Raw genomic sequence first — 269338 nt, forward strand, 5'->3', positions numbered from 1 at the left:
CCTCCTCGCCATATATTCAACCGAACGTCTTTTCTTTGGTCGTGTCCGTGCCTCGGCCATTTCCCAAAATATATCGTTGAGTCATTAGACCTAGTTCACTGCGCCGTCCAGCTATCTACTCTCTGATACTCACGCTACTCTATCAACTCTGCCCCCCCCCCATATGTGCACGCGCACTTATCCCCACCCCCTCCCCCAACCATCTTGTCGGTGATTGGCTGGAACGTGGTTTGTTACGTTTTGGGGCACAGCCTGTGTTTGTTTGCAGTTTGTGACGCCTGTGTTTGTTTCCTGCTGTAACGTATTTTAGAGCACATACACAGTGAACACACCTGTCACCTGTCCAGCACAGCGCTGTTAAACCAGACACACCACGGCGAAAGCCTTCCTCTGAGAGTGAGCTGCAGCCCCGAAATAAGTTATAAAAACACACATAGAACCCGGGGATGAGACGTGACAAATCTGTTTTTGCCAGTTTTGCACAGCGGCTAGCAGCTCACTCTCTCTCCACTGCATCTGTGTGTGTGTGTGTGTGTGTGTGTGTGTGTGTTCTGTAAGTACATGTGATGACATTGCTCCTTTTAGTTGTGAGTGTCCTCAGTCTGAACAGAAAGACAAACTCGACTGGCAGTGGAGCCAGCTTTTATTATTACTAATGCTTTTTTTTTTAAAAACCTGCTTTTACCTGCTAATTTTGGCAGAAAAGGGATAGAAATAGATCTTCAGTTGTAGTGCTTGTCTTTTAAACACTAGTTTTGGGGAGGCTGCATAGTTCAACAACTTTGGCTATTGTTTGTGAGTAATGTCAGTTGTCCGAAGCATGCATGTGTTTGGTTGATTGGTTTGTGTTTTGTTCCTGTTTAACATAATTCTTCAATGAGTGGCCTGCGCAGAAAATATTTCATATTTATTTGAGGCAGGCTTTTATTTATAATGTGAGTATAATTGGTCGCATTTTAGTGAAAAGCCTAATTTTAAACTGCTCTTATTTGCCCAGTAAAGTTACTGCATTACGCTGGGGGTTTTAGGGGTCGGCCTTTATTTGTTGCTGTTCACCACGCCCCTGGCTGTTAATGGAGCCCTATCGTTTATTATTGACTCCCACGCCTTTATTTGATTAAATACAGTATATTATTTTATTTTCAATTCATTTGTACAGACTGTTAGGGGGTAGAGCTCTGGTGCGGGGCTGGAGACAGTTTTTGAGATTCAGGGCCATGGTGACAGCAAAGATTGCTGTCCACATGTTAGAATTTTGCCCATGTTGGATGTAGGAATGTTTTCCCCTTTGGGATTTGTTTGTGAAGTCTTTGTAGTGTTACAGTGAAAACAGTTGGGGCAGTTGTCTCAGGCCACATCCACAGACTCAAGGGGGTTGCGAGCTCTGCAGTTGCCTTTTGGGCAGTAATGCATAATTACTTGCTTTATTCTTCATACAGTAGCTGTATGAAGACTATGGATGAGCTACCTTTGAAGCTTTTTGAGCATAATGGAGTAGACGTTGCAGAAGAAGGATGAAATTAAACAGATGTTAACGGTTGCATCAGTGGAAAGCTTAGTTTTTCCTTTTAGGAAAAACTAAGCTTTTATTTCAGAGTTCAAGTGGTAGTGATGGTGGATCTGTAGTTTCCTCTACCTTTGAGCAGCTGCTGTGGTTGCAGATGGAGATAAAATGAGCACAGAAAAGGAAAAGGTCAGGTAGTGTTTGTAGGGAGATAAATTAGAGTTAAAGCATTACTGGTTAGACCGAGTCAAAGTAGCTAAGCTGTCAGGTATTGCCAGTGCTGAGTGTTCAGATGAGTCTGCAGCACATGTTTGACAATGTTTGATGTGGTTGGTAACTTGCACTTAGCAACAAAGTTTGAGAGACACTTTTTTTTCTTTCTTTTTGAACATGTCACCAGTTGGAGAAGTTGGCCTGAGACTGACTGTGTTATGATGTTGCCGGCTGTACTAACAGGCACGAGAAGCTTTTCCAGCTCCGAGTGCAGCTGACAGCCAGGAATATTCTAAAGACGCAGTGCTGAACTATTACGAGTTAGTACCAGAGGCCTGTCGACAATATTTTAGCTCCCGGAGGAAATCTGACAAACAATCACATGTTGAGTTTGCAAGGGAGTTAAAGAAACATTTCAGCAGGTGGTGGTCTGCTTTAGATGTCACGACTTTTACAGATCGGTGTGATCTGATGGTGCTAGAGCAATTTAAAAACTCTTTTCCACCTCAGATTGCCACTAAGCGTGAAGTGAAAACTGCCAGTGAAGTTGTTAATTTGGCAGATGAATGTGTGTCGGTAGAGAAAGTTGAAGATTATCGATCACTGATTTTAAGATGATGCTGCTGCTGCAAAAAGCTGTGAGTCTTCCAGGTCAATTTTTCTTTGTCTGAGTCTGTAAAGATGAATCATTGTCCTTGTTCTGTTGCTTCAAGTCAAGTGTGTAATTATTGCCGTGGTAGGGGGACGTCGGAGAGCAGAGTGTTTGTACTGAAAAGAAAGGTAAACCGCACAGGTTTAGAAGGGAAGGCACTTTAATTAAAACAGACTGTGGTCAAAATAAAATGTAAAGACAGGGTTTCCTTCCCTGTTTGAAAATATACAGCTGCAAAACATGTAAATGAAAAAATCATGTAAAATAAACAACCTACTGAATATTAAGTAAAAAAATAAACCTATCTGTGAGAGAGCTCACAATACCAGACTGATTACAATAGAGGACAATTACAGATTTTCCTCACCTGCTTAACAAAACACACAGCTGTGCAAAAAACAATACAAAAATTTTAAATCCAAAACAGCTCCAAATAACTGAACCATTGTTTTTTCTTTTTACACATTAGTCCGGCCCGGCGCTGCGTCCGTCTCCCTGTTGCAGGAGAACTTGAGCGAGTAGAGTCGGGTTTGCACAGAGAGTAAGACAGAGGACAGATGTACACACCGGCATGGAACGTAACATCAAACTGTATGGACGTCAACAATATCGTCTCATCCTATGTCTCTTTTGGAAATATATCAATGTACCTTAAAAAGTCAATATCCCGCCCAGAGCGGAGCTTACATTAAGAACATCTAATCATCAACTGTGTTGGGCCTTTGCACAAAGTCGAAATCAGGGTCTAAGTATCTGTCGACTGTGATTTGCCAGGTCACACATTATCCTCTATCCTAAGTCTATAGTTCGGGCCTTGAGTGAGTTTCTCCCTATTTGGAATACGAAAATCATTCAGAGCTATTCACATTGGGGCACATCCCAATTCCCGTATTTGATCATTCCTCACTTCCAGCTATACCCAGAAATCATTCTGCTCCTCCATCTTTAAAGCCGCTCCAAAGCTCTTATTTCTGGTCCGAGGAGGGAGGAGGGATCTCTGAGGAGTCATGAGGGCAGATTCAAGAGGGCATCCTTCATAGAAGTCTGTCCTGGACTGACACACGCCTCCTTTGGAAATCAGCTGGTGATTCGAATCATTTACACCAAAGCGGACAGACAATAAAAACAATATAAGCAAAAAACTTCTTTCTTTATGTGTTAGGCCTGTTTACCCTTTTAATCGCTACGATGAACACTGTTTTAGTCAGAGAGAGTCTGATGTCACCATTTCCTTTCAGTCACACATGAGGCTGAAAAATATGAGGGAATATATAGAAATGTATTTCTACATCTTGTGGGCTACTAAATCATTTCTACAAAACACTCAAACATTCTGATCATGACCTGGATTACTGAATAATGAAGTATCGATAAATGCAGTGCAAATAGTTGTGAAATTGTTGCTGCCAGCAGAAATATGGTTTATGTGGATTCAGTGTCTGAGCGGCGAAGTGTATTTACACACTGTGCTTTGACTGATCCGACACAGTATAAATACAGAATGCAGGAATTTAATAAATGTGCAGATGTTTGTCAAACAGTTTAAAGATATTCAAACATACAGATAGACAGAAGACAAAAAAAAAAAAACATTGCTGTGCTGATTGTGGCTAAGTGTGCGCCCCTTATTATTATTTGAACTGTATGTATGTGGGCAAATACAAACTCCAAAGCAACAAAAGTGACCGCAGAGCTCTTAAAATCTGCTGTTCCAGCCGTCATCAAAAATCCATGGACTCACACAGACACTGTGCACATGGCTGACCTGCTCACAGACATTTCATATGTTTAATTAAAACATTTTGCATTATTTAAGATCTATGCGTGGTCTCCCTCCTTCATCACACACTTTTCAGGCAGATCGCGACATTAGACAGCCGGAGTGAAATGACATATTTTCCATGTTAGGGACTGAGGCGCCTAAGCTGAGGGATTTGCATGGTCTACCCCTCGTTGAAAATCCATAAGCATAGCATGTGTCACATCGGCATGCATGCGAGAGTCACCTCATCTGTTACAGAATCTCCTGGGGGCTACCTACAGTAATCTTCCAATAGACAAAGCCTTCAGGCAGTCCGGCTATCAAACACTCTCACTGCCAGTTTGTTTATGGATTTTCAGCATGTTCCCTTGAAGAAATTAAGGTTTATCCCCACAGGATGTTCCACATTACGAGCCACTCAATACTCTTTGACACCATAGTGACGAGGACAGTGACTCCTACGCTGGGAGTTTTCAGGGTAGCTTGCTCACCGAAAGCAAAATATAAAAATAAAGATGTCCAATAAATTTGAAAATGCATCAAAGATGTGCTCTGTGAACTCCCCGCAGGAGAAAATGTGTTTGATAAAAACCCAGCCTCATGTCGAGCATGATAAATGGCATCCCTCCATACCCCCTCTGCCGGCGAGCAGTAATAAGAATAGAGTAAGTAGTGTCATTCATCCTGTGCTTGGAAGAGCACACTTCAAGCGCTGGAGATGCCAAGTGAAGCATTATTCTGCAAATAGAGTGCACCTTCCAGAAATAATTGAAAGGTCCTTGCATACAAGGTAATAGAATTGTCTTCTTTTTAGATGTTGGCGCATCGGACAAACACAGGATCAAAAGACCAGCGGCGTTCCATTCTGTGGTTTCTTCATGCGTTTTTCTTCTTTTATATACTGTGTAGGGAAAAAAATTTACATTAAGATTAAGGTAGCCCTGATATGTGAAGAATTCCAACAAAGGCGTCATGTTAATCCAAGTGTAATGTAAACATGAAAATAGACCGGTTGTTGTGTAAGCAGATGGAGGGAGCTGATTTACATTTGGCATCATAATAGTTGCTATGACACAGAGGAAATTCAGCTGAAAACATGGTGTGTTTGAGGAATAAATAATAGATAATTCACTGGAATAAACAGGAGGAGAGTTTAGATGTCAATTCTTACTCATGTGCTGCTGCTGCTGCACCAAAAACTCAAATGAAACAACAAAATAATGCTTTTTTTTAATGGCTAAATTTACAAAAAATAATCTCGTTGACAAAAAACAAACCACAAAAAAGACATTTTTCATTAGTACTTTAAGACCCTTGCTGCAATTTGACTTAAAACTCTCTCTTTGTCTCTTTGAGTCATCACTCAAATCTGAACACAGACATGATAAACACATTTAGATTCAGTGAGACTCACACATTTCTGAGGATCTCCGATGTCCTTTGCGAACAAATGTCCATAAATCCACCTATAAATGACAGAAAATATACGCTCCTTATGACTGCAGAACTTGCCTGAGAATCGTCTTGTTTATAAGTTCTCCTCTGTATCAAAGTAATCCAGTGATAGTTGTCTGTACATCCGTGGATAGATTTCAAACTGCTAATGGCTAGTTCGGCTTAAGTCTGATGTACCAGTTTGCCAAAATGGCGGGCTAAAGTTGCAGCCCAAAGCTAACTTAGAGTAGTCTCAGTTTTATTTGAGGCGGAGCCCACAGTGTCACACTTTGAAAACCCTTAGGTCAGGATACTGTAGTTCAAACGCCAATCTCCTTCATGACAATCGTACAGAATAAATTGAATTACAATGGCGTTAAACACAGACTGATTTTAAAAGTCTTCGGTGTGGTATATAATACAATGCAGCCATAAAGTAACTGAAAACTAGAATTACCACCTCGCAGTTGTCTGCCTCCGCCACTCAGACTAGTTTCACGCTACATCCCTGTTTATCCAGAGTCAAATAAAATATCAACCATTTGTGTGAAATTTTGTCATAACTGCTGTGTGAAGTCTTGAGTAATGGCTAAAAAGTGTTTTGTAAGGTCACACTGACCTCTGACCTTTCATCACCAAAATCTAGTCAGTTTGTCCTTGAGTTCCAGTGGATATTTGTGCCAAATGTGAACAGATCTCCTTGAAAAGTTCTCGAGATATCACATTCACAAGGCCAAAACCATGTTTTGTTAGGTCACCGTGACATTCACCTTTGACCTTTGACCACCAAAAATCTTATCACTTCATCGTTGAGTCCTAATGAATGTTTGTGCCAAATTTGAAGAAGTTCCATCAAGGTATTATTGAGATATCATGTCCACGAGATTGGAACGGACAGACAGACAGACATCGTGAAAACAATATGCCTCAGGTTCTGGCTGTCACCGGCACGAAGGCATAAAAACAAATGCAGATTTGAGTGAAGTGTTAAATATAGTACTTAAAGGAAATTTCAAGCTTGTGGTAATTGTGTAAGTGAATGGAAACCAGTGGTACATAAACAAAATGCATCCAAATTTCTAAAACACAAAAGCAGGCTTTTCAAAATGGTGAAATGTGTTAGAAAGCACCAGTGATTTGTAGTAAATGGGCTAAAATCACCTGTAAGGTCCTTTAGGTAATGCCTGTTATGAAACCACAGCAGGTGCATTTTAATGTATTTTTAGACAGCTGCGTCTTAGAATTAAAATGTTGGAGAATTTAATTTTTCTTTCTTTGAAACTGTCTCTGCTTCCTCTGTGTTGCAGCTCACTTACTTCCTACCCACATGGTTTTTTGGTAAAGCTGCTCTCCTCAGACCTTTGGGGCTTGTTGATGTGCTGGCCACTGGCCCAGACACAATAAATAGTCTTGGTGGTTCAATGATGTGGTTTTGTTCATTCAATTTGCAATTTCAGTGGCTTGGTTCATTAGTAACGTCTTCATTGATGGTCTTAAATACAAACAGTGCTCTATTTAAAGGGATTTTCAGTGTTTGGACCACAGTGAAACAATCCTCTCACACAGGGCCTAATGGTTTCTAAAAGTAGCTGATGAAAAGAAGTTAATAGCATTTGAGATGCGCACATGCGGAGGGATTTACAGGACGAAATCCAAACGATTTCATCTGAAAAAAAGATGGTCACAGAACCAATATTTCTGGAAACTGTTAACCAAAGGAAAGGTTGCTGTTTCAGACACATCTCAAGACCTGATGACGCACTGAAACACATTGTGCTTGAAGGTGAAGTAGGAGGAAGCCGCCCCCTGAGGCAGACAGATGACAACCTGAACTGACAACATCAAGAGGTGGACCAGCCTCACTGTCAGAGACGCAAGAGGTCTGACTGCCAACAGATCGCAGCGGAAGAAAGTGGCCGCCCAGGCCTTGGCAGAGTATGATGATGGCGGTGATGATGTGATTAAATTGACTTGGACAAGTTATATTTCACTTTTTTCTGAAACTGTGGACTGAAGAACCTTTTTTTTTTTTTTTCTCTCCAAACTCAGAGTAGTTGTGTGTGTATCAGGAAGACCTCGAAATGGAATTAAAGGTTGTGATTCCTATTTGCAGATATTCCTTGAATTGCAACTTAGTTCCATTGTCTATAAATTAACTTCCACATTTTTACCCTTGTAGTGCTGTGGAGCAATCAGTGTAATGACATGCACTTAAGTGAGCATTTTGCACTCAGCTTTTTTTTCCCCAGTAAACTGATTTCTTAAATGTCATGTGAACTAGAAACTTCTCACAATCAGAGTAGGGGGTTAGAAAACATTTTATATACAGGTAACCCAGTTTCTAATTGGCTTTTCATAACTATGCGTGTGCATGACAAAAAGCCTGCAGGCAGGGAACGCGGCTGGACGGAGGGGGAAATGATTTAAAATAATTCCGCCTGACTGGAACTGAATCTAACACAAAGTAGCCTCTAGAAGTCTGAAGAAGTCGGTCTCCATGCCGAACATTTGACTGTGGGTTAAATTCAGACACATTGGCGCCATGCGGGAAAGCTCTGCTCTGTCTGCCCGTCCTCTCACTGTGTCAGGCTGCTCTGACACACGGCCAAAAAAATACAAAAAAAAGTCAGGACCTTGGGGCCGAGACAACATATTCTATCACTTCTACAGTTAAAGTAAGAAAAGCATGCTAAGACCCTGGTTATTTACACATTTATTTATTTAAAACCTTAAAACATTTCATTTCTTTAGAATATATCAGTGCAGAGATCTTATGAGTTTGTCAAACATTTTAACTCATTCGTTACTGTCTGGTTAGATGCCAGACTGCATTTAATTAAACTCAGCCTTCTCTGTACAATGACAATAAAATTGAATCTAATATATAGGAAACTGTCCAGTAAAAAACGATCCCATGGGTCGTCATTGCAGTAGGTAATTATGACCCATGGTTATGTTTTGTTGCTAGGCAACATCTAGTGGTCACTGTAATTATGACAGTAGCAAAGGGAAAAGTGCGTTGACGTGGTATAAAGAGAGACAAAGTCCACATCAGGAGGAAGTTGTGGTGGATGGATGGTTCAACAAAACACAGGAATATGACACCGTAAATCAGTGTTCGATCCCCACGTGAAACTAGCTGTTTATATTGCAACCATGTAACGTTGAGGAAGTACTTCTTTTACCCTAAATCACGATCTTTTCCTAGACCTAACTACGCCATGGCCGTTTATATAGTAACAATTGCAACCGAGGTCCGGTACGCCTGCTGCTGTACGGGCGCTATTTCAGCAGATACTCCAGTCTATCAGAGGGTTGAGAAAACGACCTGTGTGGTTGTTCAGGTTGGAGGACTGGTTGGTCTATAGATGTGCCTGAAGATGATACACAGTATGATGCACATGTTAACAGACGACAGTCACCCTTTTATTTTCTGTATGTAGTGCTCAGTCTGACAGAGTTTAATGGAGGCAGGGGGATCAGCTTCAGATTAGGGGAGGCAGGCCGGGGACGCAGGAGGATTAGATGATGAAACTCAAAAAAACTGTTCTTGATTTTCTTTAAGACAAAGCTAAAGCTTTTGTTATGTGTCGAAACCCCTGAAGGAAATCAGAATCAATCCGTCCCTGCCACTCTGTGATGAATTCGAATGAATGATATTTTTAGATCTGACCTTTCTGTATCATGTCATGTACCGGTATATGACCATTAAATTGGGAAATGTTTTGTACAAAGGGAAACAACTGATATGTACTTTTTGAAGGTAACTTTTTCCTCTCGATCGATACAGGAAGGGGAGCTGGAAGCCGACAGCAGAGAGGCAGCAGCAATACCAACCACAGTCGGCACACTGCACTATCTGTGCCTTTATTATAGGCTTTCTGTGTCTAGTTTGTTTATGCAGCTGTTGGTGTTAAGTGTTATTGAAATATTGCAGCAAATTATAATAATTAAACCAGTGATGTAGACTAATGTTGGACAGTTCAATATAGAGAAGGAGTCATACATTCACAGCCACAGAGCAGCTGAGCCGCTCTACATGCCGAGCTGCTGTCTGCAGCTCCACTGCTGTATTAAGTAAAATGTGCATGAGCGGCAGATAGGAGAAATTTCTTGGCTTAAAAATTCCTTATCATTTTTCTCAATATATATTTAGAAAACAGTCATTTAGATATACTGTGTACTTCTCAACAGCTCATACTGCACATTTTGTTATAAAAATCAGTTTAAATACAGCACAGAGGAATCAAAAAGAAATATTGCGATGCAGAGAGCATTTTTGTGAAAAGTCAAAAAAAGTCAAAAAGTCAAACTTATCTGCAGACTAAACAACATATTCCTCATTTATTTGATTAAGAGTAGCAACATTTTGGTCGAGAATGGAGCCTTCATTAAAATTTTTGAATGTAAATTCCATGAAAATTTCATTTCATATAGCCTTTATAATAACCTGTGCCACCAGCATTTAATATCATTACCTCACATACACCAGTCCCCAGTATTGGAGGACAGCTTTTGAGTAAAAATACAAATACCACAGAAGAATAAAATATTGGCAGCGTCATCCTCAAAAGGCTCTGCACATGCACACAGGTGTAACTCACTCTTGAATATGCTGGGGATGAAATGATGCCAGGTTCACGGCCTATTGGAGTCAGTGTAATAAAAGACCATTCACACCAACAACGAACTTGGATTCCGCATGTCAGTGAAAAGATATACTGTATGTCAAGGTAGTTAACCCTGCATTTTTTTTATATATTGCTACATTGTCAATGAAGTCTTTTTAAACCCACATGAGAGCAACTCTCCATTCATTCATTCATACATCCAGCGGTACGAATGTTGAATCATTCCCATTAATACCGTCCATCCCATGTGACATGATGCAGCAGGAGGTCACCAAACACCACAGTATATAAAATAATAATAATAAATAAAACAATGATAAACGTTAGTAAGCTGTTCCACTCGTGTCAACTGCACACAGTTCTGTGAGGAGATCTAATATGTATGTGTAAAGTTAACCTCAGATCTTTTTTCCTCTGTGAGTAAAGGGTTAAAATGCAGACTTAGCTTTAGATTTGTGTGATTTTCCCCCAGCACCTACCTTGGATATAAATAAGCAATATCAGCTGAATGAATCATGTGTCTTGCTTTAGTGTTGGCACAGCAACACCAGTCCAAGTGCAATAAGATGTGAACCTCACAGTGTTGTTGTGAGCGACACTACGTGTGAGCATGATGATAACCTGCTCCGGTGTTTTGCAAACATCAGGGAGTCACATGAGTTCGATCAGACTGCTAGGAGATTAGCTGGGGAATTTTAGCCGCTGAAGGTCGGATATTTGAGCCTCTTCCTGGATTTGCTCCATAATATGGTGCCGCATGTCCTCGCTCTCCACAGGCTGCTCCAGCAACACAGCACTGACTCTATATACACCCAGGGAATCAGCTTGCACTTTACCAACAGTGTATCAATTATCAGGCAAATTAAATTTAGCCATATTGTTTGTGTTTCATATTGCAGATTACGTGAATGTTTTTTTTTTTGTTTGTTTGTTTTTTTTTAATAATGCCAGCAGCAGTTCACCAGGTGGGAATCCTGATATTGGTTGTATAATTATATTTTATTGTAGTCTAATATTTTTTTTATTGTTTTGTAGTTCAGGGATCCCCAGCCTCTGCAGGCGTCACTGTAGCGTGGTCTACGGACAGGGGATTCAGATAAACATTCAATATTAGTATGAAAAAAAAAGTTGTAAATATATTATTAACATTTTGTTCTGCCTGGGTTGTGTAATTTTATTTTTATTATTGTAACTTATTTTACTTCTGATAGTCTGCACAGAAGCAAAAGGTCTTTGGAGCCAGAAATAATCCCATCCACTGCTTTAAATCACCATGGGCCAGCATCTTATTTTCAGTGTTTTTTAAGTGACATTCAACCTGGTGAAACAGACGAGCGTCAGCCACCACAGCTACGTGTGAAAGCTGGTCAATATTTATTCTATTGTGTGTCTTGATGGAACGTTTTAGAATCACTGTCCCATTCAGGAGGTATTCAGACTCCAAGGCGTAACCTACATATTTAGACCAGTACAGTAAGTTCCCTTTGTTTATCATTGATTTTTCTTTTTTTGTTATGATCAGAGCTGGGTGGATTGTTTCCAGCGGACACACCAGTGCTCACCAGGTAGAGCGTGTACCATAAAGGCATGGTTCATCACTTTTTAGTGTCCCCTGGAAACACTTTCACTGTGTTGTGAGTATTTGCAGCGCATGACTTGTCATATTGATGTAGATGTTTTCTGAATTTGTTTTGAGTTTTATATATTTGCATGTGTTTTCTCGATGGAGTGCGTTGAGCCCTCAGGGCCACCGTAAATATGTGCTGTGTCTCAAATCGGATACTTCGGTCATTACACTAACATGTACTACATTGTGTACATACTATACTCACTGATGTAGTGTGTGACTTACAGCGGGACAGTGTTGTCCCAAATCAAAGACTGCTGTTGCGCACTCCCAGAAATAACGATCGCAACATGTGACCACGAATGTCTCCCAGCCTGCCGGCTTCTTTGATCACTAAACTTAAATCCAACGTTTCACTTTCCTCTGTGCGCTCGCTGTGTCAGGCATCCTGAAAAATGTAGCCGCCACCGGGGGCCAATGACACGTCTTCCCTCCTTGGTTACTGTTTCCGGAACCTTGAAAATACGTTGGCGGCCCCTCCCTCCTTCCACCATGCAGCTAAGATGGCGACCGTTGAGGGTGAGAAGTGTCCATCGTTTTACACTCCATCCGGATACTGATAGTGCTATGCCTGTTGCCATACTTGTCTATGTGAATGCACTCATGCACTCAAATTAGCTATTGTGAGTATGGGAGTATGCAAATTGAGACACAGCATTGGACTTTAACTTTTCCTCTGGAAAACTAGTTTTAGTTTTTGAAATTGCGGTAAACTGATCATTTGTTGGAAATTGTTTTCAGCTAGTGATTTTTTTTTTTTTACACTGGTGGCAGCAGGAGGGCAATGTATGTGGAATGCACTCAAATTATAGTCTGTGTGTTCATGGCATTGAAGGAACATGTCTCCCAGTGTGACAATACGGTTCATTGATATGTTTTTAACAGTTTCTGGACAACAATGGAGCTCAATGGCGCAGAGGAATAGGCTATATCAGGCTTCAGGGTACACACACAATATTTCATTGTAGGATCAATTCGGTGCTGCTTTCGGTCTTTTCATTGGTCTCTGTGTATATAGAATACAGAATAGAATATCACCAGCTGTATTCTTTAAGTTAACCGATGAGATATCGTTGCCTTTAGGGAAGCTCTGCCTCACCTACCCTGTCTACCCTCGCTCACACTGCAAAAATGCAGTTTGGAGGAAATGTAATTGCTGCCATTCTTGATGTTCTTACACCACAGGACAGTCAGACAGATTCGGCTGCACAGAGAACTCGACTTTGACATTAAAGACATGGTTGATGTGTCACGTCCCACATTACAGTCAAGTTACTAAAACACTTGATCAAGGTTTGGGAAGCAAACGTAATGCAAGTACTCTGATTGAAAACAACCATAAAATCTTTGATCACTTTAGTTTCCAGGAACCATATTGTGAACATACATATGTGCAAAATGCCAATAAAGATTTTGTGATTTTTTTTTTATTGCAAATTAGTCTATATTCCCATTTGTATGGGACACGTTGGCCCTTCAGCACTGTACCTACACTGGAACTAAAACTAATCTGCACAATAATCCCACTGCTGCTCTCCAGTCAAGTATCGTTGAGCTTTAGTTGTGTACCGTTCTTTCAGCCCTCCTCGTCCATGAAAACAAAGGCCTGCCCACTTTGTTTTATCTGCATGGCTGGAGGTACTTACACTGATTGCTCTCCCAATCATTTTAAATAAAATGCTACAAGAGGTGAATCATTTCAAGTTTTGTCCTTAAGTGCACCTTTCACATCCATTGTAGACCTGTCACAAGTGCCCAGTTCCAGAGCATGAAAGTGGTCAGCTAAGGCCGAGATGGTTATTTGATGTTCTCGGTTTGTGCTTGTAAATGTCTGTTACCCAGAACAGATAACAGAGCAGAACTTTCTGATAGAGCCTGTCAGTATGCTAGCAGTGAGTTGTATTTCCAAAGAGACAATCTGTCTTTTCTAAAGAGCTCCGGGAGGCTTACCTCTTCATTCGTAAGGTACAAAACAGCAAAAATGCTGCGTTCACTGCATCCATGGTGTTGAAAGGTGCACTCCGAAGGTGTGCTAAACACTGAAATAATTGTCCTCCATGCTAATGAAAATGCCTTAGCACATACGTGGGTGCATGAATGTGCGGTACACTTAACAGTCCAGGTTTTGGGGGTTTGAAAATATCTTGGAAATAAACATAATCCATTTTTCACTGTTTGGCTTGAGTTGTTTGGTTTGTAAAGGCTCAAAAGACACTCAAATTTAGAGTGTCATGCATAGCTTTGGCAAACCATGAATTGCTTGAACAGTAAGTACCCAATGATGAAAAACAGCAATGCTACATTTCCATTGATGTCAATAAGAAGTTCAAGAACTTCAGCACTGTAGTAGCATCTTTTGATTGAGAACAAAAACATTAAGGGCGCCCCTGATGATGGCAGATACATTCAGCCCAAAGAAGAATCCAAGGCTACATGTAGGCCTTCAGCCTCAATGACTTCCGTCTAAATCTATGATTCATTTCTTTTCTTTCTTTCGGCTGACTGTTCATTCAAGGATGTCACTAGTATGAAGGTAAAATTGCATTCATGCTCATTCATAAAGGCGTTTTCATAGTGTGGCAATAAAGTAATTTGTAGGCACTTCAGCAAAAGGAACTTTGAAGATTCATTCTTTAAAGAACCCGTGTGTAGGATATAGGACTGCCATTTGTTTCTACAGTAGCCTGGAACAGAAAAAGCAAACACTGTTTATAGAGAAGGCCTTTTCTGTTTTTACCTTACCTGATGGCCACCATAGCTTCTCCTACACCAGTGGTCGGCAACTGGCGGCTCACGGGCCCTGACAGTCCCATTTTTAGTCGAGCTATAATGTCCAAACACAGAATCTACCCTCTCCTGAAGAATGCTTATTACACTTTAATCCATGTTGGGTTAGGCTGTGGGCTGCACTGTAGTCAGTGCACAGCGACTGCAGCTAAAATAGATCTCCGTCATGGCAGCAACAGTTGCCAACAGAATCACCTCTTTAGCGATTTTTCATATGAAATAAAAGTATGAGAAAGTTTTTTTTGCAGCATTGCTATATTTCTATTATATATATTATATTATATATATTCTATTCTATTCTATTGTGAGCTTTTAATTTTGAAGTTCAGACAGGAAGTGCCAAAGGTTCTGTTGCTTGGTTGGCGGACCCCTGAAATAGTGGACATATGATGTGTGATACGAACACCAGTTCAGTAAGTCAGACAAACGAATGATATGTGACTGTGGGCCACAGCGCCACATGTGAACAGTAACAAAAAAGATTCCATGTTGCATTTATATCAACGAATTTCTTAAATGGGTCATTCTGGTCAACTGTCTAATGTATTAGAAAAGAATTGGCTTGCCGACCCCTGAACTACACGCTTGGAAGTGGAGGGGTGAGACGGGGGTTTTTCAGTTGGTTGCAATCTGCAACCTCATCACTAGATGAACTGTAACTAAATCCTACACACTGGTCCTTTAAGATTATTAAACAGTAAAGGTTTGGCTTTCTGCCAAACTACCAATCAATGACCTGCGCAGGTAAGCATGACAGCTGTCACTGATGAATAAATCAAGAAATGCTTATTGTCATAGAAACAATTTGAGCATTCAGAAACAGCGGAGGTCACTCGCCTCAGCATCTAATTTTCTTCACATCTATAAATTGAAATTGAAAGCCATCCCATACAGCTTTCTGCTGGTCACTGATACAGAGCATCACATCTCTGTCAGATGAGAGTGCAAACATAATTGAATGCAGAATATGTGCCACAGAGAATCAGGTCAAGAACTTCCTGACGCAACACCCTGAGCTTCGCTTGATGGAAGGGAAGCTCGCCAGTGATATTCCACACATCAGCAGCAGAGTTGCTGACATGTTCTGACAGATTAGCAAAGATTATGAGGAAGAAATAAAGTGGTGGCTTTTTTGAAAGTGTTGATTTGCAGATTTGCAGTTATTCTTAGAAAAATACCCAAACTCGGATAAAAGGTTTATACATGAAAAACATGTTTCTATGAATAATCTATGAACCTGTATAGTTTGTTTTTTCATCATGGATAATGTACCGGTAAAAGCCGAATGACAGGTCTTCAGCCTTTTATATATATATATATATATATATATATATATGTGTGAAATAAGGACATTATGGTTGATACACACTAAGCTATGCATCTTAGCACATGTATTTTACCTGCAACTTTGCCACACATGAGAAATGTGCCATAATGTGTTACCTCTCTCTCTCTGTATTGTAATAATTCACACACTTTACAGATGGCAGATAAACAATGAGCAGTGCAAGTCATGAAAAGAAGAATAAGATGGTTGTGGTCACGTCCACAGACCTACACTGCACACTGCAAATAGCAAGTTGCTGTAGTGGCTACACATGGCGTCCTTCAGCAGCACGACCTTCACTGCAGTCGTTTGTCCTCCACCTGAAGTGTCCATTAGTATGACACTGAATCCTCAGCTCCGACAAAGAAGAGCTCAAAGGAGGAGAGGGAAAGGAAGATTACAGAAACATGTTTACATATTTAATGAATGGTATATCATTACAATAATGGAAATAATGTCAGATATACGGTGTGGTAAGTTGTATATGTTAACAGAGGGTTCATGCTTGGCTGCCCAGGAGTTTGGGGGCGTTCTGACGATAGGACATTTCAGCAGGGCAAGTCCAGCTCCTGTTGGAAATATTTACTGGCAAGAGATTTGCAACATTAAATGATAACAGCAACCAAAAATACAACTGGTTAGGAAATACATTCACATTTTTACACACACACACGCACACACACACACACACACACACACACACACACACACACACACACACACAAAAAGAAAAGTTCATTTGTTGAAGCTGGTGAACATTTGCACATTTTGTTCAGTTTTATTATTATTTTCTAATGTCTTTTCACTACTGTGACTGACAGTAACTAACATACTTGGCACGCACACACACACACACACACACACACACACACACCAATTGTGTTAGTAATTTAAGTGTTTAATAAAAATGTCATGTCATGTCATGATGTCACATTTCAGCCCAGTGTATGTTACAACTAATCCAGACTATGGGGTGAAATGTGACATTTCCATTTTTTCGTTTGTGTTGCAGAGATAACACCTACACCATTTAAATGCACATGTAACTAGTTATTACATTTTAAACGCGCCGGCTTGTAAAGAGCTCCAAGATACAGACAGACATGTCAAAAACGTTACAACCATCCCTGGTCTCCCCGACTGTAGTTTGCATTTGTGAAGTTTCCCCTGTCTCATGCTCCTTTGTTGCCAGAATTTGGATTTTTTGTTTTTGTGCTCATGTTTTCTTCCTGCTTTTCTCCCGATCAGTCTCCATAGTCTTTCAGTTTTGTTACAGAATTTTGCTTTTATTTTGAGTTCTGTTACTTTTCTTTATTAAAAGAGCTTTTTTCCACCAACCTCCTTCTTGTGTTGGCTGCATTTGAGTTCAGTTTTTCCCTAAAACCTGACAACAGTTGTACAATCTAATGCAATCCAATACAACTGCTCGGTCATAACTACTAATACTTTTAACGATGCCTGTAGTTGACTGTTCACTGTCATAGAGGTGTTCAAGTATATGAATTTAGCTTTGGGGGTCATAGGTAACGATGACTGGACTGCATCAAATACAGAGATGCTTAGAGATAATATTCTGCTCCCTTCATTTATATGTAAATAAGGACGAAATATTCAAAACACCTCTCGATATAATGTACAACATCACCTTTTACTATGACCTTAGAAAAATAAACCTATCATTGAATTTATTAATTTCCAACAATGTCAACAAAAACTAAACAATTCATTGGCAGAGCTGCTGTATTGAATTCCAATAGATGGTTTACCTAATAACGTGGTCACTAAAAAAGATTAGATTAGATTGACTGAACGGCCATCCAGCCAATCAAATCACTTCCATTTGACCAACCCACCAGCCCAGGGAAGAGTAAACAGCTCGGTTTTCATCCCGTGTCTCATAGATGAAATAAAAGATAATTAAAGTCTGTGTGTTTCTTGACAGACACTGAGAAGTCTAAAGTCACCGGTTAATACTAGTGTGTGTGTGGATACTTGTTAATATCGTATCCTGCAGTGAAGGCGTGCTGCGTGGCCTGGTGTACATTTTGAACTCAACATTATTTGGATACGGGGATGAAGGATATGTAGAAATGCATAAGACTGATTTTGATTTGGCATGTTGTGGAGACTGGATTGGGGGCTGAAGGCAGGGGGGTTGTGGTGCTCATGTCCCACCCTTAGAACTTTTAAAATCGCTGCTCCACCCCTGTATGTAGACTATACTCTCAGGCCTTACAATCCTCACACATTCTCTCATTTACCTTTCCTTATTCACATGGTCACGTTTTTACAGATTTCTGTGGCAGAGAGAAAATTCTGATTCCATTCTATGCCCCAAATAAAGATTTTGTCATTTTTTATTATCACAGAAGAAGATTTCCCAAGAAACATTAGAAGTGTAGCACCTGGCACAGAGGGTCAGTCTCCTCTCTGCTCTGTGTGACAGAGGAGGAAACATCTTGGACATCAGTCACTGCTACACTGTCCCTTGAAATGTATCACCAGGTTTAAAAATGAGAATAAAAAAATATTTGAAAGCCAAACAGTATTAACTACCATCATACCGCGTGTAGACTTCTGGCTGCTGCCTTACAACAAGAAGAAATATTGAGTGATTAGGCCTACATGCAGCCTACCCCTCGGTCTCCTCCTCTCCGCCTTCCTCTCTCTGCCATTGGTTAGCACGAGGCAGGCTCCGGGATGGTGATGCCTGGGAAAGGGGGTAAACTCGGAGCGCACGTCTCCCCCGCTGCGCACACACTCACAGCAAAAGTGAAGTGAAGATGCTTCTTCTCTTCCAACCAACAGTCCAACCCGAGAGCCCGCCACTACTACTCATTCTTCTTCTTCTTCTTCTTCTCCTCCTCTTACCAAAGCGCAAAACTGTCCCCGTCCCTGGCTTTCCGGAGGAACTTGTGCTGCCGGGGCTCGTCCAGCTCGGAGGAGGCGAGAGGAGGCAGCGGAGCTCCGAAGCACCGTCAGCACTATAGCGTATCCGTGGAAAGCTACGCGTCGGTATGGGTGCGCTGACAAAAGGACGTTACCTCTCCATGACGGGCCTCCTGATTCTTGTTTATTGTACAGCATCCGTGATCTCCAAAGGTAAGAGCTGTCCGTATGCATGCATCTCTACTTCGGGTGTCATTGGTTTTTAAACGCTTTTACCCGGCTTGTTAAAAAAAGAAGAAGAAGAAGAAGAAGAAGCGGTCTTCTTGTGCCATCCTCGTGGTTACGCACCGCTTGGTGACATTTACATCATGTTTTGTTTTCCTAATATTTTTTTTTTTTAAATGTTTGCAAATATATATCTATGCACATTCGATTTTCGACCGGGGTCTTTTCATTCATCCTAAGACTTATTGTCACTGTTCGAGCTTTCTCTCTCTCTCTCCCAATGCGCAAGCAGAGCCGCTGATATTGATTCATCAAGCCACAGCTTATACCGCCAAGTTCTCACACTGTTTATCTTTTTCATATCCCCCCTTTAAAAAAAAATCGATCTTAATTGTCCCCTTTTCACTCAGTTCTCTCAGTCTTTAATGAATCCATCATCATGCCCGCGCTGCATCCAAGGAGGAGGCTTGAACACATGCAGGCACGCCTGTGCAACAGGCATGTCACCGCGTTTTTTTCCCTGGGACTTTCAGGACTGATTCTGTGGACGTTTGTCTTCATTTTAAAGCGTTACACTCCCTGATACCATGAACTGGAAACAGTGGCAGGGGGGAATAAGGGGTTGCGGCTTGACCATGGTTAATGTTGAATTCAAGCACAAATATAAGAAAAAACATTCAGCCACTGACGCACCTAAAACGATTTTTTTTTTTTTGATAGGGCAGGAGGGCTGGATTGCAGCGGGGTGACTCGCTCTTTTGAGGAATTTTTTCGTCATTTGTTTAATGCCACCTACCAACGTGGTTTATTAAAAGATTTTTTACACATATTTTGTTGGTTGAATTTTGCAACTGGGTGGAGGAAGCGGTGCAGGTGGGGAGCCAGAGGAGTGGGCACATGCCTCATTTTGATGTTGTAGTTGCGTCTTTTCAACAGAAAGAAAACATCAAGTAAAAATAACCAGAAATGTAGCCGAGGTTTCTGTGAGTTGAAACTGCTGCACTGAAAGTCAACTGTTTGACTCTAATGTTACAACCCCAAGCACACAACATCTTTGCCTCCAGTCGTCTGATTGTGTCTGTGATGATCTTGTGACTTGAAAGAAAAATTCTTCATCACTTTCCAACAAGTCCTCAGTATGTGAGCGGCCGCAGCACAGGGCAGATTTCTCTGATTCCTCTTAATGTAGGTGATAGGTGAATGTGTGCAGTAATGGTATTAGAATGTGTATTCTCCCCCCCCCCCCCCCTTCCTCTTTGGAGCCACACAATCTAAACTCACTGTATGGTGGCCCGTGGAGCTGAACTGAGTGCGGTAATAGATTGAGGTCACAGCATCATGAGCCGACCACAGTCACTGGACATGTGTGTGCAAAGTCCCCCTGTTAGACTGAGCACAATAACACTGCAGCTCTTTCAGCTTATTATTTTACCTGCTGGTTTCTGTTGGATGGTGTCTGTGTTATGTTTCTTCATGTACTGTGAGGAAATACTAAGCTAAACACCAGAGTTTTGAGGTTTTTGAGAGTTTAACATGGAGACCGCGTCAGTGAAGTTTTGTTTTGAGTTCATTTTCACGACAGGGAAAATGGAGCCATGTCATGTCGTACAAATATGAACATTTTCAGAACAGCTTGCTCGTTCAAAATCGATACAGAAGTCATCCCCAGTATAATAATCAAAAATAACTAAATGCATAATTACAACATGCTCAAAATGAAGCTTTGTCTTCTTGCAACCTCCGTCATCACAGGTTGCACATGCCTGTGAGAAGTTAAAGGGGCACTCCAATAATTTAGTATTGTGCGTCCATAACGTTGAGGCCTGACAAGGTCAAAATCTCGGCATCACAGGGCTGAGATATCCTGACTTTTAGTCCCTAGTATGAATTAAGATCCAGAAACACTGGATCCTACAATTCCCACAATGCAACTTTCATTAGACCCTCCTCACCTGATAAAATGCTACATCTTAGAAAACACCACACCTGTAGTTTGTAATGCAGACTTCCTCTCTCTGAACTCTTAAGCCTGATGACATCATGCGGGTTATGTGTTGGCTAAATTATCCAGACTTTTTCAAGTAGATCAAAAATGAAGAAAAGTCTTATTATGCCTTGTCCTCTTTCCTGAATCATCTTGCGACCCCTCACATTTGTCTTGTGACCCCTTGGGGGATCACAAGGGTGGAAACCAGCGATTTAGACTGTAGATAAAAAGGCTGATCAAACAAGCGGCAGTGCAAATATGCTTTAGTTAACAGATTTCTATGTTAAATCTGTTCAGAAGAATAAATGATACGCTTTGGCAGAGTTTGAAACTGAGGGGCCTCAATGCCCAGAGGCCCTGGAAGGTGACATCAGTAAACCACCCCTTTCTTTTGTTTCCCAAACCAGTTGGTCTATGATGCTCCATATCAAAGGAGTCATAATCAACCATTTTTATGTCAGCAAAAGATCTAAAAACTGTGGATCTGACATTGTCTGGGTGGAGTGGATGTTCACTGGCTGCTGGTTAGAATTTAGGTTTCATTTAAAGTTTGCATTTTATCAAAATGGCACCTTCATAATCCTTGTTTCTATCTGACCATCAATCCAACGTCCAAAGATATTCAGTTTGTTATCAGACATCAGAAATCAGAGAATATGTTGTATTTCTGCTTAAAAATCGATTGAAATGATCAATTGACAATCAAAACAGTTACTGATTAATTTTCTCTGATTAGTTTTCTGCCAAACGACTAATCACTTAATCCTTTTACCGCTTAATGCAGATACATAAAAATGTCACTTAATACACGAATCCGGCGTCCGCAGGAATCAGTGAGATTTTCTGCTGTTGCCAGCTTTTCATACGCGGCTCGGACGCCCTTCCGTGTTGCCATTACTTTGCACGTCACATCAGTCTCAGAGGCCATAAATGTAACGACAGGTGTCGCATGGACATTTCCCCACAAGGCTGACTCCATGAACCAAACAGCAGCAGAATTCAGCGGTCAGGCCGCAGCGGGACCTGACAGCGCCAGCTTGCACTCAGCAAGGTTTAAGCTCTTAAGGATCAATGGTGGGGTTCGCAGGCCCTGTTGGCTGAGAGTCAGGCGAGGGGGGGGGGGTCACGCAGGAGGGCTCCTCCAGTGCAACACGGCTCGGTGTAAGCATGGTGTGGCCCAAGGGGAAACTTTTAAAAGGCCTTTTCAGCTGTGTCGCACAGCACTGGACATGAAACACATGATGCAGCTTCCTGAGCAGCAGTGTTAGACGTAACTTCCCTTATGGATCAGGTTTGCTATCACCATGTATTTATCTCCTAATGACATTTAAAGATATCCTGCTTAAAGATGCAAAAAGGCCATCTGAGTACACTGACTGTGTGTAATATCCCGTATAAACTGGCTTCTGATAACGCTCTTGTTGATTTCATTTGACATGCAGGCGTGTTTATTTGGGACTTGATGATTAATTTATGTGATGTGTGATTTAGCAAGAGAGAGGCTGTGTGTAGAGCAAGAAAAATAATGGGGAAGGGGATTATCTGATGTTTGACTGAGGATTGTTGAAGTCACCTAGTTCATTTACCAGTAATTCAATTTACATATTCCTAATGCTATGTATCCTTAGAAGGACGTGTTATGAGATTAGAGTATGGAGCTTGTTTGTCTTGCTGGGTAGAGTCAAGAGTGCACACACGCCCGGACCCCCGGTGGTCACCTCATTTGATAAACATTAGCAGCAAACGGCATCTTCAAGCCTCACAGATGCACAATTATGTCAAGTCTGAAAGAAACCGTCGCCACATGGCGTCTGATGCTGTGTCTCTCCATTTTCTGACGGTGAAAGCTCATTTGACACGTGCACTCATCAGTTCTTCGCTGGGTTTAGTTCACCCATGACCTTACGCTGTAGATTGTACCTCTTTGTTCTTGTTCAGGTTGGGCAGAAGTAAAAAAAAAAAAAAAAAAAAAAATCACCTGAGTACAAAGGATGCACCCTAACTGCAGCTACTTGTTTTCCAGAAAAAAAATAAAAATCTCAAGGTTTTTTTCTCTTTCTCTCTGTGTACAGGGCTTTCATGAAAACAGACAAAGGTCAAATCTGTTATTTTCCCTCAGAGAAAGTAAAGGGGCTCTTATATTTTCCCTGCCGATCCCAGAATGAATCATCATAGTCAGGCTGCCGTGGGTGACAACGTGCGCAGTTCAGTGCCCAGATTTACATTTAAATGAAACCAAATGGCTGTACATTCAGAAATGATATACAGTAATGATGATGGTAATAAAAGCAAGTCCCCTTTCATATTGGACCAGCTCCTGCTTGGGATTGCTGTCATTTGCGGGACTCTGCAGGTACAGTCGGTGAGTTATGTCTTTGCTATGTCAAGACTATTACCTTCACATTTCAGCGAGTGGATTCATCAACGTTCTGCCTAAGAGGCTTAATGTAGTCAGCAATCAGCCCTGCAGCTCATTGGGTTCTCCTCGTCCGCTATATGGCTGAGTGGTACTTCAAGGTATTCAACTTTTCCCAACTACCGTATGTCATCTGTTCCTGCAGGTTTACGCTGCAAAGGCCCCTGCGGTGTCATGTGGCTTGATTCCAAATGTTTGTAGGTGGGATCATCTTCCTGTATCTGAAAAATAGCCACAGAAATGAGAGGAAGCATGGATGACACTGACACAGCTGAGTCAGAAATAACATTTCTCATATAGTACTGGCATATCTCTGTGGTCAGTGTGACAAAATTATGTTAAAGCTACACCAATCAAAATCTTTATATCACTAATGGATGACGTTACTACATGTAGTATGAAAGGTTTTACTCATAGTGACGAACCCACAGGAAGTTATCAGCTAACGTTGCAGTCCCCCCTCAGCTCATTTGGATTTCTTTTAGTTCATTGTTTTGGTTTTACACCTGCAACTTAACAGTTTTTGTGTTCACTCTCACCGCTCTTAACAGCATATTCTCCAGCAGTAACGATAAACCCACTGTACACTACCGGCCTAGCACCAAACAGCAGACAGGCACAGTTAGCAACAAGCTAGTGAAAATAATGAAACCATTAGCAGCTAAAGAGCCAGATGTTTGTGTTGATGGAAACCAAAACAGAGCAAAATGAGAGTGAACATCGGTGTCCGAGAACAAATGCAAACATATACCATGTATGAACTGTGTAAATAGTAAACTGTTTGCTAGCATGTTAGCCATTCCATTTCTATAAGGAAAAAGTCTCTCATTCTCTCTGTTTAGCGGATGCAGTTTGCTCAAACTCTGACAACTGTTGCATGAGTGAAGATATTTGTCATCAAAGACTTTTAATGCTCCCATATTTTAAACTTTTCCTGGCGAGTGACTGCTTTCTTGTGACATCACAAAGTTACATAAGTCCTGACGGCTCGTTTTTAAGGCTCAGTTTCTGAATACAGGCTGTGTGCATTTCTCTGTGGACTGAGCGCTTTGATACTTTCACACTATTAATATAGAACCTAGACCTGCTTTATGATCACAAAATACAAATCCCACTTTATACAATTTGGGACCTTTAAGACTTAAGATTCAGCTCTGGGATACTGTGATCTGTAATTTCCCCATTTTCCAGATGAATCGAGTATGAAAATAGCTCTTAGTTACGACTCAACAAAAGTCCATATGGAAAAAGAGATATATAAATTCTAAATTTCAACACGGACACTGCATTTGTAATGAAACTGTAGTGATTACAAACAGTGATCTATGTTCCTTTTCCCTCCATTGTTCTCAACTTGGCCATTTCTTGAGAGTCAACGCTCTGTTCTGTTTGTTAATCAGAATGAGCGAACAAGTCCTAATCTGTCCTGGATGAACGTTGTATCTTACATCCTGGGTAATCTGAGGGGACGGCATCAGGACAGGGTGAGAAGGCCCCGCTCATTCACAGCGCTAAATCATGTAAGAAAGCTGCAGATACATTTCATCCATCTCAGTCAGGACATTCAATCAGTTGTGTTCTTGGAGCCACATGTCTTTCATTCCACAGCCCTGTCTCCTCTGCAGCTGAATAGCTTTCTTTTTAAATATTGCAGTCTTTGTATGAGCCCTGAGAGATTAATGTGGACCCAGCTTTCTCCTCATTTTTTGGAGAGTTTCTTTCTTTTTCTTTTTTTTTTTTTGTTTTTCAGTACTTGTGAAGGAATTCCCTAAGGGTGAAAACTCATGGGATTTAAATGTGGTAGGCAGAGGATTCACTGTACTGTGCAATGATAAAGAAGACTTACAACAGGCTAAACTGCATTTATACCGAGAGCCAGAGACACGGTACATTGTCTCTGTGATAAGGTTTATAGATAATATTTAACTGTATTTTATATTTATTCTTTTTTGACATGTAGCTGGTGTTTTTACACAAATTTAGAGCAGCAATGACACAGTATTAATTCACTTTGCATTGTGTGTTCAAGTGTACGTATAGCCAGAAAAATGAAGTGCAAGGGTCAAAACAACAGCCAGACTGCATAAGTAAAATATATTGTATTGTTAATATTCATACATCATAAATAATAGATTAGAACTGTATATAGAAACAATAGCTAAGTAGAGAAAGTAGTTTTTCTCTCTTTAAATGGGTGATCACTTGTTTTGTACAACCACCTTAACAAACACGCATAACAGTAATAAACTGATGTACAAAACTGTGCTTAAATATTAACAGCTATTAAGTGAATGATTTCTTAATTTCTGTAATCTCTGAAGATGTTCAGATGTGCTCTAAATAAACATATTTATTGCTGCAACCTGTAATTAATCACACTTGTACTGTGGAGCAATTACTGTCAAGGATCAGAACAAGTAAAACATGGTCTTTATGAAAAAAGCAGCACTAATGTGTGTTTTTTCATGTTAATTTGGCCTTTGCTGCGGAGCTGGCATTACGTCGGTGTGGTAATATTTAGAGGTGTCAGGTTTCACAGGCTCCATGAACTTCTTCATATCTTTGTTTACAGATGGTGTGCACCAGATGAGCTTTTTACAAGGCTGTTTTATGATAGCATCCTATTTAGCAAACCTCCAAGCAGCCATAAGGCCTACTGGGGGATGTGTGTATGTGACTGCGACTGTGCCCGCACGTGCACACAAGCACACGCACATACGCACACATGCACACATGCACTTAGTAATTAGGAAACCCAAACACAGTCCTGTGTAAATTTTATTTATACTACTTTGCCGGCCATATTTGATAGCATCTGGGTGTGAGCTTCTACAGAGCCAGAGTCAAGTGAAAGGCGAGGCCTCATCTCTTATCAAGTCAGTGAGAATTCAATATTGTTATCGGAAAACATGTCCTGCTGATGTATGGGTCATGGCTGAAATCTATGTCAGCCGATCTCAAGTAAATTGTCTTTTGAATGACTAGTGTTTCTAAGTGAATCTCTCACAGTCTGTCCATTGGAACCAAGGTAAAGGAGTGCCATTATTTCGTGTATCACGTGGTGTTGACCATCTTTTGTTTTTATTTGCTATGCTAGTGGCATGCTAGTGGAATGGATGGTAATGTCAGTCAGTTCACTGCTTTGGTCCAGACTGAAATATTTCACTAACTAGTGGATGGATTGCCATGAAATTTTGTACAGAAATTTATGATCTTGATGGTATGAATCCTTCAGACTTTGATCCTCTATATATATGTAATATATTATTACATATTTATAAATAATTTAGGTACAGGCATTCATGTTCCCTTTAAGATGAATTGGTTTGGTGATACCCCGTTTAGCTTTACAATTAAGTCAAAATTTCAGACCTGCAAAGCTAACTTTAATGAGCAATTTTAATTCATACCAGTTAGCAAATGTTAGCACGCTAACACACAAGATGATGAACATAGTAGACATTACTATGTTGCTTAGCATCAGCATGTCATTGTCAGTATTGTGTCATGCTGATTTTAGCACCGCTGTGTACTATCATCACAGAGCTGCTAGCATGGCTGTGGACTCTCTTGTTGTACAGTATGTTTATTTCTGCTTTGCCTTTTCAGCTTTTCTTCACTTAGCAACACTTGATGTAAGCATCTGCAGGTCTGTGGTCATTGGATTGTTATATTACAGCCAGCACATGGAGTGTAGTGAATCAGAGAGCATCAAGACAAAGAGTGAAGGACAAGATTTTATTTAAGTACGAAAGCAGGACGGTAACTCAGTAACATGAGCTGGATCCAATGAAAGAGCAGAAGTTGGGGAAAACTCCCTCCGATACATAGATCACAGGTATTTTTCTTGGACACTTGATGTATGGCCTTTGATATGCCAACCCTGATGGTTCTCTGTTGTTTGCAGTACCCACTTTCATGGCCTTGGGTCACCTGTTCAAACATGTCCTCTGTTGATCCATGGTGCAGCAGCAGGCCTACCGGGACAGAACAGCGCTGGAGGACAAGCTGTGATGAATGGACTGCCGAGCGCCAGTCTCAGTTCGCTGTGTCCTGTCCTGCTTGGAGGACCTCTCGGTCTCGCTGGTGGGCACATGTTAGTCATTGGACCACACTGTTTGTGACCAGTGGTTGACACGCACAGGTGCAGCAAAAAATGGCCCGTAAAAGGGTTTGATAGTGGGGTTTTATCTTTATAGATGTTTGCGTTGGGTGTGTGGTGATTTGTGAATGATAACAAAGGTGTGTGGAAAAAAAAAGTTATCATATTTATTTCCCTCTTAAATTTACTTCCTTTAAAGTCCCTGTATGTAGAGGATTAACTTAAATCTCTAAATCATTTTGATGGCATTCCAGAAAATGAGGCCACCACAGTGATTGTATGTGTCTACAATATGTGTAGGACACACAGGAGAAACTGCAGTCATACTGTAGTGCTTGTAAATAAACTGTTCTTGTTAAGAACAGTAGGTATATATATATCTGTTGTCACGCTCAGGTCGGTAAATTATGATTAGCATGGTTAAATACCATGGCCAGGGAAAATAAATGCTTCTGATTGGCTGTTAGGCATCTGATCAAATTATATGAGGACAACTCAACAAACACACTTAGATACGGACAACTCTTTTTTTCTTTTCATTAATATTAGATTCAGTTTTGTCAATTTACTTAATTTGAATTGTATAACTGTGCATGGGGAATAACTATACAGTGAATCTATGTATGCACAAACACACACAATGGTATGTATTAGGCAGAGAGTAGAGTATATGTGTAAAGAGAGAATGTATATACAGGTGTGTAATTAAAAGAAGATGATTTAAAAAAAAAAATTGACAAAAAGGAAGGTAAATGATCAATTAGTTAATTATAAACTGAGAGTTGAACTGAGATTTCAAGTGTGTAACAAATCATGTATTTATAATTGTAAAATTGAAAAAAGAAAATTAATACAGATTCACCCATTTACCAAGCACTAGACACTATGTAGAACTACTTTGAACTGCTGCTGCTACGATCCAGAATTACTTGAACATGAACGATAATAATATATAGTACAGACAATATGCATTGATCTTTTTAGCCACTCTAGTCACTTTCAAAAAGATAGAGAAGAGAGAAAAAAAATAACTGAGTAAACAACTCAGACCTTAAAAATGTGTCATCTTCATAATATGAAAACAGTCTGGCAGTGTCATAATTTCATAAATACTGAAAACTCTATGTCCAAATTCATTGCAGGGGTCTTTCTATTTAGAAATAGTACATTAGTTGCACTTTAGGCAGACCACTACCAGAAAGGGATTGGTTGTTATAGGGTTACAGATTAAATCGACTGCATTTATGCAGCCCTTTTCTAGTCTTATCAAAGCGCTTTACAATGGAAGCCACTTTCACCCATTCACACACATTCATACGGCGCTTTTTCTCTACACATATAGTGCTTTTCTACCATACAGTCAAGCAATTCCAGGGGTCAGTATCTTGCCCAAGGCAAGATCTGAAATGCGGAATGGAGGAGCTGGGAGTGGAAAACCCCTTCCACCTCCTGAGCCACCGGATTACTACATATAATATTTATAAGATTAAAAAAAACTTTATTAACCCTCATGGTACAGAGTTATATAATAAAACATGTCATACAGGCCTCCTAAGTAACATTGTTCCAGCACGTACCTGTTCAACAGAAGACAGGGCAGTGCAGGGGACGCACACACCGTTTACCAGCAGGTTGATGCTCAGGGATGAACAATCAGAAATAAGCATTACAAGGTCTCTCTATTAACACAGATTACCAATAAGTAACTAGTGACTAGGGACATTTTAGGAAAGTTCAGTATGTGCAGTAAGTGAGAACATTTTCTGTCGCTCTTAAAACTTTACAAATGTTTTAGTCTGTGTTTCACTTGACATTCTCAGCTCCTCGTGACAACAGAATTATTTAAGAGTTATTTTTAGAAACTTTTTTCTCACAAGTGGAGAGAGTGGGAAAAAAAGTTCAAATTAGCTGCTTCTTACATCACAGTTTGTTAAAATATTTGCCTGCTGTCATTCAGAGATTCAGATGCAGCTAAAAGACACACAGCACTACACCAGTAGGACAACAGTGAGCATGAAGTCTCAGCATCCAGCAGCTTTGGAAACTCCAATCTGATCTGCAAATAATGTCTTGACTAACTCAGTCTAATTGTAGCTAAAATATTGTGAACAAACAGTATTTGTCACACGTGGATTAGCCCACACACAGTAGAGCCTCAGAGTGCGCGCCACACTTTTGCAGATGGGCCCTGAGTTTGAATCTGGCTCCGGATCAACATCCTGTGCAGTGGAAGTGATAAGTCACTTTCCTCCTTAGAGAAGTTTGATTTTTCACTTGGAGTTTTTCCGTTCAGACTCTCTCAGTTTGCATTTAGACAGTTATACATCATTTCCTCTGTGTGCATGTCTTGTGATGGGGGCAGAGACAGAGACCAAACAAGTGAGCTAAAGGCAGCAGCGCTCACTGGCCAATAAAAGCACCAGCTGCAGACCAACAAATATCATATTAACCTGATATTTCCATACTTCCTTTATGCATTTTCGTTTTGTTTTTTTGTTTTTTTTACAGTTCCTATGGCGATGTAGTGCATGGGACTGTTGTTAAAAACTGTTTTGATGGTGCACATGCACAAAGAAAGTTAGTTTGTTAGATTTCCTGAACGACAACTTTGTCAACATAAAAGACTAAAACTCAGATTTTTGAAACGGAACCAGAGCGATTGAAACGACTCATCTTCACGGTGTTGAAGATGAGTCACGATTGTTGTCATGAATACCACTCTGGAGGACTTGAGGGCTCACCGAAGTCATCACATTTCAAATTACACATGAGGGACGCCGTGATTACTCCAAACATTTTTGGTAAATTAATTTTTGATTTAAAGGAAGTGATGTTTTCCAGATAATTGCTCGAGCTTAATCACATATTAGATTGGATGAAATTTCCGCTCAGGTTGATGAGACAGCAGAGATGATGTGATGCGCATCACGACTTAACACACTGATAGTGTGTTGATCATGTTTTTCATCCTGGAGTAGTACTTCACTCTTTTGTACTATTCACCGCTGCAGAACTCTAACCACAGCTGCCATCATTTTAAAGTATTTTCAAAGCAATACAGCACATCATTGACACAAGTACTCTGAGACATACTGCATATGTATAACATGAACACATGAGGTCATTGCTTACACTGTTACTGCTACTGTTTGGTGTTGGTGAATCTATAAAGTATCTGTATTGCTTCTTACAGGGAAATTGTGTAGGCAGGCTATACATGAACACACATAGCACCAACACTTATGGACAGCAACAGACAGTATGGCATGATGGCCAGAGTAAGAGTTCATTCATCAAGGTCAAAGTGCAAAAGTCAAGTTAACAGTCTGTGCGATCTCTAGACAACAGTAAGATACTATCTCATGGCAGGAACCCTGAACCGACGACCTGAGGGTTACAGTTCAAACTCTCAGCCCCCCCCCCCCCAGAGGGGAAGTTGCCTTTCAGACCACCCGCCTGTTATACAGATCTGTAAGCAGGGCTGGACTCTGAAATCTTACTGGCCACTTTGTTGAGGCTACTGAGCCTGACTTTACAACTGATTCAATATGTACCTAATGAGAGCTTTCACTTCCTGTTATACATTTACATTGAAGTTATTTGTTATTAGTGTATATCAGTGCGAACAGACTTCTGATAAGAATGGGAAATCCATAATGATAACTAGAAGTAGCCAGTTCACTGAGGAGTCATGGTTTGTTAAATTAGTTATTAAATTATGGAGTTCAGCCACGACATTAAACCCAGTCACCTGTTGTAATGTGTTGTTAATTGACAAGTTCTCTGTGACTAATGGATAGTTGAACAATATACAGTGTACAGCTGTATCTCTGTGTTTCCTGTCCAGCTCACCTGTTGCTTCTGCCCTGGCTGGATCTCCCACTGCAGCACATTGGCTGCTGTCCTCCTCTTCCTCATCCTCTTCCTCCTCCTCCTACATCTCTCTCTTCATTAGCTGCTATCCCTTCCTGACCCTCTCTTGCTGCTTCAGCTGCCACAGCAGCACTGGTTGGAGCCTGGAAATATTCAAAACTAATTAACTGGATAGTTAATCACACTGGTTGGTGTGGTTTCTCAAGTTTCTAGGTGCTCTGTTTGGCTGATACCTCTTTGCGCCGCCTCAGGATGAAATATTTTTCAGTACCCGTCTCGATTGAGATGAAATCAAACAGTTAAAGATTTAACTATGTAGCAGAGGAGCAAGAGTTCCACAAGAACCCTTAGTGCAAATGTGATCATATGATAACGGTATTATCTAAACATCAAGTATCCTGCTCTGATGGACCCTGAGAACTAGAATTGTCTTTCTTGAACTTGATTCCATATATTAATAGGTTTATGTTTTTTTTTCATTCTCTTTCTTTTCATTTTTCTAATTGTTTATTTATTTATTTTTCATATTGTAAAATATATTTTACTTGTTCACTTGCTGTATTTATATTTTATTTAATTTACTCATCTACTAACTTTGTATGTCGTGGGGGGGGGTTGTTTGTGCTTTTGTATGCTCATCATTTAAAACAGGCAATTAACAGATTCTGAAAAAGATTTAAGAATTATTAACATTAACATTAACATTTTCCACTCGGTATTCACTAGCAGCTATGCTAACTGTCTCCTCTGAGGGGAAAAGCCACCAACAATCAGTCCTCCCACGCATGATAGGAGTGTGCACAGAGAAGAGTGGTCTGTTCACAGACAGTCTGTTGTCAATGTGTTTGTAAGAGGGAGAGAGGGAGAGAGAGAGGGAGAGAGAGAGAGAGGGATTGGCTGAGTGAATTAATGATCTATGATGAAATAAGATTTTACCCATTTGCAATATATAAAAAAAAATAGAATATCAGTACGTGGTGGTCAGTGTTGATATTGTGGTGGGCCACCACAAATAAATCATTGTATGTGAAACACTGTCAAGAAGAGATAAAATGCTATATATCCTTAATACGCAGAACACATATGAATACATTAATATTCCGTGGGCCTGCTGGGAGGCTTTGGTGGGCCGGATGTGGCCCGCAGGCCACCAGTTGAGGATTACTGCCCTAAGCGTTAATAAGGTGGTGGATATTTTGCACACAACCTGGTGAGGAAGAAACGCTTGTTTTAAGGTAAGACGATTCACGTTTTAACTCTGTGTTTATGAATAGTTATGAGTAGCTGTTTTATCAGGGTCTGTGATCAGTGCTGTAGTGCAGTGATCAGAGTCTCAGTGTGTGACAGCTGATACATGTGCTAGATGCATGGCTGTGGATGCAAAATGCATCATGTTATCATGTGTATAATTTTTGAGTCATTTGCCATACTGTATATTTTGAATGCAAACACATGTCAACAACATAAAGGTCATATACAGCTACTAAAGTTAAATATATATGTATGCAGATGAGATGAAACATGTTTCCTACTAAATCCAAAATGTGTTTATTTTGAAGTTTTATTTGATATTTTAGAAATATGCAATTCTTAGAACCGGTGCATCAAAAGGTAGACACTATAAAACCATAGGTAAATTGCTGATTATATGGACTGATGACCCTGGTAATGTCTCGTAGATTGTGATTCTATGAGAATTTAAATGCATGAGAAATTATAATAAAAGGTTGCTAATGACACACAGAGAGATACAGAATTTATTTATCTTTGCTTTTGTTCCTCTTAATTCAATCACGGTTGTTCTTCAAGTCTCATGAACAAAATATCTTTGGATTTCTTTGGTTTAATAAAGCAGAAAAAGTCCAAAACTGTGAACATAGAAGAATCTGAAGCTTCAAAAAACATACTTAATTAGTAAAGACTGGTATTACTCAATATTGATTCTTTGTTTACAACTCCAGCCGTTTTAATACAGATCTTGGCAATAACATGTTTAGAAATCTTTCTTTATCTTTAGAAGACACAAAATGAAGCTGGCTGTTCTCAGTTTAATCCTCCAGGAAGTAGAGATGGAGTTCAACAGGAAGTTATTTGGCTAAATTCAAACATATATTTAATCCTGGTGTTTGGTTTATAAATTAATTAGTGAATGGATATGGGCAACTCATGAGCTATATCAGTTGATTGAAACATCAATATATATATTTTTTTTTGCCTTTACTCAACCAACTGATCTCTGCTTTAAAAAACAGACTGGATATGAAAAATGAATAGTGGTGTGATGAAGCTGTTAGTAGGTCAGCCTACTCTAAGGAACACAAAAGACATTTGTTTTATTTATCATATTTCCTTAAGAGACTCACCACATAATATCTATAAAAAATAGGACGTGCAACGAGGTATTTAGGTTTATATATAAAACAACAGTGGATTCACTGATGAGATATTTTTTTATTAGAAATTATTTTTATTTTTATTTTTTTTGCTACAAGGAAAAAGCTGGAGCTTTGGGGCCGTACTGAGTCAGATGAATGTCGTTTTTGTTTTGTGGAAACTGACTCAAACGTTTGCTTGTTCTGGTTCTGTCATGTTGTGTCTGCCTTACGGAGGAAGGTTCAAAAGATGTGTTCAAAAAAAAACGAACTGAGCCTCCAGACAAAGTTTTTATCACTTGTACCGGATGATGTTACACAGACAACTAGTTACGTTATAAATTGTATTATTCTAAAGGGAAAAGGAAGGGAAAGGATAACTGTACTTTATGGAGGGTATAGATGATTATAATAATAGTTATTATCTGTAGATAATACATTAAGAAATAGATAATGATAATTCAAGTTATCTTCAGCCCTGGGAGAAGTTCATTGTACCTGAAATTTGATAAAAAGATAGCATTTTTCATTAATATATTTGTCATTATGTTCTATTCTAATATTCCACATAACTTTTGTATATGAGAATGAGGATTTCATATTTATTTTCATTTTTGGTGCTTGGTGGTAAATTTTGTGCATGTCTTTTTTTTCTTTTTAGTTTATTTATTTATTTAATAGGGATAATGTAAATGAACAAACAGAGCATGAAACTGAAGTTTTAGTCAGAGAGTTCAAGATGTATTTTATTTATGAATGTTATCTCTTTATTTATGTTTTATGGTTGTATTATGTTGTTTGTATTTGTTCTTATTAAAATGTATATTTATAAATTACTAATATCGAGAATGAGAGATTTTCTGCTTTAGCTGGTGGCAGCCAACAGAAGTCTATCAATATTTGCAATGTACTAAAACTATCAGGACTTTTGCCAAAGTTGTATGTGCAAAGGCAGCAATTTCTTGTTAAAGACGGGACTTTTGCTGCATGTAGTGACTGCAACCTGATTTTGTTATTCAGGACTGAGCTAGCCTAGATATGTCCTCCTGCTACCCGTAGCCTGATACATGCATTACTTGAAACTGATGGTATTACGTTCCAACACGCTGCTTTTGTTCTAAGTACTGAAACCCTTCATATCAATAGCTGCTGTCATAGTTACAAAGGTCTACAAAGGCAGCAACTTCACAGTACAGAAAGTTGGGGAGAGAGAGAGAGGGGGTGACATAAAGCAAAGGGCTGCGGACTCTACCAGGTGAGCCACGAGGCGCCCCTTTAAGTTTTGAGATGCTTTAGGAAACATGTAAATATATTTACACAAGTAAATTCACACAAAAAATTTGGTGTAAAAAAAAAAAAAAAAAAAAGAAACAATAATAAACAATAAACAGCATATAAGAGATGTAAGAGTGGCACCGAAGTGAGATAGAGGCCAGTCCTCCCACCAACGTCTCATTGTTTTATGGTCACTGCACAAAAGCATAACAGTAAATTAGACAGCTATATATTGATGCTTAAAAATGCTACACATGCATTTTTAATATTTCAGAAAGCTCCCAGCTTTGCTTTCCTCCTCAAAGGCACCTTTGTGACTGCCTCCCCTGTTTTATGGACTATCTGTTTTTGACAGTTTGTCCGCTCACAAGCCACATGAGCCGCATTCCTCATGTAACATTACTCACCGCGAGTATCAGCCTGGATTGATGAATGATCAGAAGTAGCCTCTCGACAGTCGTGGCCACTGTGAAATGGAGGGTAATATGAAAATACATTTAAAGCCTGTCAGCGTGGGGCAGAGACATCAGGCATTAGTTTACAGCGCGCCCTGAACGGTTTCGACATATTTCAAGATAGACCTCTAGACAGGAACACTGGGTAGCTGTGTTCTGATGATAGCAGACAGCTGCTGCTATCTCTGCTCCGCAATCTCTGCTGCTAACCGCTTACTGTTCACTACTGTTTTCATTCATTGGGGACTAATGCATTATAGTCTTTGATTTATACCATATTAAGCCTCTTTCAGTGTACGGGCTTTGATGGGGGCTACGTCAATGCTTCCCTATTGACTTAACAGTTCCTGACAGCTTGGCTTGTGACCTGGTAAAGCATTTAGAATATGAATATTGCATTGTACTCCGCTCTGCTTTGTCTTGGCGGGTAGTGGCTGTGCAACTTTTCAGTTCCTCGTGTGCCTAAGGCATCCTCCTACTGCCTTCTTTTCATGCTTGAAATTTTCTCTTTTGAAACTCATTTCGGCTTTTGATACAATCTCAGAGTTCTTCGGGGTCAGCGCCGCTGTGGATTACTCAACCCTCCCATGTAAACCAACATGTATTCATCTCAACCTTGTGGGCCAGGCTGCATCTTTGCTGATTTGCTGTGGCTTGTGCCCACACAGCAGCCCGGGAAAGTGATTCTTTGGTTGCCGTTGTGTTTTCTCTTTTTGAGCTGCATTACCGTTCGTTTGAATTACAGCGGTTATGAAACAATGTGGCGTGAACTGTGTCACTGGCCTGAAGCTGCTGCTTGTTTAGGAACATCTTATGTCAGCCGCTGGTGTCTGTATGATTCAGCGTGCCTCTTCCTACAGTTTATGACATGAAATGCCATCCAGATGAGTGCTGTCTGAAGATGTTCCTTTGCTAAACTGGGTGATCGGCAGTGACCAGTTCGCGGTCATGATGGCAGGCGATGCTTTCATGTCTTTCTGCAATAGTGCTTTAAAGTGTTTTATAAAGAGATTCCAGGACTTGCTGGTAGATAATGGAGCATAACTTTTTATGTTTTTTATACACCAAAATGGGGCTACAGCTCACAGCTACAACTCACTGTCTTCAGTGCAACATTATATCTCCTGTTTACATCCCTCACAGCATTATAGAAACCCTGCTTAGAAAACAGAAGGAAATGTACATCGTAAAAGAAAAAGAAAATCACAATAGGACTGGCAGAATTGATTTACTTTGCAATATATTTGCTTGACATTACTAAAGCGCAGATTGTCATAAACATCCTTGGGAACTCTACTCTTTCTACACAGTATTTGCACATTGTTTAACATGTGGACATACGTGAGAAGAACATTGTATGGTATAACATGATAAAGTGTACAGTATTATAATGATGTGGTAAGCCTGTAGTAATAAGCCTATTGATAATAATAAGAGTTTAATGGAGTTTCATGGTTGGTAGTTTGCACTCCATTAATGACTTTTATAATGAATAAAAAAAGATAAACGTGCAGTGGCTCTGAGAGCTCAACACACTGCAACTTAACTCATACAACTAGACAAAACACAAACAAGTTCAGAAGACATCATCAATTTGAAAACGCATGTGCTAAAAACACTCACAACACCACCAAATGCACAAACACACTGCGGATGCTCACAGGATGATGGAGGTGTTTCCAAGGGACTCAAAAAAGTGATGAACCCGGCTGGGATGCACTTACATTAATGTATTATAACACATAATGTGTTATAATACATCCATGTGCACTTGTTCAAAGTTCACCGCTTTTAACTTCAAAAGTCACAAGGCATTGAACAACAAGTGCGTTCCAGCCAGGTTCATCTCCTTTTAGTGTCCCCTGGAAACACTTCTGTTGTGTTGTGATTATTTCCATCGTGTTTGTGTATTTGGTGTTTGCATGTGTTAAGTGTCAAGTTGCAGTGCGTAGAGCTCTCAGGGCCATCGTATAAGAGTGTTTGTGTGCTTGTGTTTTTGTGTGTGTGTGTGTGTGTGTGTGTGTGTGTGTATACACACATATACAAAGCATTGTTTAAAACTGTCTCTAGAGCTCTGTGGTAAATATCCAATGACTGACCTAAGAGTAATCGCATGCCTGCCAAGTTTCCCGAAGCCTTTGAGAATTTAATGTCATGTTCTGAGCTGTGGGGTACACACTGAGATAAGAGTCATCACTTTTCATCAACCCCTCTTTGCTCAGAGCATGTGAAATTCATATTTCCCCTGCAAGCCAAAGATCTCCTGCAAAGTAACAGAAATCACCTCCCAACACTAAAAAGCTTTTAACGTCACCCGCTAGCAGGTCAAGGAGACACCCTGCCATTAGTGTGAGTGAGGAGATGGAGCCAGCGTTTGGGAAGAGGAACATCAACATGATTAATAGGCAATGGCACCTTTTAATTAACTGCATCAATGATGTTTTCCAGCAATATGAATTTTGGATATGAATTAATGCAAAACTATTGATTGGAGCTCAAAGATCCATAAAACAAATAGAGACATTTAGCTTGAACAAACACAGTCAGATATGTATTCAGTCTGAATTTGTACACCAGGCTGCTATTCAGTGGTTTAAGAAAACAGAGTAGGTGGTGGAGAAATATCAGGAAATAAAACCCCACTCACAAATGTCACTACTGATTTTCTTTATACAAGTCCCGGTATCTGAGTGAGGTAGCGTAACTCGATAGATGTTTGCTGTATATGCAGACTGGGTGGAATAAATGGAAGTAGTCCATCACAACGTTAAGTCCTTGAGTAATGAGTAGCCTTCAGGGCTGTATGGAAAGCAGAATGGTAATTGCAGACAAAAAGGTTTGGAAAACCATTTCTAGACATTTTGTTGCACTTCAGTGTCATCCGGAATATTCCACATTTAGTTCTGCCTCTATCTGCCACAGGGGAGGACAGGAATAGAGAAACACATGTCTCTCATTCAAGAGGAGTGAAAAGGCACAAGTAAAAAATAATAAGACAAATATCCAGACAAGAATTAAGAGGCATAATGGATTACATAAAATATAAAGTATTAAAACCTTAAATCCATGTCATTTCTTCTAATCCCCATGAGCTGTCTCTGCCTAAGAAACATCAAGTGCTACAGAATACACTGCTGCTCTGACTGTAAAAGCAGCATTGATTGGAAGAACCTCTTTTATTGCTCTGCTAGTGATGATAAAGACGGGAGTTTTGCTCTTTTTAAAAACTAGTACTGTAAGAAGTGCATATAGCTGCTCTTCAGGAAGCTTTGGATCTCAAAGGATAGATCAGAAATTGTTGTTCACTCAATCCATTAATGCTAGCTGTACAAAAAACCTCCATAAACTGTCTTGAGCATGACCGCTCATGCTCGGATGTGATTCTTGTATGCTGCCATCTGGTCTAAAATAGCGCTGTATCCACAATGGTTCCTCTGCTTGCAGACTCTGACAATTGACCAACTGGTGGAAAACTAATTACTTTAGTCGTCTTTAGTACGCTGCACTAACCTTGGGTAATTTAACAAAGAGTGCACAGCAAAGGAGGTCCGGCTATCTCGCTTATCCTCCACTGCATCTGTCCCCCTAGCAGCCCTACTATTGATAGTTCTATGTCGTTTGCTCTGCGCTCACTTGGAAGAACAGCGTAATTGAATCTCCATTTGCGAAGCAACACAATCAATGGGGAACAGGGTTGCTCAAGAGTTAACGTTTAATGGTATGGACAACCACACATTGCATTAAGGGAAAGAACATTTTTTCAATCTTACAGTTGCGTCTTTCAAGACACTGTCGGATGCATCATCCAGTAGCTGTTACAAATTGTTACATCATCATTTTTTTATGATATGATGCAGGATTGTGTTAAGTAGAATGTAACCTAGTGAGTCAGTGAAATGAAACAATTACTGTAGTAATCAACAGGACACAAAGTCATTGGTTTTACAAGCTACTTAAACATCTACTTCACTGGATTATGTTTATCTGTAAAATAAATTGCAGCTGCAGTGCAGAGGCATTTAAGGGGGCAGTAGTCCATTTCATCTCTAGTATGGGTCAAACTCTAAAAATGATGGATCCTACACTGCATTGCAGCTTAGTGGCATCTTTTATTAGACCTCCTTCCCTGTTGGAGGTGAATGCCCACGTCTTTCAGTCGTGGGCATTCACCCAGTTTGTAATGCAGGTTTTATGTTTAAAAAAAGCCCAATCTGAGATCATAATTTTTTCAGACTTCAGAACATAGACTGTTAAGGAGGAAATATCCTCTGTGACGTCACCCAAAGGTTTCTGAAAAGTGCTTTTGAAGTTCAGATTGAGCTGCCCCACCGTCACCATCTTGGCAGTGACTGACTCCGCCCCTAACTCCCAGCTAATCGAAAAATGGGCAAAGAGGTGGGGCGTGTGTGGAGCCTAGACTTTGGTACATGTCGGTTTGTTGCAACCATACGTTCACCCACCTGCCACTCAAAGTGGCTACACCCACAATTATGCTGAGATTTTTAAATTTAAAAAAGTGAGTTATATTGAAATCCACACCCGTACAGTCGTCATGAAGGACGAAATTAGCTAATGAGCTACAGAGACCAAAAAATGTTTTTTGTACCAGACTGTAAACATGTTTATTTCTGCTGTAAAGTTGGACATTTTAACATGGGAGTCTATGGGGACTGACTCACTTTTGGAGACGGACTCTAGTGGTCATTAGAGGAACTGCAGTTTTCTGCACTTCGGTGTTGGCGTCATTTTTCAGCCACTTGCTCCAGAGACACAGGAGACATCATACAACAGTTTTCACAGGCTGACTTTTTCTCCCTGTGATGACTGAACTACACTTGTGTTGCTTTAATTGACTATCGAAGTTGGTGCAGGTCTGTACCTGAATTACTGTTTGCAGTTTAAGATTTTCAGTCATATATCATGAGTCTGATGAAAGTTCCCGTCCACTCAGTCAGTCAGTAAGATTTCAAATGATTCTCTAATTTGATAAATGGCACATCCATCTGTTGTTTGGCTTTGAGCGGCTCTGGTATTAAACTCTGATAAATGTTATTTGTTGGGATTGTCTCTGGTCAAAGGCTGCTTCTAAAGGCCAAGTTTGTCATAATCAGTTCTTTGCTTCTAAATGTAGTGAACCATGCTTACAGGAGAAGACAAGGGCTTAAATGTCAGCGGCACACTGGGTAGGAATCCTCTGCAGTCTGGCAAGGACATCTTGTGTTGCTCTCTTTGGCAGACGGCAACTCGAAGTAGTAATTGCTTTTTAGCATCACCGGGGTTTGAAGCCAGAGTGAATGTAAATACGATCAAATGATATTCTGATGGTGGCTTGAGAGGCGGAGGGGGTGAAAAGTAATAAGAAGAAATGATATCACTGGGGAGAACAAAGTGCAGTGATTACATTTATTTCCACTGGCCTATTACTGGAGCACTGGGGGAAAACGAGCGCTGAGCTTTCTGTTTTTGCAGCAGGCCACAGGCCGTTAAAAGCCCACAGGCCTTTTTTATTCATGACATGTCAGGAAAACAGCTCGCTTTACTGTTGTCCTTTGAGAGTTCTTTGATGATTTAGACTGAATTCATTCATGGCAAAAAGCATTTTTATGCTTATAAATTTCAATTTTGGTTTTAAATATCTAAATGTATGCCTGTAGAGGATGGATGTTTAAACTATTACTGCAAATTACCCTTTTTTCCTGTTATCAGGTCTGCCAGCAGGATGGATACTTGTCATCTATTAGCTCTCGCTATTCACTTCCTGAAATAGACTGTGCTAAATGGATGTGCATATATGAAAACTTGGAAGCCTCAGTCTAACTTTTCTATCATCTCTGAACTTTTAGGGTCGGGTTAGGGCAACCAGTCCTCCAACCTGAACCACAATAGCAGTCGTTTTTCTCGACCCTCTGATACGACCTATAGGATTGTCTCCTAAAATAGGGCCCCCTACGATGGCAGGCATACCGGACCTTGGTTGTCATGGTTACAAAATAAACACGCAGACTGTATCGAAAGTTGTGTACTTACCTCCGTTGCCATGGTTACTATAATAACAGTCATGGCTTGGTTAGGTTTAGGAAAAGCTCATGACTCATTACCTGTGTAATCGTTACAATAACAACAACGTCGTTAACTTTTTCGAACGGTCATGGATAATAGAAGGAACATACACTGCTACTTTCACATGGGAATTGAACACCGGTCTCTTGTGTCATATTCCTGTTTTGTTGACTCATCCATCCACCACAATCTCCTCCTGACGTGGACTTTGTCTCACCACACTTTTCCCTTTGCTCCTGTCATAATTACTACGACCAGTAGATGTCGCCTAACAAAAAAACGATACTATGGTTCATAATAACCTGCTGCACAGACAACCTCAATGGGTATGGTTTTTTGCAGGAGGAGAGTCTCGGTTAGGGTTTGGGTAAGTTTAAATCATATTAAGAACAGTTCATGGTAATCTTACTGAAATTAAATTCCAGACTTTGGGCACAAACAATGATTAATCTAATGTTTTTACATTATAATGGGCAGTGTAATCAAAGTGTCTCTTGAATTTATCATCAGATCATTTCCAGGTGTTCACAGTGTCACCCTTATTAGCCACTGTCGCCTTGCTCATGCACATCATGTGTCTGGGTGGCAGTGGCAGTTTGCAGTGTCCTGCCTGGGAGACATGATGGATACCCCTCCATTATCAGGGCGTGCTTCTCTGCCCCTCGTCCTGTGGGACTCAGCCAGTACGACATTTATTAATCGACTGCAGATAATTCCTAATAAAACAGCAGAAGTGCCACGGCTGCACCGCTGAGATCTGGAATGGCATACATTGCGTAAGACATGATGCATTACCATGCCAATGCTTTCCCCTGACAAGAAACTATTATTAACGTAAGGACTGCAAGCCTGGTGGTTTCTGCCTCTGAAGTTGCACATCTCAGCTGGAAGATTGGACAGCTGCATTGTACATCAGTGTGACATGACTTTTCAGTCACTTATCTCACAGCTGCTGCGGTCGCTCAGCTACTTGTCTACACTAGTTTAGCCTTTTTTGAGATTTTGTGCCCCTTAAGCAAATAGTTATCAAAGGCATGACATTGTTTAGTGTGCAGCACAGTAATCATCGTAATTTGTACGGCTTCTCCTTGTGCTCTTGATACCATTTCTTCTACAAATTGCTTTCATTATCAATTAATCTGATGGTTAATTCCTGGATTAATCATTTATTATTTATGTCATAAAATATTATAAAATATTAGAAAGTAATGAAAATATCAAAATACTAAACTAGCTTAATCTGTCTTAGTTACAGTCCAAAACCCAAAGATGTTGACTGTACTGTAACTGAAAACAAGAAAAGCAGCAAATCTTCATATTAAGGACCCGAACAGCAGGTTTGGCACTTTTGGATAAAAGATCGAGTAATTCATTATCAAAAATGCCATTTTTGTGGACAGTCTTTCATTTCAACTTGTAGTCACCTTTGTCATTGTAAATCTATCATCATATGGTTTTTGCTGACAAAGGGAACAAGAGCTGAGCTATGCTTTGTCCGTTTTGCATTGCAGGAACCTTTTCAGGAAACCTCTCTAAGAGCACAGGAAGCTTTTATGATCTCATTTGCATTTTCACCATAAGGGATGGATCTAAATTTTTTTGCTTGGCAATAGAACCTGGCCCCCCTGCTCTGGAGGCAGAACAATCTAAAGTCCTGGAAACAGTTGGGAGTTGGGTGCTGTAAGTAGCGGCGGCTACTTTGGAGACACCACAGTAAACATGACTGTGTCTCTATAATGTTTTTACATGTGTAAAATAGCAGAACATTCTCTTCGTTCTGATGCAAACAAGAGTGCATAAAGAGTTTGATCTGATTCAGATCATTGGTTTAGTTCCTGGGGCCTCTCAGCTCTTGGACTATTTGGTCCAAAAGGAGCATTAGTGATATTTCAGAGCTAGACAGCACGCTGAGGTTCTGAGGCAACTCTCCTGTCTGTTCTGCAGGGAACACAGGCCATTGTCCATTGTGGTTTAAACCTACTGTCCCCAACCATTCCTAAGAGTCTTAAAAGTGACCTGCTGTTTAGGGTACAGTGACACCTTTGGGGGACTAACAAATGTCATTTTTTACAAGCCTAGACTGTATCTTTACCTTAACCTTACCCTTAACCTTAATCTTTACCTCAACTTTAACCTTAACCTTAACCTTAACCCAGCTCTCAGTGTAGCAGGGATCATTCGTTACTCTGCCTGGGTGTAGCTCTACCCCATGTGCTGCAGGCCACAGCGAGGGGCACTTTGTCAGCTCTGGCTCACGAACAGTTGGGGGTTGCTTTTTGCTCATATTCCCAGGAAGTCACACGAAGTCCTATACTGAACACCTTTCCCATCATCCACGATGTCATAATGTTCCGGGACCTGCTGCCCAGCGCCCAGTGCCCTTTATGCCATTGTAAAAAAAAAGTCTGGTGCTGGAACACCCTGCCAGCACATAAAGACTGTGTAAAGGCAAGCAGAATAATGCACTGCACCACTTAGAAATCAGCTGCTTACAACTGAGTGATTCTATATGCACATACAGTATTACACTTTGCACTTCCCTTAGAGTCATCATTGTTTGCCACTGCTTTTTTTTTTCTTTGTGTTGAGCTAAAGTGCATGACGCACAGCCATGGGAGGGGGGGGTTGTTTTATTGTTTTGCCAACGGAATTCCATTTTACAGCTCCACGCTGTGAAATGGTAGACGCAAGGCAGTACACGAGATGGGCCAGCAGCCAAGACAGGAAAGAGCTTTTCATTAGTCTAATATTCCTCCTGTGCATTGGCCATTTTATTATGCTCCCGTTTCTCTTACCAGGGAGACAGATAGAGGCAGTGATCGGGAGGTGTAGCAGAACCTCTTGACCCGAGATTTAAATGATTTGAAATATTCCCCTGCTGCTATGATAAATGACATAAACGTATTACTGTTCTCTATATATATCGCTGCCATTTGTTGTCCACAAGCCGAGGAGAATTTGATTTGATGAAATGTTGTGGAAAAGCAATTTTAAGCTATTTTAATATGATTTGTTAAAGATGAAGGGAGCAGTGCAGTTGCTGTCCAGTTGACTGTAATCCCCCTGGTTGTGCACAAGTCACTTCAGTGTAATGCCTGTCATCACTCGGGCAAAAGGGTGGGATCTGAATGATGAGAGCAATGTTTTTCTAATGGTATTTGTGGTGTGTAAAGTGGGCTGTGGTTGCTCACAGCTCCCGCTGCTCTCTGCAGACTGCACTCTGACAGTGAATAAATATTAGGCTGAAATTTTTCCAGCTGTACAAATTTAGTTTGCCATTATTGTCATATACTGCATGCCATTTAGTGCTTTCACCCCATTCACCATAGAATTTCAGTGCATTCATTCCCAATGGGAGCAAAGCCCCTTGGTTTGCATTTATTAGTGTTAGTGACATCCTTTGATCTTTTAGGAACTAACTCTGATTGGTTTTCCCAGACTGTGAGGCAGAGCTGTTTGGATGTGTTAATAATTATAATGGTTGAGTTAAGCCTCAGTGGGCATCATAGGGAATTAAGAAACTGTAGTTTTTGTGGCTAAGTATGGCAAAGCCCAATGGAAAACAAGAGATTAGAAAACACAACTATGATTAAGTTTAGAACTGCTGTTGCTATGGAGGAAAAATCTGGTCTGGCCATTACAATTACATTGAGGCTATATATATATGTATATATGTATATATACACACTGTTACCCATAAAGTTGGAATAATTTTGTTTTCAGACACAGTCCTGTTTATTCCAACTTTATGAGCAACAGTATATATATATATATATATATATATATATATATATATATATGTATATATATATGTGTGTGTGTGTGTGTGTGTGTGTGTGTGTGTGTGTGTGTGTCTTAGACATATTTGTATTTACTGCATATTAGGGGGATATGACCTTAACATTAGATCAAGCATTCATATCACAGTATTACAAAATCTAAAAGGATACTCCACTCAAAACACGACACTACCTCTTTTCACTCAATTGGCAATGTAAGAGAACATATTTTATTAAAAACTGTTTCTTGGCTCAAAATTGGAATGATAATGAGGTGTAGGCCGGCTTACATGTGTTGTGGGAGGAGAAGCCTACCTCATAATTGAGGTTACTTAGTAAATGTGATGTGGAACATTCTCAGACTTAGCAGTAACATCCGTGCTTCTTCCGAGCTGAGTGAACTGCAGCGCTGAGCAACCTGAAAAAATGCTGTTTTTCATGTCAACTGTTGTTTTATTATTTCAAAGTTGTTTCACCTCTGAAATTAAGTTGCCACATCGTTAGTGATCTGACACAAACATGGCAGCCAGACTAGGAATTATGCTACACTTAAAAGAATTTACATCCTTGAAGAAACTGAAAGCTGACAGAACCTTTTGCATCTTAAGCCACATGAAGAAAGTCACTCAAAGTGACTCCACAGCGCAACACAACATAATGAGGCTAATAGATAGACAGGCCAAAACACAATTTGAGAAATGTAGAATTCAAACAGAGCTGAAAAATACCTCTGATTTTCCTACAATCCCAGTTGTATAATAAACCGTATGTTGCAGTTCAAACATCATCAGTTTATCAGTTACAAATAAAATAAAGTATAAAGGCATTACTTTTAAAATAACAAACTCCTGAACTGAATAGTTTTTACAGCTTACTTGAATAAATAGTAAATAAAACTATGATGTTAGTGGCCATATGTAAAAACATTTTTGCTGCACTTCCTTACTTGATCTTCTTGCACTGATTGAAGAGACTTAGTACCTAATACTTACAGAAGGCTAAAAAATGAGCTGCCAGTAGAAGGAGATCAAATAAATTGAACCCCCTTTGGGAGAGATAACCATAGGAGATAACAGCTCTGAAGTTCTTAATAAAAATGTACCACACATCATGTGTGTCAGCGAAGCCTGAAGCCAATTTTCGGACAAAGTTGGGTTGTCACAGAGTTGGTTCCCAGTTGGTGCAGCCGGAGGAGAGGACTGCAGCGGCTGACTCAGAAAACTGCAGCCACTGCGCTCCTGCAAGGTTTTAAAGTCGTGACATGGTGACGTTGTGCAGCGCCAGCATGCAACACATTAAACGTCCCATATTTTACATTTTTGCAATGTTTTATTTGAAGTGTTGCTCCATAAGAAGATAAAGATGTGTTGTTAAGAACCAAAAACTCATCTCAGTGTAGTTTTAGATCTCCTCTCTCAGGCTTCTCTCTGGAGCTCTAGTAACAGTAGGTCTATGAGCAAATCAAAAGATTGGCCTGCCTGGCCTCTGATTGTCTGAATGAGTGATCGAATAAAAGTATAGCTCTGTTGTGACATCACAAAGTTACAGAAGTCCTGACGGCTGGTTTTAAGGCTCAGTGTCTGAACACAGGCTGCGTGCATTTCTCTGTGGACTGAGGCTTTGATACTTTCACAGTATTAATATAGAACCTAGACCTGCTTTATAATCAAACAACACATGGACATCTACCTCTGGGTGTGACATAGTCCATCACGTGTTGTTGGAAGCAAGTCTCATTTGTGTGTGTGCTAAACCCACAAACTGGTGTGTGTGTGCGTGTGTGTGTGTGAGTGCGTGTGTGTTAATCACAGTAATGACGTTTTTGCAAAATCCTTGTCATGACACCAATAACTGTGACAAAAGCAGTCAACCACCCTGCCCCTACTGTGTAGATTTTGCTCATAGAATGAACTCTGCAAGCTTGCAAACTTGCTGCTCCCATTGAGGTTTCACTAAAAGAAAATATTATTATTACTAATTCTGCCTCCAGAGCAGCTCTGCCTCTGAGAAATATTTGGATCCCTTAAAAACTCCAATCTGATATTTAGTGCTATGTGAACAATAAATGTAGCGCTGTGTGATTCTAGCATTAATTAAGATGATTATGACCAAGTGTGTGCAGGCATAGAAAATAATCTCCCTTTTTTTTCCGCTGTGGAAATTGATAAACATATACAGTAATTAACGGGGGGATGTTATACTGTGGGCAGACAACTTATTATGATATAGCAGTTCTGGGATATTTTAGTTTTTAAGGAGTTTAATTGTCAAGATAAACTCTACATGAGCAAATACCCCTCTATGTTGCATTACTTAGGTAATGGATTGTACTCTGCGTATTGGCTTATGCATTTTGTGTAAATGGTTCCTTAGCTTTTATCACTAATCCAGGAACAGTTACTCCTAATTAACACTATCAGCTGCCTTTCTGTGGTACACTGTTCCTGGCTCTGCATCTGAAGAGTCAGGGAAAATCAATTATGGGGATAGGGATCTGTGTACCTAAAAAGCACGAAGGCTACGGTCCAATCCCTAAGGCTGGGGTTGGCAGTGATAATGTTACATCTTTGTGTACAGTTGGGTTAAATTCCCCCTAGCCTGCAGGTCTGGAAGTAAAAATTATTTCCTCAATGATGATGTCTAAATAGATGTTCTTGGATCTGAGGACAGTTCTGCAAAAAAAAAAAAGAAGAAAAGAAAGAAAAGTGGCCAAGTCAAGCAATTAGGCTGCAAAGTGCCAAGTGAAGTGACATTAAAGCAGGAGAATTTGCAGAGCCAGTTTTCCCCTCTGTTGCAATCGGATGTGAATAAATTCTTCGACTTCTACAATTCCCCCCTACGTTACCACTGAGTGCTGCAGAGACGCTGGGAGGGAGGGTGGGGGTCTGAATTCCAATCCGTGCGGTGCTACCTTCTATGTCTGAGTGCAACTCCATCCCTCTTTAGAAATTGACAGGAAGAGACAGGTACAAATTATGCCCACTTAACCATATTATAGTGTTAGGCGGCAGTGATGAAAAAAGGGGCTGTTTGGTTCCCTCAGTCATCATTTTTAATGGATGAAAGCACACTCCATGTCTGGATTTAGAAGTGGGGGAGAGGTGTGTTTGGTTGGCTGGGTGTTCTCTCAGCTCCGGTAGGTGTAGTAGTGATGACCAGTATGGCAGACAAACGGCAGCTCAGACCGTCCCACGCTGTATCTGCTCTGGCTTCACCTTTTCTTTTTTGTTTCTTCCAGCTCCCTTAATAGACTGTAATGTATTACCGTTTCTCTGCTGCTGTAGTGCTGTAGTGTCGGTGTAAATCATTTCACTCCCAATAAAACTGGGAATTTTGTTTTCATTGGCTGTGTGAAATAATTTGGTATTATAATGCAGTTGACCTTCTCTTTTATTGCCGCACAAATCTGTCCATTGAATTCCCTTGTACTTCTTTATATCCCTTTGAGTCCTTCGAATATGAAAACACATTTGCAAAATCAGTGTTATTGGCTGTGTGAGTGTGTGTGTGTGTGTGTGTGTGTGTGTGTGTGTGTGTGTGTGTGTGTGTGTGGGTGTCTGACCTGAAGTTTGTACCGTTCTCTCGGCTCTAAAAAGTCTTTCTTACTTACGTACAGCAGTGTGTCTCTTAGCATGACTAACATTAGGAATGCAGTTTTTTGTGGGTTTTTTTTGCAGCAAAGATACGGAAGCACATGCTGTAAATCAAGCTCTAGAATTTAGAAAAAAATGTATTTCCAATAATTATATCGCCCTTTAATTCTTCCTTTGTAAGGCGATGTCATTTAACGCAGCTTAAAAACAAGACCTTGGGAAATGAATTAATGTGAACATAACCTTGAGACAGTCAAGCTCCACACCCCTTTAATTTTACTTTTAGACCAACCTTGTGATGAATTCCTACTCTACAATTCAACCTTTGCACGAAAGCTCCTGCTGCACTGCAGAATCCATCACTCCCCTCCGTAACGCCTATCATTTCAATGTGTCACATACAGGAGGAAGGGCGATACATAACCGTTACCTGCCATGTCAGGACACTGTTCATCACTCAGTGTGAGTAGTGAGGGCTGTTCATTCTTCTCTGCATCTCCGAAAAAAAACAAAAAGAAAAAGCGGCCCCCGTGGCTTGACATTCCTCCCATATCCCCGAGGCTGGGGGGGGGGGGATTAACGCTAATGAAATGGCAGGAAGGGAGACACTGGCTTTGTGGTAAATGTGCAGGTGAATGAACAAGCCTGTAGGGGACGATACGTTTTGTCTGAGAGCGCTCATTGGTTTTTTCTTCAAACGAGCTGCGAGCCAAATTCACCCTCAAGTGCGCACGGTGCTGTATATGAAATCAAGCGTTTCACATGCAACATGGCCCCCGTTGACTTTGCAGGTACATGGCTGTTTGCCGCTGACATTGTGCTGAGAAGAGTTCTCTTCATTATTTCCCTGTGTACAGAGAAAATCTGCCAGATAAGAATAGCACCCTTGGTATTAAAGTAATTATCATCCATTTAGGTATTGTTTGCTACATCTCAGCAGAGAATTCAATGAATGAAGTGTAATTAAGGTGTTGGTGTCTGACTCTATAACAGATATCAGATTATATATATATATAGACATATATATAATCTGATATCATATAGAGAGAGAGTTATAATAGTCATTGACCTTCTCCTTTCTTAATCAATTGATTTGCAGCACAAAGAACCCACTGTGCAATATACAGGAAGACATGCAGCAATATGCAGTCGACTTTATGTGATAAGTTAAAGAAGATTATGTTATTTGGTGGCTTGGTGAGAGCTTCTTGGCTGTGGGATTGTACCAATTTCACTTGAAAGAGGGAGGATTAAGGAAACTTCTAGCTAAAAGGAAGGAAATGTAATGTTTCGAAAATTTGTAACACTGATTATTTCTAAGCATTTTCCAGTATAAGCATTTTAACTGAGAGACAGATTAAAGTATAGAGTTGATAAAGCAGAAGAAATTAACCCTTTGGGCCTAATTAACATTTTCTAGCTTAGCATAATATTCTCCACTGGGATGTCACTTCCTCTTTGGCTCTTTTTTTAAATGAAACATCAAAGCTGAATTGGCTCGGAGATATCCCAAGTCTCCTAATTTAGCAAGAAGGATGCGGACCCTGCGGACCACCACCAGAGAAAATCAGCGAGGGGATAATGAGGAAGAGGGGGTGTCAAAGGCTCCAGAAGGTCCTGCATTGTGAGATTATTACTCTAATGGCACTACTTCAACAGCCTGAGCTGCCCACTGAAGATTCATCGTTCAGTCATTTTTGGGGCCAAAGAGAGTTTATGTTAGAGACACTTCCTTAAGGAATCTGTGGGATTCTCAGATTACAGTGAACTCTGGTGTCACTGCTTCATCAAATTACAATACCAGTGGTTGGATTCACACTGACACTGAGCAAGAAAATATGAAGTAAATGTTGCTCTGCTTACTGCAGCCAGACTGATGTACTGTACTTGCTGATATTTCCGGCTGACACTAGCTGGTCATCCAGCTCTATAAGATGAATATGACGGGGTTGGATTGATTCATCAATACTCTTGTTGTTGCCTGTGTGAAGGCCTTTTCCCATATTGATTAAATTACATGCATGCTTGCATGAATATGGACATGGACTGATTAACCTGGTGGTTGGGGCCTATTGACCCCACATTCTCCTCCTGTGCACTGTACTGTTCTTATGCGGCACAATTACATTGTACCCAGATTTACTGTGTGGAAGCTTGATTAGAAACCAATGTATTTAGGATCATGTAAGCACAACAGCAGGTGAAGTAATGCAGGTCTTAACACTTGATATTGTAGTAAATATTATCGTATTCTTAAACAAAATAATAAGTTATCACATCGCTATGAACAAAATGGCACACAGTGAACCTGGAGCTTTTTGGGGCCTTAGGGATGTGAAGCCCTGGGGCAGTTGCCTGCTTTGCCTAACTGAACATGGTTATTTATTATTATTATTAATGGCAATGACCTCCCTATTCAATTCTATTTCTATTCCCCCAACTTAAAAAAAACAAAAAAAACAATTGCTAACTCATAGTACAGCATACATTATGTATGATGAGTTTGAAAGTTCAGTTTTGACCTAAGCCTAAAGTAATAGTATGACATTTCCGGAAATATATTTATCTACTTCTTTTTCATGATTTAGATGAGTTAAATATGGAGTCAGGACACATTTGGCTTAGTTAGCATTAAGTCTGAAAGCAGAGCAAAGCAACTACCCTGCTAACACCTCTAAAGAGTGAAATACTACTGATTAAAACAACAATATTCTTTACTGACACATATTGCAACTAACCCTTCTGAGCATTTACGCACCTACATGGCAGCTAACATCTGAATTCTTCCTCATGCTGCACTGGTTGTGAAGGTTACGGTAGTATATCTGAATGGTGTCTCGTACAACGATTTCTGAGATTTGCAGTGTTACTGCAGCCTTTCAGCACCAAACTGTACGGCTCACAGACAACTTCAGCTTCTGTCAAGTTCTTCTTTGTCCTTGTAGTCCTTAAATCCAAAATGTACTAAAACATCTGCATTGTTTCAGGACTTGTATACAAAATGTTCTTGGTGAAAGCAGTCAAGGATAGTACTCTCTGTCCTTGATAAATCCTCAACAAATTTTGAGCTGCACAATGAGGTTCTAAATGAATATATTTTGGTGTGGAAGCAGACAGATTGAAAGGTACTGAACACAGTACAGACAGAAAAAAAAAACACTGCTTCATACGAAATAGCATTGTGTTTAAAACATGGCAATTCAACCCCAGTGAGTACCTGCACATCATTTGTGAAAAGTGAGTCCCTGCTACTTCTGCCACCAGTGTGACTGGCGGACAGGTTTGACAGCACAGTGAAAGCCAGAATCCAGGCGCTCCTTTTGGGGATGTGAACAGGAAGTCTAATGTGGCCACAAATTGCTTTCAGCTACAACTTGAGACACGTTTTTTTTTTTTTTTTTACTTGTTTGCTTGTTTATGTTTGGTAAACTGGCACCAGTAAAGGTAAATTACCTGTAGCGGTTCCTGTCTGCAGTGTACCCATGGATGTGCACACAATGACTGGATTACTTTGATACTGAAGAAAATGTAAAAACCTGATGATTCTCAGGAGTGTTTTTATTTTCTATGATGTCAAAGCAAATTTAAAGGATGTTTATTTGGAATGGCCATCAGGTATAATAACGTACTTGGAGCGTGTAAATCTAACAATATGTGTATCATGTCTGTGTGTTCAGATCTGACTGATGTAAGACTCTTACAAAGACTGACTTCTGCCACAGATTTAGGCTAAGGGTTTTGAGCAGAGTGGAATTATACAATGACAATCAGGGGGATCAACTAGTTCTCCGGGTTGAAAGTGAACCCAGTGCAGTGCAGGCACACGTGTATCTCAACATTGTAATACATGATACATAATGTATTATAATATTTCAATATCACGACTACAACAACTAATCCTCCATTGTATCACTGCTCAAGACTGAGCACCAGTGTTTGCTAACATTAGATCATATATGACATTTTATATTGGTGATGAAATGTCAAGTTAACACTGGAAATGAAGGGGCGCACTTATCAGCTTGCTAACATTAGTTACCTAAATTGTAATTTAAGGCTTAAGTTATAAACGAGCTAAAATTAGCGTTAATCTGTAGATACTCCACACAATCTAGTTCAGAGTCTCTGAAGGTAAGAAAGTAAAGTGTATTAAATAGATAGCTAGGTGGACAGTTAGCTGATAGTTAGTGTCTCAATTTGCTTGTGTGATGCACAGGAGCAGAGAGTTGAAGACGCAGCCATTGACAGAGTGAGGTAGGCAGATGAGACGTTAGAAATGTTACAGCCCACTTCAGGAGTGCCAAAAGATTCTCCCCCACTCCCACCCACAATCCCCCGTAATTCGAAACCTGGTTCTAAGGGTATTAAAGGATCTTAACTGCCTCCATAACGCTGCGTCTCACAGTCAACGCTGTCGATGCAACTGATGACCCCCGTTGATGAGCAGACCAAATTTCCGAGAACTTAACTCACCGTACCATCATGCACCTGTCACTTTCACCTTACGCGGTATCTTTGCCTCGCATCTCCCTCTCTTTTCCCCAGTTTTCAGCTTTTCAAAAATTCTCCTCCCCAAATCACTCGAGCCTGTCTGTGTTGATTCTGATAATAACCAACTGGAGTGTGTGTTGTTTTCATCTGTCCTATTTAGCCATTCATCCATAGATGTGTTGACATGAAACACAACCTTTGACGCTGACTTGAGCTCAGTCATATGGGACCATGCAGTCACATGTTCTAATTTAGTTGAATTCCCTGATGTAAGTCCAGGCAGCCTGCCAAAAAGGTTAGTTAGAGAAAAAAAAACGCCTTTTATTTTTTATAGAAAATAATCCTATCACACCACTATCAGCAGTTCAAGGCTCTGGTCTCAAACGTGTCCGCTGATTAAACCAAGACGGCAGTAGCATCTAGATGGAGGTTTATTTGCTGGAAGTGTGTAGAAAACGCAGACTTGCTGCAGTAGCCATGTCATTTAATGTAATATGACTTGGATTCATCCTGCAGCAGGTAGTTGACTCAAGCAGTTTTTCAAATAAAGTCACGGGCATTAGATGAAAAATTTGTTATCCTCTCAATCCGTCTCAGCAGGTGCACCTGATTGCTCTGTGTCCATACAGAGCCGAGGCAAAGCAGATGAGTGGATCTAATTGTGGCTCTGCTCCGCTGTATGTCAGAAAGCCAGCCTCTACCACTGACTCCTGGCAATATTCATATCCCAGCACCTCCACTTATTTATTTAGCCCATCTCTTATTATACTCCTCAGGCCAAGACCTTATTGCTCACCTTCCCCACCCCCCACCCCCCCACCAGCCAAATGTGACTGGTGGCTGGCAGCCATGCTACAAAATGGCTTTGACACTTTGATGCCGGGGCTGTTGATAAGGCAGGTCTCATCTGGATGCTGAGGACACAGACATCTGCGGATTTTCGGGGGGATGCTATCCATCTCAAGGTGAGAGATGAACCCCTCTGCTGCCAAGTCAAGGTCAATGTGATTGGTTTACAGAGGAGGAGGTGGAGGAGGTGGTGGTGGTGAGCTGTTATGGAAGGAGGTGATGCTACTGCCAGTGAGCCTTCCAGTCCAGCTGGACTGAGCAGAGCTTTCTGCTGGGTCTCTGTGTGCAGTAATCAGCTGCACTGGGAATCCAAAGTGCCATCTCCTCCAGGTACATGATTGATGCATGATGATGTACATGATTGATGTAATTAGTCACAGGGGGAAAATATCTAGTGTAATTACCACTGCAGTGTGGAACTGTGCTGCGGATCAGTTGCTTGAATTTAGATCTTTTTGTGGCCTTAAAAGTGTAACTGATATTGTAATTTCCAGAGCTTCAAAATGAAAGAATTAGGTGTACGCACACACACACACACGATCATGTTTTGTGTTGACCCGTTGTAAGGAAAAATAGATTGCTAAGACTTATTTTCTTGCCTTGTGGTACATGAAACAAAATCTGCCGTTTGAATTTTTTTAGGGAAGAAGAAAAAATAACTCGGTGTGCCAGAGCCAAGCACATGATGGATGTGTCACTTGGCTCATTTGATGAGTTAATTGAAAGCTGTGCTCTGTCCTCGGCTAGATTAAGTGCTGCAAATGACGGGTTACTGTCAATGAACAGGACAAATGCACCAGCCGTTCACTTAACTGGAAAATCAGTCATCAGAGTTGCAAAGGAAATTGTTCCATCTCGAGAACACCATCCACATAATTCTGTCATGTGCTCCATTTGCTTAATTTGATTCACATGTAACTAATTCATTATAATGCAAAACAGTCTGCAGTTATCCGCTGTTGTCTCAGTGTCCATTCTGTATCAAATTGGGAGTAAATTATTAAATGTGGCCATTTTCTGTGGACAGCCTAGTGAACATTGAGTATCTGCTCCAAATATTGAGCAAATGCAGACAACTGACGCAAAGGCATCCGTGCAAGGTAGATATAAATTACAAAGAGATGTCAAGGTGTAGTATTTTTCTTCCTGCAGGAGTTGCTGATGTTTCTTTCTCTTGTTTCCTTGAGTGCTTCTGAAGTCAATTTAGTATATGTTCCCCCAAGAGCAGGTATAAGGAGCCTCCGGCAAATGTATGGAGCGCTCCATGGAGAGCCGGTGCAACTGACAGACTTTCGATAGGCAGCCGGCATAGAAACCCATTACAGCCATCAGTCTGGCGCTGGCGAAATCCATTATATGATCACCAAAATCAATCCATAAGGTAGCTTTTTTTTGATGTCTGCATTTGAAGCAGCCCTGGGTGATGGATGATTTTAGCCTCCGGTTTTCAGGAACCTGTTTGAAATTCTTGCCTTTCTCTCAGATTGGCCAGTCAATATGAGCTCAGGAGCCGCAGCTCCACATCAGTGGGTGTAGCTATAGTACTATGAAGGAAAGGCATGGGAACTGTAGAGGCAGGTTTTCCTGAGGTTCAGGAGGCAAACTCATTACGGTCCACCACTGCGTTCCCTCAACAGACAACACACACCCCGTCATTAAACAACTCCATTACACATAGCTATCTAAACATGAATATATTTTCTTTGGTGAAACGTATTGACATGACATGATAGATTGCCAATGAAAAGCTGCCATCCATCAAGCTTGTACGAGCCTGCGGAGCTGTGGGGAACAAGTACACTGACAATATTTCTCATGGTTTAAATGAGCATGCTCATTGGGGACGGCACGGGTCATTAGTTTTCCCAAATATCCAACACACTTTCACAAGTCCTCAGTCTATTTTTGGCTTAATACATTTTACTGCAGGACAAGGTAATTCACATACGTCTCTGGTAATGTAATTGAGCAGTGATGTACGGCATGTTGACTCCTCTGATTTAATGAGCTGTCACACTTCATAAAGACACGCAGAGAATCCTGCTCGCTTCTCGATGTAAAAGCTTCAAATCAGACATGGCCATTAGTTCAATCTCTGACATTATCTCATGACTTCACATTGTTCAACAACCTAGGAAGAAACCCTTTCAAAAAATCATTGTCTGGAGCAACTGCGGGGAATTGCTCACTTGAGATCACTAAGAATTCAGCGAGTGTCGCCTGAGTGTTCTAATGGCTTCTCGCAAGAATTGCTGCGCGCCATAATCATTAACATTGAAATATCCCCAATCACTGAGTGTGGAAAGTCTATCAGCCACCGGAGTCGACCCCATTCCCCCTGTGATGCGCGTTGCCGTGCAGCAAACAACTGGTGTGGCTCTCGTCAACTCTGTCTAATGACCCTCCACCGCGGAGGGCTAATGGGGGATCCCACACGATACCTCTGTCCTACCTCCTGGCTTCATCGTCCATGGCTAATTGTCACATGCCTAATGACCACCTAAATGAGCAGAATACAATCTGGACATGTGTATACGCTCAGACGGAGTGGAGTAGCGGGAACGGTTATGAAGTTTCATACAAAAAGACGTGGACCATACACAAAACGGATGTCGTGCGATGCTGCCGATTGGTCTGCGCTGTTTAGCGCCCCTTTGACAACAGTGTGAATCCCAGTTTGATTGTGTCAACCTCAGTGCCACGACAAGGCCGGTGTTGATGTCCTACTCCTCAGCAGACAGCAGCTTTCCACGCAACGTTTCCAGCAGGACCCGGGGCCTCTGTGTTGCGTGCTGAACCAGAACCTGTTGCTATATTCAGTTTGCAGGGCTGGTCAGCCACAATCTCTAAAGCAATAGCAGTTATTTGTATTTGTTTGTGGTCCCTGTCCCATTTTCTGGCACACTGAACCAGAACTTAACCAATATGGTCCATTGCCAGGTGCCACCCAGTGTTTTCTTTTTGCTCGAGCATAATTCGATACGGTGCTTTTCATCAGAGTTGGGTTTTTTTTTTTCTCAGAACGTTGAGGTCTATCAGAGATTTTTCTTCTTCACCTTATTTCATACTTTGGAGCGCCAAAGGGTGGCAAATGATGATAATGTGCAATACTGCAAGAGGAATTCGTTACACCCGGCTTATCTAGACCACCACAGACAGAGCGAGACACTGTGATGGAAATAATAATCACACTTGAATAGCATTGTCTGTTCTCCAGTCAAACTGTTTTCCCTGAGGTACACAAGATTGTTACTTAGCTGGATGTTAACATTTTGTACATTTCCAAATTACGCACTCCCAACCCCCCATGCAGCCAGAGCCTTGTTGTTACAGTCAGTACCGTGTGATAATCATACTAAAGAAACATTTCAGTTGAACCTTCTTTTAGCCATAATTACAATCATTAAACACTTTTGATACAATGCATGCACCGAGAGAAACATGAAATGAGAGGTGCAGGCAAACAAAATCACTCCTCTTTCTGCACTTTGGTGTGCCAATTAGCATATGATAATTAGTTATGGACAATTGGCCTCCTGGATGGTTTCATTAAAAAGTATCACACTGGGACCTCATTAGCGCGCTAATATAAGGGGAACTGTTAGACCTGTTTTACTCTGGTGGATGGATCTCGTTTAAACTGGAGCAGTGTGATCAAGGCCTGGGATGTTTGAAGTCTCCTATAAGGAGAGTCAAGTGGTGCATTTGATTTCTTCATGTCTTAAAAATCTCTTTTATGAATACCTGAGTCTTTTCAGGATGTTCATCGTGTGCTCGGTGTCCCTCGGCGTGAGATTATTCACCGTGAATTGATTGATTGCTGCCACCTTGATAAGCAGAGCCGGGAGAAGACATCAACAACGAAAAAATGGTGCTAATTTGAAAGAAGTCAAACATAATGCCTCCAATTCCCCCCGCTGCTTTTAGCAACTGTCATTGACGGGAAAGGTTACTGTCGCTCGCTGCCAGCTGAGGGGGAGGGGGAAGAGAAGTCTCCCTGGATCTTATCAGAGCAGCCCATCCAGTACGGCGTTCCACTTCCCTGCCCTCCTCTCCCCAGGTCTCCACTGAGCCTCTGACAGCTCCAGGTTGTTTCACAATAAACCAGAGGAAGGCTGTGTAGGAGCCATACTGCAAGGATAAAGAGCAAGGGCCACACTATCTGCTTTTCATGAACTCATCTATTCTAGCCCTGGGAGGATAGGTAAGCCATTGTGGGGAGACCCCATTCTGTTCTGGGATCTGCTGGTGCTGATCACTCACCAGATTCAAGTCTTCCCTCCTTTCTGTCACTACTGCCAAACCAGCGCTTCATGTAGATGAACTCAGCTAATCTTTACCAACCCCCCCCCCCCTCCCAACTCCCTCTCCAGTCTGAGCTGGGAGAGTTACAAATAAATTCAGATAGTGGGATGGAGACAGCGTTGGCAGGACTTCCTAACAAGATTTGTTTCATAACAGGAAAGGGAGTTGAGCTGCGAGATGAATTATTGATATGAACTCAACAGTGACCCGCCACAGATCAGGGCGCAAAAGTTCAGTGCTGCAAATCCCTGACACTACTCATTATAAAACCGAGCCAGCTGCAGCAATATGTCCCTCAGTACCTTTGTTGCCGTCCTCAAGGAATAGCTCTTCAAATGTATTGGGTGCCAGATGGTTAAACCACAGTGTGACAACAGGTGTCAAAAGCTAAAGCTGCTCGAAAAACAGTGAACTCCGTGGTGCAAATTGCTTTTCAATATCTGAACCTCAATGTAAAATCGCACTTGAGGAGGTGATTTCCTCAGAGATTTAAGCTACGTGAAGAAGCCACACAGTGTTGTGAAAAATCCTCAAGTGTCTGTCTCGGAGAAGTACAAAGGAGTAGAAAGAGTCTTGTTTTTTTCATATTCTTTTGCTTCAGTCTAACTCATAGAGGCAGTCTGCTAACAGCAGTTTGGATCCTGGTTGAGGCGTATTTATGAATTTTCTTCCCACTCCCTCTAAGCCTTTGCAGTGATGCCATCAACTATGGCCGCTGTGGTGAGTGCTGAGTATGTTTAGCTGGGAACATAGCTCCTCTAAGTAATAATCCCAATTCTTGGTGATGAAACAGCAACAGCTGCTTGGAGAGGATCATTACTCAAACCAATACAGTGGATGCATACTCACTAATAATAACCTGAAGCCCCGCCGACATCTGACTGAGCGGAGCAGCGCGAGACAGTGGCATCTATCATATAAATTTCAGGTAATTGTCTATATTTATGAAGTCACCAAGAGTGTCCAATTGTCTGACCTCCATTTACCATTGGATATGCTCGGTGCAGCCAGGCCGGACGTAACAAAGCGCAGGGAATGCGGAGGAGAGTATTTGGGGGCTCGAGCTGAAAGGGACAATGACAGGATTTGCAACACAACTATTCATAACGGGAAGTGCTGCACATGGAGTAAAAATGGTTTCCAGAGTTGCGCATAATGAAAGTCATGAATAAAATCCATACGTTCACTGTGTGGGATGTAATGCCAAAGATACAAAGATACAAAAGACTGTACACACACACACACACACACACATATATATGTACATAGTAGGTGTTTTACAAAGGCCTAAGGGAGCCGATATTCATTTGCCAGCTAACAGCTAGTTCGATACTTATACCCATTATAACCATTGACATTTGGTATTGAGAAGCAAAACTCTTTGTTTTCTTTATGTTGAAAACATAGGAGACCACATTAGTTGCTTCCTTTGCCTCAATACGTCTCAATTGATTTCCTGATCCAGCTCTCAGCAGGTGTAAGTGAAAAAAGCATATTGTCTAAAATGTCTCTTTCATTGCTGAAATCCTCCATGTTACACAAACTTTACAGAAAGCGAAACTTCACTCTTCTTCGAAATGCTTTCACAAAACAATCTTAGCTGCTAGCTTTTGTTTGCTTCGAAAAAAAAAAAAAACAGAAAGCACAAAAGAGTGAAGATAATTCCATCAAGTTCTTTTGAAGCAGTAACAAAGGCAAGTGTTAAAATTACTACTCAAACTGTTGGTGGCAAACGCCCATGACCCACATTCCTAGTTCCACTTTGGCCTACATTACTTGCCATAGTTATCCTGTGTAGTGGGGAACTAATACAGACATTTCACAGACATTTCACTTCCAAATAAGGTGCTTTATTTAATCTGTCTAAAAACTGCTGTCTTATTTGTAACCTGTCTGTCTGACTGCTGCAGTGTTGTAGTGATGATGTGCTCCCAGATCTGACCAAAAGTACAAAAACAAGACACATGTTTGAATATATATGAATTACCCTATACATCACTTATTATTATGTGCTACCAATTTAAGCATTTTAATATCTGAATGTCCTTTTTTTGGATGCTCCTAAAATATTTTATCCCATTATCGTCCTAAAAAAAAGTGTCTTTTAGAAAAGGGATTTTGATTTGCTGCCCCACTGAAACACACCCAATTTACTTGGCAGTCAAACACGCACCCCTATTAACCTGCCTTCCTGTGGCTCCCAGTGGAGGGGGGGGGGCGATCGCTGGTCAGACCAAGCAATGTGAAGGAAGCATCAAGGTAATTAAAGTTTCATTCCCAGCCAACATGCAACCTGCTCATGGACAGACTTTGAAAGCTCTTCTGAGGAAAGAGCTGCACTGTGATCGTCCAAATGGGCTTTTGTTGTTCGCTAAAAATCCTCCTGCTCTAAGGTGCTTTGGCTTTAGAGAGATTTGTGCAAACTCTCCGGGACGTAGACCCCTCACATCTTTGCACTTCTCTTCACGACTTTATTTGCTTCCAGGCACTTCAGCATTTGGATCCTTTGGGCGTTTTTTCTTGCCAGTCGATCCCTAAAACTCCCAGGATTTATTGAGAGAGTCCCAAGGTTTGATTCGTGTGTGCATTAAAGAAAAAAAAAATAAATACAATTTTGACTACTTTAAAAGCATCATTAATCTATGGAGGTCCTCTTAAAGAAGTTTTCTGCAGCACACATACAGTACATTTCTTCAACTGTATCATGTAGATTAAATCACCAACCAATCTGACACTCTGCAGCCACCGAACTGGACCGGTACACAAAATCCCAGATGAGAGTCTCAAATTATCATACAGATTGAAGTGATTTCCAGTGTGTGATTCCTCTGATTTCCAGCACTTAGGCCGGAGGCAGGAGGTCTGGCTACCTTGAATAGCGGCTGATCAGCGAAAGGATGCAGAACTGCTGGAGGAGAAACCCTGCAGGCTCCTGGACTTCAGCCTGAATGGGTTTTTTTTTTTTTTTTTTTTTTTAGTGGCCAGGGTGATGCGGGCAGTGGCAGTTATGCAAGGATCACCTGTGGTCACTGACCAGATGTTGGGACGTTAGTGGCAATGAATAACCAATGAGGCCGGGAATCACCTCATCCTTAATGTTACAAGTGGAGAAAATGAGTTTTTGTGATGATGATATTGGAGTTCCAAGCCTGAGAAGATTTTAAAGATATAAGAAATATTTCTGGCCGGTTGCCTTTTGGGCTGTGGATATTGACAGTTCAGCCTGTTATGATTAGTAGAGAAATCTGTTCTCTAGCAAGATAAGAAGTTTTACCTTCTCCAACACACGGTGCCTCGGAGAACTAATATGACAGCACATTATAAGGCATGTTGGGCGTATCGTAGCTCTTGCATATAGACTGTTGCGTGCATACATGCATGAAGATGTAGATGTATTAGTATTTTGTATGTTGTATGCCTTGCTTTGTTATCCATATGAATTACATATTGGACAATTGTGCACATCATGGCTTTACATCCTATGCCAGCAATGAGTGCCCCTGCTGGAAGTAGTGTGCCCTTTATGTAGCGAGATGGGATGTAAGGATGTGAAGGTCCTGCTGGTGAATGGGTATGTGGTTTGGCGGACTTCCAATCGCAAGACTAGAGATTGTGTTTTTGCCTCTTTATTAACTGCAAACACAATGTTTTAGTTGCCTTCTTTTTTTCTTTTTTTTTTTTTTGTTGCCACAATCATGAGCTTTCCCTTACTTTAACCATAACATAGTTGTCATGCATATGAGTTAGAATTCCTGTCACTATTGGACTTGACCTAGGGTTTTGCAGAATTGCCTAATATTGACATTGCCGTGGTGATAGCAGACCCAGGCTATCCACCTGGCTGGCCTGGATTCAAACTGCAAAATGAAATGGGTAAATCACAGAGGGAAGAACAGGGGGGCAGCTACAGTCACTTGGAACTGTAGACCGTCACCAGTATGATCTCTGCCTGTCTTCACACATGATCGGTTGCATGCATGTATGTATGCATCAACAAAGTGTTCAGTCAGTGTGCGAGGTGCATGTGGCCCTAGCAGTGTGTGTGTGTGTTGCAATGCTGCAAAGTTAGACGTTCACGAGCGAGAGACTTGATTTGTGTTTGGCAATAATATTAAAATAGAGTTGTATACTTTTTTTTTTTTTTTTTTTACAAATCCAGGTTCTCAGAGCTTTATGTCCTTCATGCAAGTCCAGTCAAGGCCCTGAGGGAATTCCAGCTGCAATACAAACACTCAAAGTGCACACAAAGTGCACAGAGATGATATGTATGAATATTTATTCCTGTAGCCTGAATTATTGAATTTCAACCGTGTAACTCTTGAAACTGAGGATGCTTGGCTTTTTATTTCGGATGTTTTTCTGAAGTACTTTTTGTGTAGTAATAAAGCTAAAAAGATAAAGTAGATAAGAAAACAGTTACAATGTACCTGGACTGTTGCGGAAGAGTTGAGACTGACCACGGCTGATGTTAGATTGGCTTTGCATGTTATTTTAACTTCCGTTCTGTCTTATCCCAACCCCTGAGACCAAACTCCTCCTATCTAGGACTATCATTTTGTAAAGCATCTTTTAAACTGTATTTTCATTGTGTCTGATGTGCTTTCACCTCGCTCATATTTCCCTCATGTCTATTTTTATATTGGTTGTTTTGCAGCCTCTGTTTTTTTTTGTCATATTTTGAGGCGTATTCCTGATAATTGGTGAGAACTGCTCCTATTGTCTCTCAATAACTGACCTGTTTTTGTGCATCTGTATTAGAACACGGACTGTGAGCTTGTGTTGCACATTCATTCCAGTTTTATTGTTGTTGATCCCAGGCCTTTGGTTTGTAATCAGAAAGTAGCACAACAGCAGCGGGTGGAAAAAGTAACTGTAGCAAAAGGAAAGCATACATATATTATACATTGCCGTGGCTGCTACAGATGTACAGTATCTGCAGATATTTGTGGCACTGTGGGATTCGGTGGCTTCGGCTCTCAAGCTGCCGCTTTTACACAGCTCCTCGCAGGACGTGGTGAGTGCATCTACATTTTTAGTGAAGGGTTCCCAAAGGAAGCCGAACCTTTAACCTCAGAAATGTTAGCGCTACACGCTAGCCCATTCCGCTACAGGGATGTCCTTTGTGCGAACATGTTCCATTTAATTGAATCTGATACCGAGGTCTATCATCATGTACAGTAAAGTCACTTTAGCTAACCTTGACATGAAAACCGTTGCTTGGGATTTCTCCCAGAGGAATTAACGCGCTGCTGGCCGTCCTTTTGTCCCTGCAGCCATAATATAATGAAGAATGAGACAGTGACAGTATTTTGACATTCATCTGTGTGGCTGTAATCAGCGCTGAATCAATATCTCATCTGTTATCATTTCATTCAATGCCCTCCCCACAGAGGGTCGGCCTCCGCTGCGGCATCAGTCTTATCACAGCGCTGTGCTCCATAGATCTCTATCCACTGAATCCTGAGCCCACAGAGATGCCCTTGGTGACATATAAAGGCAAAGCCACGGCTGTGAATCATTTACGTATGAACTGGAAAAATCGAGGGAGCCGAACCAGCCAGGTTAAATTCTAAATTCTATCATTCTTTCCTTTTCTGTCTTTTTCTTCTTTACACTGACGGCCGTCCAGCTCTGCGGTAGCTCGGCTCCCCGAGAGGCCAAGTCGAAGGCAGCAATTAAACGGCCATGCTTGGTTTATTTATTTTATGCAGAGATTACAGCAGGCGTCCTTCAGATTTTTTTTTTTTTTCCTTCCTCCGTGCCAACCCCCCTGATAGTAATTTAGATGATGCGTATAAAATATCCCCCACAACCCCTTTCCCTGAGAATCCTTAAAACAGGACCGGTCATGCGGGGGGCAACATGTCGACTTATTTTGCATGTCCCATACATGCAGTAGAGGGGTATTTTCCAAAAAACGCAGGGGAAACTGGACCTGATTCACATCACTTGTTGCCAAGATGCCAATAACAGAAGCCCTGACTTCATTCAGAGCACTTCAGAGATTAACTACTCTCCATTTTGGTGCCATCTTCATTCCCGCTCGTCGTTTATTGTCGAACGAAGGGAGGACTCTAGTGCCCTCAGTGTCGTATAGCTGTTGGCTGGCTTTGTGGTTTTCTAGGCTGTTCCACTGTGGAATTATTTACTCAGTTAATTCCTACTTCTGTGGAGATGTTTCCATGCCAGAGCTTTTTTTTTTTCCCTGTGTATGCTTCCTGAAAATTCTCAGGGTATGAGCGATGAAACAAATATGCCTGATACAAAGGCATTTTCTATCTTCTCTTATTCCCATCCCTATAAGAGCACAGTACAGTAATGGAGACTTTATAATAAATATAAATGCTATAAAGGATTGGTGGAGGTGGAAGACGCTTCCCTCAGCCAATTCGTGGAGCTCCTCTTGGCTAGATTCTCTTTCTTTAAATTATGTCTTGACTCTTTTACATGTGCACATAATTAGTCTTTCATTCTCAGTGCTGGGACCTCTTGCCAGAGGAACCTTCATGTTCTTTTTAATCCTCACGAACCCAGGCATTTCGCTCTTGACACCCATGGCAGCCTTTTCTTTCAAACATGAAACAGACAACTGTCTCCTCTGCACCATTTTAGGGTCTATTGGTAATGCTGCCCCCCCCCCTCCCCCCTCTTAGATGGAATATAAGAGTGTTTGTCATTTCTCTGAGCTAGACAGCTGATCTGGGATCAGTGTGGCCTTTTCAAGTTATGAATGAAATACTCAAGGGACTTACTGAGTCAGCACTTTTAACTTCGAGACACTTAATGCTCAATTAAGTGGGGAGCCTCAGTAGTGATGACCACCGCCTCATTTATCAGTTTAACATATGCATTAGACAGCCAGAGATCTCATTCATGAGCCTCACAATTATCAGCCTAACACATAACCTGCTGAGCCTGTCTCCCCCTGATTTGAATTTGAATGTGCTTTGCAAGGTGTTTACTTAGCGAGCCGCTTTAAATGGCCCATTGCCTTGCTTTTATGTTAATGGTGGGGGTGATCATAATAATAGCTTCAATATTTGAAATTGCAGTTGCCATTGGGACCACCACAAGTGGCTAGCTAATTTGACAAGCTCCTTCTTAGCACCTCATTTTGTACCTTTGACAAAGTCAGATAGGAGCATGTCAAGTGGAAATGAAATGGAGAATTGCTCATTAAAAGTGAACCCAGCCAAAGGGAACGTTACTACAACATAACTAATTCACTTGAGGACTAAATGAAGGACTTAATCACGCAGCCTCACCAACATGCATGTCCATGAGGGTGCTTTTTTTTTTTTTTTAAATCAGCCCCTTCTGCAGCTATGAGGCTAAGACAGGTGAATAAAACACTTCGGGTGCGTTTGGCAGAAAGAGGTTTCAGCAAACAACGCTTCCATTAAGACTTCTTTTAAACCTATCTGTGTAGATTTAAGGCGCGGTGGAGAGGAGAGAAAGGAACATGAAGGGGAACAGATCACATTTAATTACTCTGAGCATCCATGTGGTGTAATAGCCGCCTGCTGTTCAAACAACTAGCACAGCCTCCCTCAGCCTCCCCACAATGAAAGCTGCTGATGCTGCAGCTTTACTCCCGTCTTATAGTCTCTGCCCTCAATCTCTCTTGATCAGGAACTTCAGAGAAAACTTGCAAAGTTATGCTTTTTTTTTTCAGAGCCTACAGGAGCAGAGGATAGCCCGGGATTTGCCAAGTAAATCTGACACTAAATGACCAGGAACAAAAAAGGAAAAAAGCCAGGAAGCAGAGAGGTGCTTGGACTCAGGCTGCTCTCGGGTAGTAGCCTGACTTTACGTGCTTTCTTATATATAGCTCCACATTTATGTAGTGATGTAGAGATCTTCCTTTCAAGCTAACAGATACCTAATGGTTAGTCAAGCCGTATCCGTTCTCCTCGACAGAACGGATAACTGCAAAGCTGCATTTAAGATGTTTGACCTTGAGAAGATTTCGGTTCATTCGCCGTGGCGGAGAACATTCAAAGTCAATTGAGTTTCCACCAAAGAGTTAGGTGTGTCTTGCTCCCAGCTCAATCTTCAAGACTATTTTTATCCATCCGACAGACAGATCAAGTGGCACTGATCAGCACACCTGCTTCTCTGTGCTGAGGGGGAGAGGGAGCAAAAAATGGAGCTCATACATCAATGTGTCACCAGCCAGGACCGTCCAGCGCGCCCCTGGGAGCGAACTCCCTCCGCTAGGTCGTGACCCACGACCCTCCCCGAAAACCCACATCCAGACTGGCCTGGCCTCAATCCCACATAGAAAAATGAACTTTGAAGGTGGCAAAACAGGACACTCCTGATATGGTTCTCTTTTTATTCAATAGGCAGAACCTGAAGAGGAAATTAAAGAAAAAACAAGACGCAGATTAAGTTTTGATATATTAAAGCTCCTTAAAAGTATTTCCACAGCATCGCCCTACAAAGCTGTTCCGAACATTTTCCATCAACCCTCTTCTCGAGTTCCCAGGTGATTTCCAGCCCCCACTCTCTATCCTTCAGTTTGCTTGTACTGGAGAGTACTCGAGAGTTGTCTGACATGCAGTATTTACAGTGTATGTGTCTTCCTTGAAGGAGCAAGAGCAGCAGCCTGTCAAAAGTGTGCTGAACATTTCAAGCAAGCCGTGACGGCCATTGAAACAAAAGGCTTTTAGGCAGTTGGTTGTTGGCCTCAGTGGCCATTCCTGAAGAGTGATATGACAGTGTTAGCGCGCAGGTCTGACAGATGCAAGACTTCTGACTCCATCCCCTGCCGAGCAGGTGAAGCCTTCTAATTGGGGGCTGCAGCAGAGATGCAGCGTTCGCAGACCCTCCAGAGGCCTTGTCACAGCGCGGCCGAGTGCTGATGATACAAATGTTACGGACTGGGCAAGACGGAGCAACAAGGGGGCTTTCAAAGAGCCGTATGTTATATTACACTGCGAGAATACCGCCACTTAGTCCTGGTTGCAGCGTTTTAGGCTCAGAACCTCATGAGATCATGTGACACATTTTTAAACTGGGTGTAATTTGTCAGACTTGAGGCTATTGATGCATTGCTAATGTTACTAATATGTTTTTTCTCTTCTCTTTCTGCTTTGTGCTGTGCGCTGTCGTCATGCGCCGATCAGGTGAGTAAACCTTCCTACATATGGCTGTTAATGTCTCACCGCAGCTGAAGTTTACAGGTTGTTGAGCAAAAAAACTTTTCCAAGACTTTTAACGAATTAATAATTTAGTCGTGTGGCATTAATTTGAGATTCCACGCACCAAAATGATCTGAATGAAAATGTTGGAATTACCCTTTGAAGGGAAAGCAAATTTGCCTCATCATTATTCCGACACAACACGACGTTGCTTTGATTCCCAAAGTCACACTGTTAGTGATATTGCACAGTGGAAACCTCTGACTTGTCAGAACACAACAGCTAAGTAAAATTCGCTCTACAACCCCCCCCCCCCACCCGCCTCCCTGCATTCCCTTGTTGACGAGTAGTTATTTGATGAGGGGCGTTGTGCACACGCATAGATCACCCCATTACCGCAGTCACTGTCTCTTTTCCCGCGTGTTTTCCCCTATGGTCAGGCGAGGTCAAACTATCAGGTCACCTCTCAGCTGACCTGTTATACTTCCTCTAATAAAGCTCAGTGAGGACACTAATAAAAAGTCCTGTGGTCGCCCTCTCCTCCTCCTGTTGTTGGTGTTGTTCACCGTGATGTAGTGGCCTAATAAGCAAGCGGCACCAAGAATATATTGCGAGACAGTTGGTGGTGCCCCGGGAGAATCTTGCTTTTTAGTGGTTGAGTACATTACATATTATTGAAAGAGTGGACGACGTGCACCTTGAGGCTTGTTGGTTTGCTGCAGACTCGGGAGATGTTATAAATCTGCAGGTGATATCCCTCAGCTTGAGGAGGATTTCCACATTGTTTACGACAGTATATTGAATCCTGACCTTAAATTAGAATCTACCGTGTGTCCGGTCCGTCTGTGAAAAACTGGAGCTTGAAATTACAGTTTAGGAAAAGCTGCACGTGCTGGTGCTCATAGAGCTGTTGCTGTGTGTGATTGTGTGTGAGTGTGATTGTGCTGAGAGTATATTGTAGCAAGTAGCTAAACTGTCACCACTAACACTGGCACAGATTTCCGATCACTCTGAGAGAACAGAGCAGCATATTGGCTTTTTACCGCATTGAGGATTTGGCTCATAGAGACGGTTTGATGAATGTCTTGACACATCTGTGACCATTATTTTAGAACACTCCAGAAAAATCAATAGTGTTTGCTCCGGCTGCCCGGGGCAATGATATCCATGAATGCTTTATTTACCTCTTTATGCGTAAAGATGTGAAGCGCTATTCAGTGTTGACTAATGAATGAACTGCCCTGCCAAACACTCCAGCTATGGCGCACAAGAGTATCTAATCACCTCCAAATGTCACTCTGGCTATCTCCCATTCATATTCCATTCACCCTACACCTCATCAATAATAGCTAAGAGGAGAGCTCAACGGAGACAGAGAACGGGTGTCCCGGCCCCCACCCCAACCCCCCCGCGTGGGCCCACGGAGGCCCTGAGGCGAGGACGGTCACTAGCCTTCCCCTGTTTCTCCAAGTTAATGAGGCAGATGTCAGTTAGGCCAAAGGAGCTCCTCCTCAGTGCGTTGAGTTTAGAACCAAATCAGGGCCCACCTCTATAATTGGCACCTGATGTGTTGGATGAGCTCAGTGCGCTGACATTCATTACACTTAATAATGCACTCTAGGCTCCATGCACCCGTCTCTAACCAGCTGTCTGCTCACAACCCTAATGTCATTAGGTTTCAAAGCCAGGGTGTCAAGCACTGCTTTTGACACAAGTCCTCCGCGGTGGAGGAGCAGGCGAGAGCGAGCTATTTGTCCACCGGGCTGTCCCGCCCGCCTGGCCGTCCATCACTCCGCTGAGCTGGAGTGAGCCATGTTCGGCTGAAGAGTGATTTCCTCCAGCCTCATGTAGATACACCGGGGGTACAGGCAGCACTTTCAGAAGAATGTATGATTATGGCTGGCTGTCATGTGGGCAGCATCAAGACAGCCTTATCTGGCTGAACCTCCCTGTCATCAGGTGTGCTGCTAGTGAGCCATGCTGGCTCCTGCTGCCAATCAGAGCCCAGCGGACCCACGTCCCTGCCAGGACGCCGTCGCATATGCCGAATCCTGGACAGTCTGCTGGCAATAGTGGACCAGGCTGTCCTTTCCAATCAGGCTTGAGTTCCCCAGTATTGCTGCGTGTGCAGGAAGCGTGTCTGGGGAGAGCCAAGCTCCTTCAGCTCAAGGATCACAGGCCCTGCTCTGCTGTGGAAAAAAAAAAAACACAACTGTCTCCGATTCTGCCGCTTCCACACTTTCCTGGCAGGGTTTACAGAGAGGATTGTGTGCTAATAGCAGAGCTTGTCACACAATTTTTTATTTTTTTTCACCAGCTGTGTACATATAGCATGTTTGTAGCTCTATGTGTAATTTTCTAAAGGTATGGTCAACAGAGATGAACATGTAAATTTTCCTCTTCATATCATTTGTGAGTAGTGCACTGAAACTAAAATTTTCGCATTGCATCTTGAGGTCCAGAGTGTTTCCACTGTGTTTTAATAGCTGTATGGACATTTTCCATTCATCCATCCATCCATCCCTCTATGAGCTATTCTGCTTACACTATGAGGGTCATGAGGGCTGGAGCCAATCACAGATGACAATGGTACGAGAGAGACGGGGCACATCCTGGACAGGTCGCCAGTCGATCACAGGGCTGACACACAGAGGCAAACAACAATTCACATTCACACCTACAGGCAGTCCAGTGTCGCCAGATGACCTAAACCTGCATGTCTTTGGACTGTGGGAGAGACCAGGGGCCAGAAGCATAAAACTCTGTGTAGATTATGTGTACCGGAAAATACTCGTTGAGAAATTGGGCGCATGTGCACGAGCCTCATTTCCACTCCCACGGTTAGTCTTAAATGGATGAAGACACTCCCTTAATCAGTCTTAACGAGGCTCCAGACAGGCTCTAAAACTGCGATTAGTAAATATTCAAATAGTGTGAAACAGTTTGCAGAAGGACTCACAATAAATAATAAGGACATTAAACGATGCTAAACGAAACACTGAGCACACACACACAATTATTTTAATTAATTCATTAATTCATTGTAAAACTTATATGATAAAAAAAAATGAATGCAAACTGTGTGAAGTTGGCTATTTTATTTTATATTAAATGACATGTTTCTGCTTTGTTTTGTACTTTGACGTCACCGTAACTTAGCTCACACACAGGGTCAAGGGAACGCGTGAGTTGCGCACATTCTCACCGGCACGTTCTCTGTTTATAAAGACCAATTTATGTGCGGGAAATGGCGTACGCATAGTTTTTTTTGTGTGTACGCATCATTTATGCATCTGGCCCCCCGGAGTACTCGCAGGAAATCCGCACAGGCACAGGGAGAACATGCAAACACAAAAACACCCCAGTCGCGACTGTGCTAACCACTGCACCACCACCCATGTGTGTGGGCACATGCCACCCCTTGACATTTTTACTATTTGAAATGAAAAAGCTGCTGCATACTGTACCTTTTTTTTTTCCTAAGCAAACGCCACCTTTAATAGACAACTCACATGATACATACTGTCTCAGGAAATGACAGTAGCAGTAGCAGTGATGATGCTAAACGGGGCTAAATACAAAGTTAGAGCTTAAACTTAAAGGCTCAAGCATTAAAAACGCCGTCATGCTGTTTGCACTGCACGAGTCAACAGCACTGGTGCGCTGCACGTATGAGCTTGTATGAAAATCCTGCTCTTTCACTAGACAGATGCCAGATGTGCCCCATTAATGCTAAAACTCAAATTAGAGATGACTGCAGTGTAAACAGGCCGAGCTTCACTCCTGACAAACTGTGTCAGGACAGGATTTAATCAGTAATATTGATCAGTCACACAGGATCACGAGGAGAGACTCTACAGGCATGTTAATCATTTTTTGGGGGAAAATTATAAGCATTACAATGTGACACGTTTACCGTTCAAAGGCGTCAGTCTGCTCCTCTGTTCATCTCTGTCCCCCAAACTGAAACACTCGAAACATCTCAAACACACAGAGCCTCAGCGATATTCAATCAGCCTCAAGCACGGGAACAGTGTAAGCCGTCTTACCTTGAAACAGGCCATTTTCCCTGCAGTCTCAGTCTAAAAACCTTCCACAGCCTTCGTAAAATCCACAGCTCCATCTTGAGCACTGGAGCTAACAGCTACTTGAGATAATGAACATTTTTTTCAGTGATTTCTTTTGTGATTTGTGGAGTGGTAGGCACAAAACAGCCTTTCTTGTTGATCATCTCATGAGCTCTAAGTCATTTTTGGGCTGTTTTCTACTTCAAGCATCTCAGTGACGACGTCACTCAGAAACCTGTTTATACAAACAGGAAGAGGCAGGATGTGAGTCACTGACAAATGGGGAGGAGTGTGAACTGTACTCGACTACTGTATTTCTTTACGAGCCCGAAAAGCATCGGAGGAACTCCAATTCCAGCTAACATAAATGACCATGATGCCAGTCAATCTTTCAAGCTTGAGTACATTGTTGCATTATGCCATTATAGCAATATTAACAAGTAATCATACTGCACTCCAGGAGTTCCCTACAAAACATGAAATACGTGGAAAACAGCCATTTTTCAAAGGCCACCGAGCGACATGATAAGCCTACTCTCCCTTCCTCATTGTGGAAGCCAAAAACTTCCCATCTGAACCATGTAAATCATGTGCTGAGCTCAAAGCATGGCTGAAAGCTCCAGATTCAGCGAGAGACGGGGGACAGCCTGCCTCTTTGTATCTGTATGTGTGAATGCAGCGTGAGGCTACTCTGCAGCTGCGGAGTCTGACTAGACACTGATTCATTGTCAGCCTAATATCACTGTATGAGCAGCACTAGTGATGACTAGTGATTTACCAAACAGGTGTTTGACTCTGTGTGTTTTAGCAGGACAGACTCCATGCATAGTAGAGGGGAAAGCTACCAGAGCTAACAGTAGAGCTAGCATCTATCATAGAAGTACCTGCTGAAGATGTTTTTACACCAGACGAAAAACACGCAATTTTGTAATAAACATTATAGTTTATATGTGGTTAAAAGTCAGTTTTCCTGGAAATCTATTTCTTCTTTGCCACTTTAAAACCGTAGCCTACACAGGAGGTCGCGCTGTGCAGCCACTGGCAACAACTGTTGTAGAGCAGCGAAGAAGAACTGATTTGTGGTCAATAACATTAGCTGTTAGCAATTTGGCAATATGTTACAATGGAAAGTCCCACAAGTAAAAAGTCTTTAATTTGGAGGGGTGGCGCAAGTGTTTTGCCAATTAGTGTAAGAACTGTTACTCATTACTTTATTTTTTATTCTTTTTTTTTATAACTGACAGTAAAATTAGATAATAAAAGACAGATTTTGTGGCATTCATATATTTGTTCATGTCAACAGCTTTAGCAAATGGTGACAAGGCTGTCGCTCCGTCATCGTCGAGCAAAAATTTGAAATTAGGTTAAAATTAAAGTTGCACTGTTCTCAAACCTCTGCACTGGGACACTGTTCGCAGGTCCTATTCATATTGAATGGTATTTCGCACCTCAAGTGTTTGACTCCGTGTGTGTGGCTGCATTACTGTGAACTTTGCAGTGACACATACTCTAAAAGTACAAGAAGTGAAGTTATTGATGAGTTCATGATGCTAAAGGTCGCAGGTTCCTGGATTTCCCCTGTGTGTGAAAGTAGCTTTTATTTCCTCTCCTCTTACTCGTTATCAATTCAATAAAATGAACTAATTTAATACTAAACATTAACTCATTATCAACTCATATAGCTGTCATGGCAAACATGTTAGCAAACAATTGCTTATTCACACTGCCAGCAGACATAGAGCAACATTAGCTACAGTGTGTTTCCGGCCACCTCAGGAATATTCATAATCTCCACCGACTCCTGAGGGAAAATATGTCGATGTTGAGCTGCTAAATGCTCCATCAGGTAGCCTGAGTGTCATTTGGTGCTGGACAGGTGTGAAGTGGGTTAATCAGAGGTTTTTCACTGAAAACAGCTGCCTGCTGCTGCTGGAGACAAGCTGCATGAGAACAGTGGGAGCACCAAAACAAAACTTCAAGCTGCCCTGTGGAGTTTTCTTGTAAACAAACAAAAGTTATTTTTACATTTAGTGTTGCTCACCAAAACAAACTGTGATGCGCACAGTTTGTGAAGGTCACATGCATTTCCTTAGTTGTAAAACATTTGCTGACACAGTTGTTTGTGTTCCTTTGTTTGCTTCCATTTTTACTTGTTTGCTCTTCTTCCCTGTTTTTGCCGGTGCACTACAGCATATCTTAGTGTGTTACCCCTGTGCGCCACCGTACTACTGCCACCATATGCATGCATGTGCATCCTCGTGCATGCGCATAAGATAAACAAAATCGGGACCCACTTATAGAGAAACTGTTCCATTGCAGAACCAGAGGTCTAAAACTGCACAGGGGACCTTTAAATTGCGGTTGAGCTAAAAGGCATTAAAACGTCTTGTAAAGCTGCAGGTTTGGGCAATAGGGACTTTAAGCTACAGCGCCCCTGTACATTCCAATAAGTTGCTGTAGAGGTGGAAGTCTGAGATCACTAAGCAATATTTAACTCGAAAAACTGTTACTTCACTACTTCAGGAAACTTTGGTCGCTCTGAATATTGCAACAACATGTCTCTTAAAATGGCCCGAGAGTATTTGCTTTAGAGACAATTTAATATAAAATGAGGAGTTTGTATAAATCTGTCTGTTACTTCAGCACCATGGACAGCGTCATGGTTTTATCAATACACAGTACAGTTAGATTGTGGGTTGTGCCTGGCTCGTTACCTGCTGTGGTCATCTGTCAGCATCTTGAGTGCTGCTGACAGTGGCTGACAGCGACTGACATGTCTATGAATAAACTGGAAAAATCACTCACATTAGCAGGTATCTTTAACAAATATATATATATATATATATATATATATATATATATATATATATATATATATATATATATATATATATAAGAGCTAGTCTATCTCTCGTAGTAGACAGTTGGGCTGCAACGGCAGGAAGTTTCAACATAGCACCTATGTTATCACATCAACCGTCACTGCTTAAAGTTCCTAATGATTCCTTGTGGATCAGTCACCATACGAGCAATCTTTATTATGATTAATACTCATTTGATCTTTTATTAACAGAAAAATATTCATAAATTCAGCTTTAAATCTTTTTTCTTAGTTTTTCACCAACAAAATACAGTTAAATAATAATGTTGTGATTATCTACAGACTGATATTCTTTACATGAGCAACACAATGTAAAATTAAAAACGTTCACATGATGCACGTGATGTGGATTCTCTTATTAAATGGTTAAATATGAGGGTAGGTCACTGTGAAATGGCATGTACAGTAAGTGATGTCATATCGTTAGTTCAGCTGATTACAAAGGCCTCGCTTCTCCCGGTCAAACTGAATGAAATTACGAGGATTTAATGATATTCATTTAGCCTTTCTCTAATGAAGCCTTGTGTGTTTCAGCCTGTAAGAGCACAGGACGAATGCAAGACTATAATCATTTCCATTTTCTGATTGCACAACAATGGTATACAACCACACAATAGCATTTTGTTTGATCATCAACAAGCATTTAAGTTTATTGCAGAGACAAAATCTGACAAAGAAGGATTTTATAGGTTTAATTATGACCAATTTATTTCAATCTGGGCTATTCAGGGGGAAAATGCCTCGCATTACAGTGATGCATTATGTATTTCTTCATTAGCAAGGGAGAGAGTTAAATGATAGTTGAGCATCTTGTGGCGGGAGAGATCGTTGAGAGAAAGAAATCGGATGCATTTTTGTCTCTGATATTGAACTGCACAATAAAGGTTGTCAGCAAATTCTGGGTAAAGTGGAGCAGCTGAGACAAAGGAGAGATGAGAGGCGTAGATAATGACTGGTATTGTTTTATTCATCTGCGGGAATGAATGCTGACCAGTGTTTGTTTGTGTTGAACTCATTGTGTTTGCAGTCAGAACTGTGAATCTGTGAGTGTGTAATTAATTCCCTTCTGACTGCAAGCCAGCGTTGGCTTCTGACGTACACGGAGGGAAAAAATCCAGTCTGGTTTGCACAGTCAACACGGCGCGGAGCACAACAGTTGTTTAGGGGGCTACCTGGGAAAAAAAAGAAGGGAAGTCCACTGTTTCAGACTTTGCAGTAACAATGTGTATGATTTCTATAACAGAAAACAAGTTCTGCTTCTCTCTATCACTGTCTGATATAACAATGGCGATCAGAATATCCAGCTCAGTTTTTTATACTATATATAATCAGCTTATCTCTCTGAAGTCATAATGGATTCAGCAACATATTCAGAATCATTAAACAGCAACTCAGCCACACAGAAAGGGATTTTTAGATTAAAGTTTAAAAGGACAGACTGTACAGCATTTCTGCCAGGTTGTATAACAAACCCTCGATGTTTAATATTTCAGCGCTGTACTTCACCCAGATTAAACTTTATGTTCCAAACTCATCATTTGCAGTTCTAAAAAAAAAAAAAAAAAAAGACTGTAGTTAAATATCACATCCGAGCAGTCTGAGACGGTGTACTCGTGTCCTTGCGCAGACAGATTGTCCCAAGTTGTCTCGGAGACAAACTTTGCATGAAAGAGCAGGCAGAGAGAAACATCCTCACAGTTTGGGTTGGGGGCTGTGTGATTGATGTGGAGCTCAATAAAATATGATGCACACCTGTTCGTTCCCCCAGCTGTTTTAACCAGTTCTCTACTTTTACAACAAGACACTGTTTTGGATGCAGCGTGTCGGTTTTCTGCAACAGATCTTAGAGCTCGCTATTTATTCTTGTTTATGGAGCCACTGAAGAATCGTCGGCTGGCAGGTAAACTGTCTGTTTTCAGGTACACCGGCAGTGGGGCTCCAGGGATGGCAATGTTGGTCGGCTGGCCCGTCAGTCAGCCGACCACTTTGTTCTGGACTGAAAAACCTGCACAACTATTAGGGTGTTGGATGGATCCCCAGACTTTTCCTCTATAGTATCTCAGTGAGGTTATTAGTTCTGGTTTGGGGGTGTCTTGACAACTTTTGGATGAATTGACATGAAAGGGGCAGAGGTGGCCAAAGTACACGGCTCCATTACTTGAGTCAGAGTACAGCTCCTCCTGGATTGTTCAGTCAGATTTTTACTTGAGTTTAAATGCTGGAGTACTTGATCTTAAAATGCTTAAGTCTTCAAGAGTACAACACATTGTTGTATTGTTCTACATTTCCAGAACATAATGACTTGGAAACAACCCACTGACTGGCTGACTGACTGACTGACTGACTGACTGACTGACTGACTGACTGTAGAACCTGTAGAATAAAAAGCTTGTGTAATATGATGCTAAGCCGATAGAAATGGCCATAAAAACACAATTGAATAAACAAAAGGAGCCATTGTTGTTTTCGTATTTCTTATTCTTTAGGCAGTGGTGAAGTTAAAATGAGGTGAATGTTTCTTTATTTCTAAAGCTTCAAACACAGACTTCAGATCAGACCGTGATCTCTGGTGAAGAACCTTCTGCCTCATCTTTATCTGACGTCACTATCGTTAAGACACTGACATGTTCATGACTGACAGTGGAGGAGTTGACTGTCATTGGTTTTTCTCCTGTGATGAACACAGTGTGTGGTTTATTACATTTTCAAAATAAGAGAAAAGTCATTGCTTCAAAGTAAAAGTACTTCATAGAAATGTAGTGTGAATCAAAAGTACAATATTTGTCTTTTAAGTGTAATGGAGTAAAAGTCAAAAGTTTCAAAAAAATAATAATACTGAAGTAAAGTACAGACTTCACTCAAGTACAGACTTTACTTGAGTAAAAAAATATACTAAAGTACAGTTCTCAATTAAATGTACTTTGTTACTGTCCACCCCTGGAAATGGCAGACATTTAAGGTTTCCAGGATTCACTGCAGTGTGCAAAATATGGGGGGTCTCAACCCCCTAATTAACACCTGAGATGCCACCAAGGACGTCAAAATCTTTTTAGGGGAGAGAGTTTCAAAATGAAACTAATTTTTTTCTACTTATCTATAATGTCCAATGTATTTATTTAAGTAAGTGAAAGGTGAGGAGCAGCACAGAGAATGAGAGTGGCCATGAACAGGCAGCTCTTGTAACCTGCTTGTAAAGCTGCTGGGATGGATACTGGTACAGATACCACTTGTATTTATGTAAACTCTGCAGTTAATGCAGGTGAAATAAAACATTCTGAACTCTGCAGTTCTGCTCCTCCTCTCCTCATTTGAAAAACCTCATTTATGTCTTATGTCCTCATTTATCCAAAGGAAAAAAAAAAAGTTCTTAAACTCTGAAGACTGAAATCTTGAAACAAAATAATTAAACATGGGGTTTGGAGATTTGCCGCTATTCTACAAATTATCTCATTGAATAATCCGTGCATCTTTCAGAACGTCAAATTAACAGTTAAATGGGTCAATTAACAGTTAAATGTCTGTGTCTGTCGGAAGATTTAAATAATTAATGAAGGTATCCACACTGTGCCAGCTGTGCAAAATATTATGCACGATTTTGGAGAGGTGTGTGTGTGTGTGTGTGTGTGTGTGTGTGTGTGTAACTGTGCCGTTCAGTTGGTCTGAGCAGGAGAAAACACATGGAGGGTGCTTCAGCCTGTGAAGTCTGCATGTCACAGTGTTTTAATTCATTGATCTAGTTATGTTTTCAATATTTATTCGGTTCCTTGTTGTGCACCCCGACAGTTTTTACCTGTACAGCCCAGCAGCCTTTGCAGGTGCACGGCAGATACTGCCCACAGCACAGGACCCCCAACTAGGTGGGTTTCCATCCTTCTGTTTTCATGTGCATTTTCAATTTGGGCATAAATACTTTGGCTGGAAACTCAGTTATCACAAAGAATTTTTCTACACGCCAAGGTAGAAAAGTTGGTGTGTTGACAAAAGCAAAATGCGTCAACGTGCACTGGAAACAGACTCAACAAATGCATCATGATGTATATGAAACATGTGACGCTCCTCTGAAGAGACATTATTGCTCTGTGTAGAGCAATAATGGGACAAGTATGTTCTTTCAATTAATACATGAAACAAGCATAAATGCCATTACTGCCATCATCTTGTTTTCTACATTGTTTTTCACTGTTGGAGGTTTGACGATCTTCGTGTTACTTTGATTGAAAAGCTAATGCCACAGAGTAGCTATTTCTCTCACTGATTAAATGTAATATTTGAATTGAGGGCTTGGCTTTTTATCCAGCACCAGTTCAGTTTCAGTTTGTCCGATATGCTGGTTTATGACCAAATACCTGAAAAGCTAATGACATTCCCATCAGCCTGAGTTCTTTGTGTTTCGAGGTAAATTACTTGTTTGCAAATATTGTCACACTAACTTACGAGCACGCATTCCAATCATAATGCCACAAACCACAAACTGAAATCAGTCCATCCCATAAAAATCCCCTGAAGCTGAGGAACAACATGACAAAACTTTAGCTGTTGATTCACTCCTTTTCTCCTTTAGCTCTGGTTTTGGTCTCCACCATCTCCTGATTGAGATATTCTGTAGCTGCTCAGTACTCCACTATATGCTCACCAGCCAGTCTCTCACTGTGCCTTTCTACTGTTTGCTGCTGAGCAGGTAGTTAACAGTTGGGTTTTTTCTTTTCTCTGAAAACAGCTGCCTGCTGCTGCCAAAAACAACACTGTGAGAGTAGGGACGCTGAACCAAGATAGTGAAGTTGGAGACTGATGGATAAACAATGAGCTGAAACTCACTAAAAAACTCTATAAAGCTGAGGGGAGCTGCAGGTTAAGCTCACTGGGTGCAATCCTTCTCACATTGTCACTATGTTTTTACGTTGTCTTGTAATCCATTGCTATCATGAAAAATATTGATTATGGTTAAGGGAAAGATAGTGGTCATGGTTAAAAGAAACCAACAATGGCTTTTGGTAAGAAACAGCAAGCAACAAAAGCCTCCAGTATCAAAGTCAGATGCTTCATACACCCAAGTATCCACCATGACCTGAGAGGTTGCGCAGCAATCATAGACTGTATACAGTATAAAGCTGGACATAGCCTCTGTGATGTCACATATAGGTTTTGAAGCTAAGAGTGAGCTGCTCTTGGCATCACTTCATCACTAATCCAAAAATTAGCAAAAAGCTGGGGTATGTGTGGAGCCGAGTCCTGGGTGCACGCTGGATTTTGGCAAGCATCACGCTCACCCACCTGCCGCTTGGGTTGCCACCTTTTATTTGAAGAAATAAGGGACCCACCCAACCCATTTTTTTGACAATTCAAAATGCAAATACACGCCCATGTGCTTATAACCCAGAATTCCGAAAATATCAAGGGTAACAAAAAATGTAGCCTAATGCTGATTTCCAATTAGTGTTAGAGAGGAAAGTCAGGGAGAACCCGGGCCGCTGCGGTTGGGATTAAGCCTTAATGACATGCACTCTACCAGGTGAACCACCGGAGCGCCGCACTGCTGTCTGCTGCTTTTTTTCACAGCACACAGAGCTCGTCCGTCTACCGCTCAATGATAAACTTCTCTAATCCACTCGTAGGCTGTAACTGGTTTGGTTTTACTTGACATTACATTATTCACAGCGCTTTGAGGACATGATGTGTATGAAAATACGGGAAAAAATTGCATCCCATATTGATTCAGTACAGGACACACAATTTTTTTTTTAAATACATGATGATCCCGTACAGATGGCAACCCTACCTGTCACTCAAAGTGACACACCCTCAATTATGTATAATTTTATGCATTAATGAAATTTAAACAGCTACAGCGGATGGCTATACAAAAATTCACCCCTGTACAGTTGTACAAATTAGCTACAGACAGCAAATTTTTTTATTTTTATCAGGCTGTAAACATGTTTATTTCTGCTGTAAAGGTGGACAGTTTAACGTGAGTCTATGGGGATTGACTCACTGTTGGAGCCAGACTCTAGTGGCCATTTGAGGAACTGCAGTTTTTGGCACTTCTTCATTTTCCAGCCTCGAAGGTTGCTGCTCGGTGCCAATATAATAATGTCACTCTTACGGCCATTTTCAAGAAAAAATTAATTTAAATGCTTGAACATATGCCTCATTTTATTATTTTTAAACATAAAATTTGAGTGGTGTAAATATTAAAAAAATAGAGACAAAAAAAAAAGGATTGGAAAGTGACTACTATGGACTGAGACAATAAATAGCACTTCTGTAGCGTTCTGTAGGTATGTTGCTACACACCAAAGGAAAGACCCTTTAGCATCAAAGATGTCACTATAATCAAAAAAGAACCACAAAGATTTCCTCTTTCAAGCAGACTGACAGATCACCGTTCATTTCCTGTTCTCCGTGAACCCTGTCGGCGCTCTGAAATTTCTAGAGCCGGGCTGCAGAGGATGAGCAGCCTCGGTGAAATAGCCGTGCCCTCTGTGTACTTTTGCCCTCTGTTAAACTTGGCAATGAGCAGCACTTTCAAGTCTGCCGAATGTGGGTCACACAGCGCTCCGCTTGTGGTCTCTGTGGTCTTGCTCTGCATAAATAACAGCACATCAGTAGCTACTTCAAACAAGCTCCACAGGGCTGAGACAAGACTCACTGTGCCAAACGCTGGTGTAGACTTTCTTGTTTCTTCGGCTCAGTCCACCAAAGGCTTGTTTTTTGACACTCTGAGAATTGCTAAGTTGACATTGGCCCAAACTCCGACTGGGTGACACCGAGAAGACTTGAACTGAATCTGAGCGTGTCATTCAGGAAGCCGCTCCCATAAACTTGTTTCGCATATATTGACATTCTTCATTCCAGTCCATCAAATATACAGCATTTCTGGTTTGACAGCATTAACCATGTCAGGGCTGAAACCTGTCTTCCCCTCATACTGTATCTGTCTCTGGAGCCATTTAGCAGATTCTCTATGGAAGATAATGAGGCCTCCAGTGGAGAGGTAATGTTGAATAAGTGGGATTCTCTCCAGGCTCTTGTTAAGTGTCAGTGAAGTGGAGTAAAACCTTTGGCAAAAAGTTATATGCACCAACATGACACAAGCATATTTTTTTACTGAGGCTTCTGAAGCCTTGTCTTGAGAACATCTTTGTCTGTCATGGTAGAGGAATCTTATTCAGCGCTTAAACGGACTTTAAAAGACACAGATTGCTCCTCGCAGCATGGCTGCCACTCTTCATGACATGAGGTAGTAAGCTGACCCGGCATGAAGGTCAAAGATGACAAGTTCAATATGGAAATTTGGTTCAGCTCAGTTTTCTTGGACAGAAGACGCTTTGAATAAAACAAAGAAGCGCCGGCAACAAAGGATTCAAATACATGAATATAATTCAACAATAAATAAAAAGGCATTTTGCACAGCAACAGCAATTGTGGCAATTTGTTCTCTTAAAAACACACTGCTTGAGTGTGGACTGCGGCGGCATGATGCAGAAACCTGTTCGCTGCAATATTATATTTTCAAATTAACAGGCCCAGCTGTTTGAAATTTACTGAAGCGAACCAGTTCTCAGATTAATGACTTCCTGTGCATGTTAAATAAAGAAGTTAGCGGCACAAAAACATGTTTTGCTCCGGCTTCATTTAAAGTTGTGCTTCTTCTCTATGTCTGTTGGGATGGAACACGTTTCAGCAACGCAGGTGAACCCAGAGAGTTCCTGTGAGAACCATTTTTAAAGAGACACATTATACCCACAAAAATATTTCATTAAAAATGTTATTTCCTAAATACTATAATACTATAACTTCCTAAATTTGACCTTGGCATAGGAAGAAACTAAAACACTCAGTTATGGTTTGGGGAAGATTGTAATTGTGTATTTCCTTTACACAACCGCCATAAATAAATTAAACATGATTTAGTTGTCAGCAGCAGAAAACAAATGAAATATGTTGACAGTGAATGTTTTGCAGAGATGTTCAGGACGGCAACAGGTTTTTGTGTATTAGAAACTTAATTGGCCACAGTTCTGAGAATTGACTCAGTGTTGTCATGTCAGTTTTAGCAAAAATATTCTCTGATTTTTGAGAGGATTTGCCATTTTCTGTTTTATATCTGCATCTGTTTGGTTTTTGAACTTGAACTTGGTTTTGTCAGAGACAACGAGATATTTGAAGATGTCACCTCAGGCTCTGGGAAAATTGTTAAAAACATTATGAGTTGAAACACTTACATGAACATATGGCATTGTACATGTTTATGTCAGGATCCATTATGTTTTCACAAAAACACTTTTGTTAATGCAAGTCAATTCTATAGGAACATAAGTTTAAGAGGACTGGGTTGCTCAATAATTATCATCAGAGTTATACTTTTCTGTTTGTGTCACTCTGCTCCTGAATGTACAGAAACTGTGTACAGAAACCCTCTGGTGTAGAGAAAACCATACATGATGAGTTATTCTAGAAAATGTATTGCTGCATGTGAACACCTGAGCCAGACATTTCCTCTGCACATGTCATTATTTTGCCATAAAAACAAAGAATATGATGGTAAAGAGAAGTGGTCATGTTAATCAGTGGTGTAGGTTTGGTTTTAACTTTGGTAGAGACATGTAGCACCTTTATGTGTGTGTGTGTGTGTGTGTGTGTGTGTGTGTGTGTGTGTGTTCGATACATATCTGCTTAACTTGCCTAAAACAAGATGTGTAATTTTTCTCAGATTTTATGCAGATATTTAAATGTTATCAATACAGCGTGGAATTTACATCATCAATGACGATAAATGATTTTCAAGATAAAAGCTTAATAACTGGTGAGTTGTGTGATACCCTGTTTGAACCAATTCTGAACTATTTTCAAATGTCCCCTGACATATTTTTTTTGCTGTGTCCTTTCTGTGTGATTTGGAGCACACTGCACATAACATATTAACTTAAACTTGAAACCATTTCAAAAAAGTTCACTTCAAAAACTTTTTTTTTTTTTTTGATCAGCGTATGACCTTTTACTGTGACATCAGCGCTCACCTGAGAGTCTGCAGCTCACCGGCAGCTGTCAGGGCTTTTCCTCACATAATGCAGCATGGCATTCACAGAGAAAGGAAGCAATATGACTAGCGGTGGCTAATTTTCTTTATAAATACTGTCCATACAAAAACAGCTTCTCTCCTGATCCACTCGTGAAAAAGATTGTTAGTCATTGGCAAATATGAATAATGTCAAAGATGATAAATGTTTGGGTTTATGACAGAAGACTTTTAGTTTGTATTTATTATTAAATGACTACTTAGTCCTTCTTTAAAAAAAAAAAAAGATTTCAAATTTGCTAACTCTTTTTGATTGACATTTAAATAGAATAACATTTGAATTGATTCAAGCAATTCAGTTTTGTCCGGTGAAGACGTTTATGATTCTGAAATTTGAATCATTTCAACTATGATCAAAGTCAGCAGCTTTTCATGCATTTAGCAGACCTAGAGCCAGCTACTGGAACTGTGTAGCGGCTACTGCCTCAGGGTTGCCAGATCATCAGATCAGGTATCCGTATATCCCATAAATAGCTCACTTTTTGCAGAAAACACACAAACCTGGCAACTCTGCTTAGACCTAACCAAGAGGACTCGAACTGACAAGATCACTAGATTGTTAAAAAATGTTGGTAGGTACAATTCAGCACACCTTGGTGGTAGAGACAGTGGTAGAGACATGTCCCCGCCATCCTTACTTTCACTTTCCGATAGCGACTCACTGCAGCCTCCAGCTCAGACAGCGTCTGTCTTGTAAATACAATGATTGCTAACGCTCTTGTCAAACAACAATCATCACCACCTGCTCCTGACAAGAAATCACATTCAGTGGCAGAGTAAACGTACAAATAGCCCCTTTAAAGGAGCTATTTGTAAGTTTCACTATTGCTACATAGCCAGCATTAGCATTAATAGGTGTTTACTGACCATTCTAGAAGAAACATTGTTGAGTTCAGCATCAAACTTCATTCCTTTACTCGCCAAGAGCTGTCTGCAGAGGTGGAAAGCAATGCCAACGTTTGCTTTGGTTTCTATCACCGTTCTGTTACTGAAGTTAGTATGCTAAGCAGCTAAACCCCGACCCATCTCATCATTTTTCCGATAGCGACTCTCTGAAGCCTCCAGTCTGCCTGAAGACGTACCGCTGCTCAGAGGACGTATCGTATCCTCTTTCATTAATAAGACAACGATGGCTGAAGCTCTTGTCAAACGACAATCACCACCACCTGCTCCTGGCAAGAAACCACTTCAGAAAAGACTTACAAATATCCCCTATAAGAGTTGCTTGTGCCTCTTGTCTTTACTGGTGACAAGAGGGAGAGTACACACCAGCAGACAGCTTCAGAATGAACCACAGTGGGTTCATCCTCAACAAGATAATTCAATGGTAATATTAAATGACAGATAAAGTTTGAAGTTTTATATTGGATTATAATTTTTCATACATGAATATTCCAGGTAACTTTGTGTTCAATGTAAACATCATGTGAATGTGTTCAAAGACATGACATGGCTAATAACTGTGATACAGGTGTGCATGTAAAATAGAATCAGTGTAGATAATAAACACTCATCTTAAGATGTATTTATACCTGCATTGGCGTTTTTGGAGGCACTTTTATCTTTCACAGTCCTAATTGTGGGGTTGATATCAGTGAAAAAAGCAAACTGCAAATAAAACTGCACTTCTCATCTCCTTTCTTTGACAGTTGTGGCATAACAAAAAGCCTGCCTGTGTTCTACTCTTTGAGATGCACTCCCAGACACTCTTTACCAGATTTCACTCTGTCTCTCTGTCTGTCATTCAACTCTGTGCTGACTTGGCACTACTCCTCAGAGTGGAGACATCAACAGATCCACCGGAGAGATCAGGGCATTCAGAAACCGCTCGTCTCTCCCTCTCTGTCAGCTTCTCTTTCTTACTTCATGTGTTTAAGCAGGCAGGCAGCCCAGCTGCCTTTGAAACAGCATATTTGATTGCAGCAGGCTGGTTGGTAGGGCTGAACTCAGCTGCTGCGACTGTGCTCAGAGAACAGGCAAGGTCAGATGCACAAGTATTCACTCGCACCGGCTACACACACACACACACACACACACACACTACACACACATTTTCCATTCTTAATTAGCATTAATCACTGGCCCTTTTGTAAATGCTGCTGGCTGCCAATTATCAATGATTACGCACTATTAGCTGCTGGGAAGGTGATGAGGGTCAAGGCTGGCCCTTTTCACTGGACATTATTCAGTAGAAATCTGCATGGTAATAGCAATGAAAAGAACTTTCCCCACATATTTATGATAATGACCATTTAGCTAGAAATGTGCCACCAGCAGTAACCTCGCTGAATTGTAGTCATGTTTTGGCCCCGCCACAGCAACAGGTGAATTTCTGTCATTGTTTGTCTGATCTCTGAATGAGAGCAGTGTTAGACTGATGATGTTCACTGCAGTCATGTTCATGTGAGTTATTTTTTTTCAATATAATTTTCAGTTATTTTACTTTTTTGGTTATTAGTGTTCCACACCAGACGAGGTCCGTTTTCACTTGAGTTTAAAGCAGGGTTTGAATAATAATTGCAAATATTACAATATATTTCCCATAGTCATGCCTGGAAGAATCTTGTTCTCAGTCCTCTCAATTTCAGACACCCCTAAAGTGGACCATACCATTTCATTTTCCAAGTAAATTGAGACACTCTAGGTAAAATAGATTATGTCAAGTGTCAACAGATGAACGCTAATGTTTGCTAGTTTCTAACTTTACCTTAAGTTACAGTCAAGCTAACTAATGTTAGTTAGCCTGATAGTACGCCCTTTTATTTTTACTGTTGGCTTGTTATTTCATTACCAATATATAATGTCATACATAATGTTAGCAAACACTGGTTCAGTCATGAGCAGTGAGACAATGGAGGATGGTTGTAGAGATATTTGAAATCAATATAGAGTTTGTTATTTCTTTTTAATAGTCTTGTGTAGGTGTAGTAGTATAGCTTATCTTCAACCTTTTTGATATTAACCCTTATAATCTCACCCCATTTATTTAGTTTTACCTGGTTGGGTAATTGAACAGTATTAAAATCCATGTATGCTGAAGGCCAAATATTTGTATTAGCAGCAGTAGAAGTACATTTACTAGACTACTAGTATTGTAACTGCTTAAGCACAATTTTGAGGTGCTTGTACAGTACTTGAGCATATCCATTTTATGCTACTTTATACTTCCACTCCACTACATTTGAAGGTAATAGTAGTATACTGTCTTCTCTGTTACAATTATTTGACAGGAAAATCTTGATACCAACATATACAGAGTGTGGAGGCTGCCAGTGGAAAACAATGTAAACCTTTTAATCACAATCAAAGAATCGATACATTAAAAAAAAATTATAATAATTTGATTAATAACGTTTGCATTTAATGATGCATTATGAAAAAGTACAGTCATTAAATATGCTCATTAATGATTTATTTCCTCATTCCTTCTGTTTTGCAATGTAAATATTTTATTATGTTTTAATTGTACATTCACTTTCAGTTACTATTTGACACAGCAGCGGAAGAGAAGAAAACATTGGTGCAATATATGGCGGATTTAAAACAGTAATCTTGGCTGAAGAAGAGGAAATATCCCTCAGAGTTCATGGCGAATGGATGATCTATATTCTGCCTTTTAATGATTCATTAGTAAATGAATTTTGAAACAGAATCACAAAATTAATTTAATATTTCATTGTTTAGTATTGCATTTACTAATGCATCAGTTTAAATTTTTAATCTTGCAGTTCACATATTTCATGCTTTGACATTTACAGTTTTCATTTCATGGTAACATTAACATTAATGACATCCTGACGTTTTCTGTGGATGTTCCAGAAAGCTGAATTATGTTCTGCTGTCAAACTGTAGAGATGAGTGGAGAGGAGTCATAAACATATCTATTTATACCACACTACCGTATTTACAACAAGCTAATTAGCAAATCTGAAGGTTTAATTAAAACCACATTAATTGATTAATTTATTTTTTCCAGCACTTGGGAGCAACAAAGACAAGCTAAAAACATCTGACATATTATTGTATTACTAAATTTTTACAGCTAACGTTAGCAATGCAGACATCCGGCAGAAACAGCATTCATTTGCTGTCAATGTTGAATTTAAGTCAAGTATTCACTTTTCTTTTAGCTCTGTTTTCATCTCCACCAACTCCTTTGGGAAATATCAAACTAAATCCTAAAACACAACAATCATGAGCTCAAAACATTTTTGGATCTAATTTTCTTTAATACCTATTTTTATGGGTAATTTTTTTTAGAAACTTACTGATATTTCCAGAAGAGCCACCATGTTTTTTTTTTTTTCAGTGTGACAGTCAAAATTAAAACCAATGGCAGCTTAAGGAGACATGTCTTCATCCAAGGAGATGATGCCACTGATCTCTGAGCAATGAGAACTGTCAATCATCTATTTTCTCTCTCTCTCTCTCTGTACAGCAGAGTTGAAATAATGTCTCAATATGCCTATTCAGCCTTCGAAGACTACAATAAGCAAAGTGAAAATTGTGGAGTGGCGTTGCCAGGCGACAGTAATTTTTGCCTTTCCCACACTTTTGCACTTTTTTCACTTTTCCTCAGTCTATCTCGTCTACTTCGTCTTCAGTAAGTGGTTCCCGATGTGGAGAAAGAAATAGGAAAGTAAGGAAGAGGAATAACCCACTTCCTAACACGCACCTCTCTGATATATACCTTTCTCCCTGTATGATTTCATTTTAACATTGGTGCAAAATGGCAACTCGCTGCTGAATGGCAACTCGCTGTTGACTGAGATCAAAACTTGATGTCTGCTGTTGCTTTTTCCGATAGTTGTGCTGTAAATGTCTTGACATCTTATTTACATTTGCCTGGTTATCTACAAAAAAAATAGAAAAACACACCATCAAACAATAAAATGGATCCAGAAACACACATACATTACCACTAGTTGTTTTATTTGATGTAAATGTGTTTTAGGGTGGATGTTTCCTTTAAAGATCTCTTTTCATATTGGCAGTTATTGGATCTATGACAGGCTCTTTTCAATGACGTGAAAATGGGGCGGCAATCCAAACTGTAATCCCACATTTTAAGTAATGAGCTTAAAAACATTTGCTTATCTTCTGAACTGCTGAATAGAGCGGTGCCCTCAGTTAAGAATGCAGCACAGAGCTGTGCAGGAGGAAAAAAAAAAAAAGATAAATAAATAATGGAAGCAGAAGGCAGAGGGGGATTTGAAACTCATTTGCATTGCACAATTGATTTCTCGCAACTACCCTGTCCGCAATGTCAGTCATTCCCTCTTTTGAGTTTTAATTAAATCCCCGACTGAGTCCTGTTCGAATTTCTGATTTGAAGCTGCAGTCAATAGCAGCAAAGTGTCCAAAGATTGGGCCCCATCCACTAAATCAATTCCAACAATGCTTCCAGGCCTGTGCTTCTGCAGAGGGAGTCGGCTACACAATGGGTGTCAGAGGAGATAATATCTACCCGCTTGTAACCATCCCGTCCCTGCTGGGGGGAACACTTCACCACAGGCCTATCAGTTCTCCTTCCTCCTCCTGCCTCCTCATGATACGATCTCATTTTACAAAATTATAATGTGATGCTGCTCATAATGGATGGTAATGAAGATTGAATTATCCACATTTTAATGGCTATGGAAGCACGTGGCCTATATATTACATGATAATTTCTCCCACATATTGCATGATAACATATCATTTACATGTACGTGGATGTACTACATATTACATATTCACACTTGTTACATAATACAACATACATGCACATACATACTGAGTACTACACATACAGTACATTGCACACCCATAAATATTCTTTGTTCATATAAAAGCCAGTGAAATCGGATTAATCTGTATGCAAAGCCTTCAGCCAATTGGATCTTAATTATATTCCGCAGCAAAGATGTGTGCTAACCCCTGGTGATGAAGCATGGAAAATATGAGTTTTTGCAGACAAAGTGGTGTGGTAGCCTATATGAATAGGTCCTACTGAGGACCCAGGTGCCTGCTTCCGCTCATTATGCCTCACCTCTGGCAGGATCTGTGTTGCATTTTTAATGAAACGGAGAGTGGAGCAACAGCTTTCATTTCACATCTCGCATTCCTCCACACAGTGGAGTCATCTGTCAGAGATGATAAACTCCAATTTGGTGAGAGGTCAAGTGAAATATTAACAAGAGCCTCCAGCAAACCACTCAATCAATTACAAAATGATATATTCATAAATCAATGGGATGGAGCTGACAGCTGAAAGACGAACTGCTTCGGTGCAGTGAGATTGGCATATTGGCTTCTGGACCAAATTAACATTTTCTGTCATCTCTGTGTTCATTGTAAAGTTACCAGTTTCCTCATATTTACTTCTAGATGAAACACTGTAGGAACTGATATGACCAGTAATATGCGGTGGCTAATGTTAGCTAATGGTAGCAAACGTTAGATTTACATTACCCACGTTACTGGGTTTGTTTTCTGACTTTATGACAGTCATCTGCAACTGCTACTGTTAAGGTTAGATTGAGAGCTTTTGGTATAAATTTCGGATGCCCTGATTGATCGGCCACCAATCATGATCGGCTGAATTTCATTAAAAATATGTGATAGGTAGATCTTTATTAATGCTTCTAGTCGCCGATCACCTCAAAACCGATCATCTGTGGTTAAAACTCTGTGTCTGCGTCTGAGAGAAGCATTGTGTGCTGTGTAGCGTAGTCCTGCCTCCCACCTTGTTCAATGCACCGGCCGGCGTCAGGCCACCAAAACAAAACAACATGTCAGCCATATGGAACTTTTACAAAGTGTGTGAACAAACGCCATCTGTAATGCATGCCAAAGACAATCGGCAAAAAAACATGATCGCGGTATCCCTAGTATAAACCAAACAACTGCACGGAGACGGCTTGAAAAAGACGTGTCAAGCAAGCATTAACCTCTGGGGCTGAAAAATGAAGCCAACACAGAAGTGCTGAAAATGGCAGTTCTTCGAATGGCCACTTGGGGCTGGCTCTAAGAGTGAGTCAGTTACAGAAGACATAAACATGTTTACAGCCTTGTACAAAAAAACGTTCTGCATAATTGAAGGCATGCTACTTTGAGTGACAGGTGGGTGAGCCTTTGCTTGCCACAAACCGGAAAGTATTGAAGCCATTGCTCTACCCACGCCCCTTCTCTTTGCCAATTGTTGGATTAGCTAGGAGTTAGGTGGAGTCACTGCCAAGATGGCGACAGCGGAGCAGCTGACTCTGAGCTTCAAAACTGCTTCTCGGAAACCTGTTGGGGATGTCACAGAGGCTACATCGAGTCTATGGTGGTGAGATTGTCTCACGCTCCATGTATTTTATTGTAATTATAAATAGGCATTTGTTCATGAACAAAAAGAAAAAGTGACAGGATCACAAAAGTATTTTGGATTCGTTCTGAGGAAATACAAATGTTGTAAACCAGTTTCACAGAATCCATCCAGTACTTAGCCACAAATGCCAACCTTATGGTGGCACTAGAAGAAAAGTCATGACCCAAGTTATTAGGGTCGGTCCTCAGGGGACCGTGAATGTCTGTACAAAGTGTTGTGCTAAGCTAAGCTATCTTGTAGATGTTGAAATTACAAGGATATGAACTCTGACCTTCTGGTAGTGCTAGAGGAAAAAGTCAGGCGATCACCAAAATCAGTAGAATTCATCCTCCTGAGCCCATGAATCACATATTTTTTTCTTCTTTGGTTTACCACTACAGTGTGGTTGCAGTTTGTGACTGAAACGGCTGCTGATCAGCAAATGTTAAAGAAGCTCATTCTAATGCTACGTCGTGTTTGATTCTTTTATGTGTGCACTTGAGACTGTGTGGGTTTTCTTTTACAATCCAAAGACATAAAAGTCTTGAACCACATGAGGCGTGTATTGGAGACATCTGATAGATGTGTCAGGTTTCCACTGTCAGGTTTGAATGCTTACATAGGCTGAAGCCCAATGACCCTGAAAAACAAAATGTTGTGTAGACTATAAAACAGCATGCTCAAATTGCTGTTGTGCCACAGTTGAAACTAGAAATAAAAATTCAGCAGAGCCAGAGGGTTGCATTGATTCATGGAATCTATCTATGCCCTGTCTGTATCTGTGATTGTGTGAGTACAACTCTGGTTGAAACACCTTGAGTTTTCTTCCACAGTATAAAGCAGAGTGTTAAATAAGATTTATCAGAGCCGCCTCAGCTCGGGTTTAGAGGCCATTTCCCACTGTGGACCCTCTGTGGCCCCCATCAGCCAGCTTGTAAATAAATCAGCCTCAACCGTATGGCTCTCTTCTTTTGAGATTCAGTTTACCTCACGACCGCTGAGCCGCTGTGCACTTTTCTCACATCAGGAGACAGCAGTGAGCAGGACGGCTAGAATTTAAAGGGGAGGGGGAGAGGGGGAGGGAGGGTGTTGCAGGCTTATGCAGAATAAGTCTCGAGTTTGACAAGTTCCAGCATCCGCCCCCTCTCTCTGTTTGACAGGGAAAATGAGTTGGAATTGGAGCTTTGTCAGGCAGTCACAGTCGGTAATTAGTTTCTGGCCTTTCAATTTGAATGTGCCAAGAGACGGCACAGGTAACGCTTAAGTCATTTGCTATCGCTGAAAGAGTGATCAAAGCCATTCAGACAGCCAGACACATTCCATTACGAAGGGGCTGAAGACCTTTTCGCATTTTCAAACGTGCTACAGCTGTCTCAGTTTAGGGAGATAACATCTCTGTGATATTTTGTTTATGTCGATATTTATTCAGATGTCATGCTTTCTGAAATGTAGCCAGTCCACACAGGCTTAAAACAGGCACTTTATCTGGACTAAATGTATGTTATTTGTTTAATCAGTGCAAAAATCAAAATGTTAAAGTTACAGGCAGTTATGTTGGAACTGTTTCTTGGCCTGAAGCAGTCACTTCCCAGAGTCTTCAATGTGACGCTGCAAGGCAGCCAGCAGAGACGATACGCAGTCACTGCGCCTGGCTACTGTTTGCCAAAAAAGCTACAACACAAAACTACCCATAAAACCCACAACTTTTGTTTTTATATTTCTTTATACGTATGAATTAGTGAACTTTTGACAGAGCCAGGCTACCTGTTTGAGAATAACATTTCAGATGTCGAGCTATTTCTTTAAATGCCTCAAGGATTTTAAATAAAAGAAAAAGTCCAGAATGAGCAAAAGTATCATCAGGCAGAAAGTGCCTCAAACAAGCAAGGCTGATATTTCAAGGTTTCATTTCACTTATTAATTTATTTCAAGGTCAAAACAACCCCTCCCCCCTGAACAACCACACAGGTCGTTTTTTTCAGCCCTCTGATACGACCCATAGAGATGTCTCCTGAAATAGCGCCCCTACGGCGGCAGGTGTACCAGACCTTGGTTGTTATGGTTACAATAATGCGGACTGTACTGACAGCGGTGTACCTAGCTTTTTTTCGCCATGGTTACTACAATAACAGTCATGACTTGGTTAGGTTCAGGAAAAGATCGCGATTTAGGTTAAAATTAGTAGCCTACTTCCTCGCGGTCTTTGTTGTCATGGTTACAATATAAACAGCTAGTTTCATATGGGAATCAAACACTCATCTCCCGTGTCGTACTCATGTGTTTTGTTGACCCATCCATCCACCACAACCTCCTCCTGAGGCGGACTTTGTCTCTCTTTATACTACGTCACCACACTGTCCCCTAAAAGTGGAGAGCAGTGTATAAAAAGGGCTACATCTACACTGTTCATCTGATGTGGATGCAACAACACTTAAATTAAAGCAGAGTCAGCACTTGAACCTCACAGTCATTGTTTCCTTTCAGATCCAGTGTGCTGCAGCACGGAGTGAAAAAAAACAACAAAAAAATGTGTCAATACTTTCTGACTGCACTGTTTTCCCAGCCTCTGCAGATAAAGCGTTTACCTAACCACAAAATCCACCTTCTCTGAAACACATTTGAAGTCTTTGATTATCATCTCACTGTGAGAAAATTACTAGAAGCAAATTAATTTTGCTACAAAATGCTCTTCAAACATCTTGGTTCATCAAACGGAGGACATTAGAGCGTAAAATGAGCTCCGTTTGTTTTATGAGATTACATAACAAACAAGTTCTTTTAAGCACAAGGATTGTGTCGGTGTCTATGAATCAAACAGCCTCACAACACATCTGTCTGCACCTGTCTATTCCTGTTCTACACCTTGGGATTAACTTTTAATCTGATGAGCCTGTGATACATAAAAGCAAGGTTAGCTCATCTACAAGTCGATCCATGGCTAGGAGAGATTTTTGTAGTAATATGTAAATCATTGTCATCAGTATTTCCAGCAACAACATTTCTACAGTGGCTTGAAGTCTAATAAAGGGCGGATTGATTCAGCAGTATTGTGAGGATTAGGACAGCAGACACCTCATGTTTATACATGAGACCCAAATGCAATGCTGATGAGCCTGTGGCTCAGCGGTAGAACCATCGATATCCATTATGACAGCTAACAATGCTAACAAGCATTTCTCAGTGAACTGTAGTGCTAATAGAGAAACTATTTCTCTCTTTTTGGGGGCAGAGCGCCAGACTGCTTTGTATTTACAGATGAAATCACCTTTTGCAGATGTAATTGTTTCTCTTATTTTTTCATTAGCAGCATCAATCCATTGGCAGTTTCTTTATGGGAGCCCAAAGTGTCAAATATTAAATAAATAATTGATTAATTCTGAAATACATAGTCACATGAATAAACTTTTTTAAAATGTATAAATTAAACATATACTATGAATACTTGTCTTATTGTTATTAATTATTGTATGTCCATTTTCAAAGGTCTGTTTTTATTTTATAATTGATTATAATTCATGATTAATATAACTATAATATACATATATATTTGCGATTACACCTCTTTATTGCTTTTTTCAGTTTACAGACATACATTAAAGACAAAAGAAAATCACACATATAGGATATAATGTAACAAAAAAAAAAAAATATATACATATAACATGCACATTTTTCAGTGTGTGAAACAGGCTATTAGACCTCCACATCGCACTTCATGTTAGTCCAGCGAGCATAGACACTTATATGATTCAGAAAGAGTAGGGATGGGAGACCTGAACATTAGTCAACCTGGCAATTAGCCCTGTGGATAAGCTGCTCATAGGAAGCCATCTTAGCCAGCTCGTCCCTCCATTCATTAAAGCTGATAAGCTCTTTTGATTTCCAGTGCCTTAACACCATTCTGCTCCCTGTTATCAAAGCCAGTTTCACCCAGGAGCACAACTTTGATGACAAATGAACTTCCATTGGCAAAATACCCAATAAGCATAATGCTGGATTCACACTGAGATTTGTCTGTAATATATTATTAATACAGTAGACTATTTCTATATATACACAATTTCACATTCATACAGCAGACAGTGTGCCCCCGCCTTTGTTGCATCTCCAACATGCATCATCATTCCTAAGCCCCAACCTTGACATTTTTGAAAGGGTCCAATAATTCCTGTTCAGTATTCTAAATATAACTATAAATTTTATAATTTATAATCATTTTTCAGAATAATACTTTTGATGTCATGCTACTTTTTATTTCATAATATCACTTTTTTTGTTTCATAATGGCATTTTTATTTCATAAAGTCAATATATTTCATAATGGCACTTTTTATATCCTAATGACACTTTTTTTTAATCATACTGGCATTTTTTTTTATTTCCTAAAGTCAATTTATTTCATAATGGCACTTTTTATATCAAAGGGCAGTTTTTTGTTTCATAATGTCACATTTTTATTTCATCATGACACATTTGATTTCTTCATGTGAGTTTTTATGGCAATGGTGTTGTCATTAATCTTTCACTTCTCAGCCAATCACATGCCCCCCCCACCCCCCGCCTCTGACACTAGCTAGCTCAACAACTGACACCACATTTATCCAGGTAGTAGCTGTTAGTGTTATCAACAACAACTTCACAGTAATTGTGAATCATCAAGTATGTGATTGGCTGAAAGGTTAGAAGGTGGTGAAATTGCTGCTGTCATTAAAAGTGACATTATGAAATAAAAGCAGACTTTTTTTTTTTTTAAAAATTGGCATTTTTACGAAAAATTTCTCTAATGCAATAAGATTCAATTATTATGAAAATGGAGTTGGCATGAAAAGTTTGTTTTTTGTAATGTGTTAATCAACACCTAACAGAGCTGCTGATGCCAACAGTGTCTTCACCAGCTGCACAGAGCGATGAAGCCTGCTCGCAGAGGATGATTGAAATGGTTCATAGACTGAAGACAACACCTGAATGCATGCTGATGGGAACATTTCTCTCCTTGTCTGGTGAAAATATGGAGCACATGTTACAGTCTATGATCTTGCGGGGATCACAGGTTTTCACCCATCACTCTGTCGACGCAGAAAAGATGCTGAGCTGGAGTGCGACCTGACAGGGGGTGTTGACAGGTGGAATATGCAGCGACTCTGTGACAATGTAGATTCTAGGTTCGGACGAGGCTTAAGCTGGTTGACTGCATATCCAAGTCCTTGTATCTCTAATTAATTATGCTGTATTTTGTCTTTTTTTCTGATATTACAGGTAGTTAATGGTGTGGCTGGGTGAATATTGGCATTAACAGAAAATTACATTTTACCATTAACGGTATACCACACTAACTTCCAGGAAAATTGCAAACATTGCTCTATCCTGCTCTTAGAGATCTCAATCTTTTCAAATCAGAGCCAATGTGTATTTGACAGCAACAGCAGTCGTGTGTTCTCTAGCAATCCCTCTCCAACTCCAACTTTCACAACAGACCAAAACACAAAGCACAGCATTGGTGAGCCATGTTTGCATGGTGGTGATTGTTCCCTGAAATTACAGATTTGATCAGATTTCCACGGTCACAGTCTGTTCGCTAATGACCATTGCCAAAACCAACATAATGAGGCATTTTGTTTCACTGCCATCTCTCAGATTGTACAGTCTAGATATACCGCCTTTAAAGGGGAACTGTTTTGTGGCTACAAAAGCTGTTGCACGAGTCTGATAAATAAAATAAAGAAAAAAATCTGGGGGTTTAGAGTTAGAAAGAAGTAGTTACATGATGTTACACGAGAGGTCGAGGCTTCGAAGTGTGTGTTGAGTATAGCTGAGCTTTTCCGGTGAAGCGCGTATCGACATGTGTATCATTTTAGTCATATGACGTAGTTGATGACATGTTATTCTGACACTTTGTGTAATACAAACATTTGTATTTGCCTATTTTACAGTCTGGCCAGTAGATGTTGCTCTGTTAAAATGAAGCATCAAGAAATGAGCCTTTTCTTGAACCACTTGGCTGGACTGGTTCAATGCTTCATGAAGCTCCATCTCACCAACACTACTCTGTAGCCCACTCCTCATCTCTGCTTGAGGCTAGCAGCTCGAGGCTACACTAGCTGCCGCTAGCATAACACATTTAAATCTCTGATTTAACTGTCAGAGAGGTGTAGAGCGGCTTTGACAAGGTAGGAAGAATGTATGGGATAGATAAGACAATATCTCTGGTTCTGCAGCATCGATATTGATCCTGTCTTTACTGTCCACCATGGGTCCGACAGTGATGTAGAAGTGAATTGATAAATTGGAGGATAGCTCTTGTATATAAGTATATATATACCTAGTTTAATTATGAGACTACACCACTTGTTTTTCCTATTCGATGCTGTAGAAATAGCTAAAAATGTATTTATTTGAAGCTCCAACCTCTCTTCTATTCAAATCTGAATCTACTACTCGCTAAGACACCAGGAAACAAACATAGGTCTCTTCTGTTGAAGTCAGATGTTTTCTTGACCCATCTAACCACCCCATCCTCCCTCTGTGCACTCACTTCCTCCTTTACTCCAGACAGACAAGAGGCTTTGTCTTTTTTTAGGCCATTTGCTGAAACCACTGATTCTTTCATTTTTCTTGGGAGAACAGTCTCTTTTTCACATCCTCAAGCCCAGATTGCTTATTCTGTCTTGACCAACGGTCCATAAAAAGATATTCAGTTTATTATCTCATAAGACAGAGAAAAGTAGCAAATCCTCACAATTTGGAAGCTTAGAAGTCTGGCTTCTTTTTTTTCTTAAAAAATTAAAAAGATCTCTAAAAATAGTTGCAGGGTAACTTTCTGATCTACTAATTGATTAATCTTTTAATAATTTAAGTTCACTGTTTTGCAAATCATGATAAAAAAAGAATGATAAATATGAATTAATTTTACAACGGATCACGTCACATCTATTCATAATATTCTAAATCATACCTCTGCATGGAGTGATTACTTTTACTTTTGTGTAGCCTATATACTAGTATACTATAATATATAATATGTATTTAATATATATAATATATTAGGTATATTAAACACCTTTACAATTAGGTTTATCCAGTCACTCTTTAGGATTTGAACTTAGAGCAGGATTTTTCCAAACCCACTATTATAATAAAGGAGTTGTTGGGTTCTGACATGTATTTATTCCAAACAAACTGCTGTGAACTTAAAACTAAAACAAAAAAACTTATCACTTTCGCAGAGGATTTTCTTGAGGAAAGAGGCTTTCTTCAGCTGCAAAACAAGTATTCAAGAATTTGGAAAAGTAAACTGGTGAATAGATTAAATGTGCAAAGAAGAAACACGTATTATTGTTGTTCCTCTGTAATGCCATTAAAGAAGAATCTCAGTGGAGGATATGATGAGTGGCAAATATTTGATATTTAACAAACAGTCAAAACCGACCTATAAGTCCATAAGAGACACCTTCAAACAATATAAAGTAAACCATCCCATTTGGAGGCTTAGCGGAGCCAGGATGTGTGAGCAGCTCTAACATGGAGATTTGCTTCCCAATCTCTCTTCCCCTCTCCCCGTTGCCCTTTCTGGGAAGTGGAGCAGCCTGTCAATAACTGTCAGAGGCTGTCTCAGTCAATCAGGCCTGTAGGGCTGCGTGGGCCTCCGGTGTAACAGGAGGATCTAACAGAAACAACCTATATCAGACACAGCTCCAGATCTATGCTCTCTAATCACTGGGGAGCCCACCTCTCAAACTGCAGCCTCGCCAGCTGCCTGACAGTGGACACATGTGCCGTGTAATTGCTTTTCATACCATTCAACCTTTTAAAATTGATTACAGGCCATGTAAGAGGCTTTACTGAGAGGCATACAGGCGGGGTGGAAGGGGTGGTGGTGGTGGTGGTGGTGGTGGTGGTGGAGTGGGAAAACTGCTTGACAATGTCATGCTACAAAATGTGTATCTGTAAACAATGTGGCCGGCTCCTCTTTCATGCAGTGAGGCTGCACGCATTGAGTCATCACCCACAAAGGGTCTAATTCCCCCGGGCCTGTGTTTGACAGACCACCTACCAAATGAAAAACATTGGAAATCTCTTGCTGCTTTAAAAGTTATTTTCTTCTCAGTTACCTTAGGAGAGGTTGTGTCTATGTGTGTGTGTGTGTGTGTGTGTGTGTGTGTGTGTGTGTGTGTTTTCAGTTTCAGGACATATTGATGATTCTTACTTTATTAAGGATTATACACAGGTATTTTGAAAAACAGCTTTTCAAAGCCTTTTGGCCTTTTCATCCACATGCACTCGGTTTAGGTCAATGAAAACAGATCTTTTGCAAAACTTTTGTCAGAAACTCAGTTTTCAGTGTTGTTGTGTAGACAGAGTTTTTGGTTTGTAACCATGCTTTTAATGTCATTGTTGTTTGCCTACCGGAACCAAAGATTTTTTTTCGGCTTTTAATTTGCCAACATGGCTTTACAGTTAAGGTTATTTTGTCGGCACACTCTCACCAGGGTTTGAGAGCGTGTTTTATAATAATAATAATAATGATGATAATCTTTCTTGTCCACGGATGTGGAAATTTGCCTTTGGCTTCACTTTGGCTGGATAAGACACATCATTGTAACTCAGAAACAATAAATACAATACATTAACACAACATGCAAAATACAGACAATAACAACAACAATGAACATGATTCCAGTGTGACTGATGCTCAGGAGTTTAACAAAGTCATTGCATTTAATATAAAGGACATTCTGTAAATGTTCTTGGTTGCCTTTGCAACTCTATAGTGATTTTTTCAAGACAGGAGGAGGAAACTGCTGTTTTAATAAATACTCTGTGGACTAGGCCTAAGATTAAATATACTGTAGGTCAGTGTCCCATGTTGCCATTGTTGTTTCCACAGGTATTACTTCCATCCTCGCTGCCACCTGGGTTTTCCTGAGTGAAGTCATGTCAGTGTATGTCCACAGAGTAGTTGTTATGTACTTCCATCTTACGAAGTGAATGAATACATCCATTCATGTAGCGTTAACTGCATTAATGTTTTGAGCATAATATATTGAATTGTATTTTATGACGTTTTAATGTTGTGTAGCTTCTCACTCTATGAAAAAGGAATTTGCTCTCCACATGTGTGACAGTTAGAAAACAAAACAAAACTGCACAGTCATTCTTTAGGTTGTTGAAGCATACAGGCTGGATCCCAGGGACCTCTAAACTCCCAAGTTCACTTTGTGTAAATTAGTTTTTGGTAAATTGATTAATTGCAAATTTGTTAGGAAATTTGCACCAATAAATTACAATATCAACTTTTGTGGATTATTACTGAATGTTATTGAGGGGTCCTTTAAAATTTAGCTTAAAGAACTTTATTATTAAAGTTGTGCTTAATCAAATAACCACAAAGTAACTATTATATGGTGTATTTAGTCTGCTTTGTGCACAGGGTACATACACAGTGTTCTAGGGACTGAAGGTTAACAACCGCAATTTTTCCCAATGACCCCATAACAGGGGAATGTTAATATACACGTTACACACATATACATGAACATACACATGCAGATAATGTAAACTAAAAGAAACTGCAGATCCTCCCTCTGTAAAATAATTAACATTTTGCATCATATTCTATAATTTTATCACAATTAGTATTATCGTGATTATACTCATTTGATTTTTTGGAGACAAATTGAAGTCATTCAGCTCACTTTCGCAGGCATCATAAATCTGCCACGAATATTGGCCTAAAACCGCATGTTTTCAGCAACAGATGTTCATCTAGCACAATAAAGTTAACAGTTTTCTCTGTTATCAACTTTCCTTTGTTGCTTTGTGGCTGGAGTTTCTTTTGCTTCTTCATTGCTTTCAACAGTATACAGTATGTTTCTCCAGAATACTTTTCTAACCTTTTACAACTTTTTCATATTCCTTTGCATGATGCTTCTGCAACACTTTTAAGGTTATTTAATTTAAACTGTAAATTCTGTAGATTTCCTATTTTCCTTTTGACAGTTGGCTGCTTAGTTGCTGTTCTATAGTAGCTACTGTTGCTGTCAGGTTCCCCCAAGTGTTCAATATTAACTAAATACGCTAAATAAGTAGGCTACTTAATAAATTCTCACACAATTGAAATTGAGGAAAAATGTGTGAAATATTAAAGAAATGATTAGTTTTCTAAATTTCATAATATAAATTTGTTTTACAGAATGTCCCCTTTCCAGTAACACATTTATGTCACATTTTATTTCATGATGTGTCACATCTAATGACAGAGGTGTTGCCAGTTCTGAACCAGCTATCTAACTGCTGTAAATAAATACAAAAACCAACATCTCTTTAAGTTCCTCTCCAGACATGATTTAAACTATGTACAAAATACTCTGTCATGATTAATATATTGTTTGACATGGTTTTCCCACATAAAAAGTGAAAAAAAAAACCCCCGGAAAACTGGGGCTGGAGGTACAGTACATCTACACTTCCTCATTGAAAATTCTGGGTCAGGCCTTATGCCCCGCCCACCAACGCTGCTCGCGCCAGGTTAACAGGTGAAACAGCAGTGCATGTCAAGATTGTTAACGGAGGAAACATGGAGAAACTCATACACATATTTTAGCCTCAGTTGGAACACGATTTAGAAGTTTGTTATGACCAAAATTGGTGACTAGAAGACGTGTCAGAGCGGTAAGCGTTGTTATTTGTTTACGTTGTTTGTTAGCTTGTAACTGGCTTTGGCTGATGCAGTGCTATGCTAATGCGTACTGTCGCTGTCTGTACCGATGACCGGAGTTTTGTATCAAGATGGTTAGTGTTATAGGAAACATGGGAGAGACTCAGATGAGGAGTCTGTTGTGACTTAAATCGTGGACTAGCAGACCTCTCTGAATCGTTAGCATAGTTGGCATCTTTTAGTTATTTATGTTGTTTGTTAGCTTGTAACTGGCAGTAACTGACGTAGTATTAGTGGTTGTGCTAATGCAAACTCTCGCTCTCTGTACTGACAAGGTTTATGGTTTTTTCACCTGCGCCCCTCCTGCAAGTTCACAGGATTGTATGTTATATAGGGGTTAAATGACGTATGAAACCTGGGCTGCTTTCATTGGTTCACTGTAGTTCCGAGGGGGAAATACTCAGTCATGGTGTTTACTGCTTATTTCACTCTTGACATGTCTTGTATTATATAAATAACACCATGTGGCCATGTTAAAAACTTGGTTTTTATGGGAGGGGGTCTTTTATATTCATTTAGCTTAACAAAACTGCTCATACTACCTACCTAGCTTGCTAACTTTGTGAGCTTGGTTTGTTTACAGATTTTCATGAATACCTCATACACAGGCAATGGGTAGACGCTAGCTACTGTAGGGGGCCGCAGTTAAGAGGGTTTTGGGGCAACAGCAATGCACTGTAGTGTCTTTATAGGAGATTTAAAGAGGTTTATAGTTGCCATTGCCAAATGCACCAATATGAGGGCCCATTGGGGGCCCCTTTTCAACCTTGGGGGCCAAAAGCATTTTCCTGGTTTATCATCTTTATTATATTTATATATTTATCAGTGATTTTTCAATGTCCAATTCATTGTTTTTGGTTATAATGAGATCAATACAGACACTTAAAACTATTTTGTGTTTGTGAGCAGAGTTTTGAAAACTTTATCATTCTCTTCAAGGAAACTTTTATGACATTTATGCAGCTAGCAGTTATTTTTATGATTAGGTCAACTGGTATTTATTTTCTCCATTAATCACTTGATTGTTTGGCTGTAAAGTTTCAGTTGATTATTTTGGGGCAGCTGTGGTTCAGGAGGTAGAGCGGGTCTGTGATCAGTCGGGTCGCTAATTAGAAGGATGGTGGTTTGATCCCTGGCTCTTCCAGGCCACATGTCGAAGTATTCTTGGGCAAGATACTGAGCCCCACATGGTTGTTCTATCAGTGTATGATTGTGATGTATGAATGTGAGTGAATGGGTGAATGTGGCAAGTATTGTAAAGCACTTTTGAGTTGTCAGTAAGACTTGAAATACGCTATGTAGGTGCAAGTCCATTTACCATTTATTTTGTCTTCTCAGTTCTTCAGAATCCAAAGATATACATTTTTACTCTCATAGAAGGCAAAGAAAACTGTAAATATGCACATCTGAGAGACTGGAACTTTTAGTGTAATGACTCTGTTGATTAATCGACTCAGTTAATTGAGTAATCCAACAAATAGTGTTACATGTAATAGAATAAAATTAGAAAAACAAACTCAGAAAAAACAAACAGTAAGTGGTTGTCAATTAACAACTGGGAATTTGGTCTTCTTGCAAGGTTTGCTGTTTGTCAGTCAACTCAGGTTTCAAATGTAATAGTTTCTTTGCACTTGAATGCAATAGTGTCTCACAATGCAGCCAAATGCACTTTGATGGATTATTGTACCTACTGAATCTCAAGCTAGTCTGTTGACTTTTATATTGTTATGAATAAAATAAAACTTGGAGCTGCTTGCAAAGTTGTAAATATATCTTGAAATAGATTTTATTTTAGCACTAATAAGTAAAGTGTACACAGCTAAGAATGCACAACTACAGGTCCTTCGAGATTTGAATTTGATTTCTCTTGGAGTTCATGTTGAGGTTAACATGAGAATGAATGTCAGTGAATTTACCCACAAGAATCACGAATGCGAGTGTGTGTGTGTGTGTGTGTGTGTGTGTGTGTGTGTGTGTGTGTGTGTGTGTGTGTGTGTGTGTGTGTGTGTGTGTGTGTGTGTGTGTGTGTTTCTGAGAGTATATTCACCAGAGCGTCTGTCCTCTCAGTGTCTCCAGCACCTATACTGTGGAGTTCACTCAGCGGTCTCCCAGTGCTGCCGTGTGCAGAGCCTTTTGCTGCATTTTTGTTCAGCCACTCTTTCTCCTTTAGTGTCAAGGATTAGTCTGACATCTCCTGACTCTCTGCCTTTCAAATGAGGAGGACTCCTGCTGAAAAGCTGAGAGGGTGCTCACCATGTAAAGCCGATACTCACACTGCTGACGCTCCTCATCCTTGCCCTCCACCTATCTCAGCTGCTGTAAAAAATCCATGAGAAGTCCCCAGTGATCTTGCGGATGTGAGGGGAAGAATGTACGGTTTTAAAGGACTTTGGCTGTGGAGCAGCTGTGTGAAATAGTTATGTCCAACTCAGTCAGGAGGCCGGGCATGGAAAAGCGTATAGTGCTGTCAGCCTGATCTTTCAGTAGCCCCTTTTCTTCCTGTGTCCATTTGAGCAGGATTTGCAAAGGGCTGATACTGAAGCCAGTTGTCAGCCAAGTGGCAAAGATGGGTTGTTTTGAGACACACCATTGCCAGGTAACACATCAGGGGACTTATTTGACATCATTTACCTCTTTAAAAAAAGAAGCGTTACAGAATCGCAATCACAGTTGAGCTCTTTCCAAGTCCCCTGTGTAGTCTAGTGTAGTAGTATAGCTAAATCAAATATATATAGCATTAGCTGTTTTTCAAAAAGCAAACATTGATATGACTGATTTTTTCCCTGGTTTTGTCCTATGTTATGACAGACTTTACAGTCAGAAAATCTGTCCATCCATCTTTCAAAAATGCTGGTCCAGAGCAAGATTTACGCAATATAGTGTCATCCCCAAAAGATTTCTAATATCTGGTCAATAATTTCCCTTGAATTAACATTTTAGTAAGTGACCTCTATCTCAGCAAGACTAAGTCTACAGCCATGCTTTGAGCTAAATGCTAACAGTATGACAATGTTAATATACTGATGTTTAACAGGTATTGCTTACCATGGTTACCATCTTAGCTTAGGGTGTTAGCATGCTAAAATATGTTAATAAGCCCTAAATATGATGCTCAGGGTTATGGGAATGCCATTAGTTTTTGCAGGTATTTGGAAATAACTGACATTATTGGAAATTTGAGAAATGAAAGTTTGACCCGTTAATGGCGCTACATGAAAAGTCAGTTACAGCTGATCATGTGTGGAACCTGTACTAAATAAATAGCAATGAATATGTATACATGATATTTCAGTCTAGAATAAAGACAGACAAAGACAAGAACAAGTGACTGAGTCAGAGTCCTGCATGTACTGAGCAAAATGCTCACTCAGTGAGTGAATGGTTGTTGATCTTATGCAAAGAGACACAAAGATAAGCATAATTGAAAAGATGAATTGTTACTATGAATTAGATTTTTTTTTTTCTGTTTTTGTGTTTGACATTGGCCTTGGTGGAGGTCTGTGCTCTCTGATTGGCCTTCTAGTTTAGTAGGCATTCACAATAATGAAAAATAATGTTGGCTAATCAGGTTTGATAAAATTAGTCTAGATGTTTTGCCTTTATGCTTTTATTTTCATCTATTTCTTGTTTTAGATTTTACATTTTTTTGCAGGTTACCCATTGAGTACCCATGGTTACCTGACTCATGCTTAAAACAGATCGCCTAATATCCATTAAAAAAATTTCATAAAAGATGAATCCTAACGAGTTCGATTTCCTCTTGGTCTTTCCATTTTGAACACTTTGTTTCATCTTATACCACCCTCATGGCAAACTCTCATCATTGTAAAAATACAACACTAGTTGACTAACTGGAAGTAGGGCTTTCATCGGGGTGACTTTGATCAATAATGATGAATCACCCTGATGAAGGCCCTGTACTGAAACATGGTGGTGAAATACAGAAGATACTTCCAGTTTGTCAACTAGTGTTGCAGAGTTGTTTTTTCATATTTGGTTCATTGGTACTTGAGAAAAGTGACAGTGTCTTGTCTCCACGTCTGAGAGAACTGTCACAGTTACTCCAACACATTTTAGATCTGTATGATTTTACTGCCAAAACCCAGATGACTTTGTGGTAGGAGCATCTTGGAACGGCGTCTAATGAGACTGCAACAAGAGATTATGGGTGGGGAAGGAGGGAGGAGGACTCACACCAGGTACATATCTCTCCAGTATAGTACCTTGTCTGAGATCAGCTGTGTAGGTTGCATACTTTTAGATGACAGCTGTATGGAGCAAAACTAAAATTCTCATAGTAAACTGTGATTTGGAGATTGTGCAAGTTATGTCTGCACTAGGCTTTAAACGGCAGGCTTGCATGGAGACTGGCTGAGCATATTCATGCTACCAAGATCCCCATCACTTAAAAAAAAAACAACTTCACATATTTGTCAGTGTTTTTGTTGGTGGTCTACACCCTTGTATTGTGGAGTGTAACAACCATTCATCCTCCAGGGCCGACCAGCAGAGCTTGCTTCCTGAGGAATAGGTTAGCTGTCAATATTCCAAAAATCCAAAAGTTGGTCTTTTAAAGCTCCGTGACTGTGCACTCCATCATTAAAATCTGAACTGTGTCAGTCCTTCCTTGCGTATCCAAACAGGCCATGTAGTGCTTATTGCCCTGGCGTGTCTCTAAGAGACTGTTGATTTGAATCTGTTTTCTGTTCAACATGGTCCCCTGGCTCTCAGGCTTTGTCAGCCAGCCTGAGCTGACAGTACCGCCACCATGTTGTCTTTGTCCCTGTATGCAGATTGATACCCAGGGCATTTATCAGCTGCAGGTCCACTGCACTGAGCCTCATGTTAAGTCAGGTGGAAACCTGTGACTGGCAGCAGATAGGGTGAGGGGAACATTTTAGAGGCAGTGTTAAAATTAACCAGCGTAATGAGGAAATAAGTGACTTATTGGTGCAGTCATTTCCTTCATTAAGGCTGATATTTATGAGCATCCGTCACGAGTAGAGCAGCCAGTGCTACAGTTCCTGGTTTATGGAGCATGGATTGTCACCTTGTTCCAATTATCTGCTACCTTTGAATGTGCTGAATGTTTAAACATTAAGAGAAAAGGACATGGTGCATCATTAGTTGTTGTGCAGTGTGAAAAAAAAAAAAATCGTGCATCGAGAGCTTGTATGGGCTCGGCGGTGTCAGACTATTTTTATTCATCATAGCAGCAATTAGCTGATTAGAGAAAGGATGCTCAGTGGCGAGGAAGGTGCTGGATGGAGGAGGATTACATGCCCTAACCATTGACTGTGTTAGTGCTTTAAATGATGTTGAAGCAGTGTTTCTCTGTGGTTGAATAATTTCAGGTTTATTAGCAGGCGTCCATGCACATTTCTGGCAATAAAAGCTGCTTCAATGAATTGTAGTAGTCAGCACTGGCATTCATGCTTCTATTTCTGACATTCATTATCGGTAATTAACAGGCTAAAGGAAAAAAAAATTATATATTTTTCTGATAAAATACAATAGAATAGAATGGTTAGTGGTGGTACCTGCTTTTCAAACACACTGTAATCCTGTGAGGTCTGAAGGGGGCACACAAATAATAATAGTAGTAGAAATTAACATATGAATCTAAGCTGAAAATGAGGATGTGATTGCAGAGGTTTAGAATGGTCTCAAGGCTTAATTCAAACTCATTAAAAAATAGTTGATTAGGTTATAGAATGAGATGCATATATAATATAAACACCATATACAGTGGGAAAAGTGCCACAAACTCTCCAAGTCCCAGCAGCTCTACTGGAGTAACAGTTAATGAATTACTAGAGAAAATAATTGTCGGATTAATTGATAATGAAAATAATCATTGGTTGCAGCCCTAATGTTAAGGGCTGTCTAACCCTTCCAGCCACAATGCTTTAATATATAATTAAGTAAATCATTAAAGGAAAGCTGCTTTTATTTTCTTAATGCAGTGTGATTCAGCTGCAACAGACCTCACTAACTTTATTGTAAATGTGGTTAATGTTGGTGATTCCATAATACAGAGAAGAATAATTAAATAAAGCTCAATAAAAGATAAAATAAACATCAGAGCTTTGGAGTTTCAGCACCCCACTCCCTGTGAGCATGTAGTCAAGTACCACCCTGCATGGAAGAATATGCAGTTATTATGTTTCTGCATGTGTAATCAGGTCCCCTCTTTATTCAGTCTTATTCAGTCAAATGAAGAGAGCTGAAGGAAAACCTGAGGAGTTAATACCCCTGCTGTGTTCTTAACTTGACCACCATGCATGTTTGATTTATTCAAGCTGGTAATCCACTGAAGAGTATGTAATTCTTCAGTGTAAGTCATTACATACAGTCAAATGATAATATAGAAAAATAGGGACTCTCGTGTGAGTGTTCTTTTCTTGGCTGCTGCTGTAATCCTCCTCCCTCCAGTTCACAGGGTTGTTTAAAAGCAGATTTAATACTATATTGTTTTGTTGAATTTGCATTACAGTTAACATTAGTCATTATTTATCCACACTACTTGTAGGGACTCTAACTTTATATAGCAGATATTGAAATTCAGCTTTCAGTGGCATCATTAAAGAAACAGTCAGATCTTAATATCTGCAGTAAAAAGATGAATGTAAGCAGCTCCGGTAAGAGCTGTGTGGTTTTCTTATTAATGTGCGCTCAGCAACAGAGGCGCTGCTCTTTTGGAAGAAAATGCCTCCAAAGTTTGTCAGAGACAGGGCACAATGTGCTGATGAGCACCGGCGGTGTTCGTTTGAAAATAGCTCTCCACATGTCGACAAGGCACAGGTCGCACCAGGTTAGACAAAGCACTTACATCCTTTGAAAATCCAACAGCTTGCCTAAAGATGAGAATGATAATTACCTGCAAGGTGTCACAATAAATTGTTACTTGTAAAAAGAACCAAAACAAAATAAAAACAAAAAAACCCCAAAAATAAAAGAAGGAAAGAAAAGATATTGGATGCAGAGGATGTATAATTTTTACATCAAAGAGCTAAGATGCAGAAAACCTCAGTGTGTGTGGAAAACAGCTTGTGTTAGCTCGCGTAATGGCTTGCCGCCACATGTGGTGATACATATCGATAAAAAAGAAAACCCTGGCTCGAACTGCAGCGCTGCCTGTGATGTTCAGACATTCAAACATTCATCACTGCATTGATTTTGTCGCAACACATTCTTTCCTCTTTGTTTTGTTTTGAAAATGTCATGTATGACATGAATACATAATTGGATGTAAATGTATTAAATACAAAGTGGGTGTATGCAGGGTCGAGAAGAAATTAAAAATCTGACGGGAGTCAATTTTGCATCAGATGTGTGCACTGGGCCGAGCTCCTCTGCACAGATAGAAGTAATGAATTGATTTCATGTACTGTCCCCGAACCATCCAGTTTGGTCCCTCTTATCCAGCAGCATATAGCAGCAGGAAATAATCTAATCTGCATCCGCTTTAGAGTCATTTTCGACCTGTCAGTCAGTGGTTATGGAAAAATTGCTGCCGTTTCATGTTTCTCATTACAAAGGGATACCTGTGTGTTTAGTGTTTTTCCTATTTGCCCATCTTGTCACACACAATCCCACGTCATGTTCCTGCTTTTACAGCACAAAACCAATCTTTCTTCATGCCATAAACGTTTATACTTTATCACAACATGAACTAATGCCACCTAACAGAGGATTTTGCAAGAATATTTTAACCCATATAGAACAGAAACAGCTTAAATATTGCAATGCAAAACATCAAATAACAAAACACAATCAAAAAAACAACATAAAAAACATTAGGATCAAACAATCAAGATACAATACTGTCAACACATAGAGAAAATTACTACGCAAACAGTCGTGTTACAGACACATGTATGCACCATAACAAAGATTCTTGTGTCAGTGTCTATAAATAGGGAATGAAGATGATTTGAGACTGCACATCTTATTAATCTGAGGACATAATGGTACATGTCTTTGATTCTTCATGACAGTGTAACATTAGCACAGGTGTTGTCAGGTAGCGTACATCCATGCCTGTCGTGGCCTGTCATGATAACTACTTTGGTTGGATAATATATTATCCCAGAAATAATTGCAATTAACGATATTATCATATTTTTTTCATTTCATGCGACTGATATACTAATAATATAATAGCACAATAATGCAAGCCCACCATTTCAAAGAGCAATACACTTTAAATTCATATTCAGACATTTGAGTTGGAAAGCGCAAAAAAACCCATTAAAGTATCCTCTATAAATAGTAAGAATAATAAAACAATGTCAATATAACGGCTAATTCTCATTAATGGGCTCTTACTAGTGCCGTTTTCATTAACCTGCTTAATGCACAATTTGAAATTATAGACTAAAACATTTGCAATGGAAACATATGAAATTTTTCCAAAATTATTAAAATATAAATAAATAAAATTAAAATATTCAAAAAAATATGTCACAAAAAAATGTATATGCTTGCATGAGGTGACTACTTGACAAAGCAATGTTTCACAATAGTGAAATGGAAACACTTTCATATTTAAGTCACATGACATGACTCGAGGAGTCACATGTCATCCGATAACATGGCAATTTATTATTTCCCAAAATCCCTGATACATGGCCGCTGTCGTTACGCTCACCACACGCCCTTGTCGCCTTCGATTAAATACTACAGCAGTTATTGTGGTGGATGCAATTGTCCCGACCGACTGGACACTGGAAATCTAATCTAATAGGCTGCTGATAACTGGTGAAATTTAGCAGTATCACAGATAAGACTGACCCTTATTTTCCTTTCACATGTCACGTTGATCATTTTTGATGTAAATTGTAAAACATAACCTGTAAACTGGCGAAGGTATGTGAACTAACACTGTAAAACAGCAAGTTCAAATAATAATTTACATATGAGTTGATTTAATGTTATTATATTATATAACAAAGTTACTCGCAGACCACCAGAGGTCGCTTCTGGACCACATGTGGTCTGCGGATTTGAGAAAAGCTGCTCTAAGATGTAGTGGAGTAGAAGTTTATTTATTTTCCCGCCCCTATCCAGTGGTGGAAAGTAACTAAGTACATTTACTGATCATACTCGGATACTGTATTTGTATTTGGTTACATTGCTACTCTTCACCCATATTTTCATGTCATTTATCAGCTTCCACAGCAAAAAACAAACCTTTCTGTGTGAAATAACTAAAATATCATACAACTTACCCTGAAGGATTTAATCAGAACATTTGCAGCATCCATGTTTTTTCCTTCCTTTTTTAAATGATTCCACCAACTATTGAGCACAAAGAAAGCAGGGTATAATAGTGCTATCGATAGCCGAAGGAAGTGCATGTGGTAGCAATGTGAAAAAAGACATCTACCTGTCCTGCAGTGGGTAATGTCAGCATATTATTCCCATTTCAGTCACCTTCCCTGTTTGTTTTATGTGTGGCCTCTCTCTACACCTGCATCCATTCATTTGCCCATTTAACAAGGACAACATTGATTGAGAGAGGTGGTGAGGCGGCCGATTCGATTTCAGGGGACAAAATTGGATTTGATGGTGGGGTATAATAGCTTTCATGGGCTTTTACGGCACTGAATAGCTTAGCTGGAGCTGCCTTGATGGGAGTGAGGTGTAATTCTGAGAAGGATCCCGGGGATGGCAGGATCACAAAGATCTGTTCCTTATTGTCCCAGCCAACAGAGCGCTCTGTGCTTTGCCCAGAGGAGGCGAGCACAGGACACCAGGTGAGGCCGAGACCTACCTTCAGACTGTGGAAAAAAAAAAAAAAAAATCCCTAACACAAAGTCATGCTCTCACAGTCTCTCCGATTATTGTTTCCAAAACTGTGCTTAGATCGATCAGCTGCCACCACGACCGGGCCGGACTCTGACCAAACTGAAAGGAAAGGGGTTAACCTGCCGCGAGTTGTCGTCAAAGATGGTGGCACATTGGCGGCAGCACAAAGGCTGTTTTTGTTTTTTTTGTGGGGACCAGAATCCAGGCCTTGTGGCTGAGATAAGATGTATTCAGACTCCACAGACACAATTTGGATAATCAGTCCCCTCCTAATGCCTCTCCACTTGGTCTGCTCTGATTTCATTCATCTGCAAATTGCTCTGAGGAGAACAGTTTTGCTTGAATGGAGGACGAGTTGTACTTTGTGAATATGTTGCCTTTCAACAATATGTTAGCTTTTGATGAATGGGGAATTCAAAAAACTGTCCGCCGAGCAATCATTTTAAATTTGCAAACAGTTGCTGTTACACTGTTGTTAGTAAAACAAAATGAATCTGAAAGTGTTTTTCACTCAGTTGTGTAACCAACTGAAAAGGACTTTGCTTCCCTTTGTATCTGTCTGACTACCGATTGTTCACTTCAGTATTGTTCTAAGACAGACAGTATTGGGAAGATGAAGTAACTGAGGTCTCGGTTTGCAGGTGCCACCGGTGATGCTCAGCCTGATGCCCTACCCTCAGTGCAGGGCACCCTACCGCACTTCATCCAGGAGCCGGAGGATGCCTACATCGTCAAGAGTAACCCCATCAAGCTGCGCTGCCGAGCCGCGCCGGCCTTACAGATCTTCTTCAAATGCAACGGGGAGTGGGTGCACCAGAACGAGCACTTCTCCCAGGAGTATAAGGACCTCAACACTGGTAAGACGAAGTTTTGTGACCTGTTATATTCCACAGCAGTTGGTTAAGATTAGGGAAAGATTGTGGCCTTGTCAAACAGTCAGTGACTTCAGTGTTTATTTACACTTCGCCAAAACCATGATCTTTCCTTAACCTGGACGTCTACCACAACAGCCTGCTGACAATTCTCCTGTTGATACTAAATGCAGCGCTTCATTGATTCAGTTCAAAAATACTGTATGTTGCCTCTGAATTAGGGTTGTGCCTAGGGATGATTATATCAGTGATCGACGATCATCAGAAGCTCATTGCTCATGCCTTTGCAAATGTCAAGATGATATTGGAATTGTTTTCCCATTAACTTATTATTTGTAGTAGTAAATTAAAATTTAATTTTAATTTGCTCCGCCAAAGTTTCACGTACATAACGGCATATAACCATGCTTGCAACACACGTGCACACACACACACACACACACACACACACACACACACACACACACACACACACTCAGTGCAGCCGATTGTAATGAAGCACTGCTTGTTGTGTGTAGGTGCTGTGCTGTGGTTTAAGAGAGGAGGAGATCGACAGACGGAACATGTCATTTAGTTTTGTTTCTTATCCTGCTGCTTTTTAATGTTTGTAAAAAGAAATTTTGGAGTCAATGACAGTTTTGTTTTATTTTATCTTACTGTCATCACTCAGGTTATAGAGAGAGAGAGAGAGAGAGAGAGAGGCGAGCAAAGCGGGACACCCTCGCTTTTTTTGGTCCACTCCTCTTTCTCTCTCACTCATAGGGCAACGTAACCTGTAGGAGACAGGGTTAATATGACAGTTGTGGGGTTGTTTTGTTGTCTTGCTAGAGTAGTGTTAAAAACCGTTTTTCTCCAATGTTTCACTGTAATCGTCACTTATTCAGTCGTGAATTAAAATGATAAAGAAACGCGGCTGGAATAACCTTTTGCGTTACATGTGACATAAGCATGTCGTTTGGAAAATGGAATCTACTGAGGACAGTTCTTTTCGTAGAATGCGATACATTCATTTCTTCGTCAAGAAAACAAATTTGGAATCTTCATATAAACAAACTGTTTATATTCAGTGTGACTCACAAAAACACGCTGTTTATCCTTGATGTTTAACAAACCCGCTGAATGCATTTCCTTCGTAATGTGTCCTTCAGTGCGCTACTGATGTGTAAAAACTGCCTTTTAAGTTGCCTTAAAAACAAAACAAACATTTCTTTATTCCCGATTTATTGCTGCAAACTCTCTTAAAGCCACTGAAGATTTTTTAGATTAAATAATCTTTACTAAATGCACAACAGTCAAAGTTAACATTCTGAAAACAAAACAGTTAGAGTGTAGATTGGTCCATGGGAAGCTGAAGCTGAAGTTTCTGGTTAATTTGGAATCCGTCTCTCTGGGTGATCACACACAGTCTCTGGATGTTTTCACAGCAAACTGTCAGTGGAAGAATCCAGGAGACTTCAAAACACTCCCTGAGTCATAATGAGGCAAATATTCACTTTATGAATAGTGTTGGAATAGATTCATTCTTGATTGACACCAATGATTCTGACTTTTGCCTTTCTGCATCCTGCTCATCCACTAAAGCAACCAACTGTGATCAGTGTTCCAGGTTTATGATGCATAAAGTATAGCCATGTGCATGTATCAGATAGTATGATAGATATATACAATATATCACTACACATGCAGCAGCCAGTCTTTTTCTGTTTGGAATCTGTCCTCTTTTGAAAACTGAAAATAGAAAAACCTTGGGGTTTTGGCACTTAGCCCTATTTATGATATTTACACAGGCTTCAGAACTTGTGAAGGACCTTTTTTTTATTAAACTTGTCACTTTCTTAATAACTGATGAATTTAAATAGTGGTTAGTTGCAGATCGGTCTTCAGTGTATCTCATTTCAGAGGAAACATTTTTCTATTCCTTCTGTAGTGAGAAACAGTTTTCTCTTTTAACATAGAGTTTCACTGACAAGGTGAGAACTGCCATTTCTCTGTTATGATCATATACTTTGAAATAGTGTTACTCCGTCACCCTGACTGCAGTTGAGAAGTTAACAGTAAAGCTGCATGTTTATTGCACATTTGATTATTCAGTCATTTTTTTTAAGGGTAGCTGCTTTTTTAGTTTCTTTACCAGTGAATAGATGTTATAGGTCAACATGACTTAAAAGGCTTACTCTGGCAGAATTTCATTAGTGTGAGTGGAGAGTTTCATTAAATTCAGGGGAGGCAACACTGAAAACCTTTTAATACATTTGAACAGAAATGACTGAAGCTGGTGTTTCTCTTAGCAGCGCAGTCTTGATTTACTTTTGGACAATGAACTACCAGTTAGGAACCATGGATTTAAAAAAAAAAAAAAGCACTAAAAACACATTTTCCATTTACGATGAAGACCAGGCTTCTTAACGGTCCCACATTTTACCCTTTTCTGGTGTTTTATTTGAAGTGTTGATCCATAAGTGAAATATTTGTGGTTTTAAGAACCAAAAACCATCTCAGTTTAGTTTTACATCTCCTCTCTCAGGCTTCTCTCTGGAGCTCTAGCAACAGCAGGTTGGTGAGCCAATCAGAAGAGAGGCTCTGAGCCAAATCCAGCAAGGTTAGATGGTGGATCCAGATGGGCCGTGCAAGGGGCATAAGTGAGGGCAGTGACTGTATAGCTGTGACATCAAGAAGTTCCAGAAGTCCTGACGACTCGTTTTAAGGCTCAGTTTCTGAATACAGGCTGTGTGCATTTCTCTATGGACTGAGCGCTTTGATATTTTCACAGTATTAATATAGAACCTAGACCTGCTTTATAATCAAAGAACACATGGACATCTACCTTTATACTGTAAGGATCTTTAACGTTAGGGTTCGGAAAGTTTGGGGTATTTCACGAGACATTTCTGTCTTTGCTGTTTTGAGTGTTGGTCTCTTCACTGTTGAAGAGGGAAAGGCTCTATGGGATAAAGATGACTTCACACATTTTTTATGCACTAATCAGAGTTCAGCATTTTTTATTATAAGTATGACAACCCTGTCTCCCTGTAAATTATGTTTCTATACAACTTACCTGCAACATTTTGTACGAAACATAATTGACTGGATTGTCTTTTCTGTTCACATAATTAGGATACATAATTAATTAACATGTTTGGCAAGTAGCAGAAATGTTGATACTTGAGAGTAAAATGTTCACACACAACGCATTTGTTTTCTGCAGTTCAATATCCATTTTGTAGTGACAATATAATTATTTATGGTTATGTTTAGACTTTCACAGCACTTGGTTAAGGTTAGGGAAAGATTGTGGTTTGATACTGAAAACATTCACAGTGACTTTGCACACAATGTGTTTATTTACACTTCAACAGAACCACGATCTTTCCCTAACCTGAACATCCACCACAACTGCCTGCTGGCAATTCTCTTTCTGATGATAAATGTAGCGCTTCATTCATTCAAAATATGCTGCCTCTGAACATGATCCAGCCATAGAACACATTTCCTACTTAACATATTTGATGTTGTAAATTGCTGTAGGAGACAGGGTTGAATGTGAAAGTTGTGGGGTTACTCTGTTAGATTTTGAGTGTTAAAAATCTCTTTTTCCCCCCTAAGTTTAAGCTATAATCATGACTTTGGGAATTAGTTTTATATTGAAATATGTGAGTTTGACACAGACCACCTGTTGTAAACCGTGACAGTTTTCTATCAGGGCCAAAGTGGCGGGTGGCCTGAATTTGTAGGGAACATGTTTAGGTGGATGTGTGAGTTAAACACAGGAGATCGATATCTGTTTTCGGTTTCCATCAACTGTCAGCACTGATTTCTTTCAAACGTTACCGTGGTCAAACAAAAGCACATTTCTGGCAGAGTGTTTTAACTTTGAAGTGCCATCTTAGAGGTGGAGAGAAACCCAGCAGTATAACATTCATTTGTTTTTCTCTAGCTCTGGAGGAAGCCTAACAGTGTTTGAAAGAATTACTAAGATCATGTCATCGGGGTTGTCTAGCACTTGAAACTACAGATTCATAACAGAAAGACAAAGTTGCAAACTAGGGATATGCCTTTTGAAAAATGTAAGTTTCAACCAGACAGGGCGTTCTTAATGAGACGCTAGCCTCATTGCATTATGGGAAATGTAGGATCCGGGTTTTTTGGTGCTTAACACATAGTAGACAACAAAATTCAGGATATCGCATACTCTGGTTCTTAATTTTGAACCATTCTTTCTTTAATGTGTCTTTTGTGAGTCCCCCAACATTATGGAAGTGCAGTTCTAAATCAGTGGAGCACCGATGCAAAATGTCTTTTTCTTTATTAATAGAGACCAATGGTAACAAACCAGCATGGCTTGAGCATATCTTCTCCTCTCTTTATCTGTCTTCCTCTCTGTATCTGTCTCACCAGAGCACCTGCTTCATTGGCTTGTTTTGCCTCTTGTGCTGTAAAAATGAAAGGCTTTTTAGAAGTCTCAATACATCTCTTCCTGGTCTATATTCTGTTGCAGTGATATTAATGATAGTTTGCCTAAATTGCACTTTCTTCTTTTTATTTATTGGGTTTACACTCCAGTTACACTGTTTTTTTTTTTTTTTGTTGTCATGTTCAGAAATGAAACGTAGGAGGCATTAAGTAATTCTATGTTTGGACCATGACATGGCTAATTACCGAGGAGATATGCGGACCCTCAGGCTAGGCCAGCTGGAAACCTGAAAATAATGTGTGAATACTGTTTCAACAAAGTCTACGGGTAATACATGTTGGGCTGATGCTGATGTGTGTTTCAGGTCTAGGTTATGATTTGAAGTGTGAGGGAAGCAGTGGTGTGCCATACCAATTAAGTCCCATTAGTTTTTGTCAGGTGGAAACATGTTGATTAGAGGACCTGACTGAGGCCTCCTGAAGGGATTTCTGGCAAACAACAAAGCCAATGTGACACCTCGGCTGGAATACTCTGTGATTAGAGCCTATGAGAAAGCCGTCTTTCTTGTATTCATGAAGGTCCCTCCACAGGAAAGAGGCTTTAATTGCTTCTGGAAGTTCATTATAGTGTGATTGCTGTGCTGTGAAATTGTTGTGAGCTTGATAATGGCAAAATGAAATTTGGAACTTCAATTGTTTGCTGTTTTGTGTGCAGAGGAAAAGTACAAAGGAAAGTTCACTTGGTGGTATTCGCCAGCTCACTTCACATGCCACTTCGACATCCAGCATCCAGCAGGAGGGAAGCTGATCAGTGGATTTGACAGATAAGAGTGAGAAACTCAAAAGCCAGAAAGCCTGCTCTGCCTTGAGGCTACAACATGTGGCTACTGTGTTAACAAACTTCCAAAGTAAAATTTGAAATTTCCTGGTCCAGACTTGAAGCACAATGATGGAACTTTACAAATGACAAATAACAAATTTTACTTTTTCGGATGAAAAGAAAATGAAATCACAGGCAGTAAAACAAACTGTTGCTCTGTTCATTATATTCAGGAAGTTTGCTGCTACACCTTATTTGGTCTGGTGTGACCACTAGTTAACGGTGGCAATAGCAAAACAGTAAAAGCACATGCACTAAATAATCTGAATATATCCAATAATAACAAGTCCACTAAGACATTATCAACCTCAAACCTGATCTTTCACTCAAGATGCTATAGTGCTTCCCTTTTGGCTACCGTTTGTGCTAACACTGTAATTAAACTGTGATTTTAGTCATTTTTTGGAACATAAGGGGAAAAGCACACCAGCCTGTAAAAGTGCTCTAATGCTCTGTCACTGTAGACAATTTAACATGTCTTGGCAAGAAAAGCACATGTCTAACAATATTACTAATGACTACATTCAATTTAGGTTTATCAGCCCAGAGGCCTTCATACTGTGCATGCTGACCTCCCTGTCATGGCTTACCTTAACACTGGATGAGACTGAGCCGTTGTTAATGTTATTAGTCACACCTCTACCTTTCCTGCTATGATGACTAAATGTGTGCTGTGAAAAAAGGCCTATTGTTGGATGAAGGAGCTTTAATATCATTATTATTGGATTATCATCGTGCATGTAAATAAAGCCAATACAGAATTGTACAAAACACTAAACCATGGCAGAGAGACAACACTGAGTGCTCCAGAATGATCACTGTAGAGCCTTTATTGAAAATAAAGATATGCTTGAAAGGCCTAGTTGTAAGTTTTCTATGGAAAGTGGAAAATGTCCTTGGTATCAAAAAGTGATGAGCCAGTCCATCCAGACCGAGGCTAGCTGGTTAGCATGTTAACTTCAATAGAGGAGAGGAAGTGATAGAAATGGAAGCAAAGCAAGAGTCAACATTAGAGTTGCTTTCCCCTGCTGGACACAGCTTTTAGGGAGTGATGGAATGAAGTTTTAAGCTAAACTTGAAATGTTTCTTCTAGATCGGTAAGTAAACAGGTGCTAATGGTAACGCTGGCTATGCAGTATTAGTAAAACTTACTAATGGCTCCTTTTAAACACAGCATAAATGTTTAGATAAAGTGATATTTACCATGACAATACCTCAGTCTTTCATTACCATCATTATCTTCTTTCCTATTGAACAGCTGTTTACTGATGCAATGGATAAATATAAACTAAATGATATAGCTGGTTATGACAGTGTTGGGATTAAGTGTCCCCAGAGATCTTCAGTGAAATACTTTGAAGAGAAACTTAACACACCCCCCCAAGAAATGTTGTTTTTGCTCCCCTCCAGTGGTGTACCTTTTCACTGTGCTTCAGTGATTTACAGATGTACACTGTGACATCACCATTTCAACACTAGTTTCAAGTGTAATTCACTAATAATTATTACTTGCTAGCTGGGCCCCATAAAGTGGGATTTAGGGTCCCCGGAGGTCCTTGGGGAGGCTTCAGAGGAATTATTTGAAGCCATTATGTGTAGATTGTTTGCACTGAATATATTAGGGCTGTCCCCTATAAGTCGATGAATTGATGTTGATGCATCAGTTGAAAAGACATCACTCCATTATTTTTGGACAATACACTATACAAACTAACTCTTGTCTTGAAACGACTGAACCACAAATCTAACTCTGATGGAATTGGAGGCAAGTGATGATGGAAATGGAGGGCAGCACAGCATAAGGCTCTGGCATCAGTAGTAATGTTGCTTCTGAAAAACAATAGATAAAGAAAAGGCATGAACAAACAAACCACAAACATCTGAGCAATTAATATCAACAGAGATGACAACCCCTCCACCCTCCCCACCCCTCCATTCACCCAGAGTATCATTTTTGATACCACCATGGGCTTTAATCTTATTCAAGTTTAATTAACTGGAATTATCTCAATTAAATTGCACTTAAAAATATTAATAGTAATACTAATATTACTTGTTAGAAGGGCTCTATCATGTGGAATTTAAGGTCAGTTGAGGTGGAAGTCCTTGAGGTGGCTTCAGGCGACCTTTATGTAACTATGAGAAACATGAATAATTTAAAGCCCCCGTGTATTTTTATGTGACTATAGCATCTATTAAATTATTCCGATGTTAAAAGTTTTTTCTTTAAACAGTCTATCCCAGTGAAAGTTGGTGCTACCTAGCAGTTATCTCCCCCACCTGGAGTGTAGACCGTATAATTCAAAGCTCTATGGACTAATGTGTGTAGCATGACAATTTGAGAACCACCTCCATAGTATAACCAGTATGTAAAAGCTAAACATTGACTAGTTCAAGCAGATTCATTTCCTCCTTCATCGGTTATGCTCATTGCGGATCATTTTGAAAGGGAAATTTGATGCATATTTCATATTCATTACCTTAAATTAGGCTCGGCTTGTTCATCAGCGTTCCCACATCAGTAAGTGCCTGCTGCCATCGCCGTTCTTTACTGACTGACAGCCCACCTGCCCCTTCTTTCCTTAATCTGTTTCATTATCCGTGCCACTCCACTATCTCCCGTTCCCGTTTCATAAGGGGGGTGGAAAAAATTACAAGCCATTTTACCTCAACTTGCTCTGTCTCGGTTCACCGAATGGTTACCTCTCACTACAATCGCCGCACTTAACTGCCCGTGGCACTGCCAGGCCAAGTGAAATCTCCTTGCTATCCACTGGCCCGTGTGGATTAGCAATTAGAGGAGCCTGAGGATGTCCTCGCCATAGCCGTGGCATAGGCCCGCCTTGTATCAGTGGTGAACGCAAAACCACAGATAAGGGCGGACTTAACGGGACGGCTTTGTCCTGGCTCTGTAATAGACAGCAACATTGAGTATTGGATTAGTCTGGCTAATCAGAGGAGGAGATCAGTGAAGAATTGTAATGTTATCGATTAGGACATGGGCCCTCAATGCAAGCAGGAGCACCTGATAGCATCTCTTATTTACCAACTATCCTGATGAATCACTAGGCGCTGATAAAGCTGACAATGCCCTTGAGTTTGCCAGCAGCAGACACGAAGGGAGGACTGTGTGTATCTGCTCTGTGTGCCGCACAACACCTGAGGACAGGCAGTCCTGCATAGCGTGCGCATAGATATTGATTGCATTTTTTTTTATAGATTTTTCCAGTTCCATCTATAAAAAAACACTGTAAGCAGCTGTTTTCAGATTAAATTTTTAGCAAGTTCATCTGAATGTCACTTTGAAGCCTGAGTGTTATAAGAAATTAAAGGACATACCCAACTTGTGCATGTTGCTTGTGCGATTGTAACCTTCAGGTTTAATGTGAATCTCTGAGCGCCTCGTGTCTCTGGACCGACATTCAACAATCATACAGGGAAAAATCCATCACAGAAGAAAAAGAGATACCTTTCCCCTCCACCCACAGTAGCCGCACTAGACCAGAATGCAATGCAGCCACAAGGCAATTGGCATTTTGAGCAAGGGCCAGGCTGCAGACACACCCCGGTGTTTACAGAGCGGTCGACTCATGAACAACAATATACAACTACAATTTATTTGCTCACAAACCCTTCGGAGACTGAAGGCAACAAGCTCACACCCCATTCTTGAAAGGCATTCTGGGAAATGCAGAAGTGAAGTAGACATAGATGAGGCAGGCTGAGGGGAAATGGGGACGCCAAAGACACTTTATCACAAACTACCTCTGGAATGCACTCAACAGTATCACAGACTGATGATATACAACAGTGTAAGAGGATGGGAGGGTGAGTTTTTCCTCTAGGACAGGGCTGATTTGTTCTCACCAATCTTGGTATATTAAACTGACACTTTACTGTAGACACCAGAGTTGAGTGAAGCACAGAAAAATGGTTTAGTTGGACTCTTTCCCAGTGATAAAGTTCTCACCAGGTCAGTTACATATTTCACATCAGCTTAACAATGCAGGGAGATAACGTAGATGAGATATGCAGAGGATAGAAATGATAATCAAGATAATTTCCTCTATTCTCTGGGGCTTCATTGCACAGCAATACTCTATGCAGCTCAGTGCAATTATGAAAATATCCTGATGAATTCTCCAGTAAATGCCTTGTTATTAAAAAGGTTTCATCCACCTATTTTCATACTAAGTAAGATGCATTGAATTATAGAAGCTGACCGGCAATGATGTAATTAGATCAAATTTCCACAAAAGGTTTTATGCAGGCTTGAAGTTAAAAGTTTTATGTCTGTGAAGACCTTACATAAATCGTGATGGAAATGCATTATCCAATAAATAATGACAAAGGCTGGGAGCTGCTGGCTCAGTTTCAGTGCTCTGTACCGCACTTTGAGCATGCCACTGAATATTATAAGATCTCTGCAAAATACACTCTTCCAGTTTATTAGGAACACCAAGTGAAACCTTATGCGGTCTCGTACAAGAGTCTGCAATAAATCCTACCTTCATGAAGGTTTTACTCTTCGGTTTTAGAGTTGAAACTGTTTTAGAGAGGCATTGATCAACTTTATGATCATTTGAGGCTGAAGTTTGTGATGCGGTTGATTTATACTGACTGGTGTTTTTATAACTATATGTTAAAGCAACACCTCTCTACAACAGTTTCAAGCACTGAACATCACAACCTTCATGAAGGTAGGATTTAATATAGGAAAGACTTTCAGTAGTGTTGTATTATACTGCAATTCACTTTAGCTAGGTGTACCTGAGTGTATGTCCACCACATGGTCACAGATGAGGCTGGATTATGAAAGCCTTACATTCACCTCATATCAGCTATAACCTGACTGAATTGTGAGGCTGACAATAACATTGATATTTTGAGTTTGAAAAGTTAAGTATCGGCCACATGATGTAACATTTTTGATTCAATCTGATTATTAAAGCAGTATGTGTGAGTCTACTCACAGTGCAGAGTGCTGCTTGAAGCGAAATGCAAAGTGTGTTTGCTTACTAACATTTAATCATCACCAAACACAAAGTACACCTGTCGTTGATGTTACAGCTATTTGGTCATAAATCAAATTATGGGAGAAACTAACAGTGTATCCTGTGATGGTGTTAGATGAAAAGTGAAGAGACCAGTTTATCAGGAGCGTGAATGTCTACACAAAATTTCATAATAATCAACCTCATGGTGGCAGTAGAGGAAGAGTCAGTCACTCACTAAAGCAGGTTATAGGTAGGTATAGGGGCTCTACCACAAACTCATCCCCCGGGGGCCCCGAGCACGTTAATCTGGTCATGGCTATTTCTCAGATGCAAGTCTCCACTATATATATTGGCCAGTGGCTGGTGCGAGATTAAACCATTATTTGATTCATGTTTCTTCTTTTACGTTTTCAGGCAGCATAAAACAAGGTAAAATGAGCTAAAGTGAAGAACAGCAGAACCCGACCAGTTCTCAGAAAGATTTCCTGCTTGATGTTTTTTGACATTTGGGAAGTTTCTGACTTTTTCAGCAGTTTATGAATCATTTTCCTTCATGGCTGAATAAAAACAGTGACAGCTGCTTCCATAAAAAATCATATTCAGAGTATTTATGATGCGTATGATACCAGTCACTTCATCAGAGGGCTGTTTGGACAGATTATTAGTCAGGTGAATCCATTTATTAGAGCCTGGATAAGTTGGTACAGCTGGTTATTTTTCCAGCTATTTCTCATGCCTTCTACTCCACTAATAACTCTGATGCTGCTGATATATATCTGAGACATGAGAGCAGGAGAAATATGAAGGGAGGTATATGAAAAGAATATTACTAAGGCTTAGACCAATATAGGATTAGGATTTGACTCAACAGTGTTTGGGGTGTCAGTCTGTAAAGCCTGTAATGGAATCTGGCTCACCTACCATAAGGAGCTGTAGCCAGAGAATTTCATTAGTCTGCCATTCAGTGGGGAGTTCAAGTGTCCTATGATGATCACAAGAATGAAAACCTGCAGGAGAGCATACAGAATTTGTCAGATTTAGTCTACAGTTACTGGTATCTGCTGTCAAAAACCTGCTCACGCTGATTGAGCGTGCACAGAAATGAAGCATTAAGATTAAACATGAAGCACTTAATGGTGGTACACTTCAAGGAGAACTCTGCACTTTTTCATTTTCTGTTGGACAAATTAAATTCATCAAGGAATTATGGTACAGCAGTCAGTGCAATGGCAATCATTTGCCAAAATGTGACTGTCCTCTGGAAAAAAATAAGCCCAGGTCGTTTGTGCAAGTTATTATGATCCATGGTTATGTTTTGTTGCTAGGCGACATCTAGTGGTCGTAGTAATTATGACAGGAGCAAAGGGAAAAGTGCGGTGATGTAGTATAAAGAGAGAAAAAGTCCGCGTCAGGAGGAGGTTGTGGTTGATGGATCAATATGACACAGGAGAGCGATGTTCCATTCCCATGTGAAAACAGCAATTTATGTTGTTTCTATTATCCATGACCATTCGTCGTCGTAAAACATGTTGTAATTATTGTTACCATGACAACAAAGATCGTCTAATGTTGAGCAAGTACTTACTTTAACCCAAATCACAATCTAACCAAGTAGTTTTTGTGCCTAACGAAGCTAACGAAGCCATAATCGTTATTATATAGTAAGCGTGGCAACAAAGGAAGGTATGCCGCTCTTGGTACAGTCTGCGTGTTTAGGACGGTAACCATGACAACCAACGTCCATTGCCGCCGCAGTAAATGTTAATTCACCATAAATAACGACTGTGCAGAAGTTAGTTAGTTAGTAGCTTACTAGCAGTGTATGCACCAACCACTGACTGGCTGTCAGTTTCAGCTTGAACAGAAGCTTGAATTTCCGCTGCCTACAGTGACTCTGTCTCTACTGGTGTCTATTTGCATCTTTCTGTTAAATGTATGTGCAGTCGTGCCACCTCTGAAATTTGCTTCACAGTCCATCTGAACAAACTTTAAAGCTGCACAGCTGCATTACTGATTGATAGTAAAGTTAAAAGACAAAACAATGAACTGAAAGATGTAAAATTCTCGGTTGAACTGACAGGAACCGTAGAGTTGTGATAATTCTGTGGTTTCATTAATATGAGTGACACTTCGCATTACACATTTGATAATTTCTTCTTTAAAAATATCGATTAATTTGTACACGAAAACAACTAATTCAAGTTATATTTAAAAAATCCAAATAATTAGAATCCATACAATGATAAAAAGCTCAAATTTGGACCTCCAGTTTCTGATCAACATGCAGCACAGTAAAAATAAATCCACTGTTGAAACTTTTGTTTGATTCTGCTCACTGTAACACAAACCAAGAATTTCACATGGTTAAGATTCTTGTTTGCCTTAGGAGATAAGTAAATTTAGTGTAGGTGTATTTTTTTTCCCAACTCCATCCCCTGAAGTAAACTCTGTCCTATTTCCTATTGTGAGGAAACCCTCAGCATTTCCTCACACAGTTGCCATGAAAACCTTCCTGTCGCACCATATCTGGGAGATGCTCAGCAGGGTGGCCGCTGGGAGAGCTGACTGATCCCGTGGGTGCTGGGTGTAAAACGGTTCCCTCCCACCCATATGTCCAGGATGGTGGGGGGGGGGGCCGTCACTCATCAGTGCCAGCTCTCTTGGCACTTCCCTAATCGTGATTACTGCCTCCAACCTGGGAGTGTGAGAGGAAATCAGCATCCACCTGGCTCTATCAGGGGGAAACTCTTTATCCTTGTTTGTTGTAAAGAGGAGACATGTTTATGCTGTTAGGACTTGCGCATTCTCCTTTATGTGATTTTAATTGAGGCAGTTAAGCCTCCCTCCGAGGAATCTGACTATTAAGCACTTGGAGTTGCACACAAATATGTTTCCGTATAGAACCCCAGTGTTCAATAGTTACCCATGAAGCAGAAGGAAAGAGAAAGGAGGGGGAAAAAAAAAATCATTGACCTTTCTTTCCAGCATCTGTAGAGTGTGAATGTTATCATCGGTGAGCAGCGAGTGGACGAAGCCTTCGCCTTTTATACACTGCCGAAGCTGTGTCGCGTGTGTGTTTGTGCGCGAGTGGTTGATGTGTTGGTGTGTGTATAGGGGCGTGGATGGTAAGTATCTGTGTGTGCATATTGTATGTGTTTGTATGAGAGTTAATGTTCATTATGTGTGTCTTTCATCCATCTGGTTGTGTGTAGAATTTGTTATTTGCACTGTATTGGTATTGTATGTATACATAATGAGAAAGTGTGTGGAAGTTTGTGCATATTGTATGTATGCTTGTGTATGGCTTGATATGAGGCTGAGTGAGTGTGTGTGTGTGTGTGTATGCTGGGGTGTGTGTTTGTTTGTATGAGTGGGTATGTGTTGGTGCATGTATCTATGTTAATATTGTGTTGACAGTGTGTCTTTGCATATCAGACAGTAGAAATGTGGATTTAGTGTATTGGTTGGTGTGAGTGTGTGTGTGTGGCCTAACTAAAAACAGATAAACAGCCCTCACCTGCCAAAGAGTCCAAGGGGCTTATTTGAGCTTTGTCAGTGTGTGTGTGTGTGTTTGGGCAGGATGGGGTTGCCGGGTGGACAGAGGGTTGGGCTTGACAAACGGGCGGTGACACCTTACCACCCTTCTAGCTACTGCCTCACCTCGCTTTTCCAGCACGGTGCGTATATCTCGGGCTGAAATGTAATGGCCTCTAAAGCCGGGATTGATGTTATCGTTGCCCCGGGGTTGCTTTGTGAGCCAGTTAATGGGGTTGTTAACCGAATGTGGCCCGGACAATACACTTACACACACACATACAGTATACACACACACCCTACTACTACCACTATAGACTCCTGGGGGCGAAAGGAGGGGTTATAACTTCTCTTTTTCCTAGAGATGATTTTATTTAGGCTTACCGCATGTTTGCTGCCAGAGCTGAGGCCTAGGCTGTAAAGGTTTGATTTTTTTTTTTTTTTTTTTTTTTTATGAGAGAGAAAGGAGTTCCTTGTAGCTGCTGATGAGTCAGCAGTTTCTGCTTTAATACCTGAGCCTGTCACAGGAGTATCGATGCATGCACTAGTGTTTTTATATCCAATTTTGACCCTTGGGGAGGTGCTCGGCGACATTTGCTCGTGAAAGTGAGAATGCAGAATGAGTGTATTCTCAAAGTTCAGGACTGGAATGTTCACTGTTTTTTTTTGTTTTTGTTTCCTTATTTGATGGTTGACGATGCTCAACCATTAAGGTACGCCAGAGGTTCACTTTATTCTATCCGTTCATCCATCCATCCATCCATTCTCTCTTTGTTATCCAGGTCTGGGTTGCAATAGAAAACAAGGTTGTTCATACATCCTTCTCCCTAGCTACTTTGTCCAGCTCTTCTTGCAGGATCCTGATGCGTTCCCATGTCGTGTTGGATGTGTAATCCTTCCAGTATGATCTTGGTCTTTCCTTGGGCTTCCTCTCAGCTGAACATATCTGTAATACCTCCATAGGGAGGCTTCCTGGAGACATTTACCCAGACTGCATTAACTGTCTCCTTTCAATTTTACAGAGCAGTGGTTCTAGTCTTGAGTTCCTTCCACATTTCTGATCTCCTCATCCTGTCTCTGAGGGTGAACCCAGAACCCCTGCAAAGGAATTTTGGCTGCTTCTCCTCTTATTGACTTTCAGGCTCAGCTCCCTCACCATGACAATCCATGACAGTAACACCATTATTAGCATCAAATCATAACAGAAGTTATCTTAGGACACTTTTCAGAGCAGGTCTAGACCATACTCTTATAATACTGAACCTTATTGAGCCTAAGATTGGAACAATGACTCATGCAACACTTTCCAGATGATTGACATAGCCTTAGAACTAGGGATTGATTGGCTGCCGATCATTATCGGCTGATTTTCATTAAAATTACGTGATTGGTATTAATGCTTCTAGTCACTGATCACCTTAAAACCGATCACCTGTGGTTAATACTCTGTTGTGTAGTGTAGTCCCATCTTCCACCATGTTCAATGTGCTGGCGCGCGACAGGCCACCAAAACGAAACAACATGTCGGCCGTGTGGAACTTTTACAAAGTGTGTGAGACTGATATTACATACACCATCTGCAATGCTCCTTGGGAGTTCTTTGTACAGCTTTGTTGAACAAAGTAGAAGCATGTTGTTCCTGAATAAAGATTGTTATTGACTGAGGAGGATTTATGGTCCTTTTATCAGGTTTCGCTGCCGCCTGATGAAGGTCCCACTACACTACAAACTGCTAAACCAGATGCTATAGCAAAACACAAACAATGTTTGGTATCGGCCAATGTCACTCATAGATGATCGGTATTGGGGGCAAGAAAAATGTGATCGGGGCATTCCAACTTAGAACTTGAGGTTTTTAAAACTTAGGCATAGTATCTTTCCTAGCTTCCAGCGGCCCTCTGGGTAAGACCGAATTACTGGCGACTCTCTTTTAAGTAGCCATGGTTTGTCTAAGAAGTTGCTAGATTTGTTGTGAAGTGCGTCTTTGAAAAAAAAAGTCTCTAAATCTAGCGACAAATGTGCAGTTGTTGTTGGCAACACTGCAGCTGTAAACGTCCTCTAATAGAAACAGTTTGAAGCAAATCATTTTGAAAGAGCAACCGCCAAAGGGGGAACTCAAAATCAGTCATGTGGCATTCGGCCGACCAATGGTAGAACTATGATCGATCAGTCAGTCCGTCCGTCTGTCCGTCTGTCCGTCCGTCCTTCCGTCTGGCCCTGCTGTTGTGCTCCAGCCAAAAAGCGGTGATTCGTTCTTCTTCTTAGGCCACATACTAGACACTGTCCACACCTGGGCTGCACCTCCAGGTTCTTTCTATGAAAACACAAACAGAATCAGTGACGAGGCAAAGACCCTGGTGGAGTCTTAACACCCACTGAGAACATGCTTGACATTCCTGCCAAGAATACGGACACAGCTGTCACTCCGCTTGTACATGAAATCAATGGCTCATACCCATAGGTTCACAGTTGTCCTCTCTGCTCATTTGGCAGTGCTGCACCACAGTATAGCAACAAAATTACTTGCACTTGTGGAGAAAATGAAGCTAATTTGGGTGTAATTTAGACAAATTCGGCTCTAAAACACAAAGGAGTGTAGTCCTAATGATTAGAATTAATGTGCTCAATATGGTGTAGTAAAACACATTTTAGAGATGCTACCTGAAGCAGAAAAGGGGATGAATGTGGAAACAAACCACACACCACCACAACCCCCCCATACACACACACACACACACACACACACACACACACACACACACTCTCTGCATACCAGCGCTGAATCCAGTTATATACAAAATAGTGAATTTAGTAATGACTTTTCAGTAGAATGGGTCAACTTGATGTATCAATCTGTATTTTCTCCCCCGTTCAGAAAAAAAAAAGGGAGAAAAACAAAACAACTTTTCTGTCTTTGTTTACAAGCCACTGCAGTTCTAATTGCTGCTGTTTCCCTTCATCGCTGGAGAGTGTCATTTTTGTTCTTTGCATCTCATAACATTGCAAGATATGTCAGTTGTTAGCAGTGTGTTTTGGGTTTGTCAGGCTTGATTTCACGTTTTGCAGGCTTGAAATTGGGTATCATTTCAAGGAGACACGGCTGTGGGCTGGGACATCTCTGGTTACAGAGCTAAGAAGTGGGCACAGGGCCTAATGGAGTTCAGAGATAAAAGTTCCTCTTTTTCTGGGAGGAATAAAAAATGGTGTGCTATCAAATATCCTTCCCCCAAAAAGATGAAGGTGAAATAGACTCTAATGGCTCTATGCACATGCGCGTATGTGCGTGTATGTCTGCGTGTATGTGTGTGAGCGTTTTGCTGGTATGCAATATGAATGTGGGCAGACTGAAATGGTGGCTAATTTGGGGATTCATTTTGAACAAAGCCTTAGTCCTTTAAGTGTTCTGGTTACTGAGCAGCGGGGAGATTTTTCAGAGCGGTACCTGCAGGATTCTTCTGTCAGCATTAAGTCCTGGTGTGGAAACCAGCCCTAGTTGGCGAGCTGGAGCAGGTGTAATGAGACCCTGATGGAGGATGACGCTAATGTGCTAATGCTGTTCTCACATCTAAAGTGTAGTGTCCTCAGTTTCACTTGAAGAATTTCTGCTGTGGCTCTTACAGCATGTGGGTGGCACACAAGTGCAGGCAAGCACACGGGCAAAGCAGATAAAGCAGACTGATTATCAGTTATTATTAGTCTTTGTCAGATCGGCCTTTCAGTATCAAGATATTTTCCACTGAAGCACAGTAGAAAAAAAATTAAGATGATGCATGAACATGGATGTTTTTTTTTTTAAGAAAACTATTCTGTTGTTTTTCCAGTATTAGGTAAAGAGTCTCCAGTAAACCTCTTAACTGCAGAACAAAAACCTTTTCTATTTCTTTGTAAATCTGATTGGACGTTGCATCTAAACCGGCGTGTGAATGGGAGAAAAACTGCCCTCCTCCAGGTAGTAGTGTATGACTTAAACAGTGATACCATTATATTGAGTCAGATGATTTTAAAAAAGATGGCACAGCCTTTCCTCTTGGAGAACGGGTGGGTCTATCAACACTGAAAGTATCGATACTACTGGAACTAATACTATTTTCAATAGGATACACACACACACATTCACTGTCATGTTACTTTAGGCTCTGGCTACATGAACACTTGTGTATTTATTCCTGTGTTTTAACATTCATGTGATTAATTAACAGAAAATACTTCATGTTTGGCAAATCTGTCAGTGGTAGTGAAATATATGTTCAGATGTAGCTCATTAATGATGCATTTATCTCATAAATGCTGATGCTGACTTTGAGGACTTGCCCACCCCTAGTGTGGTGTTTGAATTTGAATGCATGCAGTTTAGGTGAATCTAAATACCCAAAGGTGTGAATGTGAATGGCTGTGTGTTTACAGTGTGTGTGTAAAGATTAAGACCAACTGACCAATACTGTAATTGCTTAAATACTCTGCTGACTTATTAGTTTTGGTAATAATAATGTACTCACCAAGTTAAATGCACTGGCTTTCTTCTTCACCTCCAGATAAAGTGGTTTAGATACTACTGACTAAACTGTTTCCGCTACTGAGAAGCTCATAAAGTGCATCATGTGGATTTAGTCTGCCTTACCTGCAGTTCATATGTAAATATGTAAAGTGTTTGATGGCTGGCTGCCTCTGGTTTCCAGATGGGAAGCAGCGGTGTTTGCCACCCTGCTTGTCTGCCATGTGAATGTAGACAGGAGGTCAGGTGACAACAGTTTGCCGCCCCATTAGCGTTACCACCGTGTGGTAACCATGGCAACTTTGCGACTTGTTAATTAAGGTAGTGTAATATGTTATTTGCTCTTTAGAGTTCAATATTCTGAGAATCTTCTGGTTTATTTTGAATTATTAAAAACTGAATAATGCAAAAATCATTTCCTCTGCAGTGCAAACATGCCAGTTTAAAATGATGCTAATATTTGCATTTTCTCCTCATTTTCTGTCATCAGATGAGGGTCTTCCTCACTGTAAACTGGACTGGACTGTGCCTTTTCTGAGTCCGAGGGCTAGAGACCTGAAAGTCATCAGTGTTTAACATGATTATAATGGCAGCTGCTCCTATTTCATCTGGTATTCCAGTTTTTGCTTTTTTATTGTTTTTTATTTATTTTTTTTTATTGACTACGTTGGAAACAGAGCTCTATGATTTTAGACAAAAAAAAATAAAATACATGTTTTAACTGCATGTCAAGTTAGGAGATTGTCTACAGCTGGATTAAGCCCAATGTTAAATGCAAATTGTTCACCCCTGACTAACTTTAAAATTGGGCCAAATTTCTGCCAGATCTGTTGTTGAGGTGTGTTTGGGGGGGGGGGGGTCATGATGCCTGATAAATCACCTCAAAGATCAACAATCTGGCTCTTGGACGATTGGATGGTTTTCTGGCACATTGAAGTTCGAGCAGTTCCATGGTCTGATTTCCCACATGGCTGCTGTCAAAAGTTTTAAATCACAGTCTGATAGTCTGTGATTTAAAACTTAACTTTGCTGCAGAACAGAACATATTGTCTGCATGGTTAGCTGTCTGCGTTTTTTGTTATAATTTTTTTAGTTCATTGTAGAATTTCACAAGGTAATGCTGCCTTTCTCTCTATTTGTCAGCACTGGTGAGGTTGCAGCCATCTTGTTTGAGTAAACTTTATTGGAACTGTCACAGGACAAAACCAATTGGGGGTGCTGTGTTTATGTTCAGTGCGAGCTCCACATCGTGCTTTATTTGATCTATACATAAATGCATACACGTTGAAGGTACTGGCTGATACAAACATGTAGTTTGAGTTAACACAACATACAGGATGAATGTCACGTCACAGCTCTTACTTCCTGTATGCACGGGAGACAGACAGGTCTGGTGAATTACAGGGCTGACAAAAAACAGATCAAGGATGAGGAAAACCCTCGCGCTGTAATTAACTGTACTGCTGCCACCACTTGGCAAACATTACAATCAGCTGTTTGACTGCTTTCAATATGCACTTTAGAGTTCACTGTCAACCAGCTCCATTAAAATAAACTACCTTTTAAATGTGAATGCATGGAAATTCGATTAACTGATAGATGATTGCACTGGAACTGGCAACTGGAACTGGCAACTGGAACTGGCAACATGTGGAAACTGCAATGTGTCTTAATTTAGAGAATGTCAGCAAATGAGTGCAATAAAAGAGTATACAGGTTCAGGTCATACTTGTTGCACTGTATACAGAATATGTGCAGTATTTCATACACCGGTGCATATCTTTAGAAACACATAACGTAACCGGTGACAAGATGTTAAACGCTAGATAAATAAAGTGGCTGTGATTTCAGTGAGATTAGCTTTATTAGCATGCAGACACGCTGTGCCGCCGACCACTGCAGCCAGAGGAGATAAAAGCACCTGTCCGTGGAGCGCCGTATGCATCAGGAGTGGGATCTGCTCCGCTCCTGAAAAGCATCAAAAGGAGATGACACAAATTTGGTGTTTATCAGAGAAAGATAAGAGCGCATTTAACATAAACAAACAGAATTTGTGTCTCTGGCTGACGTGAAAGGAGTGTACGTTTTTATCATGGCTGCCACAGTGGGAGTCCTCCTCTCTAACTGACCATATGATTTGCATAGTTTGGGATATTTTTGTCTGATACAAACACAGGGGAAGATAACTATTCTACAGGCTGCAGAAGCAGATGAATCTAGAATATAACATCTGTTCCATTCAATCATGTTTTTTTTTTTTTTGTTCTTTTTTTCTATCGGAAAAGGTTTATCGAGTAGAAAAGAGGCTCTGATTGATGGTTGCTACCTGTCAAACCCACTAACTCACCAGCCACCATCATAATTTACTTGCAGTTGGCTGGAAGTTAGCAGCAATTTCACACCCTGTTTGGAAGACATGGAAGAAAACTTTTAACTATACCTTCTCCTCCTCACCAACCATGATCACACACACACACACACACACACACACACACACACACACACATAACTCAGATGGTTTGGATAATTAAACGGCACAAGAATGATGATAATGAGGATGAATGGAGGATCCTACACATACCACTGCCAAAGCTTCTGAAGCTAGTGGAAAAACATATACAGTGGTTTTCTTATTTTATTCAAGAGAGACCTGAATGTACATAAAAACATAATAGAAACAGTTCATGAACAGATAGTCCAAAAAGAATTTAGAATACAATTTAAATAACAAACAATAAAATTGTAAAAAACTAATAAATAAATAAATAACTCAATTTTAAACATATAAGATACCAAGATTACAGAACACAGTCTCATCAGTTAAAACAATTGCATTCTGTTTTGGAAGAAAAATGTGGAAAACTTATAAAAGTATAATTTTTAAAGTGCTCTCCAGCTTATAGTATGTGTCTGGGGCATTGAATCCAAATGCAGTCTTCCCAAATTCAGAGTTAACCTTAGGCACATGGAGTGTTAGCCAATCATGTGACCCAGACTGGTGCATAGCAACTGATCTGACTGAGACGTAATATAAGATGGTAATTTCCCAAGGGCTTTGTAAATAAATATAGGTAGCGATGCATGTCACATCTTTCTGATAGAGAGGACCAACCAACCGTCTTGTATAGGATGCAATGATGGGTACCATAAACATCACCAGTTATAAACAGAGGGCAGGTACATTTGAAATTGTTCTGTCATTGCAAAAGTCATGTGCATTGTATTTAACTGATTTTAGCATCAAGGCCCAGCTTGTGACATTAGGACTCTCACTCAGCAGCTGACTCCTTTCTGTCTCAGTCTGATGGATCTATTGGGTGGTCCATGATGAGCCTCAGCAAACAACATCCAATGCTGCAATCTTGCACAAATACAATATCGAGAGACAATGACAGTCACCAGCATGAAATTCATTTATGCCCAGAGGGTGCACCGGTATTTCACGCCTGCTGAACACAATATACAGTAAATGAGCGGCACAAGAGTAATTCGACCCAGGATCAATTGCTTCATTCAGAAATATTATATAGGCACATTAAACAAATAGCATTGAGAATCTCCAAATTATGGAAATTTACCGCAATGATGAACCATGTCATTGTTTCTGTAAACACTGCCCTGCAGAAACGCAGCTGGCCACCAACGCTGTTAGACGCTGATATTTGGGTGAATGTAGGTTGTAACGTCGTGTAACCAAAATTCACCGTCAGGACAATGTCCAAAGCCGATGTCAGTTTGATGTAGAATACTGACGACAGCTGACAATGCTATTTGTTTTGGTTTTAAGTTGCGCTGTTAAAGTGACAGTTTGGGTTGTTTGTTGTGGGGCTGTGTGAGGTATTTATCTATAGTCAGTGTATTACCTGCAGTAGATTTGGATCAGCGTGCTGCCAGTTTAGAGAAGCGGCAGGAGCACCGGCACATAAGCCTAGCGATGTCTGACTCTAACAGCTGATCAGTGGAGTAATACAGTGTGCGCCACAGTTGTGCTTGTGCGTAGTAATGTGGTAGTTCAACTGCTCACAAACTGTAGTTCCAAAGGAAAGGGCTGTTCGACGGCACGGTGAGAATATTCAAAAAATAACCAAAATCCATCGTCTTCCCAACGTCTCATGCTTTTGCTTGACAAAAGAAATACAGACGAGCAAAAACCCAACGTCTGCTAAATTAATTAGCCAATGCTGGGTTTTGATGTCAACCTGATCTTCATTTCCAATTAAAATTTAATGTCGTTAAGAGTCCAACAACTTTCTGAAATTTCATTAAGTCTCCTTAGAGATGTTTAGCCAACCTGAGGTGTCAGCGGAACAGTAACCAAGTTTACTGTCAGTTCTTCAGCAATTAGTTCATCATTTGATCTTGGATGGACAAGCATTGCTCAAAATTCACATTGCTCTATTTTAATATTTAATAATCAGTGTAAGCATGATACAGTGTGAAGTGTATTATAAGGCTGCCACCTAAAAGTGTAGAAGACCCCGAGGCAACTTGCACATTGACAGTCAAATCACTGTGCTCATCTTTTCTGTTGCCTGCTTCATTGCACACAAAGCTACACAGGAGCTTTACAAAGCACGTCTCAGTATGACCTAACCACAAAACTAACAATGATGGAGGCAGAGAACGCTAATGGAGTGGCTGATGTCTGTTGTCCACTCCAGCACTCTCAGCCTCAGTGCTTACTGTCAGTAAAGTCGGCTAAACTACTTTTGAATGAGGCGCGCACACGTTTCTCCCAACCTGCCGTCTGGTGTGACTGAGTGTTCGGCTGACAGCAGTCTGGCAGGAGAGACGCCCTGTGGAGTGCTCAGTGCTTATAACTGAACTCGACCAGGACACACACTTCTGCTCTCTCTGTCTGTGTGGGAAGCTGATGTTTTCCCATCACAGATGTTGAACAAAGGTGTTAAAACGTGTGGTGTTCGAAAGCAGGGAGTCCACTATACTTGTGGGGTCCAACAGCGTTAGGGGCCGGGTAATTAATTATGTCAGTGACGGGTCCCTACAGATATAGTGAGACAAGGATTTGTGTGTGTGTGTGTGTGTGTGTGTGTGTGTTTGTGTGATGCTGTTGTATAGTGTGGAGTTTACTTAAATACTTATATTAATATATACTAATAAGCTTCAGGGGGATTTTATGTGAATATGAATATTCAAGCTAAAAGAAGCTAAGATAAAAATTATAAATATATAATAAATATTTTATATAGGCTTATCTAATACAATAAAAATGTAATATATAATACATAAATATAGCTTCATGGACATGTAAAATGTTGTTTTTCACGTCATCTCTAACATCAGCTTCAGTGGCTCAAATGACTCATGACTGATCCTAACAAGACTTCCTTGAGGGTTTTCTGATCTTGCTCCTCAATGGTTAAGGTTTTGATAAGGTTAGGCAAGTAAATATGTGGATCCTGGATAGACTTGGACAAAGATTTTCGCGATAGGCGGGGTGCAAAGCCAAACATCCACCTTGACCTTTCCTGAAAGACTTTCTGTGTAGTTTATGCAACTTCCCTCTGTCCACTTGATAAAAAGTTATAACCACAGATTATTGTAAGTGTTTGACCAGACAACCAAGACTGTTATTTTGCTGCTGGGTACAGTTGCTTTTATTCTGCACATATTCTGACAGAATACACTGCTGTATCAACCACCTCACTGCTGCTTGATAATAAAGGGCCAATCAAGTTTTTCACAATAGCTTTTCATTTTAAAGTCCTCACATTTTTAGCAGAACCTCAGCAGATATATTTGATAAAATTTTCCAAATTCATGTTAGATCAAAGAGTGATACAGTGGAAGAAAGGCTTTCTCTGTTTCTGTCTGTCAGGTTTACATAAGTGACCGTAGATTCATTTATCTTTCACATTCTTTGAGCTGCAATTGCAGTCATTCAAATCAGTAAAACATACTGCTGTACCATTTACAGTCACAGATGGGGTTTTTTTCTGTCTGTTGAGAATAAATGCATTTAAAAGAACTCACTAGCTGTGTTTCCATTAACCTGCTTAATGCTCTATTTGAAATTGAAACTAAAAAGCAGGTAATGAAATTTCAAAAAATGTCAAATGTCGCAAAAAAAGGCATGAGGTGGCTTTTCAGACTATTCAACAAAGCAATATTTTGCAAAAGTGAAATGGAAACGCAGTTAAGTCTCATGACATCCAAAAACATTGTAGACTATTATCTCCCAAAAAGCCCTGATAAGTGGCTGCTGCCAGAGTAGAAGGGATTAGCATCTCCGTCATTATGTACACGAGATGCACTCGACATCTTTGATTCATTTATTTAGTTACATCCCCAGCCATTGTATTGCAACAGTGGCTACTCTTCCTGGGATCCCCTTGAATCTATAAACAATTCTTTAATGACAACAATATATCAGTACCCATCCATATCATTCATTCTCGCAATGAGACTCACAACACGCAACACAACCGCTACGATGCACAGCAACCGACACCGACTCAAAACCTATCTAATACATATAATAGCTCTATTTAACAATTTAATTTCTTTAATAACTGAGAAAAGAAAACTTTTCACAAATCAATCCGCTAAGTTGGAAAAAAAAAAGATAAAAAAAATAAATAAGTGGGATGAAATAGCTCCTGTATCCATTTCCATTTCAGAAAATTTAACAAACATAGAATCCATTTAAAAAAAAAAAAAAAAAGAAATTCTACCATTTTGTGATTCATGCCACTATTGTTGATATTTAACCATTCTCTGTATTTAACTAGCTCTATACGGTGGCAACAGAAAATGACTCTCTGATACTTACAGATTAAAATAATGTCTATCTGCAAAAAATGATAAGTTAATATAAAGTATTTGTGGGGATTTAATTATGATAATTTTACTGATAAAGGATAAATACTATAATGGCTATTGTGGTGGATGCAGTTGTCCCAACAGTTAGCAGATCCTCGAAATCTTCCGCCATGTTTAATTGGAATGACATCATAAGAGGAGAAAACTCAGCTGAATTCGCATAACATCACTCAATGGAAACACAGACCATTCCCATTTGTCATTCATCAAAATAAAAAATAAATAAATAAATCATTGTTCTGTGTGAAACCGCAGCTTCAGATGTTGCCACACACTAGCTACTTTACACATTTTCATTCATGTTATTTCAACACCTGTTGAGTGCCACTGTCAAGCTCATTCACAGTCACACATTTTTGATGGGAGGGTGTCTTTCGGGTCAAATTAGAGTCCGTTACATTTTGAGCTTGTGCAGTTGTGTTCATGAGTCTGTCGTTGTAACTCAACCTTTTAAAACCTTGTGAAATAAATTTGCATGAGAAATTCGAGTTCGTACAAATACAAATCTTTTCTTCATATACACATTTTCTTTTCTTTTTACACGCTACATACGGAGAGTACACACTTTGGAATGATTTGTTAACATCACTTCACAGTTCCCACCCACATAGATATTACACCAATCAAATAACATTACCAACACTGATCTGCAGTGGCGATGCCATAAGCCTGTAAATGATGTAAGCATGGGGCTTAAACAGAGGGTTCAAAGGGCTTAATGCAGATGTGAATTACAACAATGACATCCACACAGATGTTTAAATGAAACATCAGCCTTCACAATGAGGGCAGACCCTCTCAAGTCTAATCCAGATGTCCCCTTTCCCACTGCTTCAGAGCCAGTGGAGTACTATTTCTGGTTTGCCAGTACATTGGGCGCATATTGCCATTTTCTGAAAAGTGTAATATTGATCTATGGAACCGCACCCTATTCCCAATTTACCTTTTATGAACAGAGGAGGGGAATATGTGTAGAGAGAGAAAAATGACATGAGACAAAAGCTTTCTTCTGAACTCAAACCCCTGAAGTCGAAACCTTTTTTTAAAGCAGAAATGATCCTAATGCAACATAAACTACTTGTCGAGTTAATAAGCTGCATTCTGGCAAAGCTACAGCAGCAACACCCTCGTCCTCACTGGGTCTCAGAACCGTCAAGACTGAGTTCCTTTTTCCAGCCACCTCTCCAGTCTCTCTCTGAGTGAATCAGCCGATTTGGATGAATTTATCAAGTGACTCAGGAAACTGCGAAGAGTGTGCAGGGGATTGGGGAGGAGAACAGATCAAGTGGTTTACTCTAATGAGCCCTGTCAACAGTATTCTGTGTATAAACAAATAGGGCTGACAGATGACACAGTGGCGTCACTCGTCTCCGTCTCTCCGGCGAACCACCTGTCGACGCCGGTTTGGACTCCGGGAAATGTGTCGCTCTGTCGAGAAAGCTTACTGCCGCTCTCTCTCTCTCTCTCTCTCTCTCTCTTTCTTTCTGTGTCTCTCTCTCTCTCTCTCCCTCTCCCTCTAAACCACAGGCTCACACACTTTTTAGGGCATCATGGAAAGTCATTAGTCATTATTTTCTCTGCTGTCTCTTTTCCCACACATACACTGTCACTTTCCAGCTCTCTGCCACTGCTCGAGAAAATTATGAATTATGCTTGTGTCGAAGTCTCTACAGGGGCTGCGACTAGGAAGCACAAACCATAGAGCCGCAGCTTTGTTTATTTCTCTCCTTAAATGTGGCTTTTTTTTTTTTCCCTCCAGACCTGTCAATCATGATTTAAACTACCATGGTCACCAAATACACTGCAGTGCACCAAATTCACACAAACCATCTAATTCTTATCAGCATTTCACAACTTGTCAGCCACGTTTGGTGTGACAAAAAGGTAGAAGCCCACTTCCCTGTTGTTGTCATTTATACCCAGTAGAGTGGAGACTCCCCGCCAGGATTTGTTCTCCATTTGTTAATTTTACCACGAACAGCAGCATGGATGCATTGGCGTAGCCCAGCTGCCGTTCACGTTGGTTGGATCGGTACTCGTTTGGAAGTCAGCTCTGTGCTTCCCAAGCTGTGCGGCAGCAGCGTGAGGCTGTTTGACTTTAGCAAGAGTGTGTCAGATTAAAGAGTCATTTATCAGAGACAGTGGATGCACAAGAGCCAGAGTGGTCAGGGGTGGAGTGGTTTGTTATGGAGGTGTGTGGGTATTGGGCTTTTTTGCAGTCCCGAGCACATTGCACATCCCTCGCCTTTTAATCCAGTTGTGGGTATGAGGCCTACAGGCTGCAAAAGGCTGTGAGGAGCGGTGAGAAAACACATGCGACAGGCCCTAAGCCGATGACTCAGATGAAATATGGGTTCTGTATACCCATCTGAGGCTATGTGACAGGGTGACGAATATTTCCAACCGGGGTCCTGCAGCGTGTTGCCTAAGAGGATTTTCAAACAGAGTGTTTTCCTCTTCTTCTTCTTTAATGCATTCAGTATAATCAGAGTATTGTGCAGCATGCTGTGTTCGCATGCCTTTTGAGTTACATAATACAGTATATTGTCCTGGTGTCGCTTACACAGCGAGCCTACATATGCTGTTTGAAGCAGTTAAGTGTAGACCAAATTATTAATGCTAATTCTGCTACAGCTGATTTGGCTTTCCTCTTGTTAGCAGCATCGAGTGCTCAAAACATACAGTAGAGGACCCTGGGGGGGGGGACTGTGTTTCTTCCAATTTCCTTAGTGATGCTTTCAGCACTGAGCAGAGGGGGTGGGGGGAGGGGGCTGCACTGATTTAGGAAGTGTGTCAGCCTTTCCTAAGAACTTATGCATAACTAATCCTGTGAAAGACATTGATCACTGATGCAAGCCTGTATTGAAGTATTGATCGAGGACTCTTTAAGGACCTTTATTTAGAATGCAGGGCTTTCCAGTTTCAGTATTCTCTCTTAACTGTAGACATGCACAACACAGAGACCTAAACCTGGCCTGTTAATACATCTTTAAGACCTGACCCTAGTGACCTCGACAGATACTACCGTACTGGTACTACCGAATTTGAAACCCCATTCCAACCCAAGACCCAAAGATATGTTTTTAGTCATGATAGCAACATGGCTCTTTGTTGGTCTGTCCATCACTTTGGTCCAAATATCTAAACAGTAAGTACTGAACAGACTGAGATTAAATTTTGTACAGATATTCATGGTCCCCAGAGAGTGAAGCTTAGACTGTGGTCAGTAGCAGTGACACCAGCAGGTTGACACTTCTGGCTTATACTGACATACATCTACAACTATTGTATATCCAGATTTCTATGATGCCCAAGCGATGAATTCTAGTAACCCCACCAACATGATTATCCTGCAAAATTTCAACATCTACCAGATGGATTGGCACAACACTTTTATACAGACATTCATGTTCCCCAGAGGTCAATGCAAACTCACTTTGATGATCCCCTGAATTTTCCCCCCTGCACCTTTTATGGGGTTGACATTTGTTGCTTCACAGTAAAATGTCTTGATAACTAGTGGATAATTTGCCATGGAATTTGGCTCACACATTCATGTTCCCGACAGGGGGAATTAAAATGACTTTGGTGAACTTTTGACTTTCATCGAACACATTGGTTTATAACCAAATATCTGCAAAACTAATGGCATTCTCATCAACCTCAGCTGCAGCTCAGGTTTAGTGCTAATTGGCAAATTTGTATGCTAAACTAAGATGTGTTAGCATGGCTGCAGACCTCTGCAGCAAATATAAAATATGTTATACCATTACATAAAATGGCAATGGCAACACAAAACACAAAGTAGTTTATAGAGACGCTAGCTTCATACCAAGATCACCTTTTGTTCTAAAAGTTCAATCCAGAATAGAACTATATAATATATAGTGTATTATAGTATATAACATTTAATTTTCTACATTGTCAGGGTTTTTACGTGGTGTCACGACAAGGTCAAGGATATTTTCACAATGCAAAGGCCTTCCTTGAAATACTGTGGATTTTAATAACCAGCCCTTTTGCACAGTTTAGCTTTATTTCTTCCATTACACAGTGATAGCTGGGAAGTATTTGCTATGCTAAGTTTGTCTTTGTGCTTCCCAGTAGGAATTGTAGACGATTGGCACACTCAGAAAGTTAAAGAGACAGAGAGTCATTACTTAACAAATTACATTTGAAAATAACCTGAACCTGACCGAAGTGTTACGTTATGTAACTGTAGGGCATGTAAACATGTTTTGTGTATACTTTTGCTAACGATGCGATCTTCTCACTTGTTCCAGGGCTGAAGGTTCGTGAGGTGATGATCAATGTGTCCCGTCAGCAGGTGGAGGATTTCCATGGCCCCGAGGACTACTGGTGTCTCTGTGTGGCCTGGAGCCACCTGGGTACCTCCAAGAGTCGCAAGGCTACTGTCCGCATTGCCTGTGAGTATTGAGACACCTTTATGATCATCAAAGTAGCAGCTATGTCACAGGGTTTCTTGTAGCTGCATTTGGCAACACGTGCAACTGAGCAAAAAAACAATGTAAGTGAATAGTGAAAAGAAAAGAGTCTGATGAGAGGGGGGTGTTTCAGAATAAGGGTTTGGGACCGAAATTATTTTGTCTTTGATCCTATTGTCTAAATCATTAAATTGTAACTTTTAAAAGTTCCATATTGTATAAAAGTGATGTCTTTTTTGATCATAAGGCACGTCTAGGTTCTATATTAATACTGTGAAAATAAAAGCCAATTGGAAGAGAGTATCAGAGCCTTCTCTCTTCTGATTGGCTCACTGACCTGTTGTTACTAGAGCTCCATAAAGACGCCTGAGAGAGGAGATGTAAAACTATATTGAGATGGTTTTTGGTTCTTAAAAACACAAATATATTGTAAAGTAAGTTTAAAATATTGGACCTTTAAAGAATTTGGTTGACATGAACAAGCAGTTAACTTTAAGTGATCTTTTTCTTCCTTTAAACAGTTAATATAAGAAATGGTCATTTAAGCTGTTCAGCCTCACAATATGTTGATGTAAAAACTCAACTGAGATCTCAGTCCACTTCCAAGTAAACTCACGTGTTGTTTATTTATGATGAACACACAATATTGACTAAGATTAAGTGACAGTGATGCATGACACTGGATATGAATTAAATACCATGAAAAATTGACCTGATTGCTGCTCGGATTAAGTTGTTTCTTGTGACCACCAGAGCAGAAGATAAATAAAAAAATAAATAAAAAAATGAATAAAAGATAAAAGCAAATAAAAAGTATAGCCCTCAAGTGTAGCGAAGTAGAGCGTGACTGGCTGTTAGTCACTGAAATCAAACAAAAAAAAAAAACAGTTATGATGATACAACATGACAGGTTACCAAAACTGTCCAACAAATGATTTACAATGTCTGCCATGCAACTGTAACCCTTAACAGACTGGAGCTACAGGACAACGGGGCATTTCTTTAATTATTCCTTTCACTGTTTGATATAATCTTATCAAAAGCGCTATCAGATTTATTGGCAGTGAAATAATCAATTCCCTGAATCAAATGCTGTCTAATTGAGTTTGGACACAGTCAGCTATTCACAGCCACTGTTGTCCAATAGCTAAAGATCAGAGTTGCTGCTCGGGGGTGTTGTATGTTTTCTTACTTGATGTTTGATTCATCCCCGAAGAGAAATCACATACTTTTAAACATCAACAAAGCAAAAACATCTTTTCTTGTCCTTGGAAGAAAGTAAGAATCACAGGACTGATGTGGTGTCAAAATCTTTATCTTGTGGGATTTACATATCATTGTGCACTTACTTGCACTTATCTACCTGCCAGCCGAACAGAGGTTTTGAGACACTATTATAGAGTTTCTTTCCTGTATTCAGATCCCTTATATGCGGGGAATCTCTCATGATCCGAGACTACATGAAACCCATTCATAAGCCATGTTGAAATTTCAAAAGGCGCATTCCTGCTTTCCGAAAAGGCTGACATTTTAAAGGTTTTCAGCGGATGGTGGAGGCGCAGTAAGCTATCAAAGGCAGTTTTGAAAATGGGCAGAATAGGATCCGTCACTATTGTATGCACATGAATGCCCAGGATGATCAGAGCAATCCTCGTTCACTTCCTCTATCCAGTGTATCCTCCAAACCACCTTGTCAACAGATTACCCAGCACAGGGCCATTGGATCCTCTCTATCCTACACGGGCTGTAGTGGGTTTTGAAGGTCGTGGCGTGCAGAGCCGAGGGCACGCCAGCATGTTAGCTGCTGAGGAGGATTGAGGCCAGGCTGACCGTAACACTCGACACCTGACAGCTGCCTCTTATCTCCCCACGCAGACCTGAGGAAAAACTTTGAGCAGGACCCCCAGGGGAAGGAGGTGCCAATCAATGGGATGATCGTTCTGCACTGTCGCCCTCCAGAGGGAGTGCCTGTGGCGGAGGTAAGGCCAGCTGCTCCTCGCTCCTCCTCTCCTGAAAGCGGAGAAGCTTTTACTCCCACTGAGCAGAAAAAAAATCTGCATCAGAGTGGCCATCCTTATTCTGCTGGAGTGCCTCTCTGCTGCTCAGTCAATTCTACCTTCAGCTCTGCTTCCCCTGACCTTTAAGAAACTGATATAGTCGTGTTAGATTCCAGCATTAAGTCCACATAAACATTTAGAGATGAAGGTGTGGGTTCTAAAATGAGGTAGCTGCCCAAGATGAAGATGATTGAAAGCATAAATTTTAATCAAAGCTTCCTAAAAAACTGTACAAGGTATCAATAAAATATAGACATCACACACTCACAGATTCTGTTTTGAAATTCAGTTTATAGCACCATTAGCTTTGCAGGTCTCAGAAGGCTACACTGTGAGAAACATCTGGTTTAAAGTGGGTCAGACCACAAAGTGGATGGTCCAGTTATAGTTTTGGAGGCTGATTTAAGGGAGCACACAGCTCCTACTGTGTGTTGGTGAGTTTTCCTTTTGTGACTTTTACATCTTCACTATTGTATCGCTGCAACATGGACATAGCAGATACAGTGTGTGAATGTGTTTTGCATCACTGCATGTAAAATATCCAGGGAGGATACCAGAAACTTTTCAATAGTCTCAAATCAAGGTTGAATTTCTCACTAGTATCCCAGTGGTTTTCCCCAGAGTCCCCTCCTAGTGTGAATCATACTGTATATGGAGTAATGTTCACATTTGATTATTCATCTCTCTCTATACAAGACTCATCCAGGTTTCTAAACATCACCGTCAATGCTGTTTCATTTTTGATGTTGTTGTGTCCAGCAGGTCTGTTGTTTCTGTATTTAAGTTGGAGACTGTTCTCCTGTAAAAAAACAAAAAAAACAAAACAAAACAAAAAAACAAGCCTATTGGTCGTCTGTGCGGCAGGTTATTATACATTTTATTGTTATGGGACATCTAGTGGCCGTAATAATTATGACAGTAGCAAAGGGAAAAGAGTGCGGTGACAAAAACAGAGACACAGTCCGCATTAGGAGGAGGTTGGGGTGGAAGGATGAGAGCGGTGTTCGGTTCCTGTGTGAAACTAGAAGCTTGTATTGTTTCTTTTATCCATGACCGTTTCCCACATTGTTATCATTGTAACCATGACAACAAAGATCGTCTAATCTTCAGGAAGTAGTTAATTTAACCCAAACCACAATCCCTTCCTGAACTTAACCAAGTAGTATTTGTGCCTAAACCTAACCGAGCCATGACTCTTCATTATTGTAACCATGGCGACAAAAGTCAAGTATGCTGCTGGTACACTAACCATGACAACCAAAGTCTGGTATGCCTGCTGCTGTAGGAGCACTAATTCAGGAGACACTCCTAAACAGCAGGTCGCATCAGAGGGTTGTAACAGACGACCTTTATGGCTGTGTGGTTTGGAGGACTTGTTGTCATCCTGAGGACACACCTGCACAGGACAGACAATGATCTGTGTAAACTATCCCAAACTATCCCAATTCCTATTGATGTACTGTAGCTAGTATATAAGGGTTTCTCAGAATCAGGCTGAAGGTTTGTCCAGGTTTTTGAAACCAGGAGATTACTGAATCAAACAGACTGAATGTATTGACATGTCTCAGGCAACCCATCACGAGCTGTCTTCTGGCCTGGTTCGGACTTGAATCAGACGCTACACCCTGCTGACTTTGGTTTAGGGCTGAAACTCTAAAAAAATTGCAGTATAAGTCAATCATGAACAGAATCTTTTATTATTGTAAACTGAATATCTTTGGGTTTTAGGCGAGTGGTCAGACAGAACAAGCAGTTTTGATCTGTTTTTCACCCTATTTTCTAACATGTCATTGGCCAAACAATTATCCAATTAATTGAGAAAATAATGCAGATTAATCAATGATGAAAATAATTATCAATTGCAGCCCTAATTTGTTAACCAATAAGAGATGGAAATTAATTGAACCATATTGACATTTAAACATCATTTAACCCATTTCCCTAAACAAAGAAGCAACGGAGAGACATGAAGAGAGGGAGGGAGGGAAGAAGAGAGAAGGAAAGCATGTGTGGGGTCAAGTGAGAGAGAGAGCGGGAGTGCTTATGGGTAGATGTTTTATTTGGTAATTATTCTGTGTAATAATGTGGTTTATCAGTGAAGTGTGTGTAGCTACACTGTAGACTGGAGTCTCTGCTGAGGGTGACAGCTGCAGATTAACCTGTGGCAGCTGTCAACCTGTAAATGGCTCTAAAGCAGGTTGAATGGATGTTCACAGACCCTCATCTTACATATACCTCCAGCATGAAAGAGCAGAACTTACATGTATCAAGACACGCTGTATGCGACTGCATATACTAAAGGTGGGTGTACTGTTTTCATGAGTACTTACCATTTTCACTTTCTAAGCAGCAGCACATTGTTGTTCTTTTTTTCCTTTTTAGCATTTAAATCATGTCTGGTGGCAACGTAAACGTCAGCTGGGAGACAGAGAACAGATGTTTCTCACAGTTTGATCAACCTGCCTCCTAAAGGGGGAAATATAACATTTAAATGTCTTGGTGAAAAATGTCACATTCCTCTCCACATGCAGACCGTCTGATTCCAATTTTAGCAAAGTGAATTTGAACATGAACAATGGGTGTGTAATAGATGTGTGCAGGGAACAAATTTAGGTGGAGGTCAACCTCCAGCCCTGTGCCGTATCAATGATTCAGCATGGAAATGGAGGAGTGATGTCATTCCAGCGCCGAAGAATCCACACTGGGTTTAAAAATAGTTGAATCTGAGCGGTACAGACCGAATCACAACCTCCCATCCAGTCCTTTGTCAACACAAATGAACCCAGTCGCAAGAGATGGGAGTGAATAATGTAGATAGCACAGGGCAGATATCTTCAGCCCAGGCGGCTTCAACGCACCTTGTCCATGAAATATTGAGATGGCGTCCATGAGTGTGGTAGTGTGAGGTTTCAGAGTGCAGCTGGGGGATGGATGCTACCGTAGCAAAAAAAACAGCGCAGCGCCTGATAGAAGGCGCGTCTGTGGTTTGGAGTGCAGCGTAAACACTGTGTTTCTGTAGGGTGTGTTTGGAAATCACCTTTGTCAGCATGGATGTCAGGGTGAGCTAATGAGTCTCCAGTTGCTCACACCGAAATCATTTTGTGTCATGTGGTAACAACAGTTTATTTAAGCAAGAGTCTGACACCTAGCAGGAATCTCTCTTCCATTCAGCAGGTCTGTATTTGCATGAAGAAGCAGATATGTTTCTTTAGTTCACCTTCATTCTTTCCTTCCAATTATTTGTCCGTTAATGGGTTTCAAAACACGTTTGACAAAACATTCTGCAAAGGTCCATGGATTATTGTTGTTTACATCTTGAGGAAAGCATAAGTCCAGTTTGACAATATGCACCTCTGCAGGAGTACCTATAGATGGTAAATGCCAATATACAGTTTATACTTAATAAACAGCATTAGTTTTTTTATATAAGTGAGAGGTAATGAACAGCAATAATATTAATTCAGTTACCATCTGAAAAAAATGCATGAAGTAGCTGTTTCCTGTTTGTTCATCCAACGAACATCCCATTTTCTTCTTTATGGCTCTCAACTTTGTACATTCTATCACTGACTGTAAGCAGGTATCATCACATATTCATAAAGGACTGAAAACCTTCAGTAACAAGACAGTTTGTTTTTATTTGCATGTATCTAAAACTATGATCCTTCTCTAATATTAAGGACAAACAGGGTGTCCAGCACGGACATCTAAAGGGACTTTCACAGGTACTGGATCAAAAAGAAGAAACTAAAGGCAAAAGAAAAAAGGATCCGCACACTGCACTAATTGCTCCCAGCAAATTTAATAAAGCAACGTTTCGATCTATAGGTGTCTTTGTCAGACACTGTCAAATCACCATCTCAAAGCAGAACGGGCGTTATATAGACACAAACAAAGTCATCACACAGGTGATTGTGATCTACATGATTGAGAGTCAAACTGCCCTCAGGCTGAACCAATCAGAGCAGAGCTGGACAACCACTGATCCTACCACGTGGTGGATGGGACATGCCTCTATAGAAAAGACACAATCGACTTGAAACAAAGGCCAAAGTTCAATGTCATATAGACACATACAAAATACTGTGTCAAAAGTCAAATATAAATCTCTTTCAGTCTATATAATGCCTGTTCTGCTTCGTGATGGTGATTTGACAGTTCCTGACGAAGACCCCTGTAGATCGAAACAATTGCTTTAGTACCTGCAGGTTCCCTCCCTGTGGGACTTGAAAACTCAGCATTTCACTATTCTTGCCATTAAAATATAACATCAGCAACTTGAACAGAGGCAGTATATTTTAGCATCTAGAATTATAAGCTATTTTTGTAAGAATTAATTTCTAAGACCAATAATTAGTCCAAGAATTATAACATGTTTGTAGAACACTACAAACCTTACATGACAGTAGAATCCCCAAAGCAGGTTTGTACTATGAGACTTGTATGTTTTTTTTCTTAGATCACTCTGAAAAGACAGGAAAAGCTGCTTTTACTCCTCTGAGCAGCCATGCCTGCTGGAGGACTGTCATGCCCACACCTCTTTAACTGCCTCTCTGCAGTATCTTCAAGTCACGGGTCCCCAAATCATCTCTGCACTGAATGTGCCACAATAATTGTAGTAACAGTGAGAGCATTTGTGAAAATAGCATCTTCAGTGGCTGAGGTGACGGAGGTTGTAACACGGGGTTGTACCCAGGAAGCATTTTCAGTCATTCAAATACTGACATGGAAATCACAAGTGTGTCATAATGCTGTAGTTCAATGTCTTTTCTTCTTCTTATTATTATTATGACATTATGTGTGCATTTCATAACAGCATATGACCAAAACAGTCTGAAAGATTCACTGAAATGATGTTTTATATCAAGAATGGTTGATTTACAGGGGCGTCTTGGTGGCTCAACTGGAAGAGAGTGTACCATTAAGGCTTAGTCCTAACCACAGCAGCGACATGTTCGGCCCTTTGCTGCCCCCCCCCCCTCTTTTTCCCACTCCCAACTTTCCTGTCTCGTTTTCACTGTATCTAGAATAAAGGCATAAAAAGAAAAAAAAGGGGTAAATGTACAGAGTGCTGCAGGGATGATGTATTTTTGTAGGCCAAGCCTGGATGTTAGCATCACCCTGGTTCCATTGACAAAAAGCCAATGGGATTTTTACATTGGCTTTTGGATTACTGCAGAAAATAAACGGAAAACAAAAGTTTATGATACTTAATGCACGTTTTATTTAGCAGGATAGTCTTCACTAATGAGCACAAATTTTTGAAGCCTAAATGGAATCAGCAGAAGTAAAAAGCCAATATCAGGCTGTAAACCAAGTACACCACAGTCACATGACTTCAGCGTCAACAGGAAGTGCTAAAATGCTAACTAATTTCTAATTTTTGCATTTCAAGACTCATTTTTGGGGCACTTTATAAGAAGTCATTTTTTAGTGACAAACCCACAGAGCAACTTTTAGTTCCCCTTAGCTCTATGGAGCTTCTTTTTTTTTTGTTTTACAGCCAACAAACTCTGATCTGGTCAACTGTGTTTTCAGCCGCAACAGGCACCAAGAAACATGACACCACATGAATGCTAATGGGCAATTGTTTTCCATCATGTAAACTGTGACAACTTTATATGAGCTCAGTTCCCCGAAGATGCCATAAGATAAATGAATGCAGTTTTGAATTTAAACTTTTTAGACTTGTTTTAACTTTTTCCATCTTACTTTTGTAACTTAAACTAACAAAAATCAGATAAATGTTTCCATTTCCAGAAAATGTATGGTGTGTATCTTTGTGCTACAGCTCTTTGCAGTCACTTATTGCTTAATGGAATCTGAAATGTTGCAGCGGAAAGTATTTGAATTGAATGAATCCGCTAAAACTTTATTGAATGTGGTTGGAAAGTAAACATCCATATCACAATCATACAGACAATGAAAGTGTTTAATTTCTAGACTAGTTGAAATGCTGTCACATCAATAGTTATTGACTCCCAGCATTTACAAAACATTTCTTTGTCAGGAAAACTGAGTCAGACTTTAACGCCCAGAAATCCCCTGCATTCAAGTTAAACAACAGAAAAATACCAGGACATACATATGCGAGTATTGTTTGCAAGTGTAAATTGCAACATGCAAATTCTCGAGTGTTTTGCTACAAAAATACCTTCATTCATCATATCCAAAGAGCAGAGACTATAATTTACCCATGGTTAATAGAACGTAGGAGCAGCTTATTTGTGATTTCGTTTCGGTGCTCCCGAGCCAAAACCAATCCTCCACTTTTACTTCACAGATATCAGTGGGTGTGAATGCAGAGCAGATCTTTTAACTTGGGGAGAAAGGAGTCCATGAGAACCCTGTATAATGAGTTTCTTTTGAGAGGTTACTCTGAGAGAAAGTGTGAAATGAACAGCCAAACTGGAAGCCAATTTCAACTTCCCTGAATGAAAGCCTTTAATCCGAGATGAATCCCCTTGATCTACAGTAGCTCAGGTAGACAGCCCAGGCTACGGCACAAAGGGGAATCAACTAAATGCTTCTGCACTGTGATACAAGCTGTTCTCTGTTGAGCTTCACAAAGACATTGCGATGCTGCTCCAAAACAAGTTAGCATTTAACTCCGTCCCACCTCTCGCCTTCTCCGCACTTGTTTCTAGTATCCGGTCCCGCCGCCGAGCGCCTCTGTTATTTTCTCATAGGTCAGAGAAAGTCTCCTAGAGAGCATATGATGAGCTTCATTATTAAGCCAGGCAATTACATCCAACCCCAGCCCAGGCCGAAGCCGGGAGCTCCCTCTATTTCTTTCGTTAAGATAAGACAGTTCGGAGTGGAATAGTAATGCAGTGCCACATAGCTCGGAGGGGAGGAGAGGTGGCATTTGGGAAGCAACGGGGGAGGCGGACGGGCGACACAGACCCACTTTGTGTTTCTCCCCGTATCTTTTCTGATTAACCTCCGGAGCGGGAGAGCGCAGCTGAGCTGCAGATAGCTCCCTTCAGCTCTACCTGCTGCTGTCAGGCTTGCCGTTCGTACGAACACGCCGAGCCATGCTGAGTTCAAAGAGTCCGCAGGTATCCGTGTGTGTATGTGTGCGTGCCACCAGCGCGCCTTTCTTTACATGTGATGCTGATTGGTTGTTGGGAGAATCTGTGAAGTGGATTAGCTACATGCTCAGAGGTGTCGCTTCTGATAAGCTGCTCAGCGGGTCCCGCTGGCGTCCCCCCTCGGTCCCCAGGGGTGCACCTGACGGAGGCGCTTAATCCATGCTATTGCGTTGATGAGATACTCTGCAATTAAAAAGTTCTGCTGCCGACGCTGGCTTCGCCACAGGCGGCAGAGAGTTGCCCAAAAGGGGAGGAGATCATGCTAAATTGCGGCATCTAAGCATGAGTCAGCAGATGGATTGTTCTCCTTATAACACTGAAGCACACCGTTTGTACTGCGTCACCTTGACATCAAATGACCATTCGACCTAGGGGTGCGTTGATGAGGCACACCAGCGCAGGGGAAAATGTGTCATGTGGCAAGGTCTTGATCAGCGCTCTCCTCATAAGTCTTGCTGATGGCTGCGGTGTCACCCATTACATTGCTCTTCTGTCCTCTAATTGCCCCTCAACCACCACATTTCTCAGCATGTAATCATCAGCAAATGTCATCTGGATGAGCTGTGTGCATGTGTGTGTGTTTAAGTAGATGAGAGGACCTGGCCGCTGTGCGGGGCTGGAGGAGGTGACCTTCAGGGGTGGTCCAGGTAATGAAATCACAGGGAGGATGTCCTGATGTGCTGCCCCGCCTGGAAACCCCTCCGTCAAGGCTGACACTGATGACCGCATCCTAATTGAAACAAATGTGCCAATTAGGCAATTCATTTCTCACATCCTCTGCCACCACACTTGCCGGGCTAATTTGTGTTTGTCCCTTCATCTTTTCTCTCCCCCCCCCCCCCCGTCTCTGTTTCTCTTTGTGTATCTCTCTCTCTCTCTCTCCCTCTCCCTCTCTCCCCTTCTGCTTGGTGAATCTTTTCATCATTACCCACGGGCTGTTAGCGGCAGACAGACAGCTAATGTGCAGCGTGGCCCCAAACACTGTGAGGGCCGGCTCGTGTCACACGTTAATTGCCTCTTTGAAGTCACAAATTTCCCAGGATGAAATTGAAATAAATACATAAAGAGTCGGAAGGTGGGGATGGAGGTGGAGGTGGAGGTGGGGGGGGGTTGGTTGTGGTGTTGGGGTGCCACTACTTGTGTCACCCATTCAGTGACAGATGACTCTAATCATGAGAAATTAGACTGTATCCCCCAGTCCTCTGTCTCTCTATTTTCTTATCTATCAGAGATGCTAAGCGCTTTACCTCTGATGAAACCCACACACACAAGAGGCTATCTTTTAATTGTAGAGAAGAATCCGGGAGCCTTTGAAGATCGGCTTCCAAGTTTTCTTCAAGGCATACGGGGGAAAATAGAGGCTTCCATTGCCGTATTTGCACTGTACTCCTCTCATCCAAAAAAGAAAAAATTCCACCTCTGCTGAGAGTCGTGCAATTGACTCAGTTGGTGTGAAAAAATACTGAATGTGAGAAGTGATTACTGTGTTATGATGTTTATTATCATTTTTATTCGTGTCAATATATACCTGCAATCCATCATCCTTCGGGTCTGTGTGTCATTTTCTATTTACCCAGTGTTTGCATGCCCAAAGGCACTTCCTATTTGCATCCAGCCTGAGTGTTGTTTATTATAAAGAGCGCCTGTGCGCTTCCTATAAATCCATCAGCTTGGCCCATTCTGCCACACTATGAATGTAATTTGCAAACGCAGCGATGCAGCTCCCTTACCAGGGTAGGAGCAGTAAAGCGTCTCTAAGTTTGTAATTCATAATTAGTTTTCCTCTCTGTTGCTGGTAATTGGTTATAGTGCTTCTTTTGACTGACTAATTTACTGTCGGTGGTGATGCTGCCTAACTGTGGTTATACAGCAGGGTGGGACCTACAGCCTTGACCAGCATTTCTCTGTGCCATTGTACAGTTTCGAGGAGAATTAATCCAAATATGAGATCTGCATCTTGTGAGAACAGGAGACTTGAAATTGAAATGAACTGATGTCTGACCACATCTAAAGGTGAAAGTGTTTATACTTGTTCTGATAGGAATTACTCAAATGCAAACATCCTGCTGTAATAGCCTCCTCTTGGCTGTATAACACTACCACACTACTTCCCTGATCTCTCTCCTGTGTTTTTGTGTCTTTTGTATGCATTTGTAATCTTAATGCACATGGTGATAACTGCACACATCTTTGAACAGTCTCCTCGAAGGCGTTTGTGCTGCTGCAAAGGATGGTTGTGTGAAGAGTTCTGCAAACGTGAGCTTGAGAGAGATGGTTAATTCGTGCTTTACTTTAACGTTTCGCACACCTGGCCAATCACTGCATGAGGAGGGTGCGATTATTGTTGTTACAGAAATTGTCAAATGCAGGCCCATTCCTGTGTGGGTGGTGGGAAAATCAGCTGTTTGGATTTGGGTCTAGAAGCTCTTCCAGTCTGCAAGCGGTTGTCTTTCACCAGATTCACTGTTTCCATTGTACACATTGTCATGAGTTTTTATATATATATAATTGCTTAATACTTGTACTCTTTTCCCCATGTAGAAAACCAGACATTGGTGTGATGAAACTGATGTCATTAAGCAATAACTGACTAAATCTCCATACAGTCTTGTTGAAGAAAAAAGAAGTGACTTTAATAGAGTTTAAATGTAGAAATTAAAAAAAAAATAAAAATCTCTACATTTTTGTGATAAAACAAGAGGAGGTGAAATTGTAATGTGTCCTTGTGAACGCATCACCAACAGTGCTAACCTGGACCGAGCTATACACTTTAATTCTACGGCTGTAGGAAAGAAGATGATGGTAAAAGTGGAGCTTGGTCAGAATAGAACTGTCATATACTACAAAAGGCAGCATTGTAAAACTATGTGTTAGTATCTCACAGCAACAGACACATTGCTTGCGAATGGGGGTTTAACATTGAGTAGCCCAGCTAGCTAAGTTAGCTAACCTTTTGCTTCAGACAAGTTTGTTTTTGAATGTGCTTTAGAATGGGTCTATGCAACTAAATGTCTATTTGCACCTCTGGTGTAAATACCACTGGTTATTAAAATTCACAGCATATAATGTAGATGTAGATTGTTTAGGGCTTGAGTCAAGTCTGTTGCGCAGTCGCTGGGTTTCTAGTATTATGTTGTATGCAAAGAGGTTTAAATATGTTTCAGTTATTTCAGAAAATAACAAATGGTAATGTACAACCTTTTTATAAGCACTTACTGAAAGAGTACAACACAGTCTAGTACAATACTATAACTAAAACCTACAAAATTACAGAATAAAATCCACACTTTTCCGGAAGAGTCGTGACAAAACGGAAGATTATAAGGGTAGGATTTATTGCAGGGAACTTTTATATCATAGCAATGCTTGACTCAAATTGAAAAGAGTTTGAATTGAATTTGCAAATGAAGCATAACAAAAAAAATCTTATCCATACATGCAAACTTGCAGACTTATTTCACAGGTTTCCAGGTTAATTTACATCTACACACTTTGGAATTATGCGGAATTTAGCCCATAGATTTGACTGAAGTGAATTGTTTTACCTGTGATCTGCAAACATGTGACATCATTCATCAGTGATGCGTGCACCATCATTTGTCTTGAAGATGTTAAGTGTGACTACCGTGTTTTACCAGACATGAGATAACTTGCAGGGATCACACACAGACTGGTCTGAGTGCACCGGCATACCAGCAGACTAAATCAGGTCTCCATGGTTTCTAATTAAAGAGGATGCCAAACCTGAGGAGTAGTAAAGCAAAAATTATTTTTATTTAGTAACAATAACAAAACTTAAGCAAAACTATGGGAATCTGGAGGCTGGCCACAAAGAAAATATGGAGGCCGTCCACACATGTAACCCAGACAGAAATGATCTAAACTAAGAAACGAAACCCAAAAACAGGATTATCAGACCTCCATCATCAAAACACACAAACACAAAAGAGAAGCAAGTAGGAGAGAGAGAGAGAGAGAGAGAGAAATTAAGTCCAAAGTTGTAATAAAACAGTCTGTTCACATTGTTGCTACTACATCTGACTGTCCATTGTAGTCATATTATATAAGACTGTATTGTTTTGTAACTTTATTGATTTCGCTCATTTACACGAATGTGGATTTATGTAACATGACAGATTGACGTGAGCCCAACCGTGTCCAAGCATGACACCAAACTTAAGGGCATCACACACACGCAGTATATGAAGCACATGACAAATACTACACCCAATGTTCCATCAGCAGTTTTAGCACATTCTCTCCCCAGATCAGCAAATCCCAGCTACTTTCCCCCGGCTACTTCATTCGTCTCTAGCAACAAATGACATGTTAAGTGAAGAGGCTGCTGTGTGTTGCACTTGTCATACTGCAGTTATAACAGGGATTCTTCACAGAAAGCGACTCAACCACGTTTTTCAGTTGTCAGCTTCACATGCATCTGCCCCTATTTTAATCAATCCAGTTGTCTACACAGCCACGTGCTTTACGCTCACGAACCAGGCCTCAAGCGTATTTTTGTTTTTCAAATCTATTTTCTTCCATTTTACACGGATAACAGTGTTTGTGTATTGAGTTCTGAGCACTGCCAAAATGCCGGTGACCTCCAACTCAATGCTGCGCCTGAGTTCATCCTGTCTGTAAACACATGGAGTCCTGAAGCTCCTCTGCTAACATACTGCTCACACTGCGCTGCACGCAGTCTAAGATTATGATGTTCTTAGAGCCTAAAGATGTGAATACTAGTATTTCAATAATTAATACTTGAGTAGAGTTTTATTTCTTTAATAGAAATAAAATGATTTGTTGCATTTCTCATCTCTGTGTCCTTCATGACCTCTCGTGCACAGGTGGAATGGCTAAAAAACGAAGAGCTGGTGAGCTCCCTGACCGACGACAACATCGACACGCGAGCCGACCACAACCTCATCATCAACGAGGCGCGTCTGTCTGACTCTGGCAACTACACCTGTCTGGCCAGCAACATCGTGGCAAAGAGACGCAGCGCCACCGCCACTGTCATAGTCTTCGGTACGCTGTCCTCCCATCTGCTGTTATTGCCTGTTACAACACATTACAGTGCAGTGACACGATGTTTACATAGCACTTCAGATCGATTTGTTTGGTTTCCTGCACCCCTACACAAGTGATTAAGAGACCCATCTCCATGTTTCCACTGAAGAACGATGTTTCCTCTTTATTTCGGTGAATGTATTATTCAAAGACTCAATTTACTGCCTCTCATTTAAAATCAATGTGTACTTTATGAAAGGAAATAAGCCACTGTGTCTTAATCTCATTTAAAAGGAGTGTTGCTTATTAAGTATTTATTTGCCAGAGGCCTTCCAGCAAAGCGGGTTCACCAGCTTTGATAGCACTACTAAACATTTAGCTTCCACACACGTTAGACAGAGATCATCATAGAGTAAACTGCTCCAGTCAGACGCTAAGTGGTCGATTCCAACCTGTCGGCCACTATGAGTCAGTGTCGCCTTTAGAAATGGCAATTCTGTTTAATGGCTGTTTTCTTTGCTTTCTCACAGTTCCACGCCTTTATCTTAATCCAAGAGCAAGGAACATTGAACTGGCAATTAGGAAAGAGGGAGTTGTATATCCACCACAATGAATGTGCCGTTCTCAATCTGCTCCAGCCGTTATGCATTGTTGCCTTGTTGTGCCTCAGAGCCTGCATAATCATTAATAACCCTGGCTCTTGTAAGAGTCTTCAACGCAGACTTCTGGAAAAGTAATACGTGTTATTGTTGCACTCACTTTACCTCTTCTTCTTCTTCTTCTTCTTCTTCTTCTTCTTCTCTAACTTTGCTGAACTCTTTGCAGTGAACGGCGGCTGGTCCCTGTGGACGGAGTGGTCGCCCTGTAATGTGCCGTGTGGGCGGGGTGTCCAGAAGCGATCACGAACCTGTACTAACCCAGCTCCTCTGAACGGCGGGGCTTTCTGCGAAGGCATGTCCGTACAGAAGATCACCTGCAACGCACTCTGCCCAAGTCAGTTCCACTTAAACTCTGCACAGTTTCTGCACATAATTAGAACAACTTTGCGGATGGACTTTTAAAAATACAGAAGTTGTTTTTCTGAAGGAGGCCAGTGTTTCCCAGAGAACTGCATTCCATTTGTGGTGATAGCTGTGTGTCAAACAAAAAACAATCATTACTGCACCAACTCGTTCGGTGCGGTCAGTGGGGGTAGATTTCATATTGTACCACAGAGACACAGATAGGGATGGTAAACATTTAAAGGTCCCATATTGTATAAAGTGAGATTCTCATGTGTTTATTGATAATACATCAGGTCTAGGTTCTATATTTATACTGTGAAAGTCAAATCAAATCAAAGTGCTCAGTCCACAGAGAAATGCACAAAGCCTGTATTCAGAAACTGAGCTTTAAAAGCAGCCATCAGGACTTCTTTAACTTTGTGATGTCACAACAAAGCAGTCACAGCTCTCAGCCATGCCCCAAGCCCCGCCCACCTGGACCCACCATCCAACCTTGGAGGATTTTGTTTCTCTGAGTGTTTACCTGAAATCTGCTATATTTCTATTGGATAACTCAATAACTCAGTGAGCCAATCAGAAGAAAGGCTCAGAGCCTCCTCTCTTCTGATTAGCTCACTGACCTGTTGTTACTGGAGCTCCAGAGAGAAGCCTGAGAGAGGAGATGTAAAACTACATTGAGATGGTTTTTGGTTCTTAAAACAACAAATATATATTCTTATGGATCAACATATCAATTAAAACAAAGGAAAAGTGTAAAATATGAACCTTTTGAGGAAAAAAAAAGAAGAAAGAAAATCAATATGTTGTGGTCAATGTTGATATTGCGATATTGTGGTGGGCTAGCACAAATACATCAATCTGTTGGAAACACTGATGTCAGAAGTTAGTAATACTTGGCTGACTTGTCAAAGATGAAAACATGCTGCCAAAAACTCCAAAAAATTATACAATGATAGCATTTCATTTACTAATGTTGTTAGTGGATGCCATGCTATTATATATTTACTGTTTTTACCCATTTTTTCCTTTCACTTTTGTTTCCTGATGACATATTTCAATGCAAGTTCTTTTTAAGGCACTTTGTAGCATTGCAGCATGTCACCAATATTAGCATACTAGACATTTATCCGTTGCTGATATCCAGAGTGACTTAAATGACTTGAATGAGCTTACATTCCTGCCTCATTAGCATTACAGACAACCAATAATAAGGATTGCGAGGGACAGATCCATAGTGCCCTGACAATATCCCTGTACCAGTGGGCTGAGAGAGAAGTGATGCATAGAGAAAATACAATGAATAAAAAAAAAGAAGAGGGGATTTATGATGCAAAATAAAGTGACTAGAGGAAGCAGCAGTGAGAGAGGCGATATGACTCAGTGCACTGTGTGATTCAGGGGGAGATGGTGAAGTGAGGTACTACTTGAAGAAATGTGTTTTTACACTACACATATAAACAGAGATGGACTTTGTTGTTCTAGAAGGGTGAAGCTTGTTCTCTTAAAGGTGGAGCAGGCGATTCTGCAGAAAAATCAATTGATATTTGAACCCAACAGCAAAACAAAATTCACCCCTCACTTCAGTGCTCCTTCAGAAGCTCCGCCTCCCAACATTCATGGACATGCATTGCCAAGGCAACAATACTATGCCAGAATCCAGAACATCTTATACGATGTGGCAGTGGATACTCTTTCTCATAGCTGACACAAAACAAACTTCCTAATATAAAACAGCATCAAACAAATGACATGCACACAAACACAATTATCTAAAACACAACAGAGCGGATGTTTATATTATTTTTACAAAACTTCAGTGACAGAGGAGAGAACTGCAGGTTTGTAGCTAAGCTAACAAGGAAAGTACTTGGCATGTGGCATAGTATTTGGAGTTATGCTTTAGGGATGGGTACGAGTACTCGAGTACTCGTTTACGTCATTATTCGGGTAGAGTTTCACTACTCGCACACCTGCGCATGTGTTGTTTTTGGCTACATTATTTCATCTCAGGTAGCGTTATGTGCACCATGGCAGCTGTGACTAGGGAGAGTGATGTCAGGAAATACTTTGATGAAAGAAGATGACAATAACAGTTCAATATATGTGGCGTTAAACTCGCATATCATTATTTTATATATATGTATGTATATATATATTTTTTTTTTTTTAATTTGCGAGTAATCGAGTACTTATTCATAAGGTATTTAGAGTACTCGAATATTGAGATTACAGAAAATGCCCATCCCTATTATGCATTAATGCAATTAATGCAATAAATCCAATGTGCTAGCAAAATTGTGTTTTTTAGGTCTTACTGGCTATAAAACCTTTTGCACATAGTAAACATAAGTTCCATTATACAGCTACAGCAAACAATGAGACCGCAAACAGTGGCGACAGTTTGCGAAATGCTTACATGCAGAGAAGATGAGACGGTTACCTACAGACAGTGATACTCACAGCTCTCCTGCTACTGAGCGTGAGGAGATATTCACTGAATTTGACAAAAAGTGTGTTGGATTAGAATCGCTTACTCTACCTTCAATTTGTAGTGTGAGTGCTGTAAACATTCAGGCCAGTCAACACAGAGACTCATCTGTAGACTAAAGCGATATTTCTACAATCATTTCTTAAAGACAGGGTTGTTATGTAGTGAAAAATGGTCCTATTGGTCTACAGCCATGATAGCGGCTCTGTGAGGTTGTACTTGAACTGAATACTAACATGCTGATGTTTAACAGATAATGCTTACCTAATGTTGCCAGTTTGGCAATTTTCTCACTAGATCTGGCAGCTTTCGAGACTCAAATTCTCCAGTTACACAGATTTTAATAGTGTTTTCATTCTAGCACTTGGATCCTCTCTGTTTCTGATACCCCTATAGCCCCAGGTAGATTTATATGTATATTGAAGTGATGATTGCATCTTTAAAAATAACAGTAGTTGACAATCAAGGTAGTTATGAGAACGTATGTCTAGTTTGACTTAACTTTTGAAACTTTTCTTTATATGTAAATACAGTAGTTAAGTTATGATGTCACTAGGTGTCACTAGATATTAGGTGTCCCAGAGGTCCCACAAGCTAAGATTTCCATGAGGACAAGATGGTGACTAATTTTAACAAGATGCCAAAAAATGGCAATGTATGTATCTGGTAACAACATATTAATCTTAGGTCTCCCACAGCCAGCTTCAGTGGTACAAAGTCCAAAAATACCAAAGCAAAGAAATAATTAAGTTAATCGCTCTTTAGCAAGCCATACCACAGAGATTTCCTATGAAGCTTTGTGAGTCATGCAAACAATCAAGCTAACAATATCATGGCGTTCTACAGCAATTATAAAAGAATTATACACAATCAGTTATGAATTTGCTTTGCCAATTATATTTCAAGGACACATAATTGCAGAGTGGAATACGCCTAAACAACTCAACCTATCTTTCCAGTTAAGTTCAGTATCAACATTTTATGTTAGCACTGAACAGATAGCAGATATGTTCAGTATGAATGTTTGATCATTATGCTGATTAAAAAAAAGCATACATTCAGATAGTGTTATGTTTTTGTATATAAATGTAATTTTAAGGAACCATTTTGCCCTTCAGCTCTGTGCATTGATGTTTAACTGAGCTAGCTACATTATTTCTGCCTGAAATATGTACGCAGACCTAAATCTCAAATCTGTGACAGATCTAAACCAACAGGACAAAATCAGATATGTTTGATATCTACAGCCTGATAAACACTAAATGAATCCTGTCTGCACAGAAAGAAAAACGTTTTCTCAGCTGTAAGAGAGAAGAGAATAGGAGATCATTTGAATCCTATACAAGGCTTCCTAAAGAAGCTGTTTTTCAAATAAATATTTTTAAAAGAGACATTGCTCTGGTTAAATTAAATGTAAAATTACGACAGCATTCTGATTTTAGCCAGACGGAAACAACTGACTCACAGATTGGTCATCAGAATTTCAATCTAGTGCAAGACCACCGGTGGCAAAATGAGGCAGTGAGGTGACAGGGTGAGCCAGCGGGGGATTTTTATTTTTGTCACAAATTTAAATATTCAGTGGCTTCAGAAAGTGTTGAAACCCTTTCTCTTCTTGCACACATTATCCTGTTGTAGATCAATTTTTAAATGGAAAAAATGACCACCTCCTTTTTCCATTTTTTGTGACAAAGTGAAAACATGCTTTTAGAAATTTTGAATCTTTTGTAAAGAAACAAAAACTAAAATCTCTAATTTAGAATGTATTTTGCTCTGGACTCTGCACTGTTGTCAGCTGCATCCTTTTTGCTTTCATTATCCTTGACGAGTGTCGAGAACTTGACGAGAGTCCATCTGTGGCAAACTGAGCCGATTGGACAGAGTTTAGAAAGGCAAATACCTGTGTATAAACTGTCCCACAATTCACACTGCAGGTCAGGACAAAAACCAAGTGATGAAGTTTGAGGAAGCTATGCTATGCGAGGCATTGATCAGGACAAGGCTATAAAACTATTTCTAAAGCTTTGAGTGTTCCCAGGAGCGCCGTGGCCTCAATAATTGTGAAATGAAAGAAGTTTGGAACTCGGCCGTCCAGCCAAACTCAGTACCTGGGCAGGAAGGGCCTTGGTCAGAGACATGAGCAAGAATCCAACAGTCACTCTAACAGAGTTTCAGAAGTTCTCTACAGAGATGGAAAAACCGGCTGGAAGGACGACCATCAATCAGGTCTTTATGATAGAATGTCAGACACCAGCCACCGCTCATCACCTGGCTAATACCATCCCCATGGTGAAGCATGGTAGTAACGGCATCATGCTGGGGGTGTGCCTCTCCGTGGCTACAGGACAAGTCTCTAACAGTCTTAGTGAGGAGAGAGGAGGAGAGGATCTGTCAGGAAGAATAGGATAAACCACCCATGAAGATTCAAAGCTCAAGGCTTTTTAGTACTGATTTAAGGCTCTGATTTTCTGTAAATGACATTTAGTAAATTAGCAAAGATTTCTAAAAACCTGTTTTTACTTTGTCATAGGTTATTGAGTGTAAATTTATGGGTAACAAGGGGTAGAAAAGTTTATCCATTTAAAATGCGGTCTGCAACACAATAACATAAAGTGGAGAGTTCTGAAAACTTTCTGAAGCCGCTGTATATATCTTGCGCATATAATTAAATGTGTGCGTTGTCTTCCCTACCCAATCATCTGGTGTGAACATATTTTCTGCCTGTGAAAACCATTGTTATGTGCTGAAAGCAACACGGTTGAAAATAAGTTTAAATGTAGTGTTTCCCCAGCCTGTTGTGTGAGGAGACAAATAACGTGGAAGGTGCCAGACGAGAACGCAGAGGAGGGAGGATGTTCATGAAAATCAGAGAAGAGACAGAGGAGATGATGTTTTCAGTAAGAAGCTGAATTCATAGGTGATAAACAGGATATTTAACAACTTTTTGTTGCACTTTTCTTAAATTGTGTTAGTATGATTTTAGCGTGAATGCACTCACGTCTGCATCCTTATATATGCATCATCAAGGTGTGAAGCGAACATATGTCAAAGGTGTATAACTCGTCTTGCATGTCTCGTCACATCTGTCCAGATGTTGGGCCCAGTAGACCTGTTAGTCCCAGCAAGTTGTTGTGTCTCCTGTATACACACTGTAATTTTCCACCTATTATCTTCTTTTCACAAGGAGCTGGGAAATAGCGGTTTGGAAGTTGGTGAGGTCATCCAATGAGCCCGCCATGTGCCAATTTGTTCATTTTGTGAGGCTTCAGACTGCTGAGGTGCAGGTGTGGTCAGAGAGTCAGGGCTAGTTTAATGACAACAGACAACGTCTGGACAGAATGAAAGGATGAGAGAGAGATGTGGAACTGGTGGAGAGAAATAGATATGAACTAAATTTAAGTTGGCATCCCTTCTATCTATCAACGTGCATGTATAGATACATGAAAAAATGTTGTTAACCACAATTAAATTGGCATGTAAAAAAGGAAAATGTTTCTTACTGGAAGAAAATGACAACCACACAGTATAGATAATTACTTTACTACTTTACTACTACTTTTTATTTTTGTGTCCTGCAAAGCATTTGGTCCATCCCACATGGGATTACAAGTCACTGCCATATATCAACTATAAGGAGGAATTCCAATAACACATGTACAAAATCAAAAGCCAGTAGATGATAGATAGATAGATAGATAGATAGATAGATAGATAGATAGATACTTTATTTATCCCCTAGGAGAAATTCATGTGTATATTAGCTCATTGTTGATGATAATGATAATTATAATATAATAATAATAATAAAAACAGTTAATAATCAATAAACAATAATAATTAGATTAGTCCACTGCCTTTGGCTGAGTTGTTGAGCTTGATGGCAGTGGGAACAAAGGATCTCCTGAACCTCTCTGTTCTGCAGCGCAGATGTTTGCTGCCGAAGCGGCTTCTCTGTCCTGCCAGAGTTTTGTGGAGAGGGTGGTTGGTATTGTCTAAGATGTCCTCCATGTTACATTGCATGTGTCTCTCCACAACTGTCCTGAGTGAGTCCAGACTCCTGCCAAGCACAGACCCAGCCTTTTTGACCAGCTTGTCCATTGTCTTTGTTCATGTCTGACTTGCTGCTGCCCCAGCAGACTGCAGTATTAAAGATACCCGTGCCACCACTGACTGATAAAACATGTGCAGCATTTCACTGCAGACATCAAAGGACATGAGCCTCAACGTCCTTCCCTCGAATGTTGACTGACTGAAGGGGGTGGGCCTGGACCTCTGAAAGTCGATGACCATCTCCTTGGTCTTGGAGGTGTTCAGAAGGAGGCAGTTCTTGTCGCTCCATTCACTGAAAGCCATCGTCAGATCCCTGTACTCCTCTTCCTGCCCATTCCTGATATGCACCACAATAGCTGTGTCATCTGAGTATATCTGGATGTGGCAGGACTCAGAGTTGTATTTAAAGTCGGCCGTATACAGGGTGAACAGGAACAGAGCCAGAACAGTCCCCTGTGGCGCCCCAGTGCTGCTCATCACTGTCCGTGAGACACAGTTACCGAGTCTGACGCACTGTGGTCGTCTTGTCATGTAATCCAGACATGAAGCTGGGATCCACCCCCATCCCTTCCAGCTTGTCTTTAAGAATGGGGGGGGTTGAATGGTGTTAAATGCAATTGAAAAATCAAAGAACATAATGTAACCACCTGGCTCATCCAAGTAAGAATGGACCCGGTGGAGCATGTATAGGACGGCATCATCCACTCCAATATGTTCTTTGTAGGCGAACTCTAGGGGGTCCAGTGCATGTTCAACCTGTGGCCTCAGAAGGTGGAGAAGCAGCCGCTCCAGGGTCATCATGATGTGTGATGTGAGGGCCACCGGTCTGTAGTCATTTATCTCAGCCGGTCGTCCTACTTTAGGAACCAAAACAAGACATGATGTGTTCCACAGGACTGGGACCCTCTCTGTTTGTAGACCTAAGTTAAACATCCTCTGGAGAGGTTCAGCCAGCTGGGCTGCACAGTCCTTTAACAGCCTCTGACACACACCATCCAGGCCTGTTGCTTTCCAGGAGGTAGCGTCTTGAGCTCCGCCCTCACCTCCTCCGCTGTAAAGGACAGGAGACTTGACCCCAGTGTGGAGGGAGTTGAGGCTGCAGTGTCAGGTTGTGGAGGAGATGCTGTAGGAGAAGCTGCAGCTGAAGCAGTGGGAGAGAGAACAGAGGCTGTGTCAAACCTGTTGTAGAACAGGTTGAACTCATTGGCTTTGTCCACATCATCACCATTTATTCAGATCTTTGCAGCTGTGAGCGACACCTCCATTTTCTTTTTTTCTTTAATTTTTTTTAGAATGCATACTGACTTTAATGATGTGACTCTCATGTTGTCAGTAGTAGTTAGTTAATGTGTAGCGATGCGATGCACTTTGCTGCCATTAGTTTTATTCCAGTGATCTACAGTTTGGTGATGTTCCAACAAAGTCAGAGAAGAAAAAGAAGGCGAACTACCAAACATGGATGTAAAAAAAAAAAAAAAATGCAGGTTTCAAAATAGTGTTTTTTTTTTCCTGTGGAGGGAAATGCATACAACATTAAACAGACTAATTTTGTAGTTAGTGTCAGACCAATGTGAGCAGTGTCTGACTCACTCAGCCTCTCCTCCATTACAGCAAATAAACTATTTTCATTACATGTATCATTATTACTAACGAAGGCAGAGGAATAACTAAACAGAAGACGCACGGAGCAGAGAGAGCAGGAGAGAGGGAGGGCGAGACAGAAGTCATCGGTATAGAGGCTTCGTACTAACCGCTATGACCAACTCTACATATCAAACAGAGGGAGTTAGACATAAAGACCTGCCTCTAATAAAAGTCTGTTATGTTCCGGAGTTGAAGTAAATAAAGACTAAACTATTGTGGATCCCAGACAGAGGCTGTGAGCTGTGTGAGAGACTAAATAAGAACAGATAAGTCTTTCACCTGGTGGAAGCGCATGCCACATGTGTCATCTCTATCTCACACACACACACACACACACACACACACACACGACTGAAATAAAGTCAAAAGCCTGAAAAAATTTTAATTAAAAAAATGAAAGATATTGTGTCTCTTCTAACTTTCTCTCTGAGTGATCATTTTGCAGTAAATCCAGCTGAACTCTCAGCTCAGTCTTTGTCCTTCATTTATGTTTGGTGAGTTTCTCAGACGACGTCACAGTTATGAAATCAGGATTTGACCCCAGGCAGTCCAGACATATATACTGGGTTTTGACCTAGTCTTGCTTTACAAAACACAACCCACTTATTCTCAAAATGTCCACAAGCTTTAAAAATACTGGACAAGCTGCATAACTTTCCATAAATAATTCAGTATTCCAAAACCTTAACTTGAATGGGTGTCATTTTTTTTTTCACAACCCAAGCTTTTTATTAATGCATATACACAATATACAGTTCAAATTGCCAGCGACACGTATCTGTTTATGAAGGTGGCTTAGAAAATGACACTGTCGGCTGACTTCGATTTCTGTGCAGGAAAACCTCTGATGAGGACGGAGATCAATAACAGTGACTCAGCTTTTGCTTTTCAAAGTGCAGCAGTAATGTCTGGCTTTCAAAAGTCATTTTCTGGCTGGACGTCTGAAACTAAACATGGAATTTCCAGACACTGATTGATGTGTGGGTATCGAAGTTTTCAACCAGCTGCCTCTCGCTGCCAGTTAGAGCTGTCAACCTTTAATTCAACTTCGGGGGGCTGCGGGTTATTTTTGCAGTGTGGACTTTACATGAAAAAATAATTAAGATCAAAAAGACGAGGAATAAGAATTTCCTACTTGAGCAGGGATAAGCAGACCTGTGCCATCGCCACAGCCTGGCAGCCTCGCAGAATGACTGAAGGTGTATGCAGCAGATACGGGAGCGGGTGTCGCCAGGTTATCAAAGTTGATCCGTGTATTTGTGGGAGGAAGGAGATGCAGACAGGAGCGAAGCGTAGGCTGCGATGAGCCCGGCTGTCTGAGCCGCTGACTGACAAGCCCGTCCAGTTATGACAAGCCAGCCCAGAGCATTGCCTTAATGATGGTCTAAGTGCAAAGAGAGCACAGAGGATGGATGAGGTCAGAGGCCGCACCATGACAAGGCAGATAGCCACTTAACAAGAAATGGCAAAGAGAGGAGAGAATATTCATAGAATTGAAACTCGAGTGCAGAGAGAGAAGAGGTGATGAAAACTGAGTCAGTACAGACTGTGTGCTGTATAGTCTCACTGGGTGTTTGTGACAATGACATCTGCACCTAATTAGATATCACTTACATGATTTCAGTCTCCTTAATGTATCACCATCAACTGCTATAGTCGGAGTAACAGAAATATAAACAGAATTATAGGAGATCACAATTTAATTTGAAATGTGAATTTTTACCATTTAAAGCAAAACTACATATGTAATTAGAAAACACACACACACACACATTCTTCTCTTTACACCACGTTGTAGCACGTCACAGATTAACAACAGCCAGAAGCACTTCATCACACCTCATGAGGAGACGCGCTTGTTGTTTCCCGCTCGTGGCCCCAGTCGCCTCGCTATCACTCAGGTCGCCAATCGATTATGTGTTTGAATTAACTGACGCACAAGAGTCTTGCTCTGTGTCTGAAATCACATTCATTATTCCCTGCTTAGCAAACACTCACAAATGTATTGTACTTTTGGTAGTCGAGTGAGATTTCTGACAAGTGAATTATCATCCTGTTGCGCTTCTACTGACATTTCCTCTTTTTTGAGCAAGATTTGCTCAAAAGACTTTTCAATGTCCTGATGCTGGTGAACCAAAAGATGAAGTATCTCCTTATGTGTGAAACATGTTGCTAAAGTAGGATGCTCCACATCCCTCATTTTAATGCTTCTGATATTTCCCCTCTAAAACAACACCTAACCAAAAAAATGTCAAATCAAGTTTATTTATAAAGCACATTTAACCAACCAGAGTTGACCAAAGTGCTGTACAATAAAATACGAAGACATAACATGAGATGGTATCAGCGGAAAGGAAACAAAAGCAAGGAGATAACATTTGAGAGGATTTTAACTAACCCATAGGCAGAGACAGACAGGGGACAGTTAAAACACAGAGGATAAAAGTGAAAAATAAAACCTTAGGGATACTCAAAAGCCTGAGTTTAGCCTTAAAAATGTCCACGGAGGGAGAACACTTAATTAACAGTTAATTAAAAAAGCTGTTTCAAAGCTTTGGGGCGACAACAGCGAATGCCCAATCACCCTTTTCCCTTAAGCCTGAAAACACATACAGATACAGATAAGTGAAGAATTTATACTCGATGACTTTAACATATGACATCCTGAAAAAATTTTTACAGGTTTGAGATCCAGTTAAAGAGCAGTGAAGTCTTTACTTTTCCTGACTCAGTTTGGCTTTAGATGGTAAAAGATCTTGGTGCTCTAGCTAACAGAGATAAAACAGTCAATTATATTTCTCCAATGGGCTCTGCAGACTGACTTGTCCTGTGATGAGACTGAGGGAGACTGCAAGGTTTGAGCCTGAGATAGATAACCGGTAGCTGACAATCATTGAATCTTACAGCTACAGCAACAATCTCTTTGAAAATGTTGCATATGTTCAACTATCTATTGCCAGTTTATGTAACAGGAGGTGAGACCTATAGTTTATTTGCCATTTTTTCATCACAGGAGTTTGTTTTTTCGATTTTTAAAAATCCTCTGGTGTGTTATGAAGAAAGAATTGGCTGAACACAAAAAAATCACAATATCTGCTTCGCTGCCAAAATGTCACCAAAACAAATTAATGAGAATCTGGTGACTGGCCAATTTAAGAAAGTAGACATGAAGAACGCAGTGATCAGCGAAAAAAAAAAAACATGGAGCTCGGGTTGTGAATAGTGTCCAAAGGGTATTGAAAGTGATGTGGAGTTTTCCCATCATTACAGTTTGTCAGACTCTATCTATTGTGTACCAGTAGGCAGATGAGCTCATTCAACAGAATCAGAGCAACAAGTCATAGGGGAAGCAATATGCATACACTCAGCGGCAACTGCGATCAAACTCAGAAGCACTCAGCATTCTCTCCACAACATAAACACATCGTTTGCATTTCAAGTAGCTGAGAAGAAACCACAAAAAAAAAAAAAAAAAAGCTGAGCGTAGGTAGCGCCCGTTGAACATCACAAAGGAAAATTACCTCCTCCGTCGCCCACAAGACTGTATTACTGCTGCCAAAAAATCTTCAGGCGCCATATGGTCTCCCAATATTTGTTAAGCTAAGCATGATGAGCTCTTCCTTGATCAGATGACAGAGCACGGTGGAAGGATCCCAGCTATTAGCATGCACCAAGCTGTCTTGGTTTCATAGCCTTGCATCAAATTCCATTATATAAACAGGCTTCGGGGTTAATGGGGAGAAAATGTCCCTCAAGCTGTACCGGCACATCACCATGTGTATTGTGTGTCATACTGAATATGTGTCCACTAAGGACATATTTTAATGCTGAATGTGAGTAAATATAGCACCAAAATGAAAGTTGAGACAGTGTCTGCAGACATGTGATGGATGATAGTACCCGTCCTTTGTCTGATATTTGGACATCACTATCTTCACTTTAAAGGAACAGTTCAATATTTTGGGGAATGTGCTTTTCTGGTTTCTTTACGCTTCTTTAAAGTTACAAAATGTAACTTTTACACATTAAAACGTCTAAAAAATGACGAGACCTAAGTTATGTGTTTTTTTGAGTTGTATACATTATCCTAAATGTTTGCATCAATTCTCAAACCACAGAAATTTTAATCATGGTAATCGTCCGCTTCATCATCCCCTATGCACATGTTTCCATGTTGTAGTTGCCAACCACAAGCTCAAAATTGAATTTTTATCCAATTTTAAGCCACATACATGGTCGTTTACAACTATATGTTTTAACCACATGAAGGATTTTATTCATCGGTCGTCTGGATATTAAGTTGAATATCCAATATATTAAGAAATAAGCCAGGCTAATGTTAGGCAGCTCAGCTCTCAGATGTCCTGCGTTTGCCAAAGTGCGTTGGTGAATCACTGATTTTTAAAGTGAAACTGCTTTATGGGTATTTATACTGGTTTTAATCCCCTGGTCTGTTTGTTCTGGTGAGGAGGACACCTCTGTGGAAAATTTGTCTCCTGGTGAAGGAATCCAAACAAGGAAAAGCAGATGGCAATGGTGGTGAACACAACAACTCCCATGATCCCACGCTACTTCACAGCGTCTTTTGTTATTGTTTTGATTGAGAGACCACTTAGGTAAAAAGACCAAAGTCATTGGGAAACAACTCGCCTGCCTGTGAACAGAGTTAAAAAATATGTCCACCAAGTTACCATTTTAAACCCTTATAGAAAAGTGTAAATTTATGAATTTTGGGGAATTTAGCCTGTTACTTGTTTCCCTCTGCCTCCAGTCTTGGCCTGCTAAGCTAAGCTAATCATGTCCAGAATCCAGCATGAGGATGACACAATACATTTTCACAAAAGAAAAAAGAAAAACAAAACCGCAAATAGAATATATCTTCAGATGTTGAACTCTCTCTCTCTCTCTGAATTTATACACGTGCAGTCTGTCTGTAAATCTCAACAGCTAGTCTCTGTTAATCCACACGTGTGTGTATCCTCATGTTGCAGTTGACGGAGGCTGGGACGAGTGGAGCGAATGGACCGTATGCAGCAGCCAGTGCGAGAGGCAGCGGAGTCGGGAATGCAACTCCCCGGCACCAAGACACCGAGGCAAGATGTGCGAAGGGAACAGCGAGGCCACTGAGAACTGCACAGATGGACTGTGTACCCAGAGTAAGGCCTCTCTCCCTGCTGGGCGTCATCATCATTCTCATCATTTTCCTATCATTCTCATCATCATACTGTGTATACATACACTCACGGTAAACTATCACAAGCATGTTTGAACAGGAGGTGTGTGTTGGAAAGAAATCACGCTGTGGATTGACACAGATGCCCAGTGCATGATAATGTCAGCACTCTTTCTCCTGTGTGCTGCTCACTTGACATATTGTGTGTCGTACTGAATCTGTCACAGGGTAAGAAGTGCAGACATTCACTCTTGAATGATGCTTGAGGTTTCATTGCACTGTTTGGGTCATGCACATGCAATGACTTCAAAATCTGAATGTTTTACTTACTGGTGTGACACGAGTATGAATAATGACTGCAGCGTAGGGCTGAATGGTGATTTTTTTATAAAAAGAATTGTGATTTGAAGGGTTTTCAAATCACAATAGATGCATCTCATTTTTTTTTTTTTGTACAAATACACAAACTTGAATTTCTCATGCAGATTTATTTTACAGGTTTACACAGGTTGATTTACAGCATTTCTTTATTATAATAATTTGTTGACATCACTTTCCTAGCTCAAAAGTTTAGTGACCCTTATATGAGCCCATATACAAGTTAAGCAGCTGTTATGAATATATATAACACCACTCTTTAATGTAAAGATTTTTATCAATATAAAGGTAGCCAAGTAACATTGTTTATTTTGTTTGGCTTGAAATGGGAAACATCTGCACCACAGCAACTACATTGTTATATTGGTTTTTTCCTTCCTGTAGAAGTTTGTGATTTGTCATTTATTTATTATTTATTATGGTTGGTACGGAAGCGTATTGCTGCCACGCCAGAAAAAGAAAAAGGGATCAGTATCATGTTATAACATGAAAAATGTATTGTTATATCAAGATGTTTTTCACGTTATACCAATATGTTTTCATGTTATTGCGACATACAAACTCATCACGATATAACAAGAACTTTTATTATTGAATATTATTCCTAATAAAAGTTCTACACATACTATAAACTAAGTGCTGCATTATAACCAACAGGAGGCTGTTGATGTGTGACAGGATTTTTGTGACACTATGGTGCATAAGAAGGAAGTTATTGAACAGTTTTGTAGTATCTGTTTTCGGGGGTTGCACTTTGCAGACGGTCCCTGCACACTGGACTCACAGTTGGCTGCACGCGCAGAACAGTGTCATTTCTACAGCTCGTTTTGATGAAAACTAGCTTGTAGCTTGTTGTCTACCTCACTGTGGTAGGAGAGAGGTGTTGTTTGTGACAATAACCGCAAGATTAGAATGTCATCAAATCCGTTAAGTGAGCCATATTCCTCAATTTATTCTCCCCACACTGTTTCCTCATTCAAATATGAGTTGGAAATGATCATGTTTTAACATGACACTTTTCATCTTATAATAATATGTCGTCAGATATATATATATATATATATATATATATATATATATGAATAGAACATTTTTTTCATATCTATCTCTCTCTCTATATATATATATTTTTATATATATATATAATATATATATATATATATATATGAATAGAACATTTTTTTCATATCTATCTCTCTCTCTATATATATATATTTTTATATATATATATATATATATATATATATATATATATATATATGAACATTTTTTTCATATATATATATATATATATATATATATATATATATATATATATATGAAAAAAGTTCTTACAATATAAATCGAATATTATCATAACAAGAAAAGTCTTTTGATCTGAAATTTGATGAGCTTGTCTTTTCATAGTAATGGGAAAATATCATGTTATAACGTGAAAATATGTATTTATATAATTATAATGCGATATTGATCCCTTCTTCTTTTTCCTGTGTGGCAGCGATACTCCTCTGTAGGTTGGCACAAGTGCACGTTGTTCATTTCAATGTAGACCACCAATACAAGACTGGAGTTCCCTCAAGTTGTTCAGCTCTACTAGAATGTGCTTATGATTATAATGTTCCTGTTGGTTTCCATGATTTACATTTGGAGAAACTCTACATTTTTAAAAGCTATATGTGTGACCTCATACCTCTGGAATAAGTCAGACTTGTCTTTTGGATTTGTGTTAGGAGATGATTAGCCCACTCAGGCATTTCCAAGCAGTTTGAGCAGTTTGCACCTCGCCACCTTTATCTACGGTGATATGGGGCCAGTAATCAGTAATGATGCCTGCCCAGCCATTATCAGATAGTGTATGTCATCTATGAGCACAGTCAGCAGAAGAGCTTCTCTCTGCTCAGGGTTTTGGGTCTGAGACCACACTTGTTAGTCACTTCACATAGGCTCGGACTTTAATCACCACTTTCTCTCCTCTTTGTCTCATTCTATCTCTCTGTCTTTGCAGATCGAAAGCTGCTACATGACGTTAAACCTCAAAGTGAGTCTTCCTCTGTGAATTTCTTTCATCTTCAACTCCCAGTCCCCACCTGCCACTAATATGTTATGCCCTGAATTCAGCGGGCAAGAGAGATGATATATTCAAAGTTTAAAGTTAGCAGAAAAAGGAGTGACAGTCATTTGCATTCACTCTGCACGCACCCTGGAAACAGAAACATCACGAATTACCAACAATTAGTTCACCTTGATCTGATCAACTCCTGCTTTAACCCAGCAAAGTGCTCATTTGCATTCATGTCATAATTCAGTGCCCGACTTTTATGACAACCGTGACATCACAGCTGTGTTTCTACTTTGAGCCAGGAGATATATTGGTTGTGACAAGTGAACATGTGCTATGTTGTGAAGGATTAATGGGTTGTAATCATGGCAAACGAGCTAATTTGACCAATTTACGGTGCTGTCCTCACATTCCTGTGGCGGCTTTCAATCACTCACCGGAGTTAGCCCGGCTAAGTGATTGTCAGGTGCTAGCTTGAGTGCTTTCATCAGCCTGCCACATTAGAGTAAAAGCCGTGCCTACTGTGTTCTAAGCAGCTTTAAGGAAACCTTGCATGATTGAACAGGTAGTGCATTAAACTGATGTCTGTCGAGCGGTCGCCTTGGTAGGAACACTATAAATGAATTTGCCTCGGATCGGTCCAACCGGTGACCACCACCTGCACCGCATGGGCTCCTAATTGCCGTCACTGTGGAGATATCCATCATAGCTATTGGATATAGGCCGGTGGGTCTAAAGGCAGTTAGGCTAATCACCCTCCATGTTAGCAGCTTGAGTGTGATATGTAACAGTTTAGATTAACTGCTGGACATGCTCATTTATTCCTATCTGTGGTGCATAATGTAGCATAGAGAGATAAGACAGATGGTCTGCTCCATCTTACCACTTTCCATCCTTCTCGTTTCATTTTCCACGCTGTAGCCGGTGTAACACATTGTAACTCTTGCATGTATTTGCCCTTGAATGTCTCCATAATAACAGCACTGTCTTCACTGATTTTCTTCCATCTCCTCCTCACTGTGTCGAGGTCTTTATTAATACAACAAACACAAACTCACTCTTTTATGTGGAACACTTTTTCGGCAAAGCTGCCTTCGTCACTGTAGAAAAGAACTGACCCAGTTGCTTGAGGAATCTCAGCAGAACATATTTACGTACTGTCTCATACACACACTGTCACATACATGGCCTTTATTTAGCCTTGTATCAGAGACATGATATTATTTCTAATTTCTAGTCACTACAAACTGAACTTGAACTCCATGTTTACCTGTGGTCTTGATGAATTCAGGGAAATTTTCATTTCCACAGCACTAACTCCACCAGTACAGCAAAGAATCATGTGGGAAGCTCCACTTTGGCTTTTGTGTTATGGGGCTTTCTGAAACCCTTTATTTCCAATGGTTTGCGCTGCGCCACGGCGGTTTTATGCCGTTTGATGAGTTGAGCTTTGACCGCTGCACCCTGGTACAGCGCTCGGCCGATAGATGCCAATAGAAATGAGGCGTCCTGCCAGGCACAGAAAGTAGGCCTGAAACTGGTCGCTGTGGAAACGGAGCTCCTTCACAAGCTGAAGTTCCCCAAGCTGCTCTCTGTACCTGAGGGCACCCATAGCCTCTTCCCTGCTGCTCCCCTTCTTTTTGTGAAGAAGTGAGGCCAGTCCTAACACTTGCTTCTCAGCACAGGAAAGAAACATCTTTGATGTTATCAATGATAGACTCTGCCTATGTTTGCTCTGTCCCCAGAACAGTGCGCTGACCCGAGCAGCGAGCGCAGCGCAAATCATGTCCGCAAGCTCAACTCAATAAATGAAGCTCAATCAAGCTTCCCTCTCTTTCTTTCACTTCAAGTCTATGAGCCTTCCCTTTATAGGTAGGCTTTTAATGTGAGCAAATGTGAGGAAGTATATCTTTGTTTTGTTTGTTCTTTTTTAGCAACTGACCTTTATTTGTTTACGTCAGCTCCAGCCATCATTTGAGACCCGAGCATTATTTCAATACCAGCTTTTATATGAGATTTTCCAGTAACTCTCCTTTTCCATGTGTCTTGTGTGTTGCAGGTATGGACGGCTCCAACGACATAGCTCTGTACTCGGGTCTTGGAGCCGGCATCATCGCCGTGGCGATCCTCGTAGTGGCCGTCATGCTGTACAGGAAGAACCACAGCGAGTACGGAGTGGACGTCATTGACTCCTCTGCGCTCACTGGGGGTTTCCAGTCTTTCAACTTCAAGACCACCAGACAAGGTAAGAACGAGTGCCATCAACTCCACACTGACACGTGCCGACATCCACGAGGCCAAAAGCCGGCATCATCAAAGACCTCTGCGACAGCGCCGGCCCAGTGATTGATGGGATTTGTTTACATGGAGCAGCGTGCCGTGCAGCCTCCCTATTTGCCTGGGATTTATACCTCCATAATCAGTGAAAGGATCTGTCCTTCTATTTTGACATACCTGCCCCTCTGTTATTGTGAAGAAGGAGATAATCAATCTCTGATAGACACCGGTGCCGCGCCGTCCCCTCCCCGCGGACCACACATTTGACTGTCAGGCAACCAATCTCCTCCATCAGATTACACTGGCCTAAGCCTCTGATGGATAAATGTGAGGGGTATGGAACAGTGAACATCAATTCAATTTTTGTTGTGCACAGCAATAACTTCTGTTGGTTATGTGACTGTGGCTGTCCCGGCCAGCCTCGCTACAGGCATTCATATTACTGTCACTGACACTTCTGGGTTACCGCAAGTGATAGCCATCGCGGCGATGGGTGATCCATCCTCGCCGCCGCGGTGACAACGCCATGAGAAGCCCCACCGGAGCCCACACCGTGCCCTCGGCTCCTCCAAGGCCCTGGGAGGCGCTCGAGCCCCACCCCTCCTCACGTGATTGGAGGGATATGAGGGGAGTGAGGGGCGGTGGGAGGGTGGGGGGATGGGAGGTGGAATGAGCCGGGTCCACATCCAGCAGGTCATCAATCCTATTTAAATAGGCCACGTCTCCCTGCAGCCTGCCTGCTGTGCCCTCCACCGGCCACAATCACTCCTCTCCATTTTCCTCTCTATCAGCCGGCCGAGGCTCCCCGTGAAATGAACAACACTTCCTCCTCTCTCTTCTCACGGCAGCCCCAGTTTGTTTTGGAGTTGTTGAGGCATTTTATATCAGCCTACTTCTGCTGTGACTGCATTGTTAACATTTTACCGTCCTTTTCATAAACATAGCAGGAAATTAAACGCTTCCTCTGGGTGGGTGGGTGGGGGGGGGGGGGGGGGGGGGGGCTTTAAAAGTGTGTGTTTAATTGCAAATCAGTGGCTTTTTCATGCCTAATAATTGCCACAAAGAAAAAAAAAAAAAAAGTAATGACTTAAAGAAGTTCTTAAATGCTTTCGGATGGCTCTCTGCTGCCGGAGCGGCTGTAAGGCACAGTGCTGAATGAGTCTTTGGACCTGACCCTGTCTCTCTGCATTACTTCTCCTTCTGAGTGATTTTTAATCAGAGGCCCAATTCCAAACCTATCCCTCAAGGTATTCAACCTGAGGTACATTTCATTAACTTCTCTCATCTCACCACTGCCATTCCATTTTCGCCGCGCCATTCTTAAAGATGCACACTCAAGCGATAATCAGATCATTCTCCACTCGACCGGAGTGGAGGAAATTTAGCAGTGATCGAATGTCAGCTGCAGAGGGGTAATGTCCACCGGGCTGCAGCTCCGACCGAGAGCTGGAATATCCGCAGCGTCGCCTCTGGGTGCCCCGTCACTGTGAGACTGCTAAGAAATGAAAAAATACACCTTTTCATTTCTTATGGCGCATATATATTTTTATGGGACATTATCTTAGTAGAAAATTACCTGAAAATGTTATTATGTATCACATCTGCTCACGCCCTGTATCATTCATAATGCAGGTGCAATCATGGAGCGTGGTGACCGAGTGGATACAGTACATGTGCAAGATCACATAAGTCACAGCTCCAATCCCTGCAACAATATTACTATTGAATACAGAATTGAAATCCACATACTCACTGTTGGGGCTGAATTGATAGGTTGAATATCGAGTTTGTTTGATAGACATAAAAAATTAATTGATTAGTCATCGAGGTCATTTATCAAACAAAAACTCATTTCTGGAACCAGCTTCCTGCTTTTCTCTCTTTTGTACACTGTAACTGTAAACTGAATATCTCTGGGTTGGTCAGACAAAATAAGACAGCACTCAAACAGAAGATCTGCATTAAACATTACATCAGTACATCACAAAGAAAAATGAGTAAGAGTTGACAGGAGGACTGAACATGGGATTCAGTGCAGTGAGCTTTGTATGAAGGTACAGAATTATGTGTTTGAAAGTAAGAGTTTAGCAAGTTACTTTTGCATTTAACGCTTTATGATGTTGAAACTCTGTAGCGGAAATAAAAAAACACCCACTTTTCCTGAGTTTTATTTATTCGTTTTAAAAACCGAAAACCATCTCAGTGTAGTTTCACATCTCCTCTCTCAGGCTTCTCTCTGGAGCTGTAGTAACAACAGGTCGATGAGCCAATCAGGAGAGAGGAGGCTCTGAGCCTCTTCTCGTCTGATAATAAGAATAAATTCCTGGTTCTGTTCCAAAGTTAATATCACAAAAATTCAGATGTTAAACAAAAGCAACCGGCAAGTTGAGTTTTTGAAGAACGAGTCAAAACGAACACACCCCAAAATGCTCATCACAAATCATGCCTCCAGTAATTAACGATTTCCCTAAAAATAAACCAACATTAGCCTCCCGCCTTGCACCCCTCGCCAGGCAACAGCTGGGCAGCAAGGACTCAGTGACTTCGCCGTTATCTTGGCATGGCTCATCCAGGGGCACCGCACGTCTGAGTCTGCCAGATCGATGCGGCGCGCTCCTCGCTCCGTTTGGCAGCGTCGTCACATTTAATGGCCACAGATGAAGACCCCCCTCCATGGGCTGTTGGGTCCACACTGGAAGCTGAAGGACTCCCCTCATTTACAGAGCAGTCACCTAGACCCCTCATGGCCCTTCCTCCTGTCCTTCAGGAGGACGACTCGCTGTCCAGAGGAGCTGACTCCAGCAGATGGATTATGGAGATCAAGCTGTGTGTGCGCTTGGTAATTAAATCTAACGCACCAACTGTGGCTCCGAGCCCTGGACCTTCTGTCCAGGTTGCACTCCCTTACCCCTGATGCACTGATCACCTGCCTGGACATGTTGTTTTAATTGATGCCGGAGCATCACTGGTCAGCTGCAGGAAATGGCAGAAGGAGCCCAGAGCTGTGTCTCTTAAACCTGATTTGAACTGGATTAATGTTACCTGGGAACATCCAGGAATTTTAATTAATTCTGAAGATTAAAGGTGATTTTTAATCTCAAATCTGCCATGTCTGCTTTTTGTAAAATAACAACTTTGTTGAATGGAATGTACTCTATTGTGCTGCAGACAGAAATTCCCTGCTAATATTTAATCAATGCAAAAACCGAGTGGCACATTTAATTTCCTCTTTCATCTTCTTCCTGTCATGAAAACTGACTCTTGACACGATTTTCAGCTTTTAAACTTCTTAGAATTTCAACTTTTGCTTTGCTAAATCAAGAAATAACAAAAAAGAGAAAGAAACATAACACAATCTTGACCTTATTTAGTTGTATCTGGGACATCAGTGAATATCATTATCCCATGTGAGTGCTGTTCAGGAAACACAGAGGTTGGGCTTTGATTCATTAATTAAACAAGTTCCCCACATAATGCGAGTCCCGTGTGAGCAGGACTTTCAGATGACTGTGTGGTTGTGCTATCTCTCCATCTCTGTAGGCAACCCACTGCTTCTCAACTCCTCGATGCAGCCTGACTTAACAGTGGGACGGACATACAGTACTCCCCTCTGCTTCCAGGACAGCACAGACAAAGAGCTCTTTGACCCCCTGCCAGACATCAAGGTCAAAGTTCAGAGCTCCTTTATGGTTTCACTAGGTGTGGCGGAGCGCGCGGAGTTCCACGCCAAAGCCCCCGCCGAGACCTTCCCACGGGACCTGAGCCGGGACTACTGCAGCACCATGGACAGACGCAAGAAGGGGCTGCTCACCCTCAACGGGCCCTTGAGCGCCGGCAAGGAGCAGCTGAGGACCACGGGTGTGTTCGGCCACCCTGGAGGGCGACTGGTGGTGCCAAACACCGGTGAGGAAGTAGATAACAGCACACGCTTAGTTTGTTGGAAGAAAAGCACTGCCTCAGTCTTAGTTTCCATAACAAGAGGCTGCAGTTACTTCTGATTATAGTAGCTGTCATAAACCAGCACTTTTTAACATTAGCTGCAGCTTCACCAGAGTCTCACAAGACAACGTCTACATGTTTCTCAACTTCCATGCTGCTTGTTGTTGTTGTTGTAAATTATTTGCTGCAGTTTTTCATAGTTTCTTCTGTCAGCACATGATAAAGGTGGTGCAGTGAAGGTGGCACACGGAGCCAAATCAGTGGCTTTCAAAAAGGGGATGAATAGAAGAAATTATTATTGTTGTTTTCTACCAAAGTGGAAAATTAACTCCCAAAAACGTAAAAGCAGCACAAGAGCATTTAATATAGAAAACAATTATGTTAACAGGACCACATCTGGGTGTACAACACAGGACAGTCATAAAACTGGGAGGAAGATTTATATATTTTTATTTTTTTCATTAAAAATGCTGATTGGACTTGGAATAAAAGGGTTGTGCAGGCACCCTGCGGTACCTCCCAGAGCTCAGAGCCTCAGATTGAGAGAATAAAAGATGAGAAGTGTCTGTCTCTTGCTTTATCTGTTCTTCTGACAGAGAGATTAAGTATTCAGCTTCAACTAACTGTGTTCCAATGTTTTTTAAACATTTTTTAACATTTAACATTGATTAACTCTGAAACTTTCATCTCTCCTAAGAAAATTATGATTCTCAAGCACTTCTTGAAAATACTAACACTAATAAGTAATACATTTAGCAAAGCTCAGGCAGCAGTCTGGGCCCTGTTTTCCATCGCAAAAGCTGAGACAATCATAAAAATCCATCCTGAAGCCTTTTTAAAATTTCTTCACCTAAAGCAGAAGATACTGGAAACTGTAGATGAACAGCCCTCCTACTCACTTGTACAAAGTTGTGAGAATCCAACAACTAAAAGAACCAAAAACTTTTCTTTTTTGTGTCTGCCAGAATCCGAGAGCAACAGCTTGTGTATTTGTAATATACAGCACAGCTTACAGACAGTGTAATTAGGCATGATACTTTAAAGTGTATTCAGCAGTCAGCAAGCTCCACCAACATTGAGTGTGCATGGATTCGGTCTTGAGTGTTCCTTTGGGAAATGCTTGTAAAAAAAAAAAAAATTGAAGAGTAGAAACAGACATAGAAAATGTTCATCAAGATGTTTCAATATGTTTGTACAGTTTGAACATGTTGGTCACTAAGGTAAACTGGCCTCGTCGTCCAGTAAAACCCTGCTACAAACAAACATATCGTTGTCTTACTGACATTAATCTCTGAGGCAGCAGTTTTCTGCAAACTCAGAGAAGCTATTTTAAGGCTAAATACACAGCTTCATGTCAGGGGTCAGTTTCCTGTGGAAGGACGTGTCGTCTGTAGATGAAATATCATAAAGTACGTGAAGAAGGAGAACCAGAGGAGAAAGAGATCAACAGTGAAAAAAAATTGAACATGTTTTATTTTTTTTTTATCTTTTTTTTTATCCTTAAATAAAAAGGAACATAGGCCAGAATATCTTCTCTCCTCTGCTGTAGTACATCTCTGCACAATGTCTGCACACCGTTTGTACAGTGGAGTAGTGAGAACATAGATCAGTACAGTGAGACACACATGCATATGTATTCACTTATTATTGTGTAGACTAACAATAATGCGTTATATATATAAAAGCAGTCTACCTTGCTGTGCCATCCAGCAGGCGTAAACTGTGCACTCGCAGCCCTTTGTCTCCCAGCGTGCGTGGTAAGGGGGTAAATGAGCAGCCCCTCCTCAAGTGGTACAACCTCGGTGTTACTTGGTCAGCTAATGAGCCAATAACAGCTATGGACTCTCCTTCAGGCTCCTGCAGAGCTACCAGATACATGTTGGTGTTATCCAGGGAATGTGTGTGTTCACTGTTCACATTAGTTTGGAAGCAGCAGAAAAAAAGAGAAAGGTGGAACACAGAAGGCTAGAATTAAAAAGGAAAATTAAATACTGGAGGAAGCAGCGCAATGTTCCACAGTAACGGATATATTCAGATATATGAAGTGCTTAGATAATTATTATTAATTAATAATACATTTTATTTCCTGGTTAAATGAAATGTCCCACTCTGCCCCTGTGCAACACACATATACACACTTTAAAGGTAAAGAACTACTAATAAGTATATTTTAAAAATCCCTTAGTTCTGAAAGAAAATACAAGTTTGCTTCTAGTAGATGAGCATTCTTACCCAACCAACCCCGTCTCCACCCCTCCAACAATTCCCCACAATCCTGTGTTGCTGCATTTTAGCACCATTTATTTTGCTGCACAGCGTTCATATACAAGTGAAAGTGTGTGGGCTTAAATAAGTCTGGTGCCAAAATATTTATACAGCCTGACTAAGAAATCAGCCTTTTACTACAATATATGTATCATAGCTAATAGCATATGTTCACCCTCCGTAGTCACCGTATACTGAACGCTGTTGCTGATCCATCAGTGCTGTTGCCGAGGAAGGTAGCTAGTTATTTTTCCACATCCTCGCAGGCTCTCTCAGGCAAACAGGGGTCACACAGCCGTCATGTCCCACCAACACAAATGGAGCGATTGGAGGAGCTCGCATGGGCCGCTCCAGTTGTCTTGAGGTCAACAGTCCGTGTGAACTGTTGCACTTAAAGCCCTCTTCTGTGGTCCTCATGCATGTAGCCGTGGCCCTTCGGCCTGCGTGGAGAGGTGAAGAGAAATCAGCCTCCTGCGGTCAGCTCTCAGGCTGAGGGTGTGAGTGAAGGAGTCGCTGCTGTCAAGTGCAGCACTCGCACAGCCCGTCTGCAGGGACGGCTATTCATTAGACTCAGTAGCCAGCCATACGCAGCCCTTCACTGCAGATTACTGAACCTTTCTCTTCACCTTAGTGGTATTGGACCGAAATAGCAACGTTCCTTACAGTTCACTTTTATAGTGAGTCTTATAAACAATGGATTCACACAGATCATAAAAACATATATTTCTTGATCACCATGTAGCCAGATAGCCTAGCCTTCAAGACAGTGGAGGAGAATGGAATTAGCAGAGGTGTTAACAGAACTAAAAAAAAACATTTTGAACATTGAACATTTTTAATTGGAACTACTTTCTACTGAAGAAAAAGTTTCGAGGTGATTAGTGAAACTTAAGCAAACAAATAAAAATGGACAAAATAACAACAAGCACTAGTAGAAAAGAGCTTAATCACCTAGACAACACATATGTCATATTTTGAAAAATCCTGCAGTTAAATAAGGTACAACAGCAAACTACGAAACACCAATGTGACAACACATACAGCGTGAAGAAATGTGCTGCGCATCGGAAAACCTGCAAAACGCACCCAGTACGAAACAAGTTCCGATGAAGCTGACAGCCTGCACTCAACTTTATGAAGTGCATCTAACTAAAACTAATATAGTCTCATACAATGGTGCCGCAAAGAAGCCTGTGATGACCTGTATGATCATTTTCTAAGGCTGCAGTTTTCGGTGCTGTTGAACTTTACAGTGTACTGACAGTAGATATGCACCGGTCGATCCGCCGCAGATCTGAAAAGGCCGGTTTTAAGCGTGATCGGCCGATCAGTCTCAAATATCTGAGTCTGTGAAGGTCAAATTTACACTCATGCGGCACACACATCGTGCACACACCAGCACAGACACTGCTACACACACACACACACACACACCCTGCCTTCGGTCCAATTTGTAGTACCTGTAAGGCCAAAGTAAGCTGTGGAAGAATGACCACAAAAAACATTTGGTACAACAAACTTAATCAAACTCTGTTTCTTTCACCTGTGCACGATGTCTGCCTCGCTGAACTGCTGCTGCAGCACGCACGTACGCACGCACGCGTGTCCACACTGCCAGCATTGCTGCTGTGTCTTGGATAACGGCCATCAATAATAATTCTCATCCATCAATGATGAGCGGTCCAAAAAGTGAAGAGTTGTAACCAGAAAAGCAGTCACGTCATTTTTGTTTACTACTCTGTACGATGTGGCGCAAACCTTCACGCTGAACATTCTAACCTTCATGAAGGGAGATTTGTTGCAGGTTAACAGAGTAACAGTTGGCGGCAGTAGCCGTGCCAAGCAACACAACGATGTGCCAGTAAAGGCAGGGAAGAGGACATGGACATAAACAATGCACATTCAAAAAATATTCTCAATATTGGCTTTGCAAACGGTTTTTACGAGAACAGACATGCATCCAACACATAGGTAGGGGCTCAAAGATACAGGAAGTGCATTTTGAATGAGGAGAATGAATGTGTACTTCTTGGTCCCTCCCTACGTAGCAGAACTGTGTTTAGTTATTTCTGTTTTCAGCCTGACTAGTTCTGCTTTCATCAAGTTAACTGACCTTTCCCTGTCCAATCAGAGTCTCCCTTTAATACTACACGAGAAATGTCAGTTGTCTTTGACTCTGTTGACTGACAGTCTCTATTTCCATTGCTTACTGTGTGTAGATATGCAGGGTTTTAGCACTGAATGGTGCCAATAGAGCAGTCTCCACTAACATGTGACACAGCATGTTTATTTAATAAAAACACACTGGTTAAAAATGCACATTTCAAAGACTGGCTGTGGTATTACAAAATATTCACTCTCCATACAGCTGCCAAACACCGTCTTTATCTGTCATCTCCCACTCTGCTCCTCTGAACCTTTTATTTGTAAAGCAGGCCTTTTATATGCTCTCTGCTCTTCACTGTGACTGCGTCGCCATTCACACAGCAGCAGATGAATAGTGTCAGGCGGTGCTGATGAAAAGTAGTGGGGCAGAGTTGCTGTGTTGATGCAGAGCAAAAGAAAAGAAAAAAAAAAACTCACCACTTACTTCTTGAAGGGTGTTGTATAATCAGAAGTTTTGTAAATGCTGCTGGCTGTGAGAGCTGGAATAAATACAGAGATTGTTTTAATTCTTATTGTTCAAAGTGCCTGATTCAGACAGACAGCGGTTGCAGAATAATTCATATCCAATGTTGAGTCATTCATCTATTTTTCTGTAGCCATTTATTCCTATCCAGGCTGATCAGGTGAAGCTTGACTGGGATAGATTTGGATTGGTTTGTTCGTTTCAGATTCTGTCTTGTCTGCTAGTTCTAATCCTCAACGTTAGCTTGGCTCAGAAACATAACTTCCCCTGTGTGGCTACACTGATCCAACAAATAATGGCCACACTTCATACAGCTGTCGGTTTTATTTTCTCTTTTTCTCTCTCTTTAGAGAAACATCGGAAGACACCAACACCAAAATAACATAAAAGCTCAAACACACATCTTTCCGTCGTTTTAAAGTCTCTTAAGTGTCCGTATAAGCAGCTCAAACATGTTAAGCTATTGTCCATCGATAATCAGGGAAAAATATGGAGGACGTATCATATTCTCCAAATAAGGGCATATTAACAACATTATGCACAAATATAATCAAATCAAATACAGTGACAGTGTGCCCACGTATTGGTTTTGAAAGAAAAACTATGAATATTGTATTTTGCTTTGAAGGAGATTCAGAGTTATGTGCGTACCCGACCTTAAACAAACATTGCAGTTAGCGGAGCCCATAGCAATGTGCATGTGTGAGCCAAGTCCTATGTAAATATCTCAACTGCACTCTCCTTCACTCTATGATATATTCCTGACACGTGATCAGTGTTGGCATGTGCTAAAATAACTGTTGTTTCATAATAATCACATTAAAAATTCATTATGTTTCTACTTAAAGTCATATTATGATATTTTATTTAGACACTTGTTAGTTTCACTTTATTCTTTGATGTCCCACAGCTCATTCAAGTCAAATGAAGCTCACGTAAATATTCCCATAACCCCTGCATGCAGCCACAACATGCTGTAAGCCCTCATTTTGCCCACGCTGTCAGGCTGCTGTTGACATATTTGTGTGTGTATTTTTCAGGGGTCAGCCTGCTGGTGCCTCATGGAGCTGTGGCTGAGAATATGTCCTGGGAGATGTACATGGTGATCAATCAGGGAGAGGCAAGGTGAGGCCAGAGTTTACTCAAATATCATCTCAAGCATCTGTCTGTCTGTCAGTCTCCCTCCATCTTATCGTCCACGTCCCTTGACTCTCCATCCTCTGTCCTCCCCGTCCTGCTCCTCTCTAATTATTTCTCTGCTGTCCTCGTTACGTCCATTCCGGAGATGCTTGTCCTACTAAAGCAGATTAAGAAGTTACAAGTTTAATACGCTCTATCATTGGTGGTTTAATTACCACACAATTAGATTTAAGCGCACTGATGTCAAAGAAATGTTTTTGGTTGCGTGTGCTGTGTTGGGTTTATTGAGCCTCTGTTTTTCTTATCGTGGCCACTTCACTCCGTCTTTCCTCTAAGTGCGAAGTAAAAAAAGATTTTGGAGCTTAAAAGATAAATTAGAGGATTTAATGTTAGTGTCTTTTCAGCCTGTAATTTAAACTACAGCCCTTTAGTTCCAATATGATTAGCTGTTTATTGTACTATTATATCAACAAAATATAACCATGGACATTTATCGTTTAAGTCACTTATGAAGTAAAGTTGTATAACATTGGCTGTTGTAGCTTCAATCTCAGATGGACAGAATGACTGATAAATCGAATGTGATCTAAAGTTCCTCTGCTATACTTCAAATCAATATCACGCAAATATTTTAACATTTTAACCTCGAGTTTGATTAATGATCAATGACTTTTGGCGCTTATCGGCCTCTCCCTTTTTTTTTTTTTTTTCGAGGGCGATGCAGGCGGGTGTCTGCGTCATCGTTTCCAAAAGTCTCAGTTTTACTGTCTCGAAAACTTGTCGTAGTAGCAGTGGACGCCAGATGTCAATGTAGTAAAAGTGGTGCGTTTCAAAAGTAAATGGTAGTAGTGTGGACATAACCTGAGACTCGGTGTTTGTGCTCTTGTCATCCGTATCGGCAGCTTTGCTTCGAGTGAATTTAGCCGGTAGTTGAACGGGGCGGAGGCACGTGACTGAACACGAGGCAGTGTTTCTTTAAGGAGACGGTTAACGAACGCGGCAACAGGGAAAGTATTTACTGAATTAATGAGGAAAATTAAGTCAGTGAAAGGTTCTAAATGTCGGTTTCGATGCTTCTTCAGTTAATTGCCCGGCACTGTTATTAGTACTGTTATTAATGTTAGCACAGCAGCAGTTTTAGCAATGAAACCGGTAAAGAAGAAGAACTATCAGACAGTTTTAATGTGGTCATCATCAGTGTCATCCTCCAAATAAACAAACACATAAATAAATGCACTGGGCAGTAATGCAGGCAGACATACAGAGGGTAGATGTGTGTGACCCCCCCCACGGCCATCCCCACATGTCTGTGTTTACCGGCTGGCTGCGTGACAGATGGGGCCCGGCGAGCAGTGCAGCCCTACCTCCCGCTCTCTATAGGAGTCCTCTAGGTGTCACGATATGGGTGTTCATTTCCAGAAGCCCCTCACAGGTGGTAGTCTGGGCTTTGATGTCCCAGCTGCTGCGGGGGAAAAACTCAAGTTCACGCCGTGCGACCCAGGGGGGCTCTGCAATAGAGTCCTTCATTTAGCCAACTGACTCGTAGGAAGCAAAGTCAAACCTCCAATCCTCCAATCTCTTTTTTTTGTCCTCACCGCTCTGCCGAGAGTCAATATGTAGTTATATACTCCACTCGGTGTCAACAACGTGGTGCTCTGGGAGAGAGTCACGACCCGGGAAGCTTGTTTAAACGATGATGAATGCGGTGATGAATGGAGCGTGGTGCGCTGATGGACATGCACAGCGGAATAGAAGGCGCAGACGTCTCCCGAGGCCTTTCATCTTGGCAGTACGCACATTATGAATTCTGATCACAGCTAGGTAATGACCCTTGGATGGACTGAGCCTCTCTCCAGGGGGGGTTCTTGCACATTCTTCCTCGCAGATAGCCACGAGGGTTTCCAGTTTCTTCTGAAGTGTCACTGTTTATCTGCAATGCTCTGCTTCGACAAAGTCACAAAAGCGAGGAGACCCCCCTCAGAACACACACCTCAGTGGTAAAAATGACAGGGTAGATCGACTTGACGGGGCACTGGAATAATAACATGCGAACAGCGGCGGCAAGAGTGAGGTACACCTATCCTGTCATTTTTTTTATTTGAGGTCGCTTATAAAAAGCAAGCAATTTTCCTTTTAAAAGAATTATACTTGTTGCAATGACCTCAAAGAAGGCAGTGCAGCTCTTCTTTGTTCTCGACAGGGTTACAATATGCTGCAGCAGATAAAGACCCATGAATCACTGAGAGCAAATTCTCCTTCTGCAGTCTTGTTGAAATGTATATTGCATGTGAATTTGTTGACATCTTTGTAAAGTTCTGGAGCTGTCTTTCTCTCCTTTTAGAGATTCCTACCTGCAAGCAGAAAGTCCTTGGTTTCTGCTGCCGGTTTATCCGCCTTTGAAGCGCAGTGAAATATTTCAGGTTCCTCCCCGACAGTATTTGGTTCCGGCCACGGCCGTGCTTTTTGAAGTGCTTATTTTTTGCCGTCGCTCTGTGTGAGCAGAGAGATGTTTACTGTAGACAGCCATATTTCTGCCTCTGGTATGTTGTGCTTGTCATCTCGCCAGCTGTCAATCACTGTTGACATCATAGCAGGCTAGGGGACATGCAAAGAATTGTATCCTTTATTTCTCGCCGCAGTGTCCAGCCCCAATCCCTGTCCAACCTACTTCTCCACACCCTGATAGAATTCCATTAAAGTTTTTTTTTTTTTTTTTTTTTAAAGATGTGTTCTTGAAGCTTTTCAAAGGCTCATCTAAATCTTTTGAAGGCGCAGTTTTGCTTAGGTCAGACATATTCCCTTTGCTGCTGAGGTTTTATGAACGCTTTGTATTGTAAGATAAATCCCTCAACCTACTGAGGCAGAAACAGCTTTGTCCTGGTAGGAAAAGCGCTTTTAAAGATGAAATGATGATTTCATATGTCTGCTTTATGAAGGAGGCCCAATTGAACATTATTTATTGTTGTCTAGACAGTCCTAGTTCAGTTTTGTTTCATACATCTGAAGAAGGAAACTCTTGGAAGTCACACAGTGCTTTGCAGGATCAGTTTTATAGAGTTTGGGGGCTAAAATGATAATCTAATATACATGGTTGTCAGCAGAAGTGCACCAGTGCGTAGGTGTGACATGGCTTCCTGCTCGGATGCCCAGCCCTCTAGTCAGGCAGCCCACAGTGGCTAACCCAGCTGATCTGTTTTTCTGGATGGCGAGCCATGGCAGCTCCTGCTCTAAGCCGCAGGTCTCATGGTCCATAGATCTCACAGCACAGATCTCTGGATGGACGCAACACTCAGTCCAAGGTTTCAGTCCAGAGCGTACAACTCCATGTCCCCGCCAAGGTGACATTACGCTTTAGAAATAAGTGCCGTCAAACTTCAAACTGACATCTATCTTGGTCTGAAATGTTTCCCTGCCTCACAGGCAGAATAATTCATCCATCCATCTACAGTACGATGAGGACAATGTCACCCCCCCCCCCCCCCCGCCTGTTATATGCTCTATGGCTTATAGGGCACATTGTTTCAGTCTTAGTTTTGACATTCTGTGTGAATAACTGAAATGTAATAGCCAAGTAGCACTTTTGCAAACAACCTGTGAAAGAAATTTGAAAACTCAAAAATTATACTTCCCATAAATTCTGATTCAGTGGCCTTGACCTTTAGTCAACTCAAATACACAAAGAACCCATATCTAATAGAGTCAACATATCATACTGACCACTCGGTTTCTAGAGTTTTTTAATAGACATCAATATTATTTTTATTCACTCATGTATTTGGTTCCACTTTGCTGTTCTTTTTAAAGCTGATTAACTGCTTTGATAGCAGCAGAACCTCAACATTTCCTGTGCAAATGTTTCACATTAAAAGGTTTCCATCACCTCAAAGAGTATATCTTCCTTTCTTGGTAGGTTTATAAAGTGAAATATTTTCAGGAAGTGGGTTGTTTCATTGTGAGTATCTTAACAGTGATTAAAAAAGGGCAAAGAGCAAGAGATTGGAATTAATTACTGATTGAAATCAGTATTTTAAATCTCTGATATAATGCTACAGGTCAGCATATTCAGCTTAAACATTTGTTCACCCTTTTACTTTCAATTAACATAGAAAATAGTTGGTGCAAAATCACATACGAAATGTAGCTTTACCTTATATATGCTACTGCAGTTACTGAAAACACACCACTTCTTAACAATAGCAACATTCACTGAGCCACATAATAATTACTGGGTGTCAGGTACAACACACTTGCCATGCACTGGACTAATATAGCAGTCTTGCTAGCTCACACATGCTCATTTTCAAAGAAAAAGCATAATGTTACTCAGTTTGAAACAAAATACTGACAGACCTTGTGGCTCTAAACAAACAAAAAGTATAAAAATGTGACATTTCCCTTTGTTTGGACCTTTGAACACTTTTACTCTGCTGACACCTGTCACCTTTTTGACACCTACTTCAAAATAAAAGCTCCAGCCTTAATAATATATCTATATAACAACTATAAATGAATAAACTGAGCCATGCTAAAGGTCACTTACACTGTTAAAAAGAGAAGCAGAGCAGCAGATTGGTGAGTATGACATTGCCATGCTATTATTTGAGACTCGGCCTGTATTTCAATAACAACTGTCATTGAAGAATTTATGGTGTAATAGATGCATAAACCTGTATTTTGACAAATACCATGATTATATGTCACACACACTGTCATCCCTTCAGCATCATATTTTAACAGAGGAAATACATTAATGTTACACGTTAATAGGCTTGCACTGTGAACCACAGAAAAATATATTCCTTACTAATCCGCAGAAGAAACAGAAAACACACATTCCGAAAGATATTTTCTCCTGGCTAATTAGATTTTGATATGTCCCTGTACTAGGAGGGATTTTGTCCTGATGATGGCGTTATAGGAAAAATCAGGAAATCACAAAAAGACATTTGGATTCAACCTGGGCATGAAAATTCAAAGCCCAAAATGGAAATAAAAGCAGCATCTTCTTTAGCATTTGATTTGTTTTCCCAAAACTTTACATTTTAGAATGATGCTAGAGAAAAGCTTATTGGGTATACAGAATTGGAATGTGACTGAATAGATTGTGATGTACTATGGCCAATCAATATTGGCCAAGGATCACCAAAATCATTAGAAGTCATATTCTGGCGATAATATTTTCATATTTCATGGAAATCTGGAAGGTTGTTGATATATCTTACATTACATAGAGTGAAAACACACAGGCCAGCTGCCCAACATCAAGTAACATTGCAGTGTCTAAAGCCCCAGGACTAAAATCAACAATATTTTCAAAATAAAACCTGTATTGATGATATATTTAAAGGCTTTATTCCTTTATTTTGAAGGAAATATCAGCTAAGCCTTTAAAAACTTGAAAAAGTACAGTTTGTTTTTGAAGGGATAAGGAGTAAACTGGACATCGATTTTCAGCATGGTCCTCATCTTTTTCCATTTTCTGCTGAAATAGACCCATGATTCAGCTAACATCCATACACACACATCTCTGCCCTTTATTGACTCTGTCCAAACAAGTAGAACAGACACTAAAGGGTGAACAATTGACTCATTGGTGTTCGGTTTCCTTTGATGAACTCATTACCAATAACAATGAGCCTGATAAGTTGCAATGACAAGCTGAGTGTATAGTGCATACACACTACTATACACTACTATACTACTGATGATTCTGTTGCAGTCAGAATGGAAAGGCCTTTGAAACAGCAGTTAAACCACAAGTCTAGGCCCCATTAGTAACTATAACATGGCGGATGTGATTCAAGAATCACTGTACAAAAGCAAAGAAAAATACACAATAATAAGACGTTTCACATCATATAGCATGGTGAGCTGCTTCAGTTGATGAGCTTTGTTGGTTACCCTCATTTTCCCAGTCAAGTTGGTTATGGTTCACCAAGGTCTGACGCTAGAAATAAAGTGGTATTAAAGTTTGTTGAATAGTCATTAAGATGGTATTTTAAAAATCAAGCCACTTCGCCTTGTTATGTTTTTTTACATAGATGGGAGATTAGATTTGTTAATGTTTTACAGAGCTGTACTTTCACTCAAGTCATTTGTCAGTCCTTGATTACTGAAGTTGTTTTGATGAATGCTCTGCAGTAAAGACTTCAGCGGCTAAAAGGAGAGAGCAGCAGAGAGACGTTATGGACGCTGACAGCAGGAGAGCTAAAAGTGCACGTCTTTGCTGGATATTGCATCGATGCACCAGGCTTCACCTCTAGATGCCTGTTTGATTAATGTATCCACGCGCCACATAAGGTGTCTGCATCAACTTAAAAATGGATAAAAGCACAGTGGGACAAACAGGTGGGAGACTACAAGCAAATAAAGGTGAAGCTAATGGAGCATGCTAATGTGTGCATTTATTAAGCTCGCCCGTCTCCTCTCTCGGCCCAATCTGCCATATTGCACGGCTTCCCAGGTCCCTGAGCAGTGAGTCATCGCTCACTTTAAATAATGCACCTCATCTAGGGGCTTAAGAAGCTGCCGTACAGCCCTTCATCGTGATGACAAGTGGAATTGAGAAAAGAGACCGCCAGACTCTGCCGCTTCTTTAAGGTTGCCGCCGGACTCTCAGGCCCGAGCTGCAGGCTACTTAAGGAGCAGGTAATCTGCTCCTTGCCTACACTTTGCATTAAATGTGTGATCAGGCTCAGCGCTGTTGGCTGAGGGATCGAGAGCTCTGTCGGGACCAGTCAAGAGCAGGGCTGCTGTTGACATAACAGAAAAACTGAGCTGAGCTAAGAGACGTAAGGAAGAGGGCGAGATTGTTGTGCATTGTGATGGTACCTGCAAGGCCTGATAGCCAGAGACAATAAGTACACCCGCACCCACCCTCTCCCAGTCAGATGTTGAGGCAGTGATTGGGAAGTCTGGAGTGTGTGTCTCAGCCAGGGAGAGCATTTACCATGAAGGTGTGGCAAGAAACAGAAGGAGCCTTTCATTCAGATAAGCTGCTGTTCAGAAGCTCACGTATCTTTATAAAAAAAAAAAGTTTCCCAGAGTTGTGGGTGGGTGTCAAAAATAAATGAATAAAGTTGAAGTATCTTTTTCGAGGCTGTTAAGATAATTAAGTCTGTATGAATCATTGCACTGCAAATAAACTGTTGTGTGGTAAATAATATGCCATTTAAAGCAACTCTTTCATCCCAAAGCAGCACAGTCAAAGCATACAATTGTTGCATGGCTTCTCTCAGTGGGAAACAAACCTCTAACTGCTGTGGTGTTGATGTGATGCTCTACCCAGTGAACTGCACAGTGACATGAGTCAACCTTTTCTTTTTCTATAGAAAAGTCTGCAGTGAGCAAACTCTCAGCTCCAGGGGGTTGGAGTGAGTGAGAGATTGGGGCCGGTAATACATGGTGTTGGCTTTTATTAGCATTGAGAATGTGGACATTGGTATTCATGCAAATTAGAATGTATTGTACGTTGAAGGTTAATTCTGGTCGATTGAAACGTGTATCTTATTTTTGTAGTTATGGCTTTTAGATCTGGGAATACGTCAACATAATTAGATAGACACCCATGAGGGAAGAAAAGTGAAGACAGACAGTCAAAGAACCAAACTCCAGTACATCCAAACTTAGCAGAGGAGAAATGAAGGTGAAGACTAAAACTCTTTAAATGTTTTGTTGTTAAAGACCCTCTCCAATGAAAATCAAGTTTTCAACTTTTTCAACATCCATATGATGTTTTTTATATAATACAAGACATATCATGAGTGAAATAGGTATTTGCACCTTCGAACTGCAGTGAACCAATGACAGTCTCATAAGAAACAGTCATAAGTCACAAACCTAAGAAACCAATCCTGTCAGTGTGGGGATGGTGGGCGGGGCTAAATAAACCTGAAACCTTGTCAGTACAGAGAGAGAGAGTTTGCATTAGCACAACCACTAACACTGTCAGCCACTCCTAGTTACAAGCTAACTAACAACACAAACTAATAAAAGATGCTAACTACGCTACCCGCTCTGATCCGTCTGCTAGTCTCTGATTCTGGTCTCAACAGACTCCTCATCTGAGTCTGGGTCTGACTGAGGCTCAAACGTGGCTGAGTCTCTCCCATGCTTCCTCTAATGCTAACCATCTGGTTACACACTGCTCTTTCACCGTTCACCAAAGCCTTGTCCATACAGGGAGAGTTTGCAGTAGCACAGCCACTTACACTGTGTCAGCCACAGCCAGTTACAAGCAACATCAACAACAACAACAACAACATAAACAAATAATAACGCTTACTGTTCTGATACGTCTTCTAGTCGGACCAAAGTGATGGACTGACCAACCAACCAAGAGTCTGACAATGCAGTCCATAGTGCTGGTGGGTCTGAGCTCTGCCTCATGAGCGGGACACCATATGTTGGACCTTCAGTTGTCCAGCAATTTATTGGCTATCATAAATTAAGAAAATATTAAAAATATTAATATTGAATAATAAGTGAATTAAAGTCCTCGGGGTTACCAGCTTAAAAAAACATAGGCGAAATAGCCAATATTGGTTCAGTCTAAAATCATTACTATTAATCTGGAACTCTCATTAATAGTCAACTTAATAACTCTCCTTGGCTTGTTCAGGAGCAGCAGCTCCTCTCCCCTCTCGGCTTCTTAACAAGCAACAATGCTCCCAGCCCAGGTCAGCCCTGCTACCTGAGACAACAGCTCCCTTGCTGGCCTGCTCACAGCAGACTGCACCACTCTTCTCCTCAACATCAGCGACCCGCTTAGGAATTACTGAGAGTGAATCAAGTTTTATTCAGAATCAGCAGCTACAACACGAGGTCAGCCAGCTGATTCCCAATCAACAGGAGCCACAGCAGAGTTAGCATGGAACAGCTAATTCTGTGAGAAGAGTTGAGAGAAAACAGCTGAAGCCACACAGCCAGACAGGACTTTACTACACCAGGAAGCCACTTTATTTGCCATTTTATTTAATCCGCGATGTTTAAAAGTCCGCAGGGAGCGAGGGAGAACCGAGTGAGCAAACACTTTTTCCACACCGCGAAACAGGTCCGGGAGAAGGTAAAAAAAAAACTGAAACAGGACTTCAAAAAACTAAAGGACCACAACAGCCAGAGATGGTAGGGTTGCCACCCGTCGCATATAATACGGGATTGTCGCGTATTTGAAAATAAAATGCTGCGTCCTGTATTTGATATATGGGATGCAATTAGTCCCGTGTTTTCGCTCATGTTATATCCTCAAACTGCTGTGAATAATGTAATGTCAAGTAATAATTTTGCATAATCTTCCTGGGACTTATAAGTCACGGTGGAAACGCAGACAACAATGGGCCACGGGAACCTTTTAGTTCCTGAAGAAAAGTACCTGGAACTAAAAGTTCAGGCCATGTAGCCATGTGGTCATAGCAACCACTTTGAATCGGCGAATCTTGCCTTTGTCCGTGTCCCCACAGACACACCCCCATACACACACACACACACACACACACACACACACACACACACACCTGTATATACTTTAGATTAGACATTGTGTTTTTCTCTGTTCTATGGTAAATAAATGTCTAAGTATAATCACCCGTGTGTTTAATGTTGCACAAGTGGTAATACTACTCAGTAGTAGCAATCATTCAACTTTAACTTACTGTGGATATGGTAATTTGGTTGAAGTTCTTAAATTAATTATTAATGAGGGTTCCAGATTAATAATAATAATTTGAGACTGAACCAATATTGGCTATTTTTCCTAAAGTTATTATTTAATTCAATATAATAATAATTCAATATTAATAATTTCTTAATTTATGCCTTATAATTTAGCCAATACATTGATAGACAACCAAAGGCCCAAAACATGGTGTCTTGCCTGTGAGGCAGAGCTCAGACCCAACAGTGCTGCACTGCTAGCATGGCTAAAAACGAAAGGGGCTGCATTGGTGGAGTCACAGTGCTTGAGATGACACTGAAGGACAATCCAAGGACAGTTTGAGGAAACAATTTATTTAAACAGCGCATTTCTTAAATAGATATCACAAAGTTCCTGACAATAAAAGACAAATGAAAGATATACAATAGTCACAATTTAGAAGTAATAATTAATTTAGAGATACATATAACTGAACTAAATTTGCAATACACAGTATTCTACTAAGAATATGTGCTTTGAGTGGCCATTGAAGTGCTTTGCTGGAGTATGTGCTTTGCATTTTGCCAAATGTTGAGCTAAGTTAAACATTTTTGGAAGGTTGGATGCCCCAACAGGCTAACGGTTAAACTGCGTACCACATAACTGCCACATCCGTGATTCGATTCCAGCCAAGGAGCCATGTTATCTTCCACCTCTCTCGCTGTCCTTGCTTCCTGTCCGTCTCTGCACTGCTTCAACTACCAAACACAAGAATTCTGTAGAAGTCTGTAAAACCGATTTCTCCCTCTGCGAGGATCCCTCGAACTCCCTCGAAGAACTACAGGGTTCTGTTTTTGTTTTTTTATCAGTGCTACTGTTTAAGTAAAATGCTTTACATAATGTGGCTAAACTGTTGACGACCTGTATGATCCTATGACTGCTGCCAATTCTTGCCCTTTCAAATTCTGCAGTCACTGTATTTCCAGATCCCAGCTATTTCTTTGGTGCATTCAGTGTTATCTTACATGACAAAAATACAACAAATTGACCTAAAAACTAGAATTGTTCTTTTTAATTGTTTTAATTATACTTTTTCTCTATCTAACAGCAGATTGTGTGGCTAACTCCTTCTCATTCATGTCATTGTTTAGCGTGCTGTACTTTAAAGCTGCTTCTTCCGGCGCGAGGAGGGAGGGAGGAAATCTTAACGGATCAACACTCTAAGATCTGTGATGACTGTAACAAACTCCAAAAAGTTTCTAAAGGTGTCGCTCTCTCTCGTGTCGTGAACCTTACCTGCCCTTTCTTCTAAAAATCCAACTGCAGCCGCTGCCTCTGCCACCATTCACTGGCGAGACTTGTTTGCTGTAAGCTGCTTTTAATGAGCACACTCCAACTCGCCAGCAAATCACAGTGACTTTTTCACCTGTGCTGGAACAAATTCCAGCAGCACGGCTGTGTAGCAATAACTTGAACTTGAGGAGCAAGAGTCCACAACACTGGCGCTCACAGGAAGGCAGACCTGGAAGTGTGAGCCCGCAGGCGTGTTTTCCTCGCAGCCCACCTCTTTTCATAAGCTCCGCTCATTAGTTTGTTGTTTTTCATGCAGCAGAAGAGGCTCAAAGAGAGATGTTAAGCGCATCTAATGGCTGTGAGATGATAAATAGAGAATGTTGGATATGGAAAGTCGTGTGAAAATCACAGATGCTGCGCGGTGAGAATAGTGCTGCCATGTACAACACCAGGTGCGATGTAACAGAGCTGCTTCACCTTTGTGTTTGAGAGTTTATTTTTATCACGGATCATGCGGATCATGCCGGTGAGATTCAAAAAATAAAAGTCCACAACTGGTTCAAGCATTTCACCTTTCAGTCTTGCAGCGTAGCAAATTATTGTATACATGTTTAAAATAAGAGGACAGCTGTGCAAACAACTCCTACCTTCAATAAAAAAAAAAATACATTCATGACGCACTTCGGATCAAAGCGTTCGTCAAAAGACACAGTTGCAGGATTACAGAGTCAGTGTGCTGACGTGCCTCCACATTTAAAAACAGGCTGCATCTTTACTCTGCACAACTTCAACTTCTTTTCTTGTATCTATCTGTGTGTGTGTGTGTGTGTGTGTGTGTGTGTGTGTCTTGGTGTGTTTAGTGTCCAAACACTGGAAGGCTGTGAAATCCTCCTGGGCCCAGAGGTGACGTACGGTCCTCCAGGTCTGGACCTCTTCTGCCCAGTGGCCATGACTATCGCTCACTGCGCCGAGGTGGACGCCGAGAACTGGAACATCCAGCTCAAGAGGAGAACCCAGGACAGCAAATGGGAGGTGAGAGCTGCAGGCCCACACTTGTCAAGGACAGTGCAGCCTGTCAAGATGTTAGCTGGGCTTAGACGTGGCGTTGGCCTTTCCCTAAGTTGTCTTTTTCCTGAACGACTCCATTCTTTTTTTTATAGCTAAATGTCAAGAGGAATGAAGGGGCGGTAAACCCAACAACCCGCTGTTTATGTTTGCAGGACAAATCCCGCTGTTATAAACAAAGTAAACACAAGAAAACACCAGTCACAGTATAAGAATAAAAGAAAGTGTACGTGCTGTTGAGGTCCTGTTGTAATGTTGCCATCTAGCGTTGCTTTGCTGATGTTTGAAATCACTGCACTGGGTCCATAAATGACAAAGGCTAATTCATGGTTTTGATGTGAATCAGTATTTAAATGGGAACAGTTTCCATCCACAGACCACCTGTCTCAATTCAGATGAGATATAATAATAAGATAAGGTTATTACATGTGACCAACATACTGTTCCTGCTCAGCTGCAACATCTGGATCTACACACCTGGTGAAAAAAAGTAACAAAAGAAAGAGGAAACATTCAATCAAAGCTCAAACAAAAGCCTCTCATAATGATACCTGTGTGCTTTCCTTTGAGCTCACGTTTATTCCACATGACGGCAAAATATTTTCTGTCAACAATAGATGAAATGACTCCGTATAGTGTGAAAGGGCTCACGTGTTCTGACAAACTCACTTGCAGTGACTTAGCTGGTTGTTTTGTGAACCCAGCCTGCGGGTTTCACTCTGAACCACCGTGTCTCGCGCGGCAACAGGCAGCTAGTGAAGCAACTCCATACACTGGAAGCTCAGCACCAAACCGCAGACAGACATAGGAAAATAAAAAATCTAAATGTTAAAGAGTTATCCATATATTTATGTGGGTGACTCAAGACCAAAAAAGTGTTTGCTAACACGTTCGCTATGAGGTGATAATATATCAGTGTTATGTTTTTAGCTTCTTTTGCTGCCACCAAATACTGGAAAAAAACAATGAACGCAGCTTTAAATATTATTATTCAGTTGAATTAGTAATTAGTTTTTAGTTTTGTGATTTAGTAAGTAAATTAGTTTTTGAATTAGTGACTTATGTTTCCTAACTCATCATATTACACCCTCTTATATAAATCTGAAGGCTGTTACACAAAGAATGTCTGGTGTTAGCTTTTGAAATATGAAAGTCATATTCTGTCACATTTATAACTATAAGCAACTTTAGCCACAAATTAAAACCGTGCTATATCCATGCCCATACGCTCTGTAATGCTTATTGAAAGGAATGCAGTGAAATACACCATAGTTTGATGCTTCTTTTATTTTGAAGATTATTTTAACAAAAGATATGTGAGTATTTGTCTGATTAGAATATCTCATGTGAACACTAGCCGGACTGAGCACGTTATTAACTCTTAGAGCTCTATCATACACAAGTGTCTTTGCTAGTTTCAGACCCACATGGTCATTTTCCCGTCCAGCGCTCATGTTGTTTAAATGGCAAATACACTTGCGCCCATGTGAGCGCCCATGGGCGAGTTGGTCTTTAAATGAGGTGTGTGGTCAGGAGTATTGGTAGCGCATTGCTATCTTTAGACAATGAAAGGCAATGCGCAATTGACCAACAAAAACCTGGTCTGAAGTCAGCGGTGCAGTATTTCACTGTTATGTTAAGGACACATTGTCAAGAGAGTAACATGTGCCAAGATACACACACACACAGAGCGCATACACTCTTACACTCTGCCGGTTACACACAAGAAGAGAGTGCCACACTGTTTCCCATTCATCACCTAAACTACATTTATCCACAGTTTCATAATGAACCGAACATTTATTTGCACGTCTCATAATCATAACAAAACATAAAAGATGTCTAACGTTGTGATTTGTGCCATTTCTTGGCAGAGCTGTGTGCAGAGCATCGATTCCCTCAGCCCTCCCTTGGCCCTCAGAGTTCACAGAGCTGCTGTTTGTGTGTGTGTGTGTGTGTGTGTGTGTGTCTGTGTGTGTGTGTGTGTGTGTGTGTGTGTGTGTGTGTGTCAGGACTGGGCTCACTGGTCAGTAACAATATGTGATCAACTCCCCACAGACAGAATCTAATTGTACGTCGAGCACTGCATCTTTATCATAGCAATCAGCCAAGGTGCATGTCTGACTTTTAAAGGGACTGGGAGATTTTACTGTGTCACTGTGGTTTGTTGCATGTTACGCCAGAAACACTCCCATGACTAGTTAAGAGACTGAGTAAAACCCTTTTGAACCATGTGCCTGATGCAGTGACTGTGTTTTTCCATTGTTAAAATAGCAAAAGTGACATGGACACGCCCTAAATGCATTTGCACCACGCACTTTAGATTGTGCGCTTTGGACTCTAAAAATAGAGCCCTAGAAGTCATCTACCATCAAGATTGTTTGGGGTAAACAACCCGAGGTTGGAGGCTGATGATGAAGGTCATAAACCGCCACCCCCACCCGACCCTAACCCCCCTTTCTACCCTTCTAAGCAGTAACTGGATGTCACTCAGTGTAAGATAGTGAGTGTTGTTAAAGTCATGTTCCTAGACATAAGACGCCATGAGTTCCTTGTGTTCCCGCTCTGCCCGCTGGCCTTTGTATGAGCTTTATGTGGTAAAAGGTCCAGTTAGTCAGTGTGACATGTGACTGGTGAATTATGTGTGAGCCATAAAAGACTGTTGGGGCTTTGTGGGTGAGCTGATTGATCCCGCCTTATGTCCTCTGTGGGTCCAGAGGGTGACATAAGGGCCGCATGAAGGCAACACCGCCGGTCCGGCGGGAGGAAAATAAAGAAACAATTACAGCATGTAATGGGCAGGAAGAGGCATGGCTGCTGTCAGTCAGCGGGGAGGAGGAGGGGCCCCGTTAGACAAGGCAAGTATCGATTAGTGGATCAGGACAGACATGGCACAGTGAATTAAGACATGAGGTAATCAGCAGGAGAATCATTGAGATTGTTTCTGTGCTGACAACAACTCTCCATGAGCCACCATGAACACACACATCAACACACACACACACACCGAACGCACCGCTGACAAACAAGCGGCACAACTCACCCAGTATTTTGCATTCCTTGTTGGCTTCTTTCAGATGCTTTGCAACAGGAGGCATTGTATTTTTTTTCCAGCTTTGTATGTGTCTGTGTTTTCATTCCAGCAGTGTCAGCCTTTTCTTTTCTTTTCTTTTCTTTTCTTCTTTTTTTTCCCCCGTGAAGAAGATTGCTTTTACTGGTCTGGATGAAGTCCCAAGAGCTTAATCCCAAACCCAAAGGCATAACAAGCCCAAACTCTGTTATCACTTTGCATTATTTGCTCGTGTATTTGAGCAGTAACCAGCATCATGATAACAAGACAAGTAGTGGGGCTGAATAATGAAGAGAATATTCAGTCAGGCGGTAATGTAAATGTAAATCTGACGTAAAGTTTTGGCAAGCCAAGCATGGGTCAGAATAATGAATACTGCAGGTTTGCCCCTGGCTGTTGTGGTGGTTGTCAGCGCTTAAAAGAGCTTGTTATTTAGAGGAAGACCAGTCAGATTTGCCTGCTCTCTACATTGTGAGCCTTTGTCCGGAATAATGTTTTTCTAAGCGATGGAGACGGCTGCTGTAAAGAATATGCAAGAGCTGCAGCGGCGTCTGCATGCGCCGCTATCTTACCTCAAGCAAAGCTGCATAATAATAAAAGCTTTGGTTTGATATTTAAGATCAGAACCAAGTTACAAGTCCCTTAGTCTTGGATGCAATTATTATTATTATTGTTCAGTGAATTCATTCATTTTGAAGTAGTCATTCAGTATGAAATGTACTCATGTAGTTACTCTTAGAATTGTATTATTAGGGCCTAAATTTAGTCATTGGATTGTTGTTAATTTGAGTCTAGTTTTCATTATTGACATTTTAGTCTTGTTTTTATTATCCACCTTTAATTTTCATGTATTTGAGGCATTGTGAGGCTGCAGGGTCTGATAATGCAGTGATATTAGTTCAGTGAACATCCAGTATAGAGGATGAGTCTGAAGACTGACCGTCACGTGGAGCTTACTCATCCTTTTTGATTGCATCATGAAGTACAGCCAAGTGACAGTAACCTTAATGTTACATGCACAGCACTTAAGCTAATGTTACGCTAGCTTACCTCTTTATAAAATGTCAATGTGCTGCCTGCGTGTTTCCGTAGTTTGTCTCAGCTGTTTTCTTGCGTCGTCTTGTGTAATTCTCAGTGGGTTTTAGATGAAGTTAGTGCGTAAATCTGATTCTGACAGGAACGTCCAGTAACATGACCGACAGAGACAGAATGCCACTGATTGTGAGCTGCTTCTTATTAATGGCAGGGCAACAGGTCAAACAACTTAACTTCTGAACTACATATATTTTTTTGGGTGATGGAGGAAACAGTGTGTGATTCTGATGGATGCATGTTGTTTTGCATTAAAACAGTAATTAGTAAGTGTATAGGAGCTTTGTCACGATGACGTTTCTGACAAAAATGTCAAGTAATTAACACTGTGATCTGATTTTTATCATCAGAACAAGGGAGACATGAATGTGAACTGTATGTGAAGTATATCATTTAAGTAACCTACACAAGTACTTGACCAAACTGCTGGACAGTAATCGGTAAACATTGATCGTGTTAATCGTTTAAATGCATCTCGTAAAAAGTATCAAACATTTATCCTCATATCTCATCTAATGATGAGCCCATTAGCTTTGCTTCTGTAACACATTATAAAATGTTTAAACATTTCTCTGATAATAATTTGGTCCAAATACAATAATATCTGGTGGCAGCACTGTGGTGCAGGAGTTGGCACTGTCGCCTCAGCAAGAAGGTCCTGGGACTGAACCTTTCTTTTTGGTGTTTGCATGTTCTCCCGTGTCTGCGTGGGTTTTCTTTGCGGGTACTGCGACTTCCTCCTACAGTGTAAAAGCATGCAGGTTAAATCAGTGACTCTAAATTGTGAACGTGAGTGTGAATGGTTGTTGGTCTATATGTGATAGACGTCCCTCGCCTCCAAAACTACTAATTAGAAAGCATCTAATCAACCGATGATTTCCACTCCCCCTCACAACCAGAATTTAGCTGATGAATTGTCGGTACTAACACGTATACATTGGTGTAATATTTTGAATCACAAGCTGCTCTGGAGAAGGTTGGCAGCACAGTATAGGTTACCTAGGTAACCGGGGTTATCTAAAGTGGTTAGAGCTGGCTTAAACGCACCCAAGATAAACCCAAAGATACCACAGCTGCCTCTCTTTTCTTTTTTTTTTTTTAGATCCTTTATCCTACATCTTACATAAATCTTTAATATGGTTGTTCTTTCTTCTCCAGTTTGTCCAGTTTCATAATCTCTATCTGAGATGCTGCTCGATGCTCCTGAAGATTAGAAACCATGTCAAGTCTCCTCAGGTCATTCAGTCAGAGATTAAAGAGCTCTTCTGCCGACATCTTGTTTGCTGACAGAGGTCTCACTACTTTCTGTCAGCATGTAATTCTTCTTCCTCCTCCTTTCAGTTCAGGCTCATGTTTACCTAACTTTGCCTTTTATAAGCATTCTAGGTTCCCTATAGTGCGACAAAAAAAAAAAAAAAAAATCCTTTCAGTGTAAGAGGGCAATTTCTCAATATGTGCAAGTGTTGTGAAAGAAGAATGGAAGGGGGGCCGGAGGGAATATGAATGAATACAAGATTCATGTCGCTTTGAGATTTCCCTCTAATATTAAAAGGGCACAGAGAAGCTCTGAGCATCCTGGTTTAAAATAATGACTTACCATTGAGGTTTAACCTAAAGAGAGAGAGAGAATTTTGAGAATGCATAATACCTGCAAATACACGGTGCCATTAAAATACCCTTATTTCAACTGTCATTAAAATACGTGCTACACATGAAAGACTCCCCAGCCCTCGCAGCCATGGTATAATAATATTCTGTGCCTTATTGCACTGTGTTAAACTGTGCTTACGAGGATGCAGAGAGCATAAGTACATTATGTAATATAAACATAAAGTATTTACAGAAGGAATCCCCCCCCCACATGAAATGAATGCGGGTGAAGAAAGTGGTAACATTTCTCCCTTTATGTTGCATCTCCTCGAACAGTACAGCGTCTGATTATAATATGCAAGCTGATGAAGTGTATTTGCCAACAGAAAATAAACTGGTCACAGTGTGTGCATGTTTTCTTGGCGCCATACCATCTACTAGTTTTTTTTTTGTCCTCATGAATTGTAATACATTTCTGGTCAGACGCCAAACTGCCAAGGGTAATTTATTACCCACTGAGCTGGAACATTGTTCTAACAGCATTTACATTGTGGCGTTACATCCCTTTAAGCATGTTAGAATAAGGTCTTATTCTATATTCTTGTCATTTTCAAATCCCGTGAAAAGACCAAAATTCAACAATGTGTCTGTTTCTCAATACTTTTCGACATCTTTAGCCCCAAAACCTGAAACTAAACTCAGTATTTTGATTCAACTTTTTGCAATCGGACTCCACTGGCTCCCTGGGGCCTGATATGGCAGGTGCCACAACTTGAATGCGAAGAAAGGGTTTCAATTTCAATTTTGTGAAATATTGCTTCATCAAATAACCACCTCATACAAGCATATTCATTTTTTTGCGACATTCAATAGTTTTTTTCAAAATTCAAGTGTGTCCATTATTTATTTTTAAGTTTGGAATTTCAAATTGTGCGTTAAGCAGGCTAATGGAAGGTCACCATGTGTTCTGAAAACAACAGGAAGTTAGTTACTGAGGTTTGGCCTACTGATTTTCCTGCTTATTAGCAGGGTCGGCAGTGGCAGCAGCGGCGGCAGCGGCGGCTGTGACACAGAGCTCATGGAGGATATTAAGATACTTTAAAAACCCTCAGTACCCAGCAACCACAGTTTGAGTCAGAACTCGACCCCCTTCTTAGTCACAACTCCGTTGAGTAATGAGCTGATGTTGTTTGCAAATAAAACTGAAAAAAAGATGCTCCGGGTAACTCAGAATCATGGCGTTTCTAAGGTTTCTTCACATCAGAGTAATCCAGTGATAGTTGTTTGTATATTCATGAATACATTGAAAACAGATAGTGCTAATAGCTAATTCAGCACACGTTTGCCAAACTAACATCTCCAGGCTTTAAGTTAATTTCCCTTTATTTCAATATGTCAAATTATCCCTTTAATTTCCTACAACAGCTTGGTGGTTTGGATTTTAGCTAACATAACTCACATACGTTTGTGTGATCGAGTCACAATAAACTACGGAGGAACAAACTCTATAAGGCTTTGGCTACACAGGCGACATTTTTTTTTATTTTGTGGGATCAAATCATCATTGGTTTGGATTTTTTTTTTTTTTTTTTTTACAATAATAAAAAGATATATCTGACAAAACAAACTCACCACAAGCTCATTTAGCAGCTCCAGAACAGCTAATAGACCTTTTGGTCAACTGTAGTTCAGTAGCTGAAGCTGCAGCAGTGAGTGAACGTGGAGTTTTGCCGCCTCGCAGGCTGCCGGTAATGTGACTTTCATTTGCCGCATTTGCCACTTAACTTGTGATTATTTGTGAGGGAATAAATATTTCTCCGCCAGCTGTGTTTCAGCACGCTGTGTGGTCTCACACCTCCTCATTAAATTGAATAATCACATGTATTTCATGGATTGTGTCTCCTCGCTTGGGTGGAGGGTGCAACGTACTGTGTGTCAATATTGTGAGACTGGAGAGTCGCAGAAACATATTTGAAGGTGAATTTACTGCTTCCCCCCTGAATAATCCTAATGCAGTAAACGTAGATGGAAACAAGTCTTTACTCATCAGTTTTCACTGGAAAGGGTGAATTGGTTGATGACGACCATAGGCGGAGCGAGGGGGCGGCTTCTATGGCTCCATCCCCAGATGTTTTCCCAAAAGTGCAGAGTCTTTTATAAAGTCTATAATACAGCTAACTTGGTGTCATGTCCCCTCGGTCTCTCTGACTGGAACCGCAAGTCAGTGGAGCTTTTATAGCTACTGGGGAAATATCGCCATCTATAGGTCACCTGACAGCGAGCAGAGCCTTTGGGCTTAACGCAAAACATGTGATGGTTTCGTTTTCGGCTCCTTTCGTTTGGGCTAAGCCCTAAATGTTTACGATGTCTGGCTCCGCCCCCGTTGACCACAGTGAGCCGAGAGCAAACGCACTATAGGTATGTCCCCAGCTGCTTTTATGATAAAAAGTAGCTAAAGGGTTTTAGCGAGAAAATCACTAAATGACCAACACGGCTCGGTAGGAAACCTCTGTAAAGGGCTTTATGTGTTGACGAGCACTGGCCTTATGATGTGGGTTATTTACAATGTGACAACATTGGAGTAATTTGGTTTTTATTGTTCTTCATATTCATATTTTTAAAATGTTAACATTTGGATAAAAAAAAAAATTGATTTCGTACATTTTTCTTTAGTGTCAGATCATTTATTACATAATGGTGATTAACGCTGATTGGATGGGCCCCTTGCCAGTTTTTTGCCTTGACTCTAGAATCCTCACTGCCCATTGGTATGATAGAACTTCGGTTATTCTTCTGTTCAATTTCTGATGATCGAAGAAAAGAAAAGAAAAGAAAATGAAAGACGGGACATACAGATTCCTTCATTCCAGCTGGAATGAATTCCCTCGTCCTAGCTGCCGCTGCCGTCTCATAAATAAAACACTCTGTATAGTTCATAATGACTATTTTGTGTTCTGCTGCGCACTAACACCGTCACTCATGGAGGAAATGTTTTTTCATGTTCTCAGGAGACTCCTTACAAGCTGTGTAGGTTTGTGCTTTGTGATTTAAACATGTGTTATGTTTGTAACACAACACAGTCCATATTACAGTCACATATTACAGTCTGCCGTATGCCGAAGTTCATTTGCGTTGTTTCCTAGTCCGGATATCTGTGCAGCTCTGGATGTGAATGTTTACACCTGCTACAGACAATCTGTGTGTGCTGTGTCTGTGAAGCCTCACACTGTGTGTAAAATAAAGTCTGATTATTTCTGATTATTGGAGGTCGCTCCCCAGTTCACCTGTTGTGAGGTTTGATCAGAGATTAAAATATAATGTTTTTATTAACTAGAGAAACTTAAAATTGATTCATAAAGACGTCCTCAATGGTTCATTGTATGAAAACTGAACAACCGCAAATTGCGCTAAATGTAGTCAACCGGGGAGATACAATTACAAACGTAAACGTGTGTATGATGGGTGCATTTGAGTGGCACTGTTAAGAAAGATAACTTGCAATGTAATGAGTTTTCTTGATGAGGTTTCAAGTCTTCTGGGTGAATGGGAGTGGCCCTGTGTATTGTGATATTTAGAACTCATCTGAAAAGAAGATGAACACACAAGAATGAATAGAAAGAAAATACATTTTAATTATTGAGTAACTTTTTGTGATGAACTCGGGCATACCTTTTGACTTGTTAGTGGTGTCATTGTGTACGTACACTGTCCTATATATACAAGTCTATATGTTATCTTTGCTTTTAAAACAACCCTGGACCCGAGAAATGCTATTTACATGTGATTCAATTGCAACAACTAACAGTTTTGTGGGACACATAATGCTGAACGAATCTGCCAAGCCACGAAAGCTTGAACATATTTGTCTAAATCTGGTTCCCAAACATATTTCATTGATTCTTCTGCAATATGCAATTTTGAAATACAATATTAACCACAGCATGATTTAAACTTCTTTATGGTGACGTTTAGGTTCATTTGGGAATGACTGTGGTCTTGGTTAGGAAGTGAAAAAGTCTTGAGACAAGACCTGTTTACTTTTTTTTAACATGATACTAAAACCACAATCTTCTTACAAAGTGCTGATCACATGGGATTCAGGATGAAAACCCCAGTCTCCAGTGTCAGAGCAATAGTTTCTGTATGTCCACCAGCCACTTGTATCACCTATGCCTCATATAAAAACAATGAACCATGCCAATGAACATAATCCAGGCAACAGTTACATTTGCGACCATAATGTAACTGGCAAAACAAATTGATAATAATAATAATAGATATAATACATTTTATTTATATGCGCCTTTCAAGACACTCAAGGACAACAATGCACAGTGAAAGATAAAAAAGTTAGTACAAGGCATAAAATACAAACATTAAGAGTATATATCTGTAATTTCTAGGAGACGAGAGTTTTTACTGATTATTGCATTTAAAATGACGTTGCCATCGTCAGCCACTGATTTTCCGTTTGCATTTATCAAATGGCTCGATTTCCTCTACAACTAAACCAGAAAGTAAATACAGAAATTTTACATTAGATCTCAGTCTCATGTAAGTGAATCTACAGGTTTTGCATAATGAGATAAACAGTGACATCACATGTTTTTAATGGTACCTTAATGTTTTTACACCTGCCGACAGAGCTAACTGAACTGAAACTAGGTGTTGTAGTGTATTTATGAGATGATGTGGGAAATCCATGGACATGGACTTTATTTGATCACAGTGGTGACAAACATTATGCACTCAATATTGGATTGATACCATCATTTCTCTCCACAGTTCCCCCACATCAAATCAAAGCTATATTTGAATATAAACCCATGTTTTTATGTCACAAGTCAGTGGACTTTTCCCAAGACCATTCATTATGGAATAAACAAAGTGGTCCAAGCATATTTTGTGTTTGAAGACTAAAACTTTTGTATTAGCAGGTCGTCTTTTCTGAGTGCCCCCATCTTCCTCTCAACAGCAGACATGTTGTACCAATCTTCCACATCTGTTCTTCATTGCAGGAAGTGATGTCAGTGGAGGAGGAGTCCACTTCCTGTTACTGCCTGATGGACTCGTCAAGCTGCCACCTGCTGCTGGACCAGCCAGGCTCGTACGCCCTGGTGGGCGAGCCCCTGACGCAGGCTGCCGTCAAGAGGCTGAAGCTGGCTGTGTTTGGGAGCATGGAGGCCGGCTCCATGAGCTACAGCCTGCGGGTGTACTGTGTGGACGACACGCCACACGCCTTTCAGGTGGGGAAGGACACTTTTTTTTTCCCCACATTTTGTTTATCCAACAGTGGCTGAGTCATGATTGTTTCCAGCAGCTCAGTGTTTCACAGCTTTCTGCATTTTTTCATGAAGATGCTGTGGCCAGTAATAGTGGCTTCAGTAGCAGTTTGGCTTCCTCGAGCTGAGTCTCAGGGTAGTGACTGCTAATGCACAGGGCAAAGCTAATTTAATGCTACACTGGTGTATTTAAAAATGGCAGCTGAGCTGGAACGTGCATTCGTGTAGTCTACATCCCCCAAAAGTTCAAAAGTTGTTCCCTCATTTTAGTGATAAAGAGTGCAAAGTGGAGAATACTATTTTCTAATTCTGCCATGCATAAAAAGAGTTGAGTTTATATGTTATTTTAATGGAAATGACTTCATTAGTACTTAGTTTGTTAACTGTACTTATGTGTATGTATGTAGGTTTTGCTGCAGAACAGTGTGTGTAGTCAAATGTGCAGCCCTTTGGAATAGTGTACACAGTGCCTACATAAGATATGACCTTAAAACTAATGGCAAAACATTTGCAGCAGAGACTTAAAGGTCCATATTTTACAGTTTCCCTGTGCTTTATTTGAAGTGTTGATCCAGAAGAAGATATATTAGCGGTTTTAAGAACCAAAAACCATCTCAATGTAGATTTACATCTCCTCTCTCAGGCTTCTCTCTGGAGCTCTAGTAACAACAGGTCAGTGAGCCAATCAGAAGAGAAGAGGCTCTGAGCCTCTCTTCTGATTGGCTCACTGTTTTCTGAGTGATCAACTAAAAATAGATCAGATTTCAGGTAAACACTCAGAGAAACTAAATCCTGCAAGGTTGGATGGTGGGTCCAGGTTCCAGAAGTCGGATGGTTTTAAGGCTCAGTGTCTGAACACAGGCTGTGTGCATTTCTCTGTGGACTGAGGCTTTGATACTTTCACATTAATATAGAACGTAGACCTGATCTATAATCAAAGAAGACATGGAAATCTCACTTTATACAATATGGGACCTTTAAAGCTGCACTAATCAACATTTTTATATGAAGTATGGATAAAGTTACTATGTATAATGCAAAAGGATTTACAGAAATAAACCCACAGCGAGTCACCTGACTGCAGGTTCCCTAAATTCTACAAGGTGTTTTTAATTCTTTTAGCTCATTGTTGTTTTATAGCTCGCAACTTGATTCGTTGTCATTAGCCTTATTTCCAGTGGTAGGCAGCTGTTTTCAGCTAAAGAGCTCTGATTAACCCATTGTGCGCTAGCTGCCCTGCACAGATGGACAAAGTTACCAACTGTTGCTGGTCACAATGGAGCTTTCAGTATTTAGTTCCTCAGAGTTTAGAGGAGGCTGAACCAGAGCTAAAAAGAGAGTGAACATTGGACTTCCAGTCATTGAGTCTTCAGAACCAAGATTAATGATAATGTTTCTCTGTGTCTGCTGAATCTGTAAATAGGATTCGTTTGCTAAAACATAATCAGCATATTAAGTTAAAATACAGTAGTCAGTCAGTGTTGTGTTTACAGCGCTGTTGCACTGCCCCCATATGTCCAATGAAAAAAAACATCTATTGTAAAATTGCTAAAATAGAGACTTTAATATATCTGTATCTGAAATAACTTGATGAATTACTTTTATGTTGTTCCTTGCCTTTAAAATTACATTTCAGAAATTTAATTCCGACATCTTTCATAATGTCCATCTGGATAATCTGGACAAACCAGCTGTTTTTACAGACACAAATTGGTTCCAATGAGGATTGTTCAAAATGAGAAGCACATTTTCTGGAAAGTCACACTGCTGTGGAGTTCTCCTTTTTCTTTTTAATGTTATTTTTCAAAGCTGAGAGCACCACAAATGAAATTTCACTCACCTCCATGGTGATGGGGTTGAGGCAGAAATCTCAGATCTCTCCAAAGATGCTCAAATTAAAGAGAAATTATCTGCATGGGTAAACCAGTAAGTGAGACAATATGTTTTTATGGTCCTTGTTGTGGCTTTATTGTATTGTTTTTTTTTTGGTTTTATTTTGTGTTTTTTGAGAGAGACTCAAAAAACTCAGCACTCTCTTTGCAGCTACTCATCACCACTTTCACTCTCTGACCTTTTTCCACAAAGACATGAGGATGCATAGTTTCACACTAGCGATATCTGCTCTATGAGGAAGTCCATACTGCAGGTTCAAGGCCTAGATTCCACCCTGAGCATGAGTGTGTGTGTGGTGTGAGGCAGCAGGGACCTCAACATGGGCTCTCTACCAGTTAAACCATGTGAGTGATTGCAGATTCATTACCACTGCGGAACAATACTTCAGAGCTGATAGACTAAAAGCTTGACAGATTCTCTTTTCACTGGTTTTAATAGACTGAGACAAAAGCAGCCGTACTGTAATCACTGCCATTGAAATGTTAACCAATTATTCTTTTTTTGTCTTGTTTGACTTGATTATCCTTCAGCGACCTATAGGGTTTTTAAGCATTGAGATCTCATCAGTGAACATCAGGGAAATCAAGCTCCCTCATCTCCCCGGAGAAACTAGACTAACAGAAGAGCTGAGCCGAGCTTGAACAGAGCACCGCGAGCCTCGTGACTGGCTCTGCCTCCCGACCGCCTTTCTGTCATGTCGCAGCCGTCAGTGGCAGCTGGCTTTAAAATACATTCTGGATTTGGTTTATGAATTCCCAGCCTGCCGAGCAGATGCCAGACTTTTGCGTGTCCCTTGGGCTCCTGTCTGTTAGCACCACAACTCTGCTGTGTGTTTTCCAAGCTCCGGCACAAAGTCAATTACAGACTGGATTCTGGATCAACAGGAAGTCTGACGCAACACAAACAGTCGTGCGAGGGAGACGTTTCCTTGAGCTGAGAGCAAGAGCGCGTTCTGATCAGCAGAGTTAAGGTCTGATCTGAGGTTGTGTGATAGCGCATGATGAGGCCGTCTCTTCTAAAAGATACCTCTTCAACAAGAGTATTTATATCCAAATTGATGCAAATTGAGATATCATCATCTCTTCAACTCATCTTCAAATTAGCAAATAAACATGTAGTGCAAGTCTGAAACTCATCATAATGCTCTGAATATTTTTGATGAATATTTTCATGCCCCTCCACCGGTAAGTGCATTTCCAAGGTCACAGCATTCAGGTCGTGTTGAAGAGACAGTGGGTGGAGGGTTCTTACCTGAAAATATCACCTAGTTTAGTATTCAGCTGGCAGGTTTTATCTTCCAGTGTAAAATGCTAAAAAGAAAATACTGCTCACCTCAACCTTTAGCCTCTCGCCTTGGTGAAAGATCATTTCCACAATGTCCTGAATGCTAACATCATTAAGTAGAAACTGTTAATTATAAAAGATGAGCAGTGTGAGCTCAATCAGTGATCGTGAATGACTGCGTTCATTGTGACAATAGTCATTTTGGAGTTCCATATTTCAGAACGCAGCTGGCAGCATATCAGTTTTGGTTGACATTACGGTTTTCACTCAGCTGTGAATCATGTCAAACAGCAGATAAATGAACAGTCACAGTCTACAGAAAACTTCTCTCATGACATCACGGCCTCAGACGTGTGAACATGATCACAGATCCAAGTTAGCTACATGCTAGGCTATACGGGAAACCACAGAGTCCAACCTCATATCTGGAGATCCCAGGTCTGTAAGATAAGATAAGAACTACTGTTGGCTTTTTCCGCTTTTTTCCTTTTATTTGAACATAGCCATGTTTCTCTGTTCAACACTTTACAAAGTGTTAATATAATGATTTTTGTCAAGTGAAAAACTAGCTAAATATTCTTTCTTGTTTGATGTGAAAGAACAGCTCTAATATTATATTAGAGCATAATATTATCCTGTTGATGAGAAAACCACATGATACATAATGTATCCTCTTTAATCAACTTGGACACATAAACCTCTCTTGTGTTGTCAGCATCAGGGTGTCATTTAGGTGAATGCATTAGCCTTACACTCACACTGCTTTATTAATGTAAACATAAACTGTAGAAATAAAAAAAAAACAGACTTTCCAGTATTTTTAACTCTAGCTTCATGCTCTTGATCAAAAGGGAACAGTACTGTTACTTCATAACAATAAATATAAAATCACCATGTACAAGAAGCTAATCTTCAACAGAACATTAGCTGACTAATGTTAATGTCAGCAAGTTGGAAATAAGAATAAAGTTCCTCCATAGAAGGACAGAGGTGACCTTTTCCTCAAGCTGTCAGGTTTGCTTTAAAACCATCACCGAGCGCAGACGGAGCTGACAAGGGAAAATACCAGGTGCCAGCGGATTGGTCAGGTGCTCAGCCTTGGAGATCAGGCAGCACTCAGTTTCATTCAATCCTTTATTTTTCTTTATAGCTTGCTAATGTTAAAATGATCATGTTAATTTCAGCTGTCAGAAGATAACATATCTAGTAGAACTTGAACATTTCAGCATTTGTGAGGCTTTCTTTAATTTGAATTTTTATTTATAGCAGACTTTTTTTTATACAGAGGACTGTGTTACCCTTTCAGTCATTGGCTCACAGACCTCAGGTGTAAAGACGTGACGTCCACAGTTGGGTCCTCTTGAAAGAAATCCAGGTCTGTCTGGTGGCACCTGCTACAGGTTTTGAGAGCTCTACATAATAATAGAACCAGAAATAGTTATTTTCATTATTAATGAATCAACTTATTATTTTTGCGATTAATCGTGTGAAAAATGCTTGTCGCAAATTCCCAGAGAATCAGATAATGTTCACATTCAAGAAGCTGGAACTTGTGAATTTTTAACATTTCTGATTGAAAAATTACTTAAATGGTTAATTAATCACAATTGCTGCAGATCCATTTTTGTCAATTAATTAATTAATTAATCGTTGCAGTTCTGCTCGAGAACTCATTGCATAAATCAGCCAGCAGCCTATTATCACATTGGACAAAGCCCAATCCTACATGTCTATGGCGCTGGAAACAGAACGTCTTACTGCGTTTTCACTCGGACGTCATAGCTAACGTCTCTTTCATTTCCTTGCACACTTTTGACATTTCTTTTATGGAGCCAGATATTTTCAAAGGAAACCATGGATTCAACCGATCCGACGGTCACATTATCTATGCAGAAAATGATTGGCTGACATTGCAGCACTCCCTCAGCTGTAAAACATGATCTAAGACACATCAGTCACGTCAGACAAAGGATAAGGAAGAGTCACAATCTACAGAAAACTTCAAATAGTGCTTCTTGTCAGCTTCAAATGACTTCAAGCTAAGAAACGTGTACGAGAAAACCAAAGAAATCCACGGTTGTCCGGCCGCTCGGTGTTTAACAGAGGCGGATGGCAGAAGAGGAACGCCATACTTCAGTTCTCTCACTGTCACTCATTTTCCCTGTGATATATGTCTTTACATCTGCATTTTGCCATCAGTTGATACTTTTCACGCTGACAGCGAAGACAATATGCACACACACACATAACGGTGCATACGCTGCGGTACACACACCCCTGCATAGACCAGCTCCTGCACACACGGACACTTAGTCAGAGTCAATCAGCGTGGCCTTGCATTAGTCACAGCTCTGCTCCCTGTCTTCTCCCTTTGTGATTGAGATGGCTAAGGATAGACGGGCCCGACTCTGAACCATCCCAGCGTCTGGGGACACTGAACAATGATGACAGATGAATACCTGCAAGCGACGATCAAAGTGCTCTTTCATCATCACAAATTCAATTTGGGAGATGGACGTTTGCCCCCCCCCCCCCCCCCCCCCCCCCCCGACGCACGCGTTTCCCCGGCATTAAACTCAAGCTTCAATCTGTCATGTTGAGGCTGCAAATGTGATGCTAATGTGAGAGCACAAGTTGTAGGATTTGTTCAGCGGAGACTTGACGTCACTTCTTGGCGGTCTGTTTCTGTGTTAATATTTGTGATGAGGCAATTAGTGGATGTGACAGAGGAAAGGATTAGCAACAGGTGTTGGTGCTGATATTCAAAGGCGGTGTACCTTCAAAGGGAAGGAGAAGGTTCTTGTGTTCTTAGTTTTCTCCTGCACTTCTCTAACACCACCTGTCTATATTATCTTTCTCTCATCCCCTTTTTTCTTTCTGACCCATTTCCTTCCATTCTCTCCCTTATCCTGCCTTGGCTTTCCTTTTCTTTTTCTCTCCTCTCCTTTCATCTCCAGGGAGTGGTGGCTGCAGAGAAAACCAGAGGGGGTCAGCTCCTCGAGGAGCCAAAGATGTTGCCTTTCAGAGCGAACACCTTCAGCCTCCAGGTGTCCATCCAGGATGTTCCCCAGTTCCTGTGGAGCATCAAACCCTTTACTACATGTCAGGTAACCATGGCGATAGCTGACAAGACATTAAATCAAAACATAGATCGGATACAAAAGTGCTCATGTGTAAAGATCCTGTGTTTGCTGCTAAGAGCTAATTACCGCGGCGCGTCTGTGGCGCTCCTCTTTAAGTTCCCTGATCAGTTAAACAGCGAGAGCAGAGCTGTGATGTGTTCGTGCTTGTTTTTTGTTAATGAAGTCAGAGATTCTGAGGTTGGTACTATACTGATTTTGTGTATTGTGTGATGCCTTCTATTATAATATTTATAAATATTAATGAACCCTTGACTGATTACACTGAATTAAGTTTTACACGGATTCTTTGGAAACGATGACGTAGACTTCCACCGTCGCTCCCTGATTGGCTCTTATCTGCCTCGACTACAAGTGGTGAAAGCAACATGAATCGTGAACTACAAGTGTTACTGACCTCGTTGTTTTTGCTAGCAACTGTTGTTCAGTTTGATTTGGAACTTTAATGCTACAGCTGTCATTGCTGTTCATCATGCATATTGTATTTTGTGAAACCAACCTGCACTTAACTAAACTGCAGAGTAGACAGTCTGCTCACACCAGCTGGCGCATGCCCAGTGTACTTGAATGGTCACATACAGTATGTATGCATTTTCAGGGCTGGAGATTGTTTCTGATATGGAGCTAAAACGCTTGTCTGGAGAGAGGGCATTTCCATTTTAAAACCGTGTAGAAACGTATGAGGATGTGAATGTAATTAACATTTACACAACAGCCTCCAGCGTTACAGATCATCAGCCAGAGTCATCATGCCAAAATAATAATAAATGTTCGTTACTGATGCAGATATCTCACAACCTCTTGAATTCACAAAATAACCTTACTTGTTAAAAGTTCCCATTTTCAAACAACTATTGTGAATCATAAATATTCTCTGTCACTGGAAAAAAACATCACATTAAGAAAAAAAAAAGGGCAAAATATTACGTACTTTCTAAATCCCCAGATCACACATCATCTTCAGTAAAATGATCATATTTAATTTAATTTATATCTGATCATCAATTTTATTAAATTAATACAGGGTAGCTTAATATTTTTTGTTATCACGTCTGCATTTATAAATGCAATCCATTCATTAGCTTGGTCTTTTTCATGGAAACACTGATTTGTTATGAGAGCTAATATAGTTTACAGATTTTTTCATATAAATCAGGTACAAATAAAATACTCAACAACTGGACATTAAATAACAAATGAGAAATAAATTACACCACAATTATCTTTGTAAATACGGGTTACCTACTGGTACAGAACTGGAAACAAAACTGAAGTTTGGGGAAAGTTGTGTTAACAACCTTATTCTGATTGAATATTATTATTATATTAATTACTCGTTACCTCATAAAATGATGGTGTGTTTGATCAACCTACATCTATATGTTATATTAATGCATTACATTATTATGTTAGTTTTTCCTCCCCCTGGAGTGTAGGTGTCTCTGCTGAAGTCACACCGGTACATTGAGCGCCCCTTTTTGATAAAGGCTTCTCTCCAGCGCATCTGGGAGAGGGAAACTACAATTTGTATTTTATATTACACAGTAAAAATAAGGTATGTGAGTTGTAATCTTTTTCCTATTTAAAGGGGTTATATGTAAGTTTCCTCTGCGGCCGAACATGATTTCTCGCTGCGAGCGGGTGGTGGTGATGGTGAAGGTGATGTTTCACTCCCCAGCAGCTTCAGCCATCGTTGTGTTTACGATACAAGACGTTATAATATGTCTTCTGAGCAGCTGCTTCTTCAGGACGGCCTGGACACTACACCGACTCGCTTTAAGTTATAAGGCGGTCCCACTGGGTCGGGGCTAGCTGGTTAGCATGCTAACTTCAGTAGAAGAAAAAAAGTTGGTGTAGGTTTCCACTGCTGGAGACAGACTCTTGGTGAGTAAAGGAATGAAGCAAAAACTTACATATAGCTCCTTTAATTACACAATAAGAACAAAAACGTTAACTCCATTTTCCTTCAGTTTTGTTTCCTACTACTGTACCTGTAGCTAACCAGTATTTACAAAATACTTTGTGTATAATTTATCCCTTGTTTACAGTCATGTTTCCTAACACTGTATCTACAGTTACCAATAACTGGTTGTAAGGAGACAGTTATTATTATTATTTTAGAGGCCAAATGCGATGAACCTTTTTGTTACACTGGTAAAAATGTATTTTTTGACAATCAAAAGTGCAACTAGACTATAAATGATAATACACGTACTGGTTATTTCAGTGGAGTCTCTAAATTCTGTCCTCAGCAGTTAGTGATATGTTGATGTGAAGTGAAAAAAGTTTAAAAACTGAAATTTTCTTGATTATGAAGAAAGAGAGTTTTTTCTCTCCACTGTCACAAAGTGCTGCTCATTGTGGAAACTGTTGGGATTCACTCTGTAATAGTGTCAGATCTTGACATTACCCTGTAAAGTGAGATAATGTATGTTATGATTTGGTACCTTACAAATAAAGTTGAATTAAATTGAACTGAATAACGAACTGATCAGAGCCTGATGTCATTTTGACACAGCCATCAGGTCCAACTCGGCGTCTGTTACAGTTCTGATTTATCTGTCTTTTCTGTTTAGCTCATTCTAAACTGCAGCTAAGCTAGTCAGATGCTAAGTGACGCAGCATCAGTCCCCTTGGGTTTTTAGAAAACAACCTTCACAGACAGTTAGGCTCTGATGTTTTGGTACCAGTTGTTGTCACATATGCTCCGACAAAGAAGACAAGGCAAGTCAAATCTGAAAATAATTTCTTCCGAGCTCATAACATTCGTCTGGTTTTGGCTCGCTTTTTCTTCCTGTTTGTGTGGAAGCATTTTGTGCTTTAAAAAAAACGTGGATCCTGCTGTCACCCACATTTCTCACATGAGGATCATGAAGACGGACGTGACTTGAGATTAATAGCTTGTTGTTTGTTTTGCATTAAGATGCAAACGGCAGTAGATCGAACGCGCCGCAGCAGTCGGTGAATGCTGTTGTGTATCTGCGCTGTGTCCCCACTGTACTCTGTTGGTGCTTAAAGATCTGAATGCAGGGTGAAAGCTCTGTGTTTCAAAGACACCCACCCTCTCCACGGCCTTATTTATGAGGGTCTCGGGATGGCGGGCAGGAAGGCACCGAGAACCTGCTCTGGTGGAGCAGGTGTAGAATAATAGCCGAGCGCCGTGCCATACATCAAGTCAGCTTTTAGTGCTAAGGAGCATTCGAGCTTTCGACGTCTATCACCCTTCTCCCTCCCCGGACTCCATTATCTGCTGCTGCGAGCTTCATTGGGCGGCCGAGATCAAAGCCACGAGGGTTAAGTCTTCAGTCGGCACACCGGCCGCCACATTTGATGCTGTGGTCTTCACTAGGAATCATTTACAGGTCACTTTTAATATGCAGATAAGGCAGAGACGATGTCTAACAAAGGTCAAGGATATTTCCCCACGGATGTGCCCGTTCTCCAGAAATTAATTATACATCAAAGGCAATCTTTTCTCTGTTCCCCAGTATTCCCACATATATTGCTTACAGTACGCAGCCTGCAAGCTGCTTCTGCTATCAGAGCTACTGTACAGGAGATTCAGGCAGTGTTTGTAAATGATAGAAGTACATCTTCTGTCTCTCTTTAACAATAGTTACTTTCACGAATAAATATACGTATCAAGCCGTGGAATCGGTGAGACTTCAAAGCCAACGCTTACCTTTTATTCTGCTGTGGCGAGTGGCCGTGCACATGGCAGTGCGTTAACATGTAGGACAAGGAGCTGAATCATCTCATTTTGAGCATATGTTAACATTGCTGTGTAGTGAGTTATGTCTCTGATGTCCCTCCTACTTCTTCTCCTTCTTCTGCCACCTCAGGAATTCTCCTTCCCCCAAGTGTGGTGCAGCAACCAGCAGCCCCTGCACTGTGCCTTCTCTCTGGAGAGATACAGCCCTGCCACCGCCCAGCTCTCCTGCAAAATCAGCGTGCGCCAGGTCAAAGGCCACGAGCAGATTCTGCAGGTCTACACGGCTGTGGCCGAGGTGAGGCTCTGCAGCTGCGGGAGGTTGAGAGGGGGTGGGTGGGGGGGGGGAGGGAGGGGTGCTTCACTTTCTCACTCAACCTTTAAGTAACCTTCTTGGAGTGTGTCCACTGAAAAGCAGGGGCCAGCTCTCCTGAGCTTGCGTTGAGTATTATTAGAGAAAAGAGGACACACTTACTTTGTTTCTTTCTTCACAAATTTATGCTAAACACAGACAACAGAGATCCAGCTGTTTGACACGTTTACTGTACTCACCACCTCCCCAGTGGGCTCACACTTTTGGACCCCACTGTATACACACACACACACACACACATATATATATATATGTATGTATATGTGTGTGTGTGTGTATGTTTTAACCTTTATTTGTCCTCGCCTGCTTCACAACAACAGTCCTCTGTCAGACTGAGCAGCTCCACTGGAGCTAGGAGTTAGAATTCCTCACTCCAGAGCTCCTGGACAGTCGTTGTTAAGGCAGAAGAGAGTGTAACATATTGATTTTACCAAACTGCTTTTTCACAACCAGTAACAGACATGCCTGTCCTACCTCAGAGCCACAACGCTACTTGAATATATGGTGTTGCAGTGAGACGCAGGTAAAATATTCCCTGCAGTTACATTTTATTGTTTATTATTAGTATGGATCTGTCAGATAGGAAGAGGACATGAAAGCTGTGAGATGAATTCAGATCATCCGCACATTGTTTTTGACTCTTACAGTAAATAGACGTGATCATTACGAGGAGAGTTTACAATGTTTTACATTGTGGGTGACCAGGCTGGATCAACTCAGCAGTCTTTCCAGCTGTTTTACGCCAACATGAGTCAAATTTCAAATTTTTACCAAATTTTCTAGAAAATGAGAAAAGAAAATCTAATTTGAATCAGTGTTTACATCCACTGCTGTTCCGTGAATATGAGTTGGGTTGGGGACACAGTTGGTGGAGCTAATCCTCCAGTCGGGTGCCATTAAACGGTTGAAGAAGAAGAGTGTGACTGTCAGACCTCAATCAAACAAAAACAATGTGGAAAACATGATGGAATTATAGTTTCTGTTCATTTCATATATTCATTTGAGGAATGTTACAGTCTCCTCATGGCTCCACACAGATCTGATGTTTTATCGATTCCACCTCAGCCAAGCGTAAAAACTTTTTTTATATATATATATATTTCAGGTTTGTTTTGATGGAGGTTTTATTTTTTCATTGTTTACTTTTTTTTTTTTAACACAAATAGAAAAAAGTGGATATACAGAACATGTACATATTGTTATCCTGTCACTTTTTTTCAAACAAATCAAGTTTGAATTCATGTTTGAACTAACATGTTCTTTCTTCAAATTCCTTTGAATACATCCCACATGTCTTACTGACGTTACTGTGAGGCCGTAACAGACTTGCTTTTATTTTTGAAGTCATAATTGCTTCTTAATGCCAGTTTTCTCCATTCTGCATTAGCAAAGAAAACAACAATAGTCTGTCTCACTGATGGGCAACAGGCCACGCAGTGAGACAGCCTTTTACGAATTTGAAGAGATGATTACTATTTAAATTTTTCATTTTTTTTCCCCCCATGTGTCTCGTTCGGAATAAAACGTGACAGTGCCATCTCGTGCGTTTCCATTACACCGATTTCATGGCTCGCAGCAAAGTTCAGCCAATTTCAGCTCTGGCCAATGAGATAATAACTGTTAGGTTTATGACTTGAAAGCGAGCCATGATAAAAAAAAAAAATGGAAAAGAAAGAGTTAATGCATCTCCACTCTTCCTGATTAGTTTTACTCATCTTCTTTTCTGAAAGAGGATTAACTCTGCTTCATTCATGTTAAGGTGGAATTCATAGTTAAAATAAGTAAAGGTACGCTACAGTTTGCATTGACACTCTGCTCCGTGTCCCACCCTGCGCTCAGTGCAGTGTCTAGTGTTGATCTGCTGATTTTAGCCTTGGATTCAGTGAAATTTCTCCAGCACAAAATGAGATTTCACTATTTCCAAACGGAGCGCGTCAGTGTTTCTGTTGGCCGACTCAGCACATCCTCATGGTCAATAGTGAGCAGAAGAGGACTGCAAGTCCAATGCCAGTTGGAGATTGTGCTTAAACAGGATATGGATGAAAACTTTTCAAAACAAAGGCGTAAATGTGCATTTTCTGCCAATTAAATAAAAATGAAACGGCACATCAGTCTAGAAATAAGTCCACTGGTGGTGCTGCGGTTGTATGTTCCTCGGCTGTTTGTTGTGGAGTACCTGCCGGACTGTGATATGGGACCTAACAGGAAGAGGGCGCTGTTTCTCTATCACAGAGAATCAAAGTACCAGCATCAGGACGTAAAGCTGTGGGATTAAAGAGAGAAATGTAGTCTCAGAGTAGTTTTTAATTACCTTAAATCTTATATCTGTAGTCTTGAAGGTAAGATGGAGGCACGTTCACCAGCGCTAGCCAATGAATGAGCTGAGATAGAGTGGTTCGGATGAGTGGCAGAGAGGAGGTGTTCTTATGTTTGCAAACCAACCAGTCATTGGAGGAATCCGTCGGTCCATCCATCTATAACTGATCACAATTCATACTGACCACAGCCTCTGTTTACCTAAAGGACCAGACTCCAGCCGTTTAAAGCCACTTTTTAAGTTTGCTGGGTTGTCTTTTCGATTTTCAAAAAATAGATATAGCTTTAATTCTGAGGAGACAGATTCTACCAGATGTCCCCGCCTTCGTCTTATTTGTTTACAGACTATTTACCGGTGTTTTAAAATGTTAAACACACCTGTCTGAATGGTCCTGACCCACTAAACCTCATCCATCTGGCTCTCCAAGCTGGTTAAAACAAGCACAAAGTGACATTTGCAAATCCTTTCTCAACTCTGACTGATTATAATCTGTGTCTGTTCCGTTTCCTCCAGACTGAAAAGGAGTCAGTTCCATTTTTTATGCAGACAGACTGCACCATCACGTCCCAGACGGGGCCCAAGGCCTTCAAAATCCCCCTGTCCATCCGCCAGAGGATCTGTGCCACCTTCGACACTGCCAACGCCAAGGGCAAGGACTGGCAACTCTTAGCCCAGAAACTTCACTTAGATCGGTGAGCGTATGATGTGCATCCTCGCTGAGACTGAATGGTGTGTGTGTGTGTGTGTGTGTGTGTGTGTGTACCCATCTCTCTCCGTGTGTGTTCCCGCTGAGAACACACTGACGAGAATGATAACAATCCTGTGAGTGCTGTTCACCTCCTGAACGTGGCTTTATGTGCAGCTTGTTGCCGGGTACCTTTTATCCCTCACGGTGTCTCTCAGCAGTAGGTGACGGGACTGATTCTTTCACTGTAGAGCACATTGCTGATGTTGTCTGTCTTCTTTAGTATAATGCCGAAAATCAAATGCACCTCTGACATTTCTGTCAGTGTCGACCAGATCGTCTAACGTATATGTTCACACGTACTTATAAATTGATTGTCCCTTTTTTATCTAATAAAAATATGCATTTATAATGAGGCGCTGTACTAATATTGACTCAGACCAGTTGTTGTCTTTACTTGGCTTTAGCTTGTGGCAGCTATAATCTCCTGTTAAGTGCATGATTCATGAGACGCTGGTATCTAAGAGTCCTTTGGGATTCCAAATTATCCAGATAAGCTTTCCTCTCCAGTTTGAACGGCTTTGAACTGAGCCTGATGTGACCAATGGCTGCAGCCTTTTATGTTGCTTGTTGTTATTTCTCTTGTAAAGTACCAAGGAGCGGCAGTGAAACACTGCCTCCAACTGGACATGACACAGATGGGAACTGTGCTGTATTGGCACGGCAGCATGCTCCCTTTTCTTTACCTTGGCAGCAACTGAGAATTAAATCCAAACCAAACTGTGTTCGCCAGTAATTATTCATCTTTTCAAATGATAATATTTACTGATTATGTTTTTAATAGACTTAAAGGTCACACTCTTTGTTTTAGCTGCATGTAAAATCAGATAGTTGTGTTTACAGCACCAGGGTAATCCAATTTGTGTTCAATTAATTTATAGTTTTAAACAGATAAGTACATTTAATAATAGTCAACTAAAGGGACCCAAGGACCTGTGTGGGTTTTGTTAATATTGATTTAGTATTGAAATGTTTTTAGATTGTTGTGTGACATGTGGTTAACCATTTTTCTACAGAGCATTCTGTGATCAGCTGTAAATCCTGACAGATAAGATCTTTTCCATCATGCTCACGATAATGGATCCCATATGTTAAATATCTGCTCTTGGATCTTTTATTGACACCTCCTGAGAAACAGATTTCTCAAACAGTAATTATTTTGTATTTATCTATACTGTGAAGTTTATTTGCATCAAAATGTTTAATCATTTGAATTTTTCCAAAGTAACATAACAATAATTATATTCCAATTATGTCATTTACACCATTTAAATGTACTTTGTGGTATTTAAGGTGGCGGCAAGGCAACCACCGACAAATCAAAGTACAGCATCACACTGATGCAAAAATGATATAAGAATCCTAATTTGTCAAAAAGCATTACTGCTCATTGATAGATAACACTCCCCACCTATGTGGCTGAGGAAACTCAGAGATATTAAAAAAAAGATCCACCACAGAATAAATGGTGGCTTGACACTACATAATAAAGACAAAAACATAATTAAACACACTTGACTCATCTCTGATAGTAGACAGATTTATGTATGTTGTCATAGTAGCTGTATTTGTTGGCATGAATATTAAACTGGTGCCACCTCCACAATAATCCAGGCTGAGCCAGAAAGCTGCTCTGGTCTCAACAATCGTTATTTCTCCGATGGAAAACCGCTATAAGTCACTACATGGATAAACGACTAAGATGACACAAGCCTGTTTGGACTGCACTCACACCATAATCACAGTTAGTCAGAACAGCTCGTCACTTGTGTAATGTGGATCATATTTACTGCAACATTTATTATTTTTCCCTGTTTAGTGTAATTTGATCTGTTGTATCTTGGAAGGCTACTGTGCACAGTATGTATTATTATATTATTATATATTGAAAATCATCATACTCATTGTTGTATTTCACACACTGACTGCGTCCTTCTACTAAAAGATGAGTCTGGTGATTATTCTCAACAAATCCCATGAAAAGACCGAAGCCAAAAATGAATGCATCCCATTAACAAGTGCTGAGTGTAGTGTGTGTGTGTGTGTGTGTGTGTGTGTGTGTGTGTGTGTGTGTGTGTGTGTGTGTGTGTGTGTGTGTGTGTGTGTGTGTGTGTGTGTGTGTGTGTGTGTGTGTGTGTGTGTGTGTGTGTGTGTGTGTGTGTGTGTGTGTGTGTGTGTGTGTGTGTGTGTGTGTGTGTGTGTGCGAGCTCATGTATCCAGTGGCTGATGTATTTCCTTCCTCTGAGCCACAGAGCTCCACTGTTGTCCAAAAACCATTAAAAACACATCAGTTAGCCACAGCGGTGCACTGGGTGAAATGTTCCGTTATCACCATGAACACATACACACAGCTTCTTCTTTTTTTTCCCAGCCTGAAACATAGACTCATCATCCTGTTGCCACATATACTCACTTGAAGACCAAATGTGTGTTAATCCACAGCTGGAAATGCTCGAGTTCACGAGTGTTTGGAGCAATGGTTCCCAACCTGTGCTGGGCAGTGAAGGTATTGCAAGTGGGCCGACAAATCATTTGCAAACCAGTACAGCTTCGGTGGTAAAATGTAATAATGAAAAAAATATATATCAATGTTTTTAAATGTCTTAAAACGAAATGATCTTTAAAGACAGCTTTACGGCTTTAAAAATGTTTTAAACTTGTTTCTTGTTTTCTCTGGAGGCCTATCACTGTGATGTTAAGACAATGATAGGAACTTTAAGTCGTCGCCAGCTGGACAACATCTTATACTCGTATACTAGTATTGTTAATGGGTCGGTTTTGGCCCCCCAACATTTTTTAAGATTTTCAAGTGGGCCATGAGTCGGAAAAGGTTGAGAACCGCTGTGTTAATAATTATTAATGTTTGACTACACTGTCCAGCTGTTTTAGGAAATTACTGAGCCTTTAAAAAATGAAATAAAATGAAAGCATGTATTTGTGACCTGTTTTAAAAGATCTTCAGGGTGATCCAATGAGCTCGGGGCTGGTTGTCACAGACGTGGTGGAAGAGTCAGTTGAAGTGTTGAAAGATGCACAAACACATTGTTGGTTTTGGTCTTAACATGGGATTTGTGTTAAAAAGAAAAATCCTTGAACGTCCACAGTTTTATGGAACTACAGGCTTTGTTTTCTGCGCATCAATATCACACTCAGCACTCTCAAAGGAAAATACAACAGATTGCGTTTGACTCATGTCTTTTACAAGATAAACACATAATCAAGAGGGACTCTGTCCATATCTGAGGCCAATATTAAACAGTTTTCCCCTGACCTCCTCCCGCCGTCTCCATTAATCCGGCTTTATGTGCTCCTCTGCAGAAACCTGGGTTATTTTGCAAAGCAGCGGAGTCCGTCTGCAGTCATACTGAGCCTGTGGGAGGCTCGCCACCAGGACACTGCTGACCTTGACTCTCTAGCCAGCGCCCTCGAGGAGATTGGCAAAATCCACTCCAAAAGCTCCCCCAAGGATCAGGACGAGCCGGAGTCTGACTTCAATCATATACAAGCGGGCAGCCTGTGTGCGGCGGGCGAGCTAGCGAGTGAGAAGACGGAGGACTCTGCTCCTGAATACACAGGCTGAGAGACACGAGAGACACTGAGTGAAAAACTGACAAAACATATGTCTGTCTACGCGCACAGCCAGTGATGGACAACACACTGCGGCGGTCCGCTGGAAGGTCATGAGGTTGTCGGTGAGTAGACGGTGCGAGCAGCCAACGTGCCGACCAATCACAACGGGTCGCGGTGAGCTGTCGCCTGCTGTGGATCCGCCCCTCTCTTTTAGGAATCTGTCTGAGGATCGACTGTAAATCTTCTTTCTGCCCTTTCACTCAATTTTTAAGTTCATTTTAAGTTGAATTGTTCTTTGTTTGAAGTTAAAGATCCCCCCCCTGTATATTCCTTTCCAGCTGAGAGGGTGAGTGGGAGAGGAGGGTGGGGAGCGGGTTATTTCCTGAACGCTTCAGTCAATTATTTAATGAATGTGTTAGAAGAGACGAGAGCTCCTTTTCCCCCCTGGACGGTCCCCTGCCATCTCCCCTCCTTTCCCAGAGGTCCACACGGCAGCTGGACATATTTGCATAGAGGTTCGTGTATGCAAATAAGATGATACAACTGTGGCATCATTTCAGAGTCACCTGTGTTTCGATCTAATTTCTTTTTTTTTTTTTTCTTTTTTTTTCAAAATCCCCGCGTCACAGAATGAATGAGGACGTAGAAGCTACTTTTTTGATGTCTGATATATTTTTTAAAGGAAGCTGCTGATTGCTTAAATGTTGTGATTGTGAACTTTTAAAGCCAAGTATCTAGAAATTCACTCATTTTCATCTCTTAAAAAAAGATTTGTTCTGTAGGAAATTTGGCACTTCTGATAGACAACCAGTTTAAAAAATAAATAAATAAAAAATAAAAAAAATATATAGTTTAACCTTGAAGGACAGCACAGTCAGATGGTGACTTCTCACGTGTGAATGGAGGGGGAAAAAAAAAAAGTAGTCGTGGCAAATGTGGCAGAGTGAGATTTGTAACCGTGGCATTACAGTTCATTACAGTTTGCTCCACCAAGAGATAGGGAGGGAGGAAGCTGTAAAACATCATTTCCTGGCACCGCGGGGAGCGTATCGCCACGTCTTATCATCCAATTCCCACCATTAACACTCTTCACATAGACCTCATATCAGGCCCCCGACACACCCGACTGCCCCCCTCCTCAAACCACCTTCACCCCCCACCCCCACCCCCCTCATCTCCAACACATGCAGACACACACATTGACATTTCATGGCCACAGAGGTCACGTGCACATGTGCTGGACGTGTTGTAAAACAAACAAATAGAAATTGAATGCTGATGGTGTCGGAGTCAGAAAGAACACATAAGTCGAGTTTCCATCCGAACGTGTCACAAACTTTAAACTGAACAAACTGAATTTTCAGAAACTTGGCAAAAGCAAATGCTAATTTATGTCTCCATCCACCTCTGTGAGCTGTAGGTGGCGCTAACTCTCCAGTCAGGTGCCGTTAAACCGCTGCAGAGCAAGAGGCTGCAACGACATGACCTAATTAAAAGAACAAGGGAAATTCCTGGTGTCCTGTTCGTGTTTGTTTCTTGTATCAATTCAAAGTATGTTGTAGGCTCCGCATTGGTCCCAGTGTCTCACCGAGTGACATGACTAAGTGACTGAGTATGATAATTTTATCCTTCATCATTCATTCGCTGAATCTGTTTCCATTGCACTGAGTTGCATTTGCCTTTAATTGATACACCAACTTTTCCATGCTACCAAGGATAAAAACTTTTCTTTTTTTTTCCCTGAATGGAAACGTATACAGTCACATCTCTGTTCAAATCAACAGTGAACACATATCACACTGAAAGAATGATAAATATAACAGAAATATATCAGAAAAATGTTCTCTATTCATGTCTATTTACCATTACCACTGAGGTAATGGTAAATGAAAAGTTGGCAAACCTATAGTGCTGTATGACCTTATGTATTGCATCATTATCAAGCAAGTAGTCACTGAGGTAAACAAGTTCTGATCTGTGTAGCTTTAGAAAACTATTAAAGTTTTAACCCTTAACTCTCACTCTGGTTTTGTTATTGTACCCAGCAACAGTTGAAATGACTTCAGGAGAGAGGTACACGTGTTCATGAGAGCTGTCGTTTTTTGTCGTGCTCACAAAGTAATCATTGTTTCACTTTGTTAAAACCACAATGGTTTCAGTTTTGTAATAACAACTGTTGTGGATGTTGATTTGGAAAGTAAACCTCAGGAACACGCTGTTTTTTTTTTTTTCTTTCTTCAGAAAGAGGCTGAATGAGAGATTGCATTGAGTTACTGAAGCCAGTGGAACAGAGGGAAGCCTGGCTGTGAAGGCATGACCTTGGCTCTCTATATGTTAGCACAATAGACTAAATGTATGTCCAGAGCAGCACGGCACAGGAGGGACACAGCAGGTGGAATAATTACATTTATGTTGGTTTCACCCCAGGAAAACATTTTGTCATTCCAGGCAGGTAGTAGATATAAAGTGTCAATAAACTGGCTACTGGATAACAGATAAAATAACATTTAGATTTATCCTTCAGTTTTGAGACAGTGTATGGAGTATGGAGGTCACAAAGAGTGTTGCCAGACTGGTTTGTTTTCCACCCAGTTGATGTACTTTTTCTTTAAATGAGCAAGTAAAAGTAGATTTAGGTGGGTTTTCATATTTTGAGCTACACAGACATTTAGATTCAGTGTGCCTTACACTCTCCGAGAATATCATCATCTCTTATCGTGAGTAAACGGCCATAAATCCACTTAGAAATCATAGAAAAAAAGATGCTACTTGTAACTCCAGAACTTGCCTGCAGAGGATTGTTTTTCAGTATCAACATAATCCAGTAACAGTTGCCTGTGCACCCATGGCTACATTGCAACAGGAACTGTTAATAGCAAATTCAGTGTACTTAATTTTCCAAACTAAACAAATATGGTAAAAAAAAAAATAAAAAGGGACTCAATTTTATCCTACAAAGTAACTGACTGGATCCATGGCAACACTATACTTCCCTTTTCTTGTAAATATATATAAATCTGGCAGCACTGGTCACAGTCGGGGAGCCACATGAACTGTAGGTCTGTGTTTGTATAACCTATCTTCAAAGCAAATAGAGCACTTTTCACTGAGGGTATATTTTAGCTTTATGATATAAAACACCTCAGATTTTAGCTCCTTTTTGATCTTGTAAAAAAAAAAAAGAAAAAAATCATTCCATAAACAGAAAGAAGCAGAATTGAAGTGTAAAGGTTGTGGCATGATGCGCCAGCTTGGTGAGCGACTGTTTCACTATAAAACATCATGCCATACGACCATTTGTTCATTATTACTGCAATGACTCCTACAGGTTTATGTTCTTCTTAGGAAGAGTGTGCGGGTGTTTATGGTAAACATGGCTGAACCCTGCGGTTTGAGTGTGGCATTTCCCAGTATTACCAATACCTTAATTCAAAGAATAAGATTACTAGTCACACAACTCTGTCCACAGATAGATAGATAGATTAGATATGAGTAATGTTGTACAAATTAACTCATAGGCTTGGGCATGCATCCTTCCTTGCACATAGTATCTGAGTCTGTGGTCCTTTAATCTCAGTGCTGATACTTTCTAGTATTATGTTGTCAGCTAGAAGGGGATTCTGGGAATTGTTTTTTTTGGAACGCTATTGGGTACTATAACGAAATCAGAGACCATTTTTTTCATCTTACTTAATCATATGAGTACCTCCAACCATGACTGACTGACGGTATTGATTCCCATCATTAACCTGAACAAAGAGGCGTCATCCTTACTGTCGGCCAAATAAACTCCAGCCACAGTCCTCATTTCTTTCTACATTTCTGTCTACAAATCCAATTCTTCAGCGTTTCTATTCTAGTATAAATTCTGTTGGCTATTTTCAGTGTTTTCAGAAAGTTTTCAGAGCCCTTCACCTCCATCAGATCTTGTTATCTTGCGGTCTTTTGCTAAAATCCTTTAAATTCATTTTTCATTCATCAGTCTACAATCAGCCCCCACGATGACAAAGTGAGAACTGAATTTCAGAAATGTTTGCAAATGTGAAACGAGAAACTGAAACATCACATCTATAAAAGCATTCAGACCCTGTACTTAGTTGAAACACCTTTGGCAGTGATTACATCTTTGAGTCATCTTGGGTATGACACAACAAGCTTTGCACATCTGGATTTGGGGATTTCCTGCCGTTTTTCTCTGCAGATTCTCTCCTCCACATCCTCCAGAGATGTCTAAGTCAGAGCTCTGGCTGCGTTACTCAAGGACATTCACAGAGGTGTCGCTAAGCCTCTTCTGCATTGTCTTGGCTGTGTGCTTAGGTCCTGTTGGAAGGTGAACCTTCAGGCCAGTCTGAGGTCCTGGACTCTGGACCAGGTTTTCATTAAGGATATCTCTGTACTTTGCTCCATTCAGTTTTCCCCTCAACCTGGACCAGTCTCCCTGTCCCTGCTGCTGAAAAACACCCGACCAGGTTAGAGGTCAAATTTACAACATTAGTTCTCTGAGAATTTCCTATCCAAGCAAAATTTGTATTATAACTGAAATATCTCTAACTAAAAAAAAATCACATAGAATTGGCGCCTTGTGAATCAGAATTGAATCCATTCTAGAAAATCAGTGGCAATACCCAGACCCAGTCGGGAGCCCAGAGGTCCACTTCAGAGAAAAAAAAAATGTAGAAATGACGTTCGGACGTTCAGTCGGGTCGTTTTGAGGTATTAAATCAATGCAGTTAACGTCACTGTTTTTATGGTTTCTCATCACCACAGCTGCTGTTTGTGTTGAGTGCAGGGGTGCAGCTGAAGGTTACTGTAAAGATCAGCTGATAACATTACATAATGTGTGCGTGTTAAACCAATGTACCTATAGCTTGTATAAAACAACGCATTTTGACAGTTATTCACAAGGTGCCCGCACATGTAATCACGGTAAACAGTCAGGCTGTAACAATGGCAACAACTAGTGCGTGACAGGATAATACAGACTCACCTCATCTCTCTTACCAAGGCCCTTCTCCCTCGGATGCTCAGTTAGCCCAGTTTTAGGAAGAGTCCCGGTTCTTCCATTTAAGAATGATGGAGGCCGCTGTGCTCTTGGGAACTTTCAATGCAGCAGATTTATTTTATTTTTATTTTTTTCGTATAGCCTTCTCCAGATCTGTGCCTCAACACAATCCTGTCTCTGAGCTCTGCAGACAGCTCCTTCCTCCTCATGTCTTGGTTTTCTGCTCTGATCTGAATTGTCAGCTGTGAGACCTTTATATAGACAGGTGTGTGTCTTTCCAAATCATGTCCAATCAGTTGAATTTACCGCAGGTGGACTCCAGTCAAAGAGTAGAAACGTCTCAAAGATGATCAAGAGAAATGGGAGGCACCTGAGCTAAATTTGAACTGTCAAAGCGTCTGAATACTTTGCATTTTGTCATTATGGGGTAGTGGGTGTAGATTTGATGCATAAGGCTGCAACATAATTTCTCAATGTACTGTCCTTCAGTATTTCACCAGGAATGATACAGTGATTTTGAATATGTCACTTGTATGTGAAAGAACCATGTTGATTTCCCCCTTATCATCTCTATGCATTGCTAATCAAATTATATCCATCCTTTTATGTAACTTAAGCTGGTAAGTGAAGAATGTGAAAAGATAATATTTAGTTTTTGTTTCTTTAATTGTGACTAACTGGATTCTCCTTTCATTCTTGCAAGCAAAGAGTGTCAAAAATGGAAATGTGTGCTTTTGTAACGCTTAGCGGTGGCCTATGTTGCATCGAGAGCATCCCGTCTGTGCTGTACACCCCATCACACCCAGCATTCACCTGCATTCTGGATGTGTTTCAGCTATGTCTATTGTATCTCATAAATGTGTTGAAATTCTGTTTTTTAAAAGTGAGCTCAGACACACACACGCACACACACACACACACACCAGACACACACACACACACACACAGACGTATTCTCACTATGTATAATGCTTTGGTGTAAGACTAACCCTGTTTCAAACAGTTCACTGTTGCATCCATGATATTCTGTCACCTGAGTTGGTCGGTCCCATGCTCTTTTTTGCTTCACGCATGGCCTTCGGCTTCATATCACTATTCTTGTGCCTTGTTTAACTACTGTAAATGGTGAATGTTGTAAAGTACAGATGGGGATGAAAAAAAAGAACAATTAATCATACTGACATACATTTAAAGGTATTAGTTGAAAAGTATTTAAGATTATAATATTGAATAGACTGCAGAGCTTTTCTAGTGCTGAACATCTATGTTTGGTAATGCCAGGGCAGCTTTGTGGTATATTGTATCTATAATTATGGACATTTTGGATGTTTTCTGTACAGTAGAATTTGCAAATGTATATGCAGCCTTTTGGAAATAAATGTACAGTTGAAAGATCTCAACTTGTGTAAATGTGAGTTATTTTTTGCCTTATGCTGTGAAGCTATCATGTAATTCACATGGAGTGGATTATTATGTGACTGTCTGATCTCATCACTCCCCACACAGAAACGAACAAATAAAAGGGGCTCCTCACGTCTTATACTACTGGTTACGTTTATTCACATATCCTATAAAAACACTCAAACTGATCTCCAGACCAAACCAGATGAAGAAGATCATTTAACAAGTCATCAAACATCAACATCCAGAACTCACATTTTCTACCAAAAACATCTGAAACTCACATCAGACAAAAATCTGATTCACGATTCAGTCAGAGCTGAACACACGGACATGAGAACACCACCACAAATAAACCTCCATGAATCTGATTAGAAACCAGAGAAAGAAGAAGCTCCTCCGTCAGTGATGCAGTGATAGCGGTCAGTACATCAATGGTACATAACAAACAGGAACTTAAAAATAAATCATTCAGTTCACCTCATTTTCCAAAATGTAAACAAACATTGGCTGAGAAAAAAAAAAAAAAAAAAAGAGGCGTGCAGATCACAGCTTACCTCACTGTATCCATGGAAACATATGTCCTGTTTGTTGGAAAAGTTTAGTTTCTCTCTCTTCTGTTATCAGAAGAGAAATATCTGATTTAAACTAAATCATTTGGCCGCACGTTTGAGCCTCAGTCAGACCCAGAGTCAGAGACTAGCAGACGTATCAGGGCGGTTAGCGTAGTTAGCATCTTTTCTCTGCTTCAGAGGGCGTTTTTGATGCTAAATGCAGGTATGAAAGTAGGAGCAATGCATGCAGGCTCTGCTTCATTTCTGTCCCTCATATAAAAATGTATGTGCACACATTTAATAAATATATTCATAGATTTTGATACTTCCAAGAGGCATCCAGAATCCTGTATTTCTGTTGTTTACCTCGAGATCATTGTGATGAAAGAGAAAAGTGAAGACAGAGTAAAATCCTGTCTGCGAGTATAAAACCAGCTGTGCTGTGTTTTAGCCTCAATAAGCTTTCAAACGCATAAATCTGTTCGTCCGACTCGACTCCCCTGATCTTCTTTTGTTGTCTCACTGGTGTATGAAACAACATGCCCCCACAAACACGCCCCCTGCACTTTCATTTCAGACAACAAATAACTCATTTCTGCGCATGAATTTGTTTTGTTTCCTGAATGACGCCTGTCAGGGTCAGTAAAACTCAGTTACTTTTTGTATAGTTACATTTTAATAAGTATTTTCACCTCAGGGACGCCTATAACATCTGCATCAAATTTGTATTTTTTTGTGTTTGTTTTGACAATATCTTTTATTAGTTTGAACTTTTACAAATAGGGGATGGATGTTGGGAGCGGTGAGAATAACAACACGCACTCTCCCCACCATTCACTATTTGTTCATGGAGGAAAAACATACTAAACTGAAAAAATGAAATAAGATACTAGTCGCCTTTTACTTCCAAGTTGGGCACACCACGCCTACAAATCACCTCAGCCTATGAGAGCTCAATGCACTGCGACTTAAGAGAAATACATGCACAGACACAGACGCGCTGCAAATTCAGAAAACATCTCCATCAGTTTGACAACACCTGCGCTGCGAAAAAATCACAACACATGCAAATAAACACATGAGATTGTTTGTTTGCATGTGTTGCCTTAAATTGCAGTGCGTTGAGCTCTCAGGGCCACCGTAGAAAGGCTATTCATGGATGGGATTCTGGAGGATGGCTCATCAGAACCAGCTGCCGAGGACACAGGCACCTATATAAACGATAGCTCTATCACATTTGAATAAAGGCTGAGCACTGATTAACATTTTTGCTTCGAAACCACCTTAATCTCCAGTGACTAAAGGAGTCATCAAGTGCCTCATTTCCAACAGTTCCAAGTAGCCTTCATTTATAACATTTTGTGTAGTAGGATGAGGACAATGACGCTCTGGAGGAATACGTTCAATTCTACCTTCTAATTATTTGGTCACAGATTAAAATCTCCCTTGTAATTGTCCCTGTAGAGGAATCCCTATTAAACTCCGGAGAACATCTTGGCGCAGTAAGAACACCTTTGTCAGCCATGTGTCTAACTGAAATCAAAATGAGAAGATGTCGTCTCTCTTCCCAGAGAGGGAATATTAAAAGATCTATATAAAGTCCAGCTGGAGAAGCAAATGAAATAAAAACACGTGACCTCAGATGAACCTCATACAACTTCCAATCAAAAGAACACAAAACTTGAAATTGAAATACTGGATCGCAAGTTGTACGTTTATAAAATGATTATTAATGGTTATTTTATTTCACTGATGTGCGTGATGTAAATAATAAAGCATGTCCATTCATTGTTTTATGAGTTGCAGGATGTGACGAGGAAATGAGAATTCTGATGATAAACTGCTGTATTCATTCAACATACACAAAAAGCTAATGAGTTTTTTTTTAAAATAGCTTTTTGGGATCATGTTGCACTTATATAAGACACGTGTTTGATTCTTGCCCTGTCTGGAGTGACCCTGAGCCCACACAGCCACTGGAACCGGGCCTTGAGGATCCCACTGGTCGTCTCCAGCCTGGCTCCTGCAGTGGGTTGTAGTAGCACTATTGGAAAGAACGGGCAGGGGTATCCGGGGTGGGGGGGTCATGAAACATCCTTGAATCATGCACAGAGCCTGGCCATCTGGCTTGCACATTTGTGATGATGTGGGTGGCACATAGAGTTTACATAAGGTTAACCAACCTGTTATTCTGTACAATTCTAACCCTTACTGCTGTCCTGGGAAAACAATGAAAATGTGCAGAATGGGCTTCAGTGCAAGGTACACTTTTCCTGATGTGTTCAGCATCTCTAACGTTATGCAGTGGCAGAAAACTAAGAGCGATGCACAGAGTTTGTAACGATGAATGATGTTCAGGATGTGAGATTTAAGAAGGTTGTTGAAGCAGAGTATGGAGCGTGATGAAAACTGGTAACACTCATAAAGAAACTCCTTTGAAAATGACGAAATATCGTGACAAGGGTTTAACAACTCATTCTCAGAAAAGTTCTCAGTGAATAATTCGAGCCTCCACGTCAACTGAACCTTCAGTGAAAGGGCGCAACATAAACATAAACACATAAACATCTGATTGAATTCTCTGCAGCTTTAAACCTGACATTTTTCAGGTTAGTTTAAGATTATATGTTGTCACAGTAACTGAACTGGACGAATGGGAAATTCCAGATTTCTGTTCATTTCAAGGTAAAAGATCAAATCGTGCTTTCCAAATCCTCCAACACATCTCAGATTCACATACAAGATACCAGAGGTCACAGTGATAATGTGCAGTAAGAACAGTCAAGAAAATGCCAGCAGCATAATGGCAGACACACCAGGCTCTATGTAACACATGTAAGCTACTCTAACGGCAGCCTCTAGCAGCTGGTACTTTTTCATTAATGCACTGCAATAAAATGTTCTTCCTTGCAGTATAAGTGAGATGACAGTACAATCTCTTATTGTTTTTTTTATGTTACGTACTGTATCTGCTCGGGAGGCCCGGCCAGGATGAGGGACATTGTGTCCGTCCCCAGTACCAAACCCAATATTCTTTCTGTTGCAGACAGCACATTGGATCACTACCTTTGCAGGATACGGCATAACCAAAGACAAAGAGTTGCAGTACCGATTCTGTCTCGAATTTGAGGATTGTGGGTGAAAGAGAAGGGTTGAAGCGATGTCTATGGAGATAATCCTAAACTGTGTTGCTTCTGCGCGATTGCAGACTGAAATTGATTTAGCATGTCTCCAGATATCTTCCCCCTCCTCATCATCGATTGTAACAGATAGCTTCCCTCTCTCATGTGCCCCTAAGCCCCTGTAAAGTATCAGGGGATGTAAAATGCATAGCCTGATAGACTAAACTGACATTTTGAAATAACAATTTCTCAACAGGGGATATTTAAGTGTTGTAAGTTAATGTTGTGCTGTGCAGCATAAAATATATTTGCATATATATGCAAATAACAAAACAGGCCCTGTCTAGGGATACCATATTTCTATATTAAATATCATTCCCATATTAGCAGAAAATAAGTACTTTGGTCTTTTGACATTCTGAATGAACCTCCTGGTCCACATCAAGAAGGGCTATTGGTCTGAATTCCTATGTATGCAATATATGTAAATAAAAACATGTGTAAAAGTTATATATGAAACCTTTTGGAAATTCGAACTATTTTTTATATTGACATGTATGTCTAGCCCATACAAATATGTGTTTATGTATGTATGCGTATATAAAATATAATAAATATATATCCATCCTGAAGCCTGTCAGTATATGTTGATATTATATACTTTCCCAGAACAGGAAGATAGACATGTTTAAAATTAATGAGAAATTAGTAAGCAAACCATAGATAAGCATATCGAAGTTATATATATGTTGTTCTAATGAACATGCATAGATAAAAAAAAGAATATATATCTATATAACATGCTATACCATATAAAAATGAATCATGTAGACATTTCTTATGTGTACATGATGTAAATATACAAATTTTACTATGGGTATTTCATGTATGTTATAAAATCATATTTTCATATATCCAGAGAATGTATATATGTGATAATAATATATCTCCTTGTAGTTAACTTATACGACAACATCACTGACAGGGACATATATGTCATATAATACATTTCTGTATAGGCACAACCTATGCACCTTTCCTTTGGATATAAACACACAGTCCAGCGCCACCAGACACCAGACAGGGATGATTCCCTGTCATTTCAGTAGCAAGGTAACCCGTCAACCTCGGTTGTTGTGTTGCCATAGTTTCAATGAAAGCAAAGACGCAGCCAGATCTTCATTTCATGCTGGCTAGTCCATCATACTCACTCTGTCAGTCATCTGAGTTAGTAATTGAGTTTCGCTGCATAAAAAAGGTGCTCTTATTTATTTATTTTTTTTTTTTTTTTTACAGTTGAAGACATGTAAAATGAAAAAAAGCACTGAAATATTTGGTCCTTGAGAGGCTGCTCGCTCTGTGTGAGCTGCCATGGCCAGTGGAAGTCTAATGCACAGGCTCATAACCAGCATGGCTGAGGAGGAATGCTAGTGCACGTGCTCTATGGACACTAGCACGGAAGTGTGAAGAAGCTTTTTCAGCGTATGTGCCCAGTGAGCAGATTTCATCGGACTGGATGGGGTGTCATCTTTGAACGTGACATCCAGTTCTCCTTAATTCACCCATGGTTTGAAAAATGACATGAAAAAAAGTATAATCCTTAAAAAATGAGTCTGATTTATCATTGCAGTCCTCAGACTCACAAAAATTATATATTGTATTTGACATATTGTAATGATATATATATATTGATTGGTTTTCCAGCAGAACCAGAGATATCTTTTTTGTTCCATGTGTTCTTCTTCCTTGTTAAAACCTGGCACCCGCATTAACCACAATGCAAGTCGACTCCCAACAGCTTCGTCAGAGATTTGGGTGTGTCAAGATCGCTTCTTCCTATCTCCACACCGCCTGATTTCTTTTGTTTTTCATTTTCATTTTCGACAGTTTATCAGACTTCACACAGCTCAGTCTTGACCCCTCAAAAGGTTTTATACAACTTTTTTCTAGGACTCCCCGTAAACAAAATTTGATGTGAATAAAGTTCCCCTTTAAAGTAGGCTGTCACAATGAATAACATGACCTTGAACTTGCATATGTTACTGAGAGTAAGTTAAAGGGTAAAAAAATTCTCCCCTGGTTTGTTCATTACAACAATGACTCAGATTTTTGGACACTGGGAGTTTTACTTCAATAAAAATCTTGTGTTTACTGTGCATTCCTTCACCTCCAGCTCTGGAAGTGAGTTCACTAATTCGCCTGAATTTATGAGTAACGCCTCAGAAATGTGGTGCAGTTTACACTGTAGCCTAATTCTGTACTGTAAGGTGTGTCCTTAAGTGTTTAGAAACAAGTTGCACCAAGTAACTCACGGCTTGAATGTAGAATGGATGGGTTAGTGGTTTAAAGGGAACAAGTCAATATAAACACAATCATACAAGAATTAAATGACACAACTCTGTATCACATAGTTGTAGGAAGGACAGGATATTTGATCTCTTAAAAAACAAACACAACAATATTGGAATCAGGACTTGACATACCAAGAATAATGATTGATTTTGTGGCACATGGCTGTAAAGCACTGGTGCCACAAGAACCTCTGGGTTCTACTCCACAAGTGAGAAAAACCTCATTCAAAACCCCATTTGTATGTGTGCTGGTAACAAAGACTCCAGCCATGGAGGAGAGTCACTGTCAACAGTATTGTGTGGCTCCCTTCATGTGTTTAGATAAGGACAGTGTATTACTGAAAAATATGAAATAAAATAAAACAAATGAAATGAAAAAATATAATAATATTGTTGTTCCTTTAATAGTTATTTTTTTATTGGCCTTTAACAAACACCATTTCCCACAAGCCCAAGGTGTTAGCGGGCTAAATGTCACAGCTTGGCGGCGAGTCAAGGGGGTAAGTTCAGATTTAGTTATGCTGTATCTGTAATAACAGCGGGACAGAGAGGACTGAGTGATTTTTCCAGGTTATGAGAAATTTCCCCTTGAGATTTCTGCACCCACCCAAGGTGAATGAAATTATCTGTGGTGCTCATAGAACTGAAAAAAAAATGTACATTGACATTTCTTACCAGAAACTATTTCCTGGTCACAGAATCCACATAACATATGGCTAATAGTGTATTTCTTATGTATGTGGAAAAAACAGTATCACAAATGAATTTCCATTCACTTCCATTAAACTGGGGTGGACACAGACTGGCTAATTCATTCAGTCAAACAGAGGGGAGCTGGCCAGGTGTGGAAGCAGGTTATAATGTTTCATATCCGGGATAAGATGGATGTTCTTGATTGCTCCAAATCAAACAGTGAATATTAAACAGTATCTGTATCAGTATCTGTACCTTTGGTTGAAGTGTTTCTTTAGCTGCACCTTAGCGTGAACTCTGGTGTTACTCCATGATTTGGTTAAATAGCACAAATATTAGGGTGATTTAACAAATGTTTATCATCTGCCAACAAAGATCACAAGTAGAAAGTTGAAAAATGTCTTTAAAAGAATGTTTTATGGATATGGTTTTAAATAAGTTATGATGACAGAAGTTCCTGTGCTGTCACACATGGAGTTTTATGAGGTTAGATTTTTTTTTTTTAACAGTTAAAAGTTATTGTGTTGTTAAACTTAGTTCAAGTCACATTGGTTTCAGTTTCTAACAGCAACAGTGGATGGCAGTTGGTCTTAGAATATGGACAGTGACAGGAACGCCAGGAATGTGCTTCATCTTTTCAGAGAGACATATTAAAGAAATGTTGAATGAGAGATTTGCCCTGACGTGACATCACGTCTTCAGCTCTCTTCACAAGTACTGGAAGTGCTAACATTGGCAGTGTGGCCAGCTAAGTTATTGTATTGTCATTTAAGTCAATAAAGGACACTGATGGATGTCAGCTTTTTATAGCATTTATAAGCAGGTACAGCTTAGTTAGCCTAACTGATATCCACTTGCAGTTTTGAAGCATGTACAAAATAGTGACAGGCTGCTGGTCAACATCAGCTCTTAGCAGTCATTTTTTGGTTGCTGTGACTGACGACTTTTATGAGCATTTTTAATTTAGTAATTTACTTACTACTTACAAACCTGCACAAGTGTTTAACCAAATTAACTATATCTAACTAATCTGTTAGCATAAAAGAAATAGAGAGCTGAATACACGTCATCACATCTGGGCTAGCTCCTGTAACACTAGTTAGTGTAACTGTGAAATATCATTCTGGGTTTCTTCCATCTGTCTTTCTGACAGAATGAAGCGGAGTCCTGGGAGTTTCATTTTCATATTCACAAGTAAATTACCCATTTCACCAAAGCAGTTTTTTTTTTATAAGAAATTGAAGCCTTTGTGAACCCTGACATGTAGCCTGTGGGAAGTGTTGTTCATTACTAAAAATGACATGAAAAAAAGTATAATCCTTAAAAAATGAGTCTGATTTATCATTGCAGTCCTCAGACTCACAAAAATTATATATTGTATTTGACATATTGTAATGATATATATATATTGATTGGTTTTCCAGCAGAACCAGAGATATCTTTTTTGTTCCATGTGTTCTTCTTCCTTGTTAAAACCTGGCACCCGCATTAACCACAATGCAAGTCGACTCCCAACAGCTTCGTCAGAGATTTGGGTGTGTCAAGATCGCTTCTTCCTATCTCCACACCGCCTGATTTCTTTTGTTTTTCATTTTCATTTTCGACAGTTTCTCAGACTTCACACAGCTCAGTCTTGACCCCTCAAAAGGTTTTATACAACTTTTTTCTAGGACTCCCCGTAAACAAAATTTGATGTGAATAAAGTTCCCCTTTAAAGTAGGCTGTCACAATGAATAACATGACCTTGAACTTGCATATGTTACTGAGAGTAAGTTAAAGGGTAAAAAAATTCTGCCCTGGTTTGTTCATTACAACAATGACTCAGATTTTTGGACACTGGGAGTTTTACTTCAATAAAAATCTTGTGTTTACTGTGCATTCCTTCACCTCCAGCTCTGGAAGTGAGTTCACTAATTCGCCTGAATTTATGAGTAACGCCTCAGAAATGTGGTGCAGTTTACACTGTAGCCTAATTCTGTACTGTAAGGTGTGTCCTTAAGTGTTTAGAAACAAGTTGCACCAAGTAACCCACGGCTTGAATGTAGAATGGATGGGTTAGTGGTTTAAAGGGAACAAGTCAATATAAACGCAATCATACAAGAATTAAATGACACAACTCTGTATCACATAGTTGTAGGAAGGACAGGATATTTGATCTCTTAAAAAACAAACACAACAATATTGGAATCAGGACTTGACATACCAAGAATAATGATTGATTTTGTGGCACATGGCTGTAAAACAATGGTGCCACAAGAACCTCTGGGTTCTACTCCACAAGTGAGAAAAACCTCATTCAAAACCCCATTTGTATGTGTGCTCTCTCTAATGCTTAAAAAGTATTGGCATTCATACTTGTGTTTGGTACATACTGAAGACTTCTCTCAGGACTTTCAAGTTAGTAATTTACTTTTATCCATGTGGTCAATAAAGGCTGTATTTGTAGCCTTTCTAGTCACTGTGCAGCAGCAACCGAGGTAGTTAAGTGCTAACTGTAGCATCTGCATCAAACCTGAACCTGCATAAAGTGCTTAGCAGAAAAAAAAGCTATCTATCACCTGCTAGCAAAAATGTGCTTTATGAGTGTGGACATTTACACATTTACACTAATGCTTGATAGTATAATGCTCAGTAAAGGCTTTAATAAGACAACACTGAACTCATTGCCAAAGTATTTTTAACTAAAGTGCTAAAGATGCTGCTTTTTCAGCATGATTCCTCCTTCAAGACAAAACAGTCAATACAGTGACTGTTGCCACTTCTCATTGCGGGCGAGAGTTTTCTTCAAACCTTGTGGTTAACGGGGTAAATTATTTCTTCATATGAAATGTGGTTACTGTACTTGTGTTCCAGTTCTGTGAGAAACATTACATCAGTGAATTTCTACATCCTGCACCATGTGACCGGAGGGTAAAAGGTTGACTTGTGGTGCGTGGGGGGAACACCATTAAATACCATGCTAGTAGGACAGAACTGACATTGCCTTTTTTTTTTTTTTTTTTTTTTATCAACGGTCCAATGAGACGCTTTTTTACATTGTGGTTGTTTGTAAAAGACATGCAACATTACAAAAGCTATAACTGTATAACTGGCTTATGGCAGGATGGAGGACTGACATGCAGCAAGATTAACACAACAACCATGAGAACACACTGATTGTGTTTCCAGCACATGGCTGTAAGGCTCTGTTCCTGTAAGTTATTGTCAATGAGGTCAATCAGCTTGATGTCACGGGCAGCCATGAAAGAGTTACTGGAAAAAGAGCTGAATGACAGAACTCCATTCAGCTAGCTTAGCATAACAGATATCCTCCTGAAGTCAATGGACACATGTAGCCTACACAACAGCATCAGGCTACTGGCCAATATGTAAAGTTACAGCTACCATATTTCTTCTAAAAATGTATTATTGTATACTAAATATCCATATTGAATTAAATATTTCAAACAGACTGATTAAATTAACCATGTAAGCAAATGTAAAACTTAATTGTTATAAAATGCTCTTTATACTAAAATGATCAATTCCATATCTGTTCCCAGAATATCAAAATGTTTTGCAGTAAAGCCAACATTTAAATCCAGTATTGCCACACACTGAACTGGTCACTGTCTGGAAAGTTCAAAGTGAAAGTAATGCATTTCGGCTTTGTTCCAGAGGGAAATGTCATGGAAATTTGCCACTACACTAATAATTAACACGCTCTTACTCAGTGGTACAGTGTGTTGTGGGGCTTGTTTGACATGTTTGTAAAACATGAGACAGGACAGAGACGAGTGAACGCGGTAGAAGTTTTTAGACGTCAGAGATTACAAGTAGAAACTTGAAAAACGTCTTTTAAAAGAGTTTTATGGAAACGGATTAAATCAAGTTATGATGACAGACGTCCCTGTGCTGCCAGGTTTTTAATATTTGTTGTTTTTTTTTTTCACAGCCTCTGTTCCACTAGTTTCTGTAACTCAGTGCAAATCCTCATTCTGCATTTCTGTCATCTGTCTGACTAAAGGAAGCATGTTCCTGGTAATTTGACTTGCATTTGCAGATAATTCACAAAGCTGTTATTTTAAGAAATTTAGCCTGTGGAGGTGAGAGTTTATTTTTAACCTTGTGGTGAGATAATTCCCCTTCATCTTCAGTCATTATTGGCCTGTTGACAGCATATTGTTCCACCATGTTTTTCCAGTTCCTGAGAAACAGTGCTGGTGAATTACCATATGTGTGACCTGAGGGTAGAGGGTTGCTTGTGGCTTGTGGGTGGAACAAAATCAAACACATAACGGCAGAATCATAAGACCATGTGTTTTCTCAAATGATTCGAAGCTATATCTTAAACACCATGCTCATAAGACAGACCTGACACCATATCTCCTTTTCTTTTCAGTAACTGTCCAACAAGACAGTATTTTACAATGTGCTTCTTTGTAAAAACTGCAAAGACGTACATCGTTACAAAAGCTAACTGTATAACTGGCTTATGGCAGGACGGAGGACTGACATGCAGCAAGATTATCACAACTACCGTGTTGTGTTTCCAGCACATGGCTGGAAGGCTCTGTACCTGTATGTTCTGGCTCTGATTGTTAACATTACTGGAACAGCAGCTTAATAAAAGAGTTGCTGAAAAAGAAAAGAGATGAAAACTGTGTTTCAAAAACAGTGAGTTTTTTTGTTTGCTGTGACTGAAGACTTTAATCAGCATTTTTAAGTCAGTAATTTACTTTCATCCTGGTGATCAGTTTTGGAAACACTGTAGGCTGTATCTGTAGCCTCATAACCAGTTGTGCACTGTAACATCTGCATCAAACCTGCACAAGCGTTTAACCTAAATAACTATATCTAACTAATCAGCTAACATAAAAGAAATAGAGAACCAAAGTCATGTCATCACATCTGGGCTAGCTCCTGTTCCACTAGTTAGTGTTACTAAGCGAAACATGACATTTATGCCCGTGGGTAAATGTGTTCCTCTGTTGTGGTTCCACCAGAAACATTTCGTTGATATTACCACCTTGTGGCTTGTGGGCGGAATGGAACGACTGCGTGTTTGTAAAAACTGCAAAGACATGCAACATTACAAAAGCTATAACTTGATAACTGGCATATATGGCAGGATGGAGGACTGACATGCAGCAAGATTAACACAAGAACCACGAGAACACACTGATTGTGTTTCCAGCACATGGCTGTAAGGCTCTGTTCCTGTAAGTTATTGTCATTGAAGTCGATCAGCTTGATGTCCCAGAGCCCCATTCAGCTAGCTTAGCATAACATACTGTATAATCCCCCGCAGTCAATGGACACATGTAGCCTACACAACAGTACCAGGCTAATGGCAAATATGTAAAGTCACAGCCACTATGGTCAGTATCCCACGCAGAAATCTGAAGAACAACCTTAAAATACTACAAACAGTAAGTGCCCATGACCAAGTTACTTCATAAGACATTTATATAAAGCACTTTACAGTTTAAGTCACATTAATGCAGTCACACACCGGTGGCATTGAGCTATACAGGCCCTGGTCTGACCAGAGGGAGAAAATTGGTGTTTCAGTATGTTTCCCAAGGACACTCCCGACATACTGCCAGGAGGAGTCAGGATCGACCTTGTGATAAGTGAGCGACCCACTCTGCCTCCTGAGCTGCATCTGCCTTCCCTCCGTTAGCCCTGCACTTGCCAGGCTGTTAGATTAGATATAATGATTTTCTTTTCTTTCTTTTTCTTTTTCTTTTTTTTTTTTTAGTTCTATTAGCTAGACAACACAGGTTAAAAATGAAATGTTGCTCATGTGTGATCATCAAAAGTAACCACACTGCATTCAGTTGACTTCATTTTTCAGAGGAACATTTATTCCTTTCTCCTTTTTCTTCTTATTCTCTTTCCTCCATCCTCATGAAACCTCCATCAGTTTGATGCTGCTCACTATAACGCACACTAACATTTCATGTTGCCTGAAAACGATGTTAACCAGACAATTGTGTAATGCCGTATCTGTCTTGACAAACGTACAGCTGACAAAGCAGTGTTTGATTCAACACCACAAGTCAAAGCTACGTTTTTTTTCAGCCCACTTCCTGTCTGTTTTTACAACAAGACCGTGTGTGGTTTCACTTGTGCTTCTTAATGTACTTTTGATCGACTTGATGCCATGTTGGTTCGTATTCCCTTTTGATAAGGTTTGGGCAAACTGCTAAGGAGAGTAAACTGAGTTAATAGGGATTACTCTTCACTATATCTCTTTGCACTGAGTCACAATGATCTCCTTAAGCCTACACAGCATAACCTTCCTCTCAGTGCAGACGCCCCTGCAAGACAAGAAAATAAATTTGATTTTCCATATCATTAGAACTGATCTTGACCTCGGTGCAACAGAAGAGGAGAAAGAAGTATGGTGTATAAAATTCATGTCTTATCTTTGAAAAAGTGACTTAGAGGTTTTGGCCTCCTCCCTCGCCTTATCACCAAAAACACAAGTTCCAGCAGAGTGCGCGGGTAAACGGTGCATAAACTCTTCCACATGCAGTAGACTCTGAGTGACTGAAGGAATAAAATTGGTAAAAACAGAAATGTAGCGTAAACTTTTGAATAAGATGTTGATGAGCTGTGGTGCACAGAAGCCTGCAGTCTTTATTTCATCAGACACCAAACTATGAGTCTAATCTTTGAGTCTAGACCAGCTCCATCAGGCTTTCACTGAAGCTGTCAGCTCCATGTTAGCTTAGAAGCACAATCAACAGACTGAAAATGAGGTTTTATTTCAGTGTCACTATGGGTCGCTGTGTGTTGTCCACTCTGCATTAACACATATTCCACACACACATCCCAGACAAACATGTACAGTTGAACAAACCCCTTCCTGTTTGGCTGCATATCTGTGAGCTGCAGACAACTGCTCATTAGATAATGTGAAACTGGCACACGCAGGAGGTGAGGTTTGCTAAAAACTGTGATGATGGCTGACTTCACGTGGTCTGTGATGAGAGGCTTTTGTACAATTGTCTGTTTTCCCCATTATCCTGCAGGGCCCAACAGCAGAGAGCAATCACTCCAGAAATGATCATGTAATTGTAACAGCGGACAAGGTTTTTATCTTTTGCATTCGGAAATTCACTGTGGCCGTTGCAAGATTCCATTCGGTGATGGAGAAAAGGAGCTACTGTTTCTACTGAGAGGTTCAAGCAGAAAATATTACTTGAATGCTTCATTTCAAAACAAAACTTTTTAACCTCCTCCAATGTGAACAAAATTCATCAAGTCATCAGTCATCTATCTTTTGTCACTGAGCAAAAAGTTTTGAATATAAAGGTCCTTGGCCTCATCTAGGTTAAAACATTCGGCAAACTCGGGGAACTTGAACTCGCACATGAAACATATTTTTCATATCATATATGCTTACACCTTTAACTACATCTGTTTAGTTTAAACAAGACCTAAGAGTCTGCATCCATGCTAGTAGCAATGTGAGGCCGTGCTTTGAGCTACATGCTAAAATAACATGCTGATGTTGAGCTAACCATATTCACCATCTTAGTTTAGCATGTAAGTGCAGCTGAGGCTGATGGGAACGTCATTAGTTTAGCAAGATTTTGTTTATAAACTTACTGGACAAATTAAAATATTGATCTGATGATGACACTAAGTTACTGCTATTTATTCTGAGATGGGTTTGAATGTATGTTGCAAATTTCATGACAATCCATCTAACAGGTGAGAGATATCACACAAAACCACATGTCAACCCCATGTTGGCACATGAGGAAAGGTCAGAGGATCACCAGAGTCAATACTATTCATCCTCAGAGACTCATGAATGTCTGTACAAAATATTGTGCCAATCAGTCCAGTTTATATTGAGATATTTTACAGATTGGTGACATCGATCCCTGGAACGTATGGCTAGTATGGCTAAAAAGTAAGGTACAAATTATAAAATGTATGTGTAGGCCTACTCACTAATGCAACATCCTATGCAATATGTAGAATGCAGCATGCACCAGGCACTATCAGCTGCAGTCCCAAATCAAATCCATGCTCTCATGAAAAAACTCCCCAAAAGGCTTAAGGATAAAGCTCATCTGCCAGAGATAGTCAAAATGATTGCAAATAAGTTTTATCTAAAAGATTATAGTAAGTCCAAAATAAAACTAACATTAGAATATGTTAATATAAAATTATTTATCTTACTCACTATTCCTGTATGTGGCTCACATCCACATGTATCGATATGACTCAACTTTAGCCACAACAGTGTGTGCTTGTTTCCTGAAATGAATCAGTCTTAAGTCACAATTCACATACAGCATTACTGTGCAGGAGTTACACCCTGTGATAAAACTGTATTTTGCCACCTAAATATCACTTTTAAATTAACTTTAAAATATCACATTAAAAACATAATCCACTCTGGAATCCTTAATGTGTTTCACTTTTATTACAAAGCCAGAAGTGAAAAGTACATAAGTAGACTCATTTAAACAAGCACTGTACATACATGTAATATTGAGGTACTTGTACTTTAATAGAGGAAATTCCATTGCATGTTACTTTACTCCACGACATTTCAAATTGATATAGTCTACTTTTTATTTTATTTATCATTTCATCAGACCACAGGTTGTGAACCACTGTACTAAATTATTAAAGGTTTTTTTTTATTTGATCGTAATTGTCATATCTCTCAAGCACTTTGGTCAGCATGTGTTGTTTAAAAAAAAAAAAAAATTAACCATTAACCATCATCAGCCATTTTTCTGCATTTACTTCTACATTTTGCAGTTTTTTTCTGTTATTTGACCTTTTTTAAAAGCAGGACTTTTACTTGTAAAAGAGAGCATTTATTTGTTGTCGTGGCCCTATTACTTGAGTAAAGATCTGATTGTTTACTCCCACAGGTCTTGTTTTTTCTCAGGTTTCATGATTCTGGGAGACGGGGTGGGCGGGGTCACACCATATACCGGTAAGTCATCAGCTCAAGTCGACACACCTGCCTTGAACTTAACGAAAGAAGCACGAGCGGTGCCTGTGAAAGCACTTTGTTCTAAATCACGTCTGGAATGACTCTATTTAAAAGTGTGGATTGTAAACATTGGAAACATGATCGACTTTAAATATGCGGTAAGTTTTATTTTTCAGTTTACTTTAACTATCACAGCGCACTAAAGTTGTCTTTTGCTCTGATCCCAGCTACTGACACTGTGTAGGAGTAAAGCAGATATTAAAAGACTGTTGTGTGGACTAACTTTTAAATGAAGATTTCCTGAAAGTGAAAGGAGTTCATAAATGGTTGTGATGAGTAATAACCACCGAGCGCATCTGGACTTCCATCATTAGCCATTTGTTGTTTGTTTATGCAGAAAGTTTTTTCTCAGATGAGCTATATTCTGTTTTAATGGCTGAACAGTGAAGTTGTGTAAAAATTTTCAAGTCAGTACTGGGTATTGGGGTTTTCCGATATTGGCTCAACACAAGCCTCTTCGCAGAATGTCTCACGTGTCTGTCAGAGTCGCTTCACTCTGGTGCGAAATTCCTCATAGTCTTAAAACAAACAAACAAAAGAAGTCACAACTAATGTGACTCGTTCATTTAAGCTCTTTTTCCCTCTATGCACCTCATTGACCTACTCAGACATTTCCGGGTTTGACAGCGCGTGGTGAATTAACAATTGAACGTGGAATGAAACATTTATAAGTCCAACTGTGCCGGCTGGTCTTCCTGATGTGTGGCCCAGTCTCGGTTTAAGATTTTGTGAATTTGAAGTGGTCTTTTAAATTTGTACAAATACATGTCTTAAGTTCAGGAGAAGAAAACGTATTGTTAGTTGTTAGTAACCTGTCTTTAATTCGGCGCGGTAGTGATCCGCCAAACAGATTGATTTAGAGAAAATGTACGTCTTTTATATCTGATTATCTTTTTATTACACAGCATCTCTCCTGTAGCTATGCGTGAGGGGCGAGCGGAAGTGACAGTGTAAACTACCAGAGAAAGTTAGAATTTAATCAGAATGAAGTGAAGTGTGGCTCCTAAAGATTCAGAAAATGTCATTTCTATTTTAGTATTTGTGTCTTATGTATTCTGCCTCGTTTAAAAATGTTCACGTTCAGTTTTTTTTTTTTTGAATGGAGGTTTGTATGATTTTTCCCTTCAAGCTAGAAGTCATACAAACTTTTTCAGCGGTGTTTAACTTATTTATACAGCAATCAGAAATGTTCTGAGCGCGCCATTTTATTTAATGAAAAAGACAGGATAAGTGAAATGCCTGTACATGCACAGCAAAGTAGGTGCGCCAGTATGCTTTGGAGTGTGAGTGTGTGTGTGTGTGCGTGTGCGTGTGCGCGCATGCGTGCGTGCGGCAAGTGTGTCCATGCTTGCAAGGGAGATGCCGCTGCATGTGACTCTGAGCAAGGAGGGCAGATTGGCAAATGTTGAGAAATATGGGTGTGGGCAGCAATCTGGTCTGTTCAATTGCCTTATTTGGTTATTCCTTCAAGCTGGCCAGGTACTGACTGTGACATGATGTTTGTGTTCAGATGATGTAATTATGCAATTTATTGTTTTACTATGAGACCGGTTTAATATGACATTCTTTCATCAGCTTACAGTGGCTGTCTGATTTCCTCAATACTACCTGCATCAGGCTGCTCCGAAGTCTGACTTTACATAGGTGTGAGAGAAATCCCCTCATCCACCTGCTCAGCTCTAACCTTTTTTTTTTTTTTTTTTTTTTTTTTTTTTTTTTGTGGCCTGATGAGAGGTGCATTTCATTGGTGAGACACAGTCATGTGAACTGTTGCATCATCTTAATCATATTCCAAATAAAACGAGGAAACTGATGTAGAACAATGACTCCTACCTCCTTTCTCAAGTATTAGAACTTAAGATAAGTATCCCTTTTGTAAACAGGTCATTTCCTATGAGCGGACTTCAGATTTCCGAAAGATATATAAAAGTATACTGGTATGAATGATACACAAGAAGAAACAACAAAAATCGAGCTATTGATGCCTGCCATATAAAAAAAAATCAAATTTGGTAATTATTTATTAATGTCAAAAGGGATGTGTGTCACTTTTTTTTTTTTTTTTTTATCAAATGAAAAATGCTAATGGCTGCAAATATTTTCATTATCAATTAATCTTATGATTATGTGTTTAAGCTATAAAATGTCATAAATGCTAAAAAAAAAAAGAAAAATGTCCATCCATTCCCAGAGTCCAAGACTTTTTTTTTTTAAAAGTAATTTGCATTATTCCATCAGTCCAAATCTCAAACATTCAGTTTACAATTAAATAAAACCGAATAACACTTGAGAAGCTAAGCTCATAGACTGTTGTGTCAAAGTAGTAATTAGTTAGGGCTGCAACTAAGGATAATTTTCATTAGTCTGTGAGTAAGTTTCTTGATTCATGGTTTCGTCTATAAAATTTCAGATTTTATTAATGTTGAATTTTTTTAATGTGTCGTCATCTATTTAGGTTATTTTCATCTTGATGTTGAGCTCCAAACCCACGGATGCATTTCCACGCTCTGGACTTGACTTGAGAGGTAGCAGAACCCAGCGGGATGTCCCCTGCTCAGCCAGCCTGGAGTATCAGCACGGCAACATCTGCTGTCTAAACTGTCCAGCTGGTAAGCCACATGGAGCAACACTTGATTTAGTCCACAGAGACTGGAGTTCTGTCATCAGCTCCAATCAGAAATCCATCAGAGGGGCTATGAAGCAGGTTGAGCATGGCGTGATAGGTTATTATTTAGCTTCAGTGACAGGTTCAGTTGAATTTGGAAGCTCAATTAAAGTGTATTTATATAAAAAAAAAAAAAAAAAAAAAGATTTTTATGTTTTTGTGTGTGTGTGTGTGTGTATGTTTGTGTGTGTGTGTGTGTGTTAGGTACACGTGTGGAATCACCCTGCACCGGAACACGAGAGAAGGGGAGGTGTGAAGAATGCGAGCATGGGGACACATACACTGAGCACAGCAATGGGCTGAACATGTGTTTCAAGTGCACACGGTGTCGCTCAGGTAATTCTACTTGACATCTTCACACTATCGATTGAAATGACTGTAGAAGAGGAATCAATGTTTAACCTTTTCAAATTGCTCTGAGCGTCGACTCGGCCTTACGAAGGTCTTTTTCTCTTGCTTTCTCAGATCAGGAAATGGTAACTGAATGTAATCAAACTCATAACACTGAATGTCGGTGCAAATCAGGGAAATTCTGTGCTCCTGACCAGGCATGCGAAGTGTGCAAGAAATGTTCAAGGTGAGTCCATGCAAACTGAAAGGAACACAGCCGGTGCTTGGTTCATTCATTCGTGATGGGAGAAGCTCATTTCTCAGTTGTTTCTGAGACAGCCTTCCTCATTTTAATTCCTTCTCACCTTCAATCTCTTTGCCTCCCTCCAAACTAGTTGTGAGAAAGATGAAGAGATAGTGAGGAACTGCACCTCTACCACCAACACAGAGTGCAAGAAAATCCAGTCCAGCTCTGGCACTTCCCGAGGTACAATACAGAGTCGTGCCTTCTGAAAAACATAAAGACACCAGTCATCAGTGATGACAAGCCTGACTTGTATGTTACTCCAGAAAATGATATGCTACATTTTCTTGTTTGAAGGTAGAAAGTCGAGTGATGAACCAGTTTGGTTTTTGCAAATTGGTTTGTAATTACACATAATTATAAACGTGATCTGGATATGTGTTTTTAATTTGTGGTCTGGTTGGACATATTTATATGCTTCAATGTCAAAACTCAAACTTGAAATGATTGACTCTAAAATTGAGATTAACAAAGCTTTTTTGTGCTAGCTACAGAAATGCAGTTTGTCTGTTTAGCACAGAAACACACATTCAGTCTCTATCAGTCACTCAGTGTGATATTTGTAACTTTAGAACAATAAGTCATATTATCTGCACCCACCAAATATATCATATTGAAATATGTGCAATTCTAGAGAAGAAATGTACATCAAACGTGGCTCCACAGTCACTAAACAGCTCATGTCCATATTAATACCATCATACCACTGTTTATCTTCCCCAATCAGCAAATGCAGCAATAGTGGTGCCACTCACACTCCTGGCTAGTGGGCTCATTATCCTGGGAGCAGTTTGCTGTTGGAAGAAGAGAAACAAAGCAACAGGTATGTGGAAACAGAAAAACGAGTCTAGATAATATAAAACATAAAAACACATTGAAAGTCTCACTATCCAAGTTTGTAAATAGATAAACAGCATAAGAACAAACTGTTTCTTATGATAAACCTTTTTTTTTTAAATTTTTTTTTTATAATCATTTTAAAAGCATTGAGAATACCATAGAAAAGGCTCAAGTCGGGTTTCTGTCCTGGCTCTATCAGCAGACACTGATTCAAACAATAACATGAACAGGTGCAGTCAGGAAATGAAGACCTGACAAAGGTTTTGATATTAAAGGAAATTACACCTTTCAGTACCACACAACAGGTTTTCATCTCTAACAGCCCACATTTGACTTGCTAAGGGCTTAAAAAAAAAAACTTAATGTTCCTTTTCTAATTCAGTGTCATAATGAAGCCTTATCTTTAACTCCAATGATAGTCTTAAGTTCAGGTACACCTTTCTGGGCACTGATACATCCATTAAGACACTTCAGAACACAAACACGTCCAACTGAATTGCATAAGACAGGAAACTGCAGCACGTTGCACTGCTGGCCACACCTGAGATGTAAGGTGTGTATCACTGTTTAAAGTTTCTGTTTGATACACTGCTTTTCTGTGAGCTCTGTGATGGACTCCGACCCGTCGACCCTGTAAAGGATACAGATGATGGCTGAAGGGGTTCAGGGCACCTACAGAATAAAACCTAGGCGCATGAGCCATAATTTGTGCTTTAATTAGTTAATAGATCTGCAACTAACGTTTATTTTCATTATTTATTGATCTGAAGATTATTTTCTTGATTTAATCGTTTATCTAATAAAAGGCCAACAATTGTGAAAAATTCCCATCAAAACCCCCGAGATGATGTCATCTTTTTCCTAAACAACCAAAACCTATAAATCTTCACTTTAGATTAACTTTATTTATCCCACAACTTGGAAATTCATTTACCACAGCAGAAAAATAAACATCTATAGAATAAACATCTATGGAAATATACCAAATATACACTAATAAATACAATATACACAATACACACGATATGTACATGAAAAAGTGCAAGTTTGCACATGGTCAGGAAGAGCAGGAGTTGTGGAGTCTGACAGCTGCTGGAATGAAGGACCTGCGGAACCTCTCCTTCTTACAGCGAGGATGTAAAAGTCTGCTGCTGAAGAAGCTGCTCGGAGACCCTACAGTGTCATGCAGAGGGTGAGAGTTATTGTTCATGATGGATGTCAGCTTAGCTAACATCCTCCTGTCACCTACTTCCTCAATGGAGTCTAGGGGGCAGCCCAGGACAGAGCTCGCTTTCCGGATCAGTTTGTTGAGCCTCTGCCTATCCCTGTCAGTGCTGCCCCCTCTCCAGCAGACCACAGCCAAGTAGATGGCTAAGGCCACCACAGAGTCATAGAAGATCCTGAGGAGAGCCCCACACACACCAAAGGACCTCAGTCTCCTCAGCAGGTGAAGGCGACTCTGACCCTTCTTGTAGAGAGCGTGGGTGTTGGTGTACCAGTCCAGTTTGTTGTTGAGGTGAACCCCCAGGAACTTGTAGTTCTCCACCACCTCGATGTCCAGTCCCTGGATGTTCACTGGTGTGAAGTGGGATGTCTTCCGCCTGGGGTTCACAATCATCTCCTTTGTTTTGCTGGCGTTAAGCTGAAGCTGGTTGATCTTGCTCCAGCTGACAAAGTCCCTGATGACTGTCCTGTATTCCAGTTCATTTCCCTCCGAAACACACCCAACAGTGGCTGTGTCGTCAGAGAACTTCTGGACGTGGCAGTGTGTGGTGTTGTGTGTGAAGTCTGAGGTGTACAGGGTGAAGAGAAAAGGGGAGAGCACCCTGGGGGGCACCTGTACTGCAGAGCACCACATCAGACACACTGTGACGAAGCCTCACGTACTGTGGTCTGTTGGTGAGGTAGTCTATCATCCATGCAGCCAGGTAATGGTCCACTCCCAAACTTTCCAGCTTCACTCTGAGCAGTGGCTGCAGGATCGTGTTGAAAGCACTCGAAGTCAAAAACATGACCCTCACAGTGCTCCCACTGTCCTCCAGCTGTAGCGGTGATCTATGCAGTAGGTAGATCACTGCATCGTCCACCCTAACACTAGGCCGGTAAGCAAACTGCAGGGGGTCCAGCTGTGTGCTCACCAGGGGTCTCACGTGACTCAGGATGATCCTCTCCAAAGTCTTCATCAGGTGAGAGGTCAAGACAACAGGCCTGAGGTGGTCAGGCTCCTTGGGGCGCTGGGTTTTAGGTACCGGGACCACACAGGAGGTCTTCCACAGGGCCGGTACTTTCTCCAGGCTCAGATTAAACAAGTGCATGAGCACACCACAGAGCTTTATTTATTTAACTTTATTAACAAGTAGCAAATCCTCAAAACTGAGAGGGTGGAACGCTCACAAATTTGATTGATCAATTAGTCAATCAACTCTGTCAATTGACTAGTTGATTAGTCAACCATTTGTTTCAGCTCTAAATGGTTCCAGTTTGAGTTTTAAAGCTTTGCACATGTAAAGAAACATTATAGATATATAATGAACTATATAAAGAGCTCAAGTACATGATCCAGATGTTTGAGGTCTGTGCTCTCTAACATCTTTTGGTCTAGCGTTGAGCACACTGTTATTTCTTTGACAGATCTTAATCTGCGACTTTATTTTGCATGCTGGTTTGTGGCAACCATAGGCTCACCCAGATGTCACTCAAAGAAGCCACGCCCTCAATTATATAACTTTAAGACCTAATAAAATGTAAACAGGTGAATTATATAAAACTTCACCCCCTATACAGTTGTCAGGAAGGAGGAAATGAACTATAGAGACAAACTGTTTTTTTGAACCAGGCTGTAAACATGTTTGTTTCTGCTGTAAGTGTAGTGTTGGCTTCATGTTTGAGGTTGCTGCTTGGTTTTTATGTATCTCTTCCTTCTAGAGACATAACATTAGCTGAATTTGGTTGAGCAGCATTCACTAATAGTTTTCATCCACTTGTTGTTGTCCAGTGAGACACGTCACCAAGCTCTGGCTTCTCATTTGCATTTGACAGCCATGGATTAGCCCACAGGGCCAGCGTGATTTGGCTAATACACAACAATGGGCAAACTGTCAGAGCTTTTCAGGTAGAAGTTTCCTATTCAAATGTGTCTGAGTCTGATTAGATGAGTAAGACTGTAATTACTTAATTCGCCGTGAGCATCAAAGAGAAATAATCCGTGCGCTGAATGGTTGAGGATGAAAAGCGAACACTGATGTCACAGCAGGGTTTGTCTTTGACACCCATTGGCTGTGCTCCACGACTCCCCGTCAGTGTGCCGCATGCTTTTGTAGTGTTGTGGTCAAAGGAACCAGTTTAACTAGACTTCAAATGGCAGGTATGATCGTTCCAGCTGATGAACTCACAGCAGCAGGCGGCGTGGCCGACGATGTGCTGACATTAGCTGACGATGTTGGAGTAAGGTGTAGCAGGATAAAATGTAGATAACATAAATGAGCCAGTGCTCATGTCATCATCGTCCAGACCAGACTTGAAGCTGGACTGCTCTGTTGTTGGCACGCACAGTAAAATACCTTTCCATTTGGATTTAACGTGAAGATGTTTGCCCCAGTCTCTGCTGTTTACCAGGCTGTAGCTAAACTGTACCCAGTCCAGCACAAACACGCACAGGCTCGGCCAGGTTCCAGACACGACCTGTGAAAATCCCCTGCTCTGACACCACTGACTGGTGTGGCCAGAGGTGCAGCTGCAATCAATGTTAGAATCCGCTGATAGCAAATGCAGCAGCAAATGTCTGCCCTTTGTTATTCAGAGTTGATTTACCCAGGAAGGGAAATCCAAATCACACAGAGGTCTATAGTTTTGACTTTAGGGAATTTCTTAAAGTTGCATAATCCTCTCCTCCATCCTTTCTTCAGACTCTCAGAGACCCGACGGCAAAGCTGGACAGGTGAGTCACTTCTAATACTTTTGGCATTACTGTAGGATTAACGACAGAGTACAGAGCAGTGGAATACATGTAGCACAAACTTAGAACAAAATTTAAGTTTTGCTAAGATTTCATAGATTTAATTAGTGAGTTGTTTGTTTAGATTTGTTTGAACATGTTCCTAATCCGCCCCAGCGTTATCCTGCTAACTTTCCCACTGAGGAAAGGAAGACTGGAGAAACCAAAAAGCCAAGCTGGCAACTGGTGAGACCTAAATCCTCAGCCGGCACGGAGGATGAACGTAAAGTGCTGTGCGAAAGCCTCAACAGCTCAGCCAGTAACTCCCAGCACAGCCTAACCAGCCTGCCTTCCTCTGCCTTCCCCGTACCTCCCCCCCAAGTCAGTGCTGTGGTCCCCAGGCAGCCCAACAGGAGGGTGAGAGCAGCAGCTCATCTCCATCCTTGCTTCTTCCCTTCTCACCTGCTTACTCCTCGCTCTTGTTTGTTTCTGTTGTGTAATGCTTTGCTATCTTAACTCAGCTTCTAGTTACTGGTCTGGTTGTCCTGCTCCTCCCAGTTTCCCCACTTTGCTCCTTATGACATGCTCGCATGAAAAGTGTTACACACAGCTGCCTTATTAAAATATCACATGCATTAGGACGGATGAGATGCACTAAACTCTGGTGACCAACACTAACTTATTTAAAACCTAATTTGATCAACACTGTTTTCAGTGTGTCATGTGATACAGTTTGAGTCCTGCACTAGTTGTTAATGAGATTCTCTTATAATTACATGGGCTGAAAATGTATTTGTTACACAAAACCCCATTTTATTTTTATTACATTATCCATTCTGGCCTCACAGAAACTGTGAATATTGATATTCACAGAAAGACTGTTAAGATTTTCATAGTCCCAGTTGCTCTGAATCACAGTGGCTGTAGTTAAGTACCAAAACCAGTAACTCTCCAAATTCGCTCTCCAGTCTCTTCAGCCTGTTTTGGAACAAAACCTCCCCACTGGAGTCATGCTCTCAGCAACGGAGAGCAGTGTTAAAGCCAGTGACAGACAGCTTTGGAAATAAACTCATTTGATTCAGTGTATTTAGCATCGTGAAAGATGCCGTCTTGTGTGTGACACAGCTACTGTAAACAGTTCAGAGTGGTTTTGATTGTTAGAAACTGAGGTTGATGAGTCACATGCTCCTTGTTGCACCTGTTAAAGATTAACATCGACAGAGTTGCTTCACTCAAATCCTGATTGGCCTGCATTCTTTCCATTCAAACCTGAAGTACATGTTTGCATTATGAGAAATCTGCCTGGCAGAAAAAACTATTTTCGATTCAGCTCAGTGGAGCAGCTGCCCGATCAGCAGGGAGCATGTGGCTTTTGGACAAGCAAGTAATTGAATAAGAGATGAGTTGTGTTCACCAAGACTGACAATTGACTTGTTGGAGTATTAATGATTGCCTCCCTTCTTTGTCTTATAGGAAGAATGGCAATTTCCCAAACTAGTTCCTCTGAAAGGTAATGTGTGTTTTTTATTTTTTTTTGTATTCTTTCTCTGAAAAGTCACACCCATCCTTATGATTCTCAGATGGATCAGTGTAATACAGAGAAACACTTAGTTAATAAAGACAGTGGACATTCAGCCTTAGTTTTTCATGATGCCACACTCCATTCCATTCAAATCAGTACTACTACTTTATTTGTCCCTCAAGGGGCAATTTGAGGCAGCAGGTCACAAACAAAGCACAAACAGACAACCCAGCTGCACACACACAAACAATCCAAAAATACAAACATTAGAAAGTTGCTGTTGCAGCCCCCGCTTTGTTATTCAGTCAGGCTTTTATTTTATTTTAAAGGCATTTACTTATGCACAGGTTTCAAATGTTCATAAAAAATGTTCATGCCAGATTGTGGTCCAGGTGCTTGAATGAAGGTTTGTCTTTGTTTGCAGGTGAAGATTCTCTGAGGAAATGCTTTGACTACTTCGAAGAAGAATTGGAGGTCGACTACCACAAGAAATTCTTCCGTCACCTTGGGCTTAACGACAATGTGATCAAAAGCAAAGAGAACCTTCACTATGAAGACAGGGTCCATGAGTTGCTGAACATTTGGTTGGAGAAAGTGGGCAGAGAAGCTAGCTTAAATTACCTGCTGAGTGCATTAATTGATCTGAATCAGAGGCGAACAGCTGAGAATATCAGGGACAGAGCTATTGTCAATGATCATTACATCTATGAGAATCAAATAGAGGTGAACTCCGTCTGAAATGATGCATTCTTAATATAGTATTTACGTTGTGAGGTCCTTCCATCCGATACTGGTTGGAGTGGCATCGCACAGGGCTTACGATCTGTAGTGCTGTTTCAGCCAGTCATGAATCTATTTTGCCAAAACGTTCATACTGCAGAGAAAGTGTGTCTCATTAATATCATGTTTGGTTTCAGGTCTAAGCTTGTGTGTTGTCCAGTAAGCATCACACGAGGCTGCCACCCATAGTGGTCTGCAGGCTGTCATGAGAGAAAGCATGAGTAATGATGTCTCATGAATCTTATGGCATGAAGTCGTCGCTCTGTGAAAGCTTCTCCCTTGTCCCGTGCTGTCCAGTGGAGTAGCAATGCACAAAGCTTTCCACCCATAGTGGTGGTATGTTGAGTAGTGAATCTATTCAGCCCAAAAAAAAAAAAAAAAAAAAGTTTGCACAAAGTGCGTATTTTGCTGACACTGCTGGTTCTGCCGATTCAGTAAGAGCATGTTACTGCTAACCCTGATTAGGAAATGCAGGATCTTGTGAAGTTAAACCAGGCTGAATTATCTGCCTAGTTAACTCCAAAATTACAACTTGTATTGAGTTGTTTTTTTTTTTTTTTGTATGACTGAAAATGTTTCTTTCAGCTCTACACGGAGGGTTGATAAAGTATTTAAATGCAAAAAGTGTTTGCTGTCCTGTATACTACGTGTACAGACTGCTGTTTACCTACACACATCTCAAGACAAGTTGAATGTTTCTCATAGCGAGTGATGTTCAATAGACCTTATTGATGTCTTAATCCTTGAAGATGTGCCTTATTTATGTAATGTCCTCAGGAATTAATGTCTTTATGGTTGCACTGATTGAGCAACAGAACACGTGAAGCATCATCATAAATGTCTAGAGAGCACAAGTATGTTGAGCTATTATGGTGGAGAGCAGTCAAGTTGATAATTATTTAATGACTGTGTTCTCTGCCTGACTGTGTCTTTTATACTTGTTGATTGACAGTGTTAATGATCATGGTTCTCATGGATCATGATATTTTAATCTTCTGTCCGCGTTGTTTCCGGTCTGTTGTTACACTTTTGTCATAACTGATCACAACTGCAACATAAAAATGACAGTAGGTGCTCCTGGGTACCGCTGATGGGATACATATGGCTTTGCCCAAAAGCACCTGAGAGAAAGTGAATTTGATTCAATTTCCTGCTCTTAATGAATTATGTGCCTGTACAATATGATGGTTCTCTTGCATTGAGCTTTATGGCTCTCAGTGGAAGTCGTGTATACATACAGTCGGTGACTAATTAAATTAAAAACCAACATAGGGTGTCTTAGTAAGGTGTTAACCACCAGAGCAGCTTCAATTACCCTTAATATCGATTCTACATGTTTCTGTAACTGCTGGAGGATGATCACTATTCTTCCAAAACATTCCCTCATTTGGTGTTTTGATGATGGTAGTGGAGTCCAAGTCTCTCATAGGTGTTCAGCCTGGGTTGAGATCTGGTGACTGAAGGCCACAGCATATGATTTACGTCATTTTCAAACTGATCACAACATTCAGTTTTTTTGTTTTTTTTTTATCAGGTTTTTCCTTTTGTCACCGTCTCTCCTCTGCTTTATACAAGTTTAATCACAATGTTACATAATGCTTTTCTGTTTTGTTTACATTTGTTGCCACTTTTGAGTCGTGTGTGTGTGTGTGTATATATCTATCTATTTATCTATCTATCTATATATATATATATATATATCAGCCTGTTGTGCTGATATTTTTTTCCGTATTCTTTTACCTGATCTGACCAACCTACTCGAGGTTTTTTCATAGTAATTGCGGCTTAATTACTGAAAGGACAAAATTTCAGCTTGTAAGCTAATTTTTGGAATAAAAATTGTGAAAAACTGACTCTTGTGGTGTTAAGTACCGTGTACAGGTTCAGTGCAGGAGCAGATGTTTTCACATAGAAAAAATATGGGGAATTTACTGTGCACTGATGCGAAATCCCAGAGTTGATTTCAATGTCAGTTTGCTGTCTCACTGTACACTGTTCATAGAGTTGAGCCACTGTGCTCGCCACATTACTGGACCATAACCTTATGTTGTCGGGTTTTCCGTGATATCCCAAGAACACCGCAGGGGAATATGGTGCAACATTCACTTGGACTCAAGGATCAAAGGTCAAGTTCACTGACCTCACGTCCGTCCCAATCTTCAGGAACACCTGGAAGGAATTTCTTGTAAAAACGTCCACTTGCACTCATGAACTGAGGAGAATTTGGTGGTCGAAGGTCACAGTCACCGTGACCTCTCAAAACTGTAGATCATAGAATTAATTACGACACAGTTTAACACAAATGTCTAATAAAATGAAGGGGTGACATTTTATATCTAAATGGTCAAAGGTCAACTTCACTGTGACATCATAATGCTCTGCAAAAACACCTTTATTCAACACTGTGACTAAGCAGCAGAAGATTGTGGCCATATTTCCAACAAGTGGTTGGTGGAGACATACAACCAGATGTTTATGTCCACAGCAGTTCCAATGTTCACTTAAGATGTGCAAAATAGGAAATGAAGATCAGATGCTTACAGTTTAAAACTAATGATCAATTTATTTGAATGGGGTGTCAGTTCTCTGATTACCTGATCCTCTGCCTTCATCTCTATGGATAATACAACAACAAATAAAACTTAATAGCAAACAAACACTCAATTTGAGTATGTGTTTTTAAGAAGAATTAGTAAGAAAGTTCAGCTATTAACACCCTTATGGAACACCCATTAGTCACCGAACGCTGTTTTTTGCACCATTAAAAAATGGTGTAAAAGAAGGCACAAGTTGTTGGAAGTGCCACACACCAGGTAGCCTTCTAAATCCTTCATAAATGCTGCTATAGCAGAAAGGCTTTAGGAAGTCAGGTGAGACGGTATGAAGAGCAAAAGTCTGCACTGGGATGATGTTGTGGTGAAATAGTGGTTCAAGCACAGGACTGTCCTCAAGAGTGAGATTTGAATCCTGTGTGACATCAGAAGGTGATATTTACATATAAGTTGACTTATTACCTTTTCTTAAATGATCATTATTCACATTATTCAGTTTTAAGTCTGGTTTAGGCACAACTAACAAAACTACTTGGTTAGGTTTGGGAAAACATAATGCTCTGGGTTTTAATAGACAGTTTCACAATGTTAACCATGTGTTAGAAACCCTTTCTACCACAACCTCTCCCATATGACTCATTCAAGTGTTTCAAGTGTTACAAGAGAGTCTAAAAATAAAACAATGTGAGTTATAAAGCTGTAAAGTAATAGTTATCAATACTTTGCACTGACAATACAACACCATACATTAAAATTGTATTTAATTACATTCAAATACATTGAGGAATGGACTTTTGAGTAGAATAGACTAGAACTCATCCTTTGGAAACCAAATTGAGCTTCAGGTGAGATTGTTTTGTCATATACAAGACTTAGTCCTCATCCCTCTGACTCCTGCTGTACTTAGGTTGTGTGCCTGAATGTATCTCGCGGTGACAACAGCGCCATTTACCAGCAGGAGTCTAAGATCACTCGAGAGCAATACTCTCAGTGCCGCAACAGAAGAAACCTCTGTTCAGTGCTGTGCACCTTTGGCCCTGATAACAGCTGCGACATGTTGTGACAGTGACTCAGCGGGAGACATGTAGCATCCTGCTGAGTTTGCAGATATTAGCACTTCCTGCAACTTCCCAAGGTTGATGGGTGGATCCTCCTCTCTCTGAGTTCATCCCAGAGGTGTTGTGAAGGATTGATATCAGGGAATCATCCGGGGCCTCATATAAATGTTTCACTGGTGTACATTTCTTACCTCTCATTGCTCCTGTAGCTGCAGTTATAGTGACAAACTCAAGCTCTACATCCACACGTGAATCTGTCTTCATGAGATACTCAGGCTTCCCTTCATTTGCCAATCATTTTCACGATTTGCTGCCTCATTTTCTCCTTCATTCCTCATTCAGGAGGTTGAAAAGCACGCTGCGTTCACTATTCATTTACTCTCATCACAAGTGTGCTTTTCTAACATTAGCATTATGAATGTTGATGGGATTACCGTGTATGTCAGTTCAGATACTGGGCCTACGGTGTACTCAAAGCTAAGGCGGTTAATAGAGGTGTCACAGAAACATTCAGCTAAAGGATACCTCTGCTCTTTGTATACAGACTATGGCTGTAACGAATCAGCTTTCTGACTCTCATGCATCAAACTAATGCTCATTCAGAACATTATTAAACATTCTGTTGCAGCCGTCTATTTTACCAGCCAAATTACCAAAATGCAAGGTATGGATCTATTAAAGATGTGAGAGCTCAGACTCAGTGGCCATATTGTACTTTCTTATATGAAATACAAATGTGTTCAACTTTGAAAATTGAAAACAGGCTGTTGCTGTAATATTGCTCTGCCTTTGCCATACAAAGTATTTTTCAAGTTGAAAATAGATCTATATCAAAAAAAAAAAAACTATACACCAGTATCATTAAAAATAAATGTTGCGTGACTTCTTTAAAATGTAATTCCATCACCGCAGTGAGGGAAAACACATAACTCTACAATTTCTGTTGACAGTGAAATCAAAACTGAGGAATCCAACCAGCATCTAAGAAAATCCCACTCTTAGACATCTTCAAATGAAACAAAGTTCAAACAGATGCAATTAAAAACAAATGCAACTTTCAGAATATAAATTCTGTACACAAACTTAATATCTAAAGATTGAGACTTGACTTGTACGTGAATTTGCTCTAAAAGCACCCTGCTGTGAGAAATGATAGCAGAATGTGGTACAACAACAATTTGAAGTTGAAAGCTCTTGTACACTTCACAAGAACGAGGATCATTTGCTAGCTAGCTTCTCTGTGAGGCTATATGATTACTTAAAAGAAAAACAAACTGTTGTGGTCCAGAGCTTGTGTTTACTCCTAAATAATCACAGAGAAGTAAATGGAAATAATGATGGTGGTTGTTATTTTAACAAGGACACAATGACAAAGTTGACATTTGATATTAAGCTGGTTATATTTAGCACATTCATCTTTTTAGTTTGGTGTGTTAGCATGCTAACATTTGCTAATTAGACAAGTACAGCTGATGGGATGTCAGTAGTTTTGCAGATCATTAACCAAAGTAAATATTAACTTATATTAACTGTCAAGACATTTACATTAACTTAACAATCAAGTCATGAAAGTTGTTAACATTCATCATCTGCAAACCATGAACGTTTGTGAAAAAGTTTGCTCCAATTCATCCAGTAAGTGTGGAGATCCAGTAGCTAGTGGATAATTTGACCTGTTTGTGTTGCTAGATGAAAAGTCAGTGATCGAAAAGGTCTTTATGAAATAGTGGTGAGCTTTTGAAATTCCTCCACCTAAAAACATGATAATCAAGTGGCAATTACTGAATCACAGTTACAACACTGGCAGGGGACATGGAACTGTTAGCACTTAGCATTTATCTTTATTTGTTGATGCTACTTCTTCAAGCCAAATTTAAGATAGTATCTGATTGCTGAAGATTATGTCAGTGTTGACCATTTGAACTTTAATCAGAAACCAATTTTCTATCCAAACAGTGTCTGTCAGATGATGATGTCATTGAGAGGTGTCTTTCTCCACATCATCTCAGTAAAGAAGAAAAACATGTAAAGACTGTGTCAGACTGAAGTATCTTTTTTGTATATGAAGCCACCTTGCTGTTGGTTTAATTTATTACTGTTTTATGCTTGTTATGTCATATTTCACGTTTGGCTGTTTATAGGTCATTTTCTTGTCTTTTCAGGGGAGGTACTGTGGGGAGGGTGGATGGGATTCTGTTCACAGTTGTTTATTGTTTATTGTGTGACGGCACCTTCCTCTTGTCATTTCATGGAGAAAATCAATAAGCTAAGTTTGAAAAAATAAAGAAAAGAAAAATGTGTTTGATCCTGCACAGGAAAATACAGCAGAGACTTTGACTGTGAGAAAACACAAAGATGAAGGTGTACGGCAAGAAACTTAAAACTTTGATGACTGATTCCTGCTTTGATTCTGGGATGTTTTCATACATATGATTCAGCTTGGGTAAAAGAATGATGGTTGAATTGTCATCTCAGGTTAATTTTACTTTTGGATCTTGGTAAGATATTTGTAGGAAACTACTTTTGTATGCTTCTTATGTGTATATATTCAAATAACAAATAATTACCAGATTTTTAAGGTGAATCCTTGATATGAATATTTACAATATACATATGCCTTCAATCAGTTACATAATGTGAGCAATCACCATGGTAATAACTTCAAGTAACAGCAGTTACCACTGTACTTAATGCACCCCATATAATTAATCCTTGATGTTACTCCTTAGTTTTATCCTTTGGCCCCTCCTGGTCCATGCAGTTCTGATCCCGACAGTCAAGACCTTAGAGAGGAGGGTCAGCCACCACCTCAGGAGATGGCTGGATCTGCCTCAGGGCTTGAGCAGCATCATACTCTATGGAGTGGGGCAGTAGGCGCTAATAGAATTCAAGTGATCAAAGTGAGGATTGCCAGGATGTAGAAGGCAGAGGAAGTTGTGGCAAGGCTGTGGCATAAGAGGCTGGGGGGAATGGTCACATGAGACCGGGCTGGGCGAGAATCCTTTTCCAACTGTCCAAATGAAAACTATGAGAGGGAAGGAAAGGTGCCACCTAGTTCAGGAGGGGGGGGGGTGCAGCAGCATGGTAGATGAGAACCTGCAAGGTGGTGGGAATGAAGCAACAGGGAGCTTGGACAAGACCGGAGAATGAAATGGAGAGGAAAGTGACCTGGGCTGAGCTTTGGAAAGCCGAGCCACAATGCATTTAATTTCTCATCCAGGCAGAGTGTGATGTGCTTCGAATCTGCACGCATGGGGTAAAACAGAGTAACCATCGTTCCCTCTGTGCTCCATGCTGAATCACATCCTCAGATACTGCACAAAGTCACTTGGACTGTACAGATCAGGTCCTGAAGACCATAGCAGAAGCCATGAGCGCAGAGGTTGAGTCGGTGAAGTGGTCCTGATTCTCCAAGTAGCTAAACAGGAACAAGAACATCTGCAGGCAGTTTGAGCATCAAGGGAGAACCAGCAATGTGGCAGAAATGGCTTCAAGAAGGCCGTGGATCAAAAGAGGAGAGCCATGGAGTCGTAAGCTGGAGTCAGCCCAGATGAGGGTGACATGATGTTGAAAGACTGAGACACCCAATGAGTCCATGAACATCACTGAAGATGTTTCCAGAGGCATCAGTAGATGTATGTAACCAGCATTTAATGTACCCCACCCCGCCTTAGGAATTGATAAATTCCCATTAGTTTCAGTTGCCAGTTATTTATATTCTATTTTATTGCTTTTGTGTTGTCTATTTCAAAGGGTGACTTTGCACAGATTATGAAAGATCGTATTTTTTTGTCATTTACTTCCATTTAGCCATGTGGATCATTTAGATTTGATGTGTCCATGTGTTGAGGTGGTTTGTGAAAACTGACATTTAAAAAACTCAGTGAACTTTAATCAGCACTTCATGAAGTGGATGATTAGAATCTATACACCACAAAGACATCCTTCAGTTGAGATTATTTTTCTCTCAGGCATTCAACTGGGACTGTTTCTTATATAGTAAAGTGCTTCCAATGAAAACTATTCACAGTGAGATCTGTGTGATCTCTTCAATGCTTTGAGCAACAAAATTCCAATGACCTCCACTGTGTTCGAGTGGTGTGTGAAGTCTCAGAGACAGCATCTCAAAGCCTGGATGAATTGATTAAAATAAGTAAATAAATGAAATAAATCCAAAAAGGTCTATTTTTTATTTTATTTGAGTGAACCAAGATTTTAATACTTTGTATCTTACCCTGCTGTAGTAGCCTAACCAGATATTTTAAAACTTTGAAGCTGCTTTAATCAGTATTTTTATATTATGAAAGGATCAAATAACTAAGTGCAATGCAGAAGAGGTTGCTGATAATGACGAACTCGCAGAGAATTATCAACTGACTATGTCACTGTTGTGTTTACAGCCTGTTGCGCTGCCCCCAAGTGGCCGGAAATCAATGAATGCAGCTTTAAAATCTTTTTTTTTTTTAAATCAAGCCTTCAACAGGAGTCTTACTTTCTATAACATCCTGCTACTTTTGACCTCTTTATTATCTCTCCTCTCTATTTTACCAGATTTGAGCACAGTTTCCTGCGATTATTGGTAAGACCCCAAAAAGCCCAGCTGCCTCTCTAGAGAATTCATTCCCATTTTGTGATAACAGCTCCACCGGCTTTCCACAGCTGCCAAGGACTTCATGGAGCTGAAGGCAGAGACCCAAAACCTCTTGTGTGTCTGATCATAAACCAAAAGGCCTCTGGGATCACATTGACATCCAGTGGCGATATTACAATCGGCCCCCCTTGAAGAAAGCCCTCTCGAGCTGTTCTCAGTGCCACCACACCTATAATACTGCAGTGTTCGGTTAGCATCCCTTCAATTTGAAATCACATTTTCACTACCATTGTACCTACATACATGCAAGAATAATAAATTAGATTTCCTCCAAATACGTCTCACACAATTCCCCTCAGATCCATGTAAGTGCTATTCCAAAAGGATGCTGGGTACTTCTTATGTGCAATTTTGAGTGAATAGAGGCTGATTTTGATGAAAGCTATGATGATCACTTCATTCAGGCCATGTAAGACGGAGATAAGACAACTTGCCAGTCTTCACACCAAGAGCTCTGTTAATCAGTGTTGAGACAGGGATAAAAAGGAATTCAGTCTTAGATTTTTGGCCTTCAGGGTTACTCCATATAACTTAAAGGACAATAGGAGTGAAATTCAGCTCTAAAATATGAAACTACGGGAAAGAGTGTAAAATATACTACCTCCTCTGCTGGAAACAAGAAGAGAGTCGCCGTGTCTCTTAATCTGAATTTGTTACACTGATGTAAAACTCTGCTGAGGATAAATTGTAAAAGGTAGAAAAGGTCACCATGACAGAATTCAGGATTACTTTCTCTGAATAAGGGGAGGTCATTTCTGATTCACAAAGTCAGCTTTCTATTCACCGCCAGCAGAGTGGCTCCACACTGTAGATCAGTATGACATCACAGATTTGAGTTTTCAATTTGCTTCAGGACAGAATCGTTCATTCCACTTATTCTGCAGCTTAATAACCTGAATGTCAGTTTCAGTGGGATTCCCAGCGGGGATCCTATTTCCTGCACTTTGTCTATGAGGACATCCAGCTTTCTGAACTGAACTGCTGCAGAATCACAGTCTTACCAGAAAAGCCTGCTGGCGTACGAGTCAGCAGTTCAGACTGGTGACATGGCACAGGACAAAACAGCTACATCTGAGTAGGAGTCAACACAGGAGCTGACGAGAATTGAAAGTGATGACAGAAAATGAGAGATCAGACATTCAAAGATTTCCATTCCATTTTCTATTCAACACTTATTAACACTGTTCATAAAATGTTCATATAATTAGTCTGTCATTTTGAACCACAAATCCAGTGGTGTGTCATCAGGGCAAGCAAGGCAAGCAGTGCTTAAGCAGTTAAAGCTAAAAATAGACATGAATTACAAAGGTAACAAAGCGGAGGTGGAGACTCTCCTTTTTTCTTGGAACAGCGTTCTGTCCCATAAAGGATCTGATATTGCCTGTTTGCAAGTAAAATGAATTAAATAAGTAAAATGTATTAGATTTTAAGGAGAGTAACAAAGATGAACAGAATGTGGGAAAAACTAAAAGAGGGGAACACGGCAAGTGGGTCCTGCTTAAATCAAAAATACAACAAAAACAGGACTCAAACTAACATAAGTTGGAAATTTTACTCTAAGATAAAAATACAATGAGAAACAAAAACCTTTCTACACTCTCTTAAAAACAAAGACACAAGAAACAGCAACCCTGCTCCTAGTGTCACTAACAATTCTCAAGCTAAGTGTGTGAGAAGTAAACTCTAGTCCAGTGCCCTCTAATACAAACGACTTCCTCAATTCATGAAAAACTATTCACAAAAGTTTAGAAAAGACACGAGGTGCTGAGGCAAGCCGTGTAACCCAGCCGCCCTCCCGAGCAGCTGTTTGGCCTTTTGACTCCTTGACTTGTGAGTGGCTTCAGCTGCTTTGGCGGTGGAGACGTCAGCCGCTCCAATCAACAACACTCCGTTTCCAGTCTGTATGCTAAACTAAGCTGAAGCTAAGATCCAGCTTCAAAAAAAAAAAAAATCATGTTTAAATAAGGGGGTAAAGGTTTCATCTAACTCTAAATTGAGAATGATTAACAGTCTTTTGTAAAATGTTTAACTGATTAAAATTCCCCATAACCACCTTTTTCTTTGATTTGATCTGCTGTGATAAACATGAAATACATTTCAATGCAAGTTATATTTGTTTAATTATATCAGACACAGAACAGCAAAAATCATAGACGAAAATGTCTGTATTAAATATCTGTAAAAAAAAAATCTAAAACTTAAAAATACACATTTTGGATTAGCCTATTTTGTGAGGAATTTTCAAATTTTGTTATAACATTTGGTGCTGTTCCTCCTCTATACTGTAAAATGTGATGTGAACAACTATTGGCACAAAATTCGGTACTACCATTCATGGTCCCCAGAGGATGAACCGTGATGAGTTTGGTGATACCCTGACTTTTCCTCTAGTGCCACCAGGAGCTGTACTCTCTGTTTAGTGTAGAATTGCAAATATTAGCATACTAGCTAAACTTAGCTGTGGACATGGTAGATGTTACCTGTGAGCATTGTTACTATGAGCATCAAGCCTCTTAATCTTGATTTATCATTAGTTTTTTGTGACTTCTAAACCTAATATGAGCTGTTTGCAGAGCTGTCCAGAGACAGGAGACTTAACACCAAGCTTGTACTCGAGTTCAGCATCGCTGGCTTCAAAAACCACAGAGAGAGAAACAACCACAGGAATGTCAGGATGAAACAAAGTCAATGCCAGAATGCAAGAAGTGGTAAAGGAAATATGGAACATTAACTCAGATGTCCCCTAACAAAAGCCTGGAGCTGTCCCACTGAGTCACACAGCAAACTCTGCCTGCTCTATACCCACGTATCCTCACCCTCATCACTGTGCTGTTAGTGCCAGCCACACTGAGGAGGGACCGAGAGAGTCATCAGAAAACATCACTTCAAGGAGTCTGTTAGAGGATCTGAGAGACTTTGATAATGTAAGGCAGGGACTTGCACCCACTGACAGCTCGATTCTTGTCTGTCTGTGAGAACAGTGCTGGAGGACGGGGGCTCAGGCCTTCTATATTGATGCACCCTCCCTCAGATGAGTCCTTGTTACAAGCAAATGCAGACCGTATAAGATTCAGAGGAACATTACAAACAACTGATGTGACCTTTTTCTGAGAATTACTGTGTGAGGTTTTCATACCAAACAATGAACATTCAACCTGGTCATGTTGAAACCAGACTTGTGGTTGATA

The 269338-nt window shown here is 40.5% G+C and overlaps 2 protein-coding genes across 6 annotated transcripts; both read left to right on the plus strand.

Moving 5' to 3' along the window:
• Positions 1-16351: 16351 nt before the first annotated feature.
• unc5db (unc-5 netrin receptor Db) lies at positions 16352-231777 on the plus strand. 3 transcript variants are annotated; one of them, XM_056376423.1, is made up of 17 exons: positions 16352-19039; positions 112283-112498; positions 141953-142096; positions 143990-144093; positions 156113-156293; positions 157101-157268; positions 170453-170617; positions 173018-173050; positions 175131-175316; positions 179048-179251; positions 185222-185306; positions 197106-197277; positions 208081-208308; positions 214479-214628; positions 218504-218668; positions 221574-221752; positions 225124-231777. In XM_056376423.1, exons 1-17 carry the CDS (start codon positions 18955-18957, stop codon positions 225383-225385), a joined length of 2727 nt encoding a protein of 908 aa, XP_056232398.1. In that variant the 5' UTR covers positions 16352-18954; the 3' UTR covers positions 225386-231777. The 3 variants fall into 3 exon arrangements, with proteins under 3 accessions (XP_056232398.1, XP_056232396.1, XP_056232397.1); XM_056376421.1 differs by having other exon boundaries at positions 16353-19039; positions 178889-179251; XM_056376422.1 differs by lacking the exon at positions 173018-173050 and having other exon boundaries at positions 16354-19039; positions 178889-179251.
• A 15695-nt stretch (positions 231778-247472) lies between these two features.
• Positions 247473-259170, plus strand: hdr (hematopoietic death receptor). 3 transcript variants are annotated; one of them, XM_056377371.1, is made up of 10 exons: positions 247473-247612; positions 249970-250123; positions 250384-250515; positions 250645-250756; positions 250905-250996; positions 251541-251636; positions 255559-255590; positions 255765-256004; positions 257061-257097; positions 257534-259170. In XM_056377371.1, the coding sequence occupies exons 1-10, from the start codon at positions 247592-247594 to the stop codon at positions 257845-257847; spliced, it is 1230 nt and encodes a 409-aa protein (XP_056233346.1). In that variant the 5' UTR covers positions 247473-247591; the 3' UTR covers positions 257848-259170. The 3 variants fall into 3 exon arrangements, with proteins under 3 accessions (XP_056233346.1, XP_056233348.1, XP_056233349.1); XM_056377373.1 differs by having other exon boundaries at positions 255765-255833; XM_056377374.1 differs by lacking the exon at positions 255765-256004.
• The last annotated feature ends 10168 nt before the right edge of the window (positions 259171-269338 follow it).

Source organism: Seriola aureovittata, chromosome 5, assembly GCF_021018895.1.
Source record: "Seriola aureovittata isolate HTS-2021-v1 ecotype China chromosome 5, ASM2101889v1, whole genome shotgun sequence".
In the NCBI taxonomy this organism is placed as follows: domain Eukaryota; kingdom Metazoa; phylum Chordata; class Actinopteri; order Carangiformes; family Carangidae; genus Seriola; species Seriola aureovittata.

Coding starts and splice junctions, on each gene's coding strand:
- unc5db (XM_056376421.1), top strand. CDS start 18,955: ATGGGTGCGCTGACAAAAGGACGTTACCTCTCCATGACGGGCCTCCTG. Junction 170,618..173,017: donor AGATGGACTGTGTACCCAGA/GTAAGGCCTCTC, acceptor CTGTCTTTGCAG/ATCGAAAGCTGCTACATGAC. Junction 214,629..218,503: donor AACCCTTTACTACATGTCAG/GTAACCATGGCG, acceptor CTGCCACCTCAG/GAATTCTCCTTCCCCCAAGT.
- hdr (XM_056377371.1), top strand. CDS start 247,592: ATGATCGACTTTAAATATGCG. Junction 250,997..251,540: donor CAGCTCTGGCACTTCCCGAG/GTACAATACAGA, acceptor TTCCCCAATCAG/CAAATGCAGCAATAGTGGTG. Junction 257,098..257,533: donor CAAACTAGTTCCTCTGAAAG/GTAATGTGTGTT, acceptor CTTTGTTTGCAG/GTGAAGATTCTCTGAGGAAA.